At 38.6% G+C, this 288358-nt stretch overlaps 4 protein-coding genes and 1 long non-coding RNA gene across 9 annotated transcripts in view; 2 read left to right on the plus strand and 3 right to left on the minus strand.

Annotated features, from left to right (window-relative positions):
* The first annotated feature begins 20802 nt into the window (after nucleotides 1–20802).
* Nucleotides 20803–99603, plus strand: ST6GALNAC5 (ST6 N-acetylgalactosaminide alpha-2,6-sialyltransferase 5). The gene is made up of 5 exons (XM_039556545.1): nucleotides 20803–21077; nucleotides 21696–21917; nucleotides 75777–76186; nucleotides 81273–81380; nucleotides 88132–99603. The coding sequence occupies exons 1-5, from the start codon at nucleotides 21012–21014 to the stop codon at nucleotides 88361–88363; spliced, it is 1038 nt and encodes a 345-aa protein (XP_039412479.1). The 5' UTR covers nucleotides 20803–21011; the 3' UTR covers nucleotides 88364–99603.
* On the minus strand, nucleotides 76563–87243 carry LOC120410418. Of its 2 annotated transcripts, XR_005602545.1 has the most exons (3): nucleotides 84873–87243; nucleotides 82738–83391; nucleotides 76563–78275 (listed from the first exon to the last, which is right to left on the minus strand). It is a non-coding gene; the product is annotated as an uncharacterized LOC120410418 (long non-coding RNA). The 2 variants fall into 2 exon arrangements; XR_005602544.1 differs by lacking the exon at nucleotides 84873–87243 and having other exon boundaries at nucleotides 82738–83452.
* Nucleotides 99012–163816, minus strand: PIGK (phosphatidylinositol glycan anchor biosynthesis class K). Of its 2 annotated transcripts, XM_039556542.1 has the most exons (11): nucleotides 163703–163816; nucleotides 162155–162208; nucleotides 160050–160141; nucleotides 157901–158036; nucleotides 156555–156666; nucleotides 156113–156209; nucleotides 155651–155768; nucleotides 154791–154901; nucleotides 150109–150281; nucleotides 121875–121950; nucleotides 99012–100235 (listed from the first exon to the last, which is right to left on the minus strand). In XM_039556542.1, the coding sequence occupies exons 1-11, from the start codon at nucleotides 163799–163801 to the stop codon at nucleotides 100119–100121; spliced, it is 1185 nt and encodes a 394-aa protein (XP_039412476.1). In that variant the 5' UTR covers nucleotides 163802–163816; the 3' UTR covers nucleotides 99012–100118. The 2 variants fall into 2 exon arrangements, with proteins under 2 accessions (XP_039412476.1, XP_039412478.1); XM_039556544.1 differs by lacking the exon at nucleotides 154791–154901.
* A 15742-nt stretch (nucleotides 163817–179558) lies between these two features.
* AK5 (adenylate kinase 5) lies at nucleotides 179559–263884 on the plus strand. Its single transcript, XM_039556461.1, has 14 exons — nucleotides 179559–179772; nucleotides 181494–181680; nucleotides 182668–182835; nucleotides 188277–188446; nucleotides 188566–188679; nucleotides 199494–199685; nucleotides 219774–219864; nucleotides 226069–226145; nucleotides 239779–239821; nucleotides 240933–240977; nucleotides 249261–249424; nucleotides 250441–250557; nucleotides 254416–254604; nucleotides 262482–263884. Exons 1-14 carry the CDS (start codon nucleotides 179713–179715, stop codon nucleotides 262590–262592), a joined length of 1728 nt encoding a protein of 575 aa, XP_039412395.1. The 5' UTR covers nucleotides 179559–179712; the 3' UTR covers nucleotides 262593–263884.
* Nucleotides 263885–264376: 492 nt separating this feature from the next.
* ZZZ3 (zinc finger ZZ-type containing 3) overlaps nucleotides 264377–288358 on the minus strand; it is a 58403-nt gene continuing 34421 nt past the window's right edge. For 2 of the 3 annotated variants that reach the window (XM_039556460.1, XM_039556459.1), the window contains exons 4-13: nucleotides 280802–280940; nucleotides 279282–279429; nucleotides 279082–279200; nucleotides 278708–278779; nucleotides 278434–278535; nucleotides 277307–277402; nucleotides 273055–273207; nucleotides 270127–270261; nucleotides 267448–267548; nucleotides 264377–267078 (exon numbers count right to left, since the gene is read on the minus strand). In XM_039556460.1, coding sequence (XP_039412394.1) covers nucleotides 266934–267078; nucleotides 267448–267548; nucleotides 270127–270261; nucleotides 273055–273207; nucleotides 277307–277402; nucleotides 278434–278535; nucleotides 278708–278779; nucleotides 279082–279200; nucleotides 279282–279429; nucleotides 280802–280940 — 1210 coding nt within the window. In that variant the 3' untranslated portion in view covers nucleotides 264377–266933. The remainder of the gene's footprint in view (nucleotides 267079–267447; nucleotides 267549–270126; nucleotides 270262–273054; nucleotides 273208–277306; nucleotides 277403–278433; nucleotides 278536–278707; nucleotides 278780–279081; nucleotides 279201–279281; nucleotides 279430–280801; nucleotides 280941–288358) is intronic. The other variant, XM_010408980.3, reaches the window with a different exon arrangement.

The raw sequence follows: 288358 nt of genomic DNA on the forward strand, positions 1-288358 counted from the left end.
CTAGAATCTTTACTTTTATGACTCATGAAATTGTCTCTTGTATACCTTAATTTTCAGATTTAAACTCTATTATTTTGCCACCTTGCAAGTACAAAGGAGCTATATCCAGTTCTTATACAGCCTTCTATATATATTCAGGAGGTATAACCAGCCCTAGAAATTATTACCTGTATATAGAGGTCAGGACAGAGACACATCAAAACCACACTGGAGCTCATTTTAGTTGTCACTGTTTTGTTGACATGGGTAATAGGATTCAAGTAAAAGTAATGTGAAGAATTAGTGCCTTGACAGCTGTCGAACAGGGAAACTGTGAACCCCCCTTTGCATTTTTCACACTATTTCTAAAGGGAACAGCAATCAGAAAACCAAATGTAGAACCAAGGTTGGTCATTAATTCACACTGGCCATCCAAAAGTGTTCGGCCAGCTTGAAGTGTTTCTGTATATGGTTACCATAACCCTCACTGGATACTCCATTAGTATTACAGATTTTACCTGAATTCTTCTGTGGCCACCTCTCAACAGTTCTGAAATGTCTCACAGCCATTAAACTTGTCTATCCACACACCATTCTCACAAAGCCACAGTTATTACTTCTTTCTACATAGGAAGAGTGAGTGCCAGGTAAAAGTCATGTTTAAAGTCATAAAGGCTTGTGGCAAATCCCAGGTCTATAGGAACCCTAACATTACATGTTGGTTCAGGTTATTGAGAACAGAAATACCTGAAGATGGAATGAAATGAAATAACCTTTAAATACTAAAAAATCATCATTGGCTGTGGCCACTATGTATCCTACTTCTCTAGGAGCAGCAAGTGACTTTTGCTAAGTATAATAAAATAGGAAAATAAAGTTTGACAAGATCAACAGATTCTGAATGTCCTCCTCAACTTAGATTTGAAACACCACGTTTTTAGTACCTGAAGTCCCTTTAATGAAACAATGCCAGTCAGTTCTGCAGAAAACAGGACATAGCAGTCCCAGCTAATAAAACCTGGAATTTGTTGGGACTGTAGATTTAGAAGTTCATGACTGAGTGGTTTAAAGAGTAAAGTTTTTATTTGTGCTAGGGATCCATGAAAGTCAGGCAGCAAAAAAGATGAAACCGTAACATGCAGAGGTATATGTCATCAGGTACTGATGCAGTCATAGGTAGATGCACAGGTAGATGCAAAGGTAAATGGAACTCCTCTGCTTTTAATTTAGAATAATTTGATAATATTTCTTATCACATCCATGTTTACCATTATACCACTGTCTGCAAAATTAACACATGTAGTACCTCTGGAAACTGGGATTTTACAGCTATTGCATCCTTCACTTGTAAAACAGTAGCAACAGTTTGAACTTGAAATATGCCTCTTCAATCTTTTAATTTATGGAATATATTAAGCTGTGGAAATGTAAATAGGCATACAAGGGGAAACATATTAACTAGATTACATTCTTGATTTACAAAAGCAAAGGAAGACTGACAAACAAGACAGATACTGCCTGTGCATCATCTTACAAGAAGATCCATGTGTGTTGGATAAGGGAGGTAATACCCCATCATCCACTTTTTAACCAGCCCTTGAGAAACACGTTCCAGATAACACAGCTAGAAAAAGCTCTGTAGATGAAAGCAGGAGATAGTGGGCACACATAAAATCAGTCCATGAGCCATGGCATGTAGTGTTCAGAGACCAAAGCAGGGACTCAAAAATGCAATACAAAAACAAAGCAAAAAGCATATTAAATAGTTGTATGGATAATATTGACATTTGCAATAATAAAAAATATTTTTGTGACCTTCTATAAAGCTCATCTTTCTTCACATTATCAATTATACTCTATTGATAATTATGTAGAAAGAAAAAAGAGAATGTACCATCTTTATTGTATATTCTTGGTCTTTATGGTATTTCCTCAGAAGGAAGTCTCAGGTGTTTAAATGAAATATTTCGTTTAATTTCCTTTGCACTGCAGTGACACTTGGACCCCTCAGTCAAGCCAGACATGAGTGGGTAGTGGGAACTGCAGATCTGCATTTGCTCTTACGTGTTTTACTCATTGAGTCATCTTTCGTTTTCTTCCTGGGGCCTGATGGCAGCCCCAGATTTGGGCTCAGACCACAGAATTACCAAGAAAGTGGGCTAACAAAAACATACTGCAGTTGACTGCTTAGTAACCAGGTGAAGTTGAGATTGATTTGTAGGAAATTTGAACTGTGTCCTACTACAGGAATGAGCAAAGTAAATTACTCATTTCTGTATTAAAGCAAGGTAACAACTCTGAATATAGATACCTTTATTTTCCAAATCTCTTGAGTGAACCCTAAGTCAAACTTACTAAACAGACAGCAAATATTTTAAGATTTGATTAGTGTTTAAGCTGTTGGCTTTATGACCCTAAAACCTTTATAATCCATCTCTGCAGGAAGGGAGGGTATGTTTTGATTTTGTCCTGGATTACAGTCCACAGTTGTTAGAAAATGAATGACAGTTTAGAAAATCAAACCAGCATTTTTTTTTTTGTACAGGCATATGTGTGTATGTATTTCTATCCATAAAACCTTAGAAAATGGAAAAGCAACTTGAGCACCTTTTTGATTGGGTCATATGCTGCTTTTATTCCAGAAAAATTCCTGTTCAGTTCGGAAAAATTAGAAAAGGATGGCAAAGACCTGCCCTTAATCATCAGAATGGCATTTTTGTGTAGCAATTTATGTCCCTGGCTGGTCCACATAGAAAATTCTTAGAGATATATCCTATATCTTTCTGCCAGGATCTGAGTCCAGAAAAAATCATAGTTGGCAAATGAGTAGAACTCAAAGTAGTTTTCAAATGCTTTGTTTTAAACTAATTTATCAATATTTGGGAGCCAAAAGTAGCTTTCGCCTGTTACTGCAGATCGAGGTCTGCTGAAGACTTTCATCAGGCTTGACTCTTAAGCACATCAGTCATCCTTTAGATATAAACATGTTTGCTAAATTGCAGAAAGTAAAATATGTGTATTTGTCCTTGTAGGATGAGGGCTTTGAACTATGGGTGAAACTTCACAAATTGTTTTGTCACCAAATTGTTTTACAACTTTACTTCAAGTATCAAAAATGAATTAATTGACAGCATATGTGTATTACAGGAAACTTTGCTCTTTACATAGACCTCAAAAACATCTTAAGCCAATGGGGTAAACAGTGTAACAAGGATCCAAAAATATTGCAGCCTCATGCCATTCTTCAGTCATTTTTATACTCATTATTATTTCTTAGTTATAAATCCCTAGAAATAGGTGTATCCAATAGATCTGCTGATAGATCCTGAACTAGAGTCACACAAATGGCACATTGTAATTAGACAGGGGGCGGGGGAATGAGTCTGATATTCTGCCAGAACTCATTAAAACAGGTTGTGCACTCCAGTGCACAGAACATCACTCGTGACTGGTAACAGAAGAGCATACTTCTGGCTGGATAGGGAGGAGAACATGAAATTCTTTTTCTACAAACTGGGGGAAAAAAATGCAAAAGAATGGGGAAGTAAAAAGAAGAGTTATTCTTATTTTTGAGGACTGAGATAACGCTGTTTTGACCATATGTTGGTAAACCAAAATGCAATCGTGTTTTACCATTTATTAGCAGGGCAAAGGTTTACTGCTCAGAGGTGCCAAGGCCAGAGTTAGTGTCTGTACTGCCTAATCTGACTGCCATTTATTTGGAAAGGTGAACAAATTTTTTGGTAGATCTGGTGGTTACACTTGCCAATCATGTCCTATACATTCCTGTGTGTTTATGTTTGACAGTATAAAAAGATACGTGTGGCGCTGCAAGCTGCCATTTCTCGTTAAAGCTGATGCAGTTCTAGAAAGCATTTGATTTGGGGATAACTTTTATGCATTCTTATCCTTAATTTCTAATAGCCAGTTTTTGACCCTGAAGAATGCTTTTAATATGTAGATAACATAGATCACCACTTGTCCCAGCAAGGTCAAACGAAACACAAATTGCTATCTGGCAGCCTTGGCTTTGCTGTGCTTACTTCAGCCAGACAGAATGGACACCCTGCATGTGGTAGCAGAAGAGAAGGGGGAAAAATACTGTTGAATGCAGTAACTGACTCATGAAGCTTATTTTGCAAACAAATGGTCTGTAGTTCACAGAAAGGTAAAAAGCAGTGAAGCAGGAGCACATACAGCAAAATAGCCTTAGGTGAATTGATACCCACTTAAAAAAAAAAAAAAAAAAAGAAGAAGAAAATAAATACTGTATAAAATACTAAGAAATGGCAAAAAATGAGAACAGATGTAGACTTGAAATGAAGGGTTAGGGTAAGCTGTTTAGCAACCAATTAACAAAATTAGTGTAATGAAGCTTTCTGTTAAAAATGCAAGAATATTTTTCTTCTGATTCCCACATAAGACGAAGCTTTGGTGAGTCTGAAGATTATTTCAGTCATAGCATGTCAGAGCAGGAGGTCAAATTTCAGCACCTCTTCTACACCCATCTTGAGACAGAACACAGGTCCTTAAAGGTCTAACATTATCTGTTAAATACTTCTCTGACTTTCATAAACTTTGCCTTAGTATAAAATATAATTATTCTGTAAACCCTGTACCAAGTAAAATATCATTCTCATTTATATAGGGCAGGTGAGAGGACTTATCCCCAGTTTGGTTAAACTGAAGAATTGAACAGAAATTCTGTTAGTAAATGGTATCTCGCGACAAGCTAGATTTGTGATTCCTTGTATGAATGCTATTCCAATATCCTAAGGACATATTGTGTCCCTATTACATGAACAATATTACCCCCGTTCATTACTTATTGATCAGAGATAATACAGCTCCCTGGATCCAGGTCTGATTTCAGCTGCAATCCTATAAATCTAATGGAAAAGCAAAGCTAATAACTGCTCCTCTGTGGGAATAGGTGAATCCAGGCTGAACAGCTGCCAGCCATTCCTAATCCAAATCACAAACAAATGACCACATATTAACATATCAGTGTAAGACTACACACAGTGAGATGAGGTACTGACAGAAATGCTAATGAAAAACAACCCTTCTCTATTCTGGGGAAAGCAAATAGCAGAATCAGCTCTAAGGCTTGCTTTGGTAGCTGCTCTGGAGTTGGTGGCCATATGTAGATTGACATTTGCTGAGAATCTGGGATAGAGATTCTCTCTTGTACACAGTAATTTGGGACTGGACCTTACAAACCAACCATGGAAATCGTGGCTATTTGTAAAGGAAAGTTTTCAGTGCTTCTGCTTCTACTGCTCTACTGCGCTCTCAGCTACAGTCAGAACTGTTTTCGATCTATGGCAATAGTTGGACACGCTTTGCAAATGCATGAAAAGATTTTCATGACAAAATCCAGGGAACAGAACAGAAAGGTCCTGGGAAAGGAGAATTTTCAGGCTCTGTGGCACATTTTAACTGGTGAAATGGAGCAGTCAGCTGTGCTATCAGCAGCTCTGGACTGAGATTTTAGGATGTAGATCAAGACCAAGCAGATAATTTGTTTAAGTCGTCATACATATTCCTGCCTTAGAATAACCAAAACCTACGATTATTCCTAATGCCAAACACACAAATTAATGGTAAAAGCTGGGAATATGTTGAGGGCTCTACAATAATTCCTACATTTACTCTCTTCCTGATGCAGTTTCTCTTTGTAAATGTATGAACAGGTGTTAAGATGAACCAGTAAAGAGGTTACAAGAATATTAATTGCTGCTTTGAAGTGTTATCTTTAGGGAAAATAAATTAAAACATAAACAAAGCAAGTAATAAGTATGCTCCTGAGGCAAAAGATATGACTCGCTCACAGAAGTTTCAACACCAAATTACCCAGCATTTTACTGCCACTAAGGGAGCAGAAAGTCTGTCCTCTATCACAAGAGACCATTCCTGAAGTCAGGGAGGTGTTTAAAGTGGATACCAATTTCTTCTTGTTATGAAGTGGGAAGTGCAGAGCTTTTACATCAGTTCTTCACCAGAGGACTATCCTTTAATTAGCTGAATCTGCACGTGTCTGGCTAAATGGATGTTCTAGCTGTTTTGTACAGTGTTTCTGGAGGCCTGGCACACTCTTTGTGTGGTAAACTTGTCCATCTGGGTATTTGAGAGATTTTTTATCTGAGTAAACTCCTAGGATGCTTAGTTGCAACTCTTGGTTCCACCTGGGATAGCACTTGCAACCTTGAAGTTTACATAGTAGGTGAATGAAGTCTGGATAAAGGCATGATTAATAAATCTTTCTTTGGCAAGAATAATTTTGCCATCGAATTCAATGGTACAGAAAAGGTTTTTATCCAGTATATGTAAATCTGAGTTTTGATCACAGGGCAGTCTTGATCTTAGTTGTATGGCATGGCCCATTCAGAATCAAAGTGCTTTTGGGTCTCAGTTATTGTGATGAATTCCAAAGGTATACTCCAAGCACTGGATTGCTTGCTAGGTTTTGGTTCTATTCAGTCATTTTTGTTTCAGTTCCTGGATTTGACATTTCATACTAATAAATGGTGTTTGTGAGACAGTGGGCATTAATATCTGAGTGGGTAGGAGCTTTACTGACCCTGACATTTGATGAAGAGCTCATCTACCTACATAAATCAGCTTGGTTACTGGAAGACTTTGTGATGTGTTTATTTCTGAACAATAACATAAGCCAAACAGATACATCAGTAAAGGGAAAGGAATAACATATCAACAGGAGTCTGAATGGAGACCAAATACTGATGAGAAGGAAACCTTATCTCAGGATGCAGGAGCTGGCATTCCCTGCTGCCAACAGCTTTCACAAACCAAAGAAGAGAGAGAAACATTTTATAAAAATTATAAAGAAGTTGGGAGACCCCCTTAGATAAATATCCACCTACATGTAGCTGTCCCTGAAACACCAAACAGCAGGAATAAAATCCAATAAATGCTTATTCTTCAGTACAGCCAAATGTCAGCTGTGGGGCTTCAGTGAAATGAACAAGCTCTGTCCTGAGTAAATATATATATTAATAGCTTGGAGCTGCACTATCAAAGAAAAACAGCTGAACAGTGGAGCAACAAAACAAAGAAGGTCTGAGGCCTTCCACTGCCTACAGCAATATGCAGTTCAAGATGAATACTCTGCTCATTTCCATTCTAAACTAAACTCTATCTTCAATGCCATCAATATTATCAGTGTCATTACCGCAAGTGCAGCGCAAGTTTAATGTAACAGCTATTAATTAGACCATTTTGCCCTCCTCCAAAAACAACCCTAGTGCATCAGCTCCTAATGGAGTTTATCTTATTGTATTTTGATTTTGCTCAGAGCAGCCTTTCTGAATTGTAAGTTACTGAAAGGTAATTCAAAGTACAGCAAAGGTTATAGAATACCCTTCATACTTTACCAGCTCATCTGCTTCACAACATTACACACCAGCAGCATAAACAGCCAACTCAATAATGAAGAATGCTGACATAAAAAATAGCGCCCTACAATCACACACTTCAAGTCTTTTCACTCCTCTCTCAGTGGTCAGTAAGGTGAACAAAATTTGGAATGTCAAAGAGAGAGGGCAAACCACTTAAAACTTCACTTTTAGAGGTAAGAACTACTCATCCTTAAAACATTGTCAGCTGCTCCATTTGTTTTACACCACAATGGCTGTCCTGTACAGCTTCAGTACTTCTGGATTAGTGTAAATCTCATCTTTTCTTTTGATCACCTATATTTAGCACGTTCTCTAACTTGCTGGTTGGAGTTTTTTCATTGGTACATGAAACAGCAGTAAGTTAATTTGCATTGTAGGAGCACAGGTTGCTGCATCATCACAGCACAGGGGGTGATGCACATCTGCCTGTACTGACATTGCTGTGGCTCCTGCCTCCTTTAGTTATTGAGTAGAGATAGGACAAGGAATACACACCTTTTCTTATCTAACTCCATCTCCTCTGGTCCTTTGTATTTTCACAGTCCCCATCACAAACAGAGCTCAGCTGCTTAGCTTCAGCAAAATGAAAAAAGAAAAACTCAGGGTATGTTCTGAAAACCCAGCTCCTTCAGTCTGTTGCAGAAACTAGCAACAAAAATGTTGTAAACATTTCCTAACATTCCTACCAACATTCAACTCCCTTTTCTAAGTTGTGGAGAATCATCATTGTTTGCCACCAATTCATGAAAATGTAAACTGATATTTGCCTACAATTTTGGAAGGAGACAATGATCATTGTTATTGTAATCCTTGCTGCTACTGTGGGTGAGTTACTGCTTTCTCTCTCAAACAAATTATCTAATGTTTAAGAGCTAACCTATCAACCAAGGAAGTTTTGACATCTGTACTCACATATGTATGCATAGATAGATATACACACATACATTAGTGTGCATGTTAGAATCATCTGTTCCATGAAGTTGCTATTTCTTGACTTTGGATTGGGGTATATTTTGAAGGAAGGAACATTCTGGTCAAATTTAATTTCAGTAATTAGTGAGATATGTGGGCTTGGGGTTTTTTTAATGGAAAAGAAACTAAAATGAAACCTAATTTTTTGAAACTGAAAAAGGCTTTGACTCGTACTTGGTTCCAGTTTCTGCTTTTCAGGTTTATCATAACCGGTAAGCCAACATGTAACTAGATTGCAGGCATCTGATCCAGCAGCTTCTATGCAAGCAAACTCCCCACTAACTCCTGCTGACTTAAGGGAAGCATCTTATTGCTACTGATGATGAGTTTGAGTTCCTACAAGTGTGAAGCTTTAGGTCCAAATGTGCCGAGAGGCTTAAAAATATCCATGAACAGAACTATAGATAATCAGCATTGCTGAAATGTCAGAGAAGTTACTCAAAAGTGTCATGGTGCAGTTTCCTTATCACTGAAACTATCCCTGAAAGGAAAGAGAACTACAGGGGCTTCCATAATCTTTTTATAAAATCATTATGGCTTCATCCCTTTGGATTACTTGATACTCTTGGCTCCCTGGAGTAGAACAGGAATGAAGTGAGCACATGGGATACTTAGTCCTGAAATCTTTGATTTTGAGATTCAGTGCAAGTTCTGCCTGAGTGATTTATGAGGTAGATGTTAGGAAGGAGGCTTGAGGATTTAGCCTTATCTGTTTCTCTGGTTTGGACCCACAAGTATTTAAAACTCCATTATTGTTTTAGCAAAGCTGTATAAGAACATGCTGAAAACTGTCTCCCTTGATTCTTAATGTCTACAGGATATTTCTTATGATAAATATTAATAATTTTCAAGGACATGCATGAATGCATTTTTATAATTATCAAAACCCAGACATACTGGTTTAGTGTTTAAAATTAATTATAGTATGGAAACCAGCATTCCATAAGGAAATTATATTAACTCATCAGAATGAGTTCATTTTGCCTTTCAATTTACATTTGTTGAATTTTATTTACTGATTTTGTATTTAACTTCTAAGCAATTGTTGAAATCTCAGTTTTTGCAACTAGAGTGCCTTACTCCTAAATGTTTTACTTGATGTGTATTTAATTTAGATCACCCTGTATTTGAACATGTAACAAATACATAAATACAAATAACTTCAGAGGAGAGTAAAAGTAACAAATTTTCAAAAAGTGTCTTCCTTCAGTTGCCACTTTCTTTATGGCATGAGAATGGAAGATTAGTATTTAAGCATTTTAGATTGGTTTTTCTTCAGGATACATCAGTTTACCATGTTACTGAAAGGCAAAGGAGAGCAAGAACAAATGGCAGTTAGACAATGATAATTTCAGGGCCCAGTAAATGTCCCATCACCTTATCTGGTTCTCCTGTGTACTATAATAAGGATTACATTCCACCCAAGAAATGTATTTCGTTGGCCATGCAGTGCTACCAACAATCTTTTTCATAGTGGGAATGATGATCTGATTACACTTAATTGCAGAAGCCTGTGATAAATGGGAACCAGCTGCTTAGTGAGTTTCCTCAGGTACCTCTCAGCATTTCACCTGGACTTTGCAGATTTCCCTGTTGCCATAGGGACTAATTCTAGCTTCCCAAATCTGTAGCACTGAGACTGGTGGGGGTTACAGGTTATGACTGTAAGTGAGCTGACAGTGGAAGGATCTCTGCCAACACCTGTCTGCAAGAAGTTCCAAGCTTATCTGGTGCATGAGAGAACAGGAAAAGCAACTAGGGATGGGAAAGAAGGTAAGGGTTGATGTGCACTGGAGAGTACCCTTGGGGTAGGATGTTTTCTCAGCATTATTGATGCAGGAAAGCAGTACAAAATGCAGGAAAGCAGTACAAAAATAGTCTAAAATATTACAGAAGAGGTTTTTTATATTTAATGTGGAGAAGCAGGAAGCCAAGGGATGGAGGAAGGACCTGGACTGCAGTTGCTCACATCATGCCTGGTTTGACTGAAGGGATTTTCTTTGTAAAGTCAAAGGCTTATTCATCCTAACACTGCTGGTGTACTTCTGATTCTTTCAGAACACTGAAGAAATGTAATAAACAAATTGTCTAGCCTTTTGAGAATTCATAAGGATTTGTCCTTTATCTTCATGGTGATATGTTTTACTGCAAGGGGAGGAGCCACTTTTCCTTACATCCCCCCAGTGATCACAGCATGGGAGAAGAGTCCATAATGCTTCTAAAGAATTCTTCCTTCATAAAATCATGTGAAAATCCAAGTCTGAAGTATTTTTTCATTTGAAGCCCCACTGTACCACGTGCAGGCCATTGTGAAGGTGCTCAGACTTGTGAGTTTTCAGTTTAGCAGTTAGTCAGGGACTCAGAGAAGTTCCACAGGTATTGTGACTTCAGCTCCAAAACTTTTAGCTGAACCCTAATCCACTGCATATTTTGGAAGTAGTTTAGAAACTGTAGTTCCCTGCAGACTGTTTTAGAGTCTCCAAAGGGTTACTAATATATAACAAAATGGGACACCATTTTAAGGGCAGTTCAGCAAATACAAGCTCTCAGCTCTAATGCATTCTACTTTAGAGTCGCCACCCAATCTTCCCAATCTTTTAAAGATTGGTTTGCTTCCATTTGCAAAAATAGCACTGCAAGTGGGCACCCTTGACTAGCCTCCCTCGAAAGTCAAAATTGAGATAGTACTGTGACATTAGTATGTATCCTTGCTCAGAGCAGTGTAACTGATGCAATACATTTACAGCAAATTTTAAAATTTCCATCATAGTAAAGAGAAACTGTCATTCAATCCATTGAAATGCTTTCTCAGCGTCAAAAGATGCTATTACCACAGGACTGGCATCATTTTTCATCCTAAAGAGGATATTAAATAAGCACAGCAAATTCGTGCAGGTGAGCCTACTGTACTAAACATAAAATAAAACCATGCATTGTTCAGGATGAATTATTTTAATGCTTATACTTTGAGTCAATTGGCCAATAACTTTGCCAATTTTTTAATACCTGCATTTAGGAATAAAATGGATCTATGCAACCTATATTGCTATATGTTTCATTCTGTTTCAGTGTTGCCAGAATCAGCACCCTGCAGTCTGCAAAGTATCTGCTGGTCAGCACCTGGTTTGCATAACGTAGTGTTACAAGGATGAAAAAAACAGCCAACATCAGCTGGCAAAAAAAAAGTTCCCCTTTTGAAATGTGAAGGCTAACCTTTCTAATGATTACAAGATTTATGAACAATTCAATAGCAATAGACTATAAAAGTGATAGGTCAGGCCACGTGTACACAAAGACTAAGCAGCTTTGGGTGAGATAAAAGATAAGGCAAAGATCCGGCTTAGATCCAGAGCTGTATTTTCAAGACAGCCCAGCATGCTGAGCAGTAACAGCTTTATACAGAAATACTTAGGTTTGAATTTAGGAACATATTTTAATCACATAGATTTTAATAAACAGTCTCCCTTTCCATGGATCTTGAGCTCCAGTCAGAGGGAAGCAAAGATGTTATTTCCTTTTACACCACTAATTTATTAAGATTCAGAAATTATATTTCACCTATATTAGGTATGATCAGGGAGCATCCATTGCATACCATACTTTCTGTATACCAGCTTCAACTTCTACTATATCCTGATTAGCTGGCTTGAAATGTCAGCAGCCATGGGCAGATTTAGGCCCCAAAGATTTTTCTTCTGTTTGTGTGAGTGAAACTGTGCAGATCACACATACTTTTCATAATGTTTTGATTGACTTCTTGACTGTCTGTGATGCTAAGACATTGTTTATCCCTGACACACCCTTCAAAGTACTTCCCATCCTGCACTGTTTTTGTATTTGCTGCATATTGTCTTTCTGCCTTCCTCTAATCCCTTCCCCTTCCTCTCTCACCCTTCAAATATGTAAAGCTGTGAAGAGAGCAGTCTTTCTTCTGCATGTTACTTTATAATATCCAGACTGTGAAACTAAAACTTACAGTACTGCATCTCTAATTAATCAGAAGGACATGCTGTAATAATAGCTCTGCTAGCAATCACCCAGGGCTCTGTTGAAAAGTAACTTGCCAAGCAGACCAATCATTAGCCAATTACATCATGGAGCTCTGTATGGAGTGGATTTGGTACATACGTGGTAGAGCAGATGGTGGGGAAGATTAGCCAGGGAGGACATAGTCCAGCTGCTCAATGGCTGGACAAATCAAAGTTTGAAAAAAAAAAAAAAAAAAAAAAAAAGGGAAGAGCATAAGTGGTTGTAGTTGAAGATGAGGGTGGGGGGGTTTGAGAACGGTTTCTGTAGGGTGTTAGTTGTAGGTGTAATGTATTGGAATAATCAATACAGGTAATTTGAGAGTACTGGAGTGATCATGGCTCCTGGATATTTTTGGTTCAGATCTGCATGGTTTCTTGTAGGTCCTTGTGCCTTGATGTGTAGAGAGGCGATACAAAGCAAAAAGGTCTGAGCAGAGCCCTTGCAAAAGCTGAGGAAAGGAAACTGCAAACCGGAGTTGGACCATATGCCTCAAACATTTGCTAATAGAGGCTGGCTCAGTTTCTCTTGAAATGAGCCTGTGCATAGCCCATTTTTGTCTTCTGGTGAGAGTGAAGAAAGCAGGTTTTTTCCATGCCCATTAGTCTCCAATGTGTTTCATCAGCTTTTGATAATTGCTAATGGTAATTCAGGAAAGACTGTGATGTTTCATAACTTATGGTAGCTAGAAATGTGCAGAATCAGAGTCAGGTAATGTTCTAAGCCAGCATTCTATGAGGTCACTTCCCACCCAGTTCTGTTTGAAACTTCTTTCAAGCTGAGATGGGAGATGTTGCTATTGCAGCAATCCTCAGGTGATGCTGAAAAATAAGAATTCTTGGGTTTGAGAAGTCAAGAAGTTTCAGATTTCCAAAACAGCCTTCTAATTTTTAGTGCCCAGCTTTAGGCTTTGTGGGTTTCAATACCCAAGGTACTGAATTTCATAGCTATAAGGTGACAGCTTGGAGTTGAGTGAGCAACATTCCTTACCTTCACTACACAGCAGTCTTCTGGAAACAGGGATGAAGCCACATAGATGTTGTGAGGACTAGCTAGTGTGTAGACAATCCTTGAATATGACTAGTGCTTAGGAAAAAATTTTTGAGGATCCAAAGAAATTTACAAAGTCAGTAGTTTCTTTGATTAAAATGATTGAGCCAGCTATACAAACAACACTGGTACGTAAGTCCTTCTCTCTTCACTTAGGAAGAAACACTGTCCATGTTTGCTTACCAGCAGGATATTAAAATATATACCAAAAAAAATCTCCAAAAGCAGTGACTGAACAAATATAGAGCAACTATTACATTATTTCATACATCATGCTCATTTATTCACTTCTCTGCTAAGCTTTGGTTCTTCTTTACTGTTCACAAGTTCTTGAACCACTTCCCACAGTCCTTCAACCCAGCAGACTGCTCGTGAGTTGGAGCTGATGTGCAGATGGACCCGAGCTCCTCTGCACAGGCTCCAGACTGGGTGATGTGAGCCAGCTTTATCCCAGAAGGCTTTAGTCACAGTGATGTGGTTCTGTGCCTGGGTTAATGTGCCAGAATAGACGTACTTTCAGATTCCAACCTCCGCATTTTCCGGACTGATATTGCTTAGAAGCAGAGAAGCTCTCATTTATCAATGGACAGAAACTGAACCCGCCAAAGTGGAGGAACCATTGCTGGAGAGTGACTCGGGATTGTGACAGAGATGAAGCGGTAGGAGACTGTGCAGAGGAAGCTCATACAATGAGCAAGAACAGCTTGTGTCACGTTACCACCTGTTCCTTTGACATCTGAATTTATGGTCTAAACCATAAATGGCTTAAGGCCTCATTTATTTGAAGTCAGGACAGAAACAGCACATGCTCTACAGAGCTCAGTTCCACGTTTCAAGTACCAAGCACACGCAAAACTGAACAAACCTTATGGAATTTGGGGACTTTTGGTAACAAATAAAATTAGATACCATGTAAAACTATTGTAAAGGAAAAGACACCAAATTAATCCCTTCTAAACTAAAATAAATCATAAACAAAAAGGGAAAATAAAGAAAATAGATAAATATGAGTGCTTGAGGCCAAATGTAATTCCCACCAAGGAAATAATCAGATGTGGAAGTACTGTGGCAAAACTTGATTTAGTATGTTCCTGGCCCTGTAGTTTATGGGAGAGAATAGACATATAATGATCACCTTGAATAAAATATATACCATGACTGGGAAAAGGACTGGATTTTTTGAAGTTCTATCACTTGAATAAAAACCATGAGGCAGGTGGTGATGACAAAGGCTAGGGAATGTGATAACATGTACTAATAGCAGTTCAAAGAAAGAAAGGTACAGCTGCTGCAGGAAATGTTGGATCCAGATCTGTAGCTGAGCTGAACTTGGTCCTCTGCCCTGAAGTGTTAGAAAGAAAAATGGGTGTATGTAGCCATGGATTTGCTCTAATCCATGATTTGAGGATGCCAGTAGACACCCAAGGTATCTATCCTGTATGGAACAGAGAAGATTTGTTTTCTGTATTTAAGAGTGACAAATACCAATAATATGGCAGGAATGTTTAAATAAGGACACAGCACATCGCAAAGGAAAACAATCCACCTATTTCTGCAGCTGGTTTGAAGCATCCAGGTAGGCATCTATGGAAGTGACAAAGCTCTCCCACTGTTTCAGGCTAGTTTCTACAATACTCGTTTATCCTGGCTAGAAGGGTTGTATAGAGTGGTTTGCAGGACCTGAGTTGGACACAAGAAATAATTGTATACCTGTGCTGTACTCTCTTGTAGGTTCAGATTCCATGTCCAATTGCAATTAACCAAGTAAGCTACATACACTGTCTCCATACCTTTCAAATGACTGAAATCTGCATCCTGGCCTGAGATCTCTGGTGTCTGGTAGCAGAGGTCTGTCCCCATCTGACTTTGCAAATGGCCAGAACCAACGCTGTCATAACAGGCAGCTCACCTGAAGGCAGAGACCCTCCTTCAATCTCTGTCAACTTCCTTGGGAAACAAGAGTACTCAGGACCTCTCAACAGTAAGATGAGCCTGCCAAGACTTCATTTGTCTGTCTCTGGAGCATGCTGGGTAAATGGAAGACATTTGAATATTATAAAGGTGGCCACTACATCATTTTGGGAGCACACATGACTCAAGCATGAAATTGCTGAGCAATGACAGAAGTCACTGACAGCTACTCTCACGCTGTACATTAACAGACATATTGCTCTGAATTAGCACATATTAAAATATAGTGATATACTATGTGAATAGTAAAGATGATTTCTCCAAACCTGTAGGTAAGAACAGTAGCTATTACCAACATAAGATCTGTATAGCTTGATCACTGAAGTACTTTACTTGATTCCATGACTGTGCCTTTTCAGTTGGATGCTAGTGGATCTGCTTGTTGCCACAGTTGTTGCTCAGCCTGTCATCATAAGCAATGTTTGTGTTTGTGTTAGAAATAGCAGGAGAGTTTTCTATTGACTTTCTAATAACACATAAAGAACTGCAAACCAATCCATAACGAGCACTTATGCTTCTTTGCTTCTTTTTTTGCTCTAATGCTTCATGTCAAATTTGCTTGGTAAGTTTTTTTTTTAAGTTTAGAAATTCTGTTTCATTCAACATTTTGACTTCCTGTTGGGGTAGTTTTTCTCTCCAAAGGAACAAACATACATACACTGAAAATTGAGCTATTCAGGATCCTCTTGAGATCTTGTATATTACAGCAAAGACATCCTCATATTTAAATTTATCCAATCTCTCACCAAATTGTAGTAATTATGTCCTCAGTTGCTTTAGTCCATGTGTTAAATCTGTGCTCTGTTTATAGGATATATGCCTTCCTTGTCTTGTTTTGGTAGTGAACGGTAAAACAAAAGGCCATGAAGAAGTTCCTGGTCATGCCTGTTTGGCTTCCACCAGTGGTACTGGGTACACTCCATCTCAAGCCTCCTGTGCTAATTTCTTGATCTTCAAAGTTTCTGAGTTTAGATGACAAATTTTGAGTGCACTCTACAGTCCAGGATATGTCTTGTTTAACTTCTCCAAAAAAGTGATTAGGATGAACCACAGTGTTTCATGTGTGGTTTTAAAGCAGATGAGTCAGTTCAGTTGAGCTAGACATTGTTTCTGAAACATCCAATACCTTTATTTAGATTGGGGAGAAAACTAAGAAATAAGAAGGAAAAAACCAGCAGATTCAGCAGATCTTATCTCACTATTTCCCCCTCCTGTTTTCATTCTCACTTCCATTTCCATGCATTATTTCATTTCTTTATGCATCTATCACTGTTTGCTCCTGTCAGAAGTTCAAAGGCAGCCTGCTTGCATAAAGGAGAGACAGTATTGACTGATCTATAATATTGTTTCTACCTTTTTTGACCAATCCTCAATGCATATTTTCAGTTTTGAGAAGCATTTCATGAATCACTGGGCAGTTTGAAAAATCTATAGTGTAGGCTCATTACTTTGCTGGCTGCTGAATGTTTTCCATTGGTTGTGTTGCAAGGCAAAAATGCAGCCCTTTCTCTCAGGAAAAAGAGGTTAAAATTTCATATACACATAAATAATAAAAAAAACACATGGAGGTGATATCAGTGTGATGTATTTCATTTCCTATATACCTTTGACTGCCCTGCTGCCCATTAATCCACACAAACTTCCATCATATTCCAACCTCCTTAGCACCTTTAGTCTCACTTTTCTAGGTAGTCAGTTAAAAAAAGCTTGCTTCTTTCCTCTGAAATGTGGCACTCCCAACCATCCTCCCAAATGTCACTGGCTGCAGGCCCAGGACAAGCAATATTCTGTTCTACGCTAGCGATCATGGTTTAAGCTCAAACCTCATGAGGCTGCAGAAGTGGGAGCTTTATACTTCCGAGTGAGCTCCTTGCCCCAGCAAGCAGAGAGGAATAAAATGGCTGTAAGAGTTTATTTCAGTGGGGCCAGAAAGCCCAGCTCCTGAGGAGACAGATCCAGGGCTTCACAGACCACAGAATATAATGGAAATGACAAAACGATACAACTTACCAGGAGTCACTTTTACATTAATTTTAAATTTTTAATAAATTTTTTCTCGTGTTTACCCACCTATAGAATCTTAGTAACTCAGATTCTGCATTTCAAAGGCATAAGGACATCAAAGTTGTCCCAGTACAGTTAACCTCTCCCCTCCAATCTATTCTAAGCACTTCTATCACCAATATTTTTCTGAAAAACACCTTCATACACATAGTGTGATGGGAATGTATTTAAGTGCTTTCAGCACTCCTGCAGAGTGACATGCAGAACTCACATAGAGTTTAACTACTTATATCACACCATATCCCTTTTCTTCACAGTCTTTTCTGAAGGGTAGTAGGTAAACAAAAACTTCCTTTTTCTTATTCCCTTTAAAATTAGGCACAGATTTAAATCAGTTCTCTAAAATTTTTTTTTTTCAGCTAAGGAGCCACGCTGCCATCAATGAGTCACAAAATAATTAAACATTAAAGACTGTCTGGGCTTTTGTTCTGAGGAAGGGACAAGGTTGGAGGGTAGCTGCAGCTTCCAGTTTAGAGGCATTCTGTGTGTTGTCTGCATGTGCAAACACCCTGCTTCTGGTCTTGGTGGAAAGGAGACAAGGACAGCAAGGTCACACAGCAGACAGTGCACTTAGGGAAAACAACATCTGGATCATCAACAGAAATACCAACGATTGCCCTCATCCCAACTTCCACTGAGTATTTTGGCTACCAGTTGCTGAGGTGCGCTGGCATAGAGGCTCCTCCTCTTGAGTACTCATTCCAGGCCAACCATAATGTGGAAAGTATGTTTATGATTGTTCATTTATATTAAAATATAAATTATGCTATGTAATCTCTATACGAACTTCATGAGAAATCAGCCATAGCTTGAAAGGGTTATTTTATATCTATCTAAGGAAATCTCTCAAAGACAATTTGAGCTAAAAAGTATTATAAAAAGGTAGTTATTTCATACATCCAGACATCTCAGGGGAAGTTGCTGTTTGAGCAGTTTTATTTAGGAATCAGTGAAAGAGCTCTGTTGCTCCAAGTCCGTTGTCAGTTTTCAAAGGTTTGCCTGTCTCTGCACCACTACTTCTTACACAGATTTCTCACTCTGCATGGATTTTTATGCTGTCATTAGCATCTTAGGTCCTCCTGAAGCTGCCACAAGCAGATTTTTATTCCATATGGCTATTTTTTCAGCCTGTAACTACCAGAAAGATAAAAATGAGAAGGATAAGTTGGAAGAGGAGACAACCCAATCCATTCCATGCAAACGAAATGCTCTCCTCAGTCAGACTTGGTTGAAAAGCCCTACTACCACTCAGCCACTTTTTCTCCTGGGCTAGGGGAAGCAGCTGTTTATGTTTTAATCTATCTTTACCCCCAGCTCTAAGGAGGACTAGAAATGCATGGATAATTCCTTATCCCTTGCATATAGAAAGTAAATTGGTTGAAGCAGAAAGTCAAATGGACTTTAAGAAGTTTTCCATATTGACTCATTTCCAACCTGATTAAATGCTCATAAGTGCAGCCCATGCTCTCTTCTCCTTGCAAATCTAGCTATTGGGTATACAGATTCTTATTTACATGTATGCAGATTCCAATAGTGTTAAAAAAAACAAGCCTCCAGATAGCTAGAACTATTAGTTCATGGGAATTTAAAATTAAATTAAGTAGCTGGGCTGTTTTCCAGATGATTTCTAAAGTTCCTGTGCTTACACAAAACTCCGTAGGATTTACATTACACTACTGTATTTGTTTCAGTGAGCATTTGACTGCCAAGAATATGGTCTATGACCAAAATGGCAATCTAATTAAATATTTGACAAGCAGAAAGCTGGACATTATTCAAGTCAAGCATTAAATTAGAAAATTTAGTTTGTCTCCTTCATCAGTAGATTTTTAAATCAGCCTATTCTACCAAAACCCATAAGTTTAATGAATTTGGTCAGACATACTGTGTAACAGATGTCTAACATACAGCCATGAGCCTAAATCATAAAAATGATACTTCACTTTGGCACAGCAAAATATACATTAAAGACTCAGAAAGGTCAGTCACCAGCAACCTGCTTGCTGGTAGTTGAGAAACAGCACTGTAAAATGCATGAGCTGCCTTTTGTAGTCTCTTATGGGAAGCCTTGGAGAGCCACAGATAATTTGCTTTCAATGATTCATCAAGTTGGCCCTTTGTTTCACTAATTTGAGTGTCAAGTGCAACCACATAATAAAGAATTACCAAGACCTGATAAGATTCTTCTTACGTTGCTCTGTTTGTCTTAACAACTGGTACTGTTGAAACCAACCGCACAACCTGCATAAACAGCAAATGTGTGTGCAACACGGCATCTTCTGTGAAATGATAAAGCGTGTTTACGGCGTTATCCGCTGATGTACCACACCTTCATGTTTCTTCTTCCTTTCTTAAAAGGCACTAATTGCTGCATGCTGTGCCCATGCTAGAGATGGCATTTGTTTCACTGTTAGTCCTCCAATGAATTAGCAAACGTAAAAAATGGATTTCAATGACAATTCCAACCTTGAGAAAGGTGCTATTGTGACTGTGGTTGAGTTACCCTGCTGATAGTTTTCTCCTTAATGTAATTTTTAATACTACATAGCTGTAGGTTAGATGTGAGCCATATTTTAGAACTCCTATTTAGATTAGTAGTTTCAAGTGAAATAACTTCATGATTAGGAGATAGATTTTTTTTTTAATGCTGTCAGTCTAATAACTTCGTAAGGGATCAACCCTAAAAATGGCTTGTTTAGAAGGGGCACATTTATTAATGTGGAATTCCCAGAGCAAAAGATCTATGTAATTTGAGGTCTGATAAAGTTTTCACAACTGAACCAAACACTATTAATACAAAGAAAGAATAAAAAACTTTGGAAGGCTGCTTGTGAGAGTGGGAAAATGTCCGCCTTCAGAAACCAGAAAGATGGCATGGGGAGCAAGTCTGTGAGATTTGCTTTGGAAGACGAAGAAAGCTTCTGTCAAAAGGGTTTGAAACCGATTGTTAGAGCTTAGGAAAGATTGTGTGAGAGGGTATTGTCAGCGCCGCACAAGGAGTTGAGGGCGTCGATTTTTTTACTAACGTGAATTTAAAGTATTGCCTGATCGCTGCCACCTCCAGGAAACCCAGGTAGCAGTGGGAGAACGATAAATTTTCCGCTGGGGAAAAACATAAATAATGTATCGTGAAGGTCGTGCCCCGGTGCCACAAGCAGGACAGAGGCCTGGGCAGAGGGAGGGAAGAAGGGAAGGAGCTCCAGTCCCTGCTCCTGCTCGCTCGGGGCCGGGAGAGGCGCCGCCCGCCCGGTGCCCGCCCGGTGCCCGCGGCGATCCCGCCGCTGCCGCCCCCCAGCGCCGCGGGCTCGCCGGCGGAGCAGCGCCCGAGCGGGAGGCAGAAGTTAACTTCCACCTGCCCTGAAGTCGCCGCTGCGCCGGCAGCAGGAGGCGGAGGCGGAGGCGGAGGCAGGCGGGGCAGCCGAGGACCCGGCTCTGGCAGGCTCCGAGGGTCCGGCCGAGTGTAATTCCCCCCTAATCCCCGCCACGGCGGTGCTTCCCTGGCCGAGCCATGTCTGCGGCTTCCCCGCCATGCCGAGCATAGCGGGGAGCGGGAGGACTGGCGGCCGGGAGGCGCACAAAATGAAGACCCTGATGGTAAGTGCATTGTTGGCACGGCTCATCCCGGCTCCGGCGGCGGGGAGGAGAGCGGGGGAGAGGCGCGGAGCGGAGCTGCCCCGGGCACCCTGTACACGCTCCAGCCTTTCCCGGGCTCTCTCCGCGGCTCTCCGGGATCGCGCGAAGGCGACCAAACCTCGGTGGCGGCGACCAAGAACTTTCCGCCTGCTTTCTTTTATTCGTGTTGCTTGTGGTTTGGGGGTTTTGTGTGTGTGTGCGTTTTAAGGAGCTGCTTAAAGGACGAGGCTGGAGGTAGCTGGGTGGGGGGAAGCGCTACAGTCCCCGACACTCGTTAAAATGCACGAATGAGATGCCCAAGGGGGACGGCGGCACGGGAATGAGAGGCGCGGGGTACCGGGCGCACGGAGGGGAGAAGAGGCGAGGAAGCAGGGCTGGGGGAGAAGGAGGGAGGCACGGGAGCGGGCTGGCGAGGGGGCAGGAGGAGGACGGAGGGGCTTCCCCAGTTCACTCCTCGCACTTCTGCCGGGGGGCTGGCGGGTGAAACTTGCGGGTGCGTCGGTGGGGAAGCGGGCGCGCCCCGCTGGGCCCCGAGGAGGGGGGAGCCCGCTGAGCCGGCTCTCTTTCTGCCCCCCGCAGCGCCACGGGCTGGCCGTCTGCCTGGCGCTCACCACCATGTGCACCAGCTTGTTGCTCATGTACGGCGGCATCGGCATCGGCGGGGGCCACCCGGAGCCGCGGCGGCGGCAGCAGCAGGTGGCGGCGGTGCCCAGCCGCCCGCCGGAACGCGGCCAGCGCCACCCGGCTCTGCCCGTCGGCGCCGGCCTCCTGGAGGGCTACATCAGCGTCCTGGAGCACAAGGTGAGCCGCCGGCCGCGGGACCGCCCCTCCCTGCCGGCCTCCCTCGGGGGGCACCAGCCAGAAACCTGCCGAGCTCCCCCTCCCGCCGCCCGTGAGATGCCCTCTTCCCCTCGGCGGGACCGCCGTGCCCTGCCTGCCTCGCTCTCGGGGTTGTTTTACGCGGCCTCCGAGTGCCGTCGTGCCTGGCCCGAGGGCAGGAATTAGCGGGGTCAGGAGCCGGGCTCCAGCCCGCTGTTGGGTATTTGTGCAATGCCGCTTCTCTTTTCCCTTGCACGTTAGAAGGCGGGGGGCGGGAGGGTGAAGTGTGTTGTTTCTAATGCTGTATGCTCTAGGTAGAGTACAAATGTATGTTTATGGTTATATTAGTAAGGGTTAAAGAATGAACTTTATTTACTGGAAGGCAAAGTCAATAGGTAGGTGTTTATTCTTAGCTCATTTTGTCATAGGAAAATAAAATAAAAAAAAGTCTCCTGCACAAATGACCTTTTCATCCCCCTTCTGGGAAGCAGAAGTTGTCAACCGTAGTTTCCATTCTAGAAACTGGGGGCACTTCTTTAATGGTGAACAAAATGATGTCCCTCCCCTTGACAGAGGAATTACCAGGCTGTATTGTCAGACTATAATACTTGTTTACCAGAGACAGGCAGACTAAGCTTTGATAGCTCACAGGACAGATGTAGTGACATAAAGTGAGCAAGGGGGCACATCCATGCCAAAGAGATGTTTGAGCTTCAGTAATTTTCTCAGAAGGCAGATTCCTCTACTTTTTGTGTGGTGTTTGGTTTGTTGCTTTCACCTGGAAATTCCAAGGTCTCCCTCTTCCAAAACCCCAGATAATGTTTAGTACACACACATCTTGCAGTAAAAATTTACTGTAAAAAATAAGCAAGGGAAGTGAGGATTCTCAACTTTCTTATGTTTTCACATCCAGACTGACAACTTTCTGAAAGATATGTTGTCAAACAAGTTACTGGGCTCAGTTTAGAGGTACTGTGTGAAGACTAGTGACTTTGATATACAGAGATTTTTATTGTTCCTTCTGGCATAACTTCCTATGCAAGAGTTGTCTGTAGGGCTCTTAACACAGAAAAATAGCACATGATAGTGCCTTGTAGGCTTTATTTGCTTTCTTACATGGTTCTCCTGGAAATTTTCTAATGTAATGTCTATAGAAAAAGCAAGTTTGGCCATGGGCTTCCTACTGTGTGTCGTGTACTCTTGTAATTCTTTTGTTCTTCTTGAACATGACTGGAGTGATAGGTGTAGATATATGTGCACATGATTTTTGTAAACAGCAGTAACTGAAAAGGCATCTGCGGGCTTTTGGGATGCATGTGGGAGTAGCCTTCTGATTCTGCTAAAACTTCACACTGGTTTCTCCAGACTCACAAACATCCCTCGTTAACAGGCTATACTTAAAATCACTGTTCTAGTATTTTCCAGGGTAATTTTAATGTTTACCTGTGTTTTGGAGAAATATGATCCTTTGGCTTTTTAATATATTATAATATGGCCCAAACCCCACAGATATTCCATTTCTGAATTTCATTTCACACAGCTCATGCCTCACAGTAATAATCTGCTGAAAGTTTAATAACTTTTCTGCCTAACTTCTGTGGGTCAAAAAGGATGTTGTGCAATCCCTGCTGTGTTCCCAGCTTGCTTTGTCTTATTTTAATGCACATGAGATCATGCGGAAAGCTGTGCCACTGTGGTATACAGAGCAGTGAAGACACTGCATTACCATAAGGAGATGGGGGAGAAAGGGGCTATGTCTCTTAGTAATGTGTTTCTTTTTGTAATTTAATGCGGTAATCCATGTACTTGACATCCCAGAATACATAGGTTTCACACATAGTAAAAAAAGGAGAACGCAAAAGATTGCAGGCATTCAAGGTTTGGAAAAAGAGGGATGCAGGATTGGTGATGGTGAGAATAGGGAGAGAGATACGAGGAGCTGAGAAATCATGAGATGTTCAGAGAACATGTGGTTTGAGTAGGACATTGGAAACTGCAGAGGAGACAGCTTGAATAGGAAGTGAAATGAGGGAATTGGGGAAGTTTTAAGGAATGTAAAGAGAGCTGCAAGAAGAGAGCAAGGTAAAATTCTGTAGCTGTGAGAAGGACATGATATTTGAAGAGACAGGGAGGTCTGGAAGGAGATGAGAAGTATCTGTTGTTTGAGGACAACAGGCTTGCAAAGGTGAGGCAGGAATGACTTCAGCAATGGTACATGTTATTTTGATAGCACAGACGTGATGGTGTGAAATGACAGTGAATGGTAGATTTTTCACAGTATAACTTCCTTAATTTCCCATATAGAATCTTGGAATTATCTGGCAGCTTGAATGACCTGAAGCTGAATGACTGTTATACAAAATTCATCCATGTTCATGCCTGAATGACAGCTAGCAGTAAACTGAATGTCTGGATCATTCTGTCCTTGTTGCTGGATCCCATAATTTGCTTTAACAGGAAAATCTCCTTTCATGTTTGTGGTGTTGTACATTAAATGCACATTCTGGTGCATTTAATGAGAGTAAGTATGCACATGCACAACAAGTACTGAAGTTATTATTAATCCATAATCACAATGTGGGTATTGACACACAAGCTGTGTATGTGGTAGTATAGATGTTTCTCTTCAGGGATAAAATTTAACAATTTTCCTCAATGTGAAATATCATGTATTACAAATGTCTGTCACTACTAGCAATACAGCTCATTTAGTAGTGCTGGATGATCATGTATGGAGACTATTTGCCAGAAAATCTGGGCACTTAGTAAAGTAACAATGATTTTGAAATATAGCCTGCAATACTGTAATTACCAATTATTTTTCTCCTTTAATTTTATATTCAGTAAGAATTGTAGTTCCTCATCCATTCTGTCAAGATAAGCAGGCAGTCTCTGAGAATACAGTAAAATATGTCATTTTTCTTACTGGGTTGAGGAGTTTTTTTGCAGGAGTTTCTATTCTTTGCCTTCATGGTTTCTGCAAGCCCATTTTTCCATGAGTCAAGCATCAGAGATCAGAACCCCTGTACTTAGCTTTAGTAGCCTTTCACAGTTTAGCAGTACATACTTAATTTTTGTCAAGCTGAATTCTTGGAATAAAAAAAATCAGAAATGCTGTGGATTCAGAGATGCAAGTGGAGTCTTGTCATTTCACCTCTGCGTGTCCCAGAGTAACAGCCCTTGACAGACATGGTTGATGGATGTTTGAAATGAATAAATAGTATCTCTTTTTGTTCCCAATAGCCAGATGTTGTATCCTAAAAAAATCTTGCATTTTGAACAGAAAATATGGTTTGCTGGTAGTTGCTATTGAGAGGTCAAGGACTGAAACAAAGTGAAGAAGTGGCAGCTTCTACTTCAAGGAGCTGTTGCATCCTACAGAGGCACACTGAGTGTAGCACTGCTTAGCTACTGCATCTGCTCTCCAGTTAGAAAGGACAAGAGTCCTACACTGTCAAAGTGACATCTTTCATGAATTCTTTGAGTGTTATCCTGAAATTAAAGAGGTTTTGTCACTGGCATTGAGGGAAGCCAGAATTATGCTCTTCTGTGGGAAGGCATGGGGATAAGCCTTTCTGTTGATTTATCATCATGCTAGCAAGAAATTACAATGCTAGTATTTTTAAAGCAATTATTGCGTACAAATAAGAGAATGTTAATGAAAGTAGGAAGCCTAGCACTATTCCAGAACTTGCAAGAAATAAATATTTGACCATTATATTACTATTCTGAAATGAATGTGAAAACATATCTCTGGATAGTTAAAAACCTTTTTTCCCAGTATTGACTCAACAGTTGGTGCTGCAAATAAAATATGAGTTTGTCACGTATGTAATTGAATAATATTTCAAACCATCAAGGATTTTGTTTCTTAGAAAATAAAAAAAATCGAAATCAATCCTGCAGTCAAAATGTATGATTTATTGAAAACACTTTTAAATACCTTAAGAGAGCATTGAGATCGACATGATAATTTAAGTGATCACAATGATTTCCTAATTTATGATAATGTGAATTATCATATGCAAAGAAATCTTTGTGATCCCTCTAAATTAATGCAGATCAGAGAATAGTGTAGTTAATGAAGTGTTTGAGGAGGAGTCATTCTGCAAATAGTGCTGCTATAGCTCCTTAATCTCTGAGTGGCAAAAAGTTGCTCTTGGGTGAAACTATTTTTTTCAGGATAATAAACTTTGTGCACTTAAAATCCGGTGGGAATCTTGCCATGTTTTATATTATTTTTACTAATTATTAAATCAAATGTGTTTGGAATCTGAATTTTTACCTCATTAAACCATTGACAATTTGGGGCTGTATAGTTTTGAGGGGCTTCACTAAACCAGCCTTCATAACTAAGCGTAGAGATGAGAAGGAATCAAATTATTTTGAGGGTTTTGGTGTCTTTTAAATTAATTTATCACAGAACCATAATGCATCTTACTGCATTACAGCTTGTCTTGCCTAAGGTGAGATCAAGCTTGCAGAGTTAAGTAAACAATGTACCATGATTTCATTACATGTTCCTATTTGCCCCTGAAATTCTTACCTGCAAAGGAAGGAACACAAACTTTATTATCCAATTAAGGATTTGATGGAGTTTTTATTGTGTGAGAGATCCACAAGGGGGAGACTTTATTCTAGAATAACCTTGTTGGGGACACTTCCATCCGTCTGAGACCTAGGCAAGGTGAGAGTCCAAATGCCCTTTTCTCAGTGCTCTCTTGGCTTCCTGGCTTTTTTAATTTTAGGTACCACAGTTACCTACCACTGATAAGCTGTAGGTTTATTTAAATCCTTATCAAGTTGGCATCTTGAAAAAAAAAAAAAAAAAAAGAAGACCATGACAGTCAGGGAATGTAACCAAATATCCACGCACACAGAGCAGAGACAATTGTTTTTCCAGATTTACCCAGCTTTTGAATAATGATTGTCCTGTGCTTTACAATTTCTTACTTTTGAGCTACTGCAGTGGTGTGTTTTTTCAGGCTAACATTCATTTTGATGACCCTTGTCTAAAATTTTTAGCAGTTTCTGTGTGTACCAGCTGCTCACACAGGGCAATACAGAACACACAGCAATGACAGCAAATTAAGGTACATTTTCCTGTTTTCCAGGTTGCTTGGCCTCTCTGCAAGGAACCAGTAGTTCTAGTGTGGCACTGCTCCTACTTAGAATATCTTGAAATATTTTTAAATGTTTACATGTAGGTATCAGTTGCTGTGCAGTTTATACATTTGTTTTATGAAAAAGGCTGTGTGTAGTTGGATACATCTTTTTGACACATCTGACTCCAGTGTATACTTGAGAGAGAAATGTTAGCTAGGATAATAAAAAAATAGTATTTTACAGTTAGCACTATTCCCTAATTCTTTCTGAAACAAGTGCCGTTAAAGATGAAATCTAACTAGCAGGGGTAGTGGGTCCAGGCAGAGGTTGGAATCTGTTGCTTATAAAATTGTCTCAAAAGAGCACAGATACTATTACATGTTGAAGTGTCCCTGAAAACTGAAAGATGTTTGGTATGCATCTAGTACATGATGTTGTAAATGTCCAGTAATGTAGCGTGATGCATAAAAACCTACCCAACCACAAGCTAGCCATGTTCTGATCATTTCCTGGTGATTGGGAAGATAAAGGAGAGAAAATCTTTGTTGTAATTCTGAAAACAAGAGAAGGTTTTGGAGTTTATACTAGGTGAAGATCTTGCCCTATGTAATTTGTGCCATTTTGTGATACAGCTTTATTCTTTCATAGCAACTGAAGCAAAAAGGTTATTTCAGAGACTGTATCAGAAGATACTGATGATTTATTTCAGTACAAACATTAATAGTAGGTAGTCAGGTTGACAGTTGATGCAGAATTGTGTTTTAATTTTCTCGCATTTTGAAAAAGTTACATCTTACAGACTGATGTCACATCTGTGATATCACACATATCACATCTGATACCGTATATTGGTCATAATATGTTATCTTATTTTTGCGACTGACCAAGACAAAATGTTTTGGGGTTTTTTTGTTTGTTTGTTTGTTTTTTTCTCCTTTTTTTTGTTTGTAAAAGAAAAATTGCAGAAGCATGAAGAAGTTAATTTTTGCACTTCTTTTTTTGGCCGATTCTGGATTATATGAATTTTTCACAAATTATCCTGGTTTGTGAAAAGTGAAGAATGAGTAAATATGTTCTTTTCTGTTTTATGAATATCATGCACATCATATTTTAATAAGTAGGTACTGTCTGTTTCTCTCATCTGCTTACCTTTCTTCTTTTGTGAACATACAAAATTCTTAATTCAATAGATATGCAAAATACTTCCAGGCAGGGAATTGGTGACACTTTGTCTGTTGGTGAAATTTGTTCATCTCTCATGCAAAACCCCTTAATTTTTTTTCTCTTTACTTCCAGCATTAATTTCAATGACCATATTTATATTTTTAGTATGTGTTGAAGTATATTATATTTGATAACCATTTAAAGTTGCTATATAATGCACTTCTTTTTCCCATGATCTTTCACTGTGAGCATTTTAGGCTATTTTCATCTTCCTGTGAAGACAAAGTGTTCTTTTGAAGGTTTTTAATCCTTAGTGGAAGCAAGTCTGAACTAAATGAGATTTTCAATGACAGGAAATGTAATTTTTGCTCACAGCTGATGGATATCTCTCAATAGAGTTCCTTAAATTCTCCCTTTCTGCTTGTCCTGGGGCATAAGTGGATATTGAGTGTCATCCTAACTATGTGATATCCTCAAAACATAGGCTGCGGGTAGTTTCCTGTTCCCAGTGACCTTCCTCGTGAGTTTAAGCTGTATTGCTCAGTAACGCTCCGTATGCACATCCTTGATGCTGAGGTGGCATTGATAGAAGAACTCAGTGCATTAATTGAACTTCTAATTAGGGCAATTATGATCAAATCAGCAGTCATTTGGTGCTGATATAAGCAGATGTGACAGCACAAAAGCTACTTTGAAGGTGAGGTGAAGCATCATGGTATTTAACCTCACTCTGTTTCACCTCATCCCTAAGCAATCTCCATTAGTCATCACTCTTTCTCTCTAATAGTTAAAGCCTGAAGTGCTAAGACCAGGTTAACTACTAAAGTTTGGTGTCAGCTGGAGAAGAAAGTATTTTCAGTTCAAAAACTGCTATTAAATGTTGTCTATTGTCGTTCTGAAAATAGCCAAATGCAGTTAAAAATAGGAGTCACATAGGAAGTGAGGAAACGAGTCAAGGCTGAAACTTTCTGCCTTCAGAGAGTCTGTTTGCAACAGAAGTGCAAAATACAGATGGAGAAGTGGAGCTCTGAGGTGCCCCTTGATAGTCTGTATGAAAGACAGAGCTGGGCACTGAGAAACGTACGCACTACTATGGAGAATCCAGCACATTTGAACTGAGGTTAGGCAAATCTGGTAACGCTGTGTCTGGGCTGTATTCAGAGAGGCACAGGAAGGAAGAGAAGCACAATGTGTTTATTACATGCAATAATGAACACTGAATCCTTACTGAAACCTTGTGAGAGAACTTCAGAATAAGACTGGGTTATTTTAAAACACAGAGAGGGAAAACTAATATATTTAATAGATTAGTATTTTTTCACAATGACACTGTTCATTGTTCAAGATAAGGGAACAGTAATGGGTTTATATGATATACAGGCAGCATAGATCAGGTTTTCTTAATTCAGATTTAATAATTTGGACTGTTGTAAGTAACACAGAACAAGAATATATAAATGTGTGTCTTGTTGTTGAATACAACATGTTAGGAATTCATTGCAGCTGTAGAAAAATTTCCATTACAGAATGGATGGCTTAGTTAAAAATAATCTGGAAGAAGAAAATGTTTCTCAATAAACATTCAGTATATTTGGAATATGCATTTTTGTTTAGCAAATAATATATTTTGATTTTAGTGTGTTATTAGCATCTTCAGGTATTGGCATGATGTTAATATTGCAGAAACAAAATACTCTGTAAATTTTGTACTGTTAAAATATATCTTGCCCACAGCTATAGCAGGTCATAAAAGTAGATGTAATAACACTCAGCAGAGCATCAGTCTAAAAGTTAGCTCTAAAGAAAAGAAAAATTCCACAGTGCGAATTTGTGCAAATGTACATCTGTACCAAGCCTTGTGCACAGGAAAGTTGAAGGAACTATTGTTATGTTTAAGAAATGTCTGCCTGAGAAACAGGGTTCTAGAGACTGAATTCATCACTGAGTATGTGCTGCTTACAAGTTTGCCTTCATGAGGTTAAAACCTTTTCTCCCAGTTTGAGATGCCAGGCAGTGTCTTACAGGCAGTGACATCCAGGCTCATTCTGTTCTAAACTTTCTTGCCTGCATTACTGTTCGCTGTGGATAGACATTTTTGTTCCATTTCAATGAACTTCACATTTGTGACTTGTACAAAACATAAGCGTCTGAGGAAACACATAACTACAGAATCATGGAATCCTACAATGGTGTGGCTTGGAAGGGACCTTAAATATTATTTTGTTCCACTCCCTGCCCTGCAATGGACAGGGACATTTCCCACTATCCCAGGTTGTTCCAAGCCTTGTAGTACCTGGCCTTGATCACTTCCAGGGATGGGGCAACCACAGCTTCTCTGGGCAACCTGTGCCAGCGCCTCACCACACTCATAATGAAGATTTTTCTCCTAATATCCAATCAACACCTATTCTCTTTCAGTTCAAAGCCATTCCCTCTTGTCATAGGATACGATGTTTTCTACTTCAGTTCATGTATACTGCACACCAGATTCAATAAAGTGAGGGATGTAGTCTAAGAGTATATTTTAAACAACCACAGCTGACACAGCAGACGGGAAGGTAGCATGTGGCTGTGGGCTGATGAAATAATGCAGGGATTCCAAGGCTGGCAGAGGCTGGGTAAGGAAGTCTATCTAGTGTAGTTTGAGACAATCTTGTAAGCTTGAAACCAGAGTAGTCCTGCTCTATCCAAGCAAGTAAATCCTGATCTTTGGCAGGCACGTTTTTTCTGGAGCTGGGCTGGCTCTGCACTGTACTTCCTGTAGCATTTGAAGGTCAAGATAGGTGGAAGCTACATGGAGTGCCCGGGGAACAGTGGTAAAGACATGCCAACAACACATCTGGACAACTCTCAAGTGCAGTGCCAAGGACTGAAATTGCATTTGTTATTCTAGCTGTTCTTTAACTTTAGCCATCCAAATTATGTACACCTTGTATTTGAAGAGACTGAACCTTTGGCCACAGCAAAGACATGTTTAGAAAACATGGTTTCCAAGACTTGTCCATGGTCCTTATGAGAAAGCTTTTGGCCAAATGCATGGAAGCAGTGCTTTCCCAGCTTATCCTCAGTCTTTGTGCAGAGCTCAGTGGCTCACAGGGAATATGGGCTGTTGTACAACCTGTGCTATCCCTTCCCTGCTCTCCTCCAGCTTTCCGTGTGGTATCTTTGGGTCAGTCCTTCTGACACTTGGCTAAATTTCATCCATGGAGATTAAAATAACTTCACATGCTCCTAAATTTGGTTGCTGTCCATTTTAGTCCTAATGCAACTATAAAAGGGTTAGTTTTACACATCTCAGCATATTGGTTGACTCTAAAATAGGAACATACACCTCAAAATACAGTTAGTGGTCTGCATGCAGCTGCCAAAGCAATGCAGAGTTAGCACTGCCTGTCCTTGCTCAGCTCATCTGCCTGTGCCTGGATAACTGCAGGTGAACTCCTATTTTTAAAAAACAAAATGTAACAAAACACTTCATGTTTTATTTAGGTAATTTCTTTCTTAGACCTTATATTCCGTAAAATGGTCATTGTTGATGTTATTGATGACTATGCAAAATACATTTTACAAATAAAACACCTATGACAAAGTCACTGCTATTTCCATTTGTTCACCTACTTACATATTCTCTTTGTAACACCGCTCCAGATTTCTTTCAGTTTTTAATAGTGATTCATGAGCCTTACAAAGACTGAGACAGTTTGTTCTAATATTGCTCACATTATCCACAAGAACTACCTCGGCCATGAATGGGACTGTACATAATACCCAGCCCTTCAGTGAGGGTTTTCCCAGTGCCAGCTGACATGATGTCTAAGCATATGTCAGGATGGGATTTTGCCAGCAGACAGGAGCACACTCTGCCCTCTCTTTGAGCTGGTTGGAGATGCACAGGCTCAGCTCTGGCAGCAGAGCCACTGCAGTTTGCCTGTTGCTAAGCCAGAACTAATAAGCTTGACTGAAAGGCGGGGTTTATTGTCCTGGGCTCAGCATACCTGGTGTGGTTATGTAGCTTTCACATGGAGCTTCTGTGAATCCTACAGTCAACTCACAGGCAGCACTGGGCTGGCTCTGCACTGTACTTTTTGTGTTGTTGGCTGTATGGAGCATGGTCAGGATTTGCTTGCATCTCCCAGCAAAAAACTTCTAGTCCATATCCTAATGGCTTCCTAACCCTGCTCCAGAGGAGCATTTTCAGTCCTCTGCCCCATTGCCAAGAATTTTCTACCTTATATGACTGGAGAAAATAACTCACAGTCCTCTTGTCACTTAAATTTTGGTCATTAGATTCCCAGATGTTTAGTACACTCAACAAAAAAGACTATTTTTCATAATTTCTTTCGTGTACCACAGCCTAATATGAGAGATGATGTTGTGGATAAGGTTTTCAAAGTTTGAAACGAGACACTAAATTAGGTTCACAGAGCATGATTTAGTCTCCTGAGTCACCACTTACAACAAAATCTGCTGTTTTCACTGGGCAGATACTTGCTGAAGAAAACATTTTAATTTCTTTGCTTTACAAAATCATGTTTGAGAATGAAGCTATGTTGTTTTTCACTTGTAACATGGCTATTTCTATATGCACAAGTTATTTAATTTGCAATGTTTGTGTTTTCATTTGTCTTTTCTGGTATTCTTACCATGTATATATTTCTGAGGAAATAGTGATAACTATATCTTAATTTTGGTCAGTGAAGAATTGTTGCTGATAGGATATTTAGTAATGTCTTCACTGACAAGATACTGTTTCACCTTTGAGCCTTAATGTTACTCCTTCCATATGTAATTATCATACTAATGGCTTTATTTTTGATTTAATTTTTATGAACAGACAAAAGCTCTGTTTTTTTTACAAGTAGAATCAAAACTAGAGCTGCATTTTTCACTTTTGCTGTATCTGCTTTATGTCTCAGTAGCAGTGCAAAGAAGCAATGAACCTAGTTACAGATATGCTGAATATTCTTTCTCAGGGGTGATGTTGGTGTGTCCCCGATGGCTTAAGGGCATAATTGAGGTACTTTATGCAGCTGGTAGATGTGGAGGAGGGATATCAGGGCCAGGAGGGTATCTCTGGTATTAATGTGTCTGATTTCTTCCAGCACAGTGAACCCTTTTGATCTGTAGCAGTTTATGTAATACAGAACAGCTTTCAGGGTATCTTTAATTATGCCTGTGGATATTTTGGCCTGGAAAGTGAAATGAGGCTTTAGAATCACCTTTCACTCCCAGCTGTGCTGATTTGAAACTGGCACAGCTTGTTACCCACCTGTAAGTGTAGGGATCATGTTTCTGCTCTCATGAAAGACACTGGATGTGCAGCATCCTGGGCTTCAGTAGAAGGTGCAGGTGGCTCTCAGTCTTTCTGTCAGAGCTCTCAGTGCTGTCAGGTTGGAATAGCAATATATCCCATGCACAGACATACATATAAGCTGTAATAGCATGTATCTTCAGATCAAATCGAGACTTGAGACACCTCACAGGAGCTGAAGACCTGTGAGGTTTCATATTGCTAAGGAGCACAGTGAGGCAGCTGCACTCGGAGCACCTAGGGGCAGAGTGTATGCTAAAAAGAGACTGAGCCATTGTGCTTCTATCAGTGCTCTCAGACACATATAGAATAAATTGATTGATGATATGATGCATCAACTTTATTAAAAGTTTCTCAGAAGTGATATCTTTTAATTACGCCACTTTCTAGTGATATTTTTCAGCATGTTATGAAGATGCCATATCATATTTGTACTGCATAATGTGAAAAAAAAAAATTTAACCTGAAAATTAATGTCCTAGTGTTTGAACTTTCAGGTATGATGGTTAATTTTCACGGTCTATAGAAAATAAAAAAAGAAGATTAATTCTTTTTGAAGGTGCAAGAGGTGATCTCATCCATGTCATACTAAGTCTGAGGACTAACAGTTATTTAAGTTCTCAAAACTTCTTAAAATTGAGCGCGTTGTTCACAGCAAGTGGATGATAACCTTGTGACTGAGATCAGAGGTAAAACCAGCTATAACAGAGCAGTGTGTAAGCCAGTTTAGTTGAAATTGAGTCCCTCATGATTGTGAATGATGAGTTTGCATCTGCTTGTCTCTTTTTTTGTTTGGTTGGGTTTTTTTAGTTGTTTTTTTTTTTTGTATACTAGTCCTTGCAAAGCACTGAGACTGAAATTCAAAATAGAAGTAATCTTTAAAAAATAGTTTCCCTTGGAAAACAAATAGATCTGTCAAATTATTTTTTGCTTCATATCCCATACTTGACATCAGTAAAACTACTGAAAATTACATTACACTGTGTTTATTAAAGTTGTGCTCCTTTGCAGTAATACACATAAGACATCTTATACTGCCTTAAGGATTAAGTTAAGCTCCTTTGTCAAGCCTGTTGGTATGGCAGGACTGTTAATCTTTAACTGTCAGAGGCTGGTTAGATCCTTCTTTAAGCTGAGGCCATGGCTAAGTGCAAAGAAATTAAAACGAATCAACTCCTAGTATTTATGCTTTCATATTTTTGCACAGAGCAATCAATAAAATGAGAAGCTGGTTTAGACATATATATTTCTAAAAGAAGATTGTATTTCAAGCTGTTATTTAGCAGCATCATATTTGCTTTATGTTTATGATTGTGAAATATGAAGACAAAGTTAGCAGTGTTCAAAATACTAAATTCATGAAAGTAAGATATGCGCAGGGTGACAGCTCATTGAAAGGAGCACAGAGGATAATTTTGTGAACCTACATTTCCTAGTTAAAATTCCATAGACTTATCTACAATATGTCCATGTTTTATTATTACATCAGTAATTATTCTTACATTTTCCTTTCAAGTTACAACATTAAGTCACAAAAGAAGAAATGTGTTGTTGCAGCATATTTAGACATGACAACACTTGAAACAAAACTGTATGAAAAAGAAGGTGAAGCTGGGAGGCAAAGTTAAATTCATATTGAAAGCTAAAAGTTAACATTTTAGCCCTAAAAGGGTACAAAACTGGTTGTAAGGAACCCCAGTATTGTGCTGTATGTATCAAAGGTTTGTGTTTCACTGTGGATATGTGTACCATTTAATCAATGTTGTTCTAACTACAATTTGTGAAGAGGAATTTTTTAATAATTATCTGCTAATAGCCAACTAGTGCAATTTGTAACAATATTCATCATTGAAGAGATACAGGTTGTATGTTGAAGTAGTAGGTAAAATATACTGCAAAGAAGCTTTTGAGTGTGATAGATGCCTAAATTGTACTTTTCTAATCAGGATATATATATATATATATTTAGTAATAGAAAAAGAAGTCCTTGAGAAATACAATTTTTTTTACATACTCCTTCAAGTATAGCTTCAAGTGGCTTTTTTTGCGTTTTATGCACATATAACAGTCCCATTTTTCTGAAACAAAAGATTCCTCAAATCAATAAATAATAATTCTTTCTGCTTACGTTCACCTTGCTTCTGAGGATCCCCAAGTGCCATAGAAGCATTAAATGGAGACTACTACCATAAAGTACCAGAGTATTAATTCCTTATGACATAGGAGTACAGCGGAACAAAAAAGTTCAAACCATAGTTTTGATCTTGAGTGTCCAAAGAGGAATTTAATGTAGGAGTTTGGAAAGCTCTGGAGTGTTGAAAACTGAGGGGACTCAACCTCGGGATTGGCACACAAGCAATCACTTTGAGATACCTGACTTTCATGCATGACTTGGAAGTTAAATTTCAGACCTCCATTCAATGTAGCACTGAAGTTGTATGCAGTGGATTGGGAGAGTGATGCACCTGAAATGGATTTGAGATACCTGCTCTGCTGTGCAGAGCTGCCCATCAGGAAAACACTAACGTGTGCTTTCAGTTCACCCCTTCTGCTTGTACAGGGCCTGGTGGGGGATGGTCTAGCTCAGGTAAGAGATTACAAAAGAGAACACAATTTGTGGTTTTGAATCACAGATCTTACATGGAAATGGTGTTAGAGGGTTTGAGTTCCTTCTCCAGGAGCTGTTAAAACACATATTTTGAGTTGGAGATTACAACTCTTTGGAGCTTTCCAAAGAACTTTCTGATCTATTTTATGGAGCTGTATAACTCCTCCTTCATTGTAGGTGGCAAAGTTGGATGTCCTGTGAGGCTGCCAGATTTACCCTTCAAACACACAGAAAGGACAGTTCTTTAAATGCAGATCTGGGTGGTGGCTGAATGAGGCTTTTGTAGACCACATTTCAGGTTCCGGCTTTCAGGTTTTGTCAAAGTGTCATCAGCTGTGTCTGAGACACTGAGATCTCATTCTAAATTAGTACACAGGCACTTAAATTAATGCCTTGATTTTTAGAGCATATTGAGATGCACACACTTTGCAACAACTCTGGTGGTTTAGGGCAGGTTAACTCTTTAGGCATAATAGCTGATGTGCACAGCAGGGCTGCACATCCCAGTGTTTTGAGCTCTAATTAACTTAAATGGGGCATGCACACACAGGCACTGGACAGCATTGAATAGGAACCCTCGAGTCCTTAGGGAAACAGTCTATTCATCATACTGGCACCAACTAATTATTTGACATTAATTTATTGTGCCTTGAAATATTTGGTGTATATTTTATACAGTACTGTATCATGCATTTGGTATTTCTTATATGACATTTTATTAAAAATATATTATGTTTAAAAATAAAATATGTGAATTTCAGTGATGGGGAGAAGAATCATGATAACATGTTTTAGACTTCTTTTTGCATGTTCCAATAATCCCATCTTAGTTTAAAGCAAAAATAAAATCCTTTCCTGGCTCCAGAAGATGACCAACAAATAGGGTGATTTAAAAGATATTTGAATATAAATGTATCCAGTAACTGACTGATGGTTTTGAAGTATGGAGTCTATCACACTGTCCTATGAAACAAGAGTAGTTTGGGAGAAGCAGGAAAAAAATCCTGCTGTATACCTGTAAAGAACACCTTTAAGCACAAAGGTAGAAGTAGTGTTTAGGCTGCCAACTGAGTCCTTAACCTCTCCAGAAATGCTGACCCAGAGTTTCCTTGGACACTGAGTTGTGGCAAAATCACTTGGGTTGTGACTGTATTTGATCCAGTAGATTAAAACAGTGGATCTCTTTAAGTTCTGTAGACTGTAAGGGCGTCCACTGTATGCTTGGTCTTTAGATAGTCCTCAGTTTTCTTTGCCTAAAATTTGCAAAGTCTAAAGAACAAGTTTGGAAATTATAAATACAAGAGTGAAGCTACAAAAAGTTCAATTATTTTATGTATAGCAGTAGTGAGGTATGAGCAACTGGGTACAGAAATACAGGATTTATGAAGTATGACCTTTGAAAAAAAATTGAGGTCTTCTTTCAGGCTTAACATTATGCAGCTAAAGATTAAATGACCTCCATTTTCTTTGCTTTCTAAGGATTAGGAATAAATATTTTTCTCTTCCCTTCGAAAGGGTAAAAATAAAGATAAGACAGTTCTATTCTTCTCATTTAAATTAGGAAAGTTTGAGAAGAGAACTGCAAGTAGTGAATCATGTTATCATGGATAACAAAACTGCAATAAAAGCTGTTGTGCACCCTTTTCAGAGTGAGGGTGTACAGACCAGGCCATTCTGATTAGACACTGAGATACACATACTCCTGCCAAAGTGTTGTAGCTTAAGGCGGATACATGACTCGCAAATGGTGAACCCTGGCAAATCATCCATCAAGTGATGTTGAGATTCTGTCAGGGAAAGCAGCCTCAAGTAACTTTTTTTCTTTGTTATAATCCATCCCTTCTTGTTGTGTGTCTCCTAACACTCTTATATTGACAGACATTCTTGTAACTCTTTTTCCCTTTGTATGTCTTGGGAGAACAAAAGCATAACATTGGGTAACTGGGGCCATTCCCACATGCTGCTTTGCAGAGCTGGCGAGACACACAAAAGGTCAGGAGATGCTATGAATGAAATATCATTATTCAAAGAACCCAGTCTCGCTTCTGCTAAAACTCTGTAGAATTCTCCCCTGGAAATCAGTGGAAGCAGGATTAGTGCCCAGGTCTGCAGCCCAATCAATTGTTATTAGCAGACGCTGCCGGTGCTGCAGGTGCAGGCTGCAAGATGTTAAGCATCAGATGCTGATCACCTTTCCCATGTTGGCACATAGAGGTTTCCTGATTCTGCTGTGAACTGTTGAAGTCTATAGATCAATAAAATTTGAAGACAGAAAAGGCAAGGGTCAGACCAGCTCTGTCAGGTTCATAGAGATTAGGAAAAAGAGTGTAAGGTTGCAGTCTAGGGTGGCTGAAGGAGCCAAGTTGTTTAGTCTGGGGAAAAGAAGGCTCAGGAGACAGTACTGCTTTGAAAGGAGGTTGTAGACAGGTGAGAGTTGGTCACTTCTTCTAGATAATAAATGTCTTCGCTGAAAGGGTGGTCAAGCATTGGAACAGGCTGCCTGGGGAAGTGGTGGAGTCACCATCCCTGGAAGGGTTCAAAACACATGTGAATATGGTGCTCAGGGACATGGTTCAGTGTTAAGGGTGACCATGCTGGGTTATTGGTTGGACTCTCATTGGTCTTTTGCAGCCTTAATAATTCTATGGTTTTGTGATGAGTGACACTGAATCTTTGTCTTTTTCTTCTTGAAACTGGCACTGAGCTCAAGTCCCAGGAGTTCCCTGAAGGGACAGGACTTCCTTGCATAAACCACTGACCTTTCTTCTTGATTATCTTTGTGAACTGGTGCTGTCTTTCAGTTAATAGAACTTTGTAATCAGGGAGCAAAGAGGGATAAAATAAAGTGACAGATTTTGCTGCTGGTTAGATGTTAATGCGAGTACTGAATGCCTTTTAAACATGTCATTCTAAATATGAGGAAACAGAGAAAAGCTCTTGCATGTATTAAAAAGCCTAGAAAAACAAACAAAATAACATTTGGCTGATGAGATTGAAGGATGTGTCACATGACTGGAAACCAGAGATACAGAAACTGTTTATAAGTGCAAAACTAAAGTGCTTTTGTATACTTTTGTATGCTTTTTTTCCCAAGATTTACTGTTTTAAATATAAATCCTGTTTGTAAATATTACTACACTGCAAATGACTTTGGGTTTTGTCCTGTAGCTGGGACTGAAAGAGAAATTCAAACAGCAGAGTATTTCTGGAACTGTAAGACTGTATTACTCTTGTTCCTTACTGAGAGTTAGAGCAGCTTCATGCCATCTCTAAATTTATTCTCTCCTTTTGGTAATATCATTTGCAATGGCAAACAGAGTAGTTCAATTCTATACTGTTTCCTGCTGTCTATACTAATGGCTCAGGGAGAGATTGGTGTGAAACCATTTTTGAACACTTCACAATATCTGCCCACTTGAACGCTCCTATATAATATTTTAAAAGTATGAAATGCACTTCGTGTAAAATAGAACCAGGCTAACTAGTCCTGGTTTGGAATCTTTAGATTAAAACCCCAGCCCTTCAAGTGAATCTCTCTGTGTCTGGATTTGCCTCAGGTTTCAGAGAGGGTGCCCCTAGCCAAGAAAATTCAGGCTCTGTGTCATGAGGTGCTACAGTCTTTCCATATTAGAGCATAAGGTTGATAACTTTGTCTCAGGCACTAGCAGCATGTTTTAGATGAGAGTGAGAGCTCCATGTCTCCTAACCTTTGCTCAAACTCCCACTTTTCAACACTCAACTCTCATTCCTACAGAGGCTGTTGAGAACTAGTGAAGATACAAAACAATTGCTATCAGCACCATCATCTGACCACAAATTCAAGAGCCTGGGCGGGGGGGACATTTTCCTGTGTTAAGCATTGTTCTAAACACTGTGGACATATTCTTCTAGGACACCTCCCATGAAATTATGTTTACCTGGTGCTTTGTTTTGAAATAGATAGGCTTTGTTTTTTAAGATAGGCAAATTATAATTTGGCTTTAGTGAGCGATATTTGTCAGTTCATTTGCTTTCTTAATACTTGCTGTTTTTCCTGGCAATGGACTAGTTGGCTTTGAGAATAAGGTGTTTATTTATGTCAATCTTATTCCTTCAAGCCTTCTAGCAGAGCAGGCTCTGAGGTGCCAGGTGCTTTCAAACACGGGGCAAGGAGACACTCCCATTCTGTTGATTGTTCTTTGACCATGACGTACCTCACACCGGCAGAGCTCCTTCTTGAGTGATTTGAGCCCTTATGGTAACAAATGGGTCAGTGTTATGGCTCTCATTTTAAAGATGAATTTCAAAGTGGTAATTTCACTATAAACTAGGCAGCCTATGGGTTCAGAGTGATCCACAGGGGTGCTTCTTAGACTGAAAGGCAGCCTGGGCTGTTTGCAGGGGGATTCTCTCTTTCCTAGCCAATAGCTGGCTGGGAGGATCCTGGCAGCTGATCAAGAGGTATGGCCTGGCTAGTTGGCATAAGACTTACCCAGATCACATCTGTACCCACAGCTGCTGGACCTGCTGTATGTCTGCTGTGGTTGTTTGATGAACTACAACAAATTCTTATTTGTTTTAAGGGGCTGACTTACAGCTATGAAATGGGATAGAGATGGATGCCAGGTCTTTTTTGCCCAAGAAGGTAATTGGTGATCAATCTCTCCCTGTCCTTACCTCAACCCAGGAGCCTTTTGTTCTATTTTCTCTTCCCTGTGCTGCTGAAGAGGCGAGTGACGGAGCTATGTTGGTGTGCACCTGGTGTCCAGCCAGGGTCAACCCACCACAGATGTTTCCACTTTTGAATTAAACAATTGCCCTACAAAGTAGTGTAACTAAACTGTTTAGGTCCAGCACCAGGTGAAGCATCATAATCCTTGGAAAACTATACACAGGGCATCACAACCTGTATTTTGCAGGAAGTTGACATGTACTTTTTTGTGGAATGATTCAGTGCTGTTAATTTTTATCTTACCTTGCATATTTAACTGCAAAAGTAGGAGGCAGTCTTTGGTATTTAATCCAGTGACATCTCTGAAATCCCTACTTTTGAAGGTATGAGCAAGGGGACACCAGATTCAATATTCTCTCATAGGTAATGCTTATGGAAAGACTCATCAGTTGTGCCAGTCAAGATTTGTCTTTCAGAATGGTCCATCTTCTTATTTGCAGTAAAAGTGAGGGTATGGATGGGGTGGGATATAGACGGGATTTGTAATTCACCTGTAGTGAAACTGTGATACGTGGTGGATTTGGTTTAAAAAAGGAATGGCTTGTGCTTTGAAGCCAATGATGACATATATATATATCAGCTTTTAGTTACATTGTAGCTGTGTTTACCTCAAATTATTTGTGAGACACCAGTGCTAAAGTGGAACACAATGTAACATTTGTTGTAAAGTCAGAGAAACTCTCTCCTTGGTCTTCTTTTGGTAAAGGTTAAACCCTGTGTTGGGGAACAGTACTTTAAAAATCCCGATTGTACTTCATAAATCATCTCAGTGTGATTTTTTTTTAAATTCTTTTTCCTGTGTGTTATTTTCTCACCTCAGTGCAGTCTGTTGCTGTGCATTCAAATGAAATTCACTGTTTAGACCTATAATTCTTGAAAGCCTCTGCTCTAAAGTCCAGTGAGACACATTTTCTTTTACTAGTAGATGGTGATAACATTAGTCTCTAATCTCATTAGTTTATAAAAAACACCCCATAGCACTTGTGTGCTTTAAAGAAGCAGGAGGTAGAAGAGGCATGATTAAATTTGTAGAAATTGTAAGAAAAATGTTTCTTCTGCAGTAACAATACACTTACATTAGTTCAGTATTAGTATTTTGGAAGACGGGGGAGAGTCTCTGATTCTGAAGTTAATATGCTCATCTCTTGCATGAAAAAACGTAGTATTTACATTAGTATGTTTGTGACATAACTGCAAAATGGCATATTGATATCTTTTACTATTCATAATGTGCCTTTCTGTCAATATTTTTTTTTTATGTTATCACTTTGAAAGAGGCAAGCTAGCAAGTTCGGTTTTGTTCATGATTATTCTCAGGTGTGTTTTGTTATTCTTGGCAATTACAGAATCTAGAAAGTCTTCATAGACATGTTTAGTACATAGCATTATTATTTTATTCAAGCCTTTAAATTTGACCTAAATTCATTTATTTGATATTTTGATATAATTGTCTGTGCTTGTGTTAATATTGTTTTCCAGAAGATTAAGCATATGATATAGAATCTAAATTCCAGGGTTTTGTGAGAAAATTCCTGATGATTTCAGTGTTTGATTGAGATAGAAAATTAAGTTTGACAGGGGACAGACAAGAAGCAAGTGATAAGACAATAATTGTCAGATGAACTCTCCATGTATTTGTCATTCACCTGAGCAATTTTCCCCTTGTTTGTAGGTCCATCCTATGCTTCTGGATGTCATAAGTCTCTTATTCCTTTGTGCTATTCCTAAATGTAAATGTCAACTTACATTTTTTTCTCAGCCTCTTTTGTTGAAAACATGGAAAAAGGCTAAAAGGTCAATCATATTTATCTTAATGCAAATTATTCTCAGTAATTGTATTTTCACTCCTCATTGATTCGAATGGGACATAATATAAGTGCCCTAAAATCAATGTAAAATACAAAGTACTATTTATAGCATTATGAGGTTAAAAAAAAAGAGAAATGGCCATTAATATTCATGTGATTTTGGTATGTGTTTTATTAGCTGTGCGGTATAATTTATCAGATATGGTACACTAAATCCCATTGAAATCGGTGAGAAATAGATATGTGACTATTCACTGTGCTCACTTATTGTAAAGTTTTGGTTATTTAGAACTGCTAAGGGTTTATTACCAATATTCTGGCCCCTTTCTCCACCTCCTGGGAGGGGGATTCTCTGAAATTCAGTGCTTTTCCAAACTCTCCACTCAAACACATCCCTCAGTAGTGCATCCTTTGATTATGTCTTCTGGAATGTTAATGACTAGTACTTCCTTAGGGTTATCTTGGTTTTCATCCTGAATGTCAGGTAGCCTGATGTGGTGAACACAACATTAGGCATTCCAAGTATGTAGACAGAACTTTGATCTTGTACTTGGTTAGAATTTATTAAATGAAAATGTTTTGCATTAGATACTAATGTCCTGGAGTCAGTACCAAATTCATCACTGGCTTCTGTGAGGCACCTTAAGTAATAAATACTGAAATATATTCAATGATTCTATTGTTATTGAGGGGAAAAAATATTCTTTATTTTGGGACATACAGTCTCTTGTTTCAAGCAAGCTGGGAGATATATTTCCTTTTGCTTCATTTCCCAAGAACTTCCAGTTCTGTAGAGTTGAAATCCACAGTCCTGCTAGCATATAGGCTGTTGAGCTGTTGTAATAGTTGTAGTTGTATCAGTATTTTGTTTAGTCATGTATGTGACAGACATGAGAGGCTGTACTGTGGATCTGCAGTACTAAAACCAAAGGATGCTAAAGGACTGAGTTGTTCTAGCTTGAGCTGTAATGGACTGATATCTACGGTAGAATGCATTTATACTGGAGAGATATATGCAGAATGATATTGTAGAATATTTTAGGTTGGAAAAGTCCTCTAGGATCATCAAGTCACACTGTTAACCCAGCACTGCCAAGTCCATATGTGTGTGTGTGTGTATATATATGTATGGATGTATAAAATGGGATCGTCTAATAGATTATTGTAACCTGCACACTGGAAACTATTTTGGTTCCTGGGATATGAGACAAACTGAAATAAGGAGGAACTTGTGTCATGAATCTCAACGCTGGAGCAACAGGGTTCTTGAACTAGAAACTTGACTTGTTCATACACCATCTACTTGCAGCTTTTAAGCTGAACTGATTAAACACCTGTCTCCCATCCTATACATTGATTAGCACAACCTCTAACTTTTTGAAATCATAAATAAGTGTTTTGAGCTTTGTAGTTTTCCTTCCTTTTGGAGTAAAATTCTATCAGCTTTCCTAAAATTATTTTTAAGATTCCAGTTTAAGTTCAACTGCTCTGAACACAATGTAGTATCATTCAGGCTTTTGAACACTTCTGAAATATTGGTAAAATGATTCCTACAGTCTGCATGAGGCTGGAACTAACAAAGTTCGTATACTTTCCTCTGTAAGTTAGGTCTTTCACTTTGGGTGTAAGAAAAGTCCTTTTCCATGTTCTTTTGTGTTCTCTGCAGGATTTCATTGGTGTTTTGCAAGTGTGTCTGAAGAGTTGGTGTGCCTTTGTATTAACTTATTTCTTGTGTTTTAAGATAGAAGTGTGAGACAGGGTCTTTTTTTTTGCACAAATCTGGGGAAAGGAGTATAATCCAAGCACTTCTTAATCAACAAGTGTAGTTTTGTTACCACTAATAGCTCATTTACCTACTGCTGGTTTTGTATTGTAGAAGATTGGGATTGAAATTTTCTTCCCTGGAGCAGTAGTTTGAAAGTCAGAGCAGCAGCAGCAGCAGCCACAGCCCTTGGTGCTTTTCATCCTGCTGGGTGCTCTGCCTGCAGTTCACCCTGGAGTCATCCTGTGTGGGGTTTGTGCTGTGTGGGGTTTGTGTTGTGTGGGGTTCATCCTGTGTGGGGTTTGTGCTCAGCAGAGTTTACCCTGTGTGGAGTTCATGCTCCAGCCCCCTCCCTCGCGTGCTTTCTCTCCTGTAAGCACCTCATGCTGTATTATCTGGTTTGGTTGTCTGGTAGGTGGAGTGAGCTTTTGATCACCGTCCTTTTTTAACCAGGTTTTGATGTCAGGAAGAAAGCTGATAAATGGTTTTTTCCTGCTCCTCTCCATGGAGATGTGTTTGAAGGATCATGAGTTGTGTTCCCACTTATTGAAGAAATTCTCTTTAGAAATTATCTCATGTCAGTATCCATTATATTTTCTAGTACTGTCTTTGAGACTTCTGGATTTTGTCTACTCCATAAATACTATTCTTCATGAAATTTCACGTTCTTGCTTTTAGCCCTGTCTTCTTCTTTGCTTTCTACTTTCTACTTCCTGCTTGCTTAGATAATCCTGTTTCATGTTTTGCTTTACTTCTGCCTTTCAGTTTTCCCAGACTTCAGTTGTGTCTTTGTGCTAAGTACATCTTGGAGGCTTATGGCACTAATCGGGGCTTATGATGCTTGTTTTGCCTATTACATATAAGAAGGATCAATACCTCAGCTTGATTCTGCCTAAGACCTCCATGTCTTTAAACAAGAATTAGGTTTGAGCCCTATAACTCTGGCTAATGCTAGACATCACATCTGTATTCCAACTACTGAGGACAGCTTTCCTGTTCAGGAACAGATGGAGACTTGAAGGACTGTAGCTCCTCTGTGACCACGGTCAAATTACCCAAAACTCTGAGCTCAAAAAAGCCAGGCCTCCCTGGAGTAAATCTAGTCAGGTATCCTGCCTGGAGCTGGACAGAGTTTCTCAATCCTATTTAATTACACAGGTCTGTCTTTAAATTGTGTTTCTGCAGGTGCATTTATTTTGTCATAGAAAGTCTTAATCCTAAAAAAAGAGGGGGTTTAAAGCTAAGCACTGAACAAATCTATGATTAATTACAAAGTACACTGTAATACAAGTAAAGTTAAATTTGATGCCATGTACCCAAATCTTCATATTAGTTACTAATTTAAAGCTGTTCTATATGGTCAGTTATTTGCAGCTGTAAATATTCTTTGTTATTATGTATCAGGAGCTTTTATGGGTAGCTTGTTTGTTTGACTACAGTTGTAGATATATTCTAACAACTGTAAACATTTGTTTTTCCTTTGTCCGTGATTGCTTGGAGAACAAAATTTGCCTTCTAAAATCCTAATGAAGTTAAGTGTCAAGAATAGTCCAGAATAACAAATGTTATTTTAGCTATTTAATGGATAAATTAATAGTGTGCACTTTTGCAATTTTTTAATGGACATTCATAAATAACCTGTGGGAGAGAGGTAATCCCTTTGAGCATTGCTGTATGTTGTCCTAAAATGAGGCTGTGGTTTGGTGCCTCTAGTTTGTGGAGACATTAACGATATTGAGTATGCAAAATTACTTTAATACGCAGTAGATTTCCGTGTGTTTTGAAGATCAAAGAGAACACAAACATGAAAACAAATAGGATCTATTTACCTATTTTGCTCTAAGAGAAAGTGAAATCTCAAGTGAAATTAAGTTTATTTTAATTATTTATGTAATGTCAAATAACTTGCATGGCAAGAGTGTTTCTTCAGTTGTTTTTAAGTGAATGGAATGGATCTGAAAGTGTTGCATATGGTTCATACACTTTGTGTTTACCAGTGAGCCATGTTATAATAGTAGTGAGAGGATGAGTTTCTTTCATCATTCTCCCATACTATAGTGTGTATAAAGGGACTAGCCTTAAAAACCCTATACTTCTATATCAGTATGTCTTCTTGTAGGGAAAACATGCCAGAAAGCAAAAACATTTTAAAAAATGTTTTAAGGGTTGTTTTTTTTTAAATTGTAGATATTTCAAAACAAGACTTTTATATTTCATATAACATAGTTTTATATCTGGAACTTTTCTAAAAAAAAAAAAAAGCATCTTAGGAAAACCAAGTAGACTTGATATTGAGGGGAAAAGCAGCTTCCAGGAGGCTTTGGTTTTGCTTGCTTTTCTAAATTAACAATTTTCAAAACAGAATTGTTTTTGAAGCATTTTCTGTGAAGAGAATCTGTGCTCAAATTGTGACCATCATCAGTATTCTGCTTTTCTTGAAGATGAATTGGTTAGTAATGACTATGATGTGATATTAGTTTGGGAGGTAAAGATGTGCCATTAAGAACTTGTATTCATCATGCAAATCATTCATTGCCTTTCACAGTCCTGTTAAAATATTTTAAGTTTGGCCATAAAATATATGTAACTGAAATATTTACCTACATCTCTTAAGTATTTCAGGCCAGGACTCACCTAGCTCCTTCCAAACAGTTCTCCTTGACTCTTAGTGCCTTCACTGTATAATTTCAGATTCTTGAATGAAAATAAACTCCTAGAAACCCAAAACTTATTTTGTAGTCGGTAATGTTCTGTTATGAACAGCATCTGATGCAGTAATTCAAGTTCCAGTGTTACACTATGTCGGGGGTTCAATGAATAATCAGGGCAAGTCACATTTCTCTGTACTAAAAAATTGGGTGTTTTCAAGTGTACTGTATTTTCAACTTGATAAATGTTTAATGATGACAGCATTTAATTATGTGTTCAAATTCCAAAGATTGTGTTTATCATTAGTTATGTACTAGGATGAATATTTTATTCATTTTTTTTGTTCAGTATGGATTACTTTAGGAAAAGGGACTTCAGAATTGATTTAATTCCTATTTAATACCTAACTGACTTTGGCTTTCTGATGCTTCATAAAACCTTTTGTGGGGGGTGGTAATGTTTAGTCAAATATTTAATCTTTATTTCTAGGTCACAGGATATTCTGAGTTGGAAGGAACCCAAAAGGATCATCAAGGCCCATACAAAAGTTGAACCCACCCCCATTTTCAGTTTCATGTTGTACCTTAAGATATGAAAATGCATGCAATTTTTGCATTTCTGGTCAAAGTCTGTTTGAGAAGGATCAGAATAAAGGACAGTATCTTTTGGAACAGAGAGATCAATTGATACTGTGTGTAAATCAGCATACAGTCTGTGAATCCTTCAAAGTACAGGTTGTAGAGTGGTTTGTTTTGCTTTTTTTCAAGGATGGTTAAATTCTACTTATTATATTTGGTCACATGGGTCAAGCTGGGCTGAACTACCCTTTCTGTATTGTAGTAGATTGCTGTAGGTGGAACAAATTAGCGTTGCTTTGGCCGGAGAGCTGGAAAGAAATGAGCCTTGGGATGCTGTTGGTGAGGTAGGGTCCCTAGGGAATTGCAGTAGAGAACGTTTTCTGTTATTGTGTATTTATTTTAAGGCACAAGTGGGGAACCAAGCCCAAATGTGCTGGGTAGTCTATAAACATGTAATATATAGACCAATTGCCAGACCTAAAGGATTTGACGACTAAGTCAGATGAAAGACGCTAGGTAAGGCAAGAAGTTGCAAGGTAAGGCATAAAGTAACAGGTGACTGTTACATATACTTGTGGCTGAACTCTGAGAAGTTTTTCTAAGGGCTAGAAGTATTATAGATACTGGTTATCTCATATTGATACAGTTACATAGTGGTTTAAATAATGTAACTGTATCAAACACCTGGGGGGGAGGGGGAAGTGAAAAAGAAAGTTGAGGCATCAGAGAATAAAATAAGTAACTGAACTACCTACAAATGTCTGTGCTGCTTATATGTGTCTCCGCAATGAAAGGTTCCTACAGTACTGCAAAATGTCCTGAAGGTTCTAAACTCCTATAACCCAAAGTGATTTGTTTTGTTAGTAGAAAGGAGGTTCTCAGTACAAGTGTGAGGATGCATGCCTGTGTGTGTCACTCCTGGTTAGGCAGACTGGGTGTGGTAGATAGAATAAAATGTTTTACAGTATTTAGAAATATACTAAGTGACATTATCAACTACTTACTAGGCTGCAGAGGAATGTTGAAATACTTCTTTAGAGCACGGATATCAAAGCAACATGTCTGATGCATGTGAAACACCTACTGTGGGGATTACTTCATATATCAGGTACATTTTTTAGTTAATGTCTGTATGCCTGTTGCTTTCTCACATCAGCCATCTTGTGTCCTTATATTTGGTTATGATCCATTAAGAATACAAAAGGCCATATTTTTCATTCTGCTCCAGCATCTGTAGAGGTATCACTTCAGGCATACAGTGAGAGTAGGAGTTTTTGGAATATGCATTTTAGTGACATATGAATATTGAAGAATTTTGGCATGATACATTTAATTTCTGAAGTATGTTCTGAAGGAGCAAGCTTAATATTTAGAATAAGTTTTGAAAGAAAGGTTCAGCCTCATTTGGGTTTGCTGTTATGACACTGCTCATCAGCTGTGTAACACTGTGGGGTACTTCAGCATCTGTCAGACTTGTAATCTGATGAGCTATACTTGAAATAAACCTGAGCTGATGAAACAATCAGTGAGCCTTTGGCTCTCTCAGAACTGAGTAGCGAAAATCTAGCTGGTCTTTGCTCATGTGACACATAAGCATTGTGCTCTATGTACTAAGGCTGAACCATGGAGATTTTGCACTGTGCCTGACCATTACTTAATGCTAATATCTGCTAAGGGCATGATCGCCTCATTACAGAGAGCCTATATCCTTGCAAACATTAGAATTGTGATTATGTAAATACTTCAGTATTTGCTGACTGGTTGGGGGGTTTCTTATTGGTATTCCAGACAGCTCTGGTCATTTTTCCATAGATATCAGTAGTGCAGTGACTGCTAAATGTAGAGGAATGATTGATTCAAATTTATGCATGTTAATTTTCAAACTTCTGTCTAGACTCCATAAAATTAACCAGTCATCCATGGAGATACAACTGAATTTCAAGATATTGCTTGACACAGTCTGACACGTGCTCATGTAACACCTGCACAAAAAGCAGAGACTGCTTGCTGTGTAGCTGGTGTATGACACATGCAATACCCTATGTGGAATATACTATTCCATGCATTTGGTCTGTAATAAATGTACTTAATGTGGTTCAGGGAAACCTTCTCTTGGAGAAGGATTTGTACAAACCAATTGATGTGATCACTCGCATATATCAGGTTACGGGATTGGCCCCAAAATCTGTGGATTTATTTGAAAGTACAGTTAAGGTTTGTGGCTTTCATTTGCAAGCAAGCAAGGATACTACAAAATAAACTGATGTAGTGTTATACTGAGTGACTTGATCCAAAATCTGTCTAATAATAACTGAGTGAAATTCTAGAATGTCTTTGGCACTCTACATTAGTATCAAGTAATTATCTCCAGCTAAGAGAAAATAAGGGTAAAGATTGGTTTTGGCTCCTAGAGCTGGAGTGTTGCTTGCATTATTGAACATGTAAATTTAAAGCTGCATTAGGAAGAGATGAAAAAAAAAATTCTCCAAAGTGAATTACGTAGTGACTTTCTTGAAAGACCGGTCTCAAATTGTTTTTAGAAGTTAAAGGAGGATTATTGACAATGAAATCTATGTTGGTTGGACAGACACAAGCTGCCATAAATTGCTATTAGTGGAATACTTCTTGTGTTGAGTTTGGTATCTCACGTTTAAGGCTCTTAACCGGAAAGATCTTACTTTTGATTATAAAAAGATTATACTAGGTTTATAATTTGGCATTTTGTAAAACTCATCAAAATTTTACATACAGGAGAAAGATCGTAACCTGCTGACTTACCCTGACATACTTTAGACTAGTAAAACTGTAAATGATGCCACTTGGTTAGTGTAGCTTGGCGTAGCCCTACCATCACAGACTCATTGCACTAAGGAGTGACATGCAGTGCCATCTAAATGTTTTGACTGGTACCTCTAAATATTATAAATACTATTTGACCATTGTGTCCTTTATATGATGCCTAATTTCAGATCACTGGATATGAAACTTGTGTTGCTGTGGATGTCATGCTGCAGCGCATTTTCAGGGGCTTTCCTGCCCAGCCTTTCCTTTAGGACAAGACCCTTTCCTCACACATCATCCTCTTCATGTGTGTTCCCCTCAAAACGTAAAGACACTTTTTGCAGGGGTCATGCAGCAGTTCTGCTTTTGCTTTGAAAAAGGATGTGATCAGCTCTTCCCACCACTTCTGTGGCCCAGGAGCCCCATTTGAGCCCAGCCTGAGGCCCAGTGACATTGGCACCCACCTTTTAGGAGTGCCAACCTCCACCTGTGTCCCAGCTCTGCTCAGCCAGGCCCAACCCACAGGATGACATCCTGGCCTGGCCTTAGCACATCCCTGTCCCCAGGGAGCTGCCTGTGCCCAGGGCTGGGGCTGCCCCCCAGCTGTCCTATTCCCTGCCTGGAAAGGTGAGGCTGTGCCCTGCCAGCTCCATGGGAAGCCCCCACTGCTTCTACATCCCAGTGAGCTGCTGGATTTCACTGGCACACAGGTGCCACAATAGCGTGGTAGGATCAGTACCTGCTAGTTTTAATATAATTCAGTATTTCATGGATTTAGGACCTGATTTTACAGTGATATCAGCATATTAGCCATCACCATGGGAGGGGATCAAGATGCACAGAACAATATTAATCCTTGAAACAGTTTGAAAGTGTTCAAAATTCTAATATGAGATTATTTTCTTTACTGAGGAGGGTGCTGCAAATCTCAGCTGATAGACTGCATGACTAAGCCAATTTCTTTCCTGTGTGAATACATTAACTGTGATGATAATACCCTGAGCAATTCAGAGGGTCAGTTCTTCAAAAGTAGTTTGATGAAAATTTGCATTTATTTCAAACAGATTTCAGCATCTATCTGTTTTAAAGATCTAGGCCAAAATATTTTAAAATCTTCACCATTAAATAGGAATAATGGAATTTAACATTTTTTGACTATCACTCTGTGTTAGGTGAACGTATTGGTTAGCTGTCCATCACTACTGTGACTGTCACCTAACTCTCTAAATCAGTATTTGTCTGGAGGTTTGTTGGAGTTAATCACTTTTTCATAATGATTCCTGTAAATCCAAATATAAAAATATATTCACAGTTGTTTATATGCATTTCTTCTAGCACAAGAGGAATGCTTTAGAATATGAATTTGCATCAGAATAATTCATAAAGCTTTGTTTCAGGGCTGTGTATTCCCTTCCAAGCCCTCTCACAAAGTGGCTACAGTAGAATTATGAATATTGATGTATATTTTTGAATCACTTGTACAGTTGTCCCATGGCAGCAACTTGATCCTGGACAGGGATTTAGTAGATTGTGGGTGCAAGTTAGGATTGCAGGAGGCATTGCCAAAGAATGCAGCTGGAGATAACAGTGCCCAGTGCCAGGGACAAACACAAACACTGACATGAGTTTCCACGCCCTATAAGAGTGGGTGAAGAGATCCAAGCAAAGTAAGACATTCTGTGTGTTCAGCCCAGCACATCACAGCTAAGAGGAGAAAAACCTCGTGTAATGTAGTTGTAGGTGCTGCAGCAAAGTATTTCAAATAGGTTGATGCCTGGAATATATCTGGACTGTATCTACATCTGCCCCCAGTAGGGGAAGGTGTAGTATTTTCACAATAAAAACAGCTTTGATTATACTCATGAGTTGCATTGGTATTTCAGAGGAACACGTGTGTTTAGCAGGTAGGATGGTTCTGTCAGTGTGAGTCATTTCAGATTTAGCAGCAGATACTCCTGTCTGAGCAGCTGTCCTGCAGAGGTCTATTGCTTTGCTTCTCAGACAGCTTTGCCTTGTAAACATTTTGGTTCTTATCAGCCCTGTCAGGAAGCAGACAGTCTGCTGCTCTGTCTATACATTAAATTGTATTCTGAAAATGGAAATATTTGGAACACAAATGCTTTGAATAAATATTCAAAGCAGCACAGTGATACAATGCAACAATAATGAAAATAATGAAAATGCTAGGCTCAGTGTTGCGAAGTGATAACTCCACTGAAAGCACCTTGTGGTGGTGGGTGTATTTCTGTTTGCTATAATTACACAATGTGGAGAACTACTAATGGAAAGCCTGTTTGTACAAACCCTGAGGAGGACATCACTGAGATGCAGAGTTCCTTTTGTGTTCATAATGGCATGTCTTTGATGTACAAACAAAAGACAACTGCTTTTTTAAAATGCTTTTTTAATCAAGAACCCCATTTTGCCCTCTTTTGTTGGGACTGGTCTACAGGCACTTTTCATCTCATTATGTTCACATCCCTAAAGGAAATAGTTGTCTTCTGCCATGGGCATAGATGTACAGTGTCAAGATACCTTATTCAAGAGATGTCCTTTATTCCTGCTTTCTAAGACTCGCTTATCATGGAACAAACACCTTTGTACTTCTAAGTCTCCATCTACGTTAAGACAATTGTACCACTTTAATTACACTTTTATAATTAAATGATACGACTTCTGCACGTGCACCGTATTTCATTGAACACATTGCTTTTGAAGTGTTTTTTTAAGATATCCATCTTATTCCTAACATGTTTGTGTATAATCCTACCTCTCAGTACCAGCAGTCTATTATGTGTATCTAAGTCCCTGATGATGCATTGTATCCTCAAGTCATTTAGTCCTCTCTCTGTTCATAATGACATGGCTGACCCCTCTGAGGCAATTCCTTCAAAGAAGATAACAGTTTTTCCCCTGACCTTGACCACCGGGCTGACTGTTGTGTTCAGCTCTCCTGAGGACACTGTTCTGTTTCCCTCAGGAATGTGAAAAAGTAATTTCCCCAGATAACAGCCAAAAACCCAATTAAGCTTAGATTAAAGAAAAAGAGGATTTATTGGCATTTTATGGAATAGAGAGAGAAAAGGAAAATAAAAGATAGGAGACATTAAATTGCCTGAAGTAGAGACACCGAGTGTCCAGTTTCTAGCATTACTATTCAGTTTACTGAATAATTGGTGGAATTTTAGCTGGTTTTAACCACATAACAGTCAAACATTGTCTCTCTCACAGCCCAAAGCCATGTCTGTCTTTTTCTGTCAGAGCTGGAAAGCCTGTGACATGCTGTCTTTGAGACACTGTGTGAGGCTGGAAAACCCCCACATTGACTTGGTCTCTGAATTTGATGTGAAGGTGTCAGTAGTTACAAAATGTTTATTTTCCCTGTGGGATGCTAAAATACATGCAAATGGGACCAAGTGCACAAGATTTTAATTTCCGTTTTCCTGATACGTTGTATTTCAGCACATGATTTTTTAACACCTTTTGTACAATGTATTTCACATTTCATTGTGATCTTCCAGAGGATCCATTGTCTTCTCATTAACTGTTTGAATGGGACACTAGGCACTTCCTAGTTTGAAACACAAGAACGTGAATTATTTGCATATTTTTAATTAACCCTCTCTTTGTATAGATAAAGATTGCCTTTAGTAACTATCAGATTTCTTGGCCAGTTGAATAAACAATTTCTTGCATGCATTTCAATTACTGCACTATTATATTGCTAATGAGTCTAAGCAACAGTTTCTTGGAGGCAATCTTAATTTAGCGATTTCATTCACATTTTTATACAGGTACAGTGTCCCAGCTATGTAATTAATGGTGCCATCTCAGCTTTAGAGGTGGATAGAGAATTAAAAATCAGCATGACGAATACATCAGGTATAATTCAAATTGTGAAGCCATGTTGTAACTTACCTTAAGTTATTTTCATACCACAGAGTCCAAAACTGCTTTACAGTGTATACACAGAATGTACATTGTACAGACCATTCTGCCCTCAGAAGGCAGCAGTCAAATGTGCAGTATTTGACTTGGGAAGGTTTAGTCATGGCCAGAACATGACTGTTGTGAACCAGACGTGCCATCTTCATCTCTGGGAGCAGACGGGACTTCAGGGCTTTTATGGCCTTATTGGGAGGGTTTCCTCATTACAAATGGAGTGAGCCTTGCAAGGTGAAAGGTTGAGCGTACCAGTCTTACCAATATAGCAAATTCCTACCAAAACCAATGTTTATGCATACAGTTGTAAATTTTGAAGTTTCAACAGCATACCGAATGCTCTGTGAAGCATGATGGACAGCTGCAAAAACAGTGGGATAAACAGCAGTAGGATGATTTGTAAATAAACCTTAGGTCTTTTGTAGTTAGAGAGAGGAAACATGATTAGAAATAATTCTCACTATACTATTAAAACTAGGGCTCAGCTTTTTGGCCAGATAGTTCAAAGACAACTTTGGAGCTATTGTATTAGGAAAGCAACCAAAGAAATTCCAGGGTCAAATGTAAAACAGCATCAGGAAGGTCAGAGGGATGCATTTACATGTCAAGAAAGTGAAGGGGATCTAATTATAGGCTTAGTTGCTGTAGGTAATGACAATTCACGTTACTATATTTAACATAGCCTGGATAGTATAACTGAGGTCATCCAACAAAAGAATCAACAAATCCAAAGCAGATTTTCAGGAAACATTTAGAAAAAAAGGGAAAGTCCTAGACCCACTGAAGCCAAGAGGACTTTTACCAGTGAGCCAGGTTTTCCAGCAGAGCCCAGGTTTCACCTTTAGAACAGAAAGGCTGTGGCTTTGCTTCAGAAAACACCTTCAATGTGATAATTCATAAATTTCTAGTAATGTATCTGCTTATCATTTTGCTGGAGCAATACCCATGGTACTCTGTGGAGTTTAGAGCTGGAAGTTGATCCAGGGATCTATGATCCCATTACCAGACCCATTTCTGACTTGTGTGGTGACTTTGGCTGAGGAACGTGGGAATATTTTATGATTATTTGCTCCTTAGTCTCTCCACATCTAAACTACCAATCTGTCTTTATAAAAACCTTAAACATCTCTGTTGAATAGTCCTATGTAAGTGCAGTACCTTGATGCTCAAGGAGGAGACAAACAAGGCCCAGTGAAAGACTTGACTTAGGTGGGTAAAGTTAGTTGTATTTACTGCATTCTTACTTGTCCATATTCGTAGTTCACAAAAGCAGAAACAATGTGGTATTAGTTCATGGTCTATAAAACAAAATCACATTTTTAGTCTTGCATTTCAGTGGGTCTCATTTTTATGAACTTTGCAGTTGTGTTTCACTTGGGATATATTTGGCTGCTTGACAAAGTGACTGGAGATTTATAATTCCTTATTAGTAACTCAGGGCTCTAAAGGGAATAACAGAGTACTTATTTACTTTTCTAGGTCAGACTCATGATGTAGGAGTTTAATGAACTTCTGCTAAACAGGAATTGAAGCAGAATTAAAATCTCAGAGCGCATCTGTCCAACAAGGTTATTAATCTTATTTTGTATAGGTTACGTTTTTTTTACTTGCACAGGGTGGTTTAGGCTGCATTTTCTAAGTAATCAACCAAGAATATGAGACTGTCATACAGAACCTGGTATTAAGTCAATGCACTGATGTGATTTTGCTCTGAAATTGCATTATGTCAAATAACTGTATTTATGTATCAGTGTTTAGGGCAGTAAGATCCCAGTTCACATGTGCTGAAAAAGAGTTCATGATTCATGTTAGCAGCCTAACTATTGCTGCAATTTTGGTGCCTCTCAGATGTTGTTTGTATCAATAAGGTGGGCACTTCTCTGTCAAGAACACATTGAAATCCATCTTCAGGAAGAAAGGTACAGTATTTATGCTTCCCTGTTAGTGTGAAGGGAATACAGTGTTTCATATTCTTACAGGAGATAAACATTGGGATTTACTTGATACTACAAAATTAATGATGGAGATAAAGATGCATGAAAGGAAGACAAAAACATGTTACATAAGTAGAGCAATGCTTTGCATTGGACTTGTACGGCAGGAAATAACATCTCTTCTTAAATGAAGAGTTTGTGTAACATTCATAGGTATAAGGCAGACTATAGTTATCTGGGGGAAAAACCCCAAAAAGCTTAAGTACAAACCAAGAGATAATAGAAAACAATGAGCGAGGGGTTGTCTTAAATATCTATCTTTATTCTTATTCATAGCTCTGAGGAAACATCTTCCTTCACGCTGTCCTAAAGGCTGGTCCTGAAATAAGATCCTCTGCCCTTTTTTCAAAAATTAGAGATCAAGAGGAGGTCCTCTGCTTTGCCATGGAGAGTAGCCTGGTGGTTAGGGTGCTTATCTACAGTGCAGGAGGCAAAACCTTCATTCTTCCTTGGTCAGAAGTGATTTACAATTCTTTCTCAAGGATACAGCCCTAATCTTTAAACTATAAACTCATATGAGAGTCAGACTACTTTGTGCTTCTGGTTGAAGCTGTGCCTGTAGGCACAGAGATCTGAGCAAGTGGGAGTGTGAGCTGAATGCTGGGAAGAGCTGGGTTCAACCACTGCACTGTCTGCATCTTATCCAATGCCCATGTTACAGAGAGCTCCTGCAAGCCCTTGGGGCACTGATGAACTTCTTGAGCCACGAGGCAAGCGTGTTGTGCAAACTCTGTTCACCATCTCCTCTCCTTATTCACTCTTTGGCTTATTTCTGCATTAAGTAATGGAAAGGAGTATTGAACTTAAAATTCATTTTCTGCCTTACTCCTCATCAACCAAGTGGCCAACTGGCAGAGAGTTTAGAATCCTAATTACACTCTGTGATAGAAGAGAGAAAGCACCTGGGATCCAAATATTGAGCTAGGCTCTAAGAGATACAGGAGAAAAACTAGGCTCTAAGAGATACAGCCATTTTATTAAACAAATCTGATGTGGACGAGAGGGAGGAGGGATTTTTTAATTTGCTTTTCTGGTTTTGACCAGAGAATTACTTGGTTCAAGAGCAATAAACTACCATTATTCTTGTAAAAACCACTTAAGCAGAACTTCAAATAGTGAAATGAAATTCCTATTTAGTAGTAATCAAGCAAGGCTGTTCTCATGTGACAGCTAAGCAGAGAAGTGGATAAAGGAAGCTTTCAAAGCATTATTGGTCAGTCAGATTTTGTAGTTGGTCAGTGGAAGGACTGGTTGTAGTTGTTTGCAGCAAAGAAAGACCAAAGCATTAGGAAATTCTAGAGCTTTTGAGGGGAATGCCTCATCCAAATGGCAGTGGAACTTATAGCCATCTGTAGGCTGTGAGTTATGGGAATAACTTCTTGTGTGCTACTCTTGATGGTGATGGAAGGACATCGGACCCCAGACCTATGCTAAGGAGCTGTGTAGATGCTGAGAGAGGAGAAAAGATGTGATCACAGCCAGGCACAGCTGTTTTAGAGGAGACTGTAATGTAGGAGGATTTATAATGCAAATCTGGTGGAATTTGGCGTGGTTGAAGGGGTGATGCAACTTGCCTAGTAAAAAGCACTTTCTTTACCATATAGCTGAATCTCTGCTAAGATTGCTTTTTTCCAACATAATATACTTGTTTTGCTATAACAATAACATGTCTAGAGTAAAAATTGCCTAAGAATAGGAAAGGCTGACTGCAGAGGAAGATTCTCTCTCTTTCTCTTTGGGAGGTATTGTCTCAGTAGAGACAGTAGAGACAATAATATGATAATAGCAATCCTATCCTTTTCATTTATATGGATTTTTTTTTCCCACTAAGATATATGAACTGCCTTGAAAACTAGGTCAGCCTAAATGCTGTCACAAGTGCTCATCACCAAGCATATATTGCTGCATACCTGTCACACTCAGCAGCTGGAACGAATTTCATGAAGAAACCAGGGTAAAAGGTGAAGCTCAGCAGGATTATTGGCTGTGAGGGAATCACCCTTTTGCAGTTTTTCTGGTACAAAACAAAGAACATAGGCAAAATTGTGCTTAATACTGATAAATACAAATAGTATTTGACTTTTTGTATTTAAACTGATATTTTTGTTAGTCAAATTTATTTGCATACATTTGGTAAATGCAGGATAATTCCCATGGTGGATTATTCTTGCTGCTTAAGAGACTGAATTTATTGACATATCTAGACATGGAAATTTACTGGGAATTGCTTTAAACCCTTTAGGGGTGGAAAGTTCTTTAAATGGAGTTAGTTTCAGTGTAATAATGGGCTTGTTGGTGATAAATGAAAATAATACGTATTTCCTGCTCACCAGGGAAGAGCTTTTCAGAAGATGCTCTTTTTTTACGCCAAAGTGAAGCTACGTGGATGAAATTCAGGGTGTCTGCTCATGGCATTTCTTTGCTCCAGGAACTCCAAATAAGGGTTCATCATAGCTTAGGATTTGAGCTGGAGAACAGCAGCATCTCATCCTAGATGGACTGTCCAGCAGTGCTTGGGGAACAGTGGCCAGTATGATGGACGTGCCTCTGTGCTGCATGTAAGCAGGGAGCTTGCCAGCCTGCTCAGGGCTCAAGCCTGCACTCTCTCACCATGTGTACTCAAGCTGAAAGCATCCCTTGGGACAGATCACAGGCTTTTTTTGTGGGGGTAAGAGAGTGGTAGGGAGCCATAGTTCAGGCTACCTCTGCAGCTGAAGCCTGCCTAGGAGTAAGTGACTCATCTGCATCCCTATCTGTTCTGTCCTTGGCTTTTTCCCTTCAAGATGCCAAAAGTCGGTGGTGGCTTTGTGATGCAAATAAGTCCTGCCAGGTCTAAGAAGGTAACTCATTCATTCCCCATCAATTTCTAAGGCAGCTTGTAACATGGCTCTCATTTGGCATGAAGGATTTTGCCAAGTGTTTCAATCAGACAGTTACCATCTCACTCAAAATTAGGTTAAAAAAAATTTCCTTTCACATTGTCACTCTGAGTTGTACATGACTGCCAAGAACTGAACTAGGAGACTGAAACAGATAAATTTTCTCTCCCAGGGTGAGAAGAAATTTTGCCTGTGAGAATGAGTTGAAGATTTGCTGGGTTTTCCTGAGGAGGAAGGCAAGAGCAGAGAGGACAAAAATGGTCCAAATGACCATACTGTTGTTACCAGGACATGTGCCAGGTGACTCATTAGTGGCCAGTTCTCCGGAAGGGGAAGCAGCACAATAGTCTTTTGCCAAAGTGGGAAGAGTAAAGCAAATAGAGGCTCCGGTGCATCTGTTTGAGAGGGATGGAATAGGGATAGATTTTCTGAAACATACGCGGCATGTCCTGGAGCTTAGGGATGGAGCCAGCAGAAGGGTGGGCAAGCAGAGAGGAGTTGCTGTGATGCAGAAGTCATGTTACCCTGCAGAAGCTTTGAGTATACAGGATATTCTCAGGTTTTGCTGCAGATCTGATTCTGGGGAGAAGAATTCATTAAACTGAGGCAGAGGAAATGCTGGACTTAATTGCAGGCAGAGCACTGTTCTCCAAAACCCTGACAGGAATCCTCACACTAACAGGGTTAACAAGGAGAATATGGCACACTTCACAGTTAGGACTACTTAAAAACTCCTGGACAAAAATTAGATACAGTTTAAACAGCAATATCTCAGTTGTGATAACTACAGAAGCCTGAAGTGGGTATATGTGACCATTCTTCACACATTCCCTAGATATCATATCTCATTCTTTCTGAGAAAATCGTTCTTTTCTAATTCTGTCACCCCATGTGCTGGAGATTTAAGAAAAACACACAATATTATTAAATATATTAAAAAATTGTATAATTGGCAGTATGGTAGGAAGAGTAAACAGATCATCAATCATCAAAGACTACTACAAAAATCACCAAAGACTATGATATGCAGTGATTAATTCTTCTCTGTTGGTGATACCTGAGTCAAAAAAAATCCTTTTGTAGCTGCTAGAAGGAAGGTCGTCTCCTGAGGTCCAGAAATGCTGTAATTTCTAGGTTTAAGTCAAATAGCAAATACACAAGAAACAGCAAAAAAAATTTAAGCCATTAGGTGATTTCTATTTCATCTTAAAATTCACATTCACATTGTCAATTTTTGATCTGCTTCCTTCATACTTCAAAATTAATTTCAGGATGTTTCAAACGTGTTCTTACTTTACCATCTTAATTTACCACAAATTCACTTCATTTGTGTTGTATCACTGCAATGGCATGTATGTGGCATAGAGATGTTAGCTTAGGAAAAAAAGATGTACTGGGGAGTGAGGAGCCATGAAAGAAAGGAAACAAACATAGAAAAAATAGTGAGTAGAGAAGCTTGGTGCAAAGCAAGTGGCCTGGACTGGAAAGAGAGTTCAGTGGCGCCAGCCTGCCTTTGAAAGTTTGCCAAAGTGCAAAGACATTTGGAAAGTGCATTAGACAGTTGGAAACAGAGTTGTAAAGGGGAAATTTAATCTCCTTCCTAGAAGACAGCAAAATTTAACTGATGCTGGATAAAGGGGAACCTCCTGTGATGCTGTATGACTAATTTTCACAGAGAATGTTTGATTCTTTCAGATATTGCAAGACGGCATTTACCACTTTACTAAATAGAAATTGCTGCTTGTGAAAATCTGCCTAGTAAATGTTATTTTGCAGGGTGTGCTGGCATATTAGGCAGTCCTGAGGCTTCTTTATCCACTTTGACCTGACCTGCTAAAGAACTGCATATTTTCCTTCATTCAGTGAGCTTTAGCTGAATGAAAAACCCTATCAATACTTAATAAAACGATCAGATAAGAAAAGGCATGGTATTAAGATGAATGGTTAATATGGGAAATATTTTTCAAGATAGAAATACTCTGCTTGCAGTTCTGTTAATTTTATCAATGCACGTATAGTGCACAATTATGGTATAAAGGATTACATACGCCCATGTGCAGCAGACTGCATGGTATCTACCAAATCTTTACACTGTAAATAATTTACATTTATTACCAAGCAGAATCAGAATTCTCCAGTCTTGGAGAAAAAAAAGTCTTGTCAGTCCATCATGTTATCATTATCACTGGTGTCTACTAACCATTTCCACAAATGGAAAAGTCTAGCTATCCTAACTCTTCTTGGATAAGTTGTTTGATTCCTGGAGCTAATTTGCTCAAGTTACATCTGTCTTTCTCAAACTTCATGTAGGATTTGCTCTGGGTGAGAAGAACAAAGAGAATGCTGGTAGTTATTTGTGCTTTGGGCTAATGTGGAAAGAGTAGAATATTTTATATTTTGTATCCCCCCTGCTGCTACTCTTGCTAGTAGGGAGAAAGGAGGCATTTTTTTGCTGTTATACTCAACGTGCTTAATTAATACTCAGCAGAGCTAAGCCCTGTAAAGAACACACAGATAAATTTGTTTGGATTTTTTTGGTTTGGGTTGGAGTGGTTCATTTGGTGAGTTTTTTGTGGTGGATTTTGTTCTGTTGTTGATTATTGGTTTTTTTCATGAAAAGAAGAGAGGCTGACCAGCTGCCATGAGTAACACAGGAAGGATGCAGTTATTTCTGATGAAGATTGTCAGCATTTTGTCTGTCTATGGGCTTGGAGTTGGTCATTCCAGTCTTTTATTCAGGAGGGTTGAACACATTGTACAATATTGTGAGATAAAGTTGGATAATGGGTCTTCAAATAGAGTTAAAAGGCATCATTCAGAACATACAAGGGAGCTGTTTCAACATGCGATGCACAGAACCAGGTTGTCTCAGACTATATTAATCAGCAAATAGTAAATATGTCTGTAATTCACATTTCCACAGTAAGAGTTGCCTGCACAGCACTTACATAGCCTGTACTTCATGGGTAGACACTGTTGAAGCAATTCAGGGTGGTGATCAGTCAAACAAACTGCCAGCACTAGGATGGCACTGGTGTGAGATTTTCTGCCAACTGAAAAATAAAGACCTAGGACAGTGTGCAGAAGAAGCCTTTTGTTGATACCAAGTTATGGCATTATGCTCTTAAGCTGCTGTCAGCCCAGAAGGAAAGATGAATCTGCTTTCTTTGGATTATTTGAGATGCCACTACCTGTCAAACCAGAAATGTCTTCTGTTTATGCACACTCAAGTGAGCACTAAGCAGCAGATCTCTTTATTAGAACTTTGCTATTCTTACGTAGCAAAGGCTAGGATTGGTTACAACATAGCATGGAAAGAAATTAGTCATCCAGGACTAGGAGTAGGATAGATCTTTTCTAACCTAATGGATTGTGTGATTCTGTGATTTTCTCCTTCACATGGTTTCTCCATTTCTGCCTTGTAAGCCACTGGCCCTTTCCTTCAGTTTAGAGGATGCATTTGCATTTTCAGTTTGTGCATTTCCCTTTCTGGTTTTGCTCTTCATTGGTATATTGGAGGGGAAGAGATATGAGAGTTAGGGGGAAAAGTGGTGAGCATACCCAAAGCCACAACAGAATGGTCTGGGGAGAAGTGGTGTCTTTAGATGTCACTATGACATCTGGATACTTGGGAATTACATCCATGTGTGAACTAAACATAGAAATGCCAAAATACTTATAAAGGGCCCAATTTACAAGTCATGTATCATTTTTGCACTGAATAACTGATTTGTCTTTGCAGTTAACACCATTTATGTCTGAAATAGAACAGTAAATGCAGTGTCCCTGTTTGCTAGCACTTCAGGCTTGGGACTGTAATGTAAAGTATAATGTCAGGCAGTGCCTTGCCGAGCCTAATTTATGGCTTTGGAACAGCTTGTTACACACCCGGTGTGGGACTGGGTGATGGGATTAAAGAAACCCCCACCTTTCCATGTGCCCTAACAGCGGATTGCCAGGTCTGCAGAGCTCTGCTGCATCAAAAGTAGATTAAATCTTTATTTAAGAATCACAAGATGGTGAAAGTGCTCTTAAACAGTAGCTGCTATTAAAATGTCAGCGTTGCTGTCAGTCACCACCCAATACCTGAGTTAACGCTGCTTCCCCTGGTAGTGAGAATGGAAAATGGGTTGCTACTTACAGTGAACTATTGTAAATGAGGAGCACAGATCTAATCCTTTTTGATATGGCTTATTATTCATTTGTAAGGTTAAAAATTACTTCAGGGGTTGCACCGACCTCTAGATTTCATGCTCCTGGATTCTAATACTTCTCATGTACTGTTACGTTTCTATTCCATATTTTGGCAATATCAAGGCTTAGTCATACATATGAAAGTATAAAGTTACAGATAATATGGCGATTGTCCATTTTCTGAAAACTTCAGGGCTTTGTCTTGTGAGCATTGTGCAAAATGGCAGATATTGATATCTTAGCTAATTATTCAATCAAAGAGCTGGCAGGTCAGTCAGTGGGAACAATGTACAGTGCACTAGAATTGATCACACTTCATTTCCCATCAATTGGCAGAGCAAATGGTAGCTTGGATGATAAGTTAGGATCATTGCCAGTCATTTTTTGGGCTCATGCCTTCCATTTTTTTTTTTTTCCTTCTAGATGAGACCCACCCCCCCCCCAGACTGTTCGATGAAAGTGAATGCCCTCTGATATTGGTGAATAAAACAATGCAGAGTTTTTGTAGCCTCTGAGGGACGTGAGACTATTTCTGTCTCCATAAATGATGCTGCTGCATAGTCCTATAATCACCTAACCTTATTGAATTGTCCCCATGTGAAGATTTGATTTCAAATTTAATAATCATTATACATCATTTATTTTCACATAGATTACAGGTTCATCTGTAAAGTGACACAATTTCATCCCAGAGCTCTTTGAATGTTCAGCTTTTCACTTTTACTCTTTTTGGATATGCTTGTGACACTTCCAACTTTGGTGATTTACTAGCAATTAGTAGGGTTCCATGGCAGATTTATTGTAGCCTTCCAAAGAGTGATGAATCAGATATATGGGTACGAAGAAGTGGTTCCCTAAGACTTTCATTTAATACAGGAACCCAGAGTTAGATCCCAGGAAGAGCTTTGGTGTGTAAAGCAGGACTTAACCCAGTTAAAGCTCTTTTCCTAAACCTAAATGTAAAGTTTCAGTTTAAAAAAATCTTTGCTTAGCTGCTGACTAACCCTGAAAGCACATAAATGAGCTTTGCTGTTTCCTCATTTGAATTTCAAGTGAACTGGATGCCTACATTTGTTTTTCTGCATCTGCCAAAATCTTTGCCTGATTCCTGTGTAAGGCTGCTCAGGAGCTGTGATGCCTTTTCCTGGTCTTAAAATCAAGAGTATAACATGGTTAGAAGGGGAAAGGGATTTTACCTTGGTATTTATTTTAAGGATCCTTAGGTGCACACATCCAGGTCAAGTGCACCGAAATGCCCACTGCAATGCACACCCCTAAAAGATCTGGTATAACATTATAGGTTTTACTAATTAGCATATCCGCCAAAGATTCCCCAATGAGAGGCTTGAATGAGCCCCCCTCCCCAAGGAACCTTTCCCTGGACGGTTCTATCTTAGTTTACAGAATGTGTTCTGGAGAGGACCTTGGGGTCTGAGGCACACTGATCCCTAGCTACAAAGCTTCTGAAATGTTTAGTCTCTCAGCTTGACAAACAAGTCCAAGAATGTAGGCAAAAAGCACTAGGAATACAGAAGTTGTAAAAAGGTATAAAAGGGGTATAAAAGAAAAGGCAAAAAATCTTCATGGCATCAGCTGAAAATTAGAATTTCTTTCTCTCAAATGCTCTGCCAGGTTTGGCAGACCCACCCTGCATTCCCATAGCCATCGATGCCCTTCCATACCTGGAAGGGATGATACCATCTACCCACAGGAGCTGTTTCTTCGGATCACTCTGGGCTGGAGGGTAGCTCACACTTGGTGTGGAGTTTCAGCATGTGTTCCACTTTCTGGGGTTGTGTTATGTTGTTTCTGTCAAAAAAGTAACATACTGGTTAGCTTTCGGGATAGAGATTGATTCCTTTGGAAACAGTGAATGTTCAAAAATAATCTAGTTGTGACAGGGCCAAATGCATCTGCATTAATAAGCTTTCTTTGAAAATACATTGTTTTTATTTGCTCTCCCAGGTGTCTGTTGCTTAATACTAATTGAAAAAAAAAAATCTTATTTCTGATGTGAAACCATCCACATGCTAAATAAATATACATTGAACCAAAATAAACTATTTTAATAACTTATTTTTTTAATTAAATGCAAATGTAGCATCCTTTGCTGTCTGTTAAAGCGAACATAACCCCCAGCACATTTAGCATGTTAAAAAGAAGATTTTTGCTGTGTTCACAATATTACACAGTAATTAAAAAGGAAACCAGCTAAGCCTTTGGAACCTGTCCCCTTCTCTAAAATGTAATTAATTTCTGTTTAATTATAATAGTAGTGCTGTCGTGTGATTATTATTTTTGAGCGGTAGAAATCCTGCACTGTTGCTTTTTTTTCTGAGTGTGTGTTTCTGGAAGCAGAACACATGACAGAAAGAGAAAGATTTGAACCACACTCCAGCTGTAATTAAGTGCTGACACATCAGTGGAGTTTGGCTGTGTTTCTTCAAATGTGGTTTTCCAGGACAGAGGCTCCTCCCGGCTGTGCTGTGCTGACAGGAGCTGGGCTTTCTCCTGGGAGGATGCCTGTTTTTCTCCTCAGATGTGCAAATCTGGGAAATAGGCAGAGACAGTGCAGGCACTGCCATCCCCGAGATGAAATTCCCACTTTGTCCACACTGGTTTTTAGGATGTCAGGTTGCCAGCTGTCCTCAATGGCTGTCCCTCGCGAGCGCTCTGGACACTCCTGGTCTCCCGTGCCTGTGACTGAGCCAGGATTATGCTCTCGTGCCATCTCCTGGCAGGTTGTCCCCGGCGTGCCCTGTCCTGTGCAGATGTGTTTGTCACTGTGTGCCAGCCCGGCGAGATCAGCCTCAGAGCCAGGGGGCTGCAGGTGGTCTCCAGAGGGTTCTGTGGGGTGGGAGGTGATGGTGCAAGCACGGGGACGCTGCACAGAGCCCTGCTGAGGGTGCTCCAGCCTGCGGGCTCGGGCGTTCCACCTGCGCAGGGCGTGCGCAGCAAGGTGGGCACGACTCAGGGCTCCGAGGGTGTGCCAGGAGTGGGGAGCAGTGGGACTGTGGGCAGCAGATTCCCATACAAAAAACTGTTGACACTCCAGTGTTTCTCCCTTACAAGACGACAATATCCTGCAGCCAGGTGTGGTACAGAGCCCTGAAAATCAAACATTAGTTATAGAATTTAAAACTTCCTGCTGACAGGTTATCAGTTAGATGTCAAGGCATTCAGTAATGGTGATTTTAAACAATGAAAGACTGAGAGGTACTTTGAAAAAGTATCTGCAGTGTAGAACTTCTTGGTCATGCTGCCGTGTTCTCCTTTTCATTCTTCTATCACCACCACCACTGTCACCCATCTTACCATAGCAATTTGGGCTGAATTTTATGTACATTCAGTGTCACTAAAGACAGCAGTGCTGTGTATCCACCTACCTTTTCTTTTTTGTTCCTCCCTTCTTGTGACTTCTCTTTGCCTCCTGTTCTGACTGTGAAATGGATGCAGGGAGTGATCCAGTGAAATACACTCCACCCCCCAACCCAGGAAGAAGTGAGAGCAGGAATCGTTTAATGCCACTGCCAGGTAAAATGCATTCAAATGACACACACCTCACATCCAAGGAGTACCATTTAGGAATAATAATGTAAAATAAGAAGCAGATAAAGTGTATAAAGCACTCAGAAATCCCCTGTGACTCTGGGACTCCACATTTCACCTCCTTGCAGGAAGGTTTTGTTTCTGCTGCTGCTTCCTAAGAGGTGATTTGTTGTTTCTTGATTTCTGTAGTATCTGTCTTAAACCAACTTCTTGCATTCTTTCTGGCACACCTTCCTACACTTCAAATTCCTTGACCAAATGCATCAGGTAGCTGTGATTTTAAGTTATGTAATTTTGCCAGTTTCAGATCAGCTGTTAGCCAAGTGCCTGGGAATCATGCTTCACTCAAATTTATTGATGGTAAAGCATAAATAAAAGCATTAGTGTGCCACAACCACAAGCCACTGTCCTAAATATCTGTGAAATACACGGATCTGGAAATAGACTTTACTTCTAGCAAGGTCAGCCCCTGCTCTTGCCCTGTAATTAGCTGACTTGCTATCAGCCCTTCCCCGGCGCAGTTTTTTAAGGGCTCCCTCTTGTCAATTGCCCTGCAGCTCAGGGTACCTTCCTCTGGGAGAGACCTTCCTTTCTCTCCAGCCAGCCTTTTTCAGTGGTTCCTCCAGAGATTCCAGTTAACCTCATCCTTTTCACCCCCACAGAACACAGCTTTGACATTCTGCTGTAAACTGAAGAGCACCTCTATGCAGAAGCAATGCCACGCTGGCAGACAGAGTGCCAGCTCTTGTACTTGATTGTCTGATTAACCCTCACTGGCAGGTTCATTTCAGTGCTAAATGTTTCCATCTACAAAGTGTTTAATTTCATATTAACCTGCATGCTGACAAATAGACTCAATACAAACACCGTGATTGGATAAATGTGTTTATTTTTGTCTCCTGACCAGGACTGTGGTAATAGTGAACAATTGGAAAGACATATTTTGAATGCTTGAGACCTTTTAAAAAAAGCCCCAAAACTGAAAGAGCTGATCCCTGAATGAAAATGTTTATTTTTCAAATGTAGTTGTTGTCCAAAATCAGTTAACAGTGTAGTGATACCTAGTTGCAGATATACAGATGTTTATATGTCTGTCTTCAAGATGTTTTCTTTTCACCTAGTTTTTGTCCAAAACTAAAGATACAAATACTTTAGCACAAAATGCTCTCTCTTATTCTTTTCTACGTATGTGCATGGGAGAGATTTGTAGTGAGTTCTGGCAACCTGTCACTATTAAGCTAAATGGATGTTTTGGCCACTTCAGCTGCCAGTACCTGTTTCCAGCATCTGTCTTTGGTGTCAGTGTGCCAGTGATTATGGAGGCTGCCTTGGGATTCTGCTGTGGAGGTGGTACAGCTCTGTGTATTATTGGATCTGATACATCCTCAGAAAAACATTTTAAACTCAGATGCAGTATCTTTGCGGCGGGGGGGGGGGAGGGTTTAAATCTGCTTTCTTTCATTTTGTTCGCTAGTTTCTGGTGTGCTGTTAAGTCAGAGGGACAGAAGTAAGAGGATATAGAACAGCCTGTGTTACATAAAATAAGCCGATGAAGATTACATGGAGCTACCACATGAAAAACAAAACACCATGAGGCTGAATATTTTTGGCAGACTTTGAAGGAAAGACATTTGAACAAAATTTTTAACAAAAACCTTTCAAGGGAATAAGGAGTGTTATTTTTTTTTTTCACTTTGCTTCAACTAGATAGAGAAATACAAGACAAAATATAGTTTAGAAAAATTCTCTGTGGGATCAGTAACTTTCTAATTAGAGATTTGGTCTTACATTTCATATGGCCTATTCTAGGGGCTCTGCATGCTAGAACTCTGCTGCTGTATTCAGTTCTGTTAAAACTGGATGCCATTGGAAAGTCTTGCTTTGTCCTTGCAATGCCCATCACATTGTTGCCTTGTAGAGATAATAGTTGTAGTGAGAGTTTAGATGCGTTTGGATGAGCCAGGTAGTGCCACAGAAATAAAGAATGTGCTTGAATTTGAAAATGTAGGCACAAACCTTAAAGATCAGTGATGCTTGGCTTTAAAGCTGGGTTAGATAAAAAAAGGGACCCTGTGAAGCTTGAAGCTCAAAAAAAATCCTGCATGGCCATGACAGGTGCAGAGAGAGCATCTGAGGGCATACTTACATGAAGTATTTAAACTGGAAAGAACTGCCAAAAGATACCAAAGCAAAGGAGAGAAGTTGATGTGAAAACATTCTGAAGCAAAAATCCAAACTGTCCAATACCTTTTCTGGAGATCATTATAATTTCTGGTTTTGTGACGCTTCAGTGATAACCATTTGCATAGTTAAGACGCCATACCTGTGGCTTTATTTCATTTTAGTGCAAGTACTTCAGCTGCAGAACAAAAGTAAAGCAGTTTGGTGTAATATGGATGTCTATTTGCACTCCTTTTAAGATAAACATTAGGCAATAACCATTTCTTTAGAGCCTGTATATATTGTTCATACGACTCTCTCTCTTGTATAACAGTTCATGTTCATCAACATGATACATTTGTGCCTGATTTTCCAGTTCTGCCTTTCACTGAGGATATTCTTTTCTTTCTCTGATTGCTTTTTCTTCTTAGACCATTACTCTAGTTGATAGCTTCAGGTTATCATTGTATCCTATCTCCCTCTCCAATAAGCCTATGATTGATACTAATCTTCCTCATGGGACACATTTATAGGATTCAGGATGGAAACGACTCTCTAAATCTTAGCTTTATACGTGCTGACAATTTGCAAGGTTGCACCTTATATTCACTTCAGGTGGCTTAGGGGAAAACATCAGCACCTGGTAATCATGCTTCTAAAATAAGAAGAGAAATGTGCCCCATATACCAAAAGCTACCCTGTTGTTCATCTGCTGTGCTGCTGCTCCTGCTCGTGTATTTTCTGTAACTAGAAAGGGCTCAGCTTCTATAGGTGGTCAATGTCCTGTAACCAAACTCATGCCTTTTCTTTCCAGTGAGAGAAGCCATATTTTAATTAATCTAATGGAAGCTTTGACTAGCCAGCAGTCCCCTGAAAACGAGTTAATGTGCCAGAAAACACTTCACACAAGCAAAAGACTCTTCACTGACTAGTGTGCTTAACGGCACTTTTTCTAAGAAAATTGTTCCAGTGAAAGCCTTGTGGAGTGCATTTGTTGGGTTTTTTTCCTCTTCATATAGCCTCATGTTCTGAATTTAATTAGACCTGTCTAAGGACCTTTTGAAAATAGGATTATTGTATTTTTCCTACAGGTTTTGCAGATGCCCCTCAGTATGGTATCATGGCAAAAAAAATACATTCCATTCCTTGGAGGAATAAAACATGAGGTGCTGTGATCACTAGTGTAAGGAATGCATGTGCTGGAGTTTGGCTATGTCACTGTCTTATCCAATATCTGAAGGCAGAGTCCAGTTATATTACTAACTCAGAAGAATCAATGGGAAATGAAGATGCTAATGCTTCCACAACATTTGCATATTCAAGCTCCACAGCCCAAGAAACAAAGAGAAGTAATAAGAAATTCATTTGTTTTATCTTTTATCTTTTTAAACAGACATGCATTTATCTTTATGAGCAGACTTGCCAGACCTTTTTTGAATTGCAAAATTTTGCTGCAAATGCTTGTTATTTGGATTTGCATAAGGATTAACAATGTTGGGCAAGTGGTATCTTCTAACCCTTTCTGTTTACTTGTGTGATATCAGTCACTAGGATATAGTTTTCAAGGCAATCAATGCTTTTAGTTCAGTGGACAATGCAGTTTGTTTTCATGGTAAATTCTCTAATGTACCAAAAGGGTACTTCAAAAATAATTACAAATGTATTTGCTCTGAGGATTTTTTCCCCCTCTTTGACAGCTCTCTGTACCTGCATAAGATGCTCTTATCTGGCATAAGGTTTAAAGAATCAAAATTTATGAAACTTGAGGGGGAAGTCTGAGCTGGCATGCAGAGTGTAGACATTAAGCTACACTCCCTGTATGAACATATATGTAAAAATGTCATGGGCAAAGCAAAATAATGTCTTGGATCAGAACTTGGCACCACAAAATCAAAACTTCCAGAGACTTTAAAATGGCATTTACATCAGCAAGTTGAAGTTCAAAACTCTTCTCATGCTTTAGGTGTTTCAGTTTGGTTTTTTTCCTCCAGCTTTTTATACACCTATGTGTTACCTACAATATTCCAGTATCCATCTGAATGACTTACTGTTCAGAGAAGACTGGCTTGATAGCATCACTTCATAGATGAGACTTGAAAAACAGCAAACTCTTTCAGCTTGTATGTGGTTAGGTTTTTTTTTTCATTTTTTATTCCTGTCATAGTATTATGAAAGCACTGTTCCATCAGTATATTACAAACCAAAAATAATCAGGGAACCTGCATTATTTTCACAGGATCATGTCTCCCAGAGTCCTTGCATTGTGAAAATCACTGCTGAAGTGCACAGCTGTGCTTCACTAATGAGACAGCTTGAGCCCTACAGCTTGCTGCATTGGCTTACAGAACGCAAGTTTCTTGGCAAATGTGAAGCCTCAGGGTTTCTATTTTACTTTAAGGTGGTTGTTGGGAATCTCTCAAAGAAAAGCAGACTTGGCCTTACAGTTTTCAGTCTTTTAGGGAAAATACTAAGGAAGGAGGCACACCAATAGAAGCAATACATGTATCTTGTCATGAGGGATGGACCTAATGGCATGAGAAGCTTTACACTTGGGGCAGTGCTGAATGATGGGGGCTCACCAGAGCTGGAGCATTCAGCTGTTCGTGATGTGCCAGCAATGGGCTGGGCATGGCTGGAACTCCTGCAGAATTGGGATATAGTTGTGACTGGGGGATTGTCCTCCAAGCCTCTGGGAGAGGAGCACTGGGAAGGAGCAGTCAGGATGGTGGAGCAGTGGTTCCAAGCCATCAGCCTGTGAGAAACCTCAGAGCTGCTCAAAGCTACAAGAAAGGAAAAAAAAATTGAAGCTGCCAGGACAAAGTATTGTTTCACTGGCAAAGCCTTAATTATTTATTGTTGCTGGTGGGTAATGACCCAGCAATAAAGAGCAAGCCATAAGTAACAAATTGTTTTGAACATGGTGTGAACTCAGGGTTCATTAGCATCATGTAGGAAATGTTGACTAAGTTCTGTGCACAAGACAAGGAACATAAAAAGCAAATACTGGGGTGACATACAGTGAGTGTCCCAAGCTGTTGTGCCTTAGGCCAGGCACAATGGGCACCGGGGGGGGGACATGAAATCCAATGAAATCACCTGCTTTGTAACAAAAAGAGAAAGCAAGGCTGCTCTGGAATGGTTGTTTGCTTGTTTGGTTTGATTTGGTATTGTTGTTGTGGCCAGGTCATCATTGCCAAGATAAAACACTCTGGCTTTTATTTATAGAACAGAAATTTTTACACTACTGATAATGGAGTGATCTGAACCCAGGGGCCTTGAAAGTAGGTCATTAAGTACTCAGTATAAGAACAAGTGTGTTTCACAGTGTTCGTGATTTTACTGGAGAGAGCTGTCTTCTTTTTTAAATCTTGGCTTTAAAATCAAAAGGCTTCTAGAAGTAAAAAAAAATGATCATTTGATTTCATCATGAAGAAAATAATTCTATCTGAGAATATTTATTCTTCTTGAGCACTTGAGCACTAAAGTATCTGAAAATAACATTTTTCAATCATTGAACAACATAGATTTTAAAGTCAATAACAGAGCAAATTGCCTTCAATTGGAAAATACAAAAAAACCTGTGGCATTGTTTTTTGTTTCATTAACTAAATCAGGCATTTGTGACAGAGCAGCAGCACTTCTGGGCTGATCTCTGGAAGTGGAAGCTGCCAGGAGTCAGTTTGGCCTGTGGGAATACTTGCAGCAGTGCAAAGCTGCACTTATTCGTTATGGCCACAAAGGTGCTGTTATGGGGTTTGCCCCATGACAAAGTTCCCCTGCTGCCTTCATTCCCTTGGGATAGCCCATCTGTCTTGGAAAAGCACCAGCTGATTTGCCATCTTCTGGGGCTCCACATTGTGAACTTGTACTGTAACCTCTGTTCTTCCTCTCTCCATACGTGTCTTGAGGTGACTGGAACTGAGAGGTGATTTGGGATATTTTTTTGGACAGTGCTTGGCTCATGTACTGTCCAAGTGCCTGACCTGTGTTGTAGCAGTAGCCACATGCTCTGCCCTATCACAGAGGTGCTGTCCATGGAGTTCAGGTACACACAAACTGTGGCTGCTTATTAACAATGGGTATGATTCAATGTCAGCAGCTTTTACATGCATGATATCTTACATTTCAAAGTAATTAATAAAGATGCTATAAAACTCGCCTACCTCTCACCACATCCCTTTTGAAGCCAGGCTCCTGAAATATAACTCATATTTCATGGGGTTTGCTTTTTTTCCAAAATATCACTGTAATAATTACTGTAACAGCGTTTTCTGTGGAGTTAATGTTCTTCTGGCTTAATGGCCCCTGGTTATTCTCAGGCCATCAACTTTTTCCAGCTGGTCATCAATCCCAAAGAACTGCCTTCTGCCTCCATTATTATTGCTTAAGTAGATGACATTTCTGGTGCCACTGCTGCCTCCCAGTGAGATGGTATTACAGCCAATGGCTTTTTTCCCCCCTTGCTTTCACTGTTGTCAGAGCATTATAAACAGCTGGTGTGAGAATGTTGTGGCTGTTCACCGTGAATTCCTCTGACAATTTTTAGGTGCAAGTTTTGTAGATTTCAGCTGAAAGAATCTGAGTGAGGCAACTGAAAATTACTTGCCTAGAGCAGCTACAAGGGCTCAGCCCCCATGCATCATTCAGGAAGTGGCTAGACAATACCTGACTCTTTCAGGCTAAAGACTTCTTCCCAGAAGGAACATTTTTCAAACAAGATCTGGGATAGATGTTCTGGGGGGTGTTAATGTTCATTATGTAGCCTCAGCCCCCTCCCCAATTTTCCACAGCTCTGCTGATGGCCGCCCTTTTTTCCTAACAATTGATGGGTTCTGTGGCACACTTTTTTAAAAGAAACAAGGAAGTTGTAGCTCAGTAGGCCAGAAACCAGCAGAGATTGTTTAGGTGAAAATGCCTTGCTATGTGGATATTCAAACCTGTGAGTTAACATTGGTGCTGACTACATTTCCTTTAACCTCATTAGCACCTCGTCTTGCTTCCCAAGCATGGTGGTGGAGCAGCCAGCTCTCCTCAGAGCTTTTCACTAGGTAATTCATCAAAGTGGCAGATGAAAGCTTAAAGGAAAATGCATGTAAATACTGCATTAGGAACCTTGGCTCACAAAGGCACATTTTCACCCATATCATTAGCTCTGGATTATAGTTCATAGATGTGAAAGGGACTTTGTTGATCGGGGGAGATGGAGATACAAGGTTTACTGGTTGTATCGGTGTCCATATTGTATATTTTTGGTTTGGTTTTTTTTCTGCAATTAAAAAGCATTAAGCATTCATTAGCTAGTCTCATAGAAAGAATCTCAGACTGTAATTGTAACCACTTAGTACCTTCAAAATTAAAACTAAGTTACTGTAGTAAAACACTCACATTAAGTACTCAGGGCCAAAGCATTTTCAAACAGGGGCATGAGATTATGTCAAACCTACATCATGTGTCCTTTTCAGCCTTAGAGTTTTAAGCTGTACCTCACTACAGGCTGATTTAGTCATTGGATTCCTGTATATGTGTAGATCGGAATGATCAAGCAAGTGCAGTTCAGCCTCTGTGCCTGGGGTTTTTCTGGTGGTGGGTTTTTTTGTTGGGCTGGTGTTTTTTTGGGGCATGGGTGGGCATTGTTGTTTGTTTGCTTTGTTGCTGTTTGTTGTTTTTCAAAGAAACTAAGATACACACCAATTGCAAGATACTATTTCCTGGAGGGCTACCAAGGCACACCCTCAAACAGTCTTTATTTACCTCACAGTTTATTGTATTGTTGTTAGAAGGTTGCACTTTGGGGATTCCGTTAACCCTTGCTCCATTTAGTTCTCATGCTGAGCAGTAGATAGTGACATACTCCTCTATAATTGATACCTGTGGTGATGGCATACTTCAGTAACATGATTTATCGTGCACTTTCATTTTCATGAAAGCTTGTTTTACTCTTCTGCTTCCATTAGGTCAGCACTCACTGAACAGGCACCTCCCGTTTCATTTTACTGTGTAACTTTTAAACATGACCTGACAAGGTAGCAAAGGTTCAGTGCACTAACTCACTGTCATGTAAAATATACACAGACATTACTGACCAGCTCTGACTGTTGAACCATAAAGGAGGTATGAGAGCACTGCAGTGGTTGTGGCACAATTTGCAAATAGCATGGAAGGACTGGGCCAAGGTATCAATCTCTTCCCATAGCAAAATGTCCCGACCCCAGGGTTGAAAAGCTGTTCACACATGAACTTATGAGGCCTTAGGATTTATTATTTCCTGAAAAAAAAGGGAAGAGGAAGAATAAAAAATACTCCAATTATAGCTGTTATGGCAAGTGCAAGAAGTACAGTCCTAAGTAGCTGGGAAGAGTAGAGAAGCTGTTGTGATTTCTCTTTATGAGGCAGCAGTGGAAAGGAGGATTTACTCAAAGGGCTTAGCTCCACAGAGGAACTCTAAGTGCTGTACACTTACACCACATTCCCCCCAAAAATGTACAGATAATGTGTCCCCAGCTATTTGGGAAGACTGCCAGGAGAGATTTATGTACATTGCTCTGAGGTATTTGCTGTAAAATATGCCATGAACATGTAAACCACAGCTATGCAGTGAAAGGGAAGATGTCTACAGCTAACTGTGAAGTGTCTCTGTCTCTGCAGCCGTTAAAGATGCACTGCAAGAGCTGTGCGCTGGTCACCAGCTCGGGACACCTCCTGGGGAGCAGACAAGGTGACAGGATTGACGAGAGCGAGTGCGTCATACGGATGAACGATGCACCCACCCAGGGTTATGGCAAAGATGTCGGCAACAAAACGAGTCTTCGGGTCATTGCACACTCCAGCATTCAGAGGATTTTGCGCAATCGCAACGAACTCTTAAATATGAGCCACGGTGCTGTGTTCATCTTCTGGGGCCCGAGCAGCTACATGAGGAGAGATGGCAAAGGCTTGGTGTACAATAACCTGCAGCTGATGAACCAGATACTGCCTCAGTTAAAAGTGTATATGATTTCTCGCCACAAGATGCTTCAATTTGATGACCTTTTTAAACGGGAGACTGGAAAAGACAGGTGAGAACTTACATGGATACACCTAGGGGATGTCACAGAGTAGTAAAATGATGCAATTTATATACACCAATTTCAGATCTGCTCAGAGGGACAATCATGCCCATTAAATCCTCTGCCTCATGAGTTGTAACGTGGCATGACATGCCAAATAACATCACTGGTAACATAAGTAAAAATATGCATCAAAATGATTTGTATGGAGTATTGCCTCATCAGCCTAGAATGCCAGAGTCTGGATGTACTGTTTATAGAGTCAAAGAGGCAGGTGCTGTTTAAATCTCACTTTGGGGTAATATACCTTAAAGTTTTTTCACTGAATCTGAAAAATTAGAATGGATAGGTTATGTTTTCTTATAGAGGAAATGCCACCATTCAGTGAATTATAATAGCTGTTTATTGAATTTAAGCATTTTTGGAACATTGCAGCTGTAAAGCTTCTTGTAAAACAAATAAACATTAGTCATACATTAGGTGCTTCAGAACAGTTAATCTTATACTTGCAACTGGAAAATGGAAAGTTATTATGATACTTACATCTTTATGAGACTGTTTATGAGACTTGTAGGCTGATCTTCAAATCAAATTTGTAGTAAGTGACCCACTGCAGTACTTGAGTATTTTCACATATAATGTTTGAAAATGGGTGTTCAAACCAAAGACTTCCCAGCATGAAAGACATTTATTTTTAATGAAGTTTTATTTTTTTACTTATTAAATATGCTGCTGTAAAAATGGCACAGGGTCCCCACTTAGATGCAGATGAAGAGGTAGGTTTATTGTGCAGTAACTCAGAGTCAGATGTGCTAGCCTACAAATAAAAAACACACACACCAAAGCTTGGAACAGGGATCAATCCTCTTGTGGACAGGGAAGACTCGAGCACAGATTTCATTTTCTGGGCTACATGAGAAAGGCAGAACCAATGTTAGAGGAAACTGTTGTATCCTCTTAGCTGAAGGCAACATTTGCTTGGCATTTGCTGCCTTTGTCACACCCCACATGGTTTGCTTACAGAGCTCTGTTCAGTTACAGTGGATCTGAGTTCCTGGCTGACTAAGGCTCACACCAGAGCACAGAGTAACTTGGTCAGTTTTGTAACATTAAGGGTTCTTCTTCATCTCCAGTCGGTGTGTTCTGGTCTCTGCCAGAACAAGAAGGAAGGATAACAAGGGCACATACCCTGCCAGTTGTGATGTGAATGTCTTTTCCAGAGTAATGCAAGGTGAATTAAGTGTTTGTGCCCTTCAAGAAAAGTGCAGAGGGTTATATCTGTGTGCTCAGTATTTGCAAAGGCATGGAAGTCAAAAAGCTGTAACTGCACTGTAACCTGGCCATCATGAGCCCCAGGGGGAGGCCCTGGACACAAGGAATGCACACCGCCACCTCCTTTCCTGGATTATGCTTTTGGTGATCCAGGGTAGGATCATGTGCTGTCCCCGGTTCTGAGGAACAGTTTCCCTCCCCTGCTTCAGTCTCAGAACTTCAGTTCTGCCACAGGGAGCCAGGGTTCCATTCCTTCCCTGACATTGCCAGGATCCTGTTCTTTTTGTGACACATGCTGTGCCATTTCAGGCAAGCTGCTCTTTCTGGTTCTGCAGCACCCATCCAGAGCCAGAGGCCGGTAGTGAGTGTGTGATGGAAGCATTTCTTTTTCTGCACAGGCACCAGGCTCAGCTCCTGAAATATTCTCAAGGCATTTGAGCCATTAATGACATTATAACAAGTTTATAGTGAACTCAGTCATGGGTACCCTGAACTCCCAGTGTGAATCAAAGGCACTCAGATGCCAGCAAAATTCAGCCTGAGGAACAGGCCCTGTAGATTTTAATAAACTGCAGGCTCTGCTGTGTATGAACAACTCCTTTAGAGGGCACAGACAGCATACTTGAAGGGCTGAGAAGATTAAAACGGGAGATGAAAATAAATGAATAAGCAGCACAGAAGAAAGGGAAGATGAAAAGAAACATGGGTAGGAAAGAATTTGTAAGGGAGAAAATTTAGGTACCTGTGGGGGCAGGAGCAGAACATTGTATAGTCCAGAATGTTGCTGTTCCCCAGGAGGTTTCTGCTGAGCTCTTGACATTAGTGCCTACAAAAAACAAAGGAGGGAGAGAGAAGCATGATTGCAAGGTTGCATTAATCGGGCTATTCATTTCTGTCTTGAAAATGATGAGAAAAAAGGTCATTAGATGTATTGTGCTTTTTGGAAAAAAGACATTTTGGAATGAAGAAAAACCTTCAGAAAACATTGCCAGTTAAATAGTATGGTGAAAGACAAAGGCTGCAGAGCAATATACTTGGCATTATAAAGTAACTGTACTTGAAAATAACTTTATAATTGAATAAGGGTACATTAAGAAAATACGATTCAGAACCAATATTATAGTAATTAGATAAAAGCAGCATAAATGAAATAACTGCAGGAAGAGTATTTCCATAGAGATTATAAATGAGATTTTGGTGGAGCAGAAAGGCCTTTAATAGTAATTTAGTGTGCACTACAGAATTATCAGCACAGTGTGTTAGTTCATCATATAAAAGAATATCTGATAATTTCCCCTAATAAGCACATGACAGTTCTTCATATTCTCTCATTACTGCTGATTAAGTATAAAAACTGTATTCTTTTCTTGGACTCTTGCTCAGATCTTTTATGAAATGCAAGACACTATAACCCTGTTTCTGTGTTGCTGTCCTACAGACACGGTATTTAAAGAGGGCAGAGTGTACTTGAATGAATTTTTAAATCTTTATTATTTAGCTTCTAAGCGAGTTTATTTATATTCAGATGTTCTCCTGTTTATTGAAAACAGTAAATGACAACCTAAGTGTGTGTAAGCAGAAAGAAGATTAACCCAGCAGAGAGCCTTGGGTGTCCTGACCTGTGCAAAGCTTTGGTCATGGTCTGGCTGCAGTTGCTCCCTTGGTTTTGGAATGTAAGTGTTGGGCACCTGGAACAGTGGACTTGTGCAAGCTCCGGAGCACTCTTAGCCTGAATGTGTTCCTGAATTACCTAGTGATTCAGAGCTCAGAAATGCTCAAGTGACAGAGAAGCAAGTTTTTTAGGCTTTTCCCTACCATTCTCTTCCCTAATAATTTTGACCCAAAAATTCTTACTTACTGTTTTATATTGTTGCTGTGCCTGAAGGCCTCTGCTGCACTTATGACCCAGCTATGGCATTGTGACAAACTGCACCACCACCCCCAAGCTTCAGTGCACAGTTAGAAAATAAATAAGGCCCCATAATTGGAAATAATGAGATGCTTATAACATGTCATTCTCCAAATGCTAGCATAGCTTGAAAGTCTGTGTGTCAAGAGGAGTAAAAATGTGTTTCAGGAGTTTATACATTACCAGGTGTTCCACTAAGGACAGAACAAATTACGTGGGCTCCCCAGCACCCCCCAGGCATATTTAGTTAAAGAATCCCCTTATGTTTAGAAGTGTCTTTTAAGCTGCTGGCACAGACACCACCACTTTTTTTTTTCTTTGTAGTAGTCTGATTCCCTGAGGAAATGGGAAACCTTGTTACAAGGCATTCCTCAATCTGACAGTGCTCAAAACATCTCCTCCTACTGCCCTGTAGGTGACCTACTTGGAACCAGCTTGCTTAGCATTAGCTTGGGAGGCTGCGTGGTGGCTCCTGTCTTCTGAATTAGATGTTAGTGATTGCTGGCACTTGCTTGCAGTGGCTTTTGTGGCCTCAGGTCCCTGCTTCCAAGATGCTCCACATCTTGCTATCACTGGGTAAACTGTAAAAGACGGCCTTGGAACTTGGGCCAGGACCTGGGATTCCCAGGTGACTTTTCTGAAGAGACCCTCATGTCTTCTGCTGTGCTTTTTTGGGGGGGGCTGTGACAAAGTTTCACAGGTATCTGGCAGATACAGGTGTGGGGGAATGGGATTAATGTAGGTCCCACATAATACATTCTGATAGAGTGCCAAGGCCTTCCCAGAGCCTGCACTTGCTCCCTCAGTGCCTCAGCTTTAGTAGGAGATGAAGGGAGAGCCTGTCACTGTGACAGGCTGTCAGCAGGAATCTGAGGACTCTTTGGGCTAAAGATAACACAAGCTTGAACTTCTTCCTGTGGGACTTTCCTAGCTGGATGAGGAGCCATTAGGGAGAATTCCTGTCTTATTCTTCAACAGCATTTGAAAGGAGACCTCTGAGTGAACTCGTTTTCTTTGGAGCAAACACCCAATTTTATGTGCGTCCATGTCTAAGAGAGGTGCCAGCCCCTACACATGCCCTTGTGACACCTCTAAGATGTTTTCTTTGCTGGAATTTTCTTGATCCTCCCATTCCTAGAGTGCCACAACACAGAGCCAGTACAGGAACTTAACACAGGACTGGGAATTCCAGTGCATGTGCCAGGCATCCAATAGCCATCACAGAACCCAGCTCGTAGAAACTAAACAGCACTGCCAAGCACAGGAGAGGAACAGGAAACATTATTGTTGCCACTTTGCAGATAAGAACCTGTGATACAGCAAAATCTAAACACAACTTGTAAATCCCTTTACATGGGGTTATCTCCTACTTTGCATAATTTATGCTGGGATCACTTGAGCTTCTTTTAAAGCCATGTCCCAGCCTGCAGTGAAGGCAGGAGAGGCACTGCCTTAGAGGGCTCCCTGCCAGCACTGTCATTCCCATTGAAAGGTTCCCCCAGGCAGGGATGGATGGCACCTGGGTGGCTCCTAGGATGAAGATTTCCCAGGCTGGCCATGGAACAGTCATAGCTGCAACCAACTCTAAAGAGTTTCCAACCAGGAGTCACAGTGAGGGGCTGGGAGCTTCTAGAAACCAAGTCAAAAGGTCAGCTAAATATTAATGTTGCTGTGCCTAAAATTACTTACAGCAAGGGCAGCTTCTGCCTAGATTATTCCACTGACAGGAAGCACCAGAAAAATCATTAAAAAATGGAAGAGCACAGTAGTCTTGGTTGCCCAATTTTCAAAGCTTTTTATGAGAATGAAGAAAACGCTGAGAAATTGCTTCAGAATGAATAAATGAATAAATAAATAAATAAATCTCAAGAATTATTTGCCAGCTTAGAAACTTAATTATGTTTTTGCTTTCAGGAAGATATCCAACACTTGGCTTAGCACGGGCTGGTTCACAATGACTATCGCATTAGAGCTCTGTGACAGGATAAATGTTTATGGCATGGTGCCACCGGATTTCTGCAGGTAGGATTTATTTTAGAACCATTATTAGCCAACAAATTTAATGTTACAGATAAATATCTGAATATTTTAATCTTTTTTGCTCTGCAACAAGTCTTCAGTCGTCTTAAAGCAATTAATTAAGATGTCCCATGATCTCATTCTGAAAACAACAAACGACATTTAATTATGTTATATAAAATATTTTAAAATTTTGTTTGTACTGTGGGAGAATTAATCCATCTTGTTGCTTTCTTTTAGTCTCTGAATATTTATCAGCTAAAAGTAATGCAATAATTGGCATGAAATTAATCTGAAGAAAGAAGTACTGGAAAACATTACTTTTAATTTGTTTTTCAAGTTCCCCCCCAAATTAATAGAGGAACAGTGTTCTCACAGTGACTAGTTTCTAAATTGAACTTTCTCTGCAACTCAAATTAAGATTGTTGTACCTCTGTCACATGAATGCTAATCTTGCAGCTTCCTAAATAATCCCCACGAAACCCCTCCCCCTGAATTTGGACCCAGAGAATCAGTCCTGTAATCACCCATTTTGGGCATGGCAGGGGTTGGGTCACAGGAGGCAGAAGCAGCACAAATTCAGTCAGTGGAAGCTGCTGTGTAAAGGAACAGCTTGTGCACATTTTCCAGCAGGGTTGCGCCTCCAGCCGTGTTCAGGACGCAGACCCCAGGTCCTGCTTAAGGTTTCCCATTATGGATCAGTGACACAGGGAAAGTCCTCAGGACTTCTAGTGCTGGACCAAAATTACATTAGCCACAAGATACCAGTATTGTATTACATACTTGTATTACATCAGCAATCTTGATGCTGACATAAGTCTCATCTGCCCCCCCAGGCACTAGCCCAGCACTGAGTGGTTCCTGCCCACAGCCAGTGCTGATCCCATTTGTCCTGCTGGGTGACCCATGAAGAGCTGGAACCAGTCTGGAATGAGGCCTCAGTGCCACGTTTCATCACCTGCTCACAGACCCCTTTCACCAAGAAGTACTTGCTTAAATTTCCTATTGCAAATGTAGTGATCTCTCTCAAGTCTGGTTCATTGGGTAATTCCAGATGCCTCTCAGGGGCAGGGAGGGCAAGGCAGCAGTGCTGACTTAGTCTCAAAGAATGGGACAGCTTTGACTTTCCTCTGAGCACATAAAAGGATTGCTCAGGAATCTGCATTTGTCTTGGGCACATTGTAGAAATCCCTGAAGAAATCACAGCATAAAATGTCAATGCTAAACTCCACTTTGTGAGAATTTCTACAAATTATAACAAAACACTGATGATAAATGCTGTGATGTACTGCCAGACTTCATCATGAATTCTCCAAGGAAAATAGCAAACTAGATCAGATATGCCAGACAACACAAATACCTTCTACAGCACAGCATCTCATTCCTTTGTCATCTCAGTTGGCCAAGACATACTACTACAGTTTCTGTAAGTGGCTGGTCTGTCTTACTCCGGATGTGGCTGTATTCCAGTGGCACATGGAAGTAATTCTTAAATTGATTATCTAAAAATACAGAATACAGCATTTTACTGCAAAATAATGTGTAATCCTGACTTTTCAGAAAAATTCAGAATAATTTAGATACATATAAAAAACCCAACTAAACCCAAACAAACTGTTTTAAGAGAGATGAAGAATGTCACTGAGACAATATAAAAGGCTTTCATGGAACCAATACACTGAAATCAAATGGACTTAAATTCTAATACAAGGAAGGCTGTAGATCAATCCTACCAGTGATAGATGTAATTATTCTTACAGTCTTCATAAAAAAATCTTAACATAAAGCTATGCACACCTGGTTGTAAAAAGGGAAAAGGTCATTTCTTAATCAAAGTAATATGAAGTGTCTTTACTTCAGCTTGATTCCCCAGGTGGTGAAGGGGAAAACTGTAGTTGCCATGCCTGGAAGAAGCTGTCCATGAAGATCTATGAAAGGAGTTTCTTGCCATAAATAGAGTTAACCTTCTTAGCTTGCTCTTCAGCCACTCATTAAGAAGTTGAAACAGTGCTTCCTTTCAAAGAAATAAGACAACAGAACAGAATAGCAGAAAGAAAGAAATATTCTGTAATTGTAAGCCATATTTCCTGGTTTTCTGTCAGACAGAATAAGAATCTACCATTGAAATAAAAAAAAACAAAACAAAAAATCCCAACAAAACAACAAAAATGTGTGTGCACTAGATGGTTTGGATATCCTACTTGCGGTGCAACTGCAGAATCATTGAGATTGAAAAAAAAAAAAAATGAACCCCAAAAAATCTTATTTCTATTCAGAATTAATATCACCAAATTTATAACTTCAGCAGATAGATACCAATTCATTTTTAAGTATTAATTTGTGGAATAAGTAATGAGTGTGGTGATCACTGTCATGGAACTAAATTAGTGTCACATCTGTAACGTGAAGGACACCTCAAAGGTACCGCGAATATCGTGCTGTTGATTCTGCTACAAATTATTACCTTAAGATCATTAACCAAATTGCTTTGCACCCGTGCAGGAAAAATAGTCCAGGAGTCTGGAGCACAGACTAAAAGATTTGTCACTATTAATTGCAACAAGGTGCTTTAGATTCATTTCTATTTACTTTCACTGGACACTGGGTTTTATAGCTGAGCTGGACTTAGTGTCCTGATTATTATAAATTTCTAGCACTTTACAGCAAAATTATATGTACTTTCAAACCCCTTTGCTCGCTACAGATTTATGGTGTAGTAAGGGTTAATGGCTTGATATTGCTCTCATGCTGCTAAATACTTCAGACTTGTACATTCTGTAACAAGATGAAAGCTTGTGCTTCCGTGCACATTGCAAACATTTTTGGCAAGTGTGTACACCTCTCACTCATTTGTCCCAATACAGACAAGCCATCTTGCTGTATTTTTTCCAGTGCCCAAGGATCCAATCCTAGCCTTTGCTGGAGTAAATTAGCACTCCAGATGGGAAGCATTTCCCTCTCAGAACTCCCTTTGGCAGCCCATTGCATGCACAGGACTCACTCCTGAACTGGGACATGCAGGATTGTCCTCTTGCCTCCCTTCAGCAGCAGCCTGACAGTGTGCCCAGATACCACGACAATTCCTGAAGGCACTGCAGTGCTGCTGCTTCCCTTTGTGACTGCTCAGCAGCAGGGCTGGGAAGGACAAGACAAGCCTGAATGAGGTAGTAAGAATTCCAGCCCCTGTCCGTGGGATTATGGGCAGCAGGGACAGAAAGGCTGGTTCCTGGCAGGTCTCAGGGTACTCATGTACACAAGGAAAACTCAAGGGGTTAGTGAGATGAACCCTCTTTAACTCTTCTCCTCATGGGCCTTCTGGAGCTCCCAGAAGCTTAACACTTCATTCTGAGCCTTATTTTAACTAATGCGAATAATTTTTGTTCCAGTTTTTGAACCAGATAATTTTCCTAGAAGAATCCTCATTTGACTGCCAGGCTATTTTCCATGATAATTCACCTGAAAATTGGTATTTGAAATACTTTAGTGTTTTCTTACCTCTCTGTCTCTCTCTCTCTCTTCAGTTCCTTTAAATCAAATGCAAAGCAGCAGTTGTTGCTGGTTACATTTCCTGGAGCTTATCAGGGCTTGATGGGAAGAGAGGCCCAAAGGACTGTAAGCTGTATGTGAGCTAGTCCTGTTCTTTGGTCCATATGCCTCACCTCCTTACCTTAATAACAAAATGCATACATGGTTTGGAAAACAGGAGTAATTATGGGAATGGGATCCTGGGAATAGAAAGCAAAAAAATTATCTAGAAATGTTCATAGTCCTGACCCACCACCTTGCCCATCACTCAACATATAAATGACACTTTTTATTCACCCATCAAGATATGAATTACTTTACAAACTGTGGGAATACCTATAGTTTTAGAGGGTTGATTTATTATGGCTCTTCATTTCTAAGGAAAAAGGCTGACCAGACTGTGGTATAGGGTGGCCTGGTTTTCCTGCCTTGTTTCTTTTGTGCTGTACTTCCAGCTTTTGCTGTAGGTGGATACCATCTGTGGGAAAATGTGCACTCAAGGGGTAAACAGTAGCTGCCTGAGAGGGGTACAAGCACTTCCATGGGTGCTGTGCTGGCAGATGATCAGGCAGGAGGTACAGGATATTTTACAGAGGAACTTCCCCAGATTCCTCCCAGCTGTGATATTAATATGCATGCAGAGTCTGACAAAATACTGATTAATGTCCAGTATCAGTCAGTGATAAAACAGCATCTGTTTTAATGTTAATAAATGAGGTGGCAAGCAATTTCCGTATAGAAATTACTCATGCATTTCATTTGCTGGTGACACAAGCTAATTGCAGAGCTAGAAGATAACACAGCACAGTTAATTTGGGTTATGGTGTACTCAAGCCAGAGTTCAAATCCAAAGCTTACTAGCATGCAATCTAGGAGAATCCAGAACTCCCATTAAATGAGAAGGTCCTCCATATTTAAATGTCTTTCAGAATTCCTAAATTCAAAGAACAGCTTTTGGAATTTAGTCTTAAAACCTCAGTCAGCTGCAGAGTAGTCGTAGAGAGGTCTCTAGCCACCAGCCCCCATTCCTGCACTGATCTCACCCCCAGTTCAGCCAGCAGACCTGCACACAAGGCTGGGCAGCTCCCAGCATGGGGTGCCTGGGCCCCACAGGCTGCCTGGACTGAGCTCCTGCCTCTCTCACCCTCCAGGCCCTGTGCATCAGCTGCTTCTGGGCTGTTTCTGGTGGGATGGTGCACAGGATGCAGTGACCTGTTCCAGCCTGGCAGGAGCTAAGAACATGCACTTAGGATACACTGCTGTTAGTTCAGAGCCTTCTGTGGAATGTGGAATCCCTGGCTTCAAAAACACCTCACCTGGAGGTGTTGGGACCAGTAGCCTCACAGGCTCACTTTGCCCTGTTAACTGGGGCAGCATTTTCCCCAAGTCTGTTGGAGATACAATTTCAACTTTACTAATCCTAAATTTAAAGCAGTAAATTTACAATACAGGTTTACCCTCAATGACCCAAGAGTAAAATCTGGGTTCAGAGCAAGAAGGAGGAGCAGTCTAAACAAGAGGCAGAGGCCTACTTGTTGAGTAGTTCTTAACAAAAATACATCACATGGAAATGTATCCTATTAGATTTACAGTAACCTTACAAATGATTCATTTAAGTGACAATAAGAGGTCCAATGTATCAAAAAAGTGAAAAATTAATTGAAGATTGAGTTCTAATAGTTGTAGTTTAGAAGCAATAAATTTCAATACGAAGGGCAGCTTTAGATTACAAATATGTCTTCTGTAGGTGAGGTGATGAAGGATTTTGTTTCATTCTTATGTATTCCAGTGAGGATATATTTAATAAGTTTAGAATCCATCTTATTCTAGAAATGTAATTTTACTGTTATTCTGGTCCTGTAAGATTGATCACGATGTTGTGTTACGAGGAAGCCAGATTGATTGAACTAAAACGTTAATCTAAGGCACAAATGGAAAGCAGCAGCAATATCATACATTACCTCTGCATATACAATATGGATAATGGCAAAATAAGAAAAATCAGAAAATTGCGTAGGTGACAGAATTACACAGTAAAAATAATGACCAGCACAGACTACAGACAGGTTGTGGATGCATTCATTTGAAAGTGAGCTTAAACATTAGCTCTTCAAAATGAAAATAATCCACTGTATATTAGAGTTGATAGCCCTGAATCTGTATCAGTTTTCTTGCTCTGTGCTAGGGTCCTGTTCAGCTCAAGCTTTAACACAGAGCAGCTCCAAGGCTTCACTAAATGCTGATATTGGGAAATTCTCTGCCACAGCAAAGTAGTTGGTAGCAACTGGGGAGAGAGGGATACAACTGGGTAATTCTGTCTGGTACAGCTTGCTCTCTTTGAATTTATGACAGAGAGAGTTGTGTGAGTTCGTGTCAGCCAAAATGCCTGTGCCCAAGGTAAAAAACCATAATGGGTACAGGTTAATGTAGAGATTAAAACAAAAGGAGAATGAATTGCTCTGGCTTATTATAATACAAATGTGCCATTTACAGAATGTTACATGGAAACACTGAGGTCAGAACTGCTAAAATGAACTTTATCCTAAGTGTCTAATTGGTGTTTGGCATATCCTGTGTGTCACAAGTCACTCATCTCCCGCTGGGAAATGTGAATGGGTTCACAAGGTCAGACAGATACCATGGGTGAACTGTTTTAATTTTTAGCTTAGATACATGAAAGCTGCTGTTGTAAAAGAAAGAACTCATTTGTGCATCAGAACTCATCCCAGCAACAGCAGCCTGTCCCACTGACCTGGTGTGCAGACACTCATTGAAGTTGCGGTCTCAGAACCTCGCACAGCGTGCTGGGAATGTTCAGCTAAGCTGATGTGACACAGATAACCACCTCCATCTATCATCTTCTCTTTCTTCCCCCAGTTCAGTAAATACCTCTGCAAGACCTTTTACAAATAACAATCTAGATTTAAATCTCTTTTAAGCAGTTTACTTCAAATTTTATAGTAGTAACAGCCCTGCAGCACTCTCCCTTGTTTCTGAGCTACTGCTGTCCTTCATTTAACTGGGAGGAAGAGGATTAAAGGAGAGCAGAAGAAAAAGCAAAGAAAACACCTTTGCCCCATTCTGATGTATTAGTGCAAGAAAAAAACCAGCTACCTAGTTTAACTGGGAGAAAAAGTGGATTTGAGCCCATCAGTTCATTAAAGATAGCATCTTTTCAATCAACAAAAAAGAACATCTTAGGCTTCCATCTATTTTCTTTTTTCCACAGGGATCCTAATCATCTTTCAGTACCTTATCATTACTATGAACCTCTGGGACCTGACGAGTGCACAATGTACATTTCCCACGAGCGGGGCCGCAAGGGCAGCCACCACCGCTTCATCACCGAGAAACGCGTCTTCGAGAACTGGGCACGGACATTCGACATCCACTTCTTCCAGCCAGACTGGAAACCAGAACCGCTCACTGTAACCCACCCCGAGGTGAAACCAATGGCCTGAGGGATGGATGCACAGGCTCAGTCACAGTCGCCTCCCGGAGCAGCCTTTGGACCTTGTGGGCCAGCACGGCAGCCTGGAGGAGAAGAGTAACAGGGTCTGCAGCTGGCACCTGCAGCAGCAGTCAGGGAGTTGGCATGGAGGAGCAGCACACACCAAGAGTACTTTCTGTTAAACTGTATTAACCCAGTCCATCACCTTTTGGGGCCATCTGACTTCCTGTGTGTGTTTGTGATTCGTGAAACACAACCTAAGTGTCATTAAGGGATGGTTAATTCATTATGGCTTTTTTAAGTACGACGCCACTGAATTTTCATAGTGAAAACCTTCCATATTTATTTAATGGAGGTTTTTATGCAACCTAGGCCAGTATTTTTCTAATTCACAGTTATGTGGTTGTTTATCTTTCATAATCTTTTAAATCCAAAATTAATATTGGCGATGGTTTGAAAGGCCTAGCTTTTCATTTATAAAACTTGTTTGAAATATATAATTCTATATAGCATGTAATTAATATTTGATCGAGAAATGTTGGATTTCTTCTAAGAATTTTGGGCTCTGTTCCAGCCTAAAGCCTTTAACAGCAAGAGTGGTCCCATGTGCAGATCCAGCTCACTTTACATTCTGACATGGCATGTTAATACAAAAACGGTAGTGAAAATTCTGTTTGATATTAATGCGCATTTGCTGCTGTGCTATCAAGTTGCTGTTTTTTAAATAGGGGTGGGAGGAAGGAGGGCAAACAAAATTTATCTGAAAAAAGCCAAACCCCCCACTGGCCATGGCAGCAGCTTCTCAGCGAACACAGGCTAAGGCTGCAGGAGTTGTGTTCTGTTCTGCCTCTTGTATTCCTGCAAGAGTCTGCCAGCAACCGTCCTGAGGCAGCAGCCTAGGAAGCAGGCCACAGCTGCTCAACACCACGTTACCAAGCTTCTGGAATGCAGAAGGCCAACTACCAGTAATACAATACCAGCCATAGCAGACAGAGAGATCACAGCACTGCACCTGCAAAAATCTCTGCCTTCCACTGTCCCAAGATCACCACTGATCTCAGAGATTCTGGATCACATTGAAGCTGGGATTTGAAAAGAGTTCCATGAGTACAAAATTGTCCTCCTGAAAGGAGCAAAGTTAAACTCTGCTTTTTTTTTCCATTAAGTACCTGTATGTACATGGTGAGTCCCTGCAAGACAAGGGGAAGGACAATGCTCATGCTGTGTATGGAACCTCACAGTGGGAAGGAATTACTGGGTACATTTGGCTTGTGAATAAAGAAGATTTCAGTTACAGTATTACTTTTCCTTTTGCTTCACAAATATCAAATCTCAAATTTCTTCAAAGTAATCAGTAACTATTGCATGAAACGTACCTCAGGTGATGAAAGGTGTCTCTCATTAGACAAGTGCAAAAGCTAGAACGAAGATACTACCTTTAAACACCTAAATCCAAGAAGCTGAACCTCAGAGGCAAGATGTAGAACTGGGACCAAACACTCTCATTTAAACCCCCTTATAACCCATGGTCTTCCTCTTTCCAAAACTGGATAGCAATAGCTGCAGCTGCCCACAGATACCCCGATTTTCTGGGGACAAAGTGAACTGTCCCGGTAGGGGCAAACCAGTGTCACCTCTGTAACACTGCCTGGACCTGAAGTGTAGGTCTCCAAGAGCCACTGTCCTGCTGCAGCCCTGCCCACTATCAAAAAGTAAGAAAGTATAATGTATTTTGCCTTAAAAGCTTTATTTTGGTGTTCTTCCTGGTACACACCACTCAGCTTACAAACTGAATGCCAAGTGCTTGTTACCTTTCTCTTGTCAGCTGGTGTTTAACTCTCCTTCTTTCACTGATGGTGTTTTATTCCTTCCACTTGATTTCACTGCATTCTGTAAAAACCAGACTGGGTTTTGAACTAATGGCAATTTGAACATCCCTTTCAACATGTGTACTGGGGTGTGTATCCAGCATATATTGCTCCAACTGATGAAATCTGTCAAACTGATTTACAGATCATTTCTAATGTGACTGAAAGACATGGTACAGATCACAGTAGGTCCTCTGATGCTACCGTCCTTGTTTTATTACTGATACAATAATAAAAAGATCCTGTCATTTTAAACTAGAGCTCTTAGTTTTTCTGTCAGTCAAGGGCTGCAGGATGTGTATGCTATGTGTTTAGCTACGTTATTGTTAAAACCAGATCCTTTAAAGATAGACTACACTATCTTTAAATACTTTTAGTATTCTGTAGGAACACAGGGACTTGCCAGGCCCCATTGTGTTCCACAGGCTTGCTCCCTGTCTGCAAGACTGCTCAGTGTCAAGTAGATACGGGGAAGCATTAAGAAAATGAAGAAACATGGAATAAACTGACACTAAATCTCCTAACAGACCCAAGCTAAGCATTGTAACTCGTTCCTTGTTCAGTTTCTGTTAATAACTGTGTGTTCTTGCTACCCTCATACAGATCTTTTAAACAAAACAAACCCAAACTCACTTTAGTCTCATCAACCTCCTGTGAAGATTCAGCAAGGTCCCCCATCTAATTACAAAAAGTATGAAGGAGTATTTTCTAAGACTAAGTCACACCTGTATATATAAAAAGGAATTTGATGAAGCGAAGGAGACAGCAAGTTTTAAATAGATCACACAGATTCACATGGAACATAAATCGAGTCCAAAAAGCACAAGTTATAAGAGTGCAAAAGAAATGTAAATAACTGTTAAAGCAATTTTAATTAACAAATCACTGATGTATTTCTCTATAAATGCACAATTTTTGAACTACAGAATCCTGCTGCATTTCAGCCTAATGTAAGGTTTTATGGCCTAGTTATAAACCAAACAGATTTATGACAGAAAATGCTGTCAGCCCAGGGATAAGTAGTACAAACTAGGCATTGCTGCCATTCTCTGCTTTATGCTGTCATCTCACACTCTTCACCATAATTTGATCGATTCATGATCTGCAGTGCATCATTTCACATATTAAAAGCTGTTGCAAAACAGTGTTTACAGACATCAGCAGTTTTAAGATCTATGTTAGTTTAGTTCTGAACTTCTTGCATACCTTTAGGCTTTTACACTTGGCTTTGTCAGAGGAGCTATTTTTCATCTTGAAGAACTGTAGCTCTTATGCCATGATATGTGCAACTGGAATTGAGAATGATAAAGTAAACATTTCTGCAACTAAGAAAAAAGTACCACAGCTGCTTTGTGTTCTGTTGGCTCAATGGTGGCAGCACCATGGTACAAAGCAAAAACATGATGCACTTGGAGAAACCTTCCACCCAAAGTGCTAAAACACCTCAGAAAGACAAGTTAACACTTCATTCTTGGTAAGGAAACTGAGAAAATGGAAGCCCTGGCTTGATCCAGCAGAACACACAGTGGTACATATTCATACACATGAACACGGCAGTAAATTAATAAAATCCTTCTGGAGCTGCTTACCTGGGACATGTCCTGCTGTATTTTCCAGGCAAACTTCACAGGAAACAAAGTGATTTTTATCCAAAGTACCTCTAAGGTCGCAAGGAAACAGTAATGTAAAAATAGCTGGAAAAATATTGGGGAATGGGGTGAGGGGAATCTAAAGAGTAAGGAATAAAATGTGTCTTGTGCTGTCTAGTTTATTCCCCTGGAATATGAAGATCAAACTCAGGCTGGAGCTGATGGAGTGTAATGTCCTGGCTCAATAGCAATGGATGTCCTGCATAGATTTCTTTGCAGTATTCTGTAAGTTGATCATAGGTGCCACAAAAACTCTTTGACAAATGCTGATAATAATTTCTGTAATGAAAGTTAATTATTTTATCTGATGCAAGGAGATGCAATTTCTAATTCAATTTCAAACATAGCTTAGGGATTAAAAAGACCAGTAAGCAGTTAAAGAGTCAAAGAGTAAGGCAGCAAAAGTTACAGCGAAAAAGTACAGAAACCTTATAGGTACCAGTACTTCTGTCTTCCCTGGACCACCAGTTCATGCTGATCACTTTGAATTTCCAGCTGCCTGCTGCAAAAGCACACCTTGCATATCACAAACATATGATTTTGTAAGGAGAAAGAAAAAAAAAAGAAGGACAATCTTCTTTAATAAAAACCTAGGAAATATTCTTTAAAAACCCCTAGGAAATATGAAAGGGCCAATGTCTAAGGTGGTGTGAAATTTCTCTGTGCTGAAGCAGAAGAGTATAACATGCAAAGACTCCTTTATAAAATGGCTGTCAAATGGCACTGCTTATGCTAAATACCCTTCAAACCACTAGACTGTTAAATGTTTTCCACACTGAAAATTACACCAAATCATGAAATGTCAAATGATGCCCTTTGACCAGCGTGTGGATGGAGATTCAGCATCACAGCAGAAGCAAAGCTGGTGATTTCACCTTGGCCAGCTGTGAAACAGACTCCATGGCAAAGGCAGACGTGTGGAACCAGGCCCTGAAACAGAATCCCCTCGGTGCTGGGCCCCCTCCAGGGGTGCCAGCAGAGAGCACATGGCTGCCAGGACTGCCAGGAGAAAGGGACACATCTCTTTGTCCTGCCTGGCGCACAGAGATGATCAACACACAGTGTCCCTGTCTGCTATGGAATGCTTTGACCAGGAGTTGTCAGGAAGAACAGAACAGACAGGAAAACTACACGCAACCTCAGCAATCCAGACAGATGGAAAACTGTAAGAACAAAACTAGGAGTCATAAAGGAGATACACTGGCTAAGACGCAAATGCAGCTTTTGTAAGCAAAACCCTGCCTTGCAAATCTAGAGCTCTTCAAGCTTCTCTGAAGCAAGGGGAAGAAGAGATCTAAGTGATGGATCCACTTGGAATTCCACAACAAGGTTTGCAAAAGACTTCCAAAGAAGTTACAGTTAACACAGAGAAAAAAAAGAAAGATCCTCACCCTATGGAACCTACCTGAACATAGGAAAAAAAGGCTAAGAGGATACAGCATAGCTTAAGGGTACAAGCAGAATTCTACAGGAAGAATGTCACAATATATTTTCCTCTATTTTTCTGTGCTATTCCCTTGGTATCTACCATAGGCCATTCCTAGATGCAGGTGCTAGACTGCATTTAAATAAATAGATAAATAAAAAATATAAAAAATGTATCCAGTGAACATCACAAAGCCCAGTTCCAGCCTTGCCATACTCTCCATGTGCCGGGCCCACCACGAGATCTAACACAGGAACTGCATTCTCATTTTACTGAAAGCAATGCAAAGCATCCAGCACAGATGGAGAGCAAAACTGGACACCCCTTTTAACAAACACAGAAAGTCATCTTAATAATTTGACTTCTGATAACAGGTTTGTCTGCTTTAGGAGATCTCTAGTGATATTTAAATTTGCCAGTTTCTTCACACAGCCCAGACAGGTGTTAAAATAACATCAGTAGCTTTTAGGACACTAGCTACATCCTGAATACAGGGAAGATAAAGGGAACAGCTTGTATTTAGCAAGGTATAAGGTTTTAGGACTTTGCTGACTTAACTTTGGCTGTCAGACCAGTTGGAGTCTATTAGAATCCAAACATACAGCATGGTGAGAGTCTGTTAATGACAAACAAAGGAAATTCTGAAGGGAACCATTTGGTGTGGCTTTGTTTAAGGCAAGAGCTTAGGTTAGGCTTATGTTTTAACACAAAGGCAAAAGGAGTGAACAGATTTATATCCTGTGAGGATATGCTTCCCCATTGCATCCTTGCTGCACACAAGGCCAAAACTGAAAGTGGTATTCAGTGGGACTGCCCATTTGTGTTGGAGAAAATTGGAACATTCTCATCACACCATTATTTTTTTACTGCAGCTGTACATGTGTAGATGTGCATTACATGAAACACTGAAAAGCTCTTCCTCATTCCTCCATTGCAAATGATGCTGCAGAGAAGGAGCAGATTAAAGAAACAAGCAACATCAGCAAGTGCAGAAAGCCTTCTATAGATATAAAAAATACAAACACAGGGACCACTGCAGAGAAGGGTATGTAAGAGAACTGCACAAAATAGAAACATACATTGCAATGATACACTGATGACCCCATTGATCCTGTTTACCATCCCATATACACTATAAAGACCAAGGGAGGTAAGGGGACCCTAAATTCACCACAATTTGAGCCATAATATTTTGAGCTACAAACTTAACCTGGACAGGAAAACCAGTACAAAATATGTAATTTAATGAAAATCAGACATAATCTAATGTTTAGTGAGGCTCTTTGTTGCTAAGTACCAAAGCATGTGACAAAGGAAGTAAGTACCATTATATTGGAGCTGGACATAAAGGACAGAGCCTAAGTTTAGAATACTCATTACATGCAGAGCCAGTGGGCCTAGTCAAACATTTAATATAAGAGCATTATTCCAGTAAGTCAGGACAAGAAAGAAAATCTATTTGCTATTTCAGATTAGTCAGTTTTGTCACAGGGACTAGTGTGACATGCCATGAATCTCCCAAATAAACCACAGACTGGTGGCCTGGTCTCTGCTGAGCTGTCATCAAAGCCATGTCAACTGCAGTGTGAAAAATGCCACTTTCATAGGGAAGACCCCCTAGGCTGAGCTTTGCCAGCACAGCTGTTGCACTGTCCAAACAGTCTGCTGCTCATGGGGCTTGTTTTGTTCAAAGGATTGCTGTAAACAACACTAAAATAATTTAGGCCAATACAATTTGCATCTCTATTAAGCCTGTTGGCCAAAGCAGCCAAACTGGCTTAGTATTGGCCAAGGCTTTGGTGTTATTCACAGACCTGAAAAGAAAGAAAGGAAAAAAAGTTAAATCTATAATCTGCATGAGGAAGAAGACATGGCACAACCAAACATTAATAGATGTGCATCCTTGAATGGAAACCTTAAACATTATCAATTTAATCACTAAATCAGGCAGAAATCCTCATTAGGGGAGAAAAAGTAACTCGGTCTTAAAGAACTTGCACGTGAAATGAGTTCTAAGAAATGCTGATTTCAGAGTATCTTATGCAGCCTATGCAAGTTTTCATTCCAAAACACAGACACTTTCAAGATACATTTCATGAAAGCTTTTTATTTTTAAAGGTTTACAGAAAGAGGGAAAGCAGAAATAAATTAGAGTACAGAGATTCTCTTCCATGAGAAACTTTCTCCATTTTTAAAATTTGCCTTTCACCACTTAAGAAAAGCAAAAAACTATTATGTTCATTATTGTACAGAAGTGCTGAAGTGATGGTTAGAAGAGTTTTTGTGGCATGTGTGATTCATTTGTAGAATACTGAAAAGAGACTTCTGCAGGACAACTACTGCTACTGAGCCCCAACTTTCCTCTCTGTCAGCTACAGCCTGAGTTTGATCTTTACATGGTTGAGAAGACACTTTCATTATATACACTGCTTTTTCCTGCAGTTCATAACTTTATGGATAGATTAGTCTCCTGAAATATTTTATGCTTGTCTCAATCTAAAGGTGAATTAGTCTGGAAGCATGATAAAATTCTACCAGGTCACACAGAGCTCTGTAACAGACAGAGCTGAAGATCTGTACATGAGGACACTGAGCTTTCTTGTCCCAATCCTTGTCCCCACACTCTACCATATACCAAGGTTGTCTTCTCTCCAAATACCACAGACTCTGAAATGCACCATTATCACTTTGTGGATTGCCTTCCACTTTGTCTATTTTTATCAAGTCCAAACAATCCTGACCACATAAAAGCTTTTCACTCCACAATGCAAAGTACTGGATCAAATCCTCACTGTTTACCAGAAACCAGCAGCATCTCATTTCCTCAGCTATATTGAGTGGATAATTAGGGAAGCCTTCAGATCAGAAACTTCCTTTTTATTCCTTCCCTCTAAGCATCCATCAGAGAAGAGAAAGCAGCAGTTCTCTAACATCAAAAAACCCCTTACTGACTTGCTGTCAATATCAGGATTGCCAGGGCGGCAGACTTCCCTTGCACTGCCTCAGCTGGTCCTTCCAGTCCCTCTCCCAGGAATACAGTGCAACACCTCCCTGTCCTCATCACTGCACAAATCCTCTCCACCCAGGATAAATTCACGGCTGAACCTGGCCTCAGCCCCTTTGCAAATCACTGATTTAGTGCAACTCAGCCCTGCTCCAGCATGCAATGATGCCTATCTGAAGGCAGACTGGACCACAAGTTCCATTTACTTCCAGTACATTCTGTGGATGTGACAACTGAGAATAAAAATCCCTGACTCCTGAAACAAGAGATGGAAATAGGCTCAATGTGCAGGCAAGGAAATTAGACTGAGATTCCATTTGCTTTTCTTTTATCAATAACAGACACCAGCTTTCAGGGGGAAAAACCAACCAAAAGAAAAAACCCTCCGCTCTCTAGAAGAGACACACATGATGTTTGTGAAGATACCTGTGAACAGTCTCAGGTATTTGCTTATGCCAAGAGAACAGCACTTCATGGTAACAGTCATTAAACATGAAAATATTCAGCTGGCATAGACCAAGAAACACTGATTGTCTCCCCCCTGCTGAGGTTTCTTTCTCCACTCATTTTTTGTAGGAACCTCAGTTTTAAGTCTGCAACAGAAGCACAGCTTAGTCACACATGGTGTCAGCCCTTGGGCCTGCTCACAGGCACTCCAGGGGACAGGAGAGTGCCTGGATGTGAGTACAGCCCTACAGACAACCTACCATTTCTTCAGTTCAATAATAAAAATGCATTTTAACATGGGATCCTGAAAGAGAGCTGAAAAACTGAAATGATCAACTTCTATTTTTATCATCCATGAGTGTTCTAAACAATGTCTTAAAACCCCATGGCAGGACCTGTCAATGCAGTTCCACAGTACAGGGTGCAGACATGAATACACTGAGTTTTGCAAGCACGGGCATGCTTGGTTCACAGACCTATCCATGCAGAGTCGCAAAATGCTGAAATTCAATTCTGCTCTAAAAGTTCCCATGCAAAGAAACACCAAGAAACTACCATCTGGCTTGTCTTCTGGATTCCATTTAAAAGATCATTTGTGCACCTTGGAGGAAGCATCTATACTGCAAAGCACACTTGGCCTGCAAAACACAAATGGTTTGTGACTGAGGGTGGCATGGCTGGTTTCAAGAGCCCACATTCCAAACTGAGCTTGAAGGCCTCTCAGGGAAAATGAAAAGATTACTAACTTTAAATAAAAAAATAAATATACAAAACACAATTACAGACAATTCTGTGACATTTCTGTACTTGCTTTCAGACTGTAACTGTTCAAGGAGTAAACGTTATCACAGCATAGAAAATACTGTCTCAGAGGTGTAGCACAGGCAACTTTGAGGTGTCTCAGAATGATCCATTTCAACTCTTCACTTCTGTGCATACAAAAATGTTAAAAATGCCTGAAGCATAGTTTGCTGCATTCCAGTCAAACTGTTGTTCTCACTTCAATTTAATCACTTTCACATGCACACTTACTGAGTGCCTCTATCCACAAATTGCATTTTAATAACCCACCTGATTGCCTCCTTTTCCCATAGCAGAGAAGCTTTTAAAAAGACAGAATCTTTGTATCTTCTGCCACTGGCAAAATTCAGCTGAGTTCTGTAGATGTTTCTACCACTTCCTGCAAAAGGTGGCTGAAAGAGGGAAAGAAAAAAATTGAGGGCCTGAGGAGTCCATATAAGTGCAACTGCAACAAGGCACAAAGCTCTATCAGCTTCACTTTATACACTTTTAAAAGTGTGGCAAAACTTGCCTATAAAATAAATATTTGATTAAAATATTTACTACAATTGAAAACGAGTTAGATTAAGAAAGGAAAACTAAGGAAATCCTCTAAGGAATTCTGTAGGATTCATTTTGTAGTGGGTCTACACATTTCTACATGGTCTGTGCATAACAGATTTTACTTGATTGTTGTATTAGAAATTGCTGAGGGGAAAAAACCCCATTTTTTGATTTTAAGAAAAGTCACCATTATATCAGATTTCAGATACAAAGTCACTGTTTTGAAGGACACTGTCCAAAAGAACAACCCCCAAACCCAACACATTGTGCATAGATCCAGACATCCAGCACCAGGAATGCTGCTCAGACCCATCTCACAGGCTGTTTCTTTTTCCCTTTAAGTTGCATTGATGTTGGCAGGGGGACTGGGAATGTCTCGTATTGTCTACCACGATATCAGTTTACAGAACTGTAAGGACAGTAGGAATGCTTTTGTTTTAATCCCTATTCCTGGTGCTTACACCTGCTACTGAAAACAATTCCAGCTCTTCACCAAGAAGTGCCACAAAGAGGTGGAGCAGGCAAATGTTTACCTTCCCATAATGGGTCATTTTGTACCTTCAACGTCTCCAATCCTAGAAAATCTTTCAAGAAAAAACCTAAGGCTTTAATACTCAAGCTGCACCACACTGCTGTTTTCCCTGTTCTCTGGAAGCCTCCGTGGCTTCTCTGCAGCTCTCCAAGGCTCACAGAGCTCTGACAGTTCACCTCCCCTCACCTGAGGCTGGGATGCCACAATCACACTGGAAGAAAAGAAAAAAGGACAAAAATTGTAATGTGCTCAGATTTGTATGTGCCGTGCAATAGGAAAACACTCAGAACCATATTCTAAGAAAAGTAAACTGACCCTGATATTATGTGTGATTATAAATAATTCCTAATAACTTCTAGAGATACATGTCTAGTACTTACACCATGGATGGATCAGGTAAGCTTTATTTTGATTAAGGTCGAGAACAATTTCCAAAAGCATAGGGCAAAAGCTTCTCCTCGCTGACAGACGTGTTTCTACACATGCACAAATTTGCTCTTTTCTTCACAAATATCAATATATTATACAGACAAAACCCTCTTAGCATACATTCATCAGTAAATTCCAGGAAGAACAAATCAATATGCCAAACCAGAATTTACAAAACACAGGTGACAAAGCACATTTTCTAAGGGCTCAGAAACTACAGAATACAATAGTACAATTTATAACGTTTTTCATTCTGATGCCAGAGTTTTCTTTGGTGCAAAAATCCAGTGCATTGAAAATCCTGAAAGTATCTAAGTCCATATTGTATGCAGTGAAAATACACCACCTATGAAGGGTTTCTAATGGACATGGTGAAGTCCTTTCATGGTTTTTGGCCTTCTGAATCTTTTAAGTAGATTCAACAAGGTCATAATTTTCTTTTCACTTTCACCAACTCACAGAATTCTAGACTCAAAACTGCCTAAGGTGAGAAGACTCATCTAAGGGTTGCATTTAACAGGAAAGAAAAAAGAATAAAAAAAAAAAAAAAAGAAATCAATATATTCCAGAGTAATTTTATTTTTGTGAAGAAAGCTTTCAATACGTCATGCCAAAGTCTGCAAAGTGGGTTAAGTTTTTATTGACAAAATGACATCTTAAATAACATTCTGCACAATGTCCAGTTCTTTAGTAATAGGTGACTTCTTCTAAGATCTATTTTGAAGTATGGTGGAAAGAATTTGCCCATTTACAATCCAGAAGCAACCTCAGAAATCCTGTTACTGGGTTTAGGTCCTGCCCCTTTTTAAGTTTAAGCAGAAAGAAAAAATGCTCAGAGAAACATTAAAATATGTTCAAATCAAGACAACATGAAATAACAGTAACAATAAAACCACTTGTTAGAATCTTTCCAGAAAAAGGGGCAGAAGAGATGACTTCAAAAGAACCTTTAGAAGCAAGATGTCAACACAGTGTTTCAACACAAACATCATTCACATCAGAGAGCACAGGTGATACCCATGAACCCAAAGTAGCAGCCAATGCAAGTATCTTGTTTGCTCCAGTTTCAGAAGACATGTTTCATGTGCTTGATTCCATATGTTTTGAAGAAAACCATGATGATCAATGCCCAGAGTCCTAAAATAAACCCTCCAGGAGGATGCCAATCCTTTTGTTTTGGTTTCTGGAAAAAAAGAAAAAACAAAAAGAGAAAGAAAATTTGTACTTAGTTCTCACAATAAGCAGTGCACAGTGCTTATCAAATGCAAAAAAACCAATCCTTGCAGTGGAACAAAATACCAATAAGCTGTATTTCTTCATGAAGTAGAAGCATTTTTGTGATGTGATGGGGAGGCTAATGGGCGGCAATCTGCCACTTCTGACAAGGGAGGGTAAGTACCACAAAAAGGCCACTGGAACTGTGCCTGTGCGTATTGGTGTTGTGGGACGTGTTCCAACTCATTTGTTTGGACAGATTTTCTTATATTTGGTCTCATGTAAATACAAGAAAAAAATTCTGTAAGTATGAAAAACAGCTCCAACAACTGAAAACGTGAAAGAGAAAAGGAAGTGTTGTTTTTCCATTACCTGTTTTCTACAGCTGCTTTTGTACTCAGAATTATGTGAATAAACAGATACCTGACCACATAAGAAGTGAAGACTCATAATTTCAGGAATATCATAAAACAAAACAGAACTGATTTCAATGTCAATCACATTTCCCAAGGGTCTCACTGAGTCTAACTGGCTTTCCCTAATGTAGAAATTCTAACTTCTGTCCCTCTTCAAGAAATTTTTCATCTTCAGTAAAAAGGCATACACTGCAATTGAAGGTCTTTTCTGTCTCACACATAGAAGCTAGACAAGATAAAACTTGCCTGTCTTCTTCCTCCCCGTATTAAACCAAAAATTGAGATACTCCACAGTCAGCGAATAGAGAAATGGATTGCAGAAGATAAGAGCTGCCATGTACCCCAAGATCTGTCTCTGCGGCTAAGAATAAGGTGACTATATGCATGCAAAATTTTAGTTAAGACTATCATGACAAAAATACCAGAATTATAATATTTAGAAGTGTAACTCAGTCCCTCAAACCTGTGCCTACTCTAGCCCTCAGCAGGTATGTTTTACAGATCTTCTAGGCAGACAGGGGTGATTTACTATTACAATAATAAATACTGAAGTGCTTGCTGAGATTTTTATTCCTGCCTTGCTGAAAGATTTGCACCATTTTGTCCTTGTGCAGAATGAGACACGAGGGGCACAGAGCATTTAGGTTTTGTTGCATTTAAGTAACATTTTAAATTCTCTTTCTGCCAAGTGAATAACTGTTACAAAAGTGGCTGCTGTTTTAACTTCAGCATCAATTCACAGAGAGAACCTTGTTGTTCTCTGCTAAATGTACCAGGAGGCTGGTGAACTTTAATGCAAGAAGGAACAGTTTGCAGTGTGTGTTCTTTCAAAACAGCTTTCCTATCAACACAAAAACAATGTTTGTTGATTGCTCAGCTCCCACTTTCTAAACCACATAGTATTAGCTTTAGGATTTTTCTTTAAGTATTCTGCCTGCAATTAAAAAGTAGAACAAATAGTCACATCACCTGAAACACCCAAAGAACCTGGCAGCCTGAAATATTAATGATTTTACTCTGATACAGAAATCACAAAACTAGCATTATAATTTACATCAACCACAACAAAACCAAAGATGTGAGCAGAGCAGGTGTCTCTGTATGCAAACCACTGAACTCCCTGAGCAGCACTCGTCAGCTGCAGCGTGTGCTGCTGGTGATCTGCCACCTCGCTGATATTCACAACTGCACATCTCCACATAAACATCTCTGAAAATCAACTCTGCCTGTTCAAAAGGCTGCCAGCACAACTCGCTTCTGAGAGTAACAGCACATGACACTTCTCCACACAAAGGGACTTTCTTGTTTAAATCTTCCTAATTAACCCGTAACTTCGTATGCATATTGCAGTGCCTGTTCCATCAATCTCTTTGTACTATCAATCTTTCCCTTCTTGGATCTCAGACAAGTATCTTACCACAAAGTGGCACCTGACCCTTCTAGACAAATGACTTCAATTTGCAGCCAGTGACACTAAAAGCCTCTCTTTCCTATTTTGTATAGAACATGTAATTTAATTTCTTTAAAGAATTTATATGAATAAATATTTATAAGGTGATCTATGAGTATGGTTTTACATTTTGTCATGTCATGTACTGAAGTCTCCATGGAATTGTGCAAGAGAAGAGAGGCCAGTGCAGCAGTGGCTCCGCACTGGGAAATCAAGGATATACATATAGTCAGTTTAAAGTCACGGGATGCAATGTTAAAATGTAAAGGATTGAAACCATGAAGGCGTGACAAAAATTTTATGAGGCTGTGCAAGAGCTAGATACTCAGTAATCTTAAAAATAAATTATCTTAATAAGAAAGATTTACAGACCCAGAAACTGAAATCTACATGTAAGTACTAAACCACAATAAAACGGCAAAAAGATGCAACTCCGTTGAATATCTGTAAGTCAATATCTGTAAGTGGTTAATTGAGCACAAAATCATACAGAAATAGGCCAGTACTTTCCACGAAGACATCAAAACCTTATGAATATCTAAAATGGGATTACATAGATTCACCTTTAAACCGACAAAGTATACCTGCAAGAGCTGAAATACCTGATTTCATTTAAATTAACTTGCTCATAGATTCCCAAGAGAGTTCACCACTGAATTAAAAATATAATTAGTTGTCAAACTAACAAGTTCATCTTTCTAAAATCTTAGCAAATACAACACAGAAAGCGTCAATAACAAAACTCTGCCCAGGTGGGCACGTCAGCTCAGCAGCAAAGGGTGCTGGAGTTCCTTTACTAAAAGGTGCTTTTGGCACCGGCGCTTGGCCCCATCTGCATGGGAGATGGAGCCGCTGCTCCCGTGAACTGTGCCAGCAAGCTGTGCTTGTCACACCGGCTGGCGGGCGCTTCCAGCTGCGGCTCTGCCAGCGCAGAGCCAACAACTCCTTCCCCGGGCAGTGCTGGGTCACCCAGAGCGCTGCCGGTACCTGTGGCGCTGACAGAGCGCGGCACCAGCCCCGAGCTGCCACCGCCCCGAGCTGCCACCGCCCCGGCTGCCACCGCCCCGAGCTGCCACCGCCCCGAGCTGCCACCGCCCCGAGCTGCCACCGCCCCGAGCTGCCACCGGCCCGGAAGCCAAGGAAGGATGGGATACCCTCCCATAAACACACGAGTGCCCCAACCATGCTGCTGCAGAAGCTACTGTGGCTATTTTGTGTAGGCAAAAGGGGAAGAGTCACAGAGACTTCTCCTAATGGGAAAGACTGCTGTAGTAAGAAAGAATCACTTTGACAGCAAATGAAAATCCTTCGTAGATGCACAAAATGGAAAAAGGTTTAGAAAATACAGAATTTCGTTCTACACTTATGCCAATTCTGTGACCGCAAGCAATGCGAAGATAAACTATCTCTTTATATCAATTTTAGGATTAATCAGAAAGCATTAATGAAAGTAAAGTTCTTCACAGATTCCTAAAAAAATAAGAAAACCAGTAGTTCTCCTATGAACATTGCCTAGTTCAGAGTCTTATTTCAGCCAATTTCTGTGACATTCTGGCAATTTTTACAAGTCGGGCATTTTCTCACAAGAAAATGCTAAATGGACCAAAACCATGTTAAGTGTCACAGTATTTCGATCTGCAATTTATTATGTATCACTATTATGTTCCAATTGATGTCACAATGTGTACTGTTAAAAGACTACAGACTGGTTGCACTACCTACAAATTACACAAAACTTGTTCATATTTGGGACTGCTCTGGAGGAGCAGAGGCAACACTCTTCGCTCAAGTTACTCTGAATTTCACTGCTGTAGTACCCACCTAAGAACTGCTTCTGTAACCGACATTTAGGTATTGTGATTTACACCACAATACAATGCCATTACAAACACCCTCTTTATCCCTACAATAATAGCAGTAACACACAGGTGAAATGCACATTCAGAATGGTACAATCTGTCATGAACAAATACATTTAACAGCTTAAGGACTTGTCATTATGGAATTGCTGGAGGTTCCAAATTAAAAAGATAGGTAGCTAAGCAACAGCAAGCTTCCTCCTGTGAACAGTTTTCTGTTGTATGCTTGCTAGTTCTGGTAGACTCATTATTCTGTGGAACTTAAAAACAGTTAACACAGAGTTGCTCCAAGTACCGTAATTAAGGAGAGGATAAAACAGTGTATTTTCAAACTGGATGGGTCTATAGGGAGCTGAATGGAAAGTATCCAAGACTTTCAGCAAAGGTGTTTCATAAAACATGCAATATATGTTACTCCAATTAAAATGAGCTTTATGAAAAAAAAAAATTTAAAAAGCTGAAGTGGTAATTAGGTGAGGAATGGTTTAATATAAAAATGTTACGTCACAACAGAAATAAGATTTAAAACATCACATATTAATATTTCACGTGGACAACACTGTGTAAAACTTATCTATAAGGATACATTTAACAGTGTTTTCCACACTGGATGACTGTCAGATTATACTATCCAACAGTCTTCCAAGAGAACTCTGCTTGTCTTCGTGTTCTCAATAAGGACAAAAATATTAGTCCAGTAAGCTTTGGGTTAAACTCAGAATCCACATCTGGATAGTGGCAGCACAGAAAGCCAAGCAACAGTCAGGAATTAAGTAATTCCCAAATGCAACAGGGATACACAAATTCTTCAATCTCCTCCCGCATCTTTTTCTAAAGATGGCTTTAAGAAAGGGTGCAAAAGCTTACAAATGAATGTGCACATCATCCTTGTTGCAGGGGATGTTCTCCCCAGCGTGAGGCAGATGGTGTGTGTTTGTACCAGGAGTGCAAAATATCCCTGTGCAACTGCACAAAAATAACACATCAGAAGCACTGTGTGCCAACAAGCCCATTAAAGTGGCAGCTATTGGATTTCAAATTAATCCCTGCTTAATTCTCAGTGCAGTTTCAGCACTGAGTGTCCTAGACCCAGTTTTGGCCTATTTATTGCAGCTCACATGGTATAAAACATCATGGAGGGTTCTGGGGCTGCCTGGCAGACAGCAGCAGCTACTACCCAGAAGGGAGGCTGTGCACATCCTCTCTGGGGTTCTCCACCTCCCCGACTTCTGGGGGTCAGCAAGCACTCACAGGGAAGTGAAACACACTTGTCTGTGAAGCGCTTGCAGTCACTGGGCTGAATTTTATACATTTTTGGGGGTGAATTTCTGAATTTTCTTCTTGGTCATTCTCCATTGTTTCTCAAGATACCAAATTTTATGTGAGGATCTGTTGTAAAGACCAGTATTGAAATCTAAAAAAAAGATCCACGTCTCAAAACAGGTCTCAAATCCAAAACTGGAACAATCCACCTGCTTCTCATCTCAGAAAACTGATCTCAAACTGAAGGAAATTCCTTGGATAAACTAAATTCTTCCACACAGTGCACTGTGCCAAAAGCACACTGAGTATTTTCTAGAGGCACTCTAACAACTCAGGTTTACTTGCAATTTAGAATTTCAAACTGGGTAATCCTTTCAATTCGTACGACAAAGCACACAACAAAGTTTATTTTCAGAATGAATTTATATGTATCATATGCAAATCACAGCATAAAGTATGTCCTCAAAGCTTTCAGCGGAAGTCCGCACTTCTAATTTGTAAGGTACAGTTTGGATTTTGGGGTCCTCGCATGGGAGTGGAGGAAATCAAGTAACTCCACCCATTAAGTAATAGTTTAATCCTTTCTGTGCTCACAGCAAGATTAAAGTCGTAAGAGAACTCCAGCATAAATGGTGCCTGTTAATCTGCAAAACAATTTAAAGTACTTTTGTCTAATCTCTCAGTTTGTATTTATTAAACACAGTGCCATGATTCCTGGTATCTCCAATATTAATAAAATAATGAAGAAAGTTCATTCATCAACAACAAAAACTCACAAAGGGTATGGGAAAAAAACAGCAGCTAAACTAAATTAACATCAATACCAACAACTGCATTTTAGTATTTACTTTGTATAATCATTGTAATAGGAACAATACTGGTATGATAGCTTTACTTTTTCATTTCCTTCTAAAATTTGTAATCTATAAAGGCTTTTTTAAAATGAGCTTCTACTTATTATTGCCTACTTTCAGAGTTATCTCTTAGCATTTCACAGCACTATAAAGTGCTTTTAGTGGTTTAACAATTATTCACCAATCTTCCAACCTGTGATACAATACATAATATACAACTTCTAATCAAAGAGAGCCTTGCCAGCACTTGGGACTCAGGGCAGTTGAATTCCCAGAGAAGCCAGTGTTCAGGTGAGCGATGCCCACCCGGCAAACACAACAGGGATTGCACCAGGGGGACTCCAAACGCAGTTGTGTGATTTTTTTACACCCAGAGAGAACACAAACGTCTCTGGACTGGCAGCAGGAACCATTCCTACCTGTCCTCAACAGCCTGGCAAAGGCCTGAGCTCTCACCTGCTCTGCTGACACTGAGCTACATATTGGAATTCACAAATGCTTTAGAGAGGAGATAAGTCATAGTATAAAGTTGTATTTAGAAAAAAAAAAAGTGCAACTACTTCTATTTAAGGTACGCTAAGCAAATTGTTCTTTATATTTTCATCAAATTCATACCCACATATGAAGCCATGATCATGATTTTCCACAAAAGGACACCTAAGTCGACAGCAAATATATGAATTGCATTTGCAAACACAAAGGTTCACGCCAACTGAAGCATGCAAAAATACCAGATGAGCAGCTTAATTAAGTAGACTTGGTATTCCAAACTCAGTCACCGCTACTTAGAGAAGCATGCTCCTTTTTAAATAATCTTATATTTAATTAATTTAAACAAGAGGAGGATTATTAGCAAAAAAAAGACTAAAAGTGAGACTTTAGTGCTCAGTGTCATGCCACAAATGGAAAGATAAACTCCTTGAGGTCCTCTCAGTGGAGGGGGTCAGAAAATGACAAAAAAACACACCGGTGAGGCAGATCTCAGCAGGGAGAAGCCTCTAAAAATGATCAGATATAAAAGCAACTCGCTTGCTGCTACTGAAACCTTGGGTTAAGCAGACAGAAGTAGCAGAGAACAAAGGAGGTGGAAAAGGTTGTGAAGGCTGCTAGAGGGACAAGGATATTTTGCATTCACAAAAATACACTGGTGTAAATAGGGCCAAGCTATTATCAGAGCACTGTTTGCACTGCTCTCCTTCCCTTGGGAAAAGATTAGCTCAGTCTTTTACTGTGCAGGTCTTGTTCACACAAATACAACATCGCACTGCCAGTGGGATCACACCAGAGCCAAACTCTCAGCTCTGCAGAGCCAAGGCCCCCACACATGGCCACATGCACTCATGGGCTTCCACCTGTTTCACCTGGGATCATTATTCCAAGTACCAGCCTCATCCAGCCCAGCCTTTCTGAGGAGCACAGCACTCCTGCTTCCTCTTAGGAAGTCTCACTTGAATTTCCCCTTAGCATCTCTCTGAACCACAAGGTGAGTCTACTCAAATGCTTTTAAATCAATTTTTCTAAGGAAGGTTTTATTCCTAATCTTATAAAATTAATTGTATGCATAGAACTTTCATTATGAAGCGTAATTTTGAGCATTCAAATTCAAGCAAAGTTTTTTCCGCTTATACAGAGAAACTATGATGTTCATAAATTATTATGCTGTTTCTTTAAAAGTAGTAGTGATGGTTCCAAGCACACTTTTTTTTCTTCACATCCCATAAGTATCTATTAATTTACTGCCAGGTGACAGGCTGTATTAACAACAGCTGCTAGACTGCATTAGCTCTCATACTAAGTATGCCATATTGAGTACAAGATCTAATCAAATACTTCAACAGCTACATTTGAAATCCAAATAAGTATTCCTTATTCACATAGTTTTTAATGTATATTTCTCAAATCTCTACAGCTATAATTTTAAAAGGTCTCCGTTACCCTAAGCTCTCTGCTGCATTATATGCATGTGCAGTTGAGCTTCACATTTTCTAGCTCCAGTTTGCACAATTTGAAACAGCATTACACTGAAGAGCCAGGCATGACAAAATGAATGGAGGGAGAAGCAGGGCTGAGGCAAAAGATGCCTTCACACTCATAAGAGCAAGATCAAGTATGGATGTACTTTTATTGTAATACATTTTCAGTGAGAAACGTGTGAGTAACAGCTGTTGACAGGCTGGTTTATTCTCCACTACCACCCAGGTGATTATGTAGCTCTGTACTCATAAGCCACACAAGTGTTCTTACCCAAGTTTATTTTGTATGTACTCGCTTATGGGACCAGGAAAAGAAGAAAAGGAGAAAGACCTGTTCTGAAACATCAACCCAATACTTTTGGGTACTCTAGCTGCTGTAGAAAACAAATCATAAAATGTGGACATGGCAATCATACAGGCACTTATTTAGTGGCTGCACATAATTACACCTACACAAAAAAGCCATTTCTGTTACACTCGGTACGTCAAAGGACACAAGTCCCAGAGAGCAGATCCATTCCCGCAAAGAGGTTTTGTAGGCATTAAGAAAGAACAGCAGATTTATGGTATCATAAATAATCACTGTTCCCACGTGACATTTGCATGACATGGGTCACTAATACTATGTGGGCTCACAAAGAGCATCTTTCTGGAAGAATGAATGAGTAGGTGAGGACACACCCTCCCAGCACCCCCACAGACTACATGTAACATGAGCAGAATCAACAGCTTCCAAAAGGGTCTTTAAAAAGGATGAAACCACACACATTTTTATCTGGGGCAAACCAGTTGCACCTTTCCTGCCTCCATCTACACTAACCACAGGTTACTGCTCTGTTGACGTCCTGCTGTCACTCAGTTCCCTCTAAGCACCACTCATCACCCATTTGTCAGCCATGTATTTGTAGATGGGCTTTATGTTAAGCACTCCTGAAAATAATGCAATCACTGGCTAATTCACAGGAACAGGGAACCACAATGTCAGTGTTGAGGCCTCTCATCCTGGGGAGAGCTGCCTAAAGCAGGTGCCACACACTGAGCAGCAACGGCGGTCATTACAGACAGAATCACTTGCACAAGGCTGCATCACAAGCCCATGCAAAGAATTTGCACAGGAATGATGATGCAGGATGCTCTCTTGTCTGTCCAACAGTATGAACACAACTGCTCCATTACCAGAGTCTTCATTCATTTACCCCTTCCACTCATTCTTCAAATGGAAATGATTTCATCAAATTTCAACCCTCTGAATTATTTAGGAAAACAATTCTAGACTGAGCACTGGAGAGCAGCCTGCCAATATCTCTATCTGTGGCCATTCATCAGTCCTGTCAAGAGCTCGTGAGTTACATTTCTGTGCTCCTCACAGCATGCTACTGAAGAGTAAACAAAACATAATTAACTTAACACAAAAAAATCACCAGTAACACCTAGGATTACATGGTTAAGTGGGATAAATGTGCGAATACATTTGGAGCTAGTGCCTTCCCCTGAGGAGAAGTGTTCAGAAAAGGTATTTGCTGTCACAGCATGGCAAAATACATCAAGATTGATAACATTTAGACTTTTTCCTTATCAATGCAAGCTTATTGGTAACAGCTACTTTTTATGCTGCATAAGCTCAGAAGAAATACAGTAGATAGAAGAAAAAAATCTAGCAAAGCTCCTACTGCTAATTTTACTACTCATTGGAATACCATTTAAATAAACACTGTCTGTCAGGGAAGATTTCGTGTGTAAACAATAAAAAAGTAATGATTAATAAGAACTGTACAAGGTTATGTGAGAAATGAAAATGTTACACAACACTGAACAGACACCAGAAAATTGAATTAAATCTTGCATCTTGGACAACCTACTATACTTCAGTAATCTGCTTTATATAGGAAGGTTCTGATCCCACATATATTTAGTGACAGGTAACAAACTGGGTCAAAAATTAAGTCTTACACTCAAAATACACATATGCTTAATGTACAACTAGTGTTGTACAACATTAGGCAATACAGTAAGAATAAAGACTAAGATACATTTCCCTTTGCCTAAAGATCTTACAGCATCCTTTCCTTTCCTCTACCCAACACACATCCATGCTCACACTTGGCTATCTTCTTCCCACCATTATTATTCCAGGGACACAAATACAACCCATCAGAAACCAGAGAACTCATTTAACAGCCACAGTGGCTGTTGACTCTCCTCTCCAAGCCTCATCTCACCAAAACTTCATGACCAACACTGTACTTTTAGTCAGGTAATTCCCAAACACAGCTTTGGGGAGAGAAGGGCTAAGGAACAATCAGACCACTCTAAGGTTCGTGTGAAGAGACACTGCAAGTGGGTTTTGACAGAAGCCATTCAGCAGCACCAGAAACGTGCTGAAGCAGAATGTGCCTCACTCCTGCAGTACCGCAAATCTCTATCCTTTCACCAGTTTCTACTGCAGACAAAGCCAGAAAAATTCTCAACAAACTGGGCATAATTTGGGGATGCCAAAGGCAGCATCTTCATAGCCCAAACAGGCTTCTGCAGAGAAATCAGCTGCAAGCTAGGAAAGGGGCCCTTTCCCTGAATATAAAAACTAAAGTTTTATTAATCAATGACCACTAAGGAGCATTGCTCACTTTTACATTTGCCAGTAAGTCTCATTCCAAATGCAACACCTGGTCCACCAATGACTCCTCCTAGGGAACAGCAAAACTGATCACCAAAATGAAAGTAATTCTGGAACAGTATTCCTGCTGTTAATCCTGTATTTAATAAAAGTGATTTAATTCACCATTAAAAGCATTTGATAAATCAGTTTTCTGTTACCTAGGTAAGTCCTAAAATTTATTCTAGGTCAACCATAAATTTTGAATTACTACACCATAGCAATTTATTGGTTGTTCCGATACAGACAAGATTTATATTTTTTTAATTTATGAAAGATTAAAAAAATAAATGTAGCAGTAACTCTTCATTCCATGATATCTTCAGCTTTTACTATACATTAAAAGACAATGAATAAAGTAATTTCTTTTAAATGTAGACTTTTAATGCTACTGTTTACAGTAGTAAAAATAATAATAAACATGATAGTCTCTACAACCCCAAACTTCTACTGCTAGGAATTATACTTTCTCACTAAGGTTTTTGTGGCTTAATTGTCTTCATGTATTATTGATATCTGGTACTTGGATGTAATTAAGAATAGGGGAACCATTCTTAGAGTACTATTCCAATCCATTAGGTAAATTTTCTCACTATGATATGAAAATTTTCATCTACTTAATTAGAACATCTACTTCTTCCATGCCTAAGTGCACCTAAGATGTGTTTTATGATGGCCCAAGGAAAGGAAAAAGAAACCACAACACATCAATTATGCCTCCACTCAGTTGTACAACTATTTTAAAATGTGTGAACAGTTAAGACAAAATTGAAAAATTACCATAATAGGCTTTTGACACTTCCCTGCTTAAGCAAAAATTAATTCTAACTCCCTGTTTTTATGCAATGCCTTTATAATTTCTCTAATCTCGAGTTCCCACGAGAGAGAACACAACTCTTTCAAGTACAAGTATGTGAGGCTTGGCATCTTCTCTTTTTAGTTATGCAGTTTATTTGATGGAAGCCTAAACCGCTAAGCCTCCCTTTGTGCTTAATATAAGCCATCCTCAGTGGAAATACAAGTTAATTTAAGTAAAATGAAGTTTTAGGAAGAATGCATTCTCTTGCACAGAAAGCCTCACTAAATCAAAGCTTTTTTAAATGCAGCATCTGTTTCCTGAATTGCTCTAGAACCTGTAATAAAAATAAACGAAAAAGAAGAAAAATTTTTAAAAGGTACTTTAACATATGAAACATCATAAACCTAAAAACAGACTAATGGAACAGCTTACTTCTCATTTTACTGTGTTTTGCAGCCTCACCTTGCATTGTGCATGAAGACACTCTTGCAATGTATTGAATTAGCACATTTTAAGCATCATCTATTTTATTAATGGTGACTATTAGTAAAACCTACTGCTTGTGCACCAGCTATATTGTATTGCTGGGATACACTTCCATACACACTAAGCTGTATGGACCACATCCTAAATTCACAGTTATTTCACAGCACTGCTTAGCCCTGAAACACACCTGAAGTATTTGTACATCACGTACTGTGCTTCAGCAGCACGGGGTGTATTCTGATGCCTACAAACTTATTAAGGTCACAGACAGCTTGTGCAGATACTTAGTCTATTCCCACGAGAGGCAGAGGTATATTATTTGCATACCATTATGTACTGAAAACCTATTCAGTTATCCTCGCTGGAGACAACTCACCTCACTGCCCTAAATAGAATTCACTTTTCCAATATTTGAAGGAACAGCAAATAAATAGGACCCAGTGTAGACAAATCCAAAAAGACTCAGAATATCTAAGAATTTTGGCTTATAAATGACAAATGTGAATGAATGCAGACCAATTTATCACAAAAAAATTATCACAGAAGCAAGGAATGATGAAAAAAGTGAATGATATGCTTAAAAGAGGACTAAAATGTTGAGAGCAAAAATCACTGCAGAGTTAATTTTAGCAAAAAAGGTGACATTAGCCAAGCCTATTATGACCAAAAAAGTAGAGCACAGGATCTCAAAGCAGAGAACTCACTTAAAAATACCCTCCTTACATTTGCAGTGACAGCAGCGGTTCTAATATCATCTGCCCAAAACAAAGTGAGAGAGCTATTGATGTTTTACCTATAAGCAGTGTGCAACAGTTCACATCATGTCAGCAACTGAGACCCATGGGACACGTACATGTTGGTTCTTCAGTACCAGCTGCAATACTGTGAGTATTTGCTGTAATTACAAATATATTCTAACATGCCCTAATTGTCCTCCTTGGTTTTAGTCCCCCCATAATTACGATGTTTTGAATAAACATCTCCCAACCACTGCTCACTTCCTTTTTCTACTTATCCTTCCTGATGTCAATACAGCCACAAAGAAGAGAGAATATAAATAAAGTATCCATGTGCTTTGTGCAGAAAGTCAGAAGAGATTAACATAACGGTCCTTTACAGCCTCAGTCTGCAAACCAGAACCTCTTGCTGTTCACCTCGGTTTGCTTTTTGCCAACCTGCTATGTGAAGTTTACTTTCAGCTGTAAGCATTTTTGAACCTGTCTCTTTCTGTAAAGCTCTGAGCACAGATAAAGCACAATAGAAACAGTAACCATCGCCTTGAAATCACAGTTGTGAGCAGCTCGTGAAGAACAACAAAAGGGGATCATGGCACAATCAGTCCCATGCCAAAACAAAGACACAGAAACATCAATAGTGCTTATTGAAAGGTTTGTGCACACAGGATCTTCAAACACATGGCTGCTTCAGCTGAAAAGAAGCAAATCAATTTTTTGAATACTAGGAATATAATAATTTTTTAAGTCCATGGCCACACTGTTACTACCGACCCTTGAAATGCAGTTATTTGAAGTTCAGATGAGTAAACCCCAGAGATCTACAGCACTCTATAAAGCCTGTCATGTTAGAGTCATTTCCTGAACATCTTTCTTCATTTTACATCTTAAAGAGTGCTTATTAAAAAGAAACGGTTACAGGAATTACCTCTTAAAGAAGCTGCAAATCCAATGCAGCACCTCTAACAAGTATAGCTACTATAGAGCCAGGGTATCTTTTAATATATTTTTTAATAGTACATCTGACAATTCTATATTCTGGTGGGTATGAAACTGATGTCTCATAATCCACAAAATGGATGAGGCTACAGTCACATATAAAGCCTCATATTAGCAGTATTCTCAAGGGCAAACTGAGCACTCCCATGATATGCATAAAAGCCTCAAATTTATTTCCATTTCAACTTTCCACAGTAACAGCTATTTTTACTCTCATCTGCTCATGAGAAATATAAACAAAAACTTCCGGAATACAAGTACATTTTATCAGTTTTAGCTGATACTACCTATCCTAGTTGGCTGTAGAAATTTTGTAGTCACATACCCAGCCAGGATGAAAAATGCCCTTTTCAAGCAGTAGTTTGCACCACTGCTGTGCTTAATAAGCACAGGACTCGAGCAGGACTGGTCAGCGTGGAGTGTGGCCACTTGAGGGGTAGCCCCTAAAATTGCTCCAAGCTGTCTGTCAAACTGATCTCCCAACCTGTGCCAAAGAAGAATGGAGATAAAATGCCTATGTATACATGTCAGGCTTTCACAGGTCGGGAAAGAGAAAAGAGGCATGACCTCAGAAAACTGACAGATCAGAGTTAAAACTTCTTTGTCCAAACTGCAGGATCTGGACAGCCTCAGTCATTTTGAAAACACTGCATCTGTTCCATCCATTTCTGTTACTGCAACTCCCTGAAGAGGAGACAGGTTTTGAAGGAGAGCATAGACTGGGGGTTACTGTCACCTTGCTGGGAGCCATTTCTGTGAAGAAGGGATAAATTCACATTCCAATATGTGACAGCAGAGACTGGACTCTACTGATGCCCAGACGAGCTCATAATGCACATGCACATCAAACAGAACATTTTGATAACTGCTCAATTAACTGTTCTTAATAGAGTGTGTAAGAGGGAAAAACAGGTCATTCCTCTATTGGTTTTAAAATATATTTTGGTTTCATTCTTAAAAAATGCAAGGAAGGAGGTAAAGTTGCATGCTTTAATGCATAAACAGGGAAGAAAAGATGGACCATGCATGCAAAAGTTCTTGCAAGAAGAAGCTACCAAACATCATCCCAAATGTCTCTGGCATGCTGGAACAGGCAAAATTTCCCCTTCTTGGCTTACAGAAAATGTTCAGTGTGGTATTTCTGGTACAAAATGGTTAAAAACAAGAGCCCCACAACTGACTGTTCAGGTTCCTCATGCAAGATACCTTTCAATGCATTTAGTTATTCAACCCATTATATTCAGCTATAATTGGAAAATTTTAATACTACATTCAGTTCCCCTGTAATGCTTGGTCAGCAACAAAAAGCGCTCATGGCTCTTTTCCGGCTCTGCTGAGCACTGTTGTGTGCAGACAAAGGAAGTGCTCTCCCATGCATTAATACTTTGGCACTCCATCCCTACAGAAATGAAGTTCCCCGTAATTGCTACTACATTTTTAAGATTTGGGGAGCAGCATTTGAAAGAAAAATATTTCTAAGATACTTATCTTTATTCTGGCTGAAGACTAAGAAGAGATTCCACCTAATATTTCAACTTAACAAAGAGATAACCCAGCAGAACTTCCCCTGTGGCTGAGAACCAGTAAAATAATGGTCCTGGGTAGGCAGAGAGTTATCACCCACAAGAGTCCTTTAATGGGAAGATGGAAGAGAAGAGACTGCTTTACTACATCCCTGCTTCTGCATCTCTGCTTCATCATCATGATCAGATGAAAAACATAACAAAACAGAAGCAGCCATGTCTTGTCAGTAAAACCAAATGATCAGTAATTGATGCTAACTCCAAATCACGGTAACTGTGATTGGAAAAACCTGATGAGAAAAACAACAGCAAATTTTAAAAATTACATTTTCTCTATTTTAGAAAAATACTTTATGCTATATACACATTCAGGAATGTGATGAAATTTCATTTGGCTAATGAGCTATTTAATTTCTGAAGGAGAAAAAAAGAGAGACAACTTTACTGTTTGTGTGGACTACTGGATTACATTTGAAGGTTCTGAGCACCATTCCTGACTCTGTAGCAGTTCGTTAGACAAAACAAAACAAAACAAAAAAAACCAACCTGAAAAATCTCTGGTTTAATGGTTTGCCAGTAAAAGATCTGCACCATCTACAACCAAGTCAAGACTGTGTTTGGTGATTTCTTGCAGTGAGTCAGAGAAACAGGGGACTGTGCCATTCTTAATATATTACATGACTCATACACACAGCAAGATTCTACTAAACTTTTTTAATCAAACTTAGTATTAGAAGAAATCTTAGAGAATGAACTTCAAAGCACCTATATGCACCAAGTAGCACAAGGTATTGGCAGGAATACCTCTTCTGCTCTATGACATACTTGGTTTGGTTGGCAAAAGTGTGCAGTAATAGCTCTTTTGCTTTTGGTCCTTTTGAGCACTGTGTTTTCTACTAGGTAGCATTCAATGTAAAGAAAGCCCAAAAGATTTCAATAATCTCTAACTTATGCAGCAGTAAGAGAAATTAAGTCTATACACTGTTTACAATTTAGGGAAAAAAGGAAGTTCTTACTTGCTGGACAACATCCAGTCATGATTCCACTTGAGACCACTTCCACTACAGTTATAAAATGTAGGCAAACCACCTCTAGGTTAAACAATTCACAAACATATGTTTAATACATAAAAGAAATGGAAAAAACCTGAACGTCGTAGACCATACATCCTAAGTGCCCTAGATGAAGAAAGGCTGGTTAAGCACAAAGGGTACATACAGCACACCTGGATTTAGCTCTGCACAGAATTTCTGAGCCCCAAAAACCACTTTAGGTGAGTTGGTGAGGAAGAGGATGTCAATGTATTTCCATGATGTGCATCAGAATGAACTTTTCTCACCTGAAGTCTGGACCAGACAGATGTGAGCACTGACAGAACAGGCTGCTGTTCTCCAGACACTCCAAAGTGGCCACAAGAAGTGGCCATGGTAAGGGGTCAATACCGTCTTCAGCGCATTGCTCAGAACTGCAGCGGTAAAGCCTGACCAGGCAAGCTGACACCTCACAAGGCTTTTTGGTAGGAAGCCAAGTGATGTATTTTGTTAGAATAAAACTGGACTCTGAAGTCAGTGTACTTTTTAATATTAGGTATGAAAAATTCAATTTTCAATCATCTTAACAAAATCCATTTCTGACAAAGAAAAGCATCCCTGCCTGAGCAGACCTGTGTCTGTGACAGCAGGTGCAGCAGAACTTGGACCTTTTGGTGAAAGGTTGTATTTTATCTCTGACATCATCCAGCTGAATACCATGACCAGAGTTCTGAAAAGCAAGCTATGCTTCAAAGTTATTTTCAAACACAGCTACATGAATGGATTTTCAAAGAATGTATAAATAGCTGTGTCTAAAACTTTACACATCAAACCTGACACATCTAAGTATTACAAGTTGCTTTTGAACCTCTTAGCCTGTAAAGACAGTAAAATGCAAGTATCACTTATCAAAGTACTTTAAGACTTTTAATAAATTAATATTAATAAACAAAAACTACTGTCTGCATCAAAAATAAAAATCTGGGTTACTGTTGTGCTGTTAAACACCTTGCATGCTTAACCAAAGTTCTGAATACTAATGGATTTATAAAACATTTATAGGAACCAAGACTCTGCCATCAGGACAGAAGCAGACTGGGAGTCAGGGGAACTCCTGAAATGTATAAACTGCCAAAGGGCAGCTACAAGGCAATGGGCAAGGCACCAGTGTGATCCCTGAATTTTAAAGTTTTGTTTTCAAGTCTGTATCAGCATGTGATGGGTTACTTTTCATATCGAGCGCTTCACAAAGATCATAAGCCACATAAAACCACTTTAATTTAATGTTTGTGAAAACATTTTAAGTCTGAGAGCTAAAATTGCTGTGTTATAGATAATAAAAAGATACTTAAAAAAAAAATCTATACAACATAGTGTGTTCTATTTTCTTAATACTGTTTCAACAATTTCTGGCAAATGCTACTGAAGAAAATCTCTGTCAATTAAATCAGCATGAAACCAAAATAACATCAACAAAGGCAATAAACTAACAGCCCTCTACAACATGAGAATGAGGCCCTGAGAATGAACAAAAAATTGATCTTCAAAGCAAAAGGATTTTATTTGGGGGAAGGGTGGGGTGGGTCATGGCTGCAAACTTGTTACAGAAACAGAGAAATGATGGAAACAAAGGCCTTCCTGCAAGACTTACTGCAGAACTGCAACCCTGCAGTATTCTTTGATGGCCATCCGTCTCTGTATTGATAACTCTGGAGATTCCCCTCCCATCACCTTTCCTAAAATTTCCTATTTAATTTCCCTTCTGGTGACTGCAGTCAACACCCTCAGACCAGACTGGATGTAGCAAGTCCCTAATGCTCCCTGAGCCTGGACTGAGCCAAGCTCCCGGTGCTCCCACGACCTGCTCGACTGGACCCTGGAACAGAGACACTTCCTCAACAGGGTTAGCACAACTTCCCAGGAATCTCCTGAAATTACTGAAGACATTTTCCACTGAGGCTTCTTATGGAGAGGCAACAGAAAAGCACAGGTTAAAACTTCTACAAACCAAACAAATTTAACACATTTCTCCAAAAGGAAACTCAATCTAATTTAATTAGATATTACACGTAGCATTCCCCCCCATGATAAAATAGCAATGGAACTCCTTATTTTTAAGTAAATCTGCAACTGTAAACCATGTCAGATTTCAAGTAAATTGTGCAATTTCCACTACAGGCTGCAAGTCACTTTCCTGAAATACCACCCTGCTTTAACAGCATGTTCATTTATCTACTTAATGGTTTGAAATGGACTAAAATAAGCATGCAAGTTGATCGTGGTCTGAATTTGCTGTTTCATTTTGTTTTCAATTATAACACCATCAGGAGATCTGGTGTTTATCTGCTGAAATGTGCCTTTCATCAGTAAAACATTCTTCCATCAGTACGACACCAGTAACAATTTAAGTCTCTTCAATATCCTAAATCCTGGTTAGGCCAAATATGTTAACACACAGTGACATTCCAAGCACAAGCACTGGCACCAAAGTTAGGTACTTTTATTAAAATGACTTGCTGAACTGCAAGGCCAGCATGAATATCATTTATGATAAATGGGAACAATCTTCTCAAATGCAGTTTGCCCCGTTCTTCCACCAGACCTGTTTTGACAAAAGACAAGTGCAGAATTAAAGTAATCTCTCCTTTTTCTCCCCTTCCTGATTTGGGGTTTTTTTGGCCTTATTCTAAGTAGCATAAACTTACTGTAAGTGGCAGCATTGTATGCATGGCTGTACAGAGAGAATCTCATTAAAAAGGTTGTCTCATGTGGGCATTACTCCGAAAGCTCAACTTTTACAAGTTTGTATTAATGACTGCAATCCTTTACCAAGCACTAGTGGCTTTTTATTTCAGTTAAAGCACAAGGAGCATTTCATTAGTGTTCAAGAGAATAAATTTATAGTGAAAGCTGGATAGCACTAGTGGCTATGGTGGCTAACAAGTATAATTAAAATGTACTTTATACATTATACTGATTTAGGATACATGTCCACCACTGTGAAATTTTAATATATATTTATGCTATAAATACACAGCACTGATGCTATTATGTATGTCTGGAGTATGTATGTATCCATTTGGATACATAACATACACAAATACATACATAACATACACATACATAACACCACAAATACTATCCACTGTTCTTACTCTTTAGTTTCTTATAATTTCCTTCTTTTTCCTTAAAGCAAAAAACCCCTTGTTCATACAAAATGGACCCTGCACAACTTGTTCCAGTTGTGCCAGGTCCCTCAGAAAGGGTATAAGGAGCTTCCTGCAGAGCTAATTCAGCAGGATGCTGGTGCAGTGATGCTCAGCTGGTTACAGCTCCTACAGGCTCAGGCAGGGCACCAGCCTCACACACAGCCAGGGCATGGTGCCAAACTCCCTGTCACCACAGCTAAATAACGCTCCTTTTATTTGGCTTCTCTGCATCCAAGACATTTGCAGTTCTGTTGGATCTGTTCTGCTGCCTTGTGCAGACCCCAGCTCTGTACTACTGGCAAGTTTAGCAAACAGATAAGAGTACATAAACCAGCTTTTTGCCTTTCCACAGTGCAATATTCTATGGCAGTGTAACACACAATAGCCAAATGAACCCTCCGTAGTTATTACCCAGCTAATGCTGTAAAAATATTGCTATGGCATTTCGTCTGCTTGACCATTTTAAAGGTTAATTCTGTTTCCTATTTGAGATTTTCCTCTAGGTGAGCCATTCCATGCACTTTCTATTTACTGATTCCAAACAACCACCAAACTGTTTCATTGCTCACTCTCACTGTTAAGAACATATTGACTGGCGGCCTGCTCTGCTGTTTAATTCATTTATACTGAGAGTCAGGCATGAAGACAGAATTTTAAATGTGACATTTGCAGGCTGTTGGGTCATTTGAAGCTCTGACAACACCAGGGAGTTCCTGACATACAAACTGGTCCTGATTTCCAATCTTCCATGTTTGGAACACATCAGAAATTCTCCCCGAAGGTGCAGATTTCAGCCAAAAGTTTTTAAATCTATTGTGTTTACAACTTGTAGGAAAGGCTTGTACACTTTAAGGTTTTAAAATAAAGCTTATGTTTCCATTAAGGTAAAACCAGCACTGCCTGCAGCATGAGACTCAATGCTTTAAAAACAGTTATTGACAAAGGTATTTGGGAAGATCTACGATAATTAATACACATGAAGTTGTTTACAAAATTCTATTAAGGGACTTAGTGGACTTTTATTTGTTCCTGTTGATCTTCAAGCATTTAAAAACAGCTCATCCTGAAACCACAGCTTTATCTTATATTGCCCATCTGGCTTAGTGCTACTCTGACCAGTACCAAGTCCCAGTTTTCAATCTGGAAGTTTTCCTTATCTCAAAGCAGTGAATGGACTGCACCATTTTGTCTCCCATGATGAACTGTCATTATCTTCCCCAAATTTCAGGTCAATTTTTCAGAGCATACCTGATTACCTGAAAGATTCCATATGGCCAAGATACCATTAGGAAAACAGTAATGTGATCTGTTTGGTCCTGACTTAAGAAAACTATAGTTACTTGTCCCTGAAGCAGGACTCGTATCTACAAAGTTTAAAAATTTTTTATTTTATTCTGTGAAAATTCCAAATGACTGCAACAGAATAGGTCATTTTGCTCCCTTTAAGGCATCCCCAAGAAGAAGGATGCTAAATCTCCACAGCCATGTTTGACACAAGTTTTATGTTATTTGGCCATAAGCTTTTCCACACAAACAGGCAGAGTCCTCTGTGGCTGACAGAAAAGAATGAGAAGACACCTGAATGCAGACTGGGTACCTGATCTACCAGCAGGATGGATTGAAAATCACACCTTGAACTCTGAGAGAAGAGCAAGAAGGGAATATAGAATCTTCTGCACAGAAAAGATCTCTTCCTCCTCCTTGCCATTAACTGGGGGAGACATGTTACAATAAAAACTTCTATTCAATCCCAGCTCATATCCCTCATTTGTTTACTTAAATCAATAGCACAGTATTCCATTTAAATAAAGACAAAGAAGGCACAACCTAGGAAAAATAGAAACCTATTTTTTTTAATTGTGCAAAACAAAAAGCAAACAAAAAAACCCTGTTCAAAGCAGAAAGTATGATGACACTGCTATAGTTAGAAATAAAAATGGTGCTAATTCAGAACTGTATTAGGAGGGGAGATTGTTTTCCCTGCTCAACTCGTCATGACAATTATTCCACAATAATGACTCCATACTTTGACTGCTTTTTCAGGAAGGGGAATATGATTGAGGTCAAGATGCAAATTGGGAGAAATTAATGGATTTTTTTTTTTCTTTTCTATCAGCAGACACCCAACAATTTTAACAAGTAGCTCTGAAGTGTTAACCATGTCATACAGCAAGCATCTTTTCATTGCTATGTTCAGAATAAGACTTTTATAATTTAATACTTGTCATCTGAACAAGAGTATCTTGTTTATACATACTTCCAGCATGAGGACATTAATTCTGTGTGACCTAGAAAAGCAGTTTAAGTATTACACATGCTCTTTATTTTCAAAGGAATTTTTAAAATAGAAAGACATACCTGGTGTATTATCTGAGCTACAGGAAGTTGTTCAGCATATTTTAGTGGCTCTGTTGCCAACTCCTCCTCTGGAAACCTGGGAAGAAATTAAGTTCACATTATCAAGGTTAGTACAATGTTTACCTAATTAAATTACTGAAATTAAGTGTTTCAGGGATATTGTTTTGCTTAAGATGAAGAAAAAAGTGTTTTTTATGACAGTAATGGAATATATTTCTTATAAAGTTGAGTGAAAGAACAAATTTATAGTAAACAGAAATGTGCATTACATTGAGGATTTTTTCCTTGACATAAAGCACAGATTTAGCAGCAGAAACATAAGAAAACCTTTAAATTTATTTTTAGGTGAACAAGGAGTGGTGAAAGCTGGATTGAAGTCCCCAAGGAAAAAAGTCTTATGCATTTGCAAAGCAGATTCAGCACTGTCAACCATATAAGCTTCTTCACTCAGTCCTGTCAACATAATTGAAATATGACCATCTCAAAAGGCAGGAGGGATTATTCACCATTTCCCATTTTTGCTGCAAGTGCACAGCAGTGTTTAGATGTGGTAGAAGTTCAACACCACAAATATTCACGCATTTGCCAGCACAGCAGTGTGTACTTCTGGTTACCAAAAAGCCAAAAAGCTAGTGTGAAGAAAAAGAGTGAATACTTCACAAAGAATATACATCATAGCCCTTTAAACTTTGAATAAACTGTGGTTGCAGCTGAAAACTCTGAATCCATAACCAGTCTCTTAAAAGAATATTTAAATGATAGTAAATTAATATGAAAGCATGTTTTAAACCCTTCGACCATGCTGCTTTCATCTACTGGAACTGCAAAGCATGTGCTACATTTTCAAAGTATCACTCAAGTTTTTCATCAGCCATTCCTCTATCTTTCTGAAGACTTCTGAATATAGGAATTTGAGCACTATGACAAGAAATGAAGGGGAAAGAAAAGATCCTGACAAAAACAAGGCCCTTCTCTAAAGCTGATGCAGAATTATTTTCAGACAAAAACCGTGACCAAGACATTATTTTCCAGGCTCAAACCTTATACCCATTCTAGTCAAAAAGGATCCCCACCTGCTGGGTTAATTTACCTGCAGACCAGCTAACAAGTAAGAGCCAGAAACTACAAGCTTAGTGCCTGCACTGGGAGTCAACAGGCTGCAGAAAAAGGAAGGACAATAAGTGCACATCTCTTCCCTTTTCCACTACCGAATTTCTGCTGTGGTTTGAAAGGCTTTAAGCTCAAGTAAGAGTCTGAATATCCAGAAATTTGTAACGAACAGAGTATGAAAGCCTTACTGCATAAGAAATTTAAAAGCAGAGAACAAAAGAAACACAGCAATATTTCAAAGATCATAGTGACAGTCTGCCTAGAACCGTTTAATGTGCTTAAGAAAAATTAAATAAGCAGGCTCTGAACTACTGAAGCTGGTCCACAGATAGAGCTCATTTACTGATACGGTTTTTAGAGTTTTTGGATTATTATGACAATGATGAATTCATACTTTTAACATGAAATATACTGCTGTTACAGTCCAACACAACCATCAGAACTTAGAGGGGGTTCAGCAACTCCACCACAGTGTGCAGAAGGAATCTTTCCACTCAGTTCCTCCCTGCTTTCTATCATTGGTCCTGATCGGCAAACATACCACAGTCAGTATGAATTGAAGATTACTTCTGTTCTGCTGGGAGCCTGTTAGCTGACACAACACCTTGATTTATGGATACCAGCAACATAAATCCATTTTTTAGCCACAGGTCTAGATACAAAACAACTGTACACAACACAATATTCATCAGTATCTTGAACGCTTATCTCTACAGTCTTTACAGGGACACTGCAAATCTGGGGGGAAAAAAAAAAAAAGTATCTGAAATCCCAAAATTAAACACTTGAAGCTGAAAGTAAGAGCTAAAATTACTATAAACTGAATGTTAGCAGAAACGGAAAAAAAAAAGAGCCTTGTTCTGTCAAGGACCTTGCACATTTGGCAATTTTTCTGTCTAGACAGAATCAGCATTCCCTTGCACTGTCAAGCACACTCCTTGTCAACTGCAGGAAAAAAAGACTTTTCTTCAAATGAAGCAGGATTAAAAAAGATAAAGAAAAATTATCATTATAATTTTAAGCCTTAGGAAGCTTAACTAAAAAAAAGAGGAAGGGGAGAGTAGTATAAACATGCATTTTAAAGTAATTAGATTTAAACTGAAATTATGCTGATAGGAGCCTTTCAACATCAAGAAAGACATTTTAATTTTTTCTAATTTACTTTCTAAAAAAAAAATCAAGTCACTTGAACTACACTACATTTTACATATAAATAAATTGTAAGATAAAGATTAGGTAGGTGGACATTCTAATGTATTTACATACACATCTACATTTAATACCCACACACACACAGGTATTTTGGAAGAGAAGTTCAGAACTGTTTTCTCAAAATTTCTGCTGTAACGCCATGAACTTTTTGTATACGTATTTAGTGATGTACTAACTGTCAAGTCTACAAAAGAGTTTTGATTCTTCTCTCCTGCAGATAAGCCTAAAATCCCCTGCAAGTGAGCACAAAGGATGTATTTTAACCAGTCATTTATGTAAGAACAGAGACAGCTCATGGCCAGTGAGATCAAACCCCATGATACCGCTCACAAATGGCTGAATTCTCTCCTCCAAAGGCTGCATCCCAAACTGGCTCCTCCAGGCACGTGTTAAGCCTTGAACCACTCACAAACATTGTCCAGCTGGGATGAGTCACAACGGTAACAGGGGCCACACTGACAGTGACACAGCCCGTGATGCGAGACAGGACGTCAGCCTAATTCACAAGGACAGATGCAGCCACGGCCTGTCTTTAAGGAAGTTGTCTTGGTTAGCTTGGTCAGTTTTGCTGTGGATCAAAGAAAGCCACTATCAGGGCTGCTTGTAACAAGAAGAAAGAAACCTGCTGTAAAACTGCTCCTTCATTCTAGCCCTAGGAATAGCAGCCCACCAGCACTCCTAGACTGGCAGAATGACCTGTAAAAGGCAGTCCTCTTCAAAAAAGCATAAGGGATAGAAAGGCCTAAAGAAGAGAAACAGGTCAACACTGAAGAGAATTTTCTACTTCCTCCTCTTTGCAGGTGGAAGAAGGGAACACGTCAGGATAAAGATAATCATCACTATTCTTCTGACCTTGTCTCTCCCTTTCACAGAGGGACACAAGCAAATTGGTTACTCCTTCCAGAGATAATTTCCAGATGCCTGGGGAGGCACTCACTTTTGCTCAAAACTAGTTATGTCAGGAAAAAAATCCAAATACAAAAACCATCTCAGCTGATGGAATTTGTGCTCGGATCACGTGTGGTAATTTGAGGCTGTAATTTCACAAAATTAGTTGGCCTCTCTGTGTTTAGTTCATTCATATTTGACACTTAAACCTTTATAAAATTAAGGGCTAATTTGTTGTAATACAGTTTCCTTTGTATGTTTCATTTCTTTCAAAACAATTCTATTACAGAAACAAAGGTAATTTTTCATGAATTAATTTTCCGGTAAGAAACAGTCCCTTCTGTCTCAATTGAGCATGACAGCAGAGTGCTGCCAACAGTGGCAAAGCAAGCTAACACAGTGGCATATCAGCAAATACGGCATCGTGCCTGACAGCTGGTAATGCAAAGCATAAGGAGATCTTGATTTTCAGGGAGAAGTCTAGAAAGAAATGTAAAATCAGATGAGAAGTGGGAAGCAGTAAGAGATAGCAGAAGAGAAGGATCTCGAAAAATTCAATTTAAAAGTTATTTTTATACTGCCACTGTGACTGCTCTTAGATGAAGGAAAGTGAGCATGAAACAGAAACTGTGGAAAGTGAATCTAAATCCAGTAAAATGTGTCAAGATATTTGGTGAAATATCTTATTTGTTATTTATATTTGCATGCTCTCTCTTAAGGGAGGAATCCTGTGAAAGTCAATATGTGCTAAAGGAAAGTAAATTCCGAGCATGAGAAGGTGGCACGTTCTGCAACAAGTGCTAACCCAGCCCATGGTCTTCTACACAGAACAGCTGCAGTGGCTTTAGGGCAGAGATGTATTTTACCTTGTGCAAGTTTTACAAAAACACAGGGGGGAAAAAAAGTACAACGTGTGATCATGAACTGGGTTGCTCATGGCAGAAATGTGCTGTTAAGGCATTAAAGAGACAGAAAAGTCTAGGTAACATAAAACCTGTCTCTCTGGGTAAATAAAAACATTCACTAATTTTAACAGGCAACAGGACTAACGTTAATATTTCTTCCTTCTTATATGTTTCCTAGACTTGATGGCCCGGACAGGTCACAGAATTTCATGCCTATGATCCATGCACAGGTAATACTGCATCTCTTTGAAACTCTTGCTCCTTGATGGTAAGTTCTAATAAGGAACCACCTCTCTTGGAAACGATACAAACTGGAAGTCAGAGTGTCAACAGTGTACAAAAGACTATCAGAGACAAAAATGCATGGGAAGAAGGCATTTGGGGATCACCTTCTTTCTTTTCTGTAGACACAAATGATTTGTGCTGCTCAAGTTCTGCCTGGCTTGTTTGAGACATGACTTCTGAATAACGTGAATGAAAGTACTAGAATGGGCTGTCCCACTTGTAGAAGTAGCTCCGAGCAGAAACAGTGCAACTGCTCGGACAGTCAGCATGTGAGACCAAGGGATGCAAATAACACAGCAGTGCCTAAATCTGATACCCAAGACTGAAAGGCTGAAATTATTTATCTAAACCTGTGTACAGCACTGATAGCTTTATTGACTGTAAATACATGAACACACTTGCATTTGGCAATAAAAAGAAAACAAAATACCAGAGGTTTATGCACCACATCAGAAAAAGTTATTAGCTTTCCTATTAAAGAGAGGCTGAAATGGGCTACATCGGGTTTGAGTGAATAGTTTTTTAAATTGGCCATTGAGAAATTTATCTACCATATCCATAGTACAGAAGATTAAGAATTAGACCTTGGATTGAGGCCAGGTACTTGATCTATTTGTTAAATCCTAACTTCACCCATATTTAAGAATTGGGTATGTTTAAACAACAAAAGCACTAAGGTACATGGAAAACACCAGTGCTTGAAAAGATGAGATCATACTTAACTCTGCTCTTCTCCAAAAGTGTGCTCATCAATGCTTTTCTTATCTTTATAAGGGAATGCCAGATTTGCCTACACTCATGTTTACCACATGGATAGTCACAAAGAAGAGAAACAAATACTTGAGAGCATCATCTTTGCAGGGAACTTCCTCACAACATCTCCTTCCTGGCACAGTTTCTTTAGTTAAAGGGTCAAAACTCAGTGGTTTTTTTGTTGCTGCAACCTTTGCTCAGGTGAGTGTGGATGTCTCCCTCTAAAGACCTAATAATGCAAACAACTTCCTTCACTACTCTAGTCCTGAGCTCTGGGATGCTGGGCAGCTGGGGACTGACCTTGGGGGACCTCTCAGGGCTTTCTCACAAAGCTAATGCTCATCTATGCCCTTCATTGCTGTGCAGTCTGAATGTCTTTGGATGGCAAAACCATTTGTGCATATTCAAAGATGAGGAGAGGAGGAAGCTGTGGTGGAAAGGTACACAAGCATTTCACAGGAACAGCCAAAACCACCAAGATTCTCATCCACAAATGCTGTGACTTCCACTCAATAATGCTAGCAGCACCTACTGCAGCAGATGGCAGACTATCAAAGACAGCTTCAAAGGAAGATTGCACAAAAATGAACAATAGAATATGGAGATAAAGGAAAAAAATAAATTGACAGCAAAAATATCTTTGATGCAATGAAAAGCTAAATCAGTGTTAGACACAATCAGTTTTATAATTTTTTGAAGAAGGAAGCTACTGATTTGCATTGTGAAGAAAAATTAACTACTTCAGCTTGCTGGCCTTTACAGAGAGATATTCCTGTGGAATAAAGCAGCAAAACATCTTACAGTTCAGAAATGCTAAACACTTTTTGTGATCTGTTAATTTCTTTTCAAATAAATGTGAAAGATTTGGACCCAAACTAATCATACAGACTTATTCCTGGAGTTTAAAAAATACCTGAAATCTGTGAATGCACAGCACTTTCTCTTGAACCTGATCATAAAAAAGGTCTGCTGGTGTTCCCAGAGTCTGCCAGACACATTGTGTCCATAGACTGGATAAAAATTGACTGCAACAAATGTTTCCTCTGTCTTTCTGTGATCCATATGATTTCTTATCTGAAGAATTTCAGGTGATTAACCTTTGTCAAGCCACATACCCTTAGCCATCCTAAGATCCTAAAAAGAGGTAACACAAATCTATAGTGTGTTTTAACACAGGTTGACCAGTATTGTCTCTCTCCTCTTTTCTAGCCAATGACTTTTGTCAAAAAATGTCACTGGAGGGATTCTCTGTTCTGCCTGCTCCTATTTTTATTCTGAGCCAAGACATAGGGAAGGAATTAAAAAGAATATTAGCTTAAGTAAGCAGAACTGGCTTTCCTGCTACTGGAAACCACATGACCTATAGGGCTTCATTTTGTTATCTCAACTATTCCACATTTTAGGTAAATTAGAAAATCTCTTTTGAATTAATTTAAAACTTCCACATGATGATGCTGCTGAAGCACAAAATGCTAATCAAAAGTTGGAGATAAAAAGACCCACTAAGTCTCTCCTCTATCACTGAAAATCACCACTTGAGTCCACGGCTAAAAGAAGGTGCTCATTGCTTAATGCTAATTCATTCTCACAACAGGCAGGTTTTGTGAGGGGAAAAAAAAAGAACAGAACAAGTGTCAAATTTCCTAAACTTGGGGCACGTTTATAAAGACAAGTCCAGCAATACCAGAGGAGCTTCTACTGATGGTTCAAACCAGTCAAAAGAGAACACTGCCAACCTCACTGAGCAATCTTTTGATCCAGTTTGAAGTGCGTATGTGCCGTCCTTAAGAACTGAGGCTGCAAATTTCCCCCTTGAATCCATTCCCTCTAATTGCATGTGAAAATGTTTCCAAGAGTGGTTAAAAACCATACAGGTTATTATCACTCTATGTCTGGAAAGTCATGACTGAATTTCACAGGAATCTCAAAGAAGAAAGTCCAAATCCTCCCATGCCACCACATCACACATGCAATTTAAATACTGCTACCAGTACATGCTGAAATTATACTTTCAGCAGGATAAAGCAAGCTTGTTCATTTTTCATAACTGAAAGTTTATCCACAGTGCCTGATCTTTATGTAGATCAATTCAACACCACCTGCCAGTGCACTGCAAGTCAGGAAAATCAGTAGGAAGATGTTTTTAAATCAAAGAATTAACCTGGGAATGTGCCATTATTTAGTGGCCACAATTAGTCTTTACAGCAAAGTTCATCTTGTGTTTAATACTACTGTTCTTTCCTGGACATATTCAAATAAACAATATATCTGCACTGGTTCATATTGTTACACTTTTCAACAGGCACCTTCTAAAAACCCCATAATACACATATTTTAAGTTCCAATATTTCTACACCTACAGTGCATATTTTTGTTATTTCAGTTCATGAGTCACATAATGTACCATCCAGCTGTAATTCCTCATGAGACTGCTTAGTTCAGTACAAGAATCTGTCAAAGTAGCAGTGTTCTCTGCCCAAAACCATCCTCAGACCTTTTACCTTACTCCCCTCATTTCAAGCTTCCTATTTTGCTTTTTTGACCCTTTACTCCAATTAATCAAGGGAGCTAACCACACAGAAATACAGAAATCTTGTTTCTAAGGTACTTTCAGAGACCATCCACTTCAGCCTCCCAACACCAGCTCAGGTCAGCTACAGCTCTGTCCAGCTGAATCTTGACAACCTCCACAACCTCTCTGTGCTAACCCACCCTTCTTTGCAAACGTTTCTCCTCATGCACAACCTGAACCTCTTACTACTACAAGAGTTTACCTTAACCACCTCTGTGACTGCGTTCCAAACAGCTGCAGCCTGCAATTACACTTCTGCCTTTTAAGGGCAAGCAAGCCCAAATCTCTCAACCACCTCTCACAGGATGTGTACCCTAGGCAAGGTTGTATGTTGGCAACCCTTCTCAACATTGTTATTGAAGGGGAAGGCCAAATGCCAGACAGAGAGTTTCAGGTAGGGCTTCAGCAGCATCAAAGAGAAATGGTAACAGTATTGCTCAATCTGCTAATGAGACTCCTCATGTAGCTCGGTAGGCAGCTTGTCTTACTGATGGTGATGGCACTGGTGCCCATCTCCACCTCCAGGGTCCTTTATAGCAGGGCTGCCGATCTGCCTGGCAATTCCCAGCCCCTACGGGTAGGACGTTACAAGGGAAGACACCACCTGTACTTCTATCCACAAGTGTATACAAGAGCATATACAGGTACCTGTAATAGACCCAGATTTTCTTGAAACATGCTATACCCTAGGCACTCAGAAAATTAATCATAAAAATTACAGCTCTGGGCTTTTGAGAAATGGTTTACTGTGCAATCATGTCTCTCCTGAATACTAGATGTTGCTTTTGATCTTTTTTGCTACAACATGATCAGTAACACATTTCCATAAAGCAAACTACCAAGATACACCAAGAATTGCAGAACACTGTACTACAAAACTTAATCAACTGTTTTCCCCTTTTTCACCAGTGCTGTTCCTCACACAATTTAAGTGGTCCCAGGAACAAAAGCAGAAGCAGCAAGTCATACCTATCCCTGTGTCAAGTACATGGCACGCCACTTGCCAACCTCCCAAGAGGCACACAAACGTGGCAACTCCCCTGCCTATCCAGGCAAGCCACTAGGTCTGAGGCCTGTGGGACAGAAAGAGGGACTTTATGTCCTTGTGTTCAGCTCAGGGCTCTACTAATTCCAGTACCTGTCAGCTGTACCTATACAAGACATATATCTTGATTTGCAAGTTATTCTTAGTTGCAAAGCCAAGCAATAGGCTGGAGAAACCAAACTTCTAATACTCACAGGTGGTTTCTTATCCAAATACTGGACACAAAATCTGGCATCTCAGACACCTGCCAAGTCCAGAGTTCCAATTACCTCACCTTTTTCTTGCAGGGAAGGGACAGATGCAGTAGCTCAGAGCGTGCCACAGGCTGTCAGCACCCTTTCTCTCTGCAGTCTCCAAGGGACACAGCTAGAGCAGGAACAGAAACAGCTCTGAGGGCTACAAGCATGTCCCTCCCCTTTCTTTCTTCTCAGTTACCTTAAATTCTCTGTACAGATTTATTTGTCTTACTGCAAGAGTAAAGAGATAAAACCATTTAATAGGGAAAATCTTATTTACAAAGTTTCCTTTTATTTACTTATCAACTCTGCAGCATGGTAAATGTCAAGCAATGTTTAAGTAATCATCAAAGACCTTTATAAAGCAATAAAGCAAAAGCTACTATGAAATGTTCCTAAAAAATTCATTAGCACATTTTTCAACACCTATATGGGTTGGACTTGGCCAACAGTAAAAATATGTTAGCAGAGTTATTATACTAACAAAAATGTCTAATGACGTCTAATATTAAATAGTTATTTTTAAAATGGGACTTAAACTTTTAAAATTAAACCTTCAGTATTCAGTCATGTCCAAACTTAAGCTGACTAAGTCTTTCTAAGACTGTCTTACAACAGTAGAGTACATGCAGCAAATGGGTTTACCTGGTTTTACTTTCAAAACCAAAACAGAAAAAACCAAAAAGTTCACTCTTTTGTCAGAGGATTGTTCCATGTTTTTTCTTTTAAAACAAATGCGAGGGTTTACACAAAAATGATTTATGACTTCAACTCAGATTGAATGCTGAGTATTACTAACCTAATCTCAGTCTTTATCTCATTCTTATGGTAGGTTCTTCCATTATTTAAAAGTAAATTTTTGCAAATGTTTATAATTTACAGAACATTGCATCAGTAAATCTGAATGTTAAATGTACATTATCAGTAGATACCAGCACCAAGAGACAGTGTAAAGCAGAAAAGATCACAATGCCAATCTGTCACTCAGTTTTTAGAACATCAGCCTCTCAGTACACCTTATGTAAAAGAAGAAACTCTTCAGTGCTGGTAAGGTCTTTCACAATCCCACACATATTTGAGTGTGTCTGTGTGTGTATATGCATACGCGTAAAAGGCAACTTTGAACTTAAGGCAAAAAATTAAAAGTTTCTTAGTTCATTTAGCACAGATAATGAAGCCAGATTTCTCTCCCAATACCTTCAGATGGAGTAATTAACAGTTATAGAAACAATGGAACAACTCCAATTACACAGTAACAGGCTTAAGAAAAAAATTCCAAGTTAAGAGAAGCACAAAGCAGGCAAAAGCCAAAAGATTTCATTCTGAAGAATTTTACATGCTACATTATCAAATATATGAGGTCTAGTGAAGAGTTTACATGCTGTCTTGTGCCTTTTAACTTCATATTTTACACGCTTCATGGAAAACTAACTTCTTTTTTAATTCACCCATTTTCTCTCATGTTTTTATCACTGTTCAATGTACCTGTCACCAAAACTGCTAGAGTACTTTGAATGGAAACAGCATGGTGTAAGGTGTGTACCTTTCTTGTATATGTTCATTGCTCAGCTACAGTAGATCCTCACTCACAAGTGGGACTCCCACACACAACTACAATGTAAGTAACCAAAACCATTGGCACTGGATTTTTACATTTACATTTATTTTTACATTTACATTTTTACAGCAGGAATATCAAAGTATTTTAATAGACATACCACAAGGCCCTTCTACTTGCATCACCACATAGTTCTACTCTGGCTTTGGGGTTAATAATAGCCAAAAGTGCACGATGGCAATTGAGTATGCTGGTTCTCGATCCAAGGAAACCAATAAAAAAATATTTTCTTTCTGCATTTTAAGACTAATACCTCTGTTGCAATTCTTCTGTGTGTACTCTGTAGAAGCCATACAGTACAACAGAATCTTATTGCAAAACTCATAGTATGTGTTGACTATTTGTGGTTAGTGTATATATTCTTTATGGCTGCTGGTCAACTGAGATTTCATGGGCGTAAGCTTTTTACACTTTAATGTCTTATTTCCTAAAAAAAAATCCAAACAAAAAAAACCCACAAAATCCCCAAACAAAAACCAACACAAAAAACCCCCAATCAAAACACCAACCCAAAAATTCCCCAATCAAAATACCAACAAAACCCCGCTTCTGCTGCATTTGTCAACACTCGGATGAAAGCGGCAAACTCACCCATCCCAACTGATGAATACCTAAGTCACTTTGAAATGAAATATTTCCATTTCAGTAACTATACTGCACAGTAATATACTGAACTTTCACTAGAGAGCTGCTCAGTGACTGCAGTTACTGTTTTATTACAGAGTCCTGGACTGCAAGGTGATAATATGGTATTTACTGATGCACGGTGCTCACGGAGCGAGCGAGGCCTGGCACACAGACACGGAGGGGGAACCAGCAGCAGGCAGCAGCGCTGCTCTGTCAGGCTGACTGCTAAGCAGCCAACAACGCTCACTGCAGCACTTGCCCTTTAGCACAGGCGGGGCTCTGCTCAGGATCGGGGCAGCACCACAGCGCCGCTGCCTTCCCAGAAGAGCCGGCAGCTTGCAGTCTACAGGGAAGCCATATAAACTCTGTAAAATATGATTACTGACAAGAAAATGAGAGTGCTGATGGTTCTCCACAGGTAGAAATTCCTGGGGTCTTCCACTTATCTCAAGAATGTGTGGTTTCCTGCTATTCAAGAACTTTTTGCTACTGATCTTATGGCTATAGAAATATGTTGACTTGTGTATGGGCCACTGCATCTTCAGTAAAACCACCATTGCACAAGAGGTGTTTTCAGTGGAGAGCAGAGGATATTGAAAGGTTATATAGCTTGAATTTCAGACAATGGCATAGCCAAGCACAACACAAAATGGTAAGGTTATATTATAGTCTGCTCAGGAGTACAATGAAAGAGTATAATGAAGGTCTGGAGTTTTGTTTTGTGGCATTCTGGTTTGTTTGTTTATTTCTAAATAAAACATAACTATTGATCTCTTTGACATACACATTAACTCTTACAGACTAACCACATACATTATATGTCAAAATTATTTTCTACTGGAACCTTATTCACTCCACTGTAAATTGATGGTACATTACTATTGCTATGTTTGTTCTTTGAACAAACAAATACTTTTAACTGTAGGTAGACAGTAGAGCTGTAAAGGTAAGCAAACCCAAAGTGAAACTGGCATAGGATAAACTGCAACAATACAGATCCTGAGAGAGTATACTCCAAGCAGATGCCAAGTCTGGAAATGCCTCAGTCAGCTCGTAGGAAGGATGTTATTTCACAGCAGCCACTTTTGATAGCAGAGAAAAACACAATGGAAGCCCTCTGTCCACTACTTGCTCTGGAAGCCCCCAGCCCACCTGTGAATACACCATCGTGGTGCTGGCCCACACTGCAACAAAGGGAGATATGCAAGTCTCGGCCAAAACCAGAACACGCTTTTTTACCTGTATCTGGAAAGACCAGACTAAGACAGTATTAAATACTAAATTTTAGTAACTATTGTACAAAACCATAAATTAAAAAAAACCCAAACAAACAATCAAAGAAAATATTTTCATTTGGTGAAAGACATCCTTTCCCCAAGTTTAGTCATCTGGAGAGAAGTATTTTGCAAGGTGGTTTATTTGCTTGCACCACCTAGTGGGGTTTAGTTTAATCTACCAAAATAGTCAGAGGTCAGTTGCGTTCCTACCTCATGACATTAGTGACAGACAGCATTTTCTCACAACATAATGTTTCAAGCCTCCACGACCCACTAACAGCATTACACTGCTAAGTTTCCACACGTCTATAAAAACACAGCACAAAAAATGCAAGACAACAATACCTGTTTTGCTTGAATTAAGTTCTGCAGGAACTTAAGAGATGTCACAGAAAACTGTTTCATCAAGTGGTGTTTATGAGTTTCTAAGCCAAAGTATGTGTCAACAGTACCTTGTCAGAGTGTATCACACAAACTCCAGAGTCTGAACAGATTGTTAGGCGGTAACAAGGCCACACACTGAGATGTGGAGGATTTCTGCAGGCCTTTTGAATCAAACCCCTGCCAGAGGCAGGCACACAGTGCAAAGGGTTCTGCCTGCAGGAATGAGGGCTCATGAGGCAGCAGCAACCACTTGTTGCAGTGGTTCACCTGCAGCAGAACAAGCACCTACACTGCCTCTGCCCTGGCTCCAGGTTGTTCCACCAGTTTGGGCTCATAACCTGGCTGCTTTATAATCCACTGCCCCAGCACAAAACTACTACATGAAGTCCAGCCACACTGGAAAAGTTTATCAGGTCAAACCCCAACCTGATAGTAGACAAGAATTAATTAAATATGCCACGTAAGGCTCGTACTGAAACGCTAAACTGATCATATCCAGAATACATTCTTTTCCTAGTTATTCCTAGGGAGGAACTCACCTACTAGAGTAAGAAGTCTGTTGCATTTGATCTGAAGCTGAAGTCATGCTATATAGAGGCACTACAAAATGTTTTTAGATGAGGCAATTAAACAAGAGATCAGTGCCAAAGTGTTTCTAGGTCTTCCATGTGAATTTTGCAGAGATGGGACCATAAGCATTTACAGAAATTCACACCACCTTTCTTTCTTACAAAATTCATTATTTCATGATTTCAACTTAATCAGCTTCAGTTCTCACTTCCATACGGATGTGTATTTGTAACTCTGACAATAGCAGAGGAGAAAAAATGCTGTACCCATTTTACAATATGGAACTCATCACAAATGTTTCATTTGGATGCACAGGAAGACTTTGGGGAATGATGCAAGACTTTTTACCCTTCTATAAACTTCCATATGAGACTAGAGGAGAGGAAAATATTTTTGTTTCAAAGTGGTTTATAAAAAAACCAAAATCTGTTTGCTCAAAAATGATGCCTTTTTTTCCAGAAGAAACAGATGCTAGTAACAACTGCTCTGATATGCACGCAAAGCCCCAGGCTACAGCTCTGTCTAGGACAGTTAAGTACCATCTACTACTACACACAGAATCATCTAACAATGGGAGAGGATAACTGCTGCAGCCAAGCACACAACAACACAGTCGTTTGAAGACAAGGCAAGAATTGAATCAGACTGCATTAAAAAGAAAGGATAAAGTGTTTGCTGTTTCCGTTTTAGTACTCAAACTTTTAGATTGTTTCAATCCTCATAGGAAGCATTTTTTCAGAGCAGAATATTCAAGTGGTTTTTTTCATAGTTTTCTTACTTGGTTAAGGTTCCAACATGGGCCATTTTGCTCTGTGAGGACTAAGATCAAATTTAAGACAACAGCCACATAGGAAGTAGGAAAGAAACGATGCTTGCAATTTTATCCCATGTACATTTGATGCTCACCCACATAAAATCTAATCCTGCTCAACTATGAAGCAATATATAGGCAAAACACCAGGCTTCTTACCCAATACCAGTGCACTGCAGAATGCTGACTCCAATCAGAAAGACAAAAAAGACAAAAGAAGTATCAAAGCTCAGCCTTTAAGCTAACCACTGATATCAGAATATAGGTTCAGATACAAAGGCACAGGCAACAGACTGTACCTGTTATTTTATGTAAAGGCGCTATGAATGGGCAACTCACACCCCTAAACTTACCAATGTTCTTTCCTGAAATTTTTATGTCCAAGAATTTTAAAGCTGCCTTTGCCACTCCTGTCCTGAAGGACAGTGCTATGTGGTCAGTTGACCCCATGAAGAACTCATAGTAGTGCCACTGTGGGACCATATTTATTAGTAGGACTTTGGTCATGCTTATATCATAAAGGACATTTTCAGAGCCCAATCTACTACATAGATTAAGACTGTGGTTGTTCAGAAAACCATTTGCAGAGAAAAAAAAGGCAAGAAAAAAACCCAAACAAACAATAACTCATAAAACTTCCAATTATTTTTAACCAAATTCACAAAAGTATCTCCTTCATAGGGTCTAATGGGGACTAAACACTAAAACTTTATCAACAGTGGTCCTGTTTTTAAACAAAGACAAGCTGCCGCTTATCAGGGATTTCTAAGATAAAAGCTGAGCAGTAATCATATTTGCCTTAAATTTCATTTTTATTTTTAATGCTTTACGAAATGGCCCTCACATTTTCTGTTACATTTCTGCTCTTTTTACTCAGCTATTTTCTAAAGCACTGGTGGTTGCTATGGTAACTCTGGCTTTTTTCCCCCTCAATGTTCATGCAGGTTTTCATCAAACCCAATGACTTTTTTTTAATCTTATCTGCTCTATAACAATAGTTCTTTGACTAAGGTGCTGGATACTGTACCAGTTGAGAATCCTTGTATTTCACAATAGCAAATGAAAAGATGGTAAGTTTTGCTAAATTCTGAAAACTAGCAATTAAAGTGGGAGGTTTTAGGGGGTTGGTTTGTTTGTTTTTAAATGTCTGAGTATATTTCTTTCTTCCTTTTTATCTGCATATTATTCAGGTAAAAGATAAAACTGATTTTTAAAAATAGCAGTGCTTGAGGAACAGAAGACCTTGTGTGGAAACTTTTCAAAAGACAAGTAATCGCTGCTGTTTCACACAGACTAAGCAGGACACAACTAAACTAAATGAGAACTGTGTTATTTACTGCATTTCCACTACAGATTAACATCGGTCCAAATATCCCTGCCACAGGAAAAACATACTTCTGGCCACTTGAATACAGTATTTCTTAAGATCAGCACACAGTCTTACCAAGTTGATCTATAGCCTACAGGGAACAAACTGCATATGCCAACAAACAGATGATGTATATGCAAAGATTTGAGCCCTTTCCAAACACTTTTCCCTAAGATTCTAGTTTAAATCTATTTTTCCAAGAATATTTAAGTTTAGGGCTAAAATTTTCAATGTGGATTTGGTCTTAAAGTTTTGCTTCTCCTTGTATTAATGCAAAGGAGATGCACTCTTGATATTTTCTACAGGACAAGGTTATCTTTTTCTGCTCTAGATAGGAAGAACCTCTCAGGAGGACTTACCACCTTACTCACCAAAAGTAATACACACAGCCATTCAATCAGACTGAGCTGATTAAATGACACAAAATTAAATGAACATACAGGACTGAACATTCAAAAAAATAAATCCACACCAAACTTTTAGCAAGAAAGAGATTAACTACTTCATTCACTAAACGAGGTCCAAAAGTAGCGTTACTGGACTGAAATTTTCCTCCAAGATTAGTACCTGAACCTGGCCCCTGACTTTGTAATGTTTACAGGCAGGGCCATATTGGAGACAGTTTGGTTCAGTTCAGCAGAGTAGGCTACTGAAATAACCCTTGCTAAAATAAATTCACCTTTAATGGTGTAATTTTCTTAAGCAATATCAAAAACATGAGCAAAAAGAGAAAGGCTTTACAAGCTAAGGAAATTATTGTTTCATAGAATTCAACTCTGAAAATGATTTTGTATTACTTTCTCTGGAGATGGTTTGCATTCAATATCCATTTGCCTCAACAGTAATAATTCATCTTTTTGTCTTTTATTACAGTTACAGAAATTTGCCTTAATTTCAGGTTTTATAATCAGAAGCGCATTATGTTTTTTGACTTGAGTAGATGACTAACACGTATATTGCTGTTATTTCTGATTATATTGATTTCCTGATTCCCTCCTCTCCTATTAACTTTTTCCAATTCTATTTTTCTATTTAGCATATCTAAAAATTACTCTTCTATTTTACAAGGACAGGTGAAAATAAATAATCTACAATTTCCATCACTTCATTTCAGCAATTTTTGTTTCTCTTCCAATTTCTGGTGAAGTTAGCTTTATTATATAATTATTCTTTTTACAATTCTGATTACATTTAACAAAATAATCTGATTACTAGATGAGCACAGTAGGCATAAAATGCATTAATACATTAATTATTCCCTATTTCAATTTACATTACCCTAGTTTTACTGAGACTTCAGTTTGTTACTGTGTTCAGGTTGCATATTCATTTGGCACATTAAAGATGGTTAGATTTCCTCAGTAGGTGGGATCTTCTTTCTAATGATATCTGTATCAGCCACAAATTCTACAGCTTCCTCTTATGCTCACAGCAAGATACAGGCAACAGTCACAGAGCAATTAGGGCTCTTCCATAGCTGCATTTTATGATATAATTACCAAGACATAAAATGAGCTTCCCCTCCCCCCACTTTTTCTTTCTAGTCTCAATGTATCTTCTAAAAGCCTTCATTTTACATCCAGAGAAAGCAGAAAAAACCAGTTAGAAACCAGTAAGAGACAATTACCTAGGCTATCTGAAAACTCAACTGAGTACCTCTTGGGTGATGTACTACCATAAATAAACACCACCTCAAACTACTAATCACTATTATTCTTAAGACATCTCTTGCATCTATTATTTTCATCCATAAAACTCATAAATGTACACAAAATTCAATGCAGTGATAATGATAATATTTTAAGGACTGCACTGTAATTTTATGTTTTATATTTACTATTATCTGAATTTAAGAACAGTCATAATATGGCACAGAATTACCAACTGACTCATGCATACTCTCCCATAGTGTTAAAGAAATAATTATGTTTGTGCAAAACCTCAATAGTGCAGTATAATAAGAATTTTGTGACCTGAATGGAATCAGTTTCTAGAATATGTACAGCTACATAAAAAACTACATTTTTTTCTCCCATACTCCACCAACTGGAAGTGTGTCCTCCTCCCTGACCTTTCCACAGCTTCCAGTGTTGCTGGAAGCATCCCCAAGAATGACAACTGGAGAAGCTGTTTTCATGACATAGCTACTTGTTATTAACTGAACAGACACATCACATAAATACAATGACTATTACTATAAAATATTTAGAGTGACACTGATGTAAACCACCTTTGAATCTATGGCACGAGAAGTCTTCCTGCCAGAGCTACCTAATACTTTCTCTTGTCCTTCCTAAATTACTTTATAAACACACAGATTAATAAATAGTCTAGTATTTTTCAGTAGTGCCATTAGATTTGCAAACCACATAGAAATACTCTGATTTAAGGACAATTTTCTATCTAACCACATTTCTTGTGTGCACACAGTTTCCAGTTTTAAAACATTACAGCAGAGTGCAGATTTATCCATTTTACAGATATGCCATATATTTTTATGGAGACATTTGTAAAAGCTTCTAAGCATCTAATAAGATAGAAGTCAGCTCAGAATGTTTTGTAATAAAGTACCTGTTAGTAAAAACTGTATCAGAGGGGAACCACACACAAAGGAAAAAGGAACTAGGGCACTCGATTTGACAGCTGAGGAGGAAACAGGTTACATCCTCTATGGCTCAGATTTAGAGCAGTTTCACCTAGTGGCTGTTCTGCTCCAATTCCCCAGTTAAAATTTAGACCTACAGCAAGAAGTCTTCATTCCTATTTTATTCTAGCAGGGAGTCATGGTTCAGACTCTTAAATAACCAACAGAAAAAAAATACTAGCCAGTGGGGAACTATGAAGCTTAAATATTATGTTACAGTTAAATTGAGATAAACCTAAGAGTAACTACAGGGTTCACTATATTCTCCCAAACTAAAAAGAGTTATAAATTGCTAACTATTTAGAGGTGTTACTTTTGTCCTAGTATTTCAAACACAAAAATGTTACTGAAATTCTAGAGCATGTCTGTGGTAACATGTCTCACTTGCAGATAACACAGGATCAGGAATCATCTAGGAATACAAGTAACCCTTTCTGGTTTTTATCTCACTCAAATTATTTTAATACAACTATAATATTGTCTGCACTACCCCACCTGTCAAATTTAAATAACTACTGTGGAACTAGAGGAAAAACATACTCTTATCTCCTCCTTTCACACAGTTTACACTTAGGTAGTGTTTCTGATTGCATAGAAGATCTAACCATTCCTATCCTTCAGAGCACTGTGCTGCTTGGGAGGAAATTCAGATGGATAATCTGCAAGCCAGATTTGGCCCCAGTTTTGGGAAGCTTCTGCCAGCAGAGCAGTGGCCCCGGACTGCAGCTCCAGGAAGGCAGCCACAGGGAAAACATATTGGCACCAAGCAGCCCCAGCCTCCTGTCCCTCTGAGAGCCCAGATGGGGTCTGAGCAAACTGCAAGGCAAACGGCGCCGTTCAGCAGGACACCACAGCCCTCGGCACAGATTAACTCTGCCCCTCCGTGCCGCAGTGCCCTCAGTGAGGAGCACACAGACCATCTGCTCTCTCCTTGCAGTTCCCCTGCCAGCAGATCTGCCATGCCAGCGGAGGGCAAGTGGAACGGGCTCCCAGAGTGCCTGGGAACAGCTACGGTGCAGCTACGGCATTTGGGAGATGCATTTCAGTAGCATACTCTGACAGCCAGTTTGGCTTTCCGAGGCAAGATAAACGCACCCAGCTTTGGCTTAAGAGCATTCAATGTCCCAGGACAGCAAACCCACGTTCAGTAATGGTTAACTTGACGGGGGTACTCAGATTCCTCATGTTAAATGTGAATTCAAACGTTTTGCAAAGTACAAGAGGTAACCCACTTCTACAAAGTACCCCTCCATACATTCTGAAGCTGTATGAATCCAAATGTCTGTCATTTATTGCTCATTGCTGAAAAACCAACAATCTAATGAACATTTAAAAAAATATTGCAGTAAGAAACATAAAGAGTGAAAACATAACGTCAATTTAAAGATTATCATCTGTTGAAGATTAACCTGAAAGATTAAGCAGAGCTTTTCCTTATCCTTCAATCAGTGTCTAAAATTATACCAATACATTGCCAGTATTATTCAGTCTCTTCCTCTGCATCTGGTCCCTCCAGAATTGACTTTTTGTATGTTTTTCACATAGCAATTACACAGAGAATTATACAGAAAATACCACTGTAAAATTAAAAATACAGCAACAGAAGGCAGGAAGAAGGTGTGACATTTTTAATTGTTTCAGTTTCTGATAAACCATTCCCTTAGTAGAGGAATAAACTTGTACATCAGCTACACTTCAGCAACTTTTTTAACCAGTAGGAAGAGACATTTGAAATGGCTATCACATAATTTAAGGAATTTATGCTAAAGCAACTGTGGATACCAGTGCTCAACAACTATTCCTCCCTTCCCTACAGGAAAGGGGAGATTCTAGCCTCCACTGTGGTCTTGCCTTCTCTTGGGAACTACTGGACTGAACTACTAATGTCTCAACACTTGGCTGGGGTGGGAAAGAGACACATTCTCCCTCCCCAAACTTGCTTCTAAATTCTCATTCCTGCCTGTCACCAAAATGCTGTTCAAGTAATGCTGTGCTCTCACTAATTTTATGTAGTATGCACAAAGTGAAAGGTGAATTCCCTAAATAATCTGGTGGTTTCAATTTATATATGTTGGAAGTCCACTGTTTTGAACCATTCCCGCATCCATAAGAAACATAAATATATTTTAGTTACATAAAAAAATAGTAATTTCAGTTTGCAATAAATTCTGGTGCTACAATACAGAATATGAACACATTTCTACGCTTACACGCAGAATAGCAACTTCCAGTTCATTTTGTGAAAGAGAAATCCTGTCTGTCTTTATATTCCAAATGAGATCAGATGTCTAGGCAGATGAGTAAGGCGTTTTCAACCTTTTCAGTTCTTTTTCAATATCATGTAAACTTGTGCCCAATTTAACTGGCAGAACAGAGGTGGGCTGTCACCATTCTGTAAAACCTGAACAACCACAGTTGCCACCTCAGGAATCTTCAAATAGTAAACTGGAACCAGCTGAATTAAGTTTACTAGGATTCAAAAGACATGACATATCCAACCCTTGAACAGGTATTTCTCCAGCTCCCTATATATCCTGCTTTCATCTTTTTTTTTTTCCCACTTCAGGGGATACAAAACACTTCATTGTGCTTCATTACTTCTTGTTTGTTTCTCCTGGTATTTATCAATAACAAACCCATCATGCAATCAGTCTTCTGCCTGCAAAAATGCTGAATAAATCCCATTTTGCACTAAATTTTTTGTTTGCAGTATTACTATCTTTTCCTGAAAGATCAATCTCACCACATATATAATATTTTGCTGTCCTACAAATTTTATAAAATAATCTTAGCAGTAGCTTGGGCACTTTGGTAGATGTATTCAGCATCTGTTTCTATAGATTTCTGATACTCTTGACCAAACACATAAAACAATCTCATTTTATACAGTAATATTAAATAGTGCTCAGCAAGCCATCTGTAAATCCAGTGCTTTATGTGATCAGAATTGCCTTTTGTAATCACCTCTAGTTTTCTTTCCATCCTTTGATGCAATTGTGACTTTCTTGCTCCCCTGATATCAGAAATTCGCACTGGTCTATTCAAAGAGCTAGCTGGAAAGAAAAGAGATGCCTGGCAATAATGCAATGCTTCTTTTTCGAGTTCAGTTCTTCTTTCACAGCTTCCATTTCACTTCTTTGCTAAAGAACTAGGTCTCTCAGTATGCCCACTGTGCAGCCTAACTTCTCCGAGTGTAGTAGAGCCTTCAGAAAGAAGCAGTGCAGGGACACATCTCAATCTTCCAGACCATCATGCAGCTCACCAAAACCAACAACAGAGCTTCAGGGACTTATATTTAAGTAATAAATGTAATAGCTCTATGATGCAAGCTTTGGTCCACCAAACACTTGACTTAGGAAAGGTCCCTCCTATTGGGAGGGCTGGAAGATGTAAACTGAGACCAGTTTATGGTCTTTTAACCATCATTATATAAATATGTTGTGAAGGCAGACTGCACCCTTCCTGCCACAGCTTTGGGCAAGACACAAATTTTCAGAGGGAGAAATTTCTGACCATCCAGAAGGTCATCCCTCAGGCGCTCAAAAAAATCAAGTGTAAGCTTTTTCATAATATGGAAACAGGCAAAGACTGAAAGCATTTGCATATGGCTTAATACCATATTTTTCAAAAAGCAGTAATGTTGCTTGAGCCTTGGAAATTTAATAGTTATGTGCCCAGATTAATTTCTAGGGCATAAAGAATGCCAGTGTGAGCTTGGCCACTAAATTCCAAAGACCTAAGAGTCCCACAATCACTGCTTCCAGACACCTGTTTCTCTTCACCCCCAGTTTTTTCACTCTGCTAGAAATCACACAAGAAGAGTATCCTAACAAACATCAACAGCAGTGCTGGTACTTCTGACAGGAAGCAAATAATAGTAATACAGTTTTATTGAAACTCACATGTTATCTCACTGTGCTGAAAACATGCCATATACCAAATACTACAGCTGTTGTCATGGTCTTCTTCAGCAGAAACACAGAGTATGCAGCTACAGAAGTACCTCCAGGAACAGACATTAATTTTTATTTAGCACCTGGGCAGCAAAGCAAGAAGATCAAGCCAGGACCTCCATATAAATAGCACTAGAAAGAATAACAAGCACTTCAGGAGACTGCAATTATAAAGCAGCCTGCTCAACTGCAAAAATAACAGCAGGTAAAGATCACACGGGGAGAAGAGATGAAGAAGAAATAATGAAACAACATAAGAATGTTACATAGGAAAGGTGTAAAAAGAAATGTATAACGGAAAACAAGATTAAAAACCCTAAATGGAATATCCTGTGATACCTGGATATTTTCAAGCTATGCAGATGATGTTAAAATATACTAGATATACTTAAGAGCTCCCAGTTTATCTGCCATGCAACAATTTTAGACATTACCTGGCCACTGCCTAACACTATACGTGCCCAAGTCAGCTGGCATATCTAAGTACTTATGAAGAATGTAAAAGTTCTGAACTTGATTCAAAAGCTGAATTCAATAAAATATTGCCATTGACTTGCCTGTGCTCCATAGTACCTCTACAGACCAAGAGGTTTCTTTGCTGTCAATGCCTATTAAAATTATACATAGATATAACGAACTATATATAAGTTCAACAAAGCAGTGTTGTACTGAAAATGTGAAATTATAGAAGCACAACCTAGTTCAACCAACAGCTGAAGTTTTCTCATAGAAAAAATGCAGGATGCCGCACAAAAATTTGGAGGAGGAGGGGGGAAAAAATCATCAAAGAAAATCTGAGTTAAGAACTATAGTTTTGAAACAAAACTTTTTTTTTACCAAAAAACCGCCAAAATCTGTCAAAATGCATGGTCAAAAATCTTTCCAAAGGAACAAAAAATATATAGTTCAAAGCTGCTTTTAAAAATACCTTGCTAAATAGGGACTGTAATTATCAAACATAGCACTTTAGTGTATTTAAACTCTTCCCAACACAATTTATACCTGCTGTTCCTTTAGATATTGACAGTCATCCTTATTTATTTTATACTGACATTATACTAGTGAAATTGTTCCCTCCTATATAATTTTTCCTTCTATAGCCTTCATACTAATTTCAGTTGTATTACCTTGAAAAGCTCTTCTACACTAGCAGGTATAGGAGTGTATGTATATATGCCTATGTATACATTGACCTATCTGTATGCAAGCAAAGAAAACCCAAATATATTTACTAAATAGTTTAGGAAATACAGCAGTGATATTTAACAGCAAGTATTGGTTCACTTATCTTCTTTAATTATTTGTAGGCTATTAAAAACCACATGGATTACAGAATTGCACCCTTTACAAAACTGTAGCCAAACTTACCATTAAAACAGAATAAATTTGTAAGACATTAGAGGAAAATACAGTATGCGTGTAACTGATTAGTGCTCTTCACGGAAAGAATTAGGAAACCCATCTGAAGATGTTTGTGGAAGAACAATGCTACCTAGAATTAACAGCTTCTTAATCCCACTGAAAATTCAATTCTGATGAGTAAAGACCTGCTGATTTCTGAGTTCTTTTTCTATTTTTACATTACTCGGAAACTGAAACACGTTACACCTCTACCAGGTTGTCGCCCAGGAGGAAAAGTGGAAAATAAGATAACCTCCCATTATCCCGTCAATTTCCACCGAACAAGGACCAAGTTCTACGACCCCCTGATTCCGAAGGGATCCCGCAGAGGGGGCACGGCGGGGCGGGCACGGCGGGGCGGGCACGGCGGGGCTCCCCCGTCCCGGTCCCAAGCCCCCGTCCCAGCCCCAGCCTCGTCCCGCTCCCGCTCCCAGCCCCCGGCCCGCTCCCAGCCCCATCCCGGTCCCGGTTCCGCCCGCGGCGCTCCCGCTCCGGCGCGATGGCGCCACCTGCCGGCGCCGGCCGGGAGCGGCCGCGGGGCCCTGCCCGAGCCCCGGAGTGCGGGACTGCCCCAGCGCCGCCACTGCTCCTGCCAAGCCAAGGAACCGGGAGGCTGTCCGGCGACGTGAGCTGGCAGAATTAGTCCTAAAAGTGACTTATGAAACTTGAAATAACTACAAATATGTTGCACCTCGTACAGACTGAACGGGGATCTCGCAACAAACCCTGGCACTCTTTATTTTAAGGAAAGCCCACTGAGCTGAACAGCATCTACTTGCCAAACAAACAAATTACCTATTGGTTCATAAACTGGATCCCCCAAGGCTTCAGGACCACACAAGAGCACCTTTAATTCTTAAGCACATCAAATTGAAAATAGCTGGTGGAAAAGAATAAAGGACAGGAAAGAGACACCAACACACGCACACACATGAAATAGATTGAGAGAACATTAGCTAGTAATATTCTCCAAATGAACCAATTACTCATAATTAGGAGGAATGCTTGTGTAACAGGCTAACACAAGTGGCCAATTTATTTATTTTTAGGAAAATAGTCATTGCTAGTAGTATCACAATTCTTCATAACAGAAGTATTAAATACAAAGCCTAATTCTCAACAGCAATGAAACTAGGATGGTTTTATGTGATGCTGCCTTTAATTCACTTCTTACAACCCTCAAGGGAAATATTCATCCTAATTTTTACCAACACTTTCTGCTGATACAGATCTTTTCCTCATGACAAGAACTGAAAAGGAGAAAGTGTTCCAGCTAGCTGTAGAGTTACAATCCAAGTTTAAGAGACACACTCCTAATTTATTACATGTTCTAAACCCTGCAAGGCTCCTCCTCCAAAGATGCAGGATTTCTTCTACTCCTTAATGTTGACTTTTTGCACTTCCATGGGGATTTAGACAAAACATAACCATCTGAAGCCTCAGAACCCCTAGACTGTCAGATTTTCTGCTAAAATTGGCAGCTACAGATCCAGTCAGGACTGAGGCAGCTGCAAGCCCTTTGAAGTGAATACAGCTTAGACTGAAACTGCTATGAAGAAAGGAAACAGCAGACGAATCTTCTCTTTATTTTTTAAAGCTTTTACTCGCAAATATTCACCTACCACTACGTGGATAGAAAGAAAGCCTGTTCTCTTGGTTAATTAGTAGTTGTTCTCTATATGAGTCTCAGCCCAAGCCAGAGGAAACTTCAAAGGCCTCACTTGTCAAGCGTCTCGGCATGAGCTCCACGTGAAGCTGCCAGTTCTGATCTGGTTGCACAGCTATGGCTCACGCTGGGCTTGTGAGCAGATCTGTACAACCAAGTAATTGCTAAGCAATTGTGCAACAAAAGAACAAACTTCTATTGAAAAGATTTGGCAAAGTCACAGCAGTGGGCAAGATGAGAACTGGAACAGCCTGCCAGCACTACAATCCTGATACATGCTCATGCCTCACATGACAGCATCTTCTTTATCCATAATCTGTGTAATCAGTGGTTCACCTCTTTTGTTCATTTGGCTTTTAATGTCCTTATCTGCACGTGTGACACCTGCAGCTTTGAAACAAACAAATCAGATCTAACTCAGACTACTTAGGACTGTGTCAGAGTTGAGGTTTGGATTTCATTTTCTGGTTATGCTCTGTAACACAAACATTCTGTAACATTCTACTGCCACCAGGATGTAAAAGGAGAAGAAAAAAGGTATCAAGCTAACGTTGAGGGAAGACTAAACAGAGGCCATGACTCATAAAGGAATGAAGCCACGAGACTTCATCAAATATTAAACCAGTAACATCTTCACACTCAGTAACCAATACAAATTTTAATGTACTAGTAGCATATACTTGTGATCTACCAAATACTTCTTGGTAAATACTTCTTATAAACTCTTAAGGACTCAAGTTCAATTCTTACTACTTTCTTCTGCTTCATCAGGGCTTTTAAAACAATGTTGGGCATGAAAAAGGTTAGTCATAACTAATTTGGAAGGATTATTTCACTTTCAATAAGCTTGATTTAGTTCTCTCCCAATGAAACAAAAAGGAATAAACCAGGCTGTGATAGCCCCATCTTTCCCCAGCTGTTTTACTTGAGAGTGCCAACAGTTGTCACATTCCCAAAAGGCACAGAATGGTTTAACTGGTACTAAGAAGGTTAAGAATATTCTTTCATTCAGGAATCATTCTTACATTAATTTGGGACAATCAGTGGTAGTACCCATTCAAAAATCATGTAATTTTTGTTTTGCCTTCTCAACATGCTCAGAAATAGATGTGTGTAATGTTCATAATAGTCTTTTAAAAAAACCCAGAGTAACTAGTTCTTGTAGATCAGATGCTCCAAAACTGCATTTTTAAAAAGCATTAACATTTTCATTTAATAAATTCACTTCAAGCTGTAATTCTTAAATTTGTTGTAGATAAACAGAGCTGTCATGCCAAGAAGTACTGACCTCAGAATTCTGTTTAAGGAATTTATTAAGGACTCCACATCACTGTCTATTACAAGCTCTACAACTTTTCAGTACTTTTTTCACAATCTCCATACTTTCTCCTCCATTAAAAACATATTGTCTATAAACTCTTTCCAAATGGTAACAAGACACTGAGAACTTAAGTACTTTTTAAAAAAATTGTAAAAAGGAGAACTATTCAGCTATCAAACCAGCATGCCCCCATCCCTTCCAATTTCACAGACTTAAGTGAAATTACCATGATAATATAATACAGATTTCATTAAATATCAGAACATTTCATAAGGATAATATTTCTCGCTGGGCATGAGTGTCCATTTCTCAACATGCTTCTATGAGTCCAGTCCAGTAGTGTCAGGCACCAAAATCCCTCCACTACTGGCACCAAACTAACACACACACACAAAAAAGCTGAAAATTCCAGCCATTCACTTCCTGTTTCAGAATGGTAAAGTCCTTCAAAATCTACTTCTCCTTTCAATTGTCCACAAATTAGAAACCCACATAGGTAAGTTTTCATGGTTTTTGACTAGCAAAATGTCTGTTACTTGCCAAGAGCTTTTTTTATTCTTCAGTGAAAAAACAAATTTAGTGTCACTAAGTATTGTTCTGTACTAAGGAATCACAAAATTAGCTTTCGATGTATATGGTATGTACTAATGCATATGATCCAGATATACATACAGTATGAAGGTAAAATACAAAATATGCTAAACCTTGTAGGGTATTTATAATTACAAGGACCAGAGTTACTGTTATCTTTAAAATAAATAAAACTGCTATCCATTAGCTTGAGCAACAGTAAACAAGGCAGACAAGAATTTACATAAATTTATGTGTTGAAAAGTATTTAGTCCCTGACATAGCACAATATTTCAATCCTTTGTTTCCCCCTCCTACAGGGCAGTATCATCAAGCACAAAAGACACAACAGAAACAGAAGTACAATGTTAAATAAACCCTACAGAACAAGCACATCTTCCTTTACATCTTCCCAATAGGTGGCAACACAATCCCAAAAATACAAAGAAGTTTATACTTCTTTCTTCATGCACAAAGTAACGGAAGCCCTGTTACAACTTCAATCAATGAACTTGCACCAGTAATTTCAATCAAATGAATCACTGCATCTCAGGAACAGAAATTCTCAGGACAGTATAATGCCAAAGGCCAGAGAATTCAAAGAACTCAAACAAAGGATTTATAGAAAGCTAATTGTTATCGAACACCTAACTAATGGCTTATACCCAGAGCTTATCTGGGGGGGCAAACTACCATAAGCAGGAATTTCAGTAACAAAATATTTGAGCATTAAAGAAGAAATGTCAAGGAAGAAAGAAGATTCTAAACTACTTTTGTTGTTGATATCCACACCTTGGTCTTAAGCAGCATTTATTTACAAGCGTGAGGAAAGGAATGGGTACTTTTAAACAATGTTTTCAGCTGACAACTTTATCACAGTAGGAGGTCCATACTAACTCCCTGATTCCTTGTAAGAAATGACAGAAAATCAGAGTTCTTTTTCCTTGGAAGTCACACAACTACTTTGCTTTTGTGGCACAAAGCTATACAAATCAAGTCTAAATAATGACTACTTACTTGCTTTCAAATCCAGCCACATCCTGGTCCAAGGAAACCGTCTCTGTGGTGATCTCCACCTTCCTGACACTGCCAAAAAAGTCTGTAATCAGAACATTCTGAGGGTCGCGCTGGAACAGGTCCGTTCGGTGCCCAGGGGTGGAAACACACAAGCTTTTTGGACAGACCTGAAACTGCAAACCAAGATGAACAATCACATCCTGTCCCTCATTCATCAACAGTCTCTACACACGCCTTCCAAAACAAAACTACTGTTAAAATAAAAGATAAATGACACATGTAACTTGCATTAATTTCAGTACAAGCTCCATAGCTGAAAAAAATGGTTGAACAAACACATTAAAATGCATAAACATCTTGATTATGCATTTCTGAAAACCTTTTTCCTTACAAGGCCACTTGAGTTTAGAAATGCTCCTGTGAAAGACAACCATCAATTACGTCTAACTGACAAATGCACAAATATATTTCTGAATATAGACACAGCAATGCTGCTATAACCTTCCAGAAGTCACAAGTAGGCATAAATTCTTCATATTTACCAAAGGGAGGCATGCAAAATTAAACAAGCTTTGATAAGTAGCTATGTTGAAGGCTTCATAAAGAAGCAAGAATCTACATTTTGACTGAAAATCAAAAAGAAAAATCCATAAGTCTTGTTTCTAGTTTACAGCCTAAGAATTAATGCAGAATTAGGATCTTCAAGTATCAAAGGTGCTTTATTTACATTAAGTTCACAGACATCCTGTGACATGTACAAATTAACTATAAACCGTATTAATTATTTTACCCATGTATTTTGTCTACATAGCAGATCCCCTATACCCCGCACACACTGCAACACCTGAAAGACAAAACCAGCACTAACAAAAGCAGATGGAACAGTGACAGATTTATTGCAGCATTTAGAACACTTGACAAGACAGGAAGCCTATTAAGTAACAAGTTTGTTATGTACCCAACAGACACTCAAGGCAATACAAATGCATTTTGGACACAAAGCCATTTTGCACAAGTCCTACCACACTTGCCACAACAGAGACCACCTGGTAACAGCACAGGTTATGTGAGTTCTTCACATTCCAGCCACCAGAACATTTAACACAAGAGGTTTAATACAGGACTAAGAATGCCACACTCCACGTGGGTGCTCGTCTTAATCTTAAATTCTCCAAATGATTTTCACAAACAGGTCCATCAGCCACAGGATCTAGAGCTCATATGTTTATATTACATCATGGGTCAGCTCTTAGAAGGTTGCATTCTTATGACAAAACCACAGGTCTTAATCAGCTCAGTGCAGATGCAACTTGAATTATCCCAGATTATGACTGACAAAACCTGTGTTTCGGGCCATACTTCCCAGCAGAAATTTTGGGCTCAGCCTGACACAAAATGCACAGGCTTTTGTTGCTTTGGACAATAGAGCCCTACATTACAAAAAGTTTCCCAGAGAGGAACCAATCTACATGGCTTTTCTTCATAAGAGGACAGATTTTATCTCCCCATTCCTCCCTTTTGCCCTATTCCAGTTTCTCTTTGATCCCTTTTTATCTTAAGCCTGTAAGCATACGGCATTAGGCTGCTTGTCCAGGGAGACCTCAGCTCACTTTCACCTTTACCTGAAGCATACAAGCACACAGAGACACTGAGCTCTTTTTTTAACGCTCCCAACTCTCCTGTTGGCTGCTATCACACAGCTGCTAAAGAAAAGACAGGGCAAATCAAATCCTTGTTATCCTCCCTGTGGTGAAAATGGACTAGACTCATCAGCATCACGCTTCCCATACAAAAGCCATTTGTTAATGCACACAAACCCTCTAAAGTTTCCATTTTCACCAAAATGCTGTCAATTTTCTCCAGCTCTGCTCCAATTAAGGGCACAAACATAAAAACTAAGTCTCTGAAGTAAACTATAAAAAGTAAGCATTTGTTTTAATCCCACTATTTGAAGCATAAATTTATGCTGCAGTTATACAAGTAAGTCTCTCTGCCAAGGTTTTGAGAGTCCAAAAAAACCGCATCAGCACTGAAAGTGGGAAACTGACACTGCACCCAACTAATTCTAACCTGTCCTGCAACAGTTTACTACCACAACATGTATGAATTTGAACAAAAATATGCAATGGCAGTGAGAAGAAGACTTCAGTGTTAAAAACCTACCCATCCACTACCACTGTGAGAAAGGATTGCAAACCAATTATACCACAGCAGACTAACACTAATAACCGAAGTCTTCTAACAAAAAAAGGAGAAGGCAAACACTGGGTAAGTTAAACACATTTTTTCCTAGATCAATTTTTCCATATTTTTTAAAACTTTTTTTCAAACAGAGCTAAACAACTCCCCCAATTTTGTTATCTTGACTTTTCTTAACAACAATTTAGCTATTTCATGACAAATGACACCTCATTTAGAAATTTATTTGAATCTTATTTTTAAAGTTCAAATGTGTGACATTTCAATGTAGTCTTTATTTTCAGGGAATTGTGATCAAACCTAAAGTCAGTCATTTGCACAGCTTATGCGATCCCTTAGCAACACAGATGGAACAGGTGGGGAGTAGGTGGAGTGGATTATGAAAAATGATGTCTCATTCTTTACAGGAATGCAATATCCAAATCTTAGGTGGATGTGAAGAGAAGCTGTTTCAAGAGTGGTTAGAGAAAAGTAAAGAGGTAACGGGATACAAGTAGTATAACGAACATACAGTACTCCAAAAAGAGAAGACATTTGACATATCAGAGGATCAAACAACTAAAGATCATTTAATTTTAAAGCGAGGTAGTGAGTAACGTAAGTTACCCTGATCTTGGAAAGCATTAATTTAAAAAGTCAGAGTTGTATAAGCAGTAGGTCTTTGTTCTTAAGCCAGCTAACACTAACAATGTATTCCAGTGCCAGAGTACCTCCTGTAACTGCTGGCAAAAAATAGGTTTATCTCCTTACCATGCACTAACCATATGTCACTTTGGAACTCTTAGATGAAGCCTTGAAAAGCACCCACTCAAAGTCAAGTGGTCACATTTGCTGAAATGTGTGCAATACATGATCACACAAAGGTCTGCATTGGAAGAGACCTTAAAGATCATCTAGTTACACTTTCCTGCCAAGGGCAGGGACACTTCCCCCAAGACCAGGCCTCAAAGTCCCATCCAGCCTGGCCTTGAACAAATTATCACAAATCATGATATATTTGGGTCCCTGCTCCTCCACTCCCTGAGCAACAATCAGCAGATCGATATATGATGACTTAAATGATGTAAGGAATTTACTAGCATAGATAACTTTCCTCAGCTCTCCCTGACTATTTGGCATATAAGCAAAAACACAGTCAGGTGTCTTCTCCTAAGAGTTCAAAAAGTAAACTACTTGGCCAGCTAAAAAATTTCTACACTTTTCACAATAATCAGATTAACATTCTGCTGGCCAGACCAGCTATACCACTTCCCAGAGAGTGTCTTACACAGTAGAAAGCACTGTTCCTTTTTATGACCTTTTATTATTAACACAAATTAAATTTCTGGTTTACAGTGACATTTGAATGAACAGGCTAGACAAAGATACTTAATCAATAAAGAACTTGCATATTTTTCTTTATCAAGATTTATTTTAAAGTTGTCTGTATCCCATAATTAGAAGGTATTAAATTATAGGACAGAATTTCATTCCCATAGAAGTAAAAGAACCTTGAATCTTAGCCACTGAATCAATTCTGTTATCAACATAAAATCTGCCAAGTGTGGGCTGTTTAGAGTGAATTCTAGCATACATGCAGCAGTCAGGCTAACACCATCCTCTGTAGACAGAGGGTGGCATAAAACTTTTGGGCAGCTGCTCCTTTTACAGAAATGAATATATGACAATGTGTTCTGTATGTGGTGGCTCTTAGATCACTGATGTGGCACAGCAGGATTTACAGGTACAAGGTACCAAAGTATAATGTATGACTACAAAGAAACTAGCATTGAAACAGGTATAAAGGGTTAAGAGAGCAAATAAAATACAGTTACTTTTTATGTCACCTCACCAGTGTATACATCTCACTGCTAGAGAGGCATTTTCATAAATTTTGTCACATGTTATCTGGTTGGCTTCTTCTTTTCCTTCTGCTTCGTACCTGAGATCTACAATAATGTTTGCCTCAGCTATAATTAAGTCCAAACACTGATGGATTTGGACATATCTTGCTCTGGAATCTAAGCAAATATACAGATAAATCAGTCTCTGCAGGCATTTTTAAGTGCACAGTTAGAATTTTAACTGTTTAATCACCTTTGCAAAACACCACCAATGCCTGCTTTTCCACATCTGCGAAGTGTCTGCTATCCATTAAGCTGGTTTTAGAAGCTTCCTACTAAAATTTTTCATGTGCAAATGCTTCATTCTATTAAAATGAATATTTAATGAATACTTTTTTATTTTTTCAATGAAAAATACAAAATCTGGCTAATTTTGGTTAATTTTTTCTGTAGCCAGCAAAGCACTTTCAAACGAGGACAATCCTTGAAGTGTTACACAACTACATTTAACAATGGCAAAAAAAACCTCCCTCCAAAGCTGCTTCCAAGAGAAACAGCAGGAGCATAAAAAGCATTTGAAGAACCCTACAGACAAAATAGATTAGTTTTGGAACTATTAAATGCATTAGCATGTTCATGTATGTTGAGTATTCTACTTACTAGGTCATTCATATTTGTCTGACTGGCAGGATGAATTTCTTCCAAGAACTCTAACACATAGAACGTGTATCTGTCCATGAGATGAACGCCAATCCCCAGGTCAGGCTGATGCTTTAAAACAACACACAGCAGTTATTGGGCACTTGCAGGAGAGAACTCAGTATTCAGGAGAGGGAACAGAATGCAATAACATGTTACAAAAGTTATGTATAATTTTTTTTGTTCTTAGGCAAATTATGCAAAGAAAATAGCTAGCTGTGAAGAAACCTACTCCTGATACGCTGAACGATGCAGTTTATCTATAAACTGTATCCTGGTAGTATCTGTGTTTCCCAAAAAGCAGGGAACCATTTCTGAATGGTCCAGCATGGATTTGTGGACTTTGAAAACAGGGCCGGGAGAGCCAGTGTATCCTACAGCAGTGCAGGGGTTCAGGTAATCCTGACTTGCTGCTTCTGGTCTAGCTGGGATCTCTCCTACTGCTCTTTCTGTAATTCAGCTGGGATATAATTACAGCACGTGAAAGTTACTGTTTTGTTTTCTTTTATATCAAGTGTAGTAAGTCCTAATTGAATACTCCTCACACTCATCTCTGAGCAGTCTTCCCATAAGATTCCTTGCTATCCTATGCAATGCATAAACTGGTCACCAAGGACAGAAATCCATTGTTAGCCTGGTTCTTTGGGACAGCACACAAAAACAAGCAGGAACGGTACACTTACAAGTTTTGTCAAACCCACACTAAATACCTTATACATTCAGCAATTAGAAGGGAAATTTTTAGTTAAAAGTCAGTAGGAATTGTGCTTTTAACTAAGGCATTCTGAAAATTGTCTTCAGGATCACATAAATCTACTTACTGATAAAGAATCTTCTCCTACTTGGCTGCTAGCCAAGGCCATTATATTGGGTGAATAAAACCGTTCATACATGGATGCTCCTTGACAAGTATCAATAATAAACAACAATTCATTGTACCTGAAAGAAATAAAACAGCCTCCTTACCCATTTCTGCTTAAACACCATATACATACTTTGCGTTTTAGTTACCAGGGCAGCTGCTCAGAACCTAAGAACAGGAGCTCACCCTGATCAGTTTTAAGATGCCAGTTTGGCCAAAACAATACATTTGAGCAGCTCTAACTGCAGGAAGCTGAAAGCAAAAACTAAAATTCTGCTTTCTGAATGCAAACTCTTGCACAGCTTTAGGGACAACAAACAGTATCACTGCTGCAGGTAAGCAAGGCCAACCAGTAAGACACACTTAAAGAGTATGTTCAGGATATTCAGTATTCAATATCTAAATAATGCTTATTTCTTACCTCCTTTTCTGCCACATTTGTTCAAAGGCATCAGCAAGTTCTACATTTGTAATTTCTTCAGAATCTTGAAATTTTAGGAAACCATTTCCACCATGGCCTGACAGAAAAATCGGAAGTTAGGCAAGCATGTAGGTTAAAGGAAGATATTCAACCCGGTTGATCATTTTTCTAAAACAAGGTAAACACAATTCTCTTTCTCCAGAGAGAGTCCAGCAAAATAAAATATTAGTACAGTAAGCACAGTACACATACACCATTTTAACTGGAAACAACACTGCCCTAGTACTGCTTTACAGGCATTTTTTCTTAATTAGTATGACACGCTAAAACCAGAAAAAAATCCTTTGGTCGATCCTTTTGTTCATTTGGACTACTGATGCTTTCAACAAACCCATCCAACTGAGCAAGCATCAATAAATTGTACACAGAAACCTGCAATTACCTGTCATGTATATTAGAATATTGCTTCTGTCATCAGAAAGAAGACGTTTAGATCGTGGTGTGCTTGGTGGGATTCTTCCCGTTAAAACACGCAAGAAATTTTCAACAGTAACCTATGAATAGAAGCATAAAGTAATTTTTTTTAAGATAAAAGTACTGATCAGCTTTTGGCTGGGTTACAGAAATTAAATAATGGAACACTAAAATATGCAGGGTATCTAACCAGACATAGTATGACATGGTATAAACTGCATAAACAGATATTTTCTGTGTAAGGTTTTACTTCAGGTTAAGAATCATGTGGCAGCTTTACTTTATTCCACTAACATCAGCCTGTTGCTTAATTATATCCAGTAAGTCTACCACCATTATAATTTTAATACATTTACATTTATCTAAAAACCCGTCAGCATATAGCTTCATTGTGCCAAAGCTGCTCCTGTACTCACAAAATGCTCCAATGTTAGTGTGTGTTACCATGGAAAAACAAAAGTTTAAATTCCCTCTGCAACTCAGGAAAGAAAAAACAAGATTAATTCAATTACATAAGTCTGAGTGATCAGATAAGCTCCATCTGAGTGGTGACTGCAGACATCCTATAAAACACCATCTCCTCTTTAAGTACACGTACACCGCTCAAATGCCAGCAACAAATCCATACTCAGGAAAAAATATGATTAAAAGAATGTAGCTCTATTCCAGTTCTGTGTCTTCACTTCCTTGTATAATGCTTCAGAGAAATAAAACATCCACTATATACTTAAATGCAATCCAATAAACCTTTAGCAATAATTCTACAGCACTACTAAATCAAGAAACTGATGTGTAATTTTATCTCAACTGGTAAAGACACTGCCTGGTATGAAGGAATATTACATGAAAAGAAAGGTGACGGAATGCAGATTTTTATACAGTAATTGCTTTCCACTAATGATTAGGTTATGGCTTTTCTTTTATTTTAAGATCATATGCTTAAGATTAGGAATTTAAGTAAATTTACCTAATAAACAATTCACTTGCACACCAAAATTTTCACAGTAATTTTTGTGTTGGCAAGATGAGACACTGAACAGTCATTCCCAAAGAAATTTCCGTAATATGATTCTCCTCCATTATTTAAAATAGGCAGTATACTAAACATGTTTCTAGTATAATAACTTCAAATACAAACTCAAATATCAAGGAGGGGAGGGGTATGCATTTTAAACTCATCAGCTGATAATAAAAGCCCTGCCCAAAACCAGTAATATGAACAGAAAGACTTTCTCAGACTTCACAGATGCTGCATAAATCTTTAAACCAACACTAAAAAATAAAGACCCAGTGTTTTAATTAAAGCACAGTTACCTCATAACTTCTATAATCCACTTCCACATCATCTCCATAGACATTTAGCTCCATGTTTTTATGACTAAACACAGTAGCTGGTTTGGGATTTCTGGGATTACATGCCATATCATCTGCCAGCATCAAGACAATGTGACTATGGAAAATAAGAAAAAAAACATTTCAGCCATTCTACTTTCACATAACAGTCAAAGAGAAATTAGAACAACACTGTTCAACAATTACGACAATAGCTCAAACCCCTCCAAAACAACCAACCCCAAGAATCATGATAAATGTTTATTTTTAAGATGTGATTCCAGGCTCGCTCTCTCTCTCTCTCTCTAGATCTTCTCCAATGTCTTGGAGAGTATTCTTGACTGTAATCTAAAGCATTGCTGGCTTTTTGAGATTAATTCCAAATCTTTGGATATGGATAAGAAATGGATCTTGCTACTGAACAACAGAAATCTCAGTCACACCGTAGTTCTTGCAGCATTTCTAAAACCGACACCTGTTTTGACTTTAATGGCGAAGACAGATGCAAAGCAGATGAAAGCTCTCAGGTAAGGGCAGGACTAGTGACAGAGTTTCGGAGGCAGTGCCAAGGGCACCTGTGCTTCAAAAGCTGCACAGGAGAGAGAACAGCTGCTTCTGAATGACATGTGCAAGCACAAAAGGCATCTTTGTATGCCTTTCAGCCCACAGCACTTCTGCAATGCGTTCCCTTGGATTTATAACCTCAAAATCCATCTAAAAATTGAGTTTCAAAATCCTCTCTTTCAAAAACCAGAAAGTCACTCCTTTTTTTCTTTTTTTTTCTTTTTTTATATAATAAACACAGGGAGCAGGATGATGCTGCCATTGCACTCATAGTTTGTGGATACAAAACTACAGCTAGCAAGAATTTCTCTTGCTCCTTTCCGTGAGATACTTCTCTCTCTCACAGAAGATGTTAGCAGAGTTCTATAAACTATGAACACCTGCGACCTTGTAGAACTATGTTTATGGTACAGTAGAAAAATATTTTGACAATGGATGTTTTAGGATTATAGCCAATCCACCCAGGGGGTGGCTGATCCTTTGTCCAACTAGACTACGAAGAAAAAAGTATATTAAAGAGTTTGTAAAATGATTAAATAAATCAATCTTGCTGCACAATTCCTGCCTGCTGGATCTCTCTCCTCTCCTCCCTACGGCTGCAGGATACAGTAACAATAGTTGAGTGGGAGCTAACTGGGGACTCCAATTGTCCACTTTTGGACTTGGACAAAAAAAATGCTATACAAATTTAATCCCCCAGAATATGCATTTTTCAGTGATGAAGCAGGCCACACTTCTTTAGGCACACATGCTGGAGAAACTACCAGTCCTCTAAATTACATTAAAAACCAGGACCACCAGGAATTCCATAGGAGCCTATGGTACATAGAGCCTATTACACAACCGTCAGTGGTGCCTTAAATTCACTTCCACAGTTCTGACAGAAGTAAATTACATTCTGGAGCAGCTGGATGGAACTGTGCCAACACCCCTTGAAGTTCCGGTAGGAACACAAAGAAAAGACACTTCAGAACCTTCCTACTCCTGTTGTCAAAGAAGAGATACTGTTCTAACCCTTGTGCTGTCACTAGAGCTAAAACACAATTTGTATGGACAAAAAACCTGATTTCTCTAAAAAAAAAAATCACACAAAATGGATTTTTTCAAGGCAACTGAAAATATATAGAAGTTGCTCTGTTCAGAGCCTTTAAAGATTCAGTATAGTTACAGATGTGGAAGCCTTACATCTCAGTACAGTCACAGCTACCAACATCTCCACACTGAAAGGAAATTAAAGTACAGCAAGACTCAACTCTCACAGCAGTGCTGTCACTGCTGAATGCAATTAGGAATTTTCACATTACACTTTCACCAATTTGCTAAGTGGTACATTTTAGTGGCCAGATCTAATTAGCCAGCTCCAAGTGGAAATTTTATTATGTAACATGTTGCTTTTCCTTTTGAACAACATTGCTGCACTTTTCACCACACTGATGTGATTGCATTCTTCCTTTTTACTTTTATCCAGTTAAACTGGGAAGATAAATGTATTTCTACATTGCTTCAGACAGTATGAGAACTTTAACAGCACATTTGCAAGGAATTGGATTCACCAAGATTCCCTCACCTATCAGGAATGCCCAGTCTCTTGACACTTCTGTACACTGAAAGAGTATTTGCCACATGACGATAATTAAACCAGAAGCGAGAGGTACACACCTTGAAAGAAAACAAAAAGTGTAAAGATACAAATTGGCCCAGCTCATTGCATCAGAAGAACGTGATTACAGGAATATTAAAAAAATAGTAACTATTCAGAAAGGATATAGTAACACCAAGAAACTCATGATATAAGCTATATAAATCTTTGTTGTACCAAGCAAAAAATACTGAAAATAAAAGTTAAAAAAAAAGCTCTTAGCATACTGATGACTGAAAAAATTGTCATAAACCATTACTAAATATAGAAAGTGGCACTTTAGGGAATAATTCAGCAACAGTAGGTGGATAAGATAAATTTTTTCATTTGCTTTCTCCTTATCAAATGGAAGAATAATCAAAGGAAGAGTTCTCATCTCAATAGCAAACCCATTCTGGGAGCATTCTTCCACAAAGGCACAAGTGAATTAATTCATGCAGAAGCCACACACAGGGGAAAATGCACTGAGAACATTTGCATTTAAGGAGTCAAATAAAGTAAGAGAAAAATGAGCTCCAGCCAAAATCTGAATACAAATTCTCAGAAACCTCAAGCAAGTCCAATTTCTACTGTTCTAACAGGCAAGGGGTCAGGGCTCAGTCATTCCCTTTACTTAAACACTCCCTAAATCAGGTTCTGATTCAGAGGTTTCAAAAGCTTCTAAAAGAGGTGATTTTAAAACCACAAAAACAGAGATGCTGGAAAAAGCATTTTGATAGTTTTTTAATTTTTCAGCTCTAAATGTAGAGCTGTAAGTTACACTATATAGCATCTCTTTCTCTACTCTTTTCATAAAAAGAACTCAGTTGTAGCTTAAATAATAATAAAAATTCAGCCTGAAAGGATCCCCTTGTATTTGATCACCCTGTCGGTTAGAGATTCCCAAAAAGCCTACAGTAATCAGTCCATGAGGACATTTGCCTTTCAGCAAGATTTAAAGTTCTGAAAACAAACTGTCCAATTTAGTTGAGACATTTCAAGGTACTATCATCTGCCCCTTGCCTCCATTACCTCTCTTACAATACAATGGAAAATGTGACTAAGCTTCAAATATAGTTATCCACACTGCAGCACATTAATTCAAGCTATTGATGAGGTGGGATTGCAGTATGCTCCCAGGTTTGAAGTGCCTGACAGCAGTAAACTCCTCCCTGTTTTACTGCTTAGAAATTAGTAGCAATTGTTACAAAACTTAATGATAAACCACTGAGAAAATAAAACAAGCAGAAAACCTGTTCAGGACAGAAAGTATAGGTCCTTGGACCTAATTTTCCACCTTCTTTGTGTATTTTTATGGGTACTAATAAGAGCATCTGTTTGTTAATAGTATTAAAATAGTACGCTATGTTTTAATAATTTCAAGTTTGTACATTGTAGAATATACAAACTATTCTCTCTAATTCAATTAGTTACTGTTAACTTTCCTTTTTTTATTGTTCAGTTTTAGTATATGGAAAACAAACAGCTGCTATTGAGTAATTACAATAGTGTTCTGAAACAAATTAGTCATTAAGACCTGAATTGGGATTAAGAACCAATTGTGCAGCATGATTCAAAGCTAATAAAAGTTACATGGCAAAGAAAAAAAGAATTAGGGTAAGAACAGTTGATCTAAACACTATGTTACCTGAATTGATTTTATTCCCAGCCTGTTATCACAAGTTAACATATTGAAAAAGAACAAAAATGAGATATAAATTCTACCTTTCTTGTCAAAGAGACCAAAATTCCCAAAATCTTTTTTTCAACATGCAGTATGCTAATTTAACTATTTTAATGCTTTCAGAACTTTTGTTTTATGAATCCTGCTATGTAGCCAGACACATTGAGTGCTTGAAATTCAGTCATATTGAAAAGATAATTTCATTACAGTCTAATAAATTTGCAGGCACAATTTCATATTTATTAATTTCCAGATGTTTATCTTTCCATTTATTTCAAATAACCAGGACTCTTAAATGACTGTTGCAATTATGGCTCCTGATGAAAAATTGTCGACTTTACTGGAGGAAAACAACCTGGACCATGCTTACCAAAACTGCCCAGTTATTTGTATGCCCACTTCTAAGAAACTGTTCTGCTTGATCCTGAAAGATGAACAAAATTTTAGATTTTTCAGTAATAAGAAAGAAATGACCACTCATAGTTTTGTTATTTCCACCACAGCGTTCAATGCATATGTTTACCACATATTAACACTGAATAAACCTTAGAAAACCTACAAGAGATGTATTTTTCTTAGTATTTGCACATTTCATGTGAATTAACCCCTCCAAATCTTTCCCTGAAACTTGCTACAGAACAAAGAGGAACTATTACTCACTTACATCTCAGTTAAAACCAAAAACCTGCACACCTCTACTCCAAAGGACACTCCAAGAACAAAATAATATGATTTATTGACCTACAGTTTCATCCTTAACGAGAAAAAAGGCTTAGATTCAATTCAATTCTATTTTCAAAAGCAGGTGAGTGAACCTGCAGTTTTAACCCACTTTAAATCCAACGTGGTTACATTTATCTTCTAAAATTGGGATCTATGACAGCAACCTTCTGTATAATCTGTGTTCTCCATAGCTCCCGCTTTCCTTTGCAGATGAGAGGGCCCTTTCTCCTTAAAAGAGAACATAAATCAGGACACAAAAAGGGGCTAAGACTTTGCAGAGGTATGGGAATAAGTCTGTCACAGGGCAACAATCCAAACCTGCTGACTCTTAAATCAGACTCTATTAACTCTGAGGAGTTCTGGGATGATGCTTGTGGTCTTATACAAAACACGCAGTAACAGAAGTAGTGTTGTACCTCAAGCAGAAAACAACTTGCAGTTTAATTAGTCATCCAGAGATTGTAAGAATATTTCTATTGTTCAGGGTGCGGGGGTTGTTTGGTCCTAGTTGTAATTAATTTCAAGCATAACAACTTGTTAATAACGCAGAATTCAAAAGCAAACAACACTCCAAATGTAGCGTGGGCACAGTGCATTAAGCTAATTGCTGAAACATGACATTACTCCCACCTGCCAAACCCACTGGCACCTGCCGTGTGCAAGCGGCCCGCACCTGCGGGATGGGCTCCACGCCGGGGAGCGCCCGCACCCAGCCCGGGGCACCCCGAACTCGGCCAGCCGCGTCCGGGAACGGGCATCAGACACCCTCTAGAAGTTACAGTGCGTGGCCAAAGAGGAACTGAGTTTCAGAAACTCGCAAGAGGATGAGAAGTCTGACGTTTTGTAACTTTCAGCAACTTGAACAAAGCACAGAAACCCCCAGGCCGCCCGGCACCGGCGCTCCCGGCACACAGAGCCCCGCGGTTCCGCCCACGGGCAGCGCCGGGCGGGGCCGGGGGAGGGTCCGCCAGCCGGGGAGGCAGCGCTGGGGACCGCGTCTCAGTATCGGCGCCTGTCCTGCCGACGCGGCCCTTCCTGCGTGCCGCCAGTGGCTCCGGACGGCTCCAGGGGCAGCCCACGGGCACGGTCCCTGCCTGCGGAGGGGAGGCAACGGGGACACCGGCAGCACCGAGCCGCCGCCGCCCCCGCCCCCGCTCGCTCTCCGGCTCCGCCGCTGCTCCCCCAGCCCCCGTACCTGGAGGCCGCCGGCCAGCGCTGGGCCGCAGCAGCCCAGCAGCAGCAGCACGGCGGCGGCGATGCGGGCCCGGGTGGCGCCGGGCCCGGCGGCCGCCATCTCACCCCGCCTCCTGCGGGGCTTGGCCGCCGCGGCTGCCGGAAAAGGGGGCGGCGGCCTGTGCGCAAGTTCCGCGGGGCGGGAGCGCCGCTGGCCCGGGACCGGCCCGGGACTGTCCTTTACCCGCTGCCGCCGTCCCGGTGCCTGTACGAGCAGTGCCCTGCTGCGAGCACGGCAGGCACTTGGTCACGTACAGAGCTCCCCGGCTGTGGAGAGCCCGCTCTAGTCCGGTTCGGTAGAGCAGAGGCGGTCATGGCAACAGATCTGGCCATTGCCTTGGGCACACGAGTTCTTCATGGCTCTGTCGTGAGCTGGTGCTAGAAAGCACCGGCGGCGCATCTCGCCTTTGGCTTGGTTGGCTCCTGCGGGTGTAACAGCGGACGTTTCTTTCAGCCGCCTTCCAAAAATTCCGTGAAATCCTGGGCTCTGTTGGGATCACTAAGAGGGCAGGGCATGGCGAGCTGTGGGCCGAGGGTGTCCTCGGTCTTGGAGGCCACAGGACTGCCTTGGACGGTGGAGAGGCAGCTCAGGAGAGGGACCACCTTTGGCAAGGGAGGAGGGAGTGGGATCTAAAGGTAGATTTTTTTTTTTTCATGAAGCCTTGCTATAGCTTTGCCTTCAGTGCATGCATCCCTCAGAGCTCACACATCATCAAATTTTTATTTCAATCTATTGAACCACTGGGTATGATTCTTTTATTTCCACTAGCTCATCTTGTCACTGCTTTGTGCAACTGCCTGATGCCTTCAATTAGTGAAGATGCAGAATCTGCCCTGAACCGTGGAAGCTATTTCCTGCTCTGTGTACTTGTCACCAGTAATGACTTTCTCAGACAGGAGCATATTTCCATGTATTGATGTTGGAATTTCAATAGCATCACTTCTGTTGTTTTAAAGCATCACTGGTTTCCTTGACAAAAATAATCACCTGTTACTAAATCGTACTTACTTCCTTCAGAATACCATAGCCACCAGCTCCTGTTGTGCCTGAACCCATCTCCTGTGTGAGTGAGCCTACTGTGAACCTACTGAGAAGTGCTGTAGTTGTCAGTGTCTCTTGGTGCCTGCTTTTAAGCTGCACTGTTTTATCTTCTTGTGCCAGAAAGCTAATTGAATTTATGGCCAAGCTTAAGCTTTTTTCTCGCTGCTTCAAATGCTTCCACTTAGGTCTCTTGATCATTCTCAGATGTGCTCAAGATGTGTCAGTAATTCTAAAGGATAGGCAAGGATAATTCTAAAGGATCTCTCCAAGCATGTATTCATGCAGTTTGATAGACTGGTGAGTTGATTTCATGCGCTTTGACTCAGCACCTCATTACCTTTCAGCTCCCATGTGGAGTTGGCCAGAAAACATGTGACAGAAGGTCTGAGCCTCTAACTGAACTTCTTTCAGTTAAGCTTACTTCCTTGCTCTTTGCATTTATTACAAATATTAATCCTTTGGTAACATGCACCTTTTCACACAGAAATAATGCCAGCAGCTGTATCCTGATAGTGCATCTTTGAACCAGATATAAGTCTTGATGTTTGTACCATGTGAAAAGTTATGTCAAATATGGCCAAAAGGTGACTTTTGGCTTACGAAGAAACATTCTTGACATGAGAATTAATGATTATCTTTTCTGTGGATAAAATTTAAAATCATCCTGTTGGCTTACAAACTCTGAACCTCCTGAAATTTGTATCCCAGGTGACTGTAATGTTTTCGTTCTCTGGAATGCTAGACTTTATAGTTTTAATAGCATTCTGTAAAGGTCACTGTGTATGATTTGCTACTTAAGAAAATAAATGGAAAAAGTGGAAAAAACCTTCTCGTGGCATTGGAATGGTATAAACAAGCTAAGAACTGTAGCAAATTTTCCTTAAGTGAAAGATCACTTGTATTTCTCATGGTTACATGTAGTTGGGTTTGCAGTCGCCAGGAAGGTTCAGCTGGCTCCTGATATAAAAGTGTAGCTGCAAACTCCCTGTTCTTGTGTCCTGTGGCCTCATCTGCAGTGTGTGAGCAGTGTTTGGATCAACCACAGCCACACTGCAGGGGGTACTCTTTGATTGTAGGTGTTCAGGTCACGTTGCTGCCTTTCCATCCCAGGGCAGAGACAGCACTGAGTTAAGGCAAACTCAGTTGCACAAGCTCATTGAAATATTCTAAAAGAATGGCCTTGATTCCCTGTGATTTACGTGCTGTGAAATACAGTGCATCACCTTCTTTGGTCTGTCTCTGGTTTGCTTCTGAATTCCCTTAGCCTGCTTGAGTGTATTTTCTAATGGACCTATTTCTCCTTCTACTTCTGGCTTTTATTTCTTTACAGGCTCAATCTTTCATGGGCTCCAGTATTCATCAGACATGCATGAGTGTGCCAGCACTTCAGGCATTATTCCTGGAGGTGGTATCACTTCTCTTTTTTATTCTCCACTAAGACAGTACCAACAGCCTTGTCCTCATTTTTTTCATCTTTATTCCCTTAGGCAGCTCTCAGTACATGCTTCCATGCCTGTACAGGGTTTTTTTTGTCTAGAAGTAAAGCTCTATACTGTCTGCTTCTGTTTCTTCATTCTGCTTTGTTTCCATGCTAATGACAGTGTTTTTCATGCTTTGAGTGTCTTTAGCTTGACCTTTGCCACAATGTGTCTTGTACTTCACGGTGAGTAATTAGAAAGGACACCAAATGTGTATCCCAAAATGATTTTTAATTAAAACTATTGTTTAAAAAGCTGCTGTAACTACAGCTGGTATTCACATTGGTGCACATCTTGGTGCCCTTCCAGATTCTTTTGTCCTCCAGCAGGTTGCTGAGGCCCTAATCCTCTAATCTATACCCTCTAGAAACTGCCCTTTATGAGCCATCTGTCAGTTTCCTTCTGTCCAGCATGGAGCAAACAAGCCTTGCCTTCCACTGAAGAGGAGCAGCAATCCCAAGTGTAACCCCATAAGCTCCTAAAACAGGGATTTATGATACTAGAGTTCACCTGACACTTTTTGATCACAAACTTGTTTTTCTTCTATACCAAAAAACCAATTAAATATCCATAATTTTTTTGGTATTAACCTTGATTATATTACCTATTTTTATCATGGTGTATCTCTTCTTCTATACTCTTGATCACTGTTCTCTATCTGCTTTCCTGTTTGTATCAGACTGTACTGTCTGATAATTGTCTACTGTATAAGAGAAAAAAGGTATCTTTATCTGTATTTATTATGCTTCCAAAAGAAAAATTAAAAGAAGCTCTTGCAATGACGTAAGTCAACAACAGTGTGATTCTTAAGGAATCATCAATATAGCTTGACTCTACTATCCCACTTAAAAATGCAGATTTATTGCTTTTTTCATTTTGACTGTCAATAAAATAGATTAAAAAATGGCAAAACAAGTCTACTGTAGTTTGGTATCTCAGCTGATAAAATGGCTATCTTCAAATATGGAACCTGAATGAAACAACAGTAATTAAATTATTGATTGATCTTACTCCTTTGGGTTTTTTTTCTCCTGTTAATGGAAGACTGGCTTGAAACAGAATGTTCATACTTTGAAAAGATTTACAATACCAAATTGATACTGATGAAAAATAGGGAAAATTAATATGGTGAGAGCAATAGATACAGAACTTCCAAAGGAAAACTATTTGAAAGAAGCATTGCTTCTAATTTTACTGAGCTGAAAGAGTTGTACTCAAGGGTGTTTATCTTTGATTGTCTTTGTACTCTGGTGAAACACAGTAGACCATACACTTCTGTCCATCCATAGCATCAAGTGGCTTAACTCTACATCACAGGCAAAAAGCTTGAAGCCTACAATGAAATTCAGTTGACATTTGTTCTTAATGAATTAACCATCTACCTTGTCATCAGTTCTGTTCTGTCATTAATGATGTAAACGTTACCAGGCATCGAATTTCCATACTGTTGAATTGTGCAACAAACCAATATTTCATCTTCAGAAGACATAAAGTTACCAACCATTCCAACAGTTTATTCTGTTGGTTAAAAAAAAAAAAAAAAGTAAAATATGAGAAAACAAAACATGGAAAAACAGTGGCAGCTTACTGAGGTAGTTTATTAGGTACATCACATTTAGTCTTCGTGCATCAGTATTTTTCTCAATAGAAAAAGCTGAAAATATTTTCTCAAAGCCTTATTAAAAGAGCAAAAGATGTGAAAAAGACAGCAGTAAATCCCCCCAACCCCTCCAAATGGATTATCTATTTAAAACATTATTTTAAATTACCCTCCCCATTGTATTTTTTCATTAATATTTCAAAGGGTTCATTCTCAAATAGAAAATTCATGGGCTTCTTAATTAGGAACAAGATAAGAATCTTAATTAAATTTCCCTAAATAAAGCTAAGTTTAGAACCAGTTTTACCCTTGCCTATATGTGGATATAACATTGTGTGGTTTAGAATCATTAAGAACTCATCACTTGTATTCCACTGCCAGTTCTGACATCTCTATGATAAATCTCTCCTGTGTCCCAAACACACCAAGTACCTGAGTGTCTCAGGAAAGTCCTCCCTGTAGGGGTTGAGCTGAAGTAGATTCAGCTCTGCTGGTTAAATTAACTCAAATTAAGGGCAGTGTTGCTGATAGACTCATTTTAGCTCCCAAACCAATACTTAAAGCTATTGTGTGTATTCAAACTACTCTTCAGCCTGCAATCTAAATATAACCTTTTGTCTTTCAAGTAATTGTCTTCATTTGCAGGCAAGGGGTTTTGTATTCCATTGAGGACTACTCATCAGCTATATGAGAAAACAAATACAAAACATTGGGAAAAAAAGGCTGAATGCATATCAGCTTTACCTGAAAAAAGTTAATATTATGAAAATCTCATTAGAAATAAGATCTACAGTGAGCCCTGTGTCAATATTATAAAAGGTTACTCATATTCCAAGTACAATAACATTGATTAACATTAAATATTTGTACAGTGACTAAAACTGAATCCAGTATATTACCAGTAAAGGTTATGCAGATCAATGTGTGATGGGTACTGAAATGTTATTAGACCTGATTAGTGGAAGAGTGCACTTGAGAAGCAAAATTTAAGACAAATCCAAAAATAGGCCATTAAAGAATTTAAAGAAATATTCTCAATGAAAGGAATACTTTAATATTTTTAAATGCAAATATGCATGATGATGATGATGATGATGATTATGCATTTTTACCCAGGAGTTGTGGGGAAGAGTAGATTGAAACAACCCAACAAATTTTTAGACTAAAGCTTCCTTGTACTTTTTAGAGCAGCTGCTCAGCAGTAGATCAGCAAACCTTACTAATTTCCCTGTCTACTCAAACTGTGTAAAGCAGAGAGAGCATTTTGTTCTCTCTTTAGCTTCATTTACCAGGATACTGTAAAAGCTGCTGTGGATCAGGTGGAAGGTGCTCATGCTGAACTAAGCATGGAGTATCCTTCAACAAACTATAAGTTCTAACTCCATGCTCTCGGAAATTAAAAGTATCTGTTTCTGTGAGCTCATTTACTGGAAACTCTTCCAAAGCAGAAATGCCAGAATGACTTCATAAATTGAAATCATAGTGCTTGGCAGCCAGATTTTGCTATGATTTATAAAAATGAAGGTTTTTGAAATTTCTTTCTTTGCAGGTCAGTAAAAGGCCTTTTCTCCATGACAGTGCTGGCACTCAGTGCAAGGTAGAATTTTAGTTTAAAAATTAAATGGGCTATTACTTAGCAGAAAGTCTGGAACAGAACAAATAGCATATTCAACAAGGAAGTAAATCAGTGACTTGTCAACCCACCAAATACTTCCTTTCTTAAAATCCAAATTGTGTGGCCTAAGTAAATGAGGATATTGTGCAAACTGAGGAGAGCTGCCCACACAAGAATGCATTGTTATGAAATCTATGAAAGTTTTTCTATACTGTTTTACAACTCATGAATAAAGAATCCAAGCCCCTCCTTTTTTACCTTTTATCTTTGTGCTAAGGAGTGTATCCTGATGAGATTCTTCTAACTGGAAGAGACCGTCAAGAAAAAGACCTAGTGATAATTGGAATTACCAATATATGAATATGTGCCTGTCGTTTCTGTGTATCTGTTCTGTGACCTGAACTAGTTATTTTTGCTGCTAAATATCTATATTACATGAAAATGTAAAAGCTACATTCACTGCAGTTAATGACCTTTTACATTTTAAGGTAGGGATTTGAATTTACATGTTCATTCAAGGTGATTGATTTTTACATGGAGAAAAGGCACCAATCAGTCAATCAGTTTAAATTAATCAGTGCCTTAATGGATGCATTTGCAAAAGTATTATCTCAGCAAAAATCACCCTCTTGCACTTGACCTCTCTTAGTTACCAAGGTTTCCTTAAACAAAATTTCTCTCTTTATAATATTATGTAAATGCTAAAAAAACCCCTTGCATTTTAGCTGCATGTGCATATTAAATACATGTCTCAAAAAATAATAATACATATCTTTACCAGGTACAGAAAGGTAAGGATTCCAGATCTAAGTTTCACAAACAGAACAAATTAAGACTATTCTTTTCAGAATAATGACATCAAAATCATTATATGAGGTCATGGGTACATAGCTTTACTTGCTACTTAGCTTTAGAATAAAGATGGTAATCATTTGACATTATTAAATGTAAAAATAATTAATGCTTTTTAGCTGTACAGCAGCTCTTACTGAAAGATCTCAAGGCAGTCAGTGTTAATTTCATGTCATCTTGAGCCTGGATACTTCAAACACTATTCAAAAATTTGGGGTGTTGCTAATTTAGAATAATTTTTGCTTTCATCTGATTCTATTTGCCTGCATATTTCCACAAGATTAGGAAAACAGTTTCATTTTTTTAATTCTATATATGACCATGTTGTAAGAAGCATTTTTAATACAGATTCTTTTCCATGGATTGATTTTTGTCACATAGAATTAAGGAGACTGAACATATTTTGCCTCCTTTATATACTCACCTATGAACCAGAACAATATGAATTATCTTTTCCATTTTCTTCAGTGATTCTGTGTCTAGTTATGATGGTCTAAAATTGCCATATTTGTTTTCAAATCTTTTTGTGAAATAAATTGATCTTCCTTGATTATGCTATTTATCTCCTCTGAATTCTAGAGATATATTTTGTCTCTCATAGGAGATCCTCATAAGCTCATAAATCGAAAATTTGTTTTGGAAAGGAAGTATGTCTGTCTGTGTAATACAGAATGGTAAAAACAGGATATGTTTTCCAGAAAATGCACATATTTCAGTAAAAGAAGTCAGCTAGGGAAGCTGTACATTCAACCTCTACAGGTCATGTTTCCCTTTTCCCTAGCCCAGAGGCTGATAGAGTAAGGTTCCAGTAGAAAGCCAGTAATCAATAATTTTCAATCAATGTATACAGAAAAATGTCAGCTACACTACAGAGTAATTCAAAAAACTATTTCCAAAACAGATTCAGAGGTTATTTAGCTGTATATTGTAAAGGAAGAAGTAATTTAAGGGATCCTTGAATATTCAAGTCATGTCCAAATAGTACCAACTCAGTTGTAAGCCAATGATCACTTTGTCAGATACACAAGAGTTAAAATAGGGTTTTTTAAAATTCTTGATAATTTTTTAATACATTAGAAAACCACAGCCACTGAGTTTCTCACTTGTATAGCTGTGTCATTTTATAGTAACCTGCCTCTTCTGATAAGGAGATCACATGGGAGCAGAACTTTTTAAGGAGTTCTCCTGAAAACAGCAATCCTTAATTAACAACTTCTGAGCCCTGCCTTGTGTCATGACTCCAACATCCAGCCAAGGTGGATTTGCTTTCCAGAGCACAACTGCCTAGTCTGTTACAAGGTATTAGTAAGGCAGAGCCAAGGGTCCTGCAGTTCAACAACGACTTCATTTTATTGGGTAGCATGACAAGAAAAAGAAAGGTCTTAGTGATTCAACAAGTGCTGAAGATTATTAGCAATTTCAAAAGTTATAAGCCACATGGTGTTAGGTTCTATCAAATACTAGGCTAAACTCTTTTCTTCCATTTAACCAAAAGTTTTCAACCCATGCTATGATGACCCTGAGTTCAAGTTCAACCCTCATGTGATAGTTCCATCAACAGTTATCTTTGCTAATAAGCCATCTGGCAGGGTGTCAGCTTCTATGGAAAACAGGTGTTTGATCCAATTCTCATTTGTTATACTGTCAAGAAAGCATTCACTGAAGTTGGTGACTAAATTCAGGCAATGTTCTCGTACGTCAGCAGAAAGACAGGATGAATTTCAAATTAACATTAAAACATTTCTATGGTTAAAACATTTGCCAGTTTCTCTCACGTCTTTCGACTTATCCCATTGTATCTTCAGGTGCAATTTCTTTATCTTGCCTACATTCTATGCTCTGGTTTGTATCTAATTATTACATAATGTGCATATTTTAATCTCTAGATTCTGCATTCTATTCATTGCAATGTAAGAACAAGAAGTTAAAGGGATGAGTTCAAGAACATTAGATCATTAAAAAGTGACTTAGGCAAGATTAAAATCCTCCCCCCTTCCAAAATGTGTTCCTTACAATAGAATTCAGAGTTGTGAGCCAATATCTGCCAAAGTTACAGCCTTCCTTAGTCTAGAAAAGAGGGTTTGGACAGTCACTCCCCACTTTATTATAGAATATAAAAAACAAAGAGAGCTTTAGCTCTAGAAAAATTAACAAAGAAAAGTAAGCACCAGTGGCTGACCAATATTTTGACAGCTAATGCTCTGTACTGAATACTGGATACATGCTGAACATGAAAATAGGCAATTTTACTTTTTACCAGAACACTTCATGGCCACTTTCAACAACAGAACATGCCAACATTATTCCATTGTGAATCCTAATTATAAAAATTTGCCATGTCGTAACAGAAGATTATTTTTTTCTTAACATTTATTTTATTCTTTGGCATACATGTACCAAGCATGTCCTTCCCCAAAATTAATGGTCCTTGTGTTTGAGTAGTGACAAAACCCCCTATATTTATAAATGCCTTTCATACAGGAAAATAGCCCATCCAGGAATCCTTCTTGACCCTAGGTAAGAACAAATTATATGAAACTAAATTGTACTTTTTTCCCTTTGACTTGACATCACAATGTTTTGAGTCACTATAAAGATATAAACATCAAAAAATGTTGAAGATTTCTCAGTGTGAGCAATCCCTGAAATCACGATGTGACTTTTCTAATCCCTTCATACAGGAAATTGGTATTACTTGCAGTTCGTTTAGCTTTCTATTAAAAAAAAAATAGTCAATATGCTTATCTTTTCAAGAGGTGTATTTTGTGAAAGATGATTTTCAAGTAAGGAAGATTTTCACTGTATGACTGAATAAGAAGTTACAGAAATAATATTGTAAGGCACTGGTCCATTTAGCCACTGAAATAAACCCCAAATGCTAAGTAACAGGGACTTGTACTTTCTAACAATCGTGAGCTCCATAGTGTTCCCAAGATGAGGTCTATAGCTGTGCTTGAATTCTTTTCTATTCCCACCACCACTACCCACAACTCATTATTCAGTTCAGCCCTGTTTTATTGACTGAATTTTGCTGTGGTTTTTTTGTGTTTTGTTTAGGTGTTTTTTCCTACAGCTACACATATTCCCTTAGTTTATAAAGAGTAAACTGGAGGAACAGAAATTATTAACTGGGGATAACACATAGATTAGAACCTTAAAATCTGTGATTGGTTCCTTAGGACTTTATTGGAAAAAAAATCACACATTTATAATTTTTCGAAAATTCAGTATCCACTGATTTGGAGTATTTATTAATCAGTTACTGAAAAATGGTAATTGAGGAACATAAAATAATCCTCTCAAAGAACAATTTCTATAACACTGTGGGGAAAGGGGAGATTCAATTTAACTGACATAAAATAAAAGCAAAAAGCATCAAGAAGCTGTAATGGATCAGACGGAAAATCTGTGTAAGCCCTCAGTCTGTGTTTTCCCCGGTAGTGATCAGCTGTCTTAGGGGCAAGGAAAAACTCTACAGGATTTACTGCTTTTCATCTCTCAGAGATTTAAGGACTTTCTGAGGTAGTAACCTTGAATTTATTTAGTTACATAATGCTGTAAAATATCCTTATACTATCTAATTATTATAAGCCGAATCAAGGATAAAAAATAGAAAAATATCCATTATAACTGAGAGTTATTTAAGAAATATTAACAAGACAGAAGAAAAAGCAGCAATTTGCCTTGAAAAAAAAGATACATAAGAATAAGAAGAACATCTGTTGCAAATACTAGAAGCTGCAAGAAATATATGTGAGAGATTTAAGAACTGTTAAAAAAATGAGAAGGGAAACAAAATGACATAAAATCCAATGGTCAGGGGGGCGCAACAGCATTTAAAAGAGCTGTTCTTCTGAAGAAAGAAAGAGAAGGATCCTTACAATATTAGTGCAATATGCTTGCATAGATTTATCAAAAGCAACTGAAAGACTTCACTAAATATTTCTATTCTTTATATAGAGAAATGATGAGATGATGTAATTATACCATAGCATGATAATGAAACATTCTCCATTAGAAGTGTAGTCAAGTAAGTTTTATAAATAGTAGTCACTGAAAATAACTGAGTAAATATGCATATTTGGATCAGTTGTATTGGAGTTTTTAAAGAGCTGGAAAGGACAGGAGAGGGAAAAACTGGAGAGGGACTCCAAGAACTCTTGAAATATTTACATTCTGGGAATATGCTAGACTAGTACTTTCTAAGAGTGGTGCCATAGAGAGTTATAGCCTTGACCAACTAACATGGAACTTAGTGAAAAATCACAACTGATAAGAACATACTGGAATATAGCTTATATGAAATTTAACTAATGCCTGTCAATGCCAGTTTCTGAAAAAAAGATTCTCTCAGATCTGTGCACAGATACTTGTTCAAGAAGGTTTCTTTTGGCTGATGAAGAAATAAAGTGCTGATCTGATGGCATTTACTTACTGCTGCAAGATATTTTCTTTAAGATACCTGAGTGAATCAAAATGAATGTGTATATATATTTAATGACTAATTGACTGGCCTCAAAAGTGAAGTGTAAATGGGAAATACTGAGTGAGTTTCTGTTTTGGTCCCATGGGAACTGTGTTTTGGCCATGTGTTGTATTTTTGCATTGATTTCCAAAACCAAAGAAAATCGCTGGTGCCAGTGGCAGGTAACAAAGACTTGGGACGTGGGAACTCCCAGAGGGGACAACTCACTGGTACTGAGCATGCTGATTTCTTGGTAAACTGGATGCAAGCAAATATATGAAGTCATACATCAAAGTATAAAGTGCAGGTGTTGATGCTCCAGTGGAGGAATCTGTGAGAGAAAACAGTGGAAAGCAGAGCTGCTGGGAGCATGCCAGGTACCCAGCTAAGGGTGAGCCCTGTTGCAACACCACAGCAGGGCACAAATTCAGTCCACCAGCAGGAAAACAACAGAATGAGGGCAGTGAGGGTGTCACAGGCAGGCGGGAACAGCAGAACAGTGTGTCCTGTTTGATGCCTCAGTATGCCGCTCAAGATGCATGTAAATAAATTGGAGAGTTCAGGGAAGTGTCACAAGAATGATTATACTGTAATTGGAAAATAAAAAGTGCAGCTATTTATGTTTATCATAACAAAGAGGGACTTGATCATAGCATTTCTTTTAAACATTTTTTTCTGAGCAGATTGAAATGTGCATCCTCAAACTTGTAAGTGGCACGATCTTCTTTCTTCCCTCCCATATTCTATTCATCTTGGTGTCCTCAAAATGTACATAAAATGTTAATTCTGGGACTTAATGAAATTTAGATCCAGAGATCAGATTTTTCTTGGTTGATTTTTCACTACTTTTCAATTAGTGATTTAATTCACTTAAGTAACATGTTCAGGTACCAGTAGAAAAAAAGGTCTATCAGAGTGGAAAAGAAAGGTGGGGGAAACATCAGGTTTAAAAAGAAGTTAACAACACTGTAGCAAAAGAGTTCAGAAAGGGATTTCTCATAAAAATGAAAAGATCATTTTAGCAATCTTGGGTTAATTTATACCACACTAAGTGCAATATGGGGCTGCAAATAAGTTCTGAATTTACATGAAAATGCATACCATTTCTGGATCAGAAGCGTGTAATTCAGCATATTCTATTTAAAAGGCTGCACATAATTGGTTTACTTACAGAATCTACAAATTCAAACTGTCCACATATCAGCCTGTGTAAGCACATCAATCCAAGGACATTGGTACTGATTTAATAAAGGCATCTAGCAGAACAGCAACTTGTGTGACAAATCCAACCACTAGTGCTAGAGCAGGGACTAGACAAAAAAAATAAATGTTTGTAAAATACTGGGGTATTCTAGAGCAATTTTTGAAAACACAGAACCTAATTAAGGTTTGACTGAAGGCTATGGGTGCTGCATAACTGGTTTAACCAAGAAGGCGGCCCAGAACACGATATTCCTGATCCAGCTGATCCAGCTGATCCCTGGAAATAATAATTTCCTATTAGTGCAGCTTCATGTAGCTCCTGGAGGAAACAAGAAGAATGAGAATGGAATTTGCCCAATGGTATAGGATCCATAAGAAGTTTTCAAGAGGAATTTTCAGAAATGTTATCATTTTGATAGCAATACATTGTTCTCTCTATTGTAGCTTCTTCCCCTCCAGAAAAGGTAAGAAATAACCAGTGATCCTTCTGTCTCACCCAGTACCCTAAAGAGCTGCCTGTACCTTCAGGAATGGGCAGTGACCTGGAGCTCAAATTCATTTGAGCATTTTTACATCTTGTGTTATTTTCTAAGGCAGTAAGACCACTCCCACCTGCACTCTTGATCAGACACTTACACAACAAAGAGCTCACCTTCAAACAGCTCCTTTTGTTACCTGCACAACAAATAAGCCAGCTTTTTGTGCCCCTTTAGCTCATCTGTGCTTAATCCTTCACTGCCAATGTTCTTCAGAGCCTTCTACCCATGACCCTGCTTCAATACAGGGATTCTTCTGACAGCAAACACATAACAAATTGCTTCTAGAAGGAAGTACCATATTATTAGATCCAAAAACATCCTTTCCAGATACATTTCACACATTCCATCTGATAGATTTCCTAAATGGCTGTATTTGTTCTGAGGTGGTAATTTCTGCAACACAGAATTTGATTTTGTGCAACAAAACAACATTTTGAACAATAATGAAGTGCATAATGAGGATAGTTTTATAGCAGGACAGTTCTTTCTGTTATTTTATTTTCTGTTAGCATTATCTAACTGAGCAGAATGCCTGGAAGCCTACAGTAAAAAACAACAAGTAGGACAAGACTTTACACAAACATATTTCACATTCCTGAGGAAGATGCTGTGGAAAGCATGTGAAAGGAAATATTTTTCTCTTGCCAAACCAGGACATTGGATGAGATACTAATTTACCCATAAATGTTGAGTATATAAAAATATATATTCTGAAAGCCTATAAATGGAATTTATCCAAGACAATGATAATACAGATGATTTTTTTTTTGTCTCAACAAACAATTAAAAAAAAATTAAACCCACAAAATATCAAAACCACAGCTCTGTGTTCCTAAATAGAATGGCATCTTCTATTAGCCTTCCTCAGCTAAATCTTATTTTAAGAAAACATCTATTTAATTTAATTCCATCTTCCTCTTGTCAAGCTTCATTTAAGGTCTTTTAAAAGCAATTATATCTCATGTCTTTTGATTAGGACATTGGAGCCTACTCATTTTAGTCAAAATTAAGGCACTATGCTTTTCAATGAATTTACATTTGGATGGATTAAAATTTTATCAGAAGAAAGTAGGGTTAAAGCCACATCCAGATTTTATGGGAGAATGCAAAAAACTGCAGATGAATGCTGATTAAACTCTCCAGCAAAGACCAAAGTCTTCCTTGAACATATGTGAGAAGCGTCAATTCCGTGACTGCAGCTTCTCTGAGGAGACACCACTGGATTCATAGAAACTGGAGCTGGAAAGGCTCTTAATTGTCTAAGCCAAACTTTGCAGAGACATTTCAGCTGTGGTTTTCCAGTAGCTTTGCACTGAAACAGGTTTGCCCAGTGAACTGTGTGTGCCCCAACCCTGGAAGTGTCTAAGGCCAGGTTGGAGGGGCCCTGAGCAATCTGATCTATTGTGTGGCATCCCTGCCCATGGCAGGGGGTCAGAACCAGATTATCTCTAAGGTCCCTTCCAACACAAACAATTCTATGATTCTATGGGCCATCCATCAGTTGTGAGTGCTGTGAAGGGACATTAGTTGCTGCCCTTTACGTGGAAGCTGCTGGGAGTATTTGGATGACTTGGAAAACCAACCAGTCCGATTTGTGATTAGAAGATCATGGGACTTCCTTCTGGGCTATCATTTAGCAGTTCATGGAAAGAACAAGGACTGGAAGCCTCTCTGGGAGAAGGAAAGTGTCTACATAAAAAGCTGGAGGCTGGGCTGAGGAAAAAGAGGGTAGTTCAACTACAGAAACAGGGAACATGGCTGCAGCTGAGACAGAGAAGCTTGTCAAACTGATATTGATCCGCAAATCATACACAAGGCAGAGAAGCTTCTTAGAAGACACCTGGGAAGACCTATCCTATGTCTGAAAAATAGGTATGTACATATGGAAAGCAGTTGTTCAGTGTTGTTCATAAGCTTGCAATTATGTAACCTGTATGTGTTAGGGTGTGCCTTGGTGCAACTATAAGGATATTGTGTTAGAAAAGATAATAAAGTTAAAAACTGATTTGAAAATCAGACTTGATATGGGACGCTTTAGTAACTGAAATACTCTACTCTGACTTCCAGTGTGCCACAGACTATCTCAGAAGCTGCCCCCTACTTAACACTCCCCAGAGTACATCTTGAATAATGCACTCTGTTTTGGGCTCCCCATTAAGAGCGATGCTGACAAACTGGAGTGAGTTTGATCCCTGTACAGGTCATTCACTTAGAAGTTGGACTCAATATATTCTGTGATGCTGAGTTGAGTGGACAGACACAAAGATGGTAACGGATGAGAGCACTTGTTCTTGAAGATGAGCAGAGGGAACTGGGCTTGTTCAGCCTGTGGCAGGCTTAGATGGCACATAATAGCAGCTCTCCAAGGCTTGACAGGAGACTGTCATGAAAATGGAGCCAGGCTGTTCACAATGGTGGGCAAGAAATAAATTGAGACATGGGAGGTGATACTGAATAGGAGAAAACCCTTCTTAATGTCGAGGCTGGACAAGCATGGATTGCGCAGAGAAGCTCTGCGGTCGCCACCCTTGAGAGATTTTGCAAGATGAGACTGGATAAAACCCTGGGCAACCTGGTCTGACCTCAAGAGCTGCCCTTGCCTTGAGCAGAAGGCTAGACCAGAGATGATTTCAGATCTCTTCCTGTGACTCGCCGATCACAGATGCTTGTGACTGATCGTAGTTCGTGGCTTTTTGCCAGCCTAAAGTGTATGAAACGTCTCGCTCCTCAAAACGCCCAAACACCGTGCCAAGGGCAGAGACCGCGTTACACCTGGAGGCTTCCAGCACCTCTGCGCTGCACCGGTGCCCAACCCTCCCCTCCGCCGCTCCCCGCGCAGCCGGGGGAGCCGGTCCGCTCGCTGCCGGGGCAGCCTGCCCGCGGCTCGGCGCCAGGCACAGCCCCTCACCGCCTCCGCTCGGCGCCTCACCGCAGGCACCCCCCGAAACTTTCCCCCGGCAGCCTGCGCACGCTCTCGCTCCCCGCCGAGGGAAAACGTGCTCACTCTCGCTCCTTCCGTGCAGCGGGCACGGGGAGGCGGGCGGCTGCCTCCCTCCTCCCGCCCGCCCCGCCCGCGGAAGCCTCGCCGAGGCTCCCGCATTGCACCGCCGCGCCGAGCCGAGCGCGGGGCTCGGGCTGCCCACCCGCCCCGCCGGCGCCCCCGGCCCCGGCTGGCGGAATGAGCGCCGGCGAGGCCAAGGAGTATCTGGCCCGCAGGGAGATCCCGCAGCTTTTCGAGGTAGGCGAGGCTCAGGGGGGAGGCGTTTTCCGCCCCGTCGGGGGATGCTCCGCTCTGGGACCCCGCGGCGGGCAGGGCTGAAGGTGGCTGGAAGGACGGAGCAGCCGGAGGCTGCGGCTCGCGTAGCTTGCGCGGGGAGCGGCGCCGCGGAGCGCCGGCGGCCAGCCCGGGCCGGGTGGGCGGCTGGCGGCGCGGGGCCGGGGCAAGCGCTGCCCGCCGCCCACCTGCGGAGCCCCCGCGGCCGCGCCCCTCCGCCCGCTGCGGCCGCCGCGGCTGCTCGCCCTCCGCCGGCGGCGAGCGAACTTGGGTGTCCGCAGGGCAAAGGAGCGCCGAGGAATGCTGGCGAGGGGCATCTTTCATCGGGCAGGGGAAGAAAAAAGCCGCAACTGTTCAGCGAGGTTTTGTTTAGCTTCCTACAAGTTACCTGCTGCTAATGGCTGATAATTACTTCTCTGTGCAATGTGGATTTTTGCCCCCCCGGATCAGGACATCCTGCCATCTGTATATACCACACACACACACACATGCACACACACGTATTTTCCGTTGTCTGTGCTGAAGCTAGACATTTTTCTATATATTTGAAAATTGCAGGACACGGAGCATGCTAATGTTTTAATTACACAGAATGTGAATGGTTTAACAAGAGATGCAGACAAAACTGGTTTTGTGTTGAGGCTCAAAGCTTGACCTAGTGATTTTAAAAAATTGGTGCATATCTTCTGCAAAAATACACCATTACTTGCTAAGTAGTATAGTAAGGGTACAGATGCATAGAAATTATATACTATTTTATAAGCTCAAATGTGTGTAAATACCAATTACTCTATAAACTGTAGATAACAACTAATCAAATCCTGAATTGGAGCTATTTATGTTTACTAATACCAACTATGACCCTCAAGTTTATTCATACAAAAATTAGGAAAAGCACAAAGAAGAGAAATCGTCCTGAAAGACATGTATTGTTAAGGGAAGGTTGGATGCAGCAGTCTTGTGGAGAGGTGAGATGATGACTTATGTATCACTTTGTCAAGGAAATGTGTCAGAAGAGGACCTGGCAGTCCTTCTTTCACACTCCCCACAATGCTCATGAGTACAGTGAGTGAAGAATTAATACCATAGAGAGGGGGTTTTTAATGGCTTGTAATCTGTGATCAATTAAATCAGAAAGCTCCTATGAATTTTGGGGTTGTGGGGTTTTTTTTCCCCCAGTACTGATCAAGATGATATCTGAGTATTTCTCATGATTTTTAAAAATCCTCTTTTCATTGCTTGTGTAAGTGTTGACAAGAATATGGATACACTTGTGGGTGCAGTGGTCTTTAAGGAAAAGATACATTTTAGTGATGTCGAAGACTACAAAGACTATGTAAATTTTGGGGCTCTCTAGCTTGCACATTGCTCTGCATATACTTGCCAGTGATAGCTGTGAGAAAAACGTAGAGGGTTTTTTTGCTATTTTCAGGTTTTATTTCAGTGCAAACAGACAACTATAAAGTCATAGCCAGGAGCTTTGTTTCCGAGTAATTTTTATTACATTGGCAAAACAAAACAGTTTGATTTTTTGCAGGCCTCACTTTTACACATTGTCTTGAAATGGAGAGTCTGAATATCAAGGAATGTGGTGTTTCTCTGTGCAAAGTAAAAGGAAAAGTAAAGGTGGTTGTTTTTTACTGGTGTCTGTCATTATAGTCTATATTTCTGATCTTACATTTCAGAGTCTGTTGAATGGATTAATGTGTTACAAACCCGATGACCCAATTGAATATTTGGAAAGCTGTTTGCAGAAAGTAAAAGAGCTTGGAGGGCCAGAAAAAGTGAAATGGGACACTTTTGTCAGCCCAGAAAAGAAGACCCTGCCTCCACTCAATGGAGGACAATCCCGGAGGTCTTTTTTCAGGAATGGTAATGTATTAAATTTTAAAATTATTCTATTTCTTCAACTGTGTATAGTTTCACATCCACTACTGAATTATTTTAGACATACTGCTATAGCAGATCATGCCTCATTCTGATTTTCTGTAGGCAAAGGAGTTACGAATTCTGTTTCCTTGCTTTTTGGAATTTGTTTTTCTCCTGCCATAATGGATGCTATGCAGGAGAGGAAATTGTGATCACTTTCCAGCCAAATGATGGATGTTTGCTGTGTAAATGTTTAACGCATCAGTGGAGAGATTTCTTGTATCCTACCTAAAACACTTGCAAAGATAGGGGCAGATCTGACACAGTGAACTTGGCTTGTATTTTCAGTTGGTCCTTATGAATGACATACACACCAACCTCAGTGCAGTTACACTACGTGGTTTTTCTAGTTTACATTGGAGCTGTATGCTAATTTACTAAATAAAATGTAAACTGTAAACTCTTAGAAAAAAGTGCACCTCATAAAATCTAAGCAGATGTCATACCAATACCTGTAATTATTTTATTTGTAATGTTAACAAAGAGTAATTAGCTCATCTTTCAGTTGCCATAGTTATTTTTCCTTGCCATCCAACATTTCATTAAATTAATCAGCAAGAATACTGTCTCCGTCTCTGTGTACAACATGTATCACTAAAAGAGTCCTGCTTAATTGTAGAGATCATCTGCACAATATAAAGCTTTTCTTCTCAGAGGCCACTGCTGAACTCTGGGTGCTATGGGCAGATGTTCACAGAAAACTTGCTGTGCTTGTAAAGAAACACCAGAGAAAACTGACTCTGAGTGGCTGTGATGTAATAAATCCATTAAATAGAGGCCAAAAATATTTAATATAGCAACAGCAAACACAATGTAAAATTATGAGATATTTATACTTTATGTATGATACCTATTTAAATCTGTGTACAGAACAGATTTTGAGTTTTCTGTCTATTTCCACAATTCCCAGTTTATCTTACTATTTTACAGTGATGCCTGATAACTCTAACTTCCCATACCGACGCTATGACCGACTGCCTCCCATCCAACAGTTTTCCATAGAAAGTGACACTGACCTCTCTGAAACTGCTGAGCTAATCGAGGAGTATGATGTGTTTGACCCTGCAAGACCTCGACCAAAAATTATCCTTGTCATAGGTATGAAGGCAGTCATTTTGACAAGATTTTATGTTTGCTACTTGGCCTTTTGATTTGTACTGCAAATACATTGAATGCTTATATGAATCTAAATACAATTTTTCCATCTGCCATAGCGAGTGGTCCAGGCCAATTAAGAGTGTGAAATTGTTAATGCTGGGAATAGCATCCCAACTGCAAGAATTTTAGGAGTTGCAGTGAGCACCTGCATTCATATTCTGTATACTGGATGCCTCTTAGCAGCTGGAGAGCTCATGATTTTCTTATGAGCACATCTGCCAGTTTGATTTCATCTTAACTAAACCTGGTTCAGGCATTTCAAGGCAGCAGCACCACGTGAACCAAACTGCTCTTCCAAAGCATGCTCCAGATTGAACTAAAACACTCAGTAGATATACTCAAAGCTGATCACAAAAAAAGGTATTTGAAAATATTGTGTAAGCCATCTCAAAAAGGTGATAGGGAGCTGTTGTCCTGTATATTTAGACCTTTGTCACATGATTGGTATGTCCAGTTGGAGTGACAATACACAGTCACTAGTTCATTGCATTGGTAAGTTATCCCCAGGTCCATTTGGCAAATGAATCCTGTTCCAACTCCACAGAGAGTGAGCACTCAGTTCACAATAGTTAACTGTGCTCTCTCCCCAAGTTCTCTCTTGTGAGCTGTTTAGTGCCCTTTCTAAGCAGGTCATACTTTCCAGCCTCAGACAAACATAGGTTATTAAAAAATAGCTGCAGGTTAAGTGTAAATCAATATTTTTTTATGTTCTTGAATTTAAGTTCTTTGCATTAGTTTCCTTATCATCTAGACAGTTGTCTTTAGAAATTTTGCCATCAAGCCTAATTCTCTGATTCTCTGGATGGTTTAAGGAGTTACAACACAGGTGCCAGGTGATGGAGAATTACATTTTTAGTCTATAAAGCTTTATTCATATTAAAGAGAGATACTGCTTCCATAACAGAGAATATATGCAGTAAAGGGAACAGAAATGTCTTCTCTGTACTACAGAGTGGAATCTCTAGGAACAGCGTGTCCTCTAGGCTCTGCATCCAGCAGCTCTCAGAAATGAGATATTGGAATAGATTGAAAACAGAAGACCAGGCATTTTTTTAAGTGTCTGTGGTATGCCAAAGCAATTGCTCAAGGCATTTGAATTTTCTTAATCTTTTGTTTAAGGATTACAGATTTCAACATGCAAATTTCTCTATGTATTGCTGAAAGTGTAGATTGCAATTAGATGGAAAAATAACACATACTTTTCTTTCATCTTAATTAATTAGCCACCCTTCCTTTTCATAAAGGAGAATAACTGTCTCCTTTTCAGTGACCACAGAAGGCTCTTAATGCAGCGAAATCTATGTAGCTCAATTGCAGTAGAGTGATGAATGGAGGTTTGATTTAGGCGAGATAAAGAGAGATTGGCTTTCACCTCTGGAACTGAGTGTGGGTGTATTTGAAGTGAAATCCTTGAACACCAGCATGCAGTTAACAGACCATGGATTTTACATGGATTTTTCTTTTCTCCCATTTATATAGGGAACACTGTAAACATTCCACAAAGGCTATTTCAGGTTCATATTCCCACTGAGTTTCTCTGAATCTATTACAGTGTGATCTGATAGAAACACAATACTATATGCAGCTTAGCAGCTATTGTCCACTTTTGTACAGTATCAAGACAATTTCTCTGAAATTCAACTTACTATTGAGAAAGCACATAAAAACACATATTGGAAAGAGTAACTGAATAAAAGAGAAAAAATGAATAAAAGTACACTGTTCATTTCAAGACATATTGCACACAAAAAATGTGTTGCATATTTTCGGTTTGCATAAAATGCCAACAAGGAAAAAAATCAGTTAAGTAATGTATTTCTGTCTAATTAGTAATAACTAATCATCCTGCCTTTCTCAGGTGGTACTGGTCCCAGTCATTGTTAGGGGACTGAAATGGAGACCTGTCTTCTGCTTCGCATATTCAGTGATCTTTTCTTTATTAATGGATTAGCCCAAGATCTTTCTAATGCTTCCATAAAGGTTTTTACAACTTCTTTGCTTTATGAAATCTATCATCCTTATAATGAACCAGGTAGCTCCAGGGCTAAAGAGAACTCACTTATAGAGGTGGGGGCTTTGTTCTTTTTCTGGGTTTGCAGAAGAGACCTCTGGTGAAAGATAAAGCTATAAAGCTACATAGTAAGTATATGACTGGATTTTAGAAAAATCAGATGGAACCAGCCAGGAGGGCACACATCTGAATCACTGGAAAAATCAAGTTTCTAAGGCATTATAACACTAGTACATGAGATTATGTTTAAAAATGTGCATCCTAATATACTTTTAAGAAACACATTTGTACTGTTGACGCAGCTTGAATTCAGAGATCTTAAAATATTGATTATCTGGTGTCATTAGCACCTTAGTTCAGTATGTTCTTAAGCTGCACTTTAAAAAATATATTACTTTATATTAAAAGGCTATGCTTTCCTTTTGAGATCAAAGTGTAAGGGCTAGATCAAATATAGTGCTGTCAGCAGGCAGCTGCCTATTGATTTGTTAAATCTAGTCCATAGTTAGATTTTAAAGTCAGAAGTATTTCAGAAATTGTATTATTAGATGAATTTATTCTGAATTTACAACAATATATCCAAAATTGAAATAGTGAACAAAATTAAATTGAAACAGCTGCTTTAGTAACACTTTTTGGGCATACAAATCTTCACTTGAAACCTGTTAGCAAACAATTTTAGTTCCCTAGTCTAGACATTTTCTAGAAATATGTAAAATAATCATAGTTTTCTTGAATAATGTATCTCAGAATAAGTGAAAACAACAAAAAACAAAAGCAAATTGATTTTCCTTTCTTGTGAACAGTTTGTCAGTGTGATTTATCAAAGAGTCAGGAATGGATATAAAGTTGAATAAATTACGATCTGCTATGGGAAGTAATTTTGTCCTATTGCTTTTCCCTTATTTTGTTACCTGAATGTTTCCCCTCAGATTGTAAACAGATAATACCATCTTGATATAAAGGGATGTGTTTGGATTGGCAAAAACAAAATGTGTGAGAAGTTTATGAATATTAAACCAAATACTTTATTAGCTATTTTCTGATTGCAATTCAAATTGAAAGAACAGAAGTGCCAAGCTACACTATATTTTTTGTTTGTTTTTCTTTACTGGCAAAGCAAAGCTCTCCCTAACAGGAGTGTCAAGTCTATCTACTTGTTTCAAACAGGGGGTTTTAGCTATTTTATGCTTTTACAGACTGATGCTTTATCAAGTATCCGTTCTGGTTTTCTGGTACCTTTTGTATCTTTGTTGGAACACAAGCATTATTTTCCTTGTTTCCAATTTTTCTGTTTCTAATTTTCTGCACATTACCTATATATGGTTTGCATTTTTATTATTGCTGGGGTGCAACACAGTCTGTTTCAAACTTGTAAGGTTTGGTAAAATGCATTTGTCATGGGGAAGGCTGAGTATGAAAGGGGGCAGGGGGAACTGGAGCAGAAGTGCTTTATAGCCACTTGAGTGGAGAAGACAATTCCTCCTGTATCAGATGCTTGCATACCTACAAAATGGGAACATTCTTTATTCTAACAAAGAGGATAGCTAAGCTGTCTATGAAAGAAACAGTCCAAGCTGAAAAAACTATGCACATCTAGATCACCTGTAATTACTGAAATGGAAGAATAGCTGTAGAACCTAAAGCAGTCTGCTGAAAGAAGAGAGAAACTTACATCTTTTTACAACAGAAACAGCAAGTGAGCTGAATGAGAGAAAAGTATTTTTCAGTTGTGATCTTACTGTGTAAGATAAGATACAGTTTTTCTTTCAGTTTTTAACATGTGTTTTATGAACATCTGTAGCTGTGTTGTCTAGTTGGATGTTACAGATAAATGCTTGTCGAAACATTATTTAAACTAATTGGATAATGATAAAACCTTTTTTTTCCACAGGGGCATAACTAAACTGTGGGCAGGATATGGGAACACCGTAACAATAGGCACATTTGTCTGTGCACTCTCTTGAAATGGCTCCTGGTCTTAGTTCCAAAGGGCAGGTGGAGCATCAGCATCGCAGCATCAGGGCACAGAGAGCTCCAAGTGACTGCTGGTGACACTGAAAGCTCTGTGACAGTGATACTGGGGTGCAGGTTGGAACCTGGTTACACAGAGAGCTCCCTAAGCACACATGTACAAATATTGTAAAGCTTATCCTGCAACCAGAACTGTATTGATTATAAAAATGCTTAAAAGCTATTTATGGGAATAATACAGATAATATAAAAAGAGTTACATGATTACTAACAAGAAGCTCAGTGTATTCAGATTTACTTTCATGGCATTACTGTATTTTTCAAATTCATAAAAAATTTGTATTTTAAAAAAATCTTTATTCTTTGTCTGTTGAAATAAAATTCAGTGTTCTCACAAAGAATTCCCCAAACTATAGCTACTTAGGATTGGGAACTATCAAAACATTTGGTTTGGATTTGCTGTGTTGTACTGTTCAGTACCATACACTTTTTTATACATAAACATTTATTTTTATCAAAACAATTCCTTGGCCTTACATACTGGATTAGAGATTCTTTGTTCATCACATCATAACGTCCTTTTAGTTCAGACATGGTCAGATTGTTTTACATGCACTCTTGCTGCTGCTGTCCAGCTGACATTCCCTGCAGCTTTCCCTGCTATGTAATGTAGCTGTTTTCTGTGATTTTGATACCCACTCAGCCTGTGCTATATATATTGAAGGGTCTCTCTATTCTTCAAGTTGTCCAGCAAGCTGAACCTAATTTCTTCACTGTCAGATGCTTCAAGCATCAATACCAGAAGCTGGTATTGCATGGTTCAATAAAAGTCCTTATACCAAATCACTATGGAAACATCTCAGATGATTATTTAATGGGGGTTTTTTGTATTTTAAAATCAGGAAACCTCAGAAGCTCTTGCAAGCATGTTTAGGAGCAGATTTTATTAGTTCCATTTCATGACTAGTCCATTGATTTAATTGGCTTATTTAACCAAGTATGATTCTTTCTGACATGAGTACACTTCAGACTATCTGGCTCTATCTCTGGATTCAAAGAGTTCAAGAAGGGAATAGTTCATTTGTCTGCTCCTCTACTGTGGATCAAGAAAAACTCCATTCCAGGAACAGCTTTAGAATGAGGTCAAGCCTCAAAGACTACTTATTTTTATTTTGCAAGTGGATTTGTATTCTTTTTTTAAAATTTCATTTTACAAACTGTTATGTTTATGATCTGGTAGATGAGACACATTTCTAATGGTTGGTAACAGGTCATGCAACTGCAAGATTTACTCTAATAATGCTTGGAAAATTGGTGCCAATAGCAAAGATTTCACATGTGATTGGGTGCTTCTGATGAAAGGTTAATTTAATGTTTTGCTTATAATTCACACTAGGTGGCCCAGGAAGTGGTAAAGGAACACAGAGTTTGAAAATAGCAGAACGTTATGGATTTAACTACATATCAGTTGGTGAATTGTTAAGGAAGAAGATCCACAGCACAAGCAGCAATAGGAAATGGAGCCTAATTGCCAAAATAATTACTACTGGAGAACTGGCCCCTCAGGTACAGCATTTCCTATGTTAATATTTACTTTCAAGGGTTTATACATGCTGTATTAATGTGCACCATCAAGAAAACTTCCTTCACCATATTAAATAACTAACTTATTTTCTCTGTTAAAGGAAACAACCATAACTGAGATAAAGCAAAGATTAATGCAGATCCCTGATGAAGAGGGGATAGTGATTGATGGATTTCCCAGAGATGTTGCCCAGGCAATCTCCTTTGAGGACCAAGTAAGAGATTGTTTTTATTCTTAAAATAACTTACAAGGCTCTACAACAGTTAAGCTTGTTCAAATCATTGGTCAGATTCCAAGAAAGAGCATTGCTCCTTAAATCTTTGCAAGTACATAATTACAGGTCCACAAAAGATTTATGTTACATTGTGTTCTGTTGCCTGAAGACAGACTATTTTGTAAAAAGACAATGTGATAATATAACCAGTAATCCAAGTCTCTTGTCTCATAACAAAAGTCCTCTCAAGATGAAGAAGAAAAACATGTGAAGTCTAACAGTGAATATTTTCTGTATCTTAGTGATTTAGAAAGTGGAAAAATATTATATTCCCGTATCTATTTGTTCAACATAATCTCCATTAAGAGAAACACGCTTAAAGCAATGCATGTCTTCACAGTGCTTTTAGTATCAGGTTTATTACAGTGCATTGAAAAGATGAATAAAAAAAAGGTTAAAACTACCCATGCTTTGCAAGTTTTTGTAAACCAGAAGGCATGCTCTTTTTTTAGAAAATTAGGTCATTTTGGTTATTATAAACTAAAATTCTGAGGTTTAGTCAGCTAAAACTGTATTTCTGAGTTCTAATGGCATGTTGTTTTCACATGTGTATTTTAAACAAATCTAAAAATACTTTAATTGAGTGGAAAAACAAACAGCTGATGTCATTTTCTGATCAAGTGCTGCTAACATAACAGTTATGGTCACTAGAAGAGGTTGCAGTTTCAGACCTGAATTCTTAGAATGCCTCCATGCAGAGTGTTTCAAAGTCCTTCACAATTGCTAGTGTACTGCTGTTTCTGTACTTCGAATTCTAAGTGGCATTACCAAGGCAGAAGTAACAAAACAAAGCAGCTAATGAAGCATTTCATTAGTGTGCTTTATAAGGTATTATTCTGGGCAAAATTTAGAAAACTGAATTGAGGAAATTAAAGGAAACAGACAAAATAGTTATTACAGGAAATAGCAGTGGCTGCCAGCTATTATCTCCTTATAATTAACAAAAGGGAAGATTGACTATTTTAGAAGTCAAACAGCAGAAATGTAGACTTTACGATCATTTCCTTGTGTCTTTTTTTTTTTTCCAGTGTGATAGTGTGACTTAAGCCCATTTCTTGGTGTCATAATTTTGTGCTGATGTTGTTTTTGATGAAAGAGTGGGGGATATGAAACTGGAGGAAGTGACAGGAATTAAGTTATCCTAGGCTCAGATTCTCTTTCTACAGAGGAAAACCGGTTAAACAACACTTGACTATATTCACAGAGAGTTCCTTCATTCTCAGTCAACTGGGATTTGCTAAATCATTCTCCTCAAGGCCTGATTCTGCCTGAAAGATAAATCACTATCTAAGTCTCTAAAAAAATCCAGGAGCACTTCATGTAGGAAAACCTTTCAATCTTATCTGTTCTAAAAATATATGGGAAAGAGGGAATCCCAGGCCTTTTACAGGAGCATAGGCTGTCTCTTTAGGCTCTTCCATTTTCATCTTTCATTGCAGTTGACATACCTGAGGCCATGGAAATAAATGTACAAAAGATACACATATTTCAACATTCAACATCCTATATCAACATCTCTAGTGAGATATATTCAGTGGTTTATCTTGGATTTATATTTTAAAGAAATAGAATATACTTGTTGTTTCTTTAAAATTCTCTGTTTAATAAGCCCTAATGCTACACACATTGGTGGAAGGTTTTGTGTTAAGGAAAAGGGACTATCAGCAGTCATGGTACCGATCATCCTTCACAGAATGAGGCTGACAGTCACCCATGGCATGTCAGGTTATTTACATTAAGCGTGCAAACATTTTCCAGGCACTCAGAGATTCCTCAATGCGAAGTGCAATTGAGTTGTGGAGAATTCAGTAATTAACTGTTGTGATAATTTGTCTAGGTCTGCAATTAGAGATAATAGGGGGTTTTCCACAGCTGAGAAATGTTACAGCTTTCTTTCTACCAGTGTTTAGAAGAGCAGAACAGAATTGTTCTCATTATCCAAAAGTGACAAGGTGAAAAATAGTTGAAATTTCAGCAAAGAAAGTTTTGTTTAAATAGTAAGACAATTTTAATTAGATCTATTTAGCAATGGAACATCCTTTGAAGAAAATGGTGAAGTCCCACAAAATGCAAATGGTCAAATTGTACACATTCCAGATTCTTACAAAGACACCCCCTGTAGAACACTGAGATCTGTTGATAAGAAGTTCTGAATTAGAATTAGTTCTTATTGCTATCACTAGTTTTGTCATGAGCAAATACTTATTCCTACAGATGGTCCCTTTGAGACCATTGCACGCTTATGTACCTGAAAACAGCAGAAAAATTTATATGACACTTACAAATTCTTTAACATTGTTTACACAAACACAAACAATCTCCAAGAGTATAGGTAGTAATACCAAAAATAAATTGTGGGGAGTAGTGGAACAGGAAAAAGACAACTGAGGTCCCTGGTTTCTCTTGAAAGCACATGTAAAATCTAACTGTGCTGTGTTTGCAGTCATCTTTAATGTAACAAATTACTTATGCTAAATTAATTCCTTCAGTCTTATGGCTCACGTAGCTGTTACTAAAACTCGACACTGAGCTTTCATAATGTCTTTATCTTGTGGAAAAATCAAATGGCTATTTTATGTCTGAACTGTAGTTACAGGACCTATCCTGCATAACATTCTATTATAGAAATATACAACTGCTTGATAAACTTTGCTTGTAATTGCTCTTGGTACTACCAGCACATTTTTATCCCTTTGACTAATCCAGAAGCTGAACTTTTCTCTGGGAAAAAAATGTTATTTTTAGTAAACTAGTCAAAGCAAACCAACTTATGCTAACATTCTCATACATAGGTATAGCTAAAAGATGATGATTTCTTCCTTATTATGTTGCCAGACTCCCGTGTGGACAGTAAGTTCTCAACATGTTGCTAGGCAGAATTGTATTAAAACACATTGCATCTCAGTGACTATAGTGCCTAAAATAAAGCAATGTATCATTTGCAGCATGCACAGTATTTCTCTTTCTGCTCAGATCTAGAAACCAGAAGTAACAAACACTGCTTCCATGCAGTAATGTCAATCTGGAATAAGTGCATTAGAAAGCACTTTACGCATCACAGGAATTTTATATTTGAATTTAAGTTTTCTCCCCTTCTTTTCTACTGAGTTTTGTTAATAGCACTGTTCCTATCATCCATATCTTTTGAGCAGGAAAGAAGTTTTTATGATGGCATCAATGATGTTTTCAGATTTTCAGCAGTGCTTACCAGCCAGCACCACATTGGCCATTCTGGTCACTTACACCAGTTTCATTTCTTAATGCTCAGCTGCTCATTGTAGCCTTCTTGCAGCCTGGGAGAACTCAGCCAGGAGCACTGCAGTATTCTTTGAGTTTATCTCAGTTTTCTTTGAATTTTTTTATCCAAGTTGAAAAAAGTCCTGCATTTTTCTCTTTGAAAACTGAGTTTAATGAGTAAATTCCTCTTATTGGAAGTCTTGGATTGTTGCCAAGTCCTGACCCTCTCATTTCTTAATTCCAAAGAGCAGAGTCAATCCTGCCAATACTTTTGATAGGGGTACTTTTAATAAAGCTATGAAGTTCCAAGCAGTCATAGTTGTGGGGAAAAAATGAAAACATGAGTTTTAATGCCTTAAAATCAAGGAGGACTTCCAGTTTATATATTCCTTTTAAATATATGACAATTTCTGCATTTTTCTCAGTTTGAAATCCTTCTGCCTAGCAGTGCAGATTTCATGCTGATATATTTAGCCTTTCAGTTTGAGCCTAGGCATAAAGCTATCCTAAACCACACATTTCTAAGGTATCCATAATCTCTGCTGAGTACAAATAGAAAGGTGTTTAGGTTTCAAGGACACATTTGAAAATGCCAAGGAGAAAATGGTTTATTTACCATTAACCTGTCAGGTTGAAATTCAGCAAGTCACCTCCAGCCCCAGCATGCTGAAGCATGTTAAATATCTTCCTCTCCTGCAATGCTGTAATGAAATGCCTCTGCCTGGTGTATTGAACTCCAATGGCTTGTGAAGAAGCTGCAGTTTGACTTTCTGTGTAATCTCTCACATGGTTTTTATCCTTCCTGGGAGAAACAATTAACTGTATTTTACACTTAATTTCAGTTACTGCTTTGGTTTGTTTTTTTCGCCCACTTTCAGTCATTCATGTGTAACTTCCCTTCCTTGTTAGTATCAATAGAGTAAGTACAGATGTAGTTTGCTTAAAATATATTAATTGTAATTTTTTTAATGGTGAAATAAATGTAGAACAGGTATTAGAATCAGTGGATGTTCATTAATGAATATAATTTAACTTCTTGATAAAGAGGAAAGTATTTTTGTAGAAATTATGAAAAACATATTTTTTGTATGTTTGTTTTTTTTTTTGTATAAAAAACATATTTTGTCTTATATGGCCTGTGTGACATGACATTATTTGAGTAAAATCTTAATTTAAATAATAAATAGAGGCCATAAATTTTATCTGATTCTTTGTTTAAAATGCTCTTAGGAATATTCATAAATGCACTTCACCTCCAATGAATAACTACTCATCTTGTAACTTGAGCTAATTTTTAACTCTCAGACATATTCCTTAGGGAAATTATTATGAGAATAACTGTGACAAAGTAGAACTAACTGTGTAAGTGGCACAATATAGGATGGTGAGAAATGCCTTGGTACTTTCACAGGCCGAGGACAGCAGTACTATTCCTCCAAGGCTGACACTTAGACCTCCAAGCAGAAGTGATGGCTGCAGTGCCCTCCAAGCTTGACACAGGTGTTTGTAGCCTGCTGTCTGAGGGTCTGACTGCCAAGTCCAGCTCTGCAAAGAGCTTCTCACAGAAAACATGCTGTCCCCGGCCAAGAGCATGGCCTCCAGAACAACCAGGGAGGTGAATGCAACCTTGTGGTGAAGCTTCTTAAGGGAAAAGGACCTGTTTTTTGCAATAGGTTTTTGTTCCAGTAAAGGTATTGTTTCTGTATCATTGCCAATGTGTCTTCTTTATTTCATCTCCCTCTAAACTTCTATCTCCCTTCTCCCTGATGTCTACTTCATTGATCCAGGTACAATCCCCTACTGAACATGTATCCAGAGATCTCTCTGAGCAGTGGAAGGACTACCACATCAGCAGTCTGCTTTGCTGTGGTTCACTGTCTTTTCCCTATGAGTTTTACATTGCTCTCTTAAAGCCAAGCCTGACCAGGAGGCCTGTGGAATGGTCTTACCATTATCCTCTTGTCCCCTGGAAACTGGAGCACTCTCCAGAGCAACACAAGCAGTGGTTCAATTTTCTGCTGGGTAAGCAACCCTAGGCATCAGGTTTTCAGTCTTTCTGGGCAAGGGCTCTTCTCTGCTTGTCAGAGTAACCAAGGGAGAGCTCATCCATTGGTGGTCCTCAGGACAGAACCTGATGTTCTGAATTCAGAGTGGATGGAGGTGCCTGCTGAGCAGTTCTGAAGCAGAGGTCTGCTCAGTCCCTTCTTTGTATCACTAGCATCAGTGTTAACAGATAGGGATTTTTATTAGTTAGCTGCCTGACCCAGGTGAAAAGCTGAATCACCTGTCCCCGAAGACACCAGTCTGCCTAATTACATACTCTAGGCAATTTGCTGGAAACTTATTTTCTGGGCAGTATGAATATGGTTCAAAAGAAGCTACCAGAAAAAATTCTATCAGCAGGATTCATTCTTTGACAACCTGATTCACAGTTTTGCACTTCTAAAACAAGAAAAAACTATGCAAGCAGTCTAGTAACCCGGCAAAGATGGAACTATAAAAAGCAAATAAGGAATTACAAGGGAGAGCACATATACAAAGGACATAAACCAGCTTGCTAGTAACCTTTACCAACAAGAATAAAATGCACTGTTAAATTAATGGCAAATGTTCATGAGCTGTCAGTTTTCTCAGGAGTATCTACTAGAACATACCAGGAATTAAGAAACAGAGCATTTTTATCTTTTCCCTGATGAGGAATAATGAGAGAGTGTGTAATCATCTAATTTCTAGCAAACAACCACACTATTCTCACTAACGAGAGGAGATGTAGAAAATATCCCCAGAGAAAAGAGAGCATCTTTCCATTTACACTGCTTAATGTCAATAACACCATCAACTTGCATAAAATTACTCTCAATTTACATCTGGTTCCAGTTTAGGAAGGAGATTTAGACCAAATGAGAGTAGGATTTACTTACTAGTAAATATTATTCTAAAAAATGAGAGGATGTACCCACCAGTTTTATTCTGAGTTGATGCCATATGCTCTTCATTTCGTTTAGAATGAATAACAGAAACCTGTCTGTTCCCACAGGCAAAGATTCTCCCTTCGGCTGAGTTCTAGTTAGTAAATAGTCAAATTCACTTCCCTGGGCCCCACAGTCCTAGCTCTCATGCATTGCTGGACATGAATAAAACCCTCTGCCTTAAGCACAGGATGTGTGTACTGGGAGAAATCAGCATGAAGGAATCCAGCTCTTCTGTCTGCGTTGGTTCTGTACAACTTTTCTACAAGCTGAGTCTCAGAACAAAACTTATTCCCTAGCCATAAAACTCAACAACACTTAGTTCTGAGTTTGAAAAAAGGTTTCTTTTCAAGTGAGCCATAAAAACCCTTCTCCTTTGTTAGAAAAAAAAGCAATTTTTACTCATATTTACATAGGAGAATAGATATGTTTCTAGAGAAGTAATCCCAGATGTTCGTATATTTACACTACCCTGTTACATTCCAGCTAAAAGTATTTATAAGCATGTCTTACAGCAGGTACTCTTGAAGTAAGTGGAAGCAAGTGGTTCATGAAAACAGGAGTGAAGTATCAATAGCATTTCAAGGGTGTATCCTAAAGGTTGTAAATGAATGTAGGAGAAATAATAATACTAAATTCTATTAGGTCTGTATGCCTATGCATACAGCAGAGATGTTACCCTTTTATGCATCTTGTGTTTATTAAACGGTTTTCAACTACTTTCTGATGATAAAGATGCGTATTCTGCAGGTAAAAGTTGAATTCATAGAGACATCACATAATCAGATTCTGTTTTGAATTCCTACCTCAAATATTCTTGAATTACTTTTTTGTTTACACTTCAAAAAATGTTTCCGACAATACTTAATTTGAAACTAGGCTTCTTGACCTGAGAATTTTAAAACATTGTTTTCATTGAAATTTTATTTCTGTGAGTGAAATGTATTTCAAATTAGAAAACCCACAGTATCGGAAAAAAAGGTAGTCTTAGTACCTGTGATTCTGATAGTGTCTTTTGTATTGCTGTTGTAAAAAATTGAGAACAACAACAACAATACTCAGATTCTGTAGAGAAATTTCCATTTTCAAAAGCAAAAGGAAATAATTAAACGTAATTAATGAATTGTCCAAGTCATACCTTGTTATTATCCTCATTTTACAATTAGAAAAAAAAGAAAGCAATGGAGTCCAGGGTGTGTTTTCCCATTTTCTTAAACAGTAAGTGACTTCTGCAGCCAGTGCAGTTTGTGGGAACTAAAAGCAGATGAGAACTTTCACACCTGATGGAGCCATGGTGGCATTCAGATCCTTTCCTTCCTGTGGGACTGCACTTACTCAGCCACAGTTTCTTTAGAGAACTGAGACTGATTGTGGTAAGCTGCACTCTCGTGTTTGTGTGAGACAGAGGGAGACCCTCTTTTTCCTTCAGGGCTGATAATTTCATGACTGTTCTGTTTATTCTAAGTACTGTCTGTGAGATTTGATTGATGCTCCATGTGCAGTCCTGTGGTACACAAAAGCTCCAGCCCTGCACTTGAGGAGATCCGGTATGACCTCACAGCCCGAGTAGGTGCTGTCCTGAAGTGCTGAGCATTGAAAGTGAGGCCAGCTATGGCTTGGAACATCTGAAGATTTCTCACCATCTTTCTGCCACTAGTATTAGGATACACAGAAATGGAAGTACTAAATAAAACTACTCACTTGTATAAACTCCTTTTGTCCTCCGCTTTACTAGATCCCTGATTGCCAGTTGTAGTTTCTGAGTCCCTGTGTAATGTATGCTAGGAAGCTTCAATCAGCTGGATATCCACACAGGGACTTGAGATGTCTCTGTGCTCAGTCTGCTGCAAGGTACATCAGCCATTCCCTTTCATCAGACAGTGTTCCATGACTAACAGGCTTTGAAATCTGTAGCATTTTCTTTCAGAATCTATCTGTGTCATAATTTGGGTTTTTTAGTACTGTATGCTTTTTGAATTCCCAAACTCCTCATTATTGTTCTATTACTAGTGAAGTAGCCTTAATTTAACTGAGCTACTTTTAATAATGTTCATATTGCATGAAAGTCTAACACAGAAACTTACTTCCATAGTCTTTCATGTGGATAATTATGTGCCTTAAAGCTATAATGTGGTAGTAAAATTAACTTTCATACTTAATTCATCCCATGAACAGACAGAATAACTGTCTATTTACAATAGTCTGAAAATGAAAGGGAAAGTTACTCTGGTTTTGTTGATGTTGAGGTACATGTGATAGAGGTAGGAGAGAGCTTCTCTCCCACTGGCAGTTATTAAAAAAAAACAGGTTATAAGGTTAATTGTTTCAAAATCTAATAGATACTCATAAATAATTACCAGAACTATTATCTTAGTAGTTTGTGTGCTCATGTCTCCAATCATCTACAATGCGTGTAAAAAATAATTTGATTTTCTTTTAAATCCTATTTAATTTTCTTTAATGATAAAGAGGCCACCATCTTTCTAGTGGTGCTTTTCAGACTGTACTTTATTGTTTGAAAATGGCTCTGCTTTTTCACCACTTTCTGCTTCCTCATATCCATATACTATTCTATCAGCAATCTCGTTTGTAAAGGCTAATGACCATCACCTCAGGCTGGAGAAGTTGTATTAGCTTCTTTTGACTTCCTAAGAACCTTTCTGTACTCAGACTGCCAGTAAAAAGGCCAGACCATACTTCATGTTGTATTCTCTCAAATGACAGAAACTCATCTTAGGCAGGATTTTTTTTTTTTAAACTTAGTTATTAATTTTCCAGATTGTCCACATGGGAAGTTTTCACTGTTCAGTCTAGAAATACGGTTGTCTTTATGCAGTTTAACATCCTTGGGTAGAGAGACCAAGACACAGAGAGTATTCAGAAGCTTAATTGGTTTGTTCTGGCCCTCAACAACAATATATTATAACAACTATATAATTAACATGAAGATATAAATCAGTTATTCTTTACACAGTAGTAGTTAGAATACATGTAGATAATTTAGTGATACTGGCTTATAGCTCAAATTTGACTGTCAAATTTACATCACATCAAGCTGAACAAAGACAAAATTATTCTGTAGATAGAAAACATCATGAGAAAAATGTCTGTTTAACATTCTTGAGCATTCACCAGCATTTGCATTGTAACTAGATTATATCATTTCTAGAATAAGAAACCACTGGTTTTGCTAATATTAGTTAAAATCAAAGTATGAACTTTTTTATTCAGGTAAGTAAAGCAGCAGAAATGGCTTTGGGAGAATGTGAGAATGAATAAATCCTTTCTAATCTGTAATCAGATAAAAACTTGAACAGTCTGTTTTTATCTTAAATCCTTGTTACCAAGAATTCTAATATGTTTTAAAAGACAGCACTAAGCTAGTGAAAACTTTAAGGAGAGGTAGATTTCTTTGCAGCAACCAGATGGAGGAAAGAACAAAATCAGATCTTATTAATAAATTTAATATACATTTGTAGCTGCATTTTTTAAATCCTGTGAATTCAAATGTCTGAGTGACTTTAGGGTGAGAGAAAACAGTCTCAGGTTGCACCAGGGGAGGTTTAGATTGAATATTAAGAAAAATTGTTTTATGGAAAGGATTGTCAAGCATTGGAACATGGAAATGGTTGAGTCACCATCCCTGCAAGTATTTAGAAGATGTGTGGAGATTCTATGACTTCTGTTTTTTCCACCATATGTACTAAGCCGTAGTGACCTCCGAAGATTGCCTGTGAACACTTAGCAGTATTCCTAAGAAAGTGGGTCTACCATTGCTTTCCCCCTATCAAGCACCATCTCCTCCTTAAATGTTTGAAAGCAACTTACAAAGAAGATTTAACTGGGAAAGAGCCAGAGTTCAAACATTTTTCTTTATCTTGTTACCCTAAGGCTTTACTTCCTGAACCGCAGTGCAGGGATGGGTGTGACACATAGCAGTGCTCACCACACAGACCAAAAAGGATAGGGGAAATAAAAATCCTTTTAGCTGCCCCACCCAACCTCTTGAAAAGTGCACTGAAGCTTTAGTGAGATTTAGAAAAATAGAAAAATTGTTGTAAGAAACCATGGCTCTTGGAAGAGGTCTGTTTTCACCTGGTCCTAGCCATCAGTTAGCTTCATAGTGGCTGCTGGATTTTAAATGCCACCTTATTGAAAGAGTTTTCAGATGGAAACCATGCAGCCATTTTCCTGCAGAGTATAAGACATTTCTATTTTGCTCTTTTAAAAAAAAATTATCTAGGGGAGCCTTCTGGTAATGCAAATGATAAACATAGCCTAGAGAAGGTACGCTGTGAGGTAAAATTCTTTCATTAAACTTCTTCCTTACATACGAGGTGAAACAAGTTTAACCTCCGCATAATATCAACAAGCCCCTCCTTAAGCCTACAAACTTCTCGTGAAAACCCAACAGAAAATTAATGACTATGTCAAGTTCCAACTTATATAAACGTAGCGCATCTGAGCCTCACATAATAATGGAATTGCTGAGTCCTGTAGTGCTGGATAATCAACTTAATCAGACTTCTTCAATTTCTCTTTCCACAGATCTGTACCCCTGATTTGGTGGTGTTTCTGGCATGTTCCAGTCAAAGGCTGAAAGAAAGGTTACTGAAGCGTGCAGAACAGCAAGGGAGACCGGATGATAACCTGAAAGCCACTCAAAGAAGACTAATGAATTTCAAGCAGAATGCAGTCCCACTGGTTAAATATTTCCAGGAAAAAGGGCTAATTATTACAGTAAGTCCTTTAGTATATACCTCTGAAACCTTAACTGTTGTGGCTATACTTGGCTTCTTGTACCTTTTGCCTTTAAGACAGACTAAACAAGTCTAATTCTGTTTTAGGTTAATAGCATGACTACTTAAGTGTTTAATGAAGTTAATTAATTCATGGAGAAGTTGACAATAGTTGAATTATTGGCATATTCTAAGTTACAGACTGTGTCTGGTTGTAATAACACACAGAACTTGGTACCACATATGGTATGAGAGCACAGATGGCCTGTTTCATTTCTTTTGATAGACTAAGTAACCTCTGTAGTTCACATTGGTATATGCTCCTCACAGCAAGTGTGACTAATTCTGTGGGCTGGTCAGACTCATGACAGGTCAAAGCATCCTTAATTGCAAAGTCATCAATTGATATTAGTAGCCTTAATGATGAACTTCAGCATCTTTTTGAATTTCAAAATGAAAATCCCAGGAAATTATTACATTAGCTTCTCCAGAGAGTATGTGTTCTGGTTTAGGATTTTGATTAACTCTGTTTTTAAGGATGAGAGGACTAGGATTCTTGCAAGTTTTTCTTGTATTATTGACAAAGTGTGTATTTTGTGATGTTCCTATAACCTTTACAAGTGGTCCTGTAGAATGCATATTTAGCTCTTCAGGAAAGATTTGCCTTTGTGGGGCATCTGGATAGAACTGCATTTCTGTGATGGGACCTGTACAACAGAGGTTTTTTTTCTTATGGAGGTTTCTTCTACTTTTAAACTCTGTTTCTTGAGAGTTCTGAAGATAATTTAAATTGCAATGTTCACCTTGGATATCCTCTTTTCTTTTTGAAGAAAGCAGATGTTTGTGATGGGTATGGAAGTGACAACATGGCATATGAACATTAAATTACTCTACTACAGCTCAAAGGAAATAGCATATACAGAAATTATTGCACTTATTCATGCTATTTCCCTACAGAAGGAGGAAGCAAGAAAATAGCTTTCATCTTGCTGCTTAGAGTGCTGAACCTGGAAGACAGAAATACCATGCAGATGAGAGCAGTGTAAGAACTAGAACAGCATAAAATAGAATTACAGTAGCCTAATTCCTAGAGGAGTGAATCCTTGAGGCAAGGTCAGACAAGGTCAACATTGACTAGAAGGAAATAAAAAGATTTACATTTTTCTTAAATCCCTGCCTGCACCTTGTCACTGCTATTCAAAGCTCTAAATCTCAAACACTTCTAGCCAGCATCACGATTCTACTCAGGGGAGAGAAGAAGGACCATTTGTTTTACAGACTGTTAAAATTTTAGAGTCACAACTCGTATTTTATACCTCTATTTAATAAATATGTTGTTCTTCATCAATAACAGACCAAAAGAGAAAAGAAAAATTCACTGAAATATAACTATGATTAATAAGCCAACACTATATATATATATATAATTATAATCTACTGTTAGACACTTTATGAGCAGGAAATAAATATTTGAATTCCCAAAGAAGATTCATTTTCATGCTCCACCAGTTATTTCATACTGCTTTTAACATACTTTGGTTAATAAAATTACAAGCCACATTTTTCATTTCAGATCTTACTGGTTAGGTTCCTTAGGTATGATTCTTTCCCTTAATCTTTTTTTTTCACATGACCTTTGAGAATTTTCTACAGTACCCAGGTTGTACTTGTTTGGTGCTCTGTATGCCTTATGTTCTCAGTCTGTGGATGGTGTACCTGCTCTCACAGTCTGATCCTGGTGTCTGTTTTTAAGGAAAGAAGCGAGGCCCCCACCTTCTGTACCTCTAAGAAATAGGGAAATACAACTCTGTCCTTTCTGAAAAACTCCCTCTTTGGAATAATGATTTGTAAAGTTCATTACAATTAACAGAAGTAAATATGCGATATTTTCATGAACACAAAATCTGTGTTTAAAATTCATTTTAGCAATCTGCCAGTAGTCTAACAAATCAGAACCTAACTTAACTCAAATTTAAATTCAGAAGGTATCAAGACTATAATAACACAATATTGGACAGGGAGTATGTAAATAGATGCATATGCTGCCATTTACTGTTTCAGTAACTTTTAACAAATATTAAAACGCTACATACTGTTTACCTAGACAATAACTGCATACAAATTACCTGGTGGTGGTGGTGGGGAGATATTAGTTAGATTAAGTTATAAGAGGGAGAGCATGTAAGTACACAGGTGACCTCACGTACTCTAATGTTTAGCAGAGAACTTCAATTCTTTTCAGGACACTGAAATTTCCAAATCTCCTGTTTGTGTGGACTGTAATCCACTATAGATGATGGTGTAATTCTTGGAGAAGACATCATTGGGTTACAAAAATCTTTTGGTCAACAGGTATTAAAGCTGCTCTCAGAGAGCTTAGCTGTTCTTTGTAGAACATATCCCTTGGTCTAGAGAAAAACGTTTACAGAGCTCATCGTCACAGCAGTAGAAGTTTCTCTTACTGGAGGCAGGATTTTGTCCAGTCTGCCTTATTGACAATGATTCTACATAATCTTAGAGCTGCAGTGTCAACCTTGTTACGTTAATAAGTCTATGTTCTTTTAAGGGGAAAAAATAAAAGACTGGCTGTAGTGAGACAAAAATACGAAGCATTAGAAGAAGGTTCTGGTCCTTATTTAAACAGCCAGAACAGGACAGCATCCTGTGGCATCCTTGAAATGCATATTTCTCTGATATCTTCATTGTCCCACTTGTCCTTTTAGGGAATTTACCATGCTTATGAAAACATTAAAATGACATTCAGATTAGTCAGAGAAGTAAAGAGAACCCACAAAAAGTAGCTGAAGCTGGAAACGGATTTTGAGCACGAATTTAGAAGTTAAACAGTTGCGGGTGAGGCAAGTAGCTGTCTGCCCTCATAAGCATCAAACAAGCCTAATGGCTGTCAACTGTCACAGAAAAATTCCCCACAGAACTGTGTTATATAAATTTTTTCTCGTTTTGGTTAAAAAAGAAGTTTTGCTATAGAACTTGCACATTGACATGAACTTTATCTAAAGGCTGTGACTTACCAAAATGCTGACAAAAATACCAGTTATAGTTTATTTCTAAAGTTTCTCTGTTGTCATACATCTGCCCAACTTGAGGTGTTGGTTTGGGCTTTTTATTTATCTGCTTCTGAATGCTCATTCCAAAAGATTTGCACTTACTCATTCTTCCTTTAATTTTGGGCTTGTCCCTGGAGAAATGTGGGTCCTGCAGTCCTTTAGGCAGCCTCTGCCAGGGACGTCTCCCAGACCACAACCCAACTCAGAGAATCTTCTCCTCAGTGGAGGAACGTGCATCTGGTGGCAGATGCTGGCAGAACACCAGATGCCTTTGTTTTCATGGTGGTGATATTTGCGCGTGTCCATGCAGTTTTTGCATTAAAAAATCGTTAAAAAGAAAATTTTAAAAATCCCACTCCTCCTTCCCTGAAGTGATGCTAGGAATAGGGACTGTTAGCCACCACCTCCCCCGTGTGCTCTCACCTCCCTGCTGCAGATTCCCTAAGAATCTCATTTACGTGCCATATGATGCCTGGATCTTGGATCCTCGGCTGCAAAGTGATACAGACTTGGCAGGAATGGTTTCCCTCAAATGTATCCTCATTGGTATCTGAGCATGGCCTTTCTCCCCACGGGTCGGAGATGGGGATTTGAACTGGCTTTGTTTTCTAGAGGGTACTGAGCTGAGATTCCCTATTGATTGGCCCAATGCCACCAAAATATTTTCAGATGCCTCTCATTAGTTTTAAAAATACAGCAGCCGTAAGCACAGTCTTTCAGGAACATTTTAGATACGTTTTTAACCTGACTACTACACAGGACCTTCAGGGTACTTCTGGCTTCTTGGGCATGACCAAGTGGATGTGCGAAGAGGAGTCCAGATACTCTTGAGCATCTGGAGCAAACCTTCAAAGTTTTAGGAAATTTTCAAATCTAACAAGGAATGTAGGCAGCTGTTTGTGGGAACCTTGAGACCAGACATTTTGTTTGAGAGTCAGGAGTCTTCCTCTGGTTTACAGTATGGTAAGTCTTTATCTGGCTCCATGAATGTATATGGTTATATGATAATTTTTAAATTGCTGTACAGGAAAATTAGAGGTGGGATGGGAAATAATGACTGTCACTTTTTCATTTTTTGGTGATTCAAAGCAGTGAAAGATAAGTTGAAGCCTAGAACAACTAACCAGAGCTCTGCAGTCATGGAAAACTGCTACTGAAAATTAAGGTTTTCTGTGTCTCTCTTATATTTGATAGCTCTTTTGCAGAAAAACTGGGCTATGAGAAAGAACCTCTGTTTCCTGTAACGCTGCTGAACTAGAGAAAGTTTACACATGTTCTAATCTCTGCTAGGTTTTACACTGCATCTCAATACTATTTATGTGTTATTGTTTTGTGAGATCTTGAAGAACACACCAAGAAGGTACATAAATTTTATCTAGAAATGAGTGTAAACAGTTTGTAAATATATGCACATTTTATATGGGAACTATAGATGAGTAATTTGTGCATATATAGAAGCATGTGCACCATAAACACTTCCAAGCTTCAAAATATTTTCAGGCTCCCATTTTATGGTTTATGTCAACAAGTATATCAGAAATACCAGTGTCTGCCAGAGAATGACCAAGGATGGAAACTTGCCATCTGTGTACATAGAAGCATGCAGAGAAACCTTGAGGGTAGAAATTCTTTGCTGAGGTGAATAGAATCAGTGCAACACTGTGTTCTTTTCTAACTTTAGAAGTATGATGATTTGAATAGGTACCAGCTTTCTGAAACCCTGCCTTTTGTACACCCAGTGGCTTGAATGAAGTAAATGACTTTGAAAAAAAGGAATAAACTTTGACCAGTCTGGCTATAGAATTAGGCAGTGATGAGTGCCTGAGCTAAGGTGATGGAGGAACTCCAGAAAGACAGAGGGAGTGCTGGTTTTGACAGCCATACTATCCCAGATTTTATCCATTTCTGGCACTGTGAAAGCTGATACATGTTTAAAATTAACAGAGGGGTTTTTTACAGATCTGAAACTAAAGCTGAGATAAGTAATTAAGCGAAGTTATCATGCAGAGGAATGAACTGTAAGAGATATTTAAAATAACATGTCCTAAATATTCTTCAAGTTATTTTAAACAGTTCATCTTAAGGTAATTAAGCTGTGTCCCTTGGGTAAATAGCAGCTTCTAATTTCGTTCTTGTAGTTAAAGTGATGCTTAAAGAAGATTAATTTTTCTTATTTAGATGAGATATATTAAGAAACCCACTTGGAAAAAATATCTTTTCTCTGGGAAGACCTTTTGTATTGAATCAAAAATATCTATCATCCATAAGCAAATTTTTCTGTCCTAAACCACAGCTGATTTTGTGAACATCGAACTGAAGAACCAAAGCTTCATTTCAGCCCTGCATTGCTGTAAACAATAAAATAGCAATTTCTTACCCAAAGTTCCATAAATGATTTCCAGCTCTAATTGCCACCGGTGCATCTTCCCTGTGAAAAGTTTATAGTCAGTGACTTCTTGATTTTATGGCAAAACCACTTTGCTGCCATTTGGTGGAGAAAATTTGCATATTAACTCATGAAAGTTGCTACTTCAGTAGAATCAAGGTGGTCTTTCAGCTCTCACACTCACAGTCCTATTAAAATGTTACTACATCTGGGAGCTTGTGCTCTACAGTCCCAGTATTTAACATCCTTATTTCCTGAATCTATCATTGCTTATAGCATCGAAGTAGCTGTCTTTATCTGTTATTAACTACTTTTGTTTCCTTATGCAAGTGGCAACTGAACGTTTTTTCTGCCATGCTATTCTCAACTTTGATTCAAAGGGCAAAATGAGACTGAGTGAACTGGCCTCTAGTAATCCAACCCAGTACCATTTTGGAAGTATTTGAACATTTGCTCCTGTTCCTTCTCTCCTGCAGATGTATCCTGGAATAGAGGGGAGACCTAAAAGATTCCACTTTCTTATTTTTTAATGCATCATAAAGATACATTTATTCAGATTTGTGAATGCTCATATATTGTAACGATGGAAGCCATTTAAATGTCAAAACTGTCAGCAGAAAGTCTGATGTTCTTGACATTATGGGCTTCTGTCATTTTTCTCCAGCATTCTGGAGTCTTATTTAGTCTTAACAGGGTTAGATGCAGCTACAGTGTTGGTGGAGAACTGAGAAAGCTGAAAAGTTACTCATCCATTGTGTGACTCAGGGTACACACTGCACTAGACAGCACTGAAGTGAGAACTACAGCCTTCCCCTAGGGCATTTTCCCCATTGCAGAATATCCTTTTGATCATTTCTGATAGCTGTTTGGAGGACTTTTCATTTTTCCTAATGCAGCTAAAGAGTATCTACCAAACAGTGCCTTGAAGAACTGCATGAAATTCTTCATAATTAGGAAAACACCACTACTGTGTTAACTCAGCACTTGACTGAAGTAATATATCCTCGCTCCTTACATTCACTGATACTTACACGTCAGATAACCACGTACATGGCTATTTTGTGTTGCTTATAACTGTGGTACATCATGTAGTGTTAGTATGAACATCTCGGCACTGCATCGCTTTTTACCATGTAGACGTAACCTAAAATTCTTGGCAAAGACTCTCTGGTGAATCCTGTGTAGTTTGTCTTTGCTATAACCATATATGCTTCTGTATCCTTTGGCTCAGTTATCATCTTTCCTACTTCCAGGGTTGACATTTGTATCTTTCTATCTTATATAGTATTGCAGTTTGTTTCATTAATAGCCAGTGAATAAAATTATCTATTTACTTTGTTGTCACCATATCACATTCTGAAATTCAGTAATCTACTTAAATAATGAAACAGGAAAATAAGCCTCACAAGACATAACTATGACACTGAAGTCAAAATTATTGTCATTTTCTGTGAAGGAAAAACTGTTGTCTCCATTCTCAACTGTTCATCTCTTTTTGTGCCAACAGTCAGTCATACCAATCATGGTAAAAGAAATAAAGAACTTAATGCATAAAATGTGGCATCTTTTCACTGTAACTTGCTACGATCAGTTATTTATATCTAGGACTGTTCATATATATGCTACCCCTTGATCCGTTTTGTTAAAAATAAAATTGCTAAAACTACATTGTTTTTAGGCAAATCTGAACATTTTTTCATTATGTACTCCTCTGAATTTCTCCTCCTGTCTTTAATCAGAATGTCAAATTGAAGCTTCACATTCATGTTTTCAATAGCAGTACTTCAAAATTCTCTGCTCTGTCTAGCATGCCAGGTCTTGTCTTTTCTTATATTATACCATCCATTGTATTTTGGTAATACTATAGTTTTTCTAATGCCAAGGTCGTCTCCCTCTCCTACCACTGCAAGATGCCAATTAGGGAATTTGAAAATACACTTTCCTAGTTTCCTGCCATGTCCTGCCTTCTAGGCTTTTTTTGGTCTGCTCTACTGAAAAGAACAGACCTCCCTGTAAAGGTGGAGTCCTTTCTAAAAGGGAACCTAGAATGTGGGCAATACAGCTTTTAGTCAAGTTGCTTATTAAATTTATTGATCCATAAGACACTGAAAAAAATATCCAGCAATCTTCTTTGTATCTGCACCTTACTGCAAGAATTTCACTGAATGGATTCTACATAATACAGATTCACATAACCACAAGACAGGTCATATCTGTTTCTTTTACAAGAACTTTCTCTCCGCTCTCTGTCAGGCTCTGTATGTCGCCTCAGTCTGCTGTAATAGCCGTTAAAGGTTTTGTGGGTACTTTAGCTTTCATCTCTGAGCCTGTTCATGGGGTGCAAGACACAAATGAGCTCAATTCCAGTACTGTGAACAGAGGGTTTTCTTCATTTATGCATTTAATGTTCCCTCATATCTTTTGATCTTTAGAAAGAGGGTCAGGAGCCATGTGAATTCTGAAATGAGTTTGGTTTTAAGAACTATTCATTATATCCTTGAACTACAGCCAGGAGACCACTCCTCAGAAAAATCACTAAATTTAGTAGGGTGAGTGTAATAGAGAGTAAGTTAAACAAATCTGAGTATTCTCTCATAGGTTAGGTCAGCACTTGGCAACAGAAACCACATCAGTTTTCTTGGGAAGATGTCTGTGCTGCAACACTTAGCTTAACAACCACTCATGTTAGTGGGGACTTCTGAAAGAATTTATTTCATAGCTTCTTGTTAAGGCTGCACAACAATTTTTTACAGCCCCAATCTGATAACATACCTTGTAAATATTAATTATTCTTTAGGGTTAAATGTTACAGTTGCTCTTTTTACATTGAGCAAAGTTCAAACAAAACTGCAAGATTCCCTTTTTCCCCATGAATTGTACAAGCAACTTTCTGATTTAAAAAAAAAAAGTGCCTTGGAAAAAGATTTACTGGAAGATAACTGATATTTGACATATGAAACAAGGTCTAAATCTAACATTTTGAGAGAACATAATTTGGCTTGAGGATGAAAAAGGACAAATAAAAAAGTCTTAGGCAGGAATAGAAGCTTGTGAGAACTTCTTCACTGGAGTAGGGATGAGAATAAGCATGTAGAGAGTGTCTCACCAAAGTCCAATGACTATTTCTGTATTTACAGAAGTTGTGCTGGTCTGAGAGGAGGGCATGTAGGGAACCCACTATAAATGAAATACAGGCGAGTACCAAGGCTCTCATTACACAGGGCAGGAGAGTGTTGAGCTCAATTAGCTGCTGTGCAACAGCAAGTGCTTGCAGAGCCAGCAGCTAATGGGCTCTCTGCAGGCTCTTGACTCCCTCACCGGAGGGAGGAGGAGGGCAGCAACATGCTAAGATCTGCTGAAGGGCTTTTGAAGGAAATGGGGGCTATTCTGTTCAGTGTAGAAAGGTCTACAAGATCTTTTGTTTTATGAAGTATTTGCATTTAGTCAGTTCCCCATCTCCCTTGGCATAATTTTAATAGGGAGTAAGCTTTACAAATAATTAGGATCTGCCTCCAAATTATTTTTCTTCCTTTTTAGTAGAGACTACTCTCAGAACTAATAGAATCAAATAAGAGACTACAGTTTTCTGGGAGTTTGGACACTGACTTCCAGAAGTTTCAGGGAGCTAGAACACTATAGTACAAACTAAAGGAAATTTTATTTCCTTTGTAGCAATAATGGCTGTATGAAATGTAGTCATTGTTTGAACTAAAGTTTTTGAAAACTAATTTTAAGAACTAGCATACCTGAATTGTCTTGAAAACTCTGCAAATCTTGGTTTTGGTTCTATAAATTATCACAAGTCCACTTTTAGATTGAATGAGTATTGGTACTTCCTGCTTAATATTTATGATGCTTATTGGAGAAGATGGTGACTCTTAGACTGAAAAAAATTATTTATCTTTGATATAATACTCTGTAAGAATTGCAAGATCTAATAAGATTTATGATATGCAAAAGGAGATAATTTGAATTGTATTAATGATTACTAATTAAGATATTTTCCATGGGACTCCATTTAAACATTTTTTTGTTGAAACATATTTTTGCTGTCAGATGATCCAAGTAATTTTATTTGAAATTAAAGCAAAAAAATTATAGAAAGAGAAAGGAACATTCAAAATATTTAGTTGTCTATCTCACTGCAGCTTAAACCAGGTAGGAGAGTAGGATCAGAAAATCCCCCCCCAATCCCTTTCACATTCAAAAAAAATTGGGATGTATTCACACTGTCTTTTCTTCCACTTTAAGTAGTTTCACTGCAAAAGTAAACAAATCTTAAATTTCTGTAATGTATTCTATTTCATTAGAACTGTAAACAGGAAAAAAAGAGCAGTAGAAGATATCTTTAAGCCTTCATAAATGATCAAAACTAAACATCAAAAAACTTAATAACAAACTTGTTCTACCCCTACAAATTGCTTTTAGCACTTCTTACATTTGCTGAATATATTAAAACTGAAGACTAAGTTCCTGTTTTCCAAGGTCTGTAAGTGCCAGGGTCCAGAGCCTATGCATTCACGCTGGATCACATGAATGGTTTTAATAATTTTTTTAGCAGTGGTAAAATTTTAATAATAAAGGCAAACATAAATCACACATTTGTTATCTTAAGGTAAATAAAAAACAACATAAGGTTGCTAAATTTTCTAAATAGCTATTATTTCTAGTCATTACTACAGTACTGGGGAAGGTTGACAGAGAGAGGCAGACCTTCCGTGTACTTTTAGCTGGTTTATATTACAAAAACAAACACTTTGAATGCACTTAATTTTGTAATTCGTTGCCCATGTTTTGCCAGGATCCCAGTAGAAATTAATACCACTATACAGCTGTAAGATTGAGCTTATTCTGCTAAAGTAATCAAGGGTTGAAACAGTGAGAACTACCCATTCTAGCACTAGGCAGCAAATGGAAAGGTGGACACTTCACAGATATTTCTCTGACTACTCTTTTACCAGGTGACATTGAAAACAACCAAACAACCACAGTATGAGGAACACCATGATCTATCTCATCCAAGAGAAAAACAGAGCAATGGTGAAGGAGCTGCAGTGATGGAGAGCAGTAGCCAAAACTATTTTAATACAGAGAAAACCCCCAATTATAAAATAATTACTGTTAAGTGAATGTAAAGTGGTGGATTCTGGTTTAGAATATCAAAAGCTCTAATTTTCTGCGTCAATTGAAGGAAAGGTCAGTTATAGCAGTTTTTATAGATAAAATTTATGAATACTCCATATAGGTTGCTTAGCTTGCTTTCGCAATAAATAATTTATACTTTAACAATGTATTAGTACTATGGTATTAGACCCCAAGTGTTAGAGTTTCGGGTATTCTGTAAAGCACTTAGCTCAAACAAACAACCCAAGGGAAAGTTATGAAATTCTAATAAAGGAAAGATTCCAGAGGCTTCATTTTGATCTTTCCTGGGTCTTTTTTTTCATTTTTCTCCTGCAACACACATTATTGTCAGATTACATGCCTTTCTTTTCCACATCCCTATCCCTTCTCAGACTTCATTTCCATAGTGAAGGTGAGTTTTCTGATTTGTACTTTCCATTTTTCTGATCAATATATTGGCCATTGTCTGTGCCAAGACATCCATTGGACATTTATCATGCTTTTAAAAATAAATTAATTCTATTATTTAGGGCTTCCCTAAAATTATATTTCATTTAATAGGAAGAAATATTGTCAAAAGCTTTAAAAAAGTTAAATAAATTATGTCAATCAGTTCCACTTCATCCACATTTTTTATGATATTTAAAAAATGCTTTCAGCCTACATAATCATGTGGGATTTTGTCCTACATTTATTTCCAAAAAATACATGCTAGATGCAAGAATGTCATATTCCGTGATGACTAAAGCAATAGTTTCTGTCAGTATCTCCTTAGCTTGCCAGCTTTCATTTATAAATCAAGTAGTCTCCTTTTTGCTCTGAAACAACATGCTCCAATAATTTAGATGTCAAAACAGAACTTTCTGGTACAGAAATTAAAATAGAAGTGGCTCACTTCTTGCTGCAGGAAACAAACTCATGTTCTTCCTGCAGCAGCAGAATTGGAAGTTGGCTTTATGAGCCCATCCTGGACCCAGACTGACATCTGCTGAATATTATCCTCTTTGATACAAGTCCTACTTCTAGAGAGAAATAATTTATTTCATGAAAATTTAGTACTTTTCAGCTGAAAATGACCAAGGGAGGGCTTATTATCAAGGATTCCAAAACCATTTACAATGTTTGTTCATATAGAGACCACCAGTGGAAATGCTGCTTATCCTGGGTTCAGAATTTATTTAAATACACAGGAACCGTGTAGCTGGGAATTAAAATTTATGTTTGTCTTCCGAGGAAAATAGAAAAGCCAAAAATTTTCAAATGTTCCTTTTCTTACGGTGTGAAATTCCATTTTGAAAATCTACAACTATTGGAGATTAAATTATTTGTGTTGCTAAGGTCGTAGATGACTAAAAATGTCACATTATTTCTTGAATTAAATGCAGATTTTGCATATGGAACACCCACATCCTCTGGTGTTTAAGCCTATGGTTTACCCTATGCTTGTTCTTGCAGCTGAGTCATTAGTCCTCGTGCTTGAATAACTGGCTAAATTTGCAGCTGAAATTAACTCAGGACTCTTTTTGTTAGCTTTCAGATGGTAACATTCTTCCTTAGAAAACTGTGATGATACATAGGCAAAAATTATATTTTTCATAATAATTGTTATGAAATCCACTAACAGTAAAAGACCAGACAACAATATTTTAGTATTTTGCATTCAGAATCTCTTCCACAAAAGCCAACAGGAGAAATGCTATTGATCTTGAAAGGGAAATATTTGGCTATATTTGGCAGCAGCATCCGTGTTTTTCTTTGAAATAAATTGCAAGCTGTCAATAGAAGAAAATAGTATTTATAGGAAGAAATGTCTTTTATTTCTGAGTTTTTCTAATTTTGTTGTTGTTGTTGTTTTCTTATTTGAATTAGAGTTGTTGCTTGTTGGGCCTTTTGGGGAAGCCAGTGTCTCTGTATATTTATTCAGGGTGCCTGTCTTTGATTTGTACATGCTGTGGGAGCTGATGTTAGAAAATTATTTGATTTTGTTTAAAACGAAAGGAAGAGTGACACAGGAGCTCTGCAGGCAGGGGAAAACATATTTTTTAAATCTTTAATCAAGAAAAGTCTCTCTACACACAAAAGTACTGGTTATTGTAATGTAGTTATAGGACTCATTCTGCCTGAGAAGTGTTGTTGCACTCAGTATTAAAAAAAAAAAGGGTAATGAGGAAAGAATTTATTTGAACATATTGGTGGTCAGAGCTGTTTCACTGAGCTAGGTGCTCTGGGAATGTGAACATTCCAGTACTCACCTCAGAGGGTACAGGAAGAAATAAGGGAATTGTGCTATAGAAACTGATCCTTAACTGGTTTGCTCCCAAAGAGTTCAATCTGAAGAACAAGGGCACATCCAAGCCTCATAGAAGTCCTCATAGATAAAGGTGGAAGAAAAACTACTGGAAGACAAGCATTATTATTGTGGAAAGAAAAACCAAAGGCATTTGGGGAAGAGCTGGGTAATTCTAGATCTTTCTGTAATGTCACTGAGCTGTAGAAAGCAAAGTGACAATTGCAGCTGTTACTGACTGAGCTTCACGCCACTTGTTTGTACCTCTCTGCCCTTTGCCTACGTTTCAAAATACTGAATTTTACATTAATGCTTCATTATTGCAGCATCACTGAGCTCTGGTAAATACGAAAAGATTTTGCAAGCTAAAGCACAGAGGGCTGTTAAAGCTGTGTGAGGATTTGGACAGCTTCAAGTCATATCTGACTCTCTGTAATCAGTAATGTCTTTCCCCTTCCTTTGGGGTTAGGCACATTAAAGTAAAAAATCAAACAATTTATTCTAGACCCAGTGGAGGTAGAGAGTAAGATGATTTCTCCCTCCGGCTGAATGTTTTCCTGGGTTCTACAGGAAAAGAGTAAAAAATAATTCATGGAGCATCTCCTAACTCAGACCATAATTAAGTTTTCCATTCAAGCTCTTCAGAAGTGATCTGTCTGGATGCTCAACACCACTGTTCTGTTTCTCTGTAATACCATTTGACTCTTTAAAAGCAATTTCCTTTAAAAAGTAAACACATAATGAAGATTACTCCAACAGTGGAATGGATATTTTTTTAAATAATGAAAAGTAAGTGTTTGTGCTTCCAAGGTAGAAAAGATCTCTATACGTGCATATACTAAAGCATTTCTTTCATTTCAATTAATCTTCAAAAATAATTAATATAGTTGACTTTGCTATAGAAGCTGCTGAACAGATGTAATACATGTCAGGGTGCAAGTTTTCAATGATTTGCAAAGTGAATAGGCACACAGAGTTTATATGCAGAGATGCTGGCTGTATTTATAGCTTGAAAAGTTCCTGCTATAAGTAAATTATCTGACAAGTCAGATAACCCAGAACAAACACATGCAAATCATGTCCTTTTAAATGCTATGTAAAATAATGCATATGCTGCCTAATTTGGTTCTGATTCCTGATGAAAATTTCCAAGATAAATAGAATATTTATGGTAGGGGTCATAGTAGTATAGAGAAATGGCTGAAACATTTTGAATTGTTTATTACTGACTGTGTTAAACTGACTTCAGGTTTAAAAAGTTAGAGATACAAAAATGGTGGAGGATAATGCCTACTGGAAGCTCAGAGTCCCTCTAAGGAATGGAGAACATGATGCAAAAATGATTTTATTAATAAAAGAGCAATATATTTGCTTTCCATATAATAGTTACCAGCCTTCCAGATGAATATCCTTATTGGGAAAAAAAATTAACCAACCAGTGCTCTTTAATATCTGCACAGGCAGAAAGGCTTTGCATCTTAGTGTTATGAAAAATATGTATGTTCCAAACCCACTCTGTGGCACCATCAGCTTCCCTATTAAACAAGCAATTGCTTTATCCTCTCAAGTCCATTAATTTTCTGTTACCATGCCACCAAATTATGGATTTCTCCCCTCACCCCCAATCAAATCCAACCCTCCTTCAGTTTGTCTGCTTTCTGCTCTACAAGGGCCTATAATTGCATGGTGTCTTTCCCATCATCTCTTCCCACCACACTGCCCGAGGCGCTCATTATTATCAGCTGAAAACTGATGTAAGTCAGGGTGTTGCTGAAAGGATCACAGCATAAAGACAGAAGTTCTCCCTCTGTCTGCCTATCAAAAGCTGTTACTCCACATAAATGTACAAAGACAAGCTATTACTTCTACTACTGTTAATTGTTTCTTCAGGTGAGAGTTACCATTTCCTTGCTGTTGCTCTGTTCAGTATTCCAAGTATGAAAGCTGGTTTAGCAGTTTTACTGTGAAGGGAGGGAAACTGGCAGAGAGCATCTCCACACTTGTGTGCCATGGCATTAAGTTCTTCAGTTTAGCTTGAAATAAGACAAAATTGCTTTAAGAAGAAAAAATCCCCAAGCCTGTCCTTTGTAGTAATTCCATTGTTCATGCACTGCCAAATTAATAGAAGAGGGTCTGTGAACAGAAAAATAGAAACAATGGAAAATGTCTGGGTGCATCAGTGTGCACATTCATATTTTCACATTTTGTGGTATAAGGCAGTTAAATTAACTGATAGTTTCTGTTATAACCATGTCTTTTTTGAGGGTCATTTCAGTACCATTAATGTTACTCGAAGATGTTATTTGAATTTGATGGAATAATTTTTTTTTTCTTACCATACAAGAGCCTGTGTATGCACCTAATGTGTTCAAAAATCACATAATTAGTGGTTTTGAATTGCACCTATTTTGAGTAAATGAGTTTGGGATACAGAAAAGCTACCAGCAGCTGCTGCAGAACTGTCAGCTCCACTCACGGCTGGAGAACATTCACCCTCACGCTTGTTTACAAGTAGCACTCACAGCAAGAGATCCTTAGATACAAGGGGAACTTGAGAAACTAACGATAGACGTAGGAGGACTCTGCAATTATTTATGAATCCTCTTTGGAACTCATGTGGTAAAAAAAATAAGGTGGTAAGAGGTTTATTTTAGATAACTCAGAATATTAGGATATTAATAATGGTGTTAATATCCCCAGTTCAGTTTTTTTCTAAATTTCTGATACTAATTTTTGACCTCTATTAATTGCATAATATTTGAAAAATCACTGATGACCTGTAGCGTAATTTCAGTTGTAGTTTTTCTTCCGTATGTGGTAAAAATATAATATAAAAATTAATCTGAGATTTCAAAGTATTTGATGTAAAAGAATGAAAATATTAGAAATAGAGAACAAGTTAAAGAGAAATATCTCTCCCCTATGTCCTCACCCTACCATTTTGTGGTGTTTTGAATGTTTTTTTGGTTTTGTTTAAGTGTATCATTAAAAATACTTTGTAATAAGGAGATGTTCCCTGAACTCCCAGTCTGCACATTCCAGCTTCATTTCAGTGCCTCTGCTTATTGGTTTTCCCATACAAGGCTTCAACTAATTTTTCTCACCCCCCATCCCAATGGTTATTATCCTACCTTATATATTTTTCCTCATATATTTCTTTGCTGTTTTCCCATGGTGCTGGGGTTTTTCTTTTGATTTTTCCGCTTTCTCCAGGAAGTAACTGCACAAGTCAGTTGTAATTATTAAGAGAAGCAAACTAGGGATGGAACAACAATAATGAAGAGATTTTTGTGGGGGTGTCCAAAAATGGTAAAGCAGTACCTATACCTCAAGTCTCATTTCACCTTTTAGTATTACCAAGGGTAAAATAGAACTAGTTCTTACTTGTTTTCCATCCTTCAGGAGCAAATCCCTGCCTAAATCAGTATGCATAATAACAGTGTGTTCTTGTTACATTTGTAGCTGCTGCCTCCTGAAAATTATTGTAACTTGCTCAATCTTATGAATCTCTTTATTTTACTAGAATTGTCGACTTTTCAACCAAAAATACCAACACTTAAGGGACAGTGGTGCAATCTGCCTTCTAAACTAGATATCCCTTTTAAAAGCATGGGAAAACCATGATATAAGAAACCATGTTCTCTTCTCCATGGATAAACCTCTTTTTTTTATTTAAGAAGAAATTGTTCCTCACTGCAGGTGATAATATATGGGTAATTTGTCTACTTCCTAAGCTATGATTGTGTTTCACTTCCGTGGATCTGGTTAATGGATTACAAAGCTGAAGTGACAGCTCTGGCTATGTAGAGCAGACTTCCCTGAATTAATTCTTATTTGAATTTTAAAAATATTTTTCTTTTTAGGAATAATCTAAAATTTTCAAATAAAAAATTTTCAATAAAAAATTTTTCAAACCACTGCAAATAGTGATAAATTAAGCAGTAAAGACAGTGATGTCAGAATAAATTTTGCTGCTTGCTTCCATTCTGAATTTGTCTCACGTGCAAGAGCTTCTTCATCCTCGCAACTCACGATTTGGTCTTCTGGATAAAATAACTTCTAAAATTTCTCTTTCCCATGGAAAGGTACAGGAAACAGATCATTCTCATAGCCTGTCTGGAAGTCCCTCCAGTTTATCAGCTATGGATACTGGCACTGCATTGACCATCCAGGAGCTTTCACTCCTGTGCCAAACACCACAGTGTTATGTTATGTTTAATTTGGACATGGCTTATTTTCTTTTCACTGACATCCATCATGTTCTAAAATAGAGGACATTTTCATCTACTGTTGTAAATGTTATTTAACTGTAAATTTGTTTGGGGTTTTTACATGCTTTCTTCATTTCTAACTGTATTTCAAGCTGCACAAATAAGAATTCCCTGCAAATCTGCTGCACTCAGATTTTCTTCTAGCTTTCCTGTACTCAAGTCTGAAAGGCTGGTGTGATCTCCCCCTATTTTGGGAATGTTTTAGATAAACCACCTGCAAAAACCAGCAGTTTCATTGGAGGTGAATCAGGTCGTAGGGGACAGCGCGAGGCTGAATGACACCCTCACCCACAATTCTAGTTAACTGCAGTTTCCTTGATGTTTGTCCCCTGACTGTTGTGAGGAAAAATCTCTGCACCTTTTTCTTTAACATGTACATGGTATTACCAAACCTTCATTTATCATCATGGACCAGTGAGATTTGCAATTTTCGGTAACTCAGACAATTTTTCTGTGAAGCTCCTTCTGTTGGCTGGGATTTATTGGGCGCTTATTTAGAAACACTAATAATTTTCTGTCTGCGAGCAGCAACAACCACCTGCATTCCCTAGGGCAATTATTTACAGTGCAGAAGATCAAGAAAATATTTTTCATCATTTTTATATAACACTGTGCCAGCAACAAATTCTGTGATTCAACAACACTCATGTGAAAATGCGATAAACTTTCACGAAAATTCATCATTATGCCAGTCATCATTTACTTTTAAAAGTAATAAAACCTACCATAGCCCCAAAACATGCTTTAAGAAGGTTTGTGAAACCTTTCAGAGATTTTGATTGGCTTCTTAAAGAAATGTGATGCTCTTGTCTGCTGAGGTCCTCCCTAATCTTGTCCTGCCCCAACAAAACAGAGACAGCATAGAACAAAAACACCATTAGTGCCTCACGGAGGGAAATGCCATAGAGTAAGGTCAGACCTCAAACCCCTTTGGCCACACAGGGAAGAAACATTTTGCTTCTTCCTGCATCACTGGTAAAGACTGTATCAATGCAGCCAACAATAGAGTTAATATTTAATAAAATTACACTTCTATAAAACATAGGCCTTGACTATAATTAAACTGAGACATCCATAAAGATACCCCAACATGATTTAGTTGCAAAGAGCTATGTATTGAAGCAAGTAGGGATTTGTTTTCAGCAACCTGTGGATTTAGACAGGTTCTGCTAAAAATACAAGGTTTACTGGTGTTTGTTCTATGTGGCCAGGGTTGTTTGAGTACCATTTATCTTTTATACAAGCTTCCAATAATTATCAAAGGATTTAATTTTAAAATATTTAACAATTCAGTGAAGTACAGAACTCACAAGGTTACTTAGTTTCTTTCAAAAATAATTTCTCCATGGAAGCTACCTTGCCTTCCTGTGGCTCAGGGTATTACAATTCTTATTTTGTGATGGGAAAACTGAGTCTACGTGCAAGCTTCACATAATTGGTTTTTTTGGGGTGACAATATAAGCTTTCATTACAAAGCCAGACTTTTCAGAATGCTGAAGCACAGCTGGTGTTCTTTGAATAGGAAAGTTGGTATTTCAAATTCCTGGAACCTTCAGAACATTTTGAGATTGATCATGTGGTTTTTTTCACGGTGAACTGGATTATTCAGAGGAATGCTGCTAATAAGAAAGCAAGCCTGTCATCTCACCAAGTGTGGTATGACCTACACAATAATGATCAGACACAACCTGGTTACAATTTACTGGGTTTTATGCATACACATACACACAAAGATGATATATGTCTATGTTAGGAGGACTCTTTTCCTATCAACAAGGACATTCCGAAGCTGCTCTTTGTGTATCGATAATAAATTGCCCAACAGTAGCCCAACAGCTTTATTTAAGACCTGTTCTTCCACAAGCCTTGGTTTTGATGGAAGTTAAAATGTAATCCCTCTAATACGTAAACAAATTTCTGCTTTAGAAATTTTTTTAAACTGCTTTGAGTTATGACAAACACTAAATGGCAAAAAAATTTCTTGAGATTAGATAAAGGTCTGTCCACACAGATGGTGACTGCTGCAGGATGAACTTCTAAGTGGCCCTCAGGCTCAGACCCTCAAACTCCATTTCAAGAGCCAGTCAGAAAACTCCATGTATTGATATTTATAGTAGTCTCATCTATCTGAAAAAGTGATGATCTAAATAAATGAAGCTTGATAAATACAATAAGGAAAATCACAAACCCACTGTCAAGCATGTCACTGTAGCAGGACTTCCCCCCTGCCACAGTCACCTGGCCGTAAAAAGAAACCTGTCAGACAGAGCCTGGAAAAAACTTGGGAAAATCAGTATCAGAATTCAGGCAAAAGATATGAAAAAGAAGGTTAAAATCATAAGAAATTAATTATTTGCCATTTTAAATCAGCTTTTCTTTCCTGATTTAATTAATCACTAAGTCATTACACTTTCTGATACTGAGAGGAAAGCTTTCTTTTCTATAAGTGGGGGATTTTCAAAATTACTTATTCTTTCCTAAGAGTTTTGCTCAACTACTTGAAGAAATTGTACATGTCACAAAAATTTGTTTCAGACAATTCAGAAGTTGCTGAAAGTTTTTCACTTGCAAATTAAAAAAGTTAATTATGCTAATCACCAAAAAGAAGTGACAGTAAAGTAATCCCATTTCTGGTGTCTCTGCTGACATTTTTTTCAACCATCCAATGACTGAAGAAGTAATGTGCATTACTAGTTTTATCTTCTGCTTTGAAACTTCATTCTCTGAGAACAAGTCAATTTTAAAAATAGGCAAAATGATTTACAAAATTAAAGTCAAAATTTAAATGATTCATACCTAAAACAATGGACAGCACACATTAAAATAGAAAGGTTCCTATCAGGAAGGCTTGGGGTGAGAAGTCACAGTACATGTTGATGTTCAGCCAAGTAGTAAGCACCATCTGATTGCCAACTTTTCCTTTTTCTTTTTCTTTTTTTTCTTTTTCTTTTAGTTTGATGCAGACAGAGATGAAGAAGAAGTGTTCTCTGACATAAGTTCAGCAGTTGACAATAAACTATTTGCAAACAAAGAGGCTGCAGCAGGTGAGTTGATGTAAGATTTCAAGAACCATATTTACTATACTGCTCTTGACATTGGTGGGATGCCTTTTTCATATTCTTCAAGATTGGATGTAGGTACTATAGCAGAGTCTTGACCAACCTCAAACATTTGCACAATCAAGGACAAAAAAAATCTCTTTATATTTGGAAACTTCATATAGCCCATCCAACAACTTTTTTATCTACAAGTTAATCTTAAAGTACTATGGAAGTCCACTAAGCTATAGTATTAATACAAAAATCATGTAAGTTTTCAATTACAGTTGTCGGCTGTTTCAGTTCCACCTTGGTGTTCACCAGAAAACCAGTCCTGTGAGATTAATGATCATACTTCCTCCCTAATAATTGGTACTAATTCTGAAATGGTGTGTGAATGTAAGTCATGTGTTTGGGGATTTTATTTATTTGTCTATTTATTATTTGTGCTTACTGAGGCTCGAATGTCTTCAAAGAAAAGCCTTTGAGAGACAAAGGACTGCAAAAGAATTGAAGCTAAAAATCAAAGCACTGAAAATCCATAATATCTGTCAGAAATATTTTGCTTGAGGGCAGCAGAAAAGTGTTCCTTGGTACCTTCACAACTTCTTCCTTTTGTAATGATTTCCAAATAAACTGTGAGAGTTACACAGGTAGGTGATGTCATAAATGTCTTCTGAACCAGTATGCAAAAAGAAATTTTTGATAATGTTCTAAATGAGACAAAGATGAAGTACCAAGGTGGGGAGGGGGAGGGCAGTGAATGCAAGCGGGGTTGGGAAGGAGGTTGAGAATTATGAAAAGTTCATCAGCTAAAAACCCCACAGGTTTCTAGTGGTCACCCTTGAGATAAAATGCACACAAGAATAATGACTCTCTTTTTCTGTTAAGTGGCACAGATTTCTTTTCTATTTAGCCTTATTCATAGAGGCAAGAGGTTGATCCCAAACCTAAAATGGCATTTCCACTGTACGACATTGTGTTGATAATTGCATCTGGATTCCCTAATTGATTTAAGAGCTGGACAGGAAGAAGAGGAAAGAAGTGTCGTAAAGGTTCAGGCTCTGACAAACAGCTTGATGAGTTAAACAATTTGCACAAATTGGTTGTGATTCTGGATGAATTCCAGTCAGTTCCTCAAAAATCTGATCTATTTAATAAATCCCTCACCAAAATAATTGGATAGCCATGAGCAGATGCCATGCCACAATCACCTAATTAGTGCCTAATCTGAGCACTGATAATAGTAAGGAGATTTGAAGTAGGATGTCTATGAGATCAGGTGTTTAATTTCTAGAGGTTGCTATTCCAGCATGTCTTGATCTCACTTTTTGTCTTCTAATCTTATTAGTGATATTGCAATATACTCTAGTTCCTTGTAGCTAACATAAACATAGGATTTCTAATATTTTCATGCCTCCACATCAATCTAATTCATGTTATACCTGTAAAACCCAGTTGTAATCAACTTTGTAACAATATGTGCTGAAAGAAAACAACTGAAATGTTTATAGATGAAAATACAATTTTCTCATTGTTGCCTTCTACAACATATTAAGACCGTTGCCAAGAGCAACAACCTGTCATGAAACTCAACAGTGTAAGGTTGCAATAAAATTTGTATGGGAAGCATCTTACTGAGAGGAAAATTAAAATGTAATCATTCTAATGCTAATCAGTGCTTCAACAAATTATTTCTACAATATTCCACTTGAAATTTATCTTCTAAGCATTTGTCTTGCCCAAGTGCTTATAGGTAACATGTATTAATTGAGTTATTAGCCGGCGCTTCAGAGCATGTTCCGTAACATAAAAAGGCATTTTTATTTTATTGAGCTTAAACATGTTAGTAAGAGAAGCAGTAAGTTTCACAGGATAGGCTTAGATTACTTTTATGACAGTCAGTGTTGAAGTGTGTGAATACTATCATTGTTAAAATATGAGTATAAGCATATTTGAGCCAATGAACCATATTGAATAGAATTGCTAGCAGGATTCAAAGTAAGTAATGCCTTTAAGCAAGGATTGGAAATTCATTAGCTGATTTGCCAAAATGCAGATTGTCCAAGGAGCCGATTTAATTAATTTGCATGATGGGTCATAGCTACCTTGTGATGGGAAGTGAAGTACAACTGCAGATCTACAACTGCAGATAAATTTAGACAGATCAGTACAGTTTATGTTCATTGCATAAATGAATTTAATGAACCATGAAAAAGCAATGCTTGACATTTGCATTCCTGACAACTTAAGGATGAACACATTATCAGACAAAGTGTCATGAACCCTGGCTTAAAACACTGAAATGTTTTGTAGGACCAGAGACATTTACAGCCATGATCCCCTGGGCTTTGGGGTGCATTTCTGTCATAGGAATTACACACCTGCCTGTAACAATCACACTCTCTCAGCTTTCCATGATCAATCTTACACAATTCAGCTTAGGAGCAACAAACAATATGTAAAATACAGCATAAAATGTAAAATACAGCTTCTTGGTGAAGGAGGTGACTGAGCACAGTTGTGCATCCCTCTGGTGCAGGGGTATCACTGTCCCTGACTGTCAGACCTGGCAGGGGTAGCACCTGTCAGCACATCCTTGTACAGCTGCAGCCACCCTTAATTCACCTCGTCCCTCAGTGCTGTGCCATTGGATCCTGTTGGATTCCTCACAAGACATATCTTTATGAAAGATGCCTTCAGTGTCAATATACAAAACATGGCAAAAAAGGGGAATGCATTCTAGCTCTGTGCTTTTTCTTATTTCAGCCTGTTCCTCCCTGGAGACCTGATTATTCAGTTAACAGGAATTTAATAAAAACTTTCAACTGCTTTATTTTTTAATTGTGCAGTACTGTACCTAATAAAACCTTCTCTTTTTTTCTCTAAGGAAAACACAGGGCCCATGAAAATGACCAGGTCCCCCTTGCCTTAACTTTATTCATGCAGTTCAGGAAGCATATTTTAAGCCCTAAGGGTACCTTTTCATATCAGGCGCTTGCAAGTTATTTCTCCATGGTGGTAGAACTTTCATGGGCTTTCTTAATTGATATTTTTTAACTTGAGTTTCCCCTTTTGCAATTGATAAAGTTACCCGGATCACTTCCTATAGGTTCATACAAGCACAGGAAGGTTCCAAGTTAACCAAGAGCTTATTTGAGCCAAGAGATTATTTGCTGGAATGGGACACCCCTTTGAAAGAACTAAGATTAATCAGACTGTTAGCCTTTCCTCCTAATAGTAGACAAGTATTAATTGTTTTTATAGCTTGGTCTCATGGTACTAACTTAGCAAAAGAAAAATAATGCAACTTGCTCAGAAAAGGCAATGAAACTTATTTATGATCAACTGTTCTGTTGTCAGACATGAGATGTGCAGCCTGCAGTCTCATTGAAAGTAGCAGTGCATGTTTGCTTCCAAACACTTGAACCAGTCCTCCTCTTTTCCTTAAGCCAACATTTTGCATTTCACCTTTGACAGATAAACATTGCCACAGGTTTTACGTAAAATGTTGCTAATTTAAACTTGGGTTTAGAAAACCTCAGCTGAGTTTTGCATCATCCACTTTCTAAGGCTCTCCTTTTGCCTTTAGCCTTGTCTGGGCATCTGCCTACAGCAGGATTCCCGACTGCCAGTACCTTGCCAAGGGGCTCCCTGGTGTGCCTCTGCTGCCGCACGTACAGGCAATAGTTAATGAGCTCATTGTTCTCCCCTGGAAGACCTGTTTTAGGAAGATTTAGTCCAACCTTAGCAAAATATGCTCCCTCCAACAAGAAACCAAGCTAGAGCATAGGAAACTACTCATGCTGCACCAGGGATATCGCAAGTACTCTTATATGTCCCTTAATTACTTTATCTTGTCCTGGGAGTAGCCATTTGCTTCAATTCATTTCTGATGGGTTTGTCTTTAGGCAATTTGAGAAGGGTAGAGAAGTCTGAGCACTGTTCAGTGATAGATGGTTATAGGCTTTGTTAGTTTTCATTAAACCATGAAAGAGTGATTTTCAATTTTTCTTGAATATACCCTAGGAAGAAGCGATGTTTTTCCAAGGACACCAGTGTTCTAGTTCAAGTAAAAAAGGCTTTAAGATGCTTGACCATATTAAAATTGTATAACCATTATGGCTTTTATCACTTAAGATACATTATGCATGAGTATTCATTTTCAGCCTGACCTTTACATATAAGTTCGCAGCATCATATTTCATACTAATGTTTCTAGCTAAGAATACGTACTGCTCTTGGTAGTTAAGTGACAGTTAATCAAGTGCCTTTAATAAAGTGCCAACAAGTGCCTTTAGAAGTGATTGATGTGTCAGGGTAGGCCCGTTCCAGTGACAACTGAGGCTTAGTTAAATTATATTATTAACAATGACACGGTGTTAAGAGTGAGATGTCAGCTGTGTAAAATAAATCAAAAATTAAGATTCTCTCAGCAGATGGAAATCTATTTCCTTGCATATAGCTTCTAGAGACAGGTATTTTCAAAAGACCATAAAGTGTACATACCAGAGAACATGCTGCATTTGTACATGGTGACACTGTGGCACCAGGAATATAATTCCTTTCTGTAATTCTTTTATGGCAATTTGATGAACTATACATGAGCATTGGGGGTGGGGGCAGGGGAGCGAGGGAACCAAAACAGAAGCAACATCAGATGGTAGATGCAGGTCTTTCCCTGGTATATCTTATGTAGTCCAGAAAGTTAAATTGAAGATTAATTTGGCAGTAATTGTGATAAGGATGGCAAACTAAGACATCCTGGAATCATCATCTGTTCCAAGCAGTTACAGTTTGGTCATCGTGACATCCAGTTCCTCTCCTCTGTTCTCTCTGTCAGGGATATATACTTCACCACCTACATAGATTATTACTATGTAAACTTTAAAAGCAAAAAAACCCCGATAGTATATAAATGCATCTGGCACAAATTGAACTGCAAAATCTGTTATTGATAGTGCTTGTTAGAGCAAGCCACCCATACAAACAACTCTAATGGTGAGACAACAACTCCAGGTCAGCAATAGGCTTAAAACTATGTACCCTCAGTGCCAGTGCTTGCAGGAACATCATACCTGGTAGAGACACCTGTAGCCCAGGAAGGAGGGGATTGCTTTCTTCATTAGTGATCTTGTTTGACTGGGGACATGAGGGCACAAAACAAAACACAGCTTATACTTCCCCTGGTGTTACCTGTTGCTCCGCACATGAAGTGGGTGGTTGGACTCATCTGTGGCTGCCAGCTAGTTATAATCTTTATGTTTTTGTGTATCATTACAGTATTTTTGTTATTCTCATTTTACTAATGCTGTGGAAACGACTTCTATAGTCTCATGCCTATTGACATTTTAATGTGTTTAGAATGTGTGCAGAATTTGGTTTAGGGCTGCACCATTTGGAGGACCCAGGAGACAATTTCCTTCTTTATTGCCCAGGATTGACATAATCCAAATGGGGTGACAGTGCCAGAATAGGATGTCCATGTTGTAGCCTTCCTGTGTTTGTATAGAAACATTATTGGTGGTTTATCCTCCCATTGTGGTTTAGCAATGACGCCCCCCCACATGACTTCTTGAAATATCAAGCACAGTTTCTGTTGTCCTGCACCTTCAGCAGTTCAGCTGAGGCTAAACTGTAAAGCTCAGCCAGGCCAAGGCTTCTCGACAATTGAACTTTGCAAGGGACTGCATTCTTCCTGGTCCTGCCACAGGAAGATGACAAGGAGAAGGGGCACAGCCACACAGTCTCCTTGGGAAGGGGTAGAATGGGATAGAAATGGAAGCTACTGCTGCTGGAAGCATGCCGCTTTGGTCCCCTATCAACACCACTTAAGGATCCTTATGTGCTAATCAGAAATTAGTATTTCCTTTCTCTTTCTTAAACTGGTCTCTATTCTCCCTTGAGTGTGGCAATTTTATAATTGCAAGTCATGGCACGCAGAACACCCTGCCCAATAAATATGCAATCTAGCTAAAACAATTCACCATTTAGCATAGCCCTTCCTTGTGAAGATTTGTGGAAGCTTTTATGGATGCTTTGAAGGCTTTGCTAATGAAATACTGTTCGCCTGGGTACTCTAGCAAACCTGAATTGTTCCTTGGATCATGGTTTTTGCGCAGATACAGACAACTGGAAATATTATAGTGTTCCACCACATAAAATGAAAATTTTCAATCCATTTCTGAATTATTTTCTTTCATATTTTAGGGCCAAATGAACTTGATTGCAGTCTGATTATGGATTCTGGAGATACTGTTTATACAGAATTTGAATTTGAAGACCAGGTAATTTTCTTTATATATGGCTTTTCTCTAGACAGTTTTCTAGTTTATGTACACCCTGCACTATAAAACTTGTCTGAACAAGGTCATGGAACTTAAGGATAGATAAGGAAAGGGATTTTTAAGTGCAACATAAGTAAATTCGTGATACACAGAAGTCGCTTTCTAGTTAGGAAAAGAGAATGAATATTATTGTAGTATTAAGAGCCTGTTTCTTCCATTACTGTGCATTGCTAAGTTTCCTCCATAGATTTAAAAATGTTGGCAAATGGAGCAAATAAAATTGCTAAAACGCACTTTAAGTCTGCTATATATTTAAGAAGTAAAACACTTTTCAAAAGAGCAGTATGGAATTACAAAAGTGTGAAACATAACTATAAACAAATCAAACATTCTTCCTATGAAAAAATATTTTTGAGAATAAAAAAGAAAAAATCCTTACAGTGTGTACCAGCCATTCTACTGATCCTATTCAATCCACATTTAAAACCCAAATTTTGTTAAGAGTTTTCATTGTATATAGGAAGAATGCCAGAGAGAGGAAAAAAAAGGTTGTATATATCTTTCCCCTATAATTTTCACATCCACAATGGTAGGGTCACATCTGGAATAGTGTTCAGTTTTGGATTTACTAATATATCATATGGAGATACTTAAAAAGTCCAGCAAAGGACCACTAAGATAATTAAGGGACTGGATCATCTCTCTTACAAGGTAAGGCTGAGAGACCTGAGTGTTCAGCCTGGAAAAGAGAAGGCTCAGGGGCATCTCACCAAAGTGTACAGAATTCTGAAGGGAGGATGCAGAGAAAATGGATCCAGGAATTTTTAGTGGTGCCCAGTGACTGGACAAGAGGCAGTGGGCACAAACTGAAACATGGGAGGTTCCTGTGGCTTTGGTGCTGCACTAGGGATAAGTGTTGTGTGCTTGTTATTGTGCTGTGGGTAGGCATTAAAAGAATGACTTAGAATTTAAAAAAAGAAAATTTAAAGCCATCTGCCTATCACACCACCATACTTAAGGGTGGTGTTTTTGTATGTTTTGCTTCCTGTCTTCCACTTTTGCATGACTCTGCTTGTATTTTCTTCATGAATACCACAAACATTTCTCTAGATTTGTGAGCAGCTTGGCAAAGGATGTTAATTTGTGTTTCTGTTGTCATTCAACTAAATGCAGTTGCAAATGTTCTCACCTCTTTTCTCATTACTTGCAAAAGATATCTCTTCTTGTGACATTTTAAAGCTAGTGACAAAATGAGGGCCAACAAAACTGAATTTTCTTTATCATTGGATCATTCATTGGTTTTCTTTCACAGTATTCAATGCAACACTTTATCCTCACCTGCAACATGTTACAGGTTCTAGCCCTATTCATTTCTTTTAATTTATAGATCCCTTTACTGTTCTTTTTGGCTCAGTTATTTCAATTTGGCTGTTTTTCAAGGAGGCAGCTTGCCTCTGTCTCCACATCCCCTTTTAAATCCCATTCTTTCATAAACCCTTCTTAAAACATTCCCTGCCCAGGAAACCCTTAAATTTCCTATTATGTTTGTCTTTTATGTACTTTGTTATTGAAGGTTTTAGGCCTATAAAGCAGAATCTATATTTATATTATGTTTGGCGATTTTGATGTTAAGTTTTGCATTTTAATGACATATAAAATAGGTTCTTTTGGAAGAGTATGTACACTAAAGAAATTATACTTTTGGCTCATAATGTTTACATAATAAGCACAAGTTTTATAGTTATAAAATAAAATTAACAGAAACATGAAAATTACTCTGATATTGTAATAATTTCAAACTATATCATTCATTGATGATACATTACACAGTCCATAAAAGAGCTGACTGCAGTTTTGAATGCATGTGGTTCTCACATGAGATTAAACAAGACTATGATAGGATCTTATTGTCTTTGTCAATGGCAAATATTCCTTCTGCCAGATGTGGCACTTAGATTTTCTCATTATTTTGCTAAACCAACACATTGCCATTCTGGCAAGAGTGCAATACTGTTATCAAACAAAGAAGGAGAAATGAAGCTAAAACAGTGCTAAAATCCCATCAGTCAAGGACAGATATATAAATATGAAGTGGCTGACACTGACTCACTTCAATTGCAAGTTGATATCTTGATACCTTTTTTTTGCAACATTTTGCAACATTTAAAAAAAAGAAATATTTATATCACTAATAAATAAATTTATACGGAGTTTATATGAGACGCCTTGTACAAATATAAAGAAAATATAAAGGAGAAAGCAATTGCAACCAATTTGAAATTATGAAAGCAAGTATTTTTACAGAAGCAAAAAAGGGAGTGGAGATTACCATGAAGTCATAATACCACCTAGCTGCCTAGTCTGAAAAACAGAATGAGAAATTACTCTCAGGAAGGAAAGATCAATAACTAAATTCAGGAGTGAGGAACTGCTCACATTCAAAATTTGAGCTCATTTTGACTGTGGCAGTGATTTAATACTCCAGTGATTTACCACATGCTGTTTACGAATTGTGTGAAGCATCAACAACCTTTACTCAGAGAATCTCAAGTGGAAAAAGAATGCGTGTCTGGATACAAACGTGTCATGCAGTGATGTTATTGCATAGGAAATCTGTCATGAGCATGTGGGGGATAAGAAGGCTGGTTTCCAAGCAACCTTACACAGCTGAGCTGCTAAAAATGGCTGAATTTTAGGGGAACATCTTGGTAGTCACTGACAAGGGGAGTTGGGGGGATCACACAGAAGACAAAGCCACAGCTGGCAATGGGTGTCTTGGTGCACCTGAAATGGACTTACACAGATACTTTTGCATTTTCTCATTCTTGGAATAAGTTGGGAAAATCTCCAGTGTAAACTAAGCCAAAAAAGTATGTGAGTTCTTCAGATGTACATTACTTCTTCCAGAATAATGTCTCTTACTGGTAGGCAGGAGCAAGGAGAACGAGTGGTGTCGTTCCAACTACTGATGTAGTCATTCGCTCATGTAGGAGTGCCCCAAAATACAGCCAAGTGCTTCGAGAAACACCTGATGCCTCTTGTTGAAACAGTGCAAAGCAACACTAGTGCAAATTAAGATCTGGCTTTTCTGGAAGAGTATGAATGGGAAATTGAATTATAAACAACTCAGAAAAAGCTTAAGCTTTGAATTGTACATTTTATAAATGATTGTTCAATTAAATTCATGAAACTAAATTAAAAGCAAGCTGATTGTTTTCTACTGGCTATGCATGAATACTACAAGAACTAGAACACTTGTAATCACTAAGTCCCTACAGCACTGAAAGGCAGGAGGAAAATTCCCTTTTTTTAAAAAAAACCCCGAACAAACAGACAATCTTTTCTCCAAATCATTAATAGCTGTTTTTCTGGTTTTGTCTCAGATCTGTCAGATCCTGTATTACAGAAAAAATAATAGAGGTTTTTAGAATTACTTAAAAATACATTATTCCAAAAAATAGAAATAAATAAATAAATAAATAAGGCAGAAAGTGCCTCTCGTTGAGAATGCCTTTTGGAAGAACCAGACAAGGTTTCATGTCTTAGCAATCTCTACAGCCTTTTCTGGAATAATGATTACACTATGCATGACTTGATTGGAAAACATAAAAGCAAAGTAATGTGATTTTCACCCATAATAAGACTTCAGGAATATATTTTGGGCCAGTCATTTTTGAGTGCCACAGCTTTAAAGAGTATTCTCGATTTGTTGAACCTGTTCTGACTAGTGTCTGGTTTAATAAGGATTGTTCTTTGCTGCTGGAATGGTCTCAAGTGAGATAAATGTTTTTAATGGTCACTGTGCTCATTTATACTTGCCATTCAATTTCTCAACTTTGCCAGAGAGACTGTCAATATAATGCCACTTGTTTCTGGAGATCAGAAAGTTTTTATTTTTAACAATTGGATTTTTAATTAGAAACCCACCATTTGGCTTATTTCAAGTGCATTCAGGCCAAAAGGGAGTACTGAAGAATTGGCATCAGTGAATCCTATCAAAGAGTTCCAGAAGAAAAGAGCATCCAATTATTTTCTCATGAAAACATGCCTTTCAAGACAACCTTAGCTAGCCTGAGGAATATTTAGAGTAATTAAAGAAAAAGTTAAAACACACTGTCAGGTGACTGTAGAATGAATACACTTCTGTACAAGTGCTTACAGAACTTCAGAATTTGGGAAATGTGAAAATCAGGTCAACTTCAAGTTGAAAGCCTCAAAAGTATATTTAGCCTTTTCTAATATTTGGAACAGGAGGTCATAGATTTCATAGAACGGTTTGTGTTGGAAGGGACCTTAAAGATCATCTAGTTCCAACTTCCCTGCCGTGGCCAGAAACACCTTCCACTAGACCAGGTTGCTCAGAGACTGATTCAACCTGGCCTTGAACACTTCCAGAGATGAGGCATCCACAATTTCTCTGGACAACCTGTTCCAGTGCCTCACCACCCTCACATCTACAAAACATGGAAACACATTTTTGTGCCTTCAAGGGAGTTTCCAGCTCATAATTGAGACATTTCCACATCCTTGCAGTGTCACAACTGCATTTACTGATGCAATTAGATAAATGCAATAGTACGTGCAAAGAAGAGACAGCCTTTTTTTTTTTTTTGCCCCCCCAAATGTATCAAAGACCTAGGAAAGGTAGATGTAAAAAAAAAAAAAAAGGGTTTCTGTTCAGCAATGACAAGCAATCAACTGAATTTAAAAAAATGAATAACCCAATCTTTGCTGCAAAGTTTGGAATGTTTTATAATTAGAAATGTGACAGCTTACTTGAAAAATTCACAAGCAAAACCAAAATCAAGTGGAGGAAAAAAGCCCTGATAAAGATTTACTCTCATTCTTACAAGAGGAAACAAGCTCTTGATTAAAAGTTTTCACCATGTAGTAACAATTCACTTTACAGCTTGGTGTAGTTTCCTCTCCGAAGCACATAGGAGGAGTCCAGGCTTTAGGGGAGCAGGAGAAAAGCTTTCAGTGAACTGATGCAAAATAGACTCCATTGCTACCAAGACTATAACAATATTTCTGGCCTGACTGATTAGCATAGCTTGAAACTTAAATATTCAAGAGACATAATGAAAAGTTCCTGAGAGTCTTTTCAATGCCGAGGCAGAATACAAATATTAATAAAACTGATGGGCAACAGCAAATTGAAAGCCTCATTTAACCAAAGCTCTGTGGATTAAACCAAAGACCATTTTTCTCCATTTACTGTGTTTCCCATCAGTTGTCACTGTGTTTTGACTCCCTTTTCTCTACTCTGAAGATTCAGTCCAACTGATTTATTTGATCCTTCAGACACAGTACTCTGGGGTTAGCATTACAATACTACAGAGAGCAAATGGCACGCCTCCATTAGGAGGAGAAATTTTCATTCAGACTTCTAAAGGTACCTTTCAAAATTAGATAAACATTAATTAAATCCTTCAAGAAGTCAGATTAGAATGTCATATATTAATCATGTGCTTTCTTTTTACTTGAGAACTTAAGGAACTTTTGGTGTAACAGCAGTTTTATTCATATATGCTGTGCAGCATTGAACATTACAGATCTTAGTAAAATGACCAAAAGTATCCAGAAGCCATTTGGGCTTTTAATAGTGAACATTTCTGCAGTGTCCATTACTCTTTTGCTGATAGGCAGTGGTATCAATTTGAATTACAGATTCTGGTTTTACAGAGAAACTGATTAAAACAGTGGGATAGAAAAGAAAATGAGAGGAAACTCAGAATGGTTGTGGAACTCTGTTCTCTCAACACTTGTTTTTGTTAAAGGTGGAGTCCAATCTAGTTTAAGGGTATCTGCAAAAAGGCGTAATGAATAAGCATCCAAAGACATGGAAGAGCTGGAAAGGCAGGCCTAACTACAGAGAAAAGATATTTAATAGAAATGTACTGAAGTCAGTGAACAATCTGTTCAGTTCAAGTTGCCATGGAAACTATCCTATTAAATGCTTTAAAAAAAACAGTTCTAGAAACAAAGTACTACAGTTTGCCTTTCAAAATGTTTCCTGAATAAGCTCAAACCATGTGTATTTTGGTTCCCCTAAATAATTTTGTAACCATGAAGAAATTTTTTTCTCTTTCAAAATCACCATTGTACACTGTAATAAAGATATGTGTGAGAAAGTCTCCCGCTCTATTTTCCCCCATGCAAACCATGGCAAAATGGGCAAAAAATAGCGCCAATCTGCATTTTTTTCTGTGAAATGCCAGAAACAGTTGTTTGCTTCTTCTTTCACAGATGTTATTTGAACTTACTTTCTGGTGGTACATATATTAGGGGAGACTGAACTGCCAAGGTTAGTTGAAGTCTTTGCATTCCAATTCTTTCCTAATTTTGAACCTAAAGTTGCTGCCTGCAGCTCTGGTGGGCAGTACAGGGCATAAGGATTCAGTTACGATGATGGTGAGCTCAAGTGAGTTACTGGAGATTTAAACAACAGTGACAGCATTATTCTTCAAGAGGTGCTGCATTTATGCCTCACTGAATAATTTTGCAGTAAATTATGAAGTCCTTCTCTGTGGCTTGTGGAAGTGTCTGTAGTAAAAGCATTACAATTTACAGTATCTCACCATCATTTCTGTAGGCATAACAGTAGGATGTTGTACCTTTCCTCACACCAGCTTGCCCCTCCACTGGCAAACTGAGGCCCTATGCCTTCATGAACAAAATACAATTTCACAGCTAAATTTATGAGTTCTACCTTTACAGTCCAGAGAACTTGCATAACTCGTGGGGAAAATTAGGCATCCCACACAGTTGATGCAAATAGGATCCATAGCAGAACTTTTCATATTCTACCAAAAGTTGATAAAGAAATGTAGAGGTGTATTTTAAACCCTCTCTGCCACCTAGATTTAGAGGCCTTACTCAGGGCTGTGGATTGGTTCTGTTCATGAAGCCCAGCATCCCTAAAGACGGCTACCAAAACCCTTTCTTGAAAACGTTTGTAGTAACAATTCCTGTATTTTAAAGCACTGCAGAAGGAAGTGCCTTTTTATTTCTTTTATATTTCTTAATCACTGTCAAAGTACATGCTATATATTTTTACATACACATATAAAACTGCAGTGATTGCAAAGATGCTGTTTTACTCTATGGGATACGTAACTGCTCTTTAAATCACTTATTTGTATTTTATTGAAGCAGAAGAGTGGCTTCTCTGGGTACACTGGAAAATAGAAAAAAATCCCCCATGTATTTTCAGAAAGCCATATGTTTCCTATTTGGTTTTTTTTATTCCTTATGTATCCCAGGATTGTGCAGTCAACGTTAGTCATTTTGGGCTTAAATACCAGTCACAAAGAGTGAAAAGTGGCCTAGTTTTAGAACTCCTTCACAGCAGTGCATCTCAAATCAGTGGACTGTTTCTTCAGATAGTTCAATTCCTTCTTAACACAGAAGTCCTTTATAAAGACTGCAGAAGTTGAAAGTCACAAAACTACCTAATAATACATAAGAAGATGTTTTAGTAAACCTTGAATATGCTTGTCCAATGTTAAGCAGAAAAGGTTTTTGAGAGGCAAAATTTGACTACAACTGTCAATTTTTATCTGAATAGCAGCAAATCATAGGATCTGAGGTCACACGCTAGGTTTGGAGGTTTTTGCTACACCCTGTTCTTGTCCTTCTCCATGCCAAGATCTTTTTCTTTTTGAAAACTGAGTCAAGACAGGCCTGCAGAAAAGCCTTTCTTATCTAAAGTTAAAAACCCCAAAAACCCACAAAACACATATACATTTAAAAAACCCCAAACCAAACCATTAACAACAAAAAACCAAAGCACTGAATTTCAGGTCTCAGAAGGCAGCTCTCACGGCAGAGAGGTTCTACATATAGTGCTGAGGTGTATGATGTGAGGGATCCATTCTTTAGGATTGCCGTCAGCTGTCTAAAAAAAGGACCTGAACAGCACCAAGTCTGCAGTTCAAGTGCACAGGGAGGTGTCCTGCTATACTTCTCTGCTGCAGTGGTTTGATGTGAAAAAAAAAAAAAAAAAAAAATTATCCCTGGAAGAATTTATACCAAATAGCATAAATGCTGCACATAGAGAAGAATCATTTAAGGAGTGATGGTGATTTACAGAAAGAAAGAATACTAAAGGAAAAATAGTGATAACTTCCAGAAAGAATTTTGTAGGCACTGGCAGCTTTCTATAAATACAGACCAAACTGAAAACTAACTGAATACTATGTGTGACAGAACTATTTTAAAGTCAGTGGTAGATAGTAACTATGTATAGATAATACAGTTATTGAATGTCTCTAATGTCTTTAAAACACAAATATATTTTTAAATCAAGCTCAAGTTCTTCAAGTTAGATACTGACCCCTCTAGTTCAGCCTTTTAAATCAAATTAATATTAAAATTGCAAATGCAGTGTTTGGTTTACCAGAACACTCTTACACTGCTCTGATGATGCAAACTGCTGATACTCTCCTGGGAGGGGTGGTCTGATTGCACTCCTTGCTGGTAAGTTTGCCCTTAAGAGGTAATTTCTTGGAAATTTTTTCCAGTGTCTGGAAATCAATATGAAACTAAATAGATTTTGCTTTCTTTTTCATGCTTAGTAATCATATGTATTTTTGTCACTATAAGTAGGCACAGAAGTTAACAAATACCAACCCCCACAAACAATAGCAAACACATTGTGACTTTTTCCTCTCTGAACTACCTACAGATATTCTTGATGTCCGTGAAGAACATGAATGCAAAATCTGAAAAAAACCCAAACAAACAAATTTAAAAGCTAGATAATTTGATCTTGGCTTGCAAGTGTTAAAAATGGGTTAATCTCCAACTCTGTATAGGTATAATTTTTTATTATTATTTTTAGAACTGAAAATAAGTTTTGTTTTAAAAGAATAATCACAGAATCACAGAATGGGGAAGGTGGGAAGAAGGACCACAGTGGGTCACCTGGTCCAACCTTCCTGCTCAGGGAGGGTCATCCTACAGCCCATGGCACAGGATTGCATCCGATGGCTCTTGAGTATCTCCAGTGAGGGAGACTCCAAAACCTCTCTGGGCAATCTGTGCCAGTGCTTGGTCACCTGCACCGTGAAGAAGTTCTTCCTCCTCTTCAGGTGGAACTTCCTGTGCATCATTTTTTTGCTGTTTCCTCTTGTCCCATTGCGCAGCAACACTGAGCAGAACCTGGTCCATCCTCTGACACCTCCCTTCAGAGACTGATAGATATTGATTAGGTCCTTTCTCAGTCTTCTCTTCTCAAGGCTGAACATGCCTAGCCCCCTCAGCCTGTCCTCACGAGAGATAATGGCAGAGAGTTTTGTCTTTGCTAGAAACCCAGAACAAAATTGGAATCACAGTGATCTCACCTGTCAGCATTTTTTAGATGCTATTATGAACACTGATGTTTTTGCAGTTGTATGCACTCTGAACAAACAAAAATCACCTCGAAAAACACTAGCATTGTACCCTCATCTTAATTACTATTAGTCCTTTTTGACACAAATAACTTCACTCTGCTAAGCAGCATGAAATATATAAGAAAATTTGTCCTTTGGGGAAAAAAAAAGCCTTGAAGTGTGAAGGTATTCCTACTGAGTCTTACCTTATTTATTAGTTCTGGAGCAGAGGAGGTTAGAGCACAGCCACCTCTGCTTTCTAGAGGCATACTTTAACACCCAGCTTGCAGAAAGCAGCTCAGGCTCAAAATTGATTTGAAGTATAAATCAAATTTAATGGTATGGCTCATAAAATCCATTCCTAGGGAGCACTGCCCTGGCATAAAACCAGCAAAGAAACATGTAATTTTTACTTGTTTAAATAATTTGTGTCTGACACGTTCCTTGGAATATTTAGATTCTCAAATTCAAGCTTGAAAATTGAGCATAATTTTAAGCAGCAGTCAAGCTGTATTTGTAATTCAGTCTTATTCTATTGTCTTTTTTCTCCTTTATCCATGATTATTTATCATCTTCGGTAAATTCGGAGCAGAAACTCCTGTTATATCTGTTAGAAATCTGAATAAAATGATTCAGGCACTTTTCACCACTACTTTCTAGAAGCATTTCAAACAACAATGAGGTGATAAGGGAGAACTTTTTTCTTTTCCATGTAAAAAAACCAAAACCCCAACTAAAACCTGCAGGGACTGGAGAAGTGGTTATTAATGGGTAACAGAAAAGCTTTCTCACTTCATCACATTCAAAATAGCTGTCACTAAGTCCTAATGAAGAAAATGTCCCTTCATTAGATAAAAAAATTAAATCTACTTTATTGATATGCCTTGAAGGTACTGCTTCATTAGCAGCAAAATTGAAACTTCTGAAGAATTCTGTATCATTCCTTTCTTATTTGTCGAGACTTACTGTCATAGTTTGTTATTATGGAAATTAGGTGGGTTGGAACTAGATGATCTTCCAACCCAAACCTTTCTATGATTCTGTGGACTTCACAACCTAGCAATGACAGGTAGTAACTGAAAACTCATTAACCAGTGAAGTATCTACTACCAGTCACATGTTTACTAATTAGTAGCTAAATGACAAGTCAAATGGCAGTCAAAAGCCTGCATTTTCCAACTCTAAAGACAAATGTCAGATAAGAGATTCTTTACAGGTAGCAAACTTCTCTATTTAGCAATTATTTTAACAAACCGTTGATATTGGTTAAGTAGTTACACAGACAGCTATGCTCCACTAATGAACATGTTTCCAGATAATATTTGTAGATATAACTTGACTGTAAAGGCATCTGAAATTACAGACTAGCCATCTTTCTTCGGAGCTCATTATGTATAAGATGTGATCTTCCTCACTTTGCTTTCAAGTACATGGAAACAGCTATACTGAGAATACAGAGACTGCTGCTAAATCACTGTGTTGCTGATGGCAATGTGGTGTCAAATACCATTTGCTATCTAACTGGAGGGACTTGGCCTTATGTGATCACTTGCTAAATCCCACAGTTATTTTCCAAAGCACTCTGGTAACAAGGCAGAACAGTGTTTTCAGCCTGATACAGGTCAAGCCATTCACAGTTTAGAGACCTACTTGCTAGAAAGACGAAATCAGAAATGGATATTGTCAACTACAAACACGAGGGGACTGCATTAAACAGGGTGCTAGACTGTCACTCTTTGCAAAGGACCTCAAACCAGACAGCACATCTAGCTCCTCACCCAGATCAGCACAAAAACTGGTTGGAGGCAGTTTCAGTCTGCAATTATAGCGGAGAACAAGAGTAAAACTTGAAAGAAGTAATGCCGGTTTCAGTTCTTTGATTTGATTGTAAGCTTGGAATTCTGATCCTGATTTTTAAAGGAATTTTACTCTAAACATTGTGCCTAAAATGATTTTGATCCATAACTTTGAAAGGCATTATAAGAAGTAGAATCTAAAATGAAGCCTTTTGTATGCAATATATCCTTTGCAGGGCCAATTATTTTATTGTATTTTTACATGCAAAAATAAATGACATAGGGTTAATATTGTCACTTGGAATGTAGGAAAGAGATTAATCTCTCATTTGAAAATGTTGCCTTTTTTTTTTTTTTTTTTGAGATGGCAGTTCTCCTGTTGCAGTGTAATAGGCTGGGAATTATTGTGAATCAAAAAATAAAAATACTCTGTGCAACCAATGCAATGGTACTTCAACCTAATGAAGAGTACTTCAGTTTCAATGATGATGGGAACACAAGGAGGAACCTGCAAGGGTAGTGCAGGAGCCCTGCAAACTACAGTGGGCAGCAGTTTACCCATTCCAGTCACCTTGCAGTTCATCTCACTTCATCTGCTCCTGCAGCTCCACACATTTAAAGGTGGCTATTTCTGAGAGCTGTGCTGTCAGAAACGATGGCTTGGTAACCATATGCTACTGAGATGACTCACATAATGTGTTTCTTGCTGATGTTATGCACTGATGATGTAATACTGTCACATGAGGATGCAACACACGTTACTGTCAATGCTACTACTGATATTTTACAGACAGGCTAAAGTATTGCTGCGAGTATATTGACACCACATAACCTAGACTATGTCCAGCATATACATAATTCTCATTTATCAGAACAACAAAGAATTCCCATTCTGACAGTCTTGCTGGCCAGTATTTGTAATTTCTCATCGATTATAATAGACAATAAATGACGAAATAATTTTAAGTGGTTAAATCTCAGGAGAAAAAATATACCACATCCCCTGTTTCCCTGGTGTAGTCCCTCCTTGTAGTTCAGCAGCCTTTATAACAACTTGTAGCTTGTGTCGGATTCACAAGGTAAACACATTTAAGTTATTTGAAATCAAAGACTAATCCCATCTTTATATTATAGTTCACCTCTAGGAGTTTCTCCAATATTGCTTTCTCACTATTAACAGCTGATCATACCATAGTTACTTTGGAAGCAATTCAGGATGCACATTGGTTGCTTATATATCATGTGGTTTCTGTGCATTTGGACACTGAAGAGTTGTTCCTCACAAAATCAGTATTATAGCAGAGAATGGCCTGGGCTGGAAGGGACCTTGAAGATCATTTTGCTCCAAGCCCTCAGCAGGCAGGGATATGTTCCACTAGAACCAGGTTGCTCAAAGTCCCATCCAGCCTGGCCTTGAACACTTCCAGGGATGAGTAATCTATAACTTCTCTGGGAAATGTGTTCCAGTGCCTCTCCATTCTCACGGTGAAGAATTTCTTCCCAAGATCTGATCTAAACCTACTGTCTTTCAGTTTAAAGCCATTTCCCCTTGTCCTGCCACTCCATGTCATTGGAAATTGGAAATTGTCCTTGCAGGCTCCTTTCAGGTCCTGGAGGCTGCTATAAAGTTTTCCCTGAGACCTATCCAATTTGAACAATCACAACTCTCTCAGCCTGTCTTCCTCGGAGAGGTGCTCTAGCCTTTGGAGCATCTTTGGGGACTCCTCTGGACTCACTCCAGCAAGCCCCTGTGCTTATGCTGGGGCCCCAGAGCTGGAGCTCCAGGTGGGGTCTCACAAGGGCAGGGTAGAGAGGTAGAATCCGCTCCCTCAGCCTGCTGCCCGCGCTGCCTTTGATGCAGCTCAGGACACAGTTGGCTTTCTGGGCTGCAAATGCACATTGATGGATCATGTTGAGCTTCTCATCCACCAACAACCCCAAGTCCTTTTCCCCAGGACTGCACTGGATCCATTCTCTACCCATCCTGCATCTGTATTGGGATTGCCCTGACACAGGAGCAGTAACTAGTACTTGGCCCTGAACTTCTCAAGGATCACATGGGCCCACCTCTCAGGCATGTCCAGGTCCCTCTGGATGGCATCCCTTCCCTCAAGCACAGCTTGGTGTCGCTGAAAAACTTGCTGAGGGTGCACTTGGTCCTACTGTCCGTGTCACCAACAAAGATGTTAAACAGCACAGTCACCATTCCGAACCCTGAGGAACTCCACCCATTATATGGGATAGTGAATCATCTCATGATATCTTGGGTTCTCTGTGCTTATGTTCTAGCAACTGAAACAGCACTAGCAGCGTTTCTGTAGCATTGTAAACCATATCTCAACACAGATTAAAACTGAGAGCTTAGAGAGATATATATTATGATATATGGATAGGCAGATATAAGAAAAATGCAAACTATGCAGAATATCCATTTGAATTTGTCAATTGCTTAATTAACAGGAGGAGGATCAGTCAAGTTTTTCTGGTTATGAGAGCACAGGAGGTGAGTTTCTTTTTCAGTGTCACTTGCCATTTAATTTTGAAACCTTTGATTTCCCATTATTTAAATACTTACTTAGAAAGTAAAGTGAATTTGGGTTATTTATATTGTGAACTTTATGTCTCAAAGGATTTTTATCATGTGAATTCTCTTTGAATGGAAATTAAAGTTTGTAAAAGACATTTTTATACTCTTTAGGCCAGTGGATTCAAAATTATTAGAAAATACTACTGTTAATCAGCATTGAATCTTATAGGTGTTTTCAGAAATTGGCAGTTATGAAAGTCTCCTTGGAAAGTATGAGGTGCTAAGAGTCTAAGAGGACTGAAAGGATAAAGCCAAACTTTTCATGGCTAATGATTTTTTGTAATAAGAGATCTAGACACCTCAAAATAGACCCCAAAATTGTATGAGGTAAATTAATGTGTCTTGTAAGTGATTAACTCAAAGACAATAACATTTCAGGAGGCTCACATGGTGCAAGATCACCTTCTGTTCTGGTACAATCAGTGAAATGATGGGACTCAGACCAGAAGGAATTGCTTTTTCAAAAGATACCATTTCAGTAAAAGGCAAAGCTGTAATGCATACAGTAGTGAGATAGTATAAACTATAGTTTGGTGAGAGTATTGCCTGGATTTCAGCTAAGATGGTTATTATTTGGCTGAATTTGAGGCTCAGAGGAATTTAGAACTACATTTCAGAGAGTATAAAATCTAAATGGGAAGTGGAAAAGCTTCTATAGCAATCATAATGTAATAACATACTCGATGAAAACTGCAGTGGCTGAGGAGGAGTTACATCATGTTATTACATCAAGATGAATCTGCTTCTCTCTTTTTTCGTCTTCCTTTTTTTTTAAAGAACTGATGAGTATGTGTAAGGTCTGTTTTCAGGTAAAATGTCTTTATCATATCTGCAATGACAACTATGAAACTGAGAGATTAATAGGCTTGTGGACAATAGGTCCTTTTGGAACGGAGAGCATTATAGCAGAAAGTAAATCTAGTAAAATCACATCCCCTTGCATGACTGTTACACAATTTGGTGTGGTAAGTAGCTGACATTAAAATTAGTAGCTCTTGCCACTAAAGAATGTTTATTTTCATTTTAGATTTTTCAGAAGATCTGAGGAAATCAAACATCATTTTTGTTGTTGGTAAGTAGGATTCCTAATTGAACGGCTACATTTGAGTATTCCCATGTTATTTAGCTTTGATTATATGATTTATTTATTTAGCAAAATAGATTGGTTGGGAATATTTATTCTACAGTGGTGGTTTAGTCTTTTGAAAGGGAGTTAGGATTTAATAACATTTAATTAGCTTGAATCTGACCATGCTATCAACAGTTGTGTAAAGCTCAGAGCAGGCAGCTCATTTAAATGTGAACATCTTCAAAATAACCTTAGTTCTTTTGCAGTTACAGTCGAGTTGTGTGACTTCCCAAACCAAAGCTGCCTCACCAGCACTAATTGAAATTTTACTAAATTGGATTATAACTCAGAAGTTTGAGATTTGGCTGAAAAATATCAGGTCTCTTCCCCTCCTTATTTGTGAAGCAACTTCTGTTAAATACAGGTTTCAGTTCTGCCTGTGCTCAGCACGCACCAGGCATGATGCTTAGCACTGAAGATTTGCAGGTTCAGGGTTTACTTTATACTGCTTTCAGAAATCCACATCCACCACGTTAATGCCCTTTATCATATGAATGTGACTAATATAATTTGCATAACCTTTGAGCAGTCTTTTAAAACAAATTATAACCAGAAGATTGATCTTAAAGCTTGGTTCTAATTACTTGGAAAGAATAATTGCTTTTGTATTGAGCAGTTTTTAGAACTGCTTTACAATACAGAGCAGGAACACCCGTTTCCAAGGACCCAAGGACAGATACCAGAACATGGGTGGTTTTACATAAAACTAAATCAATCTGTGCATTGTTTTTCCTGGGGAAAAACAAAAGGACTTCCAAAATTAATAATAAGTGAATGGAAGTTTCATTCATAATTCAGGAAGCATCAAAAAACATTCCAACACTAGCAGGTTGAGGGAGGTGATCTTTTCTCCTTATTCAGCACTGCGTCTGGAGTACTGTATCCAGTCTGGGCTCCCAGTACGAGAAAGATAATGACTTACTGGAGTGAGTGTGGTGGAGGACCATGAAGATGTTTGAGGAATAGGAGCATCTTTCATTTGAGGAGAGGCTGAGAGAACTGGGACTATTCAGCCTGGAGAAGAGAAGGCTCTAGAGGATTTTACCATTAAGTATAAATACCTGAATCTTCTCAGTAGTGCCCAGTGACAGGACAAGAGAAAATGGGGACACCTTAAAATGCATTAAATTTCACCTGAACACAAAACCCACTTATTTACTATGAGGGTAGTCAAACACTGGAACAAGTTGCCCAGAAACTGTAGAGTCTCCATCCTTAGAGATGTTCAAACCCCAACCTGACAGAGCTCAGATCAACCTGCTGTAGCTGATCCTGGTGTAACAGAGTTGTCTGACTAAATGATTCCAAGAAGTGCCTTGCAACCTAAAAGATTCTATGAAGAGTCTTCTCATGTTGTAATTTTATCTCACACTCTCTTATACCAAATACAAGTTGACTCAATTTATTGCAAGCCTATGATGGATGTTACGTGTTTGAAAAAGTAAAATGAGGTTACTGAAGAGTTCACTGGAGACTTTTCTTAAGGGAAAGGTGTCTAACACCGAATTTTCAGCCTTTAAGCAAACTGTAATCTATGCTTACTGAAGTACACCTTCCTGCTGTTCACTACAGTGAAAAATTTTAATTCTCTCTGTCTTGCATATCTTATTGAAAAATAATGTTTAGGTTTGTACAAACAGATTTGCAAGGAAAGAAAAGTTTACATACTCAAGGAATTTTGTCTCTGAAATTGTCCATGGAAAAGCATATTTTTAATTTGCCTCTGGGAATCTTTTTATTTTACAAAGAGTGATTTTAAATTTTTATTTATAATTTTTTATAGGGCATCTATTAGTCATCTTGAAGCTTAAAATTGAAACCACACATTTTTCCTATTTATTCCTGCTCTTAAATCCATCTCAGACTTTCTAGTAAATGCTTTCTGGGAACAGAGGTAAATTATGCTTAATCAAAACTCTGTTTTTCTTTGTTGAAAAGGTTGTAATGAAAAGTTTTACTAAGTCCAAACATGGGTTAATTTTCAAAAAATTACCTAGAATGATTTATACTTTTTCCCAAAATACCACCATCCCCCTTTTCAGGCAGGTAAATCTGCCTGGATCACTTGTTGATCCACAAGCACTCCAGGTTTAGCATTATACACACTACCCAAATGAACACCATTTGTGCAGGAAGGAAGTTATCTTACATGTCAGTCAAGAGCTGAAATGTGATCATTGTGAATGGTACAAGAGTGAAAGAAAAATCTGAAGAAATCTCACAGGAGCAGAACAAAACTGCTGGGGATGGGGAGAAGGAAAAAAAGCCCCAAATGTCAGTGGCTAAGTACTCTGTTGTGGCGGGCAGTTCTAGAGATGTTCAGCCCATGATACCTTGACTAAAGAGAGAGCAGAGAAGATGGGTTGGAGCAGGCTGCCATAGGATACTGGAACGGGAAAAACTGTCTTGGGCTCAGGTGTTATTAGGGATGACACCTTATTACATAGGTGTGTGTATTCATGAGGAAATAATAAGATATTTATAAAGGCGTTTTAAAGCTAGAATTTTAAAGATGTACATTTGAAGTAGTTTATAAACTAATCAAATAAATGCACCATCTGCCATAGCTGACAAACAGACACTGTTTATAAGACAAAGGGAAAGAAACAGGCAGTTCCCTCCCCCACTAATTACCCTTGAAAACTGTCCAAAAAGGGAAAGAAAAAGAAACAATCTAATTAGCAAAAGTTTACATTAGAGGTAATGTAGGAATTAATTGGAATAACAGTCAAGTCAGATTAATTAAGCAACAATGTCAATGTTCTATCCGTATTGTAAACCAGAGAAATAGTACCAGCAAGTAAAAAATATAGGAGATAGCAGCAGGATAATAAAAGAGGCAAAACCAAGACAAATTTGGCCAGTAAAGTAAAATTCAAGAGAAAAAAAATACAAAGAGGGGTGAATATAAAATTGGGTGATGCTCTAATTAATATTCAAAAGTAATTATTGCCAGTCATTAAAAATCAAAGAAAAAAAGCAAACAAAACCTCCTATTTCATCAATTTTAACCACAATGAATGATGTATGATCTTCTAATTCTTAACTATTGCAATATTCCATATTGCATCCACGAAACTGTCACACATAACACAGTTACTGGGGCCATTACCCCTCCCTGTCCTCTGCAGGAGGTTCAGAAAACATTTGCCTTTGGTTGAGGCTGGATGTGAAACAGGAGGTTTCGGGAATCTTTCTGCACCTTGGATCAGAAACAAACTCCCCGCTGACTTGTAAATGAGGTGTTTAGAGCATAGCTAATGTAACCACTTTCCTTTACAGAATCTTTGTTATATTCTTGCTGATGAGCTAAAGCTGGTAATGGCTTGAACTCAGTGTAAGAAAGACCAGTTTTTAGCTGACACTTGATGATATTCTCACCATTTACACCAAGAAGTAAGACATTATCAGCTGCAGACAGGAGCTTCTTGCGTTCACACCAAAATAAAATAAATAAATATATCACAAACCTCAAACTCTTTATTTGTCCCAGGTATGTCAGACCTTGAACAACTTAATCTAATTCAATTTATCATTAATTTAGGCCTGCTTTGAGTGTAAGGTTTAACCAGATGAGGTCACTGCCAACCTAAAGTATGCTACAGTACCTGTATTGCAGCTCCTTCTACAATCAGAGAGGTACAGGATGAGCAGTACTGATAATTAAACCCCAGTCAATCCAAGCTAACTGTAGAAGCTGCAGAAGGCTGATTTCCCTGACTTGCCGTGAAATAAACTTCACATTTTCTTTAAGAAGGATGAAAACTCAGTCATGTCCCAGGATATTGCATCACTCTGCCAACATGTGCCACAAGTTGTTTCCTGATGAAAATAATTTCTTAGAAAAAAGAAATACAAAGAAAGCATTGAGGGCTTTTTTGTTGTTTTTGTTATATAAAAGCATAATTCCTCTATGGTGTCACTTACACTAAAATAATTTGTGAACAACAGATGAGGTGTTATTGAGAAAACTTCAAATGCCATATTCTTAAGGCTTATTTTTACTTGTGTATATAATCCAAGTGACATTGATAAAATGGCCAAACTGATCAAGTCCTCCAATATTTTTGCTTGAATTTAGGGACATAACTGAGGTTACTTTGGTTTCAATTCAAAATTATGAGGCTCCCTTGTGCAGCTAGGTTTCCCCTGCAGGCACTTCTCCACGATATAGGGATGATACTCATTATGATAACAAGGTCTTGAAATTGAAACATTTTAAAATAAATGGTGGGACTGTGTTGTAAATCCTACTGCTGGCATTTTATATAAATGCTCATGATATTTTAGTATATGATAAACTTGTAAGATTTAAAATAGAGGCATCTCAGTCTGTCTGTATGACACTTCTGCTCTATCAGTATTTCTGACAGCAAAGCTGGTCCATGAACTGCTCATATTGCTTGTTCCTGTCCCTGCTCACTCGCAGCAGCAGTCCCAGCCCCCTCTATCATCATTAAGGAGCAGTACATCTGAGTCACATGCCCAGGCTCGTGGTCTTTACCAGTCTGGGGAAGATTTGGGTAGGAGGGAGGAGAACTGAGACCTTTGACTGATCTAGGGCTGACTGCAGTTGAACATTCAGAAGTGCTGCTTGGGCAATTGGTCACGTCACCCCACTCACTGAGACCATTCTTTTTCTCCCCTTGAAGGGCTCTCTGTGAAGCATTTCTGCAGTCAATAATTAAACGGGTAAAAGTAACCGCCTAAGTCAGCAGTGCTGCCAGAAACTTATTTACCAGAAGATCCCCTCACGCAGGCCGATGAATCAACATAATGGAAAGGAATCCTGCTCTAAGGGATTGCACAGACCTTTTAATCTGGCCTTGTCTACAGAAAAGCAATATAGAGAACTGCATTTAATTTCTGTGTTAGTACTCTGGTTCCACATTCTTGCTTACTATTTGTAACAAAAAGCACAAAGGGACACTCAAAGACGTTCTGTTCCCAAGAATAACCTCACTGCTTAATACAATGCTCTTAATTTCTTCATCTGCAATTTTTGATTTTTATTAAGTTACCAAATGAGCTTTAAAGCAAGATGTGCTGCAGTGAGCAATATTAGGAAAATACAAAAGCATGCTAACATTGAAGAACTGCTGGTAGTTCTGTATTGTCCTACCGGTCACATCACACACATAATTCCTCTGGCTGTTTTCTAGGCTTTAGCTTTTCCTCTTCGTGTCATATGTAGAAATCAGAAGACAACATGATTAATCTGAATTACAAGTTATCATGAACCAACACTTTTTTAATCAAAGTATACGTAGGCAGAGTACAAGATGACAGCATACAGAAAAAATGACAGTGTTCACAAAGAATCTTACGCCTTCACAACAAAAGTGGGGACATATTTTTCTCCTAACAATTGAGCCATGGGGAAAACTTGGTTACCTTCTCCAATGCCTCAAGTATTTTCCATATGAAAACCAGCATAACAAGCTGCAGTGAAGTCTTCTGAAAAAATCTTTCTGCTAGCTTTTGTTATGTTTCATATGCAGCTGTTATTCCAGATAAACTTTTTTCAAGTAATTTTTTTTCTGTAGAAAAATTAATAGATTTAATAAAAACACCCACTAAAAAAACTGGTACAATTTTTGTAAGACTACAAATTGATCATGAGCTTCATGGCTGCAGGATTGATTTGCTGTTAAAGCTGCTTATGTAGCAGTCTTTTAAGTATAAACTCTGAGCAAGAAGGAAACACCTAATTAGTAAGAAAATGCACTTTCACATCCTTTCCCACCTGAATAGCTCTATTTTAGTCACATTAAGGAACTTCAGAGGGAGACAAGATAATACTTTCATTTCAGACACGTAAATTAATACTGGTGTAAAGGCCAAATTGTACTCAGCCCTCAATGCTGAATTTCCTGGGGAATTCAGTCTCTTCTCAGATCATGCCAAGCAAGAACTGTGGTTTTATTCATGGATAAGAAAGGACGAGACTGAATAAAGTGGGTCATATGCATTTGTCAAGCAGCAGGATGCTTTGCTACTCATCAAATGAATCTAAATTAATACCAGTGGCCGTAAAAACTACTATTTTCAGCACATAACTTACTCAAATATGTTTTTACTCTTTAAAGATCTCACCATGTTAATTTCTGGTTTGTTGGAACTCTTTTAATAAAAAAAATGGTCATTTTAATAAATGTTTTGGAGACACACTCATTATGGTGTATGCCCTGCATATCGTGCCATTCTGACAGTGTTCTCTTTTAAAATACTAACACACAAAGGTATTAGAAACACATCAAGTTTTCTGAATATTTACCTGCTAAAAACCCAAAAATGTCCTTGCAATGTTTTTTCTAAGGAGAGATCTAGTTTATTTTGTATATGAGGAGAAATTATGAAATTTCTGGTTGGGCTCTGCATTCAGAAGAGAAACAATTATATAAATAGAAGAATACAATAATCTTTATAGCTGGGAATTTTTAATACTGTACACATACACCAAATAAATAGGATTAAATTACTGAACTGTTAGCATATTCAAGGCCAGGAGACAGAATGTGTAAACAAGCACATGCATGCACAAACTTACTGATCTAAAAACCCCCCAAACAGGCCAGAAATACAACTAATTGCCACTCAGATATTTAAGGGACTCATTACTGGTAATTTGCTTGTAATTTCTCTACATCTGTTTCTTTATAGCCACTCCTATTTTTCCCTTGTTTTCTTTCAGCTAGTGTTTTTACAAAACAATAATGTTCTTCATATTATAGGAATAGAAAAACAGCATGCAACCCACACTGGCCAGAAGAGAAGCCTGCAACAAAGATAGTTCTAGACAAATTTTAGCACAGGTGTGATTCTCACACCACAGGCTGGTAATCCTCCTTGAGAGAAGCAGCTGAAGTAAAAGACTGCAGATCATAGAAAACAAACCTCTTCCTTTGATACTACTCCTTTATGACCCAATTTTTAGTCCTAGCTACAGTACTGTAATTTCTCTGAAAATTATATGCTCAGAGCAATTATTTCTTACATTGAATGTAAAAGTTAGAAGAAAGTTCAAGTGAGGCGGAGATGGTGCTAAATTCGCTCTACTGTGAACGTGTTAATCCTTTATTGTTTGTGGAAAGATAAGCAAACAGGAAAGCCACGTATTTTCTAGCGTCTTAAATGCACGTAGCAGAGCTGTGTAGCCCTATCTGCAAGTCCCAACACTTGATAAACACACAGGTCACCTGCTGAAAAAACTTTACTGAAAAGAGTTTGAGCATTGTCTGCCTCCAAGGCTATAATTACCTCCTGCTGCAGTAGATCTTCTGAATAGATCCATCAAAGGCTGCAAAATTGCTACTGCACGCAGTGAGATTTTCTCCACAAATTCACAGCAGCAATTTGCTCTCCCGCCTCCCACACCCTGGCACCGCTATGGTGCCTCAGGGGCCTCACCTCAGTTCCGCCAGCAGTGCTGGAGGTCACCGCAGTGGGATGCCTGGCAAGCGGCTTCCAGCAGGTTCCATGGACTGTCCTTCTCTCCAGCCGGGCGGGGGTAGCTGCAAAGCCTCACCAGGAGTCTGAAGAGGCCTTTGGCTTTTCATGCCATCGGCCTCGGAGCGGAGGGAGAAGCAGCCGCCTCCATGGTGGAGCTGGGACAGGGCTGTGCCTGCAGAGCGGCTCAGGCCGGGCTCTGGGGCTCTGAGGTGGAGGCTGCTCGGCGGCCAAAGGAAGCAGGAGGTTCGAGGTGCCATTCCTGCCAGGACACCCACAGCATTCCCCTGGGTGGTTGCCCTGCCTCTCCTGCCCACTGTCTCCCACAGCTCCTGTGAGCAGGATGGGGGCCAGGATGAGGGAAATAATGAGCAAGTGGGAGATCATTATTTCCCTCACAGTGGTGCAATGAACATTATTTTGCTACTATTTGTTGAGCTGTCGAAATGGATATGTACTGAGTCAAACACCCTTTTCCACAGGCTGTTCCATGTTTTTCTTAACATGCTGATGGTGTTTTAGGAACAGGTTCTCCTCTGTGAGAGAGATTTCACACTGTTGTGACTCCTTCAAACTCAATACACATTTTTGAGTCATCAGTGTAGCTGTATCAGAAGGGAAGTATACGACTTGTTCAACTGTAGAGACTTTCTCTAGAAAAAAACCCCTGCAAAATAGTCAGTTTCATCAATTTCCTCCCATTTTCATGATGGCTACAGTGTGAGAATTGGAAAATTTTTGTTCTTTCTGATTCTAGTTATTTTTTCCCTCACAAAGGTGGGCCTGGCTCTGGCAAAGGCAGCCAATGTGAACAGTTAGCCAAGAAATACGGATTTACTCACCTGTCCACTAGTGACCTTCTGCAAAGTGAGTTATTGTCATTATCAGAGAGAAGTAAATTGATCAAAGACATCGTGGAGTCTGGTGAACCTGTGCCTGGTGTAAGTGATGGTTTTATTTGGGGTCCTAATGGTTAAACAAAGGCCGTGGTAGGTATATTGTCTAAAACAGTGGAAATAGATACTGGAGCTGGTAATTCCCGTTTCAGTAAAATTAATCTGTAACCTGAGGGGGACATTTCCTCATTCCCAAACCTGTGACACTTGTTTCCCCTTTCAGTGCTAGTATTTCTTTATGTTTCACATAGGCAATAAATTAGACATGAAATACAGTGAGACAGATGCGCTGCAAAATGTAAATATAAGTACAGAAAACAGAAACTTTATGTCCTTTTTATAGTGTTACATTTCAGATTCAGAGTTGGTTGTCCTGGCAGCTATTTTAAATTACAGTACCTGCAGCAGTTCTCTGCAGAGCTGGCTGACATCCCAGAGTAGCTGGACTGCAGCTTAATGGAGACTGTGAAGGCAGAGGGTGTCATTCTCAGATGGACCTGATTTTACATGGCAGGTCCACAGTCCCAACTCTTGATGGCTCTTCAGCAAGTGCAGCTAGGTCAGAGGATGTGTTTGTTAATGAAAGATACTGGAAAATGCTGCTCAGGGGAAACTAAAATCTGTGCTCAGGCTTGATTTTGATTGCTTTGCTCTTCAGTGTGTTTGGTCAGATGGGGTCACTTTCCATGTAATGTAATTACACCAGTGACATAGCAAAATGCAATCAGATTGGAAAATGCTGCAACAGTACTCTGGAGTTTCACATTCATTCTAGATATTAACATTCATTTTGAAACCAGGAAATGTTCTGAGCTATCTAGAGGGCACTTTGGGAAATCCTGGATGGATTGCAACACTAGATTTGTGTGGCATAGCTGGTCCTGAGAGAAGAAAAAGCAGGGTGCCCTGCTACCAGCAGGACAAAAAAAACACCTTCATTTACAGGACTTACTTATAGCCAAACAGGGCCATTTTCAAGGGTGTAGGACTAAAGTCAGTGTAACAAAGTAAGGTATCAACCTTACTAATTAACCAACTAATTCCCTCTCTTTCCTTTACAGGGTATTGTTCTAGAGCTACTGAAGGAAGCCATGGTTTCCAAGCTAGGGGACACAAAAGGATTCCTGATCGATGGGTATCCCCAAGAGCTGAAAGATGCAGAAGAGTTTGAGAGCAAGGTGACCATACAATTGTAATGGTGTTATAACTCCTGTAACTCTGGTGCTGCTTGGGTCCCTCTCTTCAGCTGATTGCAGCAGGGACATGTAAAAAGCCAATCCAGTAGAGCTGTGCTGCTGATCACTGAAATTTTGGCACCCCATCAGTATAGCAAATCTAGCTTTTGCCCTTACCTACACAGACTCTAGAATACAAGAAGTAAAGGCTGATTTTACCTAAATTTAATGTAAACCAGAAACAATTCACATTTAGTGGAAAGCATCATTTTAGAACCAGTTTTCTGGTTCTAGAAGATGGTGCTGTTTCTTATGAAAAACTGATCAAGCACTATCTGATGTAGGTTCATAAAAGTATGTATCTTCACAGTTAATATTTATTAACAGTGAGCCAGCTCTGCTTAAGCTTGCTGCCACTTGAAACAGCCAAACACAGATTTAATTTTGGTGATGAGTAACAGGTGGCACAGCCATAAAAAGAGCGTTCTGCAAGTGCCTGCGTGGCAGTTCCGAGAGTTATCGATTTCCTCAGTATGTGCTAAGACCTAGTGAGAAGTCTCAGCCATGCATTTCTCAGTCTGCAGAAAACACTCTGTCTAAGCCTATGAATGAATCTGCCAGGGTTTAGGAGAAAAGAAGTAATGAACTAGAGAAAATAGTTAGTATATGTTACATCATATTACACTCCACAAACGTCCTAAACAAGTTTGCAAGGTAATAAAACTTCAACTAATCCCCTGTTTTCTCACTGAACCTTTAGCTGCTTTATTTAGTTGATTACCACAAAAGCCTAGCAAGATTTAGACGTCAGCAGCCAGACAAAATAATGGGCAATGTGATTTGCTATAGAAGCCATTCATGGAAATGTTGACTTATTAGTCCCTTTAATAAAATGCTGTAGACTATTAAAGAGATGTTGGGGATTTCTTTCATTTTGTGTCTAAGGAAAAACGATTTCAGCAGTGCTGTTTCTCTGGCAGGCATACACATTCGTGTCCTGTGGACACTGGTCTGTGTTATGAAGTGGGATTTAGAGATTGGAGTGTCCTGGACTGAGGTATTGCCAGCCAAATAACTCTCAATGCATCCAGTGCTGAAGCAGAGCCCCTCACATTTCCCTGAAAGCAACAGAAGGTCCTGTAGTCCTGAACTGCATTTGGTATTTGGAGTAAAAGACAAGGGCCTCAAGTGACCATTTTGAATGTGCTAAGTCACCCCTGCTGTGCCTTGTATCCACTTTTCACAGGGTGAGCTTGGCTGGCTGTGAGCTGCTCAGTAAGACTGAGAAGATTTTTTAAATGAGTCATTTTTGAGATAATGCTTGCGGTTCTTTCCAAAGGGCGATGAGAAGTTCTCAAATTATAATTGAATGAAAAGAGATGCACATCAGGCCTTATTAATTAATGGCAGCAAAGTGAAGATGAATAATGCTATATATCTACATGATATGTAAAAAGCTTTATAATTGTTAACGAAGACCTGTTCTATTTACAAGACATCAAGAATAATGCTTGTATTTCAAAGCTTGACTCATAAACAGAATGAGCTATGTAGAAACAGCTTATTCTCCTGCCAGTTTTGCCCAATTCCCTTCTATGATACAATTGTACTTTTACCCAGCCATAATTCTAGAGAATTATGTTCTGTTCCCTCCCTCCCTCTGTTCCCTCCCTTCTGCAAGGTGAGGAAACATTATTAAATTATATATTCCCCAGCACCAGGTGGGAAATACCCAGTAGGACAAGTTAAAGACCCAAAACGTTAGACTTGTTTGGTATGTATCATTTAAGCTAAATTGTGTCAGGAAAATAGTAATTTAACAAAAGAAAAAATAGCAGCCAAAATTGCTGTAATACCTGATAAGGGATTACTTTCACTTTTTGTGGGGTTTAGTTTGGAAGAAAGATAATTCTGGTGTTTTGAATTCCAGATAACAATGCTACAACTTTTAAAAAAAATCATGTAAATTTTTCAAAAGCAGATCAGACTGAGTCTATCAAGCAAGATCTTGTTATCTGATCCTATCAGTCAGTAGACTCCTTCCTGTCCTCATTGTAAGATGATGATATGAATATAACTGATGAAGGAATTATTTCCCACTTATTCTATTATAATTTAGAACAGAGCATAGAACTCCTCATGTGAAACTGGGAGGAAATAACTTCTTACCATCCTAGTCCTGTTATGCAAAAAGGGCATTTGTTTAAATCATTGATTAAGTCCACATCTTTTTTTTAATTCTCTGACTCTTGCACTATTAAAACTGCTTTGTTGGCTTTTTAAATCCCCAAACCCAGTGCTACTACAGCTAATAGCATTAATGTTTTCTGAGCTGTGTGGGAAAAATGGGAAGATAAAAGCCTGTCATTGAACTGTCCGACATAATCCCTTGGTTTCAGCTTCTCTTAGAAATTCATTAAGGGTAGTAGAAAGGTCAACACAATCCAGACATCCTCAGTCAAGTGCAGAAGGCCTGACATGAAATATTTACCTTTAGAATATTTTTTCCTTTAAGGGCTGTCAACAAAGATAACAATGCCAATTTCCACATATCAACCATTTAGACTTTCTTTGCTGTAGCCATGGTAAAAATATAATTTTGTAATGGTCACTAGTGTGAAGAGCAGTCATCTTTTTTCAAGATTTCTCACTTTTTCCTAAAAAGTGTTCTCCAGATCTCTGCTGGAAAGGGAAGGAATGAGAAAAACACCGAGAATGTCATTGACGGATTAAATACATAACTGCATGGAAGAATTACCTTTTTTTTTTCACTGAACCTGTAACACTTTTATTTTGCTTGAGAGAGCAAAATAGGGAGTGTTTCCCTTTGGACTCAGCCCAGCAGTATTTGCTCATACAAAATCTTGTGTCAGAGAGTGCCTGAGCAGGGTGCATGACAGTGCATTCTAAGATTTATGCTAAATGACGCACATATTTTTCAGTGTTTCAGGGTAAGAATGATGAAGATTTGTGTTTAGAACTTTTGGCTCTCTCCTGAAATACCATAAAAAACATTTTGCTCTTTCTTGCCATTTCTTTTTTTCCCATAAACTACTGCAGTATCTATGATCGAATGTAGAGAGAGACAATTATTTATGATCTTTGCCAGGCCTAAGAATAAAAATAAATAAATCCATATTTATTTTTATTATGGGAAAGGATAGACTCTCCCTCCTGACTAGTTTGGCACTAGCCAAACAGCATTAAATGGTCAGCTTCTCATAGAATTTAGAAATTACTTGAATTTGAAATTTGAAAATGTAGAGAAGTGTATCACATTCTTCCTTTACACCATGGGTAGGAATTATGTGGGTACACTGCAAATGAGGACATAAAATACCGTGTGACATAAAGTAATTCATAGAATGTATTCCTGTGAATATTTGATGGTGTCCCTGAGCCTGTCTGTTGTTCCTCATTTCCATTGTAAGTGGGCACACTTTTATGGGGACATTTCCTGCTACTGCATCTTGAAATTCTAAGCTATAATTTACCACTCCCATTTCACGCATTGAACGAAGAAAAGGCTACAAATATAACTGTGTCAAGTATTCCATAAGTCCTGTACTCTTTGCATCAAGCAAATAATGAACTGATGCTCTTCAGTCCAAGCAGCCAGAATTTGTCAGATCCTGACTCTTTATCTCTCTGTGTAGAGCCCAGGCAAGCACAGCCTTGATCCTCAATTCTGGCATCTCTGAGTGCTGCTGCAATGGGAAGTGTTTGTTAATAAGCATAATTTCTGCATAGACAAGTACTATTTGCTAATAAATTCCTTGATGACTGTTTTGGTATTATCCAAACAAAATCTGTTTTACCAGGCCAGTACTTTGAATGTTTGTTGTTTTCCTTTGTCTCTAGATTGGGGAACCAAAGCTTGTGCTCTGCCTGGACTGCTCTGCAGAAACCATGAGCAGTCGCCTTCTGATGAGGAATCAGAGCAGTCAGAACTCTGATAACGTTGAAACCACTGAGGAAAGAATTGAAAGCTACTACCAAGCATCAAACCCTCTGATTGCATACTATGAAAGCAAGACACAGTTATGCAAGGTAAATTACTTGACCTTTTAAATTAAATTTTTGCTTTTTACTTCAATTACATGCTGTATTTGGAAAACACTGACACAACACCATTTATGAACGGTTTCTGCATTTTCCAGTTGTTCTCATTTTACAGTTCCCTGGTTTGTTTGCAACTTCTGCAAACTTCTGTGTCCCACAGCACTGTTTGAAAGAATAAAACCACGGATTTATCCTTAGTCTGAGAACATATCCTGAATCAATAACTCATCTGCATAGAATCTCTTATTAAACATAAATTCTGGAAAGCTTTTCTTTAAGTATTAGGATTTATTACTCTATAAGGGCTTTCAGAATTAGGAAGAAAGATTATGTTAATCCAAAGCCCTTTAGTAAAATTTTCAAATCTGACAGTGTATATCCTGAAATAAAACAGACCTGCATACAAGAAAGATCTTTTTGCTGGCATAAATAATATATTAATTTCAGTAAATTACCTCAATTTACACCTGCTCAGGATGTGATATTTAAAGCCTTCTTTTTATTCTGTAATCAATACTTTACAGAGAAGCAAGAAAAATTCCATCAGTGAACTTAGCTGGCACTCATTTACATAGGATGTTCAGGGTTTTTTTTCTTTATTTCTCTGCTCTGTTATAGCAAACTGTCCCTTAGTTCAGCTACAGAAAGATCTAGTCCCACTGCTCTATCTTGTCCTAAAAGCGAAAGAATTCAATAATAGTTTCTGGAACTATTATGGGTTTTTTTTCTAGAGGCTGTAGCAAACATGCAAAACACATGCCCCAAACTTTTCTCCTCTGCAAAGTTCCCAAAAGAAAAAGAAGCAGCTAATTTATGCACCAATATCCTGACCTGAGAACAGGGTAAAGGACACAAAGCTGAGAAAAATGATACTCAAAGGAAGAGTCCTTATTTGTGGCCTCTCCTAACCCCAACAATAAGTGCACATAAAACAAAGTCTCAGTGGCAGAAAAATGTTCCCGCTTACTTTTCATCTTTAAGCTTACAAAAAATTATGTGGTTTATTTGTTTTTTCTTTGAGGAGCTATCTTGCCAAAATTGCAAGGATGTGCCTAATTAAGAATTCAGTACAATACACAATACACCAACACAGCACAATGCAAAGGAAAACAGAGCTCTCTGTCTCAGTATACTATTGCAGGGAGCTGTGCCTACCACAGTGTTTCCCTTTTTGAAGCATCAGGGAAGTGACAGCCCCAAAGAGAGTGAAACTGCACTTAATACTTTCACACAGATTTTGCATTCATGATCTGCCTCATTTCACTTGACATAGACTTTCCTTGCCCTCCCTTAATGCTTCTGCTGCAAGTTCCTGCTCCATCTCCTATGTAATGGCAAAACATGCAGTCTTTCTTTGAAAGCTGGTAGCTCATTAGCTCCTTAAGGAACTTGCCTAATCTGTGGGTCAGAGCTGGATATGTGATTTGTACTCTTACCATTAGTTTTGGGGAAGCTGACATTGTATGTTTGCATGTTAGAAAATACCCGTGCTTTGGTTGAACAGTGCCTACACTGCTTTCCTCACAATGTCTGTATGTTGTCTGAACTTGCTTCTGGTGAATATAGTGTTTACCATACATCCATCTTCCAGGTGGAACCATTGGGTATGAATGCTTTGTAAAACCAGCTTTATCAACATTACCATGGAAAATGTCTTTTAAACCTATTTTAGAGGTGGATATGTTTAAGCTACATGTGTTGAAGAAAGCAAGAGTCAAGGGGAAGTTTGCAATTCCCAGGACACGGGGTTAGCTTCTTATTCATAGCAACAGATTCTACTAACAGCCAAGCATTGACATCAGCAGCCACTGGGTGTTCTCTGAATGATGAAAGGAAATTCAGGTGGAAAGCAGAACAACTGACTCTAATAACTTCTGATCAAATATATCAAGTACAATTTCTGACTGCAATTTTTTTTTGGTGCAGGCTGGGCTAAAATAATCCTTGATTTTGTTATTTGTAATATCATACACACATGGAGAAGACTGAGACTTTACCTAGAGGCAGTCTAACATGTTTAATATTTTTCTTGCTGATTTTAATTAAAATATCACATGTTTTCAGCCTTGGGAAGCTGTCCATTCCTAAGTGGGTTTTATCACTCTCCAACACAGACCAGCGCTGGCTGAAGATGTTAATGCTCCCATGGAGATGCTGCTGCCTCTAGAACTCTGTTTCCTGGAAGAACTGTGTGTGTTTCCTATCCATTTCAGACAAAGCTACCAACATTAATTTACCAGTGATGATTTGAAGACCCCTTAAAATAAATTCTCACCTACATTCATGGATTTATTTTAAATCACCCATGGACCTCCATGTAACTACAGATCAGAGGTTGTGCACTCTTTTTCTTAGTCAAAGCTGGTGGGGTCCAACAGCTTCAGGGAAGTGATGCCTTCCTAAAGGTGCTATTTGGAGATCCAGATCAGTCTGTGATCCCAGGATAAGCAGTGGCCAAAGCATCTGAAGAGAAGCTGTTTAAGAGAGGAAGAGGAGTCTAAAAGAATCTTTGATTCCTGCCTAGGTTTGGTTTTTCAACAGGAGCAGCTCTTCAGTAAAGGCCCACGTGAGCTTTATGTCCCTTGAGATTGCAGCAATGCACTTTCTTAAGCATGCAGAGGAGTGGGTGTTGAGATTCTAGAGGAATATTAGAGTCTAAATCCCACTAACTTCCGTGAAGACTTGGTATTAACCTTTTCTAGTCAGCTTACTGGAGCATGTGGCTAAGGACCCCTAAATTCTAAATATTAATTGTATAAGTGATCATGTTTTATAGGGCTTGACTGTAGCACCCAGCCCCACTTGGCCACAGAAAAGAAAATCAGAAATAGACTTGTTTAACAAGAAAATGGGTTGGCATACTGGTGTTGTTTAATTTCTCCAGTTTAAGTGTATTTAGGGTTGGACAAAGTTTTCCAGAGACTGGGAACAGTACATGACAACAGTGGTATGTATTTAACTTGTTCTATCCACTCCAAAGGTTTTCAGTCCTGAAACAGGCTGATTAAATATGCAAATGTAGAATTTGGTCCTGGGCAGAAGGCCAGCAGAAGGTCTGGTGTGGGAATTAATGTTGGGTGAGCACTCAGCAGAGCAGGAACTGATCTGTCACACCACATCAAGGTGTGGTGAGAGTACAGTGTCGAAGGAGCTTTCTTGCTCTGTGCACTGGAACAGGCGTTAAGGCATGGTTGGATGGAGCCTGACGAACACCGTGCAGACAGAAAAGCTCAGGTCTGACCTGGCTTCCTCTGAACTCATTGGGAATTCTCTCCTTGCTTTACTTGCACAGAAGAGACAAAGGTATATGGTTGTAACAGCATTCCCACTTTAATCCTTGAGGATTTTATGACCTTCTCCAACCTGGAGTTATTGTGCATAGGTACATTCTTAACTAACTAATATGCTATTTGGAACTGGAACATTTTTCCATTCTGCTGACCTCTGAACAACAACAGTGACCTGGTGAAGCTGACAAAAGATCAGCATTGTGTTGGAAATTTCACTTTGGCCAAGATTACCTCTTCATGTTTCTGCTCAGCAGTGGAGGCTTGAGGCATGGACAGAGGGTCAAGGCTGTGGGTGCAGATGAAACACCTGTGAACCTGACAATAATAAATAACAACAATCCTTCCAGCACCCTGCTGAGATGAAGAACTGTATGTATTTTCAAGGGAAAATTAACTGAAGAATGAAGGGCAAAGGCAACAGTGTTCTCACTTTTCTGCTGAGGCATTACGTTTCTAAATTGTGTTCTAGAAGGTAAAGTAGTTGTGATTAATAATACAGAAATTTTTCAAATAATTTTTTTAAAAAATCATGTTCTGGGGATTTAGTTTAATATGCCATAATTTCTTTCGTAGTCAGTTACAGAACACCCACCTGCTGCTAAGGACAGCAAGTGATTGCTTTTCAGTAAAGACCTGGTACTGGAAATGCAAGGGCTGAAAGCACTACTCTCAAAAACATTGCCTGCAAACTGACTGATTCTGTGGGAATCAGGTGCTTCAGATTAACGAAATTAGATTAAATGAAACTGAATGTATTATAGCAGTAGTAAGCAGGTAGATACCGTTGGTTTTAAATCTATTTCTCAGTGATTTCCAAGGCAGCTGGACAGAAAAGTGTATCTGAAAATTTAGTAGACACCTACTTGTGTTTTGACATGGCTAAATGTAAATCCCTTCCAATATATGGCCCTCTGACAACTGCAAAGAAAGGGAGAAAAAAAGAGATTGTTTTTAATATCTGACTCATCCTTTAAAGCTTTTTTGAAGTGACAGTATGTAGGAGGGTAGTAAGTAAAAGAGAAGAGCAACGCATTGGTAGTCAAGCAAGACAGCCCTGATCCTACCTAGCTAACATAAGAGACCTGGTAGGTGTCTTAAATACAAGTTTCCTGTTCAAAGTCACCTGAGGAAAAGGGCAGGAGTCTAACAAATAAGCTAAGCAGGCCAGAGCAGAGGATTAAGGGTGTCCAAAAACTTTGACTATTTCAGATCACATGCTGTGAAAGCTTAGCCTACAAAGTCCAACAGAAGTTCGTTTTTCTGTGCTTATTTCCTTTCTTTTTTTTTTTTTTCCCTCAGTGTTGTTCTACTATTTCTTTCTAAAATAAGTTGAAGTCACATTTTCCATAACCATCATGAAAGAACATGTGACCATCCACCCTCTCCCAGTCTTCCACTTGTGAGCCTTCCCTTGTGATCCCATTAGAAGTGTGTGTGGGGAGGGACAAGTTCCCCCTTCCAAGAAGGGGCAATCAATGGTAATAGTGAGAGCAGGTATGTGGTTTATTTCCATCTTTTGAAAGGTTCTCAGAGACCCATTAACCCTGATAGATAAGGATGTGGGGAACAAAGGAACAAGTGATTCTCTATTCCCCCCTTGGTGATTTGTGGCCCATTAGATGAGACACTGATCTAGAAAGATACATCAGAAACATTGGCAGGGGCTTATAGATAAAACAGCAGAAAATTCATGCCTAATGTGAATCGGTCTCAGGGCAGTGTGTTTTCAGTGGATTTACAGACAGCTTGATCCATTGCTCTGAGAACCAGGTGCTGCACAGTCTCTCACTGGTTTTCTAACACACTTTAATGATGAAGACATAAATGTTAGTGACAACAAAGCTAAACTTGACTGACCTTCAGTAAGAAGCTTCTAACTAGTGAGTTTATTCCAGAGTCTGTCCTCAGCCATCCTCTCTACAGACAGTCAGGCTCTTCTCAGTGGCAGTACAGGTTTAGGGTTCTAAATTTCAAAACCTACAACAAATGGAAATTTGTTGACAGAAAACTTAATTGGCTGATTTTAATGATAAAACGAACAACATTGTACTGTAGGGATGGTTACTCCAATAATTTTTCATATGAGCTCATTAAATTTGTCTGAAGTTACCAAAAGCCATAGCTACATTTCAAATCTGTGGAAAACTGTATATGGATCTTGTTTTATGAGAAGCCAGCCTTAAATAGCCTTGAAAACAGGCCTAATTTATGAGGTTTGTTATATTCTGAGAAAGAGAAATACAAAGTTTTCTCTCTGGAGCTGCTGAGAGTATCGTTAAGTTACTGTAGTACTAGATGTGAATTATTGGCACATTAAGTTAGTTCTGTGGCACGATGTTAAGTTAGTTTTATGAATTGGGCCTTTGTTACTTAGGAGGCCAGCATGGGAAGCACTGGGGCTGTTGTTAGGCCCATCCATATTTTACTGCTACTGTTAGGAAGTCAGCGTTCCAGCCCATCATAAAGGGCAGCAATTTCCATGCTTGCAGAACTGATTCTTCATCACAACTCCCTAGATCTAGACCTGAGTATCAGTCCCAGTTCTAAAGAGGTCACCAAAAAGCCAGTGGCAATCAGCTGTGCTGTTAGATTAGATCAGTTGGACTGTGAAGAAGTATTTATGAAGTAAAGAGGTAATAAAAATACATACTAAGACAAGAGCTTTGAAATGGCTGTGGCCTTCACCCTGAGTGTGGTGTACTTCCTGTGGGATAGCCATATGAAAGTAGTTGTCTTGGCACTGGAGACAGGCAAAACGAGGTGTTTTATAGCAGCTGAGATGAGAGTTGCTGGTTGTAACTGGAGGAGGTAGACATTTGGTCCAGAATGGTTCAGCGCTCCCATTTGGTCTTTGCTAATAGTAAGTACCCCCCCAGTTCTAAACACTTCTGGAAGATGTGCAGCCCTTGAGGGAGAACTGCCCCTTCTAAGGCACCAGCATGTGCCTGCTCCTGCCTCAGCTCTGCAAAAAGTGGCAGCAGCAGCAGCAGCAAATGCCACCACGAGGGACAGTGAGGGAGGCAAGGGAACCATGGCCTGGGAGCTGGCCCGGGGGCCGAGGGCAGCTCAGCTCTCACTGTCACATACCCCTGCAGTGGGCCCGAGGGGACTGGGCTCAGTCAGGCCAGGCTGGGTATCCACTGCTGCAGCTCTGGGTGTGGAATGGGCTGGTGAGATGTGCCAGCACTTCCAACAGGATGCACCAGGGAGCAGACTTCGCAGCATCTGTGGATGCCACCAAGAGCGACACCAAGCAATGGAGAGTGCCTGCAGTCCCTGCTGGATCTCTGCAAGGAGCAGCTGCTGACTCCCACATAGGACTCTGCACCAAGGGACTTAGATGTACATGGAGTGCAGTAAGCTGTACAGGAGCTGGCTGCAAGACAACACCATATCTGAGCAGAATTTCTTGGCCTATTTAAAAATACATTTATTTGAATATGAAACTCCTTTAATTCTCCTGCAGACCAAAGAGATGGCAGAAAGTATTATGGTCAGAAATGTCCCCTTCAAACACTACAATTGTCTGGCATTCTAGCCAGCAACTTGGAGATGAAAATGCAGCAGTTCAGAAAAGGATCCCTTGGCAAAGTTATCATGGGTCCATTTAATTTTGTGCAAACTCCATGTCATGCATACATGAAAAACTAAGCATGGCAAAGCAGAGAAGAAGCTTGCTTTTGAGTAAAGACCAAAGCTCTCAGCAGGCATTTGAGGAAAGGAATAATCAGCAGATGCATCTGTGTGGTGTACACAGCCAGTGTGAAAACTGCTTCTGTCACTGCTGTGAGGGCAAAAGACAGCTCTGCTTCCTCAAGTGACACAGCATGGGATGGACGTGAAACTCATTGCTCAGAACAGCTCAGTTCTGCCTCACATTTTCCAGGGAATACAGAAAAATATTACTGGCTGCAAACGTCATTCCTCACTGCCAAAATGCAGCTTTCTCTTCCTCAGCATAGGAAAGTAAATTGGTCTTGTTTTTGTCAAGTACAGTAATGAAAAATAACTTGATCAGAAAACTGAATCTCTGGGGTGTTAAAGAAAAAAATTGCTTCGATGAAAGTTGAGTTCTACCACAAAAGCAGTGCCCCTATAGAAGACAGGGGCAAAGGATGTCATAAAACCAGAACCAGTTCACCAAGCTTTCAAATATAAATGCACAGAAACACAGGGATTTGCTAAGTTACTGTGGAGCAGCCAAAACCCAGAGTGCTGTGCAGCCCTTCAGAAGGACCTCAACAGGCTGGAGCGATGGGCAAAGAGCCCTTGGCAACTGTTCTGTATCAAAGGTGTAACTTTACTTCAAAACCTGAGTACTTAAGATTTTAAGCTCCTTCACTTGACTAATGTACTTTGCTATAGACAATCAAGCCTGTGGAACCTTCTTACGTAAATCTGTGGAAACAAAATGAGTAATCTGGTTTATTGAAGCTGCTCCTCTCCATGAGAATGCTTCTACCATGAAGCAGAATGACTTTCATTTTGTATTAGACCTGTTTTTTTGTGCCAATGTTTAGATTGTGAGATAATAATTTGTAATTTAATCAAAACTGGTTTTTTCCTGCTTCACAGGTTGATGCAGAAGGAACACAGGAAGATGTTTTTCTGGAAATCTGCAAGACAATTGACTCTTTTCTGAAAAAGGAAGAGGCAGCATTTTCTTTCTCACCAGAAATGCAGTAATGGTGTGTACTGGTGTGTACACAGCCTTGCCCACGTGCACCCCCCCACAGCCACGATTTGCTGGTCAAAGCAGTGCTGCTTTCTTGAGAGGTATCTGGAATTTGTGCATGTGGTGTGTTACTCTAGATGAAATCTTTGTTCTGACAATACACTCAACAGAAAGTGCTCTGTATGCTAACCCCACTCTAAGAACTGTATTTTGTTTTCTTGGGTGTTTGCTCTTCACAGGCGAAAAGCAGCGAGGTGAGCAGCAGCTGTGCTTTGTATTTCATGGTCACACACATTCCATGGGAAATGGGACAGTGCCTGCCCAGCAGGGAGCTCTCCACCCACCCCAGTCACTGTCCAGCAGACTGACATTAGGGTTATTGCATACAGGTTTCCCATTGGTTATTTTCTTTTAATTAACAGTATTAACTTTTGTGGTGTCACTTAGCTTGTTCTTGGGCTTTAGTGACTAAAACCTGTTCTCTGTAGCATGTAGCTGTAAGAGAGCTGGAATTAGTCAAGCTAGAAGTTAAAATAAGCTTTTCACACATCCCCAGAACACTATTGCAAGGAGAAAAATTAATTGAAGATACAGTTGAATGTTGTGGAAGTCTGTCAATCCATTATTGGGGAGCAGACACCATTTTTGAGACAGTCTTGTCTTCTGCTGGGAATGTTATGATTTTATAACTGACTTCCCAGTTTTGTGAGCTGAGAATGATGATTGTATTGTATAGTCAAGTGTGCAATCCAGTAATGATCCATGTCAACAGCAGTTGTACTATAGCTATTAAAGTCTATATGTAAAGTTGATTATGAGCCAGAACATCTCATGTCATCTTTAAATTACACTTTGGAAGTATTTCAAATGCAAAATTCAGATCATCATCTATTGTCTTGTACTGGCATTGCCAAAACTTGGGGGGGGGGGGGGGGGTGGTGGGGTGGGAAACCAACAAAAAAGGAACATGTCAGGGATTATTTGATTCATGTTGCTTGCACCTTTAGTAAGCCATTTATCTGTAATCTGCAAAAAAGTCTGTAAAAGTCATAGCTATTTCCATTAGGTTAACCAAAATATTGTGGAGTTTCTTTGGTATACTGACAGCTAAATAGAAGCTTGTTTGACATTCCTGTAAAGTAACTGCATCCTTTTACTGGAACTACTGGATGAATTCACAGTGAAAGTGGGTTGCATGATTGCTTGTACTGTCAAAGGTGTACTTTATGCAGCAGATTTGCATTTTTAAAGTTACCTTTCTTGTAATGGAGACATAATACAAATAAAACATGTACAAAAATGAGGAGTAGTGATTTCTGTTACAGTATATGTGGGTTTAATCCTTTTCAAAGCACAGTACATGACTTGAAAATATAGCTCAAATCAGCATGCTTACAGAGTATGTCCTTTTTCCAATCAGGGCAGATTCTTCTGTTTCCTTTTCTTCCTTAGCATTTGCCCTGTAGATGCTAATTCAATTAATTTTTAGGGTCTGTTTTACACATGTTCTTATCCTTCATATCCTGGATGTTCCTTCTTTCCTGGGTCCTTCTATAGCCTACATTTTACCTCTGATGCTCTAAGAAGTGCTTCTCCAGCTCCAGCCAGTGCCATTGAGCAGCAGCAGCAGCGCCTGCAGTACCACACCAACTCCAGAGGGCAGCTCTGGCTACACGAGCCCTGACGCACCAGCAGCTGCTGCTGGGGGCGGTTCTTTTTAGAAGTAGAATACTCTGCAGTTACCATAAAGTTGCAAATTCATCTGGGTAGGTTTTCTGGAGTATTTTCTATGATCTTTAATTACAGTAGAAGTTATAAAGTGTGGAGTCTCATACTTGTGCAAGATGGGAGCAAAGGCAACAGTCAGCTGCTATTTTGTTGGGGTTTTTTTTAAATCAAATTACAAAAATTATTTACCATACACTTTCACTTTAATTTTTCTTTCTGTTTCTTCTGTCTTTTCTGTGGAAAAAACCAAAAAACCCCCATGCTTGATTTGGTGTATGTGCATTAGATACCCATTTGCATACGTTCAAAATGTATGCAGGAGAAACAGCTGTATATGCATGCATAGGGAAACATTAATATTTATACATATTCAATAAAAGAGGACTTATCCAAGACACTTCTTTCTTGGGTGATTCAGACTCGAAATTACACTTTGGCTTCCAACCTTGTTCCAAGGATACCAAGATCTTTTGTTCTTTCCAAGCTATCCTAAATTGATGACTATTTTCTTTAATTTACTTTTCTTATTTTATTCCCATAATTTTTTTCAGGATATAAACAGAAAATGAATGTTACCACAGATCCTCTTCCCAATAATACATCTTCACCAACTCTAGTTTCCTATAAAGAGCATGAATGATGTGGAAAGCACATTTTTATGGTATTAGAAAGCCTCTCAGAGCAGTATCTTTTCCAATTAAAACTAAAATACATCATGTGAGTTTTGTGTTGTGTTTTTTTAAGGTTTATTAAATTTATCTAAGTATACGAGATACGTGAGATATGTTTACATATGATACTTGCTCAGTGTTTCAGCAACTGTATTGTATTACTTACTAAATAGATTAAATGCCTAAATTTTTTTTTTCTGAAGCAAAAAATAGCTACACCTAAAGTTATTGCAAAAATTAATAATGATCAATTTATAATTAGAGTTACCAGGTGCAGCCAGCCAATTACCCTTCTTATTGCCATCTTTTAAAGTCAAATTCGTTTGTTTTCTAGCTAATTGCTCTGAGTATTCTAGTTTCAAAGCAACTAGAAGTCTATTACAGTTATAAAATAATCAAGTGTTTCTGAATCACAAGCTATACATTTCAATAAAAAATATATTAAGTAAAATATGTCACAATAATTACAAAGCTTCTCAGACAATGGTATACACTGTACCAAGGCTACTAAAATCTGGATTTTCTGTGATCTGACAAAGAAGTCTGTGAGTGAGGAAGAAGAGAACTGGAATGCTAACCCTGCCAGGGCCAGAGCGGGCTGAGCAGCGCCGAGCAGCCGCAGCCCCTCGCAGAGAGCAGCGGAGGCGGGGCCGGGCGTCTCGCGGGGCTGCGCAGTGAGGGCTGGGTGACCGATCCAAGTGTCCTGTACACGATTCCATCTTGATTAAAGAGTCAGAACTACACAGAAAGGAAGTCACAGCAAGCATTCTATATATAAACAGACTGTATCCACATAGTTTATTTCTCACAGTTCTCCTGACAATTGAACATTATTTAAGAACATACTGTATACACAGATAAGAAGAAACATACAAAATGTTTTAAATGATGCACAACAAAATCCAGCAGTATAAAAGAATGCATGTGAACCCTTGCTCACTGCTCAGGCTAAATTTAATCACTGTTTAAATAGTAATAAAAATACAATCTTTCATGGATCTTGTGCAGACTACAAAAGAGGAAAAATTATTACCATATATATGATTTATATTAGGCAGTTTTCTTTGATGAGTTGCACTAACAACTCCAAATACAGAGGCAGAAGGCTGTGTATTTTATTTTAAAGGAGTTAATGTTGAGTATTAGAGACTTTACACAGTTACTAGCACTGGCACTTTTCACCATATTTTGTACACATCACATGATCATCTTATATAACATTACATGTAAAAAATATATCTGAGTGACAATTTTATAACATTCACACACCATGAGCTGGTTAAGGAAGCAATGCCACAGTTGCCCCCTGTAGTGCTTCACTGTTGGTAAATAGAGTTCGTTGTGGTTTTAAAAAAAAATTTAAAAATTGAAGGTCAACATGATTAAGCAGCTCCGATTGAATAAAGGCCTGTAGCCAACCATCGCTGAGACAGTGAGTATTTTTAGAGTACAGCCTAGAAGCAAACACTGTCATTGGTTAAAACCTTGCCTAAAGAAGTCAGTTACTGTGCTGAAAACTATTTCACAACAAAACTGCAAGCTACTAAACTGTTTTTATATAAATACTTCATCTCCTGTGGATCTCATTATAACCAAGTTCTTCAAAGCCTTTGGAATTTACTCTATCTTTAATGTGTGCTCTCATTTCTGGCTCACCCTTTTGTATGTTTTTCTTTTGTTTAGATTCACCACCTAAAAGTGACTAATGTGGTGATAGAAAAGTCTCCCAGTGAAACCTTCTGCACACTAGGAATGTTCAGCTGCTGTTCAGTGATCTAGAACCATGACAGCTCAAAGCTGTAGTTTGACAAGTACACCCAGGAAGCTGTCATGCTGTGAGTGACATTTCAGGGAAAGCAGAGTCTTTCCAAAATGTGCACAGAATTAACAATGGTGCCATTGTTATTTTTCAAAGAGGATAGTAAACCCAAGATGGTAGATCTGCTTCCCATGTCATCTATTTGCTGGAAAGTAGTTTGGGTCAAGATAATTGTAACTGGTGCCCTGGGACATGCAGTAGTCTCTGTCTAAAAATGTCTCTGCTCTGTAAATAGGTTCTAACTGGTGATCTTCCTTATGAATCTCTGTTTCATGCAGACTGCAAGGGAAAGAAAAAGATAACAGTTTAAAAGTCAAATATTTTCCTTATCTTTAACTTTCAGAAACAGTGATCATATGAACAGATTCATACCAAATTGGATAGCAATTCATTCAATAAAGTCTAATTCCCCCCTCTATTTAACTGTACCAAACCTATCTGTCCACTATATTAAAAAAATAAAATTGTACATCCAGAATCTGCTTACAACATGTATCTCCCACAAATAGATGCCAAATTATCTTCTACTTTACCCAACACAGGATATGTGCCTTGTGCTGGAGCAAAGATTTCCACCCTACATAGGAATTATGCAGTAGAGAGATTCAATCTAATAACAAGTAAGTAGAAGCACAGGCTGCTGCTCACCAGTCAGAACACGAATCACAGAAATCCAAGGACATTTCTTGAGGGCAGTCTTGGCAGTGCCACCGAACACCCTGGATAGGTTCAATCCCGCAGTTATCACACTGTGGAGCAGATGGAAGAGCACTGAGAAAACAGCAGCTGGAGGCACTTCCATGGCTACCAGTGCACACCAATTCACCACATGGGAATCTCTGTGTGTCCGTGTGTTACTGCCAGCCCACACAGCTGAACTCCCCTCACCGCGGACCACAACGTATTTGTGGATAAAAGTCCACATTCTCCAGGAGAGACCCTCCAGAGCCCTGAGAATCCATCAAGCTTTTGCTTTGCTTCCCACTCCCCAGATGCTCCATCTTGGCATTATCCTGCTCAAGACCAGCAGCCCAGCCCTGCCTGCAGACACTGCTCAGCCTCAGCTGGCTCTAAGAACTGCTGTGACACAGCACAAGAACGTGATGTTTCACACAAGTCCAGCCACATGGAATGTCAGACTCTTCGTGGCAGAAGGAAGCAGTAAGACCAGACCAGCAGAGCTTGTTGGGGGGCTGCTGGGGGGCTGCAGATCAGGGCACACCGATGCACTTTCCAGCTCGGGAAATGGAGTAACACATCACGGGTGGCCTGGAACTAAAAGCCAGGTGGCTGGGAAAGAAGGGGAGTAGTATGTTCAGAGAAGGAAACAGAGGTCTAGAACTAAAACTGAGCAAGACAAGAACTAATCCCAAGAAGATCAGAGACAACACAACAGCTAAGTGCGTGTGGCATGAAGAGAAAAAGCCAAAGTAAAAACAAAACATGAAAGACTAGATGAAACATTCACAGTGGTATAGAATAGGGGCAGAAATGGAAAAATATTTGATCAAAAAAAAGAAACCAAGAAAATGGGACTTGCAGACAAAGTTTAGGTTTTTGAAAAGCTCTCTATGAAGAGTGCTGCAGAGATAGGACTGAAAACAAAAAAGAAATGTGGGAAACAAGCCTCTGCTCCCATTGCTCATCCTCTACCCATCTATCAGAACCTGAAGTTCTCTCTCAGCATCTGTGAAACCCACTGGTACAGCACCTGCTCCTGTCACCACCATTAAGGCACCCAGGGTTACAAACACCTTTCACACAGATCTGCCACAGCTGCATCCCTCCCTTCCACAGATGGCTCTCCAAGTTTGAGCGTTGATAATGAGGAGGGACTAAGCACACCAGGAGCTGTTCTTTGAAAACATCGAGTTCAGAATAATGCTAGAACTTAAAAATTGGCTCCAGTCATCTGAATTTGAGAACCAAGACAGTGGAAAGCCCTGACCTTAATTTTTGTGTTCCAGCTCCTCTCTGCCCTGTGAAACAGAAATAATACTATGCCTTTCATTTCATAATGAAGAAAAGAAGTATTTGCAAATTGCTCGGATATTATAGCAGTGAAAGCCATAAAGAGCCCACATGGGATTCAATAATTCAATATTTAAAGCACAGGTTGAATAATGTGTAGTAAATGAGGCTGAAGGCTGTGCAGAACCAAAACGGCTCTCAACAGCTGCTTATTAGGTGAGGTCTGTCCAGCCCATGAACTGAATTTCCTGAGGGAAAACAGTACATCATCACCTGATTTCACAGCTTACTGTAATGCATAATACACTCAAACTCAAATGCAAAGAAACTTTCAAACTTCAAATGCTTGACACTGTGTAACGCCAATTTACTTCTCAGGATAATTTTATGTAGAAAAAGCAGTTTGTTAAAGTCTGGTCTGCCTGATTAAAGTTTCAAATTTTGGGGGGAAGAAAATGCTAATTTAAAAAATCCCACAAAATGAAATGCCAAACACACCATGCTAACTAAACCCAACAAAAATAAAAAGCCCTTTGGTGATCTAATAACTTAAATCTGTCAGTATCTACTGACGAGGCTGTCTTAATTTTACAGCCAACTTGAACTGAACCTTGAACTATCCTTGCATTCTTATGTAAATGGGTATTAGAAAATATATCTAGCTCTGTAACACAAAAAAACCCTGTTCCAACACTTACACCAACCAGTTAGACACAAAATCCCTTGCAAACCAGAAAATAAGATTTTGACAATGCCTTTTCTTTCATATTGCCCATTAATAGTTCTTACTGGGGCAACACATCAGTTTAACTTAATGTTTATTTTCTTAATTTTACATAAATACTGTTTTATGTCCTTGCTTCAACTTCTGTCAGTTATCACTTGATGAGATTGTGAAGTCGTACAAAACAAAAAAAAATTATTAATCTATTACTCTTAACCAAAATCTCTGTCCCTTCTTTCGCCTCAGGTGGAGCCAAAATTACTCCAAATTCATAATCAGAAAATTATCATTAATGAATCACTGTCAAAACAGAATGTAGTGTCAAATGGAATTCTATCATGATTTAACAAGGCTCTAATACAAGCTGTATTTTTATAATGTGGTGAGAAAAAGACAGAATGTTTATTAATTTCCATATAACATCAGCATTCAGTGAAAGCTGAGCTACCAGAAGGAGTGAATGACGTGGGCTGTTTTTCCTAAAGAAAATGACAGAAAACAGACACAGTGAACAAGAACTAAGGAACCAAACTTGCTGTATTAAACAAAATCTCTTCAGGAAATTCAAACCACGTTCTCTTGGAAGACTTCTAAATTCCACTGAGTAACAGAAGAACATCTCTTGCACTCACCTTAAATCCCACATGCTGCACAAACCCACTTTCTGCATGCATCTGCTGGAGTTTCTGTTTCTTCAATTTTTTAAACTCTAACAGTTCTTTGTATTCAGGTAACTCTCGATATGTTACTGGAATACTCTCTTCATCCTGTTCAAGGTAAAAAACCCCAGAAAAACATTCTTACTGTAGGAATAGAGTAACTAGTAAGATATATATTTGTTCCATAAATCACGATGTATGATTAATAATGTTTAAGAAAATGATGGCAATATATTCTAACATTCTGGGAAAATATTTTAAAAAATGTAACAGCCATACCCAGTCTTAACTTCTCACCTTTACTGGTAAGAATAAAATGTGATGAGAAGCACCATGCCATGACTGAAAGAGTAAAACTTTCAGAGTTATCCAACTCCTTTATCCCTTTACTGTGTCTTAAGAGCTTATAAAAACAGACTGCTATTTTTCATAAATTATGAAGCAGTTTGTCTCCCTACAGGCCAGTGCAGACATCTTTGCCAGAGATGTACAACAAATGGTTCTCTCTTTTCCAAACACACGCAATTTCTGCTTTTTCTCATGCCATTTCCTTCACCAAAGGTTGAGGATCTGTTATGAAAGGACAGAAGCTCTAATTCTAGTTCAGATGCTCATTTCAAGGTAATGATTTTATTGTAGCAGCTGTAGTTGGTAGATGTCACCTGTTTCCAAAGATGCCAATTCTGTACTGATGTAGAGCAGTTTTCACATCCTGCACCAACAGGAACATTCAGGTAGGGAAAACAATTGCAACTACAAGGTAGTGATTAAAATTCTTCTAATCTAGCCTAAATATGTAATTTCCATTCCTTTTTATGAATCTGTGAAGACTGAAGATTCTGTATTATTTAGTAAGTTTATTAAAGGAAGTGAGGAGAAGAGGCTTTATTACATTTCTGAAAAGCCTTATCAATTATTTAATTGTAATTATGAGCCTATATAAAGGATTAGACTGCAAATATTCAGAAAGTTATGGTTGAATGACACAATTCAGTTGTGTAGTGATAAGCTACATTCTCTTAAATATAAGGGAATTCACTCACCAGGGATTCACCTTCCATGCAAATCTCAAAAGTTTTTCTGAGAAAAACTGCCTATCACGAAGTAACTGTATACTGAATAAAGTATGCTTTAATAGCTCCCTCGGTGGACAATTCATTCTGGAATAGTAAGTAGCTGTGTTCTAGAATAATTAGACTACTCACAAAATTAAGAAATCATACCTGGAAAGTAAATTAACTCTGTTAGAAATAGTGGGTCCTCACTTGGAAATAACTCATTTATACCAAAATATAATTTTTCAGGAATAGTTATGACTGGTAATAATCAGGCAAAATTTTTTTGTCTTTACACAGGAAAAGCATGTGGTAATTCCACTGCTTTTCTTCTGCACCACGATGCAAAGTATTTTTCTCCAAGACAGCGATTGTCACCAAGAGGTCTGACTTTTAACACTAGAACAGAATCCTGTATGTTCATTCTGAATATAGTTTACAATCCCTTTTTGCTTCCAAACTGCTTTTATTTTGCACTGATTGTGGGAATCTTTTTGGTAACTGAGCTCCCGTGTGTCCTTCTACCTTACTGAAAGCCAGGACTGTATCTATCTGGAAATGGTGCTCCAGTGTGTGTGGCACATGTCCACTGTTATCACTGCAAAAATGTGAAACAGTAACTTCTGCCTAAATAAAAATAAAGCCCAGTTGATTTATGGTGCCTATATTAATTATTAGTCAGGACACCATGGCAAAACCAAAATGTTTCAGAAAACTGTTCAGAACAATTAGAAAATATGTATTTAAAAACAATACAGAACAAAAGCATGTTAGCTCAAAACCAGCTGCATTGCATCTCTTCTAATATGCATTTTGCTTTCCACACCTTTTAAGACTCTTATTGGAATATGCAAAGTTATCAGGAATGTCTGTGGGTGAGCTGAAAGATCAACAGAGAGAGAGAATACAGAATATGAGTGAAGACAGAATTTAAGACTGGGAAATAGATAAGTAAATTTAATAATTAAGGAAGGCTATGCAGTGCAGGTAAAAAAAGTCAGTAAAGAAAATGAATGGACTTATAGTGGGTGGCCTCAATACTTGTGTTATGCAACAAGCTTTTCACACACAAGATGTCACTAGGCTCACAAAAAAAAAATAGAATTAACAAGTCAGGTTCTTCAGTCTAAGCACAGGAAAACCACAGTGATTCACACCAGCTGTGAAACTTGCCCAGCTCCCAAGCAGTAGGATATAGTCCCTCTTTGATTCTATATGGAAATGGGAACGACATATGTCTAAATTCTTGCTGTATTATTGCATGGGTTAAATTTGGAAAGTAGCACACACCATGATGTAGCAATTCACTGGGTTAGGATGTCTACTAGAATTTGCCTCTAAGAATACATAAATATGCTTGTTGATTGACAATTCAGTCTCTTAGTTCACACTTTGAAGTGGATTTTACAAAATCCATAATTAATTCAGCCAGTAAAAGATAAAAAAAAGCAGTGATGCCAATAGCATTTGAATTTTACCAGGACTCTATGTAACCTTTCTAAAACACATCTTTAACCAGAATTCCAACTATATAATTTACAAGATTTTCAAACCTCTCTCATGCCAGATCATTTTAAAAAAATATGCAACTAAAACTTCTTCGAGCTATTTCAGGACAAGACTGTTTATGACTTACAGACTTCCTTCCTGATTTGGTCTGAATTTTTTGCTGTTGGAGGCTGTTATATTAATGATGTATTTATAATTCAAAATGGCTCATGAATCTTATTACAATTTAATACTTACTTGATGGTATTTTATGGTGAAGATGCCTAATCCTCTAAACACTAAACAAGGTCAAAGTGACAGCAAGCAAGACATTCTCTCCTTGATTTAAATTACATACCGATACTTCCTCTTCTGCTGCAGTATCCATATGGCTGTGAAAACTGCATCTGTCATCATCTTCATCCATATAAACTGGAGGTTCATGAGATGTCATGAAAGTTGAAGGTTTGAAAAGATGTTTATTTAAAGGATGTTGCCGTCTACTTGATGACTACAGTGAAAAAATGGTATATTTTTAAAAACATTCCTTGGCTATTATTTAAAAAATTTTCATTGATAAAACCTTGCCTGGAATTTGTTCTTTTACATTAAATAATCTATCATATTTCCAATTACTTTTACTTATATCTCTGTATCATAGCCTCCCACAGCTGGAGTTCTTCTTTTTCGTAACAGTGCAATACTTTGGTAAAAATGCAGCAAGTAAGAGCCCTTACCATAAAGCCCCTACTCTCTAAACAGGTGGGACTGACAGCAAGAGTAAAACAGAAAGTAAGGCTGTTACAATTTTGAAGACAGAGGACCAGAGAGCAAAAATATTGAAAAACTTCCCATGGTGTGTGACACTCAGCAAGGAAGTAATTTTGCACAGGTCCAAGAGCCAAAAGATCCATGCTCAACACTCATCATCAACTTCCTGTATTTGTGGCTTAGAAAAAAATCCGAGTCTAGACCTACTGTCCTGGTGCAGGAGAGAGAAAGCAATTCATTGCACCAAAAAGAGAATTCTAAGAGTTAGAAAGAACTGCTCTCTGAAGGTTCTTTTTTGTTGCCACTGCATGAAAAAGAAACCTAAAACACATTAGGTGAAATAAATTACTCCATTAGTTCACATCTAGAAACTTTCAACTTTAATGGTGTCTGAGGGTAAGAAAGCATGCCAGTTTTAAAAGGCACTCAGCCTGTATTACTTAGTCCCCAGTGCAAGAATATTAAATATCAAAAGGAATAATTTGGGGTGAATGAAACTGACTCAACCCCTTACTTAGCTACTTTCCAGACCAGCATTTTGACATTTAATGTCAAAACTTACATTCCTCAGCTTTAAAATAACTCAAGAGTGTGAACCAAAAACGTAAGCATGAAAAGTGTTTTTCCTAACAATCATAAAAGAGAGGATTGTTTTGCACTGTGCCTAGCTGCTCATACAGCTAAAGCAAAAGGAATACTTGGAACAGTTAGTACTTTCTCCCTTTTTAGCAAGAGTTTTTATCCCAAAAGGTTCCTATATCAGTTACAAACCTGTAATATTATAGTACAACCCTTTATCTCTAAAGAGGGATTCAATCTCTAAAGAGGCATGTAGCATCATTCTATAGTTGTGCAGTTTAAAAAGTAAAGGCACAGATGACACAAATTATTTAGATGGTATGCATCGATGCAGACAGAAGTACCACAAGGAACTGCGATTAGCTCTGTTCAGTCTTAGGGAAGAGATGAAGTCTGTAGTAACAACTGGAAGGTGGTACTTCTGATCTGCAGAACTACTACAGCGCAAAAAAGAAAAGAATTTCTTCTAAGACTGACGCACTATACCCACTGTGTTGAAATTTTCCACTTTCTGCCTTATGATCACCAGCTACTTGTGTTTTGGTGCTTTTGTGGTTTCCCTTAGGACTTCAAACCTCTCTAAAATACTTCTATGCATAGGTGGTATTTCAGCTTGAGCTGACACAGTGATTTACATTTTCTGTTAACAGAAAACAGATCTGCATTCAATATGAGATCTGGAGTCAGGAAAGGAAAACTGTGCCTATGCTTATACAGCAGCACTGCCATGCATAACAGTGTTGCGACCTACAAAGTGAACTGAGGATTTGAATTCTGTTCTTCTGGTGAAGAATGAACTAAAATACTACTTAAAAGCAGATAGTTAAAGATCATTTTCCCTGCGGGAAATATATCTCTAGATTAAGCTTAAAAGCAGGTGCACTAATGATATTATATAAGGATTAAATGGAAAATGATAAGCCATAATTGAAGAACTGAATACTAGAGTTCCTAAATCTCAGATCCAGTTTTATTTTCACCAGCAGTAGGTAATGGTTATACAAGAAAATAAACTGATACATCCTGCTTAATTTCCTGCATCATTTGTTAGAAGAGACCTATGTCATATGAGTAGACATACAAGGTAACTTCAACAAGATGTTCAAGAACTGAACAGGCTTCTCACCTCTCCAGTAACCATTTTAAAAAAGCATCTTGGACAATCCCCATAGAGAAATGTGTGTTCTTGTGAAGCATCCCTTTTGACACAAATCTTTACATTAAATATATCTATGTGTCTTATTTTCCCATAGGTACGTGCTTAAAGCATTAGCATCCAGTTTTCATACTTCTGTTACTGGTAATAAAGCAGACACACTGCAGTTACAGTGTACATGTACACTCCATGCCAAAATTAGGACAAGCATAGCACAAGCACGACCCAGGCTTCCAATAGCCCTTGCAATTCCTTCCTGCTGTTATCTGCACTGGAGACCTGGGAGTAACTAACCTGGTATGGTGCTGTCAATCTGTGCTCTGTTAGCAGACTGAGAGCTCCATTTCTCCACATACACTATTGGTTTGATGTTTTCATCTGCTGTATTTCTTACACAGGATACAAATAGAACACATGGATGCTGCTTAACACAAACCAGGGCACAACGACCTTACTCTTATGACCTTGCAATAAGGATGTGAGTCACACTGCAAAAACTGATGTAAGTATTAGATACGTTCTAGATAGAAGCCTAAGAAAAATCTATATGATGGGACCATTACTGCTGCAGTATGAGAATGTTAAGAATTTTATAGAAAATATGTTTCTGTCTTGGTTATACTGGGTTTGTCCACAGTGGGGTCACTGTTCAAATGAGTGAAAAATACAGTTAAAATGTCCCACATCAACTGATTAAGTACTCCCACTGTTTATCAAATCCAGTGATCTGCTGCCTGGCAGCATTGCACACATTCTGTAATGATGGTCTTTCCAAACACAATTAACAGGAAACAACAAAAGGTGTGACCAAGGTAATTTAAACCAAGGTACACTGGCATAAAGAACTCAAACAACTATAATTTTCAGAACTAAATTTTCAGTGCCTCTTGAAATCAGCCACACCATATTATCATACTACAGAAATTAGCCCCAACTGTGTAAGTAATTTGGAATTCTGACAGATGAATCTCCACAGCATTTAAGGTATCAATGTTTCCAGCTGGTTTTTTTGTTCTTCTGCCAGAAAGCACTTTTCCAATAGACAAAGAGGCAGACAGAGTCACGTCTGCACCTTCCCTGCCTCTGTTTATAGAGCACAATAGTAGATTAAAATCCTGGTGAAAGTAAAATGATATTACCATGATGGATGGCAAACTGGAAAGCCTCCAATACAACCACTTATTGTTTGCATAACTTCAGAGAATACCAGGAGACAACTAAGGGTGTGTAACACTTTAAATCATTACACAGGAACTGTGATATACCTTTGTATCAAACCATGGACAGCAACTTTTGTTTCCAACCTTTCAAAGAACTGAATCTGCAAGTCTGCCTTTTTGTATAATCAATATAAAGTTTACTCTATTCTTTATCAGAAAACATCATAGACACCTGGATGTAAACCAGTAATGTTACTCCACAAAATGCCACTGTAAAGGGGTTTTGAAGAAGTTTTATAAATACTGTGGAAACAAAAAAACCCCAAACCCAACAAATAAAACCCCCATGAAATCTGAGACTGCCCTCTTCTACTACCTATGGCCCTTATTAGTACCCAAGAGCACCTTATAGATTATTTAAATCAAAATATGTGACTGATCTGCATAGAAATTTAGTCTTTTCTCTTGCAAATTAAGATTTTTGGGACCATATTTTTTTCTTATCCAAGATCAGAAACAGCACTATATTTTAATGGACATTTCAGTCTTAAGCCTATGCTTGAGCTAATTCAGCAGGCTCAGTTATACATAATTTTCTATGGTTTTATTAATTAGAACATTACTGTGCAATATGAATTATAGGCCTTATCTTCTTCAACAGAGTTTTCATTACCACTTCCTGATCAGCTATAATAAACTTACAAATGAGGAAGAAGTACCCCAAGACCATCATTCTACCCTGTTAGTTCAGCCTGCAATCTGAACACTTCATATCCCCAAGAGTTGTCAATGTGAAACCAGAATTATCATCTAATTCACTCCATAATGCTACTGACAAAAGAACATTACTGCATCAAGTAACTTTATTAAAAGTATTATAATGATTCTGACTCAACTTGCACATAAATGAAACAGAAAGACAGAATTCTGTAAAACAGCCTCACCTTTTTGGAATATAAATATAAGTTTGGAGTTCTTCCTGGAACTGGAATACCAGCTTTAGTCAGTTTAATAAAATATTTTTGCACTCTACTGGCAACCTGGAAAAAACCAAGATGCAACAACTCAATGTGAAATGAAATGTAACTGGTCTTCACTCCAAAGTTTTGCCAGGATTACTACATTGATTAAGAGCATTAGGAGAAAAATCCTCTAGATTCTACTCTGTGACAACTACTCTAACTGCTACCTATCTTGCAGTGCTGCATGTGTACTATTTCCAGATGCTCTGACAGTTTTCAGAGAAAAAAATTACCCTTCTTTAAACATACACAGAAAATCTTGCAAAAATTGTGATAGAAAGAACTTTAGTAGTTTGCTTCCTGCTGCAGCTAAACTCATTCTTAACAATGCCAGCTATGTTATCCACAGTTAGCATACAGGAAGTAGGTCTCCATTAATGACATAAGCAAGCATGCCTATTTTTGAGAAATTATGGAGAAATATAGGTATGATCAGAAATGAGCTAATCCTGTATACTGAAGTACTTAATCATACTTTTATCTGAAAGCACCAACTGAAATAAAAGAAATTAAAATACTGTAAACACAGAACATCAGCATTTTTTACTTCTGGTCAAAACGGAGAAAATTTATTTCGGGGGAAAAATTCCAACAAGTTAGATGCAAAAATACTTGGTGTCTCCTCATCTATGTCCTTTTGTGGATCTCAGCCCCAGTACAGAACTAATTCTTCTGTCTGTGATATTTACATGTCTGCCCATTGTACAGTACTGACGTGCAGGAAATTCAGCACTCCAGTGTAACTCAGTCTGAGCACAGCTGGTGTTCACTACAGAACTAAACTACGTTCACTATAGAATTAAATGTGTGCTGTCAAAATCTCATGAACAGCTAGGTCTGGCAACTTTGCCATGGGCTTTGGGGCACATTTAACATCCTGTATTTGAGATCCAGTGTAAGTGTTACACTGTTACTGGTTAAATGCAGGTCCTGCTGTTACATTTTTAAGACTACGTGATTACCAAAAATACACTGAATTTTCTTTACTGATATTAAAAAAAAAAAAAGTAAAGACAAGGGAATTCTTCTCCAAGTGTTTTACATGTTACCTGCTTTGCTGTTCTATTTCCCAGTTCATCTGCTATCTTCTGCCACCGTCGGGACTCTACTTCCTCTGGTGGATACTTCAAAAGCAATTGCTCGAGCTTTTTCTAAATCAACAGTGAAAAGGAATAAATACATTTTTCCTAGTACAGGTATGAGTTGTCAAGTATCTAAATACATGTGACTCTGATCTCCCAAGTACTATAAACATTATTACACAATTTGCTTTTATGCTCAAGTATGTTACCATAGCTACAAAATTAAAGAGCTTCCCATTACCTGTTCCTCTACAGTCCACAGCTGGTTAAAAGTTTCAGGTTTGGTCTCATCGCAAAGTCGCCCTCTTATCATCTGCTCAAATACAGGAAATAAAACGGAATACGTGTTTAGAAAAATTATAGCTGGCATAATTGATTAGAATCCTCTTCCTACTTAAGTTAAACCAAAACCAAACCAAAGCATGAGACTTCAAAACAAAATTTGCCTAATCCAAAGTTTAGTTCTGGGATTTGAGTACAGGAATGGCATGTCGCCTATCACCAACATGAACATTTGAAGAAACAGTTAAGATATTCACATTCTATACTGAAAAGAAGAAAAAAATTTAAAAATCATTATTTTGTAATTTTTTTTCTTTCCTTTTGAACAACTACCTGTGGACGACTGTTGGTGGAGCCTTCTGGACCATCACTTAAAGGCAAGACAGAGTACGAAACAGACTCTCCATCCTTCTTGGGATCCAAAGGACTTTTTGGTCTTGCAGGTATACCTACTGTAAGCAACACAAAGGAAGAATTATTAAACTTCCCCACTGGTCATTTCTTTCTTGTAACATATGCCCACTTTCTTTTACCTTTGTCAAAAATCAGCTTCACTCTCCTACTGTTTCGTTTCCGGTTTTTGAATTCTCTCTCAAAGTTTCCAAGGCTAGTGGTGTATTGGTCCCAGGCAATCTCAGGGAGCTGAACAACTCTCTGAGGAAATGGAAGACCCATATCAACCTGAAAAAACAAGAATGAAAAGTAAAAAGCAATATTTAATGCAATCACTTTATATCCAAACAAAAACCTACAAATACTGAAATGCTACAAAACCCAGTGCTGCTTTTTATTTGACAGAAGAATGGAAAACCAGAATTTTTGAAGTGCCATGCAGCGCACAGTTTTTTTAAAGAGAAGGTGAGATCTTTCAAGAATAATACACAACAGTGCATATAAAATATGCAGAGGCACGGTCAATGATGGCTTATTGAGCATAAAACTTTAAAGGGTGCATTTCACAGCTGAAATCAGGTGTTTGACACTTCAATAACCTGTTTCTGACTGTCCTTATTAAACATACTGTTAGCTCAGGATCTGTACCTTTCTTAACCCAAGAATCCAAAAGATTCACAGTTTTATCACTTGATAAACCTCAACTCCTCCCATCAGAGCAATCTCTGCATATTTTGTACTGATTTTGCTGTGTTCTGCCTGGAACGATACTGTGGCAAAGCTCACCTTTTTATTTAAAGGTCAACTGCAAGACTATTATTCCTTTGGTCCTTTCTGGACAAAAATACACCGGAGTACTTCAAACTGTCCTTAGTATTTCCCCAAAAAATGAATACCAAATGCGACACTCTTACATCATGCATGCTATTAACTCCTCTCAACACTTAACAGAAAGACAACTACTGAAACCAAGCGGCTTACATCTGACCTAGGTGTCTACAAAACTAGGAAAAGAGAACCATAACTCCATTCTTCACTGAAATACAAGTTGCTATCAGACTAGAAGGTAACTGTGTTTGCCAGTGGTAGATGCTGCAGTGATAAAGGATTCAAGCTGAAAACATATTTTCAGTACTCCTGTTATGACAAGATTTTTTTAAAACTTGAAAAGAAAATGTTTCCTTATAGAAATGAATTCTCCTCTATCAGCCAATATTCTGTCATCTGTGACTCAGTTATGTGTTCTAGTGTTCACTTTGGGTTTGGGATATAGACTACATTTCATGCTCTTTAAACATACCCTATCAAATTCACTCAAAGCACATTTCAGTTCTCAAATGAGGAAGATTAGAAATTTTTCACCTGATACTTCCAGTCACCTGTAGATTTCAAGATACTACAAGTAGAAATTTTAAAATTGCACTTCTGTGTACCAAAAACAAAGGAAAGGAAGCATATCTGATAAAATCATTGAAGAGACCTATTTCTTACAGATCCAGTAAGAAAGCAAAGAGGTATTTTTGCTCAGCCGTTACAAGATTTAAACTCGTAATTTTTATGCCAAGTATATATATGTATTCTCCAATTTCTATAGATGGTGAGTTACTAGTTATTAAAAAAAAAATTCCAAGTAAGACTTAGGAAAAGTCCATAGAAATACCTTCTTCTGGAGTCTTTCCACAAATCCAATAGGATCTTTCAGTGCTTCTCTCTGGTGTCTGCCTAAACTTTCAAGATCTTGAACTGCTTGAGTACGTTGAGCCTCGAGTACAGCAATCGTCTGTAACAGTCTCTGATAACTACAGAGACAAAGGAAAACATCTCACTCCATTTGCCTTTAAAAGTGACACCCCCCACCTAAACACTAGCCATGGTTATCTACCAGTACCTACCAGATTTCATAGCTTATCTCAACCATTTCATAAACATTTTTACTGAATTCTAGTAAAAATATATTAAATTTATTTTAATAGTAGATGAATTTATATAAACCCATAAAAAAATATTTAACTCTCCAGTGGTTTCCTTTAAATGCAAATTCTATAGTAGCTGAAACAATATGGTCTCAGGGAAAACCTATATTCATATTCTCAACAGCTGTAACCAACAAGCTTTGTTTATAAAGTTAAAAATACCACAAACAAAATGAGCTAATTTCTCTCCCACTTCAACATCAGCTTCCTTGTACCCCAATACAAGTGACTACCACAGAATTTTAACATTTCACTCAACCATCCAAATGCTGGACAGGAATGGTTTAGAAACACAGCATTTTGTAGAAGCCCCACCTTAGAGCAGAACATGAGAATAATTTTTGAAATGTAGCAACAAACCAAGGAATAAGTAATTTGCAAAATAAATTCAAACCAGATTCCCCTAAGAATACAGAAGCTGAATGAAAATGTCAGTGTTCCCTCAGACGTGCCACCCCAGATTCACAGACAATTTGGACTGTCTATTTAACAGAGACACTTGAGTCTCACTGATGTGACTGTCATGCCTGTACCCAGTAACATGTGCTTTCCAAACTGTGTTTGATACAGTTAATGCATACTCAGGAAATCATATGACATCTTAACACAGCCTTTAGAAAACAGTTAACTACACTTCACACCTTTTATTAGCTTTAAAGTTACAGTTCCCCACTTCAGTTTCTGAAATCCCATAGTTACCCATGGCCCCTATTGTTGCAAATTATTATGTATAAACTTTCTTCATGAAAATATTTTCTGACATTTAATATTACAACTGTAATTTAGTTCAGCACAAAGTACTCCTACTAAAATCAGGTAAGAGCTGTTCACTACTACAGTATTTCAGTAAATTTTCTTTCTGTTCCCTTATCGCTAAAACAAAGACAAGCCTGGCACAATGAATTCCATGGATACAACAGAAAAGATCCAGAGGTTACTGAGGTAATTCAAGTTTTTCAATTGATTGCACTAATAATTGGGTAAGGTTTTAAGTGGAGGGAAGTAAACAATCTTAAGGCAAAATACAGGCTTTGTACCTTTAAATATTTAAGTTTCTACCTGGACATTAAACTGCTGCCTCTCCAATTTTCTTTCCACTCAAATGTAACATTTGCAAACATAAAATATAGCTATACTTTCTGAAGTTTGAAACTAAAATACTGAGCTTGTTTAAAAACAATAGGACATGATTCTGTTATGAATTACTATGTACATTTGTCTGCACATATTCAGGTTTACATGGAACTAAGACCTAAACCACCCATTTAATAGGCCATTAATATTGAACAGTACTGAATATTTTCACTATTGGGAAAGTGCTCCAGTTTCTTCTAATCAAAATAACTCTGCATAAAACGAGATAATTAATGTGACTATTCTTCAACAGGTGAAAAACAAACTTCAGAAACAGCTCACAAAAGTGGTGACAGTGCATCAGAACTGGCCTGAGGCAATAGCACAGCTCAGGTTGCTCCAGGCTTACAGGAGCCATCAGCTGTGGAATGAAGATCTCTACTCAGCCCTTACACACAGCACGAGCTCGGGGAGCTCTGCCTGCACTCAGGGGCTGGCGGCACCTCTGAGCCCTGGAGGCTCCAGGGACATCAAACAGGCAGGATGCCAATATCCTCATGCAGATGCAGCTGTAACAACACAGAAGAGCTCAAGGATACCTGGGGAGAGGATTTACCCTAGACAACAAAAAGCCTGTTTCCATCAGCAGGTGCCCAAACTCGTGTTAGCAGAGCCACAGTAACAGAGGCTCAGCAGCGTGCACAAATTTGCATCTAAGAAAAAGACAGGTATTTATTTAACATTTTTTTCTTGAGCCATTTTACTTCATTTATTCAAATTGTATTTAAGCAATTGATTTTCTAAATGAAATTGGAAGAAAGTAATAACATTTAAATCACGTAAATACATAGAAGTAAAAAGCAACCAAATGTTGGAGATTTAAATGAAGCGATAATTTAATGATGATTCACGTGTAAAGGGAAGGAAGGAATCATCTTAATGAGGTAGCCTTCAATAATTTAGTCTGAATGGAAGGATGAATTTACATTTGAGGAAAAATAACACAAAACCAAGAATATTCAACTTCAGTTACTTCCTTCATTAAAACATTCACGTGACCTCACTGAAGTGGTCTTCGTGGAATTAAGTAAAAATACAAAAATGTCAGGATCATTCAAAAACATGTCATATAATACTGATCTGTGACTAGAGTAACATTATGATGAAATAATTGAAGAGAAAAAAGGGGTTTTTGAACCAATTGTTCAGACAAAAAGGTTTCCCAGCACTTTTTTGTCCCTCTGCTAAGAAATGGATTAATTTGGAGCTATCTACTTTAGCTTCCATATTCCGTTTTTATGAATTAATATATTCTGAAGCCCAAAAATAAGACTGCAGTTTTATCAAGTATCAGAAGTATTAAAATACACAAAAACTAGAATTTGGGAATCTTCCATTGCCTAGGAAAAGAAAATTGAAAATTGTAGTTCTGAAATACATAGTTTGCTCCATATTCTGGTACTTTAGACTTGCTGCAGAACTGCGTTCTACCCAAACCACTGCACATCCCTTTCAACTTCAACAGGACTTTTTAGTGAGCTGTATGTCTGCAAATGTTCTTTTAAGTTTTGAACAACTACTATTTCCACAGGCTCTCTGCTCCTATATGACTGTTATAAAGCCAAGTATTTCCATGAAAAAGCAGCAAGCTAAATAATAACACACACACTGAGCTCCTTCTTGAAGCGTCTGTCTATTCTGGCCTCTTAATCTCAAACGCTACCAAAATGCTTCTGCTGCACTACACAAAAGAGATCATGTGAATAATTTCCAGGACTATTTAAAAAAAAAACCCCAAAACAGACCAAAACAAACCAACAAAAAGGTGGCAAACAATTTTGCTCTCTATGTTTCCAGGCTCTTTGTAAGTAAGCACAATTCTGACCCAAACCAGCTCCTGCAGTTGAGTTAAAATTCTCCAAAATGGAAAAAGTCTAATAAAAGAGAAAGTAGCTCATTAATCTGCTGCAAAAACAGCTCCATCCTTCAATGAGGCACTCAAAGAGCAACCACCTCTACGTCATCCAGCAACAATTAGTTACATTATTTTCTCTGAAAGATCTGTCAGGAATTACCAAGGAAAATTATCTCACATCCTTTGCCAAAAGCAAACACACTCAAGTAAACTCACAGACAGGTTCCCTCCACTGACTGAAGTTACACTTTCCTCAGTGCTAAATACCAACTTGTTAGCACATACAAAACCCAAAGCAGTTCTCTCTGCAGGAAGACTCTCACTCCAGAGAATGTAATTCTGTTCCCACAATCCCAGTATTGAAACACTCTTGCAGGTTCTTAAATCACGTTAATTGCCAGGAATCTTCCAGATGAACACTTGAATCATTCAGCACAGTACAGAAACAGCTTTACTATCTCTGCTGAAAAATCTTGATTAACACTGGGTTTTGAGGGACCAATATTTAAAAACGGAAAGCTACTTCTTACAGATTGACACTGATCAGCAGGAACTTCTGCTGATTCAGTTTTTCTTTTGCAGTGGTAAGTACTCCACTCTTTTGGACTGCTCCATGAAAAAATTATCACAGAGCAGAGACAGATTTCTAGAAGTTGTGCCATAAGCAACTAGTTCTTACACAATTAATTTCCATGAATCTTGTTCTAATAGTAATTAGGGACACAGCAGCCTCCTCTCTTGCCTGTGACAAAACTTGGGAATAGCATCTATTGCCTTAATGAGACCTATGTCCATTCTGATCCAGTTTACTGAGATTTACATTCAAAATGCTTTTCCCCTCCATTCTTTCCATTCTAATAGGATTTACATTTCCAAATCAGAGTACCCAGTCACATCACAGATTTTAGTTTCTCTGCAGCAGGACCTAACCGCAGCATTTAAAAAACACTATATGAATAGGAATCAATCTGCCTTAACAACTGCATGTTTCTTAAGTTAACTCTTGTTTTTTATACAAAATGACTTGGCACTGATGTGTAAAAGGGGCCACATCATTCATCATTTTTAAATAAATTAATTTTTTACAGTAAGAGTCTGTCAGTCAGAAAGTCCCTCCATGGTTTCTGCAGGTTTCCCTTCCCTTGAAGAGAAGAACATACTGTACTTTAAGCCTTGGTTGAATGAGTGATATGAGCAACTGATACTACAAAATGAAGGTTTTTAACTTTTAGGTACCTAAATGAAATTAGTGGGTGAAATGAAGTGGCTGTAGATAACATTCACACCAATCAAAAAAACAATCAACTCAAAATCAATATCCAAAGTCACTTGAAATTACTTTGGCAGCTACACTTGTCTTACATCATTCAGTACCTTGCAAAGATATGTACTTTGATGACTAATTAAAAAGAAGTGATTTATCCTCTTGACTTCTAAAATGCTGTGCAGTTGATGGTCATCAATCTCCCCTCCCAAAACTAACTGCGCTTCTCCAGTTATATATAGTTTACACAGTATGTTAAAATGTACAGGATCATCAATTTTGGGAGGCTCTGACACTAAAAATGCGTACCATCATTCAGAAATACTCATTAGTTCTCGTGCAGGTAGGAACTGTTTTACATGAGGGTGTACACACATCTCATAATAAAACACAGCAAAAAAAAATATAGAAAAAACCTTGTTATGTTGTATTTCCAAGAGCTGTGACACAAAACTGGTTATCAGTCACCGGGAGGATTTGAGCAATTCTTTGTTTCATTGCCATCTGCTGGCACTCCAGCAAAGTACAGATTACAACCTGCTCTCCATACCCAGGTCATTTATTACTCTGGATTTTGGTCTACTAACAGCAATTAAAAAAAAAAAAATCCCTTATTAAACGCCAAGATAAGGAAATATTGGATATTAAACATCTTATCAGACTGTAAATTATGTAGGAAAAGGGAAACATTAATTGTACTTAGAATTTCTAAGTCACCCAAGGAGCTGTAGTTTAAGAGATTGGCTCCCTGGAGAAACCTGAGAATCAGATCAAACACAATCCTGTCATTTCAAAGAAGAGTGTTTTTTTTGTTCGGGCTTTGTTTCTTTGAGTTCAGAAATAACAGAAAATGCTCCCAGCTCCTAAGTTTGGGCTGAAATCTTTGCCAGTGTCACAATACACTAATTTTGACACTGCAGTTTTTGCAAATTATTCTGATGCATAGCTAAGATTTTTAAACAATCTCCAAATGCACTCTGGAAGAGTCTGGGATTCAATGCTGGATGTGTAGAGCACACAACAGCAATGAGAAAGCACAAGAGACTGATGCAGAATGGCCCTTCTTTGATCTCCCTTCAGAAACAGCGAAGAGTTTAAGGGCATAATCAATAAGAGCATACATATATCAACCCCTGTCAGGACTTGTAAAAGCACCTTTGCCCGGAAGAAGCAGCATATGGTGGGTTTTTACTTACCTAATGCTTAGACACTGTGACCAAGGTAATCTACTTACACACAGCCTTTTCTGCAACTCTATTAAATCGCTTTCTACTCTGGCTTAACCTCTTTACATGTACTGTCATTTACTGTACTTTCACTATGCATATTCAATATTCATACTTCAGACCTTTTGAAGTATTTCAAAGATAAGTAAATAATTAAACTGCATCTCTATGTTATACATTAAACAACTAAAGTACACATTAAATGGCTTCTCCAAGTCTACTGTGCCAGGAATGGAACAAAAAGCACTATTTCTGAATGTCAGCCTCACACCTATTTGAAACAAAACAGAACTAACCCAAAAAGCACATTTTTAAAGACCCAACAAATCCCAAGGCAAAACAGAAAATCCTACTGCAGTAATTTACCTGGATGCAAAAGAACCATCTTTCACTCAAATTTTACCTTTCTTTCAACCTTCACAGCTTCAGAATTTGTGTTTCAAGCATCTGAATAGTATTTTATTGGTTATCAACTTGCGATGTCTCCTTCTTTCTTAAATTCTTAACTCTTCCCCAGAAACAGAACACCCACTCATATATTTCTATAGGCTTCATTCTTGTCAAGAGCTGTCCAACACACTCGGCAGGATTTAATATTAGCTGTACAAAAGCACCCTTATCAAATACCCACAACTTTTCAGACTTTTTAGTAGCAATTAGGTCTCTGTGTCCCGAAAGAAACATGGATGTTGTTTCAGTCTCATCAACAAAACAGCATCTGTCAGTCCTCCAGTTGGTGTTAACACAGTTTAATACAGCCTTTTGATACTCTTTTGACAGCACTCTCAACTGCTTGTCTGCAGGACAGTGACATTCAGTAGGGAAAAAGATACAGGTTCCTGTCATTCCTCTATTTTCCAGGCTTGAATTGACATGAGATAATGACAGTAAAATTGTTTTCTTCACAAGGGGCACAGAAAGACAGACTGACAGCATATCCCAAACTTCATCTCCTTCCCTCTCATCATCTCTAACAAGAATGGTCCCAATTCCTTTACTGAGGGAAAATATTACAGATTCCTCCAGCATAACTACTTGGATATTCTTCTCTAGAAGAGATGCTGGGGAAAGCAACTGTTCAGACGGAGCTTTATTCCAGAGACAAAGTAAGAGCGACCCATGTTGCCATGAAACCAATCCAACTGCACAGAAATCTTCTGACAAAACAAGCAGAGAAAGCTGACAACAGCGATTATTGAACCCCTTCAACTCACTCTAAATTAATTTCTGCAGGTTTTCATCCAAGCAAGACACACACACACACTCAATTATTCAGGTACATACTCTTGCCATAGGAACAAATGAACACATTCCCCTCAAGTTATCTGTTACTGTGATATCTGAATATTAGAACTGAATTACAAGAATATGATCTACAATCATGAGTGGCTGAAAGTTCTAACAGCAATACAAAGCATTATACATCAATACTTTCTGGCTAAAAAAGGGGAAGAAAAGTTAGAAATAAGGAAGAAAATTAGTAAAAAACATATTTTTATTAGTACTCTCTATAATAAATCATGGACAAACACAGCTGGTCCTTGGCTTAGGAAGCATAACCATCAAAGGCTGTTACACAAAACAGCAGCAATATTTTTACTTTGAGCTATCCAAAGCAAAATAAAGATGTGCAATAATGAAAAATGATAAATCAGCTGGCTACTCCTACCGAGAACAAAGTTTAAAGGAATCCAGAAAGTAGGACCTTTCTAACTCTCAAATGCATGTATTCTTGTACCAAAGTAACAACTGTATTGATTAGAAC

This window comes from Corvus cornix, chromosome 8 (genome assembly GCF_000738735.6).
Source record: "Corvus cornix cornix isolate S_Up_H32 chromosome 8, ASM73873v5, whole genome shotgun sequence".
Classification (NCBI taxonomy): Eukaryota; Metazoa; Chordata; class Aves; order Passeriformes; family Corvidae; genus Corvus; species Corvus cornix.

Bases quoted from the DNA above. Each gene is read 5' to 3' on its own strand.
- ST6GALNAC5 (XM_039556545.1), top strand. From the start codon at position 21,012: ATGCCGAGCATAGCGGGGAGCGGGAGGACTGGCGGCCGGGAGGCGCAC. The intron at 21,918-75,776 runs GTGAGCCGCCGG...CTGTCTCTGCAG, and splicing joins TCAGCGTCCTGGAGCACAAG to CCGTTAAAGATGCACTGCAA. The intron at 76,187-81,272 runs GTGAGAACTTAC...TTTTGCTTTCAG, and splicing joins CGGGAGACTGGAAAAGACAG to GAAGATATCCAACACTTGGC.
- PIGK (XM_039556542.1), bottom strand. From the start codon at position 163,801: ATGGCGGCCGCCGGGCCCGGCGCCACCCGGGCCCGCATCGCCGCCGCC. The intron at 154,902-155,650 runs GTAAGTAGATTT...GTTGTTTTAAAG, and splicing joins TAGGAGAAGATTCTTTATCA to CATCAGCCTGACCTGGGGAT. The intron at 150,282-154,790 runs GTAAGTAGAATA...CTTGGTTTGCAG, and splicing joins AGACAAATATGAATGACCTA to TTTCAGGTCTGTCCAAAAAG.
- AK5 (XM_039556461.1), top strand. From the start codon at position 179,713: ATGAGCGCCGGCGAGGCCAAGGAGTATCTGGCCCGCAGGGAGATCCCG. The intron at 239,822-240,932 runs GTGAGTTTCTTT...TTTTCATTTTAG, and splicing joins TGGTTATGAGAGCACAGGAG to ATTTTTCAGAAGATCTGAGG. The intron at 250,558-254,415 runs GTGACCATACAA...CTTTGTCTCTAG, and splicing joins CAGAAGAGTTTGAGAGCAAG to ATTGGGGAACCAAAGCTTGT.